This window comes from Salmo salar, chromosome 19 (assembly GCF_965601325.2).
Source record: "Salmo salar chromosome 19, fSalSal1, whole genome shotgun sequence".
Classification (NCBI taxonomy): Eukaryota; Metazoa; Chordata; class Actinopteri; order Salmoniformes; family Salmonidae; genus Salmo; species Salmo salar.
The window spans coordinates 27,794,472-28,082,829 of record NC_138309.1 but is presented as its reverse complement, the minus strand read 5'-3'; the positions used below and the strand labels follow the sequence as shown (position 1 = coordinate 28,082,829).

At 42.8% G+C, this 288,358-nt stretch overlaps 3 protein-coding genes across 4 annotated transcripts; 1 reads left to right on the top strand and 2 right to left on the bottom strand.

Moving 5' to 3' along the window:
- Positions 1-37,384: 37,384 nt before the first annotated feature.
- On the bottom strand, positions 37,385-39,711 carry LOC106578637 (uncharacterized). Its single transcript, XM_014157647.3, has one exon. It carries the CDS (start codon positions 39,225-39,227, stop codon positions 37,857-37,859), a length of 1,371 nt encoding a protein of 456 aa, XP_014013122.1. The 5' UTR covers positions 39,228-39,711; the 3' UTR covers positions 37,385-37,856.
- A 4,247-nt stretch (positions 39,712-43,958) lies between these two features.
- LOC106578636 (homeobox protein AKR) lies at positions 43,959-49,512 on the top strand. 2 transcript variants are annotated; one of them, XM_014157646.3, is made up of 3 exons: positions 43,959-44,051; positions 46,000-46,232; positions 47,704-49,512. In XM_014157646.3, exons 2-3 carry the CDS (start codon positions 46,002-46,004, stop codon positions 48,388-48,390), a joined length of 918 nt encoding a protein of 305 aa, XP_014013121.2. In that variant the 5' UTR covers positions 43,959-44,051; positions 46,000-46,001; the 3' UTR covers positions 48,391-49,512. The 2 variants fall into 2 exon arrangements, with proteins under 2 accessions (XP_014013121.2, XP_014013120.2); XM_014157645.3 differs by having other exon boundaries at positions 43,989-44,289.
- An 11,100-nt stretch (positions 49,513-60,612) lies between these two features.
- Positions 60,613-268,667, bottom strand: LOC106578647 (disks large-associated protein 1). The gene is made up of 12 exons (XM_014157684.3): positions 268,581-268,667; positions 198,829-199,913; positions 192,491-192,708; positions 159,503-159,683; positions 135,281-135,539; positions 81,052-81,260; positions 80,727-80,882; positions 80,302-80,384; positions 68,029-68,450; positions 65,029-65,120; positions 64,438-64,590; positions 60,613-63,348 (listed from the first exon to the last, which is right to left on the bottom strand). The coding sequence occupies exons 2-12, from the start codon at positions 199,858-199,860 to the stop codon at positions 63,130-63,132; spliced, it is 3,024 nt and encodes a 1,007-aa protein (XP_014013159.3). The 5' UTR covers positions 199,861-199,913; positions 268,581-268,667; the 3' UTR covers positions 60,613-63,129.
- Positions 268,668-288,358: the final 19,691 nt, after the last annotated feature.

Sequence of the window (288,358 nt, the reverse complement as noted above, 5' to 3'; positions counted from 1 at the left end):
GGGGGCAGTATTTTCACGGCCGGATGAAAAACGTACCCAATTTAAACAGGTTACTACTCTGGCCCAGAAACTACAATATGCATATTATTAGCAGATTTGGATAGAAAACACTCTGAAGTTTCTAAAACTGTTTGAATGGTATCTGTGAGTATAACAGAACTCATATGGCAGGCAAAAACCTGAGAAAAATCCAAGCAGGAAGTGAAAAGTCTGAGAATTGTAGTTCTTCTTTTGATTCTCTATCGAAGCTACAGTGTCTGTGGGGGACGTTGCACTTCCTAAGGCTTCCATTGGCTGTCTAAAGCCTTCAGAAAGTGGTATGAGCATTTTCCTGTCACTGGGCAGATAATAGGAGCTCAGTTACTGAGTGGTCTGCCTGGCAACAAAGGGATTGGATATGCTCGGTCCCGCGAGGGCGCCCCTCCTTATTTTTCTTCTTGAATGAATATGCTATTGTCCGGTTGGAATATTATCGCAATTTCACATTAAAAATACCATAAAGATTGATTTTAAACAGCGTTTGACATGCTTCTAAGTACGGTAATGGAACATTTTGACTTTTCGTCTCTCGTTCCGCACTCGCGCGTTATGCCTTCGGATAAGTGATCTGTACGCACGAACAAAACGGAGGTATTTGTACATAAATATGGATTATTTCGAACAAAAACAAAATTTATTGTGGAAGTAGCAGTCCTGGGAGTGCATTCTGACGAAGATCAGCAAAGGTAAGAGAATATTTCTAATACTAATTCTGAGTTTAGGTTGCCCCGAACTTGGAGGGTTTCTGAGTAGCTCACCGTGATGGCTGAGCTATGTACTCAGAATATTGAAAAATGTGCTTTCTCCATAAAGCTATTTTAAAATCTGACACAGCGGTTGCATCTAGGGGTAGTCTATCTATAATTCTTTAAATAATTGTTATATATTTTGTCAACGTTTATGATGAGTATTTTTGTAAATTGATGTGCACATTCACCGGACGTTTTGGTGGGAATACATTTTCTGAACATCATGCGCCAATGTAAAATGCTGTTTTTGGATATAAATATGAACTTTATCGAACAAAACATACATGTATTGTGTAACATGATGTCCTAGGAGTGTCATCTGATGAAGATCGTCAAAGATTAGTGCTTCAATTAGCTGTGTTTTGGGTTTTATTGACACATGTCCTTGCTTGGAAAATGGCTGTGTGATTATTTTTGTCTATGTACTCTCCTAACATAATCTAATGTTTTGCTTTCGCTGTAAAGCCTTTTTGAAATCAGACAATGTGGTTAGATTAACGAGAAGTTTATCTTTAAAATGGTGTAAAATAGTTGTATGTTTGAGAAAGTTGAATTATTACATTTTGTTGTTTTTGAATTTTCCCCCCTGATATTTCACTGGCTGTGTCCCGCAGGTCCCACGTAGCCCATAGAAGTTAAGCCGTACACTCCACAGAGCTGGGCTTACAGAAGAGTGTCTAGAAAAAAGCCATTGCTTAAAGAAAAAAATAGGCAAACACATTTGGTGTTCGCCAAAAGGCGTGTGGGAGACTCCCCAAACATATGGAAGAAGGTACTCTGGTCAGATGAGACTAAAATTGAGCTTTTTGGCCATCAAGGAGAATGCTATGTCTGGCGCAAACCCAACCCCTCTCACCACCTTGAGAACACCATCCTCACAGTGAAGCATGGTGATGGCAGCATCATGCTGTGGGGATGTTTTTCATCGGCAGGGACTGGGAAACTGGTCAGAATTGAAGGAATGATGGATGGCACTAAATACAGGGAAATTCTTGAGGGAAACCTGTTTCAGCCTTCCAGACATTTGAGACTGGGACGGAAGTTCACCTTCCAGCAGGACAATGGCCCTAAGCATATTGCTAAAGCAACACTCGAGTGGTTTAAGGGAAAACATTTAAATGTTTTGCAATGGCTCAGTCAAAGCCCAGACCTCAATCCAATTGAGAATCTGTGGTATGAATTAAAGATTGCTGTACACCAGCGGAACCCATCCAACTTGAAAGAGCTGGAGCAGTTTTGCCTTGAATAATGGGCAAAAATCCCAGTGGCTAGATGTGCCAAGCTTATAGAGACATACCCCAAGAGACTTGTAGCTGTAATTGCTGCAAAAGGTGGCTCTACAAAGTATTGACTTGGGGGGGTGAATAGTTATGCACACTCAAAAGTTCCGTTTTTTTGTCTTATTTCTTGTTTGTTTTACAATAAAAAATAATTAGCATCTTCAAAGTGGTAGGCATGTTGTGTAAATCAAATGATACAAACCTCCCAAAAATCTATTTTAATTCCAGGTTGTAAGAAAACAAAAAAGGAAAAATGCCAAGGGGGATGAATACTTTCGCAAGGCACCGTATTTGTGATAGAAAATAGATTTGTGTTTTTATGCAAAAACCAGCAGAAATGGAAATAACTTTTGAAATAAAGGATAGTGGGTAAGTGTGGGTGACAGGGTTTGTTTTTGTGGGATAAAGTTTGGAACTATACTTTCAAACGTGCTTCTCAGCAGATCCTGAAAATCCTTCCCTCCATCTCTCCCTCAAACTGCTGTCATAATGACCCCAACCAATCAGTGGTGTCCATTCCTGCAGTGCAAGCCCACTTGTATCCCAGCTCCAAACCTCAAATAAATTACAATGACATGAACAACTTGTGGTTACTGACTGGGAGTGGATTCCTCTTCATCTATGCTACAATATATATAACAGAACACACCCTAAACATTCCTCAGCTAGTGCTTCTACAGAGCATAACTTGCTTTGTCGTTTAGTTAGATGTTTGTTAATGTTTTGTAAAGTTAAGTAATTTCCCCTTGGGGATGAATCAAGTTTTACAAATGTAATTGAATTGTTTATCCAGTGATCGTAATAGTGTAAGTTCATTGTTTTTTGTTATAAACATTTATATTTGTTTTCCAACAACCACAATACACACATTGGAGGATCAAGTCACAGATATTAGCAGGGATTACACTACAGCACAAACAAAATTGCCTTTTATACAAACAAACAGAACTAATTACATGCTGTTGAGAATCATAATTATAAGAGTATTAACCTCATATATTACTCGGTGAGGCCACAGGGCTGAAAATGAATGAATGCAACAAACACAGTCATGGGTGGTATTGGTAACTCTAAAATTCACTCGATAGGCACCCTGGGAAATATGCAAATAAGGCTTAAAATCCTACAGCAGGACTATTAAATTCTGGAGGGCCAAAACATTTCTGAATTTTGGATTTTTGTATGGCCTCAAGAACCTTATTTGGCACCAACTTGTACATTTATTTTTAAGAGTGTAGGGTCAAGAGTTGTTAAAGGGAAAAAAAAATAAAAAATGTAAACTTCATATTCATCTCTGGTACCACCCCAACATCAACATATATGAAAATAGGGCCTTTATATGTTTTGTAGTAAAGAATATAGACAAACATAAGTGTTTCCAATGACATCATCAACAAATTAGTTGACATTAGTAGGCAGTGCACACCGATAATGCACAGCGATGATATCACTGGAAACACTTATCTTCAATGGCTGTGCGAAGTTTCTGGATATTGGCAGGAACTGGAACACCCTGTCTTAAACGTTGATCCAGAGCATCCCAAAACATGCTCAATGGGTGACTTGTCTGGTGAGTATGCAGGACATGGAAGAACTGGGACATTTTCAGCTTGCAGGAATTTTGTACAGATCCTTGCGACATGAGGACGTGCATTATCATGCTGAAACATGAGATGATGATGGCAGATGAACAGCACAACCAGGGGCGAAAATCTGATATCCACTTTGGAGGGGACAATTACATGAAATTTTCTCAAGAGCAATTCCTGAGGGGGACACCAAAAGTAGTGCTGTAACACATAGCCTACATTGTAATATGGTAAATGTATATTGAGGAACCAAAGAAATAAGGTGTTTGCCGTACTCCTAACTACCGGTACCCAAAACTACACAACTAATCACAACAGCAATACCATTGCCTTTAACAAATCTTAGTTCAGTCACCAGTTTAAGTTGAGAGTGGGGGTATCCATCGCATTTTCCAATTATGTTCCTATTTTATAAGTCAAAAAAATGGAGAACCTTTCATAATGTTGCCAAACAAAGACTCAACAAACTTACCTGAGACTCCCTGTCTCTGCCAGTCTGTCCCTGCATATCTGTCCCCAACTCTGCTGTCTGTGTGCCATCTGTTGCCTGCTCTGCCTAATGACATCATTGGAAACATTTCCATTAGAATTTCATTTCTTTCTTATGAACATTTTATCAACTAGTCTTTGAGATATTAGGCTACTAGGGTTCTTACTATGCGTTTTGGTGTATTGAAAAATACTCTGATGTCCGTCTTTTATTTTTCTGCCATTTTTCTACCTGGCTGGCTGGCTGGCTACACACACAGTGTGTAGGTTATTTACAGTAGGAGATGGGCTTCTATCATCTTCAATCATTCTATATGGGCTTCGATCTAAAAGGTAGCTAACAAATGTGAAACGGATTAAAATGACAAGAGTTGACAGCTGTATGAGTTCACCATTTACACAACATATGCTGCAACTTTTTGTAATTTTAATAGTTTGTTTCATATTGGCTGGCTTCCAACAATAGCTGAATTTGCAAAGCTAGCGAGCACCAATTCAGTTTCAGTGGTGTTTGCTATAATCTTTGCTACACGGGTTAAATAAAGGTGAAATAAACTAAATAAATAAAAGTTCCCTTGCGACAATTTAGCTTTTGCAACGAGACCATTAAATATATTTAAGACAATGGTAGAAGAGAGTGTAGTTCTGTTCAGTTTGGACTTCAGTTTATCGCTAACCTTATCACAGGGACTTTGAAGCACTAACTTACATCATCTGCATGCTGATTCCATCTTTGACGATGCCACATAAATGGAATAGGTACTAGCTAGCTTAATAGTTAATATTTGCGCGCTAGCTCTGCATATTCAGCTAGTGTGTGTGTGTGCGCGATTGACTGGATGAACCTCACGGCAGTTACGTAGCAAGCTAAGGAACTGGCAGTGGATCAAACCATTGTGAGGCAAATGGCGGGGGGGGGTCGCAATCTTTTGAAACTTAAAAACGCGCTATTAAGTGTCTATAATCAGCACAATTGCTTTCATTGCGTATTATTAATATTATTTAAATTACATAGTTATGTTTCAGTGATATATTGGGGGGGACAAATCATATTTTTCCCAGGATGGGGGGGTCGTGTCCCCCCCGGGATTTCCGCCCCTGAGCACAACAATGGGCCTCAGTATGCCATCACGGTATCTCTGTGCATTCAAATTGCCACCGATAAAATGCAATTGTGTTTCACAGACCAAGCGGTCATTTATTTCCAATGTAAATTCATGGCTGTTGCAGTTCACAAGTGACTATCGGCAGGAACTAATTGCAGTGCACACATATACAGTGGGGAGAACAAGTATTTGATAACCTGCAAAATCGACAGTGTTTCCTACTTACAAAGCATGTAGAGGTCTGTAATTTTTATCATAGGTACACTTCAACTGTGAGAGACAAAATCTAAAACAAAAATCCAGAAAATCACATTGTATGATTTTTAAGTAATTTGCATTTTATTGCATGACATAAGTATTTGATACATCAGAAAAGCAGAACTTAATATTTGGTACAGAAACCTTTGTTTGCAATTACAGAGATCATACGTTTCCTGTAGTTCTTGACCAGGTTTGCACACACTGCAGCAGGGATTTTGGCCCACTCCTCCATACAGACCTTCTCCAGATCCTTCAGGTTTCGGGGCAATATGGACTTTCAGCTCCCTCCAAATATTTTCTATTGGGTTCAGGTCTGGAGACTGGCTAGGCCACTCTAGGACCTTGAGATGCTTCTTACGGTGCCACACCTTAATTGCCCTGGCTGTGTGTTTTGGGTCGTTGTCATGCTGGAAGACCCAGCCACGACCCATCTTCAATGCTCTTACTGAGGGAAGGAGGTTGTTGGCCAAGATCTCGCGATACATGGCCCCATCCATCCTCCCCTCAATACGGTGCAGTCGTCCTGTCCCCTTTGCAGAAAAGCATCCCCAAAGAATGATGTTTCAACCTCCATGCTTCACGGTTGGGATGGTGTTCTTGGGGTTGTACTCATCCTTCTTCTTCCTCCAAACACGGCGAGTGGAGTGTCTCATCAGACCACATGACCTTCTCCCATTCCTCCTCTGGATCATCCAGATGGTCATTGGCAAAATTCAGATGGGCCTGGACATGCGCTGGCTTGAGCAGGGGGACTTTGCGTGCGCTGCAGGATTTTAATCCATGACGGCGTAGTGTGTTACTAATCGTTTTCCTTGAGACTGGGGTCCCAGCTCTCTTCAGGTCATTGACCAGGTCCTGCCGTGTAGTTCTGGGCTGATCCCTCACCTTCCTCATGATCATTGATGCCCCACGAGGTGAGATCTTGCATGGATCCCCAGACCAAGGGTGATTGACCATCATCATGAACTTCTTCCATTTTCTAATAATTGCGCCAACAGTTGTTGCCTTCTCACCAAGCTGCTTGCCTATTGTCCTGTAGCCCATCCCAGCCTTGTGCAGGTCTACAATTTTATCTCTGATGTCCTTACACAGCTCTCTGGTCTTGGCCATTGTGGAGAGGTTGGAGTCTGTTTGATTGAGTGTGTGGACAGGTGTCTTTTATACAGATAACGAGTTCAAACAGGTGCAGTTAATACAGGTGTGGAGTGGAGTGGAGAACAGGAGGGCTTCTTAAAGAAAAACTAACAGGTCTGTGAGAGACGGAATTCTTACTGGTTGGTAGGTGATCAAATACTTATGTCATGCAATAAAATGCAAATTAATTACTTAAAAATCATACAATGTGATTTCTGTCTCTCACAGTTGAAGTGTACCTGTGATAAAAATTACAGACCTCTACATGCTTCGTAAGTAGGAAAACCTGCAAAATCGGCAGTGTATCAAATACTTGTTCTCCCCACTGTATATCGTACATGTAAACTTAAAGGCCCACACCAGTAAAAATCCACTTTTTTTGAGCTGAAAGACAATAGCCAGAGCTTACCCATGATGTTGCACAACGATGTAAGTCAATAAGTCATCATTTTGGTCAAAGTATGATATATTTGGACTCTCGAGGGGCGCGGCAGTCTAAGGCACTGCATCACAGTGTCTACCATAGACACCAATGCAATTGCAGCTGGGTTTGGTCTACTTAGTTCACTGACTTTCATTGAACCAGAAAAGAAAAACTGCTTTTTGTTGTAGCCGACACCTGGCTGCCTGAGCCATGAAGCAAACTTTTTTTTTTACCAGCAAATGATCATAATCCATCATAATCCAAGTTTCAATTATTTTTGTGCTAGTCTGTCTAAAAAATAGGACCCTTTCCTTACATGTTTATGAGGAATCCAGCTCGAGGACCAGCTATAGGCTAGCTGGCTAATCTTTTGAAAAAGCAGTGGTGGAAAAAGTTCCCAATTGTCATACTTAAGTAAAAGTATATATACTTTAATAGAAAATGACTCAAGTAAATGTCACCCCATAAATATTACTTGAGTAAAAGTCTAAAAGTATTTGGTTTTTAATATACTTATGTATCAAAAGGATGGCTTGTTGCTCAAAAAGCATCAAATTTTCCCGGATGGCCACCAATTTTTCAGACCCTTGTATTGGTCAGCCTGTTGCGTGCTTTGGTGTGTGTGTTCCAAAACAACCAGTTGCGCTCTGAGGCGGTTGATGTTGGTGGGATTTGGAGGATGATGGAGGCAACAGGGGAAATAGCCTCAGATCCACAAAGTCCCTTCCACCAGGTGGCTGATGAGATATGTTGGCACGACTGATATTGCAACTCCATCCCAAAGCCCTTGCTTGGAAGTGTACTTCGCCAGACTGCCAAGAACCTTGCCCTCATCCAGGCCAAGGTGGCGAGACACGGTAGTGATGACACCATAGGCCTTGTTGATCTCTGCACCAGACAGCATGCTCTTGCCAGCATAATTGGGGTCCAACATGTACGCTGCGGCATGTATGGGCTTCAGGCAGAAGACTTCAAGCTTTTTGATGTATTTCAGAACTGCAGTTTACTCTGCTTGGAGCAACAGTGAAGTGGGCAGGGCAGTATGGATTTATTCTCTTACATCTGCAAGCAGAGTCTAAACATCAGACAGGATGGCATTGTCTCAATCTGTGCAATGGCTACTGCTATAGGTTTCAGGAGTTTCAGGCTGCTTACCACTCTCTCCCAAAATACATCATTCAGGAGGATCCTCTTGATGGGGCTGTCTATATCGGCAGACTGTGATATGGCCATTTCTTGGAGAGAGTCCTTATGTTCCAGGAGACTGCCCAACATGATGACAACACCACCCCAACGGGTGTTGCTGGGCAGCTTCAATGTGGTGCTCTTATTCTTCTCACATTGTTTGGTGAGGTAGATTGCTGCTATAACTTGATGACCCTTCACATACCTAATCATTTCCTTGGCTCTCTTGTAGAGTGTATCCATTGTTTTCAGTGCCATGATGTCCTTGAGCAGATTCAATGCATGAGCAGCACAGCCAATGGGTGTGATGTGAGGGTAGGACTCCTCCACTTTAGGCCAAGCAGCCTTCATGTTCGCAGTATTGTCTGTCACCAGTGCAAATACCTTCTGTGGTCCAAGGTCATTGATGACTGCCTTCAGCTCATCTGCAATGTAGAGACTTGTGTGTCTGTCGTCCCTTGTGTCTGTGCTCTTGTAGAACACTGGTTGAGGAGTGGAGATAATGTAGTTAATTATTCCTTGCCCACGGACATTCAACTACCCATCAGAGATGATTGCAATATAGTCTGCTTTCTCTATGATTTGCTTGACCTTCACTTGAACTCTGCATCCAGCAAATGAGTAGATAAAGCATGTCTGGCTGGAGGGGTGTATGCTGGTTGAAGAACATTCCGAAATCTCTTCCAATACACATTGCCTGTGAGCATCAGAGGTGAACCAGTTGCATACACAGCTCGAGCAAGACATTCATCAGCATTTCTCTGACTACGTTCCTCCATTGAGTCAAAAAGAATGTCTGATTCCAGGAAGACCATGAGCTGCTGCTATCGATAAGGTGTCTGATTCATCATTTTTACCTCGAATAGAAGTTGAGGGACTTTTGTCAGAGGTTGCTTGTTGTGAGCGCTGAGGGAACTTTATGCACTTGGCCAAATGATTCTGCATCTTTGTTGCATTCTTCACATATGATTTGGCACAGTATTTGCAAATGTACACAGCTTTTCCTTCTACATTAGCTGCAGTGAAATGTCTCCACACATCAGATAGTGCCCGTGGCATTTTCCTGTAAAGATTAGAAAAAAAATTGTAAAAAAAACCCAAATACAATTCTATGTACAGATAAATAGTTAAGCAGTTAGATTAAACAACTCCTTTGTAAGATACATGTTTTGAAATGAAACATGTATGGAAACAGGTGAATTAACTCCTCAGTTAGCAGGCTCAAGAAAGCTAAAACCCACATGGTAGCAAAAACGAACTATCATATAAAATATATTCACCCCACCTAGTATTGTAATAAAAACTTATCAGAAAGCATGTCGTCCTTGGCTCAGACAGTGTAGTAGTGTGGGCTCAATAGTATCTCATTAGTGTGCAAGATCTTGGGAATCAGCTGTACATGTGATGGAAGAGTGCACTGCACATTGATGGAAGAATGCACTGTGCATGCAAAGGATTGCAATTCCATTGAATTGGGGATAATTTAACCAAAAAATGCCACAAGACCTAGAATTGCATAATGTGTATCCCACAAAAAAGGTTCACAAAAAAGCTAACTTTTTTGATGAATTTAAGCAAAATTCCCGGGCTTAACTTTCCATGGACAATTTCTGGCAAAGGGGTGACCAGTCTGCTCCTGATCCCCGGGTTTGTCCCTTTGGTTGGCATCCTGTGGCTGGAGCCGAAATTTACCAGAAAGTTTCCGTCCTTTTGCAACCCTAATTATATCACTACACTGTAAAGGGTTTGCCATAAATTTGACAGTATCTTACAGGCAGCTCGGTGGCGAGTAAAATGTGTATTTCATATTACACTAAACCTACTGTAATATAAATACTGTACCAAAGCATGTACTTCATAAAGAAACACAGTACAATACCATAACATGGACTGTATTATACTGTAAAAAAGTCAACGCTGTCACGTGTGCTCCCTCTTCGGCCTCTAGGTCACCAGGCTGCTCGTTATGGCGCACACCTGTCACCATCGTTACGTGCACATGCGCGTCATCAGACTCACCTGGACTCCTCACTTCCCTGATTAGCTTCCCTATATATGTCACGCCCTTTGGTTCTTTCCCCAGGCGTCATTGTTTCTGTTTCTTGTCTGTGTGCTGTTAGCGTTTATTGTTTTGTATTATGTTCCGTTTATTTTATTAAAACACTCACCCCCTGAACTTGCTTCCCAACTCTCAGCGCACATTGTTACAGAATGACGCCTAACCAAAGGGAAGCATCAGGGATTTTTTTTTTCGTGTTGGAGGTGATGTCGGGTCTCGGTGTCAGTACCAGAGCTACCGGGGAGGCCTCAGCCGGCTTGTCGGATTCCCATGCCTCGGCAGGTTCGACGGGTTCCCCTGCCTTAGCTGGATCGACGGGTTTCCATACCTCAGCGAGATCGACAGGCTCCCTTGCCTCAGCGGGCTCGATAGGCTCCCATGCCTCAGCAGGCTCGATAGGCTCCCATGCCTCAGCTTGGTGAACAGGTTCCCGTGCCTTGACCGAGGTAACCGGGGAGGTCTCAGCCGGCTCATCAGGCTCTCACGCCTCAGCCGATTCGTCAGGTTCCTGCGCATCGGCAGGGGTGACCGGTCTGCTCCTGATCCCCGGGTTTGTCCCTTTGGTTGGCATCCTATGGCTGGAGCCGAACGCGCAGGGGACGGGGTACGTCACATATGCTCTCTCCGGCGCTCTAGGTCACCATGCTCCCGCGTCTCAGCCGGACTTACAGGTTTCCCACCAGGCTACTCGTTATGACGCGTACCTGTAACCATCGTTACGGGTACCTGTGCATCATTAGACTCACCTGGACTCCACCACTTCCCTGATTACCTTCCCTATATATGTCACTTCCTTAGGTTCCTTCCCCAGGCTTCATTGTTTCTGTTTCAGTTTCATGTCTGTGCGTTGTTCATGTTTCTTGTTTTGTATTATGTTTTCATTTATTTATTAAATTATGTAGTCCCTGAACTTGCTTCCTGACTACCAGCAAACACGTTACAGAATGACGCCTCACCTAAGGGAAGCACCAGGGAGTGTTTTTTGTTGTTGTTGTTTCGGTGGGAATGATGAATGATGAGCCACTGCAGGCTCTCATGCCTCAGACAGATTGCCAGGCTCCCCTGCCTCCCTTGGTTCGTCAGGCTCTCTTGCCTCAGCTGGATCGCCAGGCTCCCCTGCTACAGCTAGCTTGTCGGGCTTTCATGCCTTCACCAGATCGCCAGGCTCCCCTGCTTCCACCGGCTCGTCAGGCTCTCATGCCTCAGCCGGATCACCAGGCTCCCCTGCCTCAGCCGGACTGTCAGGTTTCCCTCGCCTCAACAGAGGTGACCGGTTCACTCCTGATCCCCGGGATTGTCATTTTGGTCGGCGTCCTGTGGCTGGAGCCGCGTGTCGGGAGGGGGTACTGTCACGTGTGCTCTCTCTCCGGCCTCTAGGTCACCAGGCTGCTCGTTATGGCGCACACCTGTCACCATCGTTACGCGCACCTGCGCGTCGTCAGACTCACCTGGACTCCATCACCTCCCTGATTACCTTCCCTATATATGTCACTCCCTTTGGTTCCTTCCCCAGGCGTCATTGTTTCTGTTTCATGTCTGTGTGCTGTTAGTATTTCTTGTTTTGTATTATGTTCTGTTTATTTTATTAAAACACTCACTCCCTGAACTTGCTTCCCGACTCTCAGGGCACTCGTTACAAACGCTACCATAATCAGAATTAATGAATGAATGGACGAATGAAATTCATTGCGGGGAGGGATTTGTATTTTACTGTAATTACAAGGGATTGGTGCAAGCAGGTTGGCTGCTCGGTAAAGTGTTTACACATTACAACATATTAATAAATATTTGGTGTTTTATATTACTTGCGCTTCTAGAGGCACTTCAAAATGTTCAAACATTTAAGACTTGCTCCCACTCAAATATGTCCACAGCACCTTTAACATTTCATGGAACACTATAACCACAGACAAGTTACATTAGTACAGCATTCTCACTCACAGGTACAACAAATATAGGCTCCCGCTACTCTCTCCTCTTCCATCCTATCATCTCTTCCCTCTGCTCAAACCTTCTCCAACCTATCTCCTGATTCTGCCTCCTCAACCCTCCTCTCCTCCCTTTCTGCATCCTTTGACTCTCTATGTCCCCTATCCTCCAGGCCGGCTCGGTCCTCCCCTCCTGCTCCGTGGCTCAACGACTCATTGCGAGCTCACAGAACAGGGCTCCGGGCAGCCGAGCGGAAATGGAGGAAAACTCGCCTCCCTGCAGACCTGGCATCATTTCACTCCCTCCTCTCTACATTTTCCTCTTCTGTTTCTGCTGCTAAAGCCACCTTCTACCACTCTAAATTCCAAGCATCTGCCTCTAACCCTAGGAAGCTCTTTGCCACCTTCTCCTCCCTCCTGAATCCTCCTCCCCCTCCCTCCCCCTCCTCCCTCTCTGCAGATGACTTCGTCAACCATTTTGAAAAGAAGGTCGACGACATCCGATCCTCGTTTGTTAAGTCAAACGACACCGCTGGTCCTGCTCACACTGCCCTACCCTGTGCTTTGACCTCTTTCTCCCCTCTCTCTCCAGATGAAATCTTGTGTCTTGTGACGGCCAGCCGCCCTACAACCTGCCCGCTTGACCCTATCCCCTCCTCTCTTCTCCAGACCATTTCCGGAGACCTTCTCCCTTACCTCACCTCGCTCATCAACTCATCCTTGACCGCTGGCTACGTCCCTTCCGTCTTCAAGAGAGCGAGAGTTGCACCCCTTCTGAAAAAACCTACACTCGATCCCTCCGATGTCAACAACTACAGACCAGTATCCCTTCTTTCTTGGCCAGCTCTCTTGCTATCTCTCTCAGAATGACCTTCTTGATCCATATCAGTCAGGTTTCAAGATTGGTCATTCAACTGAGACTGCTCTTCTCTCTGTCACGGAGGCTCTCTGCACTGCTAAAGCTAACTCTCTCATCCTTCTAGACCTATCTGCTGCCTTTGATACTGTGAACCACCAGATCCTCCTCTCCACCCTCTCCGAGTTGGGCATCTCCGGCGCAGCCCTCGCTTGGATTGCGTCCTACCAGACAGGTCGCTCCTACCAGGTGGCGTGGCGAGAATCTGTCTGCACCACGTGCTCTCACCACTGGAGTCCCCCAGGACTCTGTTCTAGGCCCTCTCCTATTCTCGCTATACACCAAGTCACTTGGCTCTGTCATATCCTCACATGGTCTCTCCTATCATTGCTATGCAGACGACACACAATTAATCTTCTCCTTTCCCCCTTCTGATAACCAGGTGGCGAATCGCATCTCTGCATGTCTGGCAGACATATCAGTGTGGATGACGGATCACCACCTCAAGCTGAACCTCGGCAAGACGGAGCTGCTTTTCCTCCCGGGGAAGGACTGCCCGTTCCATGATCTCGCCATCACGGTTGACAACTCCATTGTGTCCTCCTCACAGAGTGCTAAGAACCTTGGCGTGACCCTGGACAACACCCTGTCGTTCTCCACTAACATCAAGGCGGTGACCCGATCCTGTAGGTTCATGCTCTACAACATTCGCAGAGTACGACCCTGCCTCACACGGGAGGCGGCGCAGGTCCTAATCCAGGCACTTGTCATCTCCCGTCTGGATTACTACAACTCGCTGTTGGCTGGGCTCCCTGCCTGTGCCATTAAACCCCTACAACTCATCCAGAACGCCGCAGCCCGTCTGGTGTTCAACCTTCCCAAGTTCTCTTACGTCACCCCGCTCCTCCGCTCTCTCCACTGGCTTCCAGTTGAAGCTCGCATCCGCTACAAGACCATGGTGCTTGCCTACGGAGCCGTGAGGGGAACGGCACCTCCGTACCTTCAGGCTCTGATCAGTCCCTACACCCAAACGAGGGCACTGCGCTCATCCACCTCTGGCCTGCTGGCCCCCCTACCTCTGAGGAAGCACAGTTCCCGCTCAGCCCAGTCAAAACTGTTCGCTGCTCTGGCACCCCTATGGTGGAACAAGCTCCCTCACGACGCCAGGACAGCGGAGTCAATCACCACCTTCCGGAGACACCTGAAACCCCACCTCTTTAAGGAATACCTAGGATAGGATAAAGTAATCCTTCTAACCCCCCCCCCCCCCAAAAGATTTAGATGCACTATTGTAAAGTGGTTGTTCCACTGGATATTATAAGGTGAATGCACCAATTTGTAAGTCGCTCTGGATAAGAGCGTCTACTAAATGACTTAAATGTAAATGTAAATGTACAAGGCATGCCTCAAAATATGTTAATGAGACGGAAAAAACAATACTATGTGGTCCGATATTAGTGGTCTAAATAATTGTTGCACTCCAAAGATATGGTTCGAGGGAATTATCACTTTTATACAAGGGGTTACCAACATATTCAAATAATGATTGACATATTTTCATTAAAAACGTTATTTTGATAAATGTATTAATACTATTTCATCCTTCCACAAGATATGGTCCCGACACAAATCTAGGGTTGCTACCCAAGCCAGCTGGTCGTTCCTTCTATCGGTTCGGTTGCCAGAGACGAGAATCAGTCGTTCAGAATTTTTGTTCTGTATCTACTGGCTGGCAACATTCTCATCCCTTGCTTGCTAGCTAGCCAACTACGGCTAACTCACATTAAACAGTGCAGCCAGAATAACAACAGTAGCTGCATTTGTTTAAGCTGTTTCTAGTGACATTTATTTGGATGCATCCATAACAATGAGCTAATGAGGTGTGATTTCACCTGGCAAAGAAAATGTGCTCTCTGGTCAGGACACTGTTGTTCAGAGGAGCTAGCCAACAACACAGCTAACACAATCACTTCAAACTGAAGCTGGAAAGACTGCAATCTAGCTGCACTATGTTTCGTTTTTACCTTTTTTCAATTGACACTTCTTTGTATATATCCCCAAAACATTATGCCAGGTGATTCATGATTTCGACTGGCTGAGAAAAGCTGCCTGCCTGTCTGTCTCGTCCCAACACGCTCATTACTATGGGAGAGCTTGAAATCGAATTTGAATAATGAAACAATGTTGCAAATGTCGGAGAGACAGACAGCAAGGTTTATACACATCTCCGTCGCTGAAAACTAAATGTTAGTCTAAAAGAAATGTGAGATCATTTCTAGATGCTTTTTATAGTGGAGATCAAGTTTATAAATTCCCTGGCTGGGCTAATGAGACAGTGGATTGCGCAGTCAGATTGAACAGAGTAAATCGTCATTTTAACGTCATAGATTTAGTTGGTGGTAACTTGTGGAATAGACACCGGCTGGAATGAGGTTTTAACCAATCAGCATTCAGGATTAGACCCACCTGTTGTATAAATAGCCATTGCACAGTGACATAATTGTGTAATAAATCCGTAATAAATAATTTTTAATACACCATCACAAAAACAAATAATAGTGCGTAGGCAGGTCTTAAGGAAATTTATGGTGGAGGAAGTTTCTATTTATTTCAAATCAACAGAATAGCACATTGAGTTTACTGTTTCAAAGGCCGAAATGAGGCCCAGCAATATGGAGGCCAATCAGATCAGATGTATTTACATTAGATTAGACCTACACGCTCTTACACCAAACAAAGGTTATGTAAATAATAACAGTAGGCTATAATGTAGAGCACAGTAAAGCAGTACAAGCAGTAAGTCACCTTGCTTGCTAGGTGGTATATGGCCAATATACCACGGCTAAGGGCTGTTCTTGACAAACGAGGAGTGCCTGGACACAGCCCATAGCTGTGGTATACTGGCCATATACCACAAACCCCCGAGGTGACTTATTGCTATTATAAACTAGTTACCAATGTAATTAGAGCAGTAAAAATAAATGTTTTGTCATACCCGTGGTATACGGTCTGATATACCACGGCTGACAACCTATCAGCATTCAGGGCTCGAACACCTCAGTTTATAATAGAAGTTATACAGTGCAGATGGTGATAGGCAGAGTGATGATGGCTCGAAGAAGGCTGTTCATGTTCAGAAAAATGTATTTGGGACAGGTGTCAAGCACCTTGATGAGTGATGGGTAGGACCGACCCTCTTGTACCTTTCGTTTAAGCTGCTGTACAAAAACAGTTCTGTGTCCTCCACAGAAATGCCATATTGGGTACTGAGTGGCTATATAATTTGACCAAATGAGTCTAATCGGGACAGGCAGGCAGCTGCAGCCTTCATTGTCCCATATGAATCATTCAGAAAACGACTGTTGAGTTCACTAAATTGTCTGTCCAATATCTCATTCCACAATGCTTTTCCCCACTGTAGATGTAACAAGCGAGTCCCCAAACCTTGTTGGCAGTTTTGTGTTTTGGGAACTGGTAGCTAACATCCCAGTTGTGGATTTCATTTTTGGCCATCATTTGTAAGGTTAATGATTTTATCAAATTCACCTTTAGAATTGTCTCTGAATGTACTGAAATTGTCTTTAAGGCCCTCAATTAGATTCATGCAATCAGTGATTGATATATATTGGGACTGGAGGCCCTTCGTAGCGAAATCACTGATATAAAATAACTTAGCAAATGCTCCAACATCCTCTTCTATACGAGGTCTCTTGAAAAAAATTTACCAGTGAGCTTTGTTTGGCCATTTACTTGTTTTTACTAGATAACGGTGAGTAGCCGACACAGTGTAGCCTAGCTTACACAGCGATAGCCGTTTACTGCACATGGTATCAGTGCAGAGTGACACGTGCCAGAACCCGCCCATTGTTTTGAAATTGACAAGCTGATAGTTATTTTTCTCTCATTTGTTTTTATTGTTTTTCCTGGTAAATAATCAAGTCTACTTCAATTTCATTACATAGGCCTACATGAAATAGATTTTATGTACAGCACGACATTTTATGTGGGCCTACCTTTAATTAATGCAAGATTTCCTTGAGTGTCCTGAAAGGCATCTGCCAAATATAATGTATTGTTATTATTTTTGTCAATATACTGTATATCGCTTTTCCCTTCCCTACTGCATTCTATGAATTCTATCAGCTGGTGTATCTTTAGGCCAGTGCATGACTTGGACAGTTTAGGTGCAGGAACACCTCAATACTTTTGTGCTAATATTCTATAGGAGGTTCCGGTGAGCTCCTGCCCAAGTCAAGCACTGTCTTCAGGCAAAGATGTAAATAATGTCCCATTTGGAACACTGACAACTTATTGCTCAATCTGATTGGTTGGGTCTGGCTCACCAGTGGGTGGCCCACCCGTGCATACACGGCTGCTTCACAGTTATCTGTGTCAGAAAGCAATTTCCATTCCCAGAGCCCCCTTCAAAAACAGTGTCATCATCAGGACTGGCATATAATGGATATTAGAGCTTTGGGGCGACATACAGAGAATGTTATTACACATAGCACATCCTAGAGAATCCCCCAAATAAGGCAGATCAGCACTAATCACCAAAAGAGCAAAGTGGACATTTTCAAAACACAGCTCAGACCCTCTGAAGAACACAACAAATTGGGTGGTCAATTGAGACCTCCATGGGAGTTAGGGGTGCATACCAAATAGCACATGGGTCCTGGTCAAAGGAAGTGCACTATATAGGGAATAGGGTTCATATGGGACGTAGCCTAGCTCTTTATACTATTTTACAGAGGAGTGGTTTAGATCAAGTTCTCTAATCACTACAATGATGGGGAAGATGTTTGTTTGATCACCAGTTGTATCCACAGGCTAAACAGGGCTGTGAGACGGTTGTTGTGTCTGTAGGAGCACTGTGTGTTCTTGCCTAGCGAAACAGCCAGTAGGAGTCATTAAGTGCCCAGTGTTGAGTGTTGACTGATACACGTGTCATCTGTTTCCGAGCAGATGGCCAGCATTAATTCCAAGACCTCAATCTGCTTCTTCATTTGTGCATTTGACGCTGATTAAAGTCAAAGCATGTCTAGACCTCATAAACTCTATGTAAACAGACCAGGGATCACATGTATCAAGAGTCTTAGAGTAGGAGTGCTGATGTAGGATCAGTTTAGCCACTTAGAGCACAATGAAAAAGCTTACATGGGCAGGGAAGACCGGGGCCCGTATCCACAAAGCATCTCAGAAAAGGTCCTAGGAATCCTGTTAAAAGCTGTTTTAAGACCAAAAGAAAACGCAGCTCAGAGTAGGTTTTAGGATGATGTTAAGACATTGCCCATACAAACTACGACAGTTTGAGGTACCACAAAGGAAAGATAGCGATGAGGCTCATTGCCATTGTTGCAAATGATGGGAAATAACTTGGCCTCCCGAGTGGTGTAGCGGTCTAAGGCACTGCATCTCAGTGCTTGAGGTGTCACTACAGACAGCTTGGTTCCATTCCAGGCTGGATCACAACCGGCCATGTTGGGGAGTCCCATAGGGCGGCGCACAATTGGCCCAGTGTTGCCTGGGTTTGGCCGGTGTAGGCCGTCATTGTAAATAGAAATTTGTTCTTATCTGACTTGCCTGGTTAAAAAAAAATATATATAATAATTAACAATTGTGATGAGGCATTGCCAACTGTGAACTCTATAGCACGGTGAATGTGACTGTACATCAAATGTCACAATGGTAAAACCTTTCATATAATTTCCGCCTGACACGATCACTTAGCCTACTCCTAATTCTTGCCTAATATGTTGGCATGAATAACCATTTTTTAAGAAATTCTGATATTTTGGATAATGTCATGTGTGCATATTGCAATGTTCTATCATTAATCACAAACACATACGCCATAGATGCTGTCAATTGCCAAATTTATAGGCATGCACAATTTTCTGATTTTTTTTTAACAATGTGATATTGTGCACCAAACGGATGAACTTCAAATAACCAGTCGGGTTGGAAATAACATGATCTAGGTTAATGAAATAATCAAACAAAAAAGATGTGATTATTTTTTTGCCTAGTGGTTATAATTATTTAGGCATATCCTGTGAATTAGGCCTCATGTAAAATTGTCAAAAGCGCAAATAGGTCTAGATTATTTATGGGTTGATCATAGAAATTTCAAAAGATTCTTTCAACTCCAAAGCACTTGCCTGTCTATGGCGCAGGAACCACTGACTCGCTGCCTTTTTCTGTAATCAAGAAACCTGCTGGTAGCTCTTAACTGGTTAGGACAGCTTACAAGGTCTCCTAAATATCTGTTGAATAGGTGGGACTCTTATGACAAAAGAGGCTTCATGCATAGCTTTTATCTTTACCCATAAGAGTAGGAGTAAAATGACTCTATTCTCAACACTTTGTGGATACGGCCCCTGATCCCAGATCAGCAATCCTAATCTGAGACACTTTCAGAATATAGGCCCTGGTACAGACCTGAGAAACCACCCTTACAGAACAACCACATGAATTTCACGTGATAACATGTTTCACATTTGATCAAGTGATCTTATGTGAAGTTAATGTGATAAAGTGACAACATGTAAAAGCAACATGTGATAACATCAAAGAACACATAAATGTGACAATATCGGGATGCAAAATCTCAACATGAAAGCTTCAACATGAAACTACAAATTTGAGCTGTCTACCACAGCATATTGGAGTTGACATTAAATAATATATATGAGCTGAAAGTGCAGCACTTTTATATGTGGTCCCCCTCTTTTTAAGGGACCAAAAGTAATTGGATAATTGGCTGCTCAGCTGTTCCGTGGCCAGGTGTGTGCTATTCCCTCATTAGTTAATTTACAAGTAAGAAGATGAAAGGTCTAGAGTTGACTTCAAGTGTGGCATTTGGAATCTGTTGCTGCTAACCCTCAATATGAAGTCCAAAAAGCTGTCACTGCCAGGGAAGCAAGCCATCATTAGGCTGACATATCAAAACAAACCCATCAGAGAGATAGCAAAAACATTATGTGTGGCCAAATCAACTATTTGGTACATTCTTAAAAAGAAAGCATACACTGTTGAGCTCAGGAACACCAAAAGGCCCGGAAAGACCACGGAAAACAACTGTGGTGGATGACAGAATAATTATTTCCCTGGTGAAGAAAAACCCCTTCACAACAGTTGGCCAGATCAAGAACACCCTCCAGGAGGTAGGCGTATCTGTGTCAAAGACAATCAAGAGAAGACTTCACCAGAGTAAATACAGAGTTTTACCACAAGAGTTAAACCATCAGTAAGCCTCAAAAACAGGAAGATCAGATTTTGCCAAAAATCTAAAAAAGCCTTTACAGTTCTGGAAAAACATCCTATGGACAGTTGAGACAAAGATCAACTTGTACCAGAATGATGGGAAGAGAGGAGTATGGAGAAGGGAAGGAACTGCTCATGATCCGAAGCATACCACCTCATCTGAGAAGCATGGTGGAGGTAGTGTTATGGCGTGGGCATGTATGGCTGCCAATGGAACTGGTTCCCTTAGTGATGATGTTTCTGCTGACAAAAGAAGCAGGACGAATTCGGAAGTGTTTAGGGCTATATTATCTGCTCAGATTCAGCCAAATGCTACAAAACCCATTGGACGGCGCTTCACAGTGCAAATGGACAATGACCCGAAGCATACTGCGAAAGCAACCCAATACTTTTTTAAGGCAAAGAAGTGGAATGTTCTGCAATGGCCAAGTCAATCACCTGACCTGAATCCAATTGAGCATACATTTCACTTGCTGAAGGCAAAACTGAAGGCAAAAAGGCACCCCAAACTGAAGGCACCCCAAGAATAAGCAGGAACTGAACACAGCTGCAGTAGAGGCCTGACAGAGCATCACCAGGGAAGAAACCCAGCATCTGGTGATGTCTATGGGTTCCAGATTTCAGGCAGTCATTGACCGCAAAGGATTTGCAACCAAGTATTAAAACTCATAATTTAATTTATGATTATGTTAGTTTGTCCAATTACTTTGAGCCCCTAAAATTGGGGGGCCATGTATAAAAATGGTTGTAATTCCTACACGGTTCATACAATAATTTTGACAAAACCATTAAATTAAAGATGAAAGTCTACACTTAAAGCACATCTTGATTGATGCAAATTGTGTCACTGTCCAAATACTTATGGAACAACTGACCTCGGCTCAACATGTGAAAACATCTATTAAAATGCGATTTTCACATGTGAAACTGTGAATTTCAAAATTACTGGAGATTTCGGTAACTTTGTTAAATTCCCAGTAGTTTTGCAACCCAACCCATGGAGAATTCATCAGACAAGCAAAGCAGTCTGATCCAATAACATTCACCCAGACATGAGTGGCATGTCAAAGATTCAATCCGATTCCTCCAGACATGATTGGCTTTTCATAGAGGGAACACCAGTGGTGTAAAGTACTTAAGTAAAAATACTTTAAAGTACTACTTACGTGTTTTTGGGGGGTATCTGTACTTTACTTTACTATTTATCTTTTTGACAACTTTTACTTTTACTTCACTATATTCCTAAAGAAAATAATATACTTTTTATTCCATATATTTTCCCTGGCACCCAAAAGTACTCATTACATTTTGAATGCTTAGCAGGACAAGAAAATGGTCCAATTCACATACTTATCAAGAGAACATCCCTGGTCATCCCTACAGCCTCTGATCTGGCGGATTCGCTAAACACAAATGCGTCGTTTGTAAATGATTTTTGAGTGATGGAGTGTGCCCCAGGCTATCTGTAAATACTTTTTTTTTTAAACAAGAATGCTGCCGTCTGGTTTTCTTAAAATAAGGAATTTTACATTTTCTATTTTGATACTTAAGTATATTTTAGCAATTACATTTACTTTTGATACTTAAGTATATTTAAAACAAAATACTTTTAGACTTTTAACCAAGTAATATTTTACTGGGTGACTTTCACTTTTACTTTTACTCAAGTATGACAATTGGGTGCTTTTTCCACCTACTGGAGGACACCCCCAATCCACCAGACATTCCCTCCTGATATACCAGACACACCTATACCAGACACACCTCTGTGTGTGTGTGTGTGTATGGGTGCTTGTATACTGTCCGTGTGTGTATGTGCATGTGCATGTGTTTCAAGCACTCTCATTCAGGCTTGATTTTGTAAGAATGGCCTAAATGTTTAGTCTGTCCTTTTATGTGGCCTGAATGTTTAGTCACACTTTTAAAAGTTCTTATTCTGGTAACTCATACCCAAATAATGTTGTTGATTTGTCCTATACTCGTATTTGTTTCCAAAGCATAATATGGAGAAGAAAAAAAAACACTTCAAAACCACACCTGAAACATGATGTCATGTTGGGTCATTGGCTGAGCTGGCCAATCAGCGGTGTACTTGAATATTTTTAATGACCGGTATACGCCCACGCCATTCTATTGTTGGGGTACGCCCACACCATTCAAAGTTGCTTTTTAACATGCGTGTTTAAAAAGAAATGTAAGGAAAACTATTTCAGTCATATTGTCTTTAATTTCATAAAAATATGGAAACACTGAACAGTTAGTTTAATGCTTCAAATTGGGTTGAAATGTAATGAGGCAAGAAAAACACAATATAGTGCATTTGTCAGCGGTCAGTAAAAGGCAAAGCCTGGGAGAATAGATGTCCTTTGTTGAAGGGGTAACTGAAGAGGTTGATCTCAGTAAATCAGGACGCAGATATGGAGAGGTCAGCAGAAACATGAGAAATTCAATAGACCAGAAGAGAGTAAACATGGAACCATTGATTTTCTCAGAATCCCTTAAAGGGATAGTTCAAACGAATTACAAAATGACACATTAGTTTCCTTACTCCGTAAGCAGTCTATGAACAAGATATGACAGCAATTCATGTTTTGGTTTAGTTTCCCTGGCACTGTTTCCACATGTTAACGTTTTAGCATTTGTGGCACAAATCCCATTCAAGTCATGGGACCGATATTAGCATTTTTCGCTCATCATGTCCAAATCATCCAAAAGTATCTCAAATTAATCGTGAAGCTCAACAAAGTCACATATAGATTATTTGAACATGATGTGCGAAAAATGCTAATATCGGTTTAATAACTTTAATGGAATTTGTGCCACAAATGCTAAAACACTAGCATATGGAAACAGTGCCAGGTAAACTAAACCAAAGCATGGATTGCTATCATACCTTATCCATAGACTCTACAGGGTAAGGAAACCAATGTGTAATTTTGTAATTTGGGTGAACTATCTCTGCGTGCACAGAAGGTGGTTCAAAAAAAGTGGAAAAACGGTGCGTCTGTCTACAGCAGTTGGTTCGGAATATCTTTTTAAACTAATACATAAGACTAATTTTTTAAAACATAAAATGGAAGAAAAAAAAGGCAAACAGGTGCTTGCAGGTCCTTGTGCTTCGGCACTAAAAACACACTTGACATTAACTCAAGGGTACACTAGCTTTTATTTGAAACCCGTGGCCCTAGTTAAAGTTAACAAAACGTGACCCTATGTTAGTGTAGTGTTACTCTTTGGGTGAGGCTATGGGCTGCCCCTTAAATCTTACTGTTTCAGACACAGTAACTGAAGAGCCCTTGAAGGACTGCTTTAAATCCAACTTGAAAACAGCTGTTTAGCATCTCTGGAGAGGCTATTTCTAGCAGGGAGGGAAGTGTGGATCAGCCCAAGTGCCCGTCCGATGTAATCCGCCTCCTCCCCAGACAGGAAGACAGACGGACAGACAAACAGGCAGACGGATGGGTGGGCAGAAGGACGGTAAGCAGACATATAGACAAACGGACAGACAGATGGACAGACATACAGCTGGACAGATGGAAGGACAGATGGAGGGACAGACAAACAGACGGACGGACGGACCGCTGGCCGATGAAGTCAGGACATTTGACACCTCCCTTCGCACCACTAGGAGAGAGGTACCGCAGTGACTAGCGCCGATTGTATTTAATGGAATTAAATGTTTAGAGAAGGAACACCTGGGGATCTCTGTGAGGTCACTGCGTATTAAAGATGTCCTGCTGTACCTACCGTAACCTTTACGCCCATGAGTTGTATTTTCACAGGTGCATTCCTGTGTATGTGAAGAAGCACAGTGTGATTCTCATGCCAGCACTGCACTTATCAACTCCCTTGAGTAGAGGCATCATTAAGCTAGCATGCTACAATGTCTAATGTTAACACTGGACATTGTGACAAATGAAAAGTGATAACTTACTATGTTGAAGAGATTTGACCTGGAATGTGTGTGTGTGCGTGTGTGTTGTATTTGACCTCGCCACAAGGAGAATATTATGTGTAAACCAACACCCAAGCCCACGCAATCCCCTGGTGATAGAGCCCTGCTCTGGTCATGCCTCCCCTCGGCCCTAGCTTTCGTTCTATAACCGTTTAATACAAACTTGTGGGATTCTGACTAACCCCTATAATCCACAATAACATTCTCTCAATGGCATTGGGAACATAAGGTGATAACTGCACTGAGAAAAACAATGTGTTCATCACAGCGAATGTCTGGTAGCTAACTCAAAATTCCCAGGCTTTCCAGGAAACTGGGGGATTTCGTGGAAATTATCAGAATTTTGCAACCCTAATCACAGCATGAGGCTTTCATCCACCTCTGGCCTGCTCGCCTCCCTACCTCTGAGGAAGTACAGTTCCCTCTCAGCCCAGTCAAAACTGTTCGCTGCTCTGGCACCCCAATGGTGGAACAAACTCCCTCACGACGCCAGGACAGCGGAGTCAATCACCACCTTCCGGAGACACCTGAAACCCCACCTCTTTAAGGAATACCTAGGATAGGATAAAGTAATCCTTCTATCCCCCCCCCCCCCCCCCCTTAAAAGATTTAGATGCACTATTGTAAAGTGGTTGTTCCACTGGATATCATAAGGTGAATGCACCAATTTGTAAGTCGCTCTGGATAAGAGCGTCTGCTAAATGACTTAAATGTTAAATGTTAAATGTTCCCATTCCAATGCAGGACTTTCCTCTCCATTATTCTTTACAAAGTATTGAGACCAAAACATATTGTTTTGTCAGTTCAATTAATAATGACTTTCAGTCATTCCACCTACATAAACAACATGATCCTCCTGTATGTATCTGGTGAAATTATATGAGATACCACACACAGCCCTGTGGTATGCCAGAGAGACAGGCCTGCCTTGGATGCTAAACCCAGCAGCTGTCTTTTAATCCTGGGATATAGAGAGAGAGAGCGAGAGAGAGAGTATGGATGGATGTTTGGGAGGGAAACCTGACACTCCTGTCACCTGGCTCTGGACCACAGGATGGGGGATGGGGGTGGTGGAGGGGGACTGCTGCTGAAGAGGCCATTTTGTGTTTCCCTCCCAAGCCATTCTGCATACAATCTGAGTCCTGTCCTACACACAACCTCCTGATGACTTTTCAACCCTGGCGCTGCCCTGATGCACATCCCTCTCTCTCTCCGCACATGACTCACACATACACACACACACACACACCGTCGGAGACACTGGTCTTGGCACATGCACTGAAAACTGGTGCATGTGCCAAAAGTAGTAGGTATCGTCCTCTACAGCTGACGCACACACACACCGATTCGATGACCTGACAGGGCTGTGTGTAGCAGCCTACGCTCTGGAGGGGATTTGCAGAGACTGGCAGTATTCCATTGTGTCTGTGCTCACGTGGCCTGTCAATCACCCTATCACTGTGGAGATGATGTCCCAGAGTGGGTGCCTGCACTGCACCAGCGAAAGGAGAGATGAGAGGCACAGCTGCAACTATCATTTGCCTCACATGCAATAAGCATCATCACACATCATCATCCCATTATTGCATTCACCACATTAAAAACACATTGGCCCGTATTCATAAAAGCATTTTCATGAAGCGTCTCAGAGTAGGAGTGCTGACCTAGGATCAGGTCCCCCTGTCTATGTGTCCTTATTAATCCTAGATCAGCACTCCTACACTGAGACACTTTATGAATATTGTGCGTTATACTAGAGAAATAGTGTCTGCTTTTAACCATGTGTCTGTCCTCTGTGACTGTGTGGTGTTGTGGTGCACAGTGAGGCTGAGGTACGATAGGAGAAATAAGTGGTTCAAGGTGAGCATCACCTCGACAAGACAGAGAGCGCACAGTGATCACCAAACCCCTGTACGCACAGACTGCATCTATCTAGCGATGACATCAGGTCAGCACAGGCAAGATGGAGAGCATTGCATCAGCACACTGAGTGTACAAAACATTAAGAACACCAGCTCTTTCCATGACATAGACTGACCAGGTGAATCCAGGTGAAAACTGTGATCCCTTATTGATGTCACTTATTAAATCCACTTCAATCAGTGTGGATGAAGGAGAGGAGACAGGTTAAAGAAGGATTTTTAAGACATGAGACAATTGAGACATGGATTGTGTATGTGTGCCATTCAGAGGGTGAATGTGCAAGACAAAAAAACTAAGTGACTTTGAACAGGGTATGGTAGTAGGTGCCAGGTGCACCGGTTTGAGTCAAGAACTACAACGCTGCTGGGCTTTTCATGCTCAATAGATTCCTGTGTGTATCAAGAATGGTCCACCACCCAAAGGACATCCAGCCAACTTGACACAACTGTGGGAAGCATTGGAGTCAACATGGGCCATCATCCCTGTGGAACGCTTTCGACACCTTGTAGAATCCATGCCCCAACGAATTGTTCGTAATGTTTGGTATACTTAGTGTATATTGCAAGGGCAACTGCCATCTAAAGTAAGCTATATCCGAAGACATTCACTGTGTGAGTATAGAATAGAGTGACCCTTGACATTGACGTCTGTGTTTGGTTGGAGTCCCATTGATGTGCCCTACAGTGTAGATCACAGGTTAGGGGCAATACAAAACTTCCTACTAATCTAGCTTCAGACGTGTCATGCATATGGATGATGGTATACAGTACATGTGCTGTTCCGTTTCAGGCATAATAAGTCTCTCTTTTCTGAGTTGGGGCAGATCAGGCCTGGGTTCAAATATTATGTGAAATAATTTCAAATACTGTGTTTGATTGAGCGTGCCTGGCGAAATGTAACCAATAGAATAGTCCAAACAGCCTAAACCCAATCCATCTGGCACTCCAGGCAGGTTAAAGCAAATGCTGAAACGATTTCAAATAGTATTTGAACCCAGGTCTCGGGCATTCTGTTGCATATTCGGGACATATTTCTCAAAGAGAAGAGTAAAAAAAAAACGTTAACTTATAATTCACTGTATCACAAGTCCAGTGGGTCAGAAGTTTACATACACTAAGTTGACTGTACCTTTAAACAGCTTGGAAAATTCCAGAAAAATATGTAATGGCTTTAGAAGCTTCTGATAGGCTAATTGACATAATTTGAGTCAATGGGAGGTGTACCTGTGGATGTATTTCAAGGCCTACCTTCAAATTCACTGCCTCTTTGCTTGACATCATGGGAAAATCACAAGAAATCAGCCAAGACCTCAGAAAACAAATTGTAGAACTGAAAAGTCTAGTTCATCCTTGGGAGCAATTTCCAAAAGCCTGAAGGTACCACGTTCATCTGTACAAACAATAGTACACAAGTATAAACACCATGGGACCACGCAGCCATCATACCGCTCAGGAAGGAGATGAATGTACGTTGGTGCGAAACGTGCAAATCCATCCCAGAACAACAGCAATGGACCTTGTGAAGATGCTGGAGGAAACAAGTATAAAAGTATCTATGTCCACAGTAAAACGAGTCATTTCTCGACCTGAAAGGCAGCTCAGCAATGAAGAAGCCACTGCTCCAAAACAGCCATAAAAAAGCCAGAATATAGTTTGCAATTGTACATGGGGACAAAGATTGTACTTTTTGGAGAAATGTCCTCTGGTCTGATGAAACAAAAATAGAACTGTTTGGTCATTATGTTTGGAGGAAAAAGGATGAGGCTTGCAAGCCGAAGAACACCATCCCAACCGTGAAGCACGGGGGTGGCAGCATCATGTTGTGGTGGTGCTTTGCTGCAGGAGGGACTGGTGCACTTCACAAAATAGATGGCATCATGAGGTAGGAAAAGTATGTAGATATTTTGAAGCAACATCTCAATACATTAGTCAGGAACTTAAAGCTTGGTCACAAATGGGTCTTCCAAATGGACAATGACCCCAAGAATATTTCCAAAGTTGTGGAAAAATGGCTTAAGGACAACAAAGTCAAGGTATTGGAGTGACCATCACAAAGCCATGACCTCAATCCTATAGAAAACCTGTGGGCAGAACTGAAAAGGCATGTGCGAGCAAGGAGGCCTACAAACCTGACTCGCTTGTGGAATGCTATCCGAAATGTTTGACCAAAGTTAAACAATTTAAAGGCAATGCTACCAAATACTAATTGAGTGTATGTAAACTTCTGACCCACTGGGAATGTGATGAAAGAAATAAAAGCTGAATGAATCATTCTCTCTACTATTATTCTGACATTTCACATTCTTAAAATAAAATGGTGATCTAACTGACCTAAGAAAGGGAGTTTTTACTAGGATTAAATGTCAGGAATTGTGAAAAACTGAGTATAAATGTAGTTGGCTAAGGTGTATGTAAACTTCCAACCTTCAACTGTAAATAAGGTATTTCTGTTTTTATTTTGAATACATTTGCTAAAATTTCTAAAACCCTGTTTTCGCTTGCACATTATGGGGTATTGTGTGTAGATTGCTGAAGGGGGAAAAAAATGTAATCAATTTTAGAATAAGGCTGTACCGTAACAAAAAGTGGTCTGAATACTTTCCAAAGGCACTGTATGGCTTGGCAGTGAGCTTGATGTGGTCTACAAACTAAAAACAAATGGCTTTATATAGTACCAAATAAGGGTTATTTGGCTTGTAACCATAACGGAACCCTTTTTAGTGCTAAATGGAACCATTTTTTTAAGGTTCTATGAAGAACAATGCTCATAAGGTTATAGTTGGAACCTGTCTGGTGCTATAAAGAACCCTTTCCTAAGGTTCTATAAAAAACATTAAAAAAGGTTATCTACAGCACCAAAAAAAGGGTTCTGCTATGGTTACAACCCTTTCTGGGGCTCCATAGGATCCTCTTTACCCCTTTTTCTCCCCAATTGGTAGTTGCAGTCTTGTCCCATCGCTACAACTTCCGTACATACTCGGGAGAGGCAAAGGTTGAGAGCATGCATCCTCCGAAACACGACCTCGCCAAGCCGCACTGCTCGCTTAACCTGGAAGCCAGCCGCACCAATGTGTCAGAGTAAACACCGTACCGCTGGCAACCGAAGTTTCCCATACACCACAAGGAGTCACTAAAGCACGATGGGAAAAGGACATCCCAGCCGGCGAAACCCTCCCCTAACCCGGACGACGCTGGGCCAATTGTGTGCCGCCTCATGGGTCTCCGGGATCGAACCCGGATCTGTAGTGACGCCTCAAGCACTGCGATACAGTCCCTTAGGCCCTGTGCCACTCGGAAGGCTACATAGGACCCTTTTAATGGTTATTTAAAGAACCTTTATGGAGAATGGTTCTACAAAGAACCTTTCTCAACCTCAAATGTTCTTTGTAGAACCATACAGGGTTTTTTAATCTGGTTTAATCGCCATATTATATTTCTACAATTCCATTGGTTGTAATATTGATTTTTATTGACAAGTTGAATCAGGTGTGCTAGCTCTGAAACATCTGAGGATCATATATGCATCACAAAACAATTTCACTGCTCATATTAATGGATAATATGAAATAGCATAACAGAACAGGTTACATAAACTGGAATGACACTCTCATCCATGGTTGCAAAAAAGAGCTGTGCACAAACCACGCCCCAAAATATTCCCTACATTTCAATTATCACTAAAAGAGGAAAGAACATTTTTCTGAACTGCAAATAACCATTGAAGGGCTCAAACTTTGGGACAGTATGGTTCTACATAGAACCATCATCGCCCTTCCCACCCTCATGTTTTGGTGTGTAGCCAGCCTTGATACCAACCCAGAGACCAGGCACCCTGGTCAGGATAAGTGCCATAGGGCATCAGTGTGGCCCTTATCACTGTCAGAGGCCCCTGTCAGTGGCCCTATCATTGACTCCTGGTGACAAATGAGCATTATGACAGGTGATGCTACTTGCAGTGACACACAGTAACTAAACCACACTCTCATGGCAATCCTATAAAATCATAAGTAATTAATGGTCCTTGACATGATTTTATGGATTTAATGACTTTGAATCCATGACTGAATGCATGAATATCCTAACTGCTTGTAATGCCTTTATAACATACCGGTATGTAAAGGAAAATATTATATTACAATCCCAAAATAGAGGGTTAGATAGATCATTTTAGGTAAAAATGCTATTGAGGAGGTTTGGAGCTTGGCCAAATTAATAAGCACATGGGGGAAATATGGGTGCAGGGACTGTGACTACTAAAAAAAGATTGTAAATGTATAAATGTAGCTATAGCCTTATTGTAGTATCAAATACGTCTAAACAAGATAATTAGAAGCCAGTCATTTACCAAAAATATAGACTGCTATATCAGCATTATTTTCCCAAATATGAATTATCCAAGCCAAGGTCAGTGTGGACACAAGCTCGAAACTTGAAAGCAACAAACCAAGAAGCAATCAAGAGTAGTGCTTACTGTGTAATTTGGGGCTGGCTTTGCGGTCACTGGGAGGAAGCTGGTCCGCGAACTGCACCCGATGTCCCGACATGTTCGATAGGCTAACTCTCAAGTCAAGGGGCACGTTGCACCACCACCGTCGCAGTTTGTTTCAAAGTATCCAACAACTTCCACCGATATGGTTATTTCGCATGGGTGACCGTATCTTGCAACTCTTGCTCGTTGGACGTGCATACAGCTCAAATATAAAATATCGTTCAGATTGTCATTCAGTTTTGCCTTTCGTCACTCTATGCCATTTGCTGGCAAAAGATGCCAATACTGCAGCAGTAGCGGTCGAGGCAGCTTGTGATCCGGATCTGCTTTTACTACCGCGCTCACCTGACTTACTAACTGACAGCTGGTTGTGTGTGGAGCACTGGTTCATTATAGCAAATAGAGCGGGAGAGGGAGAGGGAGAGGCAAAGGCTAGTATATAGGCAGAGCAGAAAGGTACTGGCTGGTAAATAGGCAGTGAGGAAAAGGCACTGGCTAGTATATAGGCAAGGAGGAAAAGGCACCGGCTGGTATATAGGCAGTGAGGAAAAGATAACTGCTGATATATAGTGAGAGAGGAAAATGCACCGGCTGGTATATAGGAAGAGAGGAAAAGATGCCTGCTGGTATATAGAGAGAGAGGAAAAGCTCATGTTTTTTGTGCATTAAAAAACATTGGTATCCACATGACTGCAGAATTACATCATAACAGTTTAAAGCCGCTGTCCTTATTATTTTAGAGTCAGGGGAATACACAAAGTCAAACCAGACTGTACATGTTCAAAGAAAAACGTATATAATATATAAAGTATTACAATAGCAAAAGATGCCTACAAATGTAGGCAGACATGGGAAAAAGTAGACACAAGGTAACTTAACCAAGGCATGCATAATGGGGACGACTGTGACCATTATGTGTAGAGGTGTCCTGACTTTGGGGGTTAAGGCTACCTGAAGCAAACATTCCTTTGGACATAACAGTTAGGCCTACTGTTTGTGTATTGATGCTATGTGAAGGCAACTGTATCTAAAGATAATTCGATTTTATACTGTGCAATGTTTCAACCAACGCTGTGAAACAAGTCAATTGAGGGGTCTAATACGCCATCTAATGGTTATGCATGGGAATAAAGCAAACTATAAAACCAGCCACTTTTATTGTCACTTCTGGAGATAGAAAAAGCCGAGGTCACCCCTATTCCATGTCTAGTGTGTGTGTGTGTGTGTGAGTGTGCGTGCCCATGCACATGAACTTGCACGGGGATTAAAATAATGTCAGTAAAACAGAGTAAAATGTGTAAATAGAACAACAAATGTGTTATTTCAAAACAATTTTGCAGTTTGCGCTCCAACACCTTACAAAGGCCTAAAGCTGAACAACACAGTAACTTAACACATAACTTAACACCACATAAATCATCTCCAGAAGAGTAGGTCTACAGTGAGGGAAAAAAGTATTTGATCCCCTGCTGTTTTTGTACATTTGCCCACTGACAAAGAAATGATCAGTCTATAATTTTAATGGTAGGTTTATTTGAACAGTGAGAGACAGAATAACAACAAAAAAATCCAGAAAAACGCATGTCAAAAATGTTATAAAATGATTTGCACCCTTTTGCACCATTATAAAAAGTATTTGACCCCTCTGCAAAACATGACTTAGTCCTTGGTGACAAAACCTTTGTTGGCAATCACAGAGGTCAGACGTTTCTTGTAGTTGGCCACCAGGTTTGCACATATCTCAGGAGGGATTTTGTCCCACTCCTCTTTGCAGATCTTCTCCAAGTCATTAAGGTTTCGAGGCTGACGTTTGGCAACTCAAACCTTCAGCTCCCTCCACAGATTTTCTATGGGATTAAGGTCTGGAGACTGGCTAGGCCACTCCAGGACATTAATGTGCTTCTTCTTGAGCCACTCCTTTGTTGCCTTGGCCGTGTGTTTTGGGTCATTGTCATGCTGGAATACCCATCCACGACCCATTTTCAATGCCCTGGCAGAGGGAAGGAGGTTCTCACCCAAGATTTGACAAGACATGGCCCCGTTCATCGTCCCTTTGATGCGGTGAAGTTGTCCTGTCCCCTTAGCAGAAAAACACCCCCAAAGCATAATGTTTCCACCTCCATGTTTGACGGTGGGGATGGTGTTCTTGGGGTCATAGGCAGTATTCCTCCTCCTCCAAACACGGCGAGGTGAGTTGATGCCAAAGAGCTCCATTTTGGTCTCATCTGACCACAATACTTTCACCCAGTTGTCCTCTGAATCATTCAGATGTTCATTGGCAAACTTCAGATGGGCATGTATATGTGCTTTCTTGAGCAGGAGGACCTTGCGGGCGCTGCAGGATTTCAGTCCTTCACGGCGTAGTGTGTTACCAATTGTTTTCTTGGTGACTATGGTCCCAGCTGCCTTGAGATCATTGACAAGATCCTCCCGTGTAGTTCTGGGCTGATTCCTCAACCCTCTCATGATCATTGCAACTCCACGAGGTGAGATCTTGCATGGAGCCCCAGGCCGAGGGAGATTGACAGTTATTTTATGTTTCTTCCATTTGCAAATAATCGCACCAACTGTGGTCACCTTCTCACCAAGCTGCTTGGCAATGGTCTTGTAGCCCATTCCAGCCTTGTGTAGGTCTACAATCTTGTCCCTGACTTCCTTGGAGAGCTCTTTGGTCTTGGCCATGGTGGAGAGTTTGGAATCTGATTGATTGATTGCTTCTGTGGACAGGTGTCTTTTATACAGGTAACAAACTGAGATTAGGAGCACTCCCTTTAAGAGTCTGCTCCTAATCTCAGCTCGTTACCTGTATAAAAGACACCTGGGAGCCAGAAATCTTTCTGATTGAGAGGGGGTCAAATACTTATTTCCCTCATTAAAATGCAAATCAATTTATTTTCTGTTTTCTGGATTTTTTGTTGTTATTCTGTCTCTCACTGTTCTAATAAACCTACCATTAAAATTATAGACTGATCATTTCTTTGTTAGTGGGCAAACGTACAAAATCAGCAGGGGATCAAATACTTTTTTCCCTCACTGTAAGTGCACACTGTAAAATGTGGAACGACACTGTTGTTCACCTGAAGTGCTTTTCTGATTGTTATGATCCAAAATTAGGCTTTGCTTCGCTCAACCTATTCTATTCAATTTATCTGAAATCAAGTAACGAATTTGACAGATCAATGAGATTTTTGTTAATTGAATGAAAGCTTCTAAATTGCTATCCAGGCCTCATGTGAATTCGCCTTGCATGGCAGTAGGTGCAATGTAGTGGTCGCAGAAGAGCTGGAGTCGTGGCGTATTTGGGGTGTGGCTTTCAGTTGTTTTTTTTGGGGGGGGACACCTGTGAGAGTTAATGTCATTCCAGGTAATGTGGTGATTTATTTTATATCATTATTGTCACGTGTGCTCCCTCTCTGCCCTCTAAGTCACCAGACTGCTCGTTATGGTGCACACTTGTCACCATCGTTACGCGCACCTGCGCGTCATCAGACTCACCTGGACTCCATCACCTCCCTGATTACCTTCCCTATATATGTCACTCCCTTTGGTTCCTTCCCCAGGCGTCATTGTTTCTGTTTCAGTGTCATTTCTGTACGTTGTTCGTGTTTCTTATTTTGTGTTCATTTAGTGATACACTCACTCTCTGAACTTTCCTCCCGACTCTCAGCACACATCGTTACAATTATATGTTCACTGCCAGCACTGAAACTTAAATGATATTTGCGTAAGTACTATGATATTAAAGAGGCTGGAAAGGTTTCCATTAATGAGATGGTCACCACTTGGTTACAATATTGTAACCAGTTAATGTGAAAGTCTTCTGAAAATAGTGTTTGAGTCATTATTTTATGATATGGAACCAGCTTGATTAAGAGGACATTTATTTAATTGTTTGTACCCAATTGAAGAAATTTGCATAGCTAATTCCAATGTGAAAATTCAACTTGGTACAACATGAAAAATGGATTGTATATAAACTCAGCAAAAAAAAATTCCTTTCACTGTCAACTGCATTTATTTTCAGCAAACTTAACATGTGTAAATATTTGTATGAACATAAGATTCAACAACTGAGACATAAACTGAACAGTTCCACAGACATGTGACTAACAGAAATAGAATAATGTGTCCATGAACAAAGGGGGGTCAAAATCAAAAGTAACAGTCAGTATCTGGTGTGGCCACCAGCTGCATTAAGTACTGCAATGCATCTCCTCCTGATGGACTGCACCAGATTAGCCAGTTCTTGCTGTGAGATTTTACCGCACTCTTCCACCAAGGCACCTGCAAGTTCCCGGACATTTCTGGGGGGAATGGCCCTAGCCCTCACCCTCCAATCCAACAGGTCTCAGATGTGCTCAATGGGATTGAGATCTGGGCTCTTCGCTGGCCATGGCAGAACACTGACATTCCTGTCTTGCAGGAACTCCCGCACAGAACGAGCAGTATGGCTGGTGGCATTGTCATGCTGGAGAGTCATGTCAGGATGAGCCTGCAGGAAGGGTACCACATGAGGGAGGAGGATGTCTTCCCTGTAATGCACAGCGTTTAGATTGCCTGCAATGACAACAAGCTCAGTTCGATGATGCTGTGACATACCGCCCCAGACCATGACGGACCCTCCACCTCCAAATCGATCCCGCTCCAGAGTACATGCCTCGGTGTAACACTCATTCCTTCGACGATAAATGCGAATCCGACCATCTCCCCTGGTGAGACAAAACCGCGACTCGTCAGTGAAGAGCGCTTTTTGCCAGTCCTGTCTGGTCCAGAGACAGTGGGTTTGTGCCCATAGGCGACGTTGTTGCCGGAGATGTCTGGTCAGGATCTGCCTTACAACAGGCCTACAAGCCCTCAGTCCAGCCTCTCTCAGCCTATTGCAGACAGTCTGAGCACTGATGGAGGGATTGCACGTTCCTGGTGTAACTCAGGCAGTTGTTGTTGACATCCTGTACCTGTCCCGCAGGTGTGATGTTTGGATGTACCGATCCTGTACAGGTGTTGTTACATGTGGTCTGCCACTGTGAGGATGATCAGCTGTCCTTCCTGTCTCTCTGTAGTGCTGTCTTAGGAGTCTCACAGTACGAACATTGCAATTTATTGCCCTGGCCACATCTGCAGTCCTCATGCCTCCTTGCAGCATGCCTAAGGCACATTCACACAGATGAGCAGGGACCATGGGCATCTTTCTTTTGGTGTTTTTCAGAGTCAGTAGAAAGGCCTCTTTAGTGTCCTAAGTTTTCAAAACTTTGACCTTAATTGCCTACTGTCTGTAAGCTGTTAGTGTCTTAATGACCGTTCCACAGGTGCATGTTCATTAATTGTTTATGGTTCATTGAACAAGCATGGGAAACAGTGTTTTAACCCTTTACAATGAAGATCTGTGAAGTAATTTGGATTTTTACGAATTATCTTTGAAAGACAGGGTCCTGAAAAAGGGACGTTTCTTTTTTGCTGAGTTTAGTTTGAATTGATGGCATTTAATTAGGTTTAACTAAAGGGGAACATTTAGTTGAGTGTTGAATGAAATAAGTTACAACTTGAAATATTGGTTTGTTAATAATCAAATATAACTGTTGGCATTGAATCATATACTGAACAAAAATATTAACGCAACATGAAACAATTTCAAAGATTTTACTGAGTTACTGTTCATAGAAGGAAATCAGTCAATTTAAATAAATGAATTAGGCCCTAATCTATGGATCTCACATGACTGGGCAGGGGGGGCAGCCATGGGTGGGCCTGGAACGGCATAAGCCCACCCACTGGGGAGCCAGGTCCACCCACTGGAGAGCCAGGTCCACCCACTGGGGAGCCAGGTCCACCGACTGGGGAGCCAGGCACAGAAAATCAGAAAGAGTTTTTCCACACAAAAGGGTTTTATTACAGACAGAAATACTCCTCAGCACACCCCACCCCTCCTCAGACAATCCCACAGGTAAAGAATCCGGATATGGAGGTCCTGGGCTGGCTTGGTTACACGTGGTCTGCGGGTTGTGAGGCTGGTTGGATGTACTGCGGAATTCTCTAAAATTATGTTGGAGGTGGTTTATGGTCGAGAAATTAATTCTCTGGCAACAGCTCTGTTGGACATTCCTGCTGTCAGCATGCCAATTACATGCACCCTCAAAATGTGAGACATCTGTGGCATTGTATTCAGTGACAAAACTGAATATTTTATAGTGACCTCTTACGCATCGATCACACCGACAGCGTCATTGCATTTTGGTACACCAGAAGTACATTAATTTCCAATGGAACTCTGTGTTTGCCTTGCAGCATTGCATTGCAGAGGCAGTTTCAGTGTGTTCTGTTTGGGGGATACGTTGGATTCATCGAACGTTTGCATCAAACTGTATGCGTAGCCGGCTTGACAGAAACGGTAGCAGAAGGTGAATGTTGAACTTTTGCTGCACACCTATGCAGATGATGTTGAGTAACATTTTGCGGAATGACACTGTCGGTGTGATCAAGGCGTTATTGTCCCCAGCACAAAGTGCACCTGTGTAATGATCATGCTGTTTAATCAGCTTCTTGATATGCCATATGTATCAGGTGGATAGATAATTTTGGCAAAGGAGAAATGCTCACTAACAGGGATGTTAAACACATTTTTGTACAAAACTGGAGAGAAATAAGCTTTTTGTCCGTATGGAACATTTCTGGGATCTTTTATTTCAGCTCATGAAACATGGGACCAACACTTTACATGTAGCTTTTATAATTTTGTTCAGTATATATTTACTATCAACAAATGTCTATTTAACCTGTTGACACAATTTTTTTTAGGTTGATACAGAGTAATTCCAACCCATTCACTTCAAACAAAACACATCAATGTATGGGAAATAATACAAGCTCCTTCAAGCATCACTTGGAACTAACATTTTGTCGTTTAGTCTATTTACAACACAACATTTTTAAATATAACATGTGCACTGCACTTCAATTCGGGTACAATACAAAACTTAGAAAATGTCATTAAGGCAATGTTGAAGTCACAAACACACAGAATCAAAGTGCAATCGGTTTAAAGAGAAAGAGAGAGAGTGAGAGAGAGAGAAAGAGAAAGAGAGAGAGGCTGACTAACATTTTAATGCAGCAGTTGAATAACTATTGGTTTCAAATGTGACCGTTTTGTTCGATGTACATTTTAGACAGTGATGCTGCCATCGACTTGGCTAGCTCTTCGTCCCGTTTCCTTTGCATCTGAGAGTGATGAAACCACTCGTCATACTCTGGGTTGGCCACACACCTGTCCAGCAAGACATCATAGTGTCCGTTGCTGAGCCAACTCAACCAGACAGCGGGTTTGGACGAATCATCTTCCCCCAGGTAGTGCACCATGGTTGAAACCGTGGGACTCTCCAAGCTACCTCCTGTGGTTAGGTAAATGTTCACATTCAACATCTGACTCATCGCCAGAAGCTCCGGATAACCCGCCCAGGCGCCGTCCTGAGCTGCATTGATCAAGAACTCCCCGACATCTCCCTCAATGATGGGGTTAAACTCATCCAGGTGGTCGGCTATATGGTGCATTGTCTGCTCTCTCAGCTCGCTGTGCATAGACTGCTCTCCATAGGCGGCTTTACACACCGCCCTGTACAGACAGTTGCCGTCAGGGATGATGTGGAATCTGTACTTGTGTGCCCTCTCCTGAAGGTACTTGTTCTGTTTCTCCACCTCCGCTATGTAGCACGTCACCTTGTCGTTGATGTCACCCCTTTTTGCATCTCTCCGCAGTGACGGCTCCTGTAGGACACAGAGCTCAAAGAGCTGCGCCTCGCCTGATGGAGAGTCCAGGTCTGCGTATTCACTGTCATTTTTACTCTCACAGGAATCCACTATATTCTGGCCTAAATGGGTCGGCTGCGCCTCTAAGTTCTGATGGCGTTTTGGGTTCACAATGTCACTTGTAACGGGTTTTCCCTTTCCATTTGCCATGTTCATTCTCTCCTCACACTTTCTGTAACTTGGTCCATCGTTCTTGTCAACATTTATCAGGTTATTTTCACGTTTCACGTTTTGACTACCATTGAGTAGATCCCCTCTACCTCTCAAGTGATCAATGAAGTCCACAATCAAGTCTGTGTCCAAATGATCATCTCGGTCACGCGCCTGAATCACGACATCTTGTGAATATGAGTCCGACGGAGCCCGTTTTGCCTGGGTCTCCTTTATGATGTGCACTGGTACGTATCTCTCAACTCCGTCAGGCCGACGAATGATTATCTCTGCTGTAGAAGTGTAGTAGACTGGCTTCATGGAAGCAGCCTCGTAACATGAAAAAGCAGCGGGCATGTTTGTAGTAGATTGAGTCTCTCCTACCGGATTCCCGTTAGTCACTGTTGGAGTAAGCCCACTCGGTTTATTATTCGCAGAGCTCGTTGTTGTCCTGGACAAATGGTCAGTAATGGTACCACTTGCGATAGTTATCGAAACTTTGCGAGAGGATCCGGGATAGTGTGTCAACGCACTGCTGTACAACTGCATTTTGGAAGACTCGCCTTTATACAAAATGCTAGAGCCCCAAGTGTTACGGAAAGATGACAACAAAGGCCAAAAATACACCCTGTCATCAATAACAGCTAAGTTGTAGGATACGTTTCCATGGATCCAGTGTCTTGTACCCGTTGTCACTCATAGGACCGATTTTAGCCATCTTGCGTCAGCGTAGTCTCCCTAATTTTAGACCTGAAAAGTGTAACCGGACACTCTAAGCTTCGTCTCCCCTCATAGCCAACTGTTGAAGCAGTTGTACGTAGAGCAGTAATGACCACAGCGAGGGAATTAAAAGGTTTTGATGTGTCACAGTACACTCTCGGAAGTTCTCTCGTTCCAGTCGGCCGAGTCAGGGCGGCGTCGCCACTCTGGAATGCGCAAAGCGTGCCAAAAGCTACATCACTGTAAAGCACACGGATATGGGCAAAAATTACTCACAACCCTCATTACTTCTTGAGAGTAAAGCGAGGTCCTGTCCTTCAAAGGATTGTAATGCCATTTTTTTTCATCCCGATTGTATTCTATTCAATACAGCCTAATATATTTTCTATCCAATAGCTTTTTAGTGGTCATTTGCCAATGTAGACTACTGTGCTTAACAACTTCAGTCATTATTTATTTTTGTCCGTTTACAGTACGTAAAACACAGTATGTGAAAATATATGTTAGACAATCTGTTATTACACTATTATTGGGGGCGACATGCAATGACACATGTTAGCTGGTTGGTGCGTTGGGCTAGTAACTGAAAGGTTGTTAGATCGAATCCCTGAGCTTACATGGTACAAATCTGTCCTTCTGCCCCTGAACAAGGCCGTTAACCCACTATTCCTAGGCCGTCATTGTAAATAAGAATTTGTTCTTACCTGACTTGCCTAGTTAAATAAAAATGTTGTGCACAATCTTGCATCAATATGTGGATGACACACTATGTGGTTATTGATACTAGGCCTACCTGACCTGTATTGTCTTACCTGAATTAAACCACGTTACACATGGTCTTGAAATAGACATTACACATCTCACAGAGATCGTATCGGTAGAGCTCCATTTCAACCAGCTAACATGTGTCCTTGCATGTCAACTAAAGGGAAAGCTTGTGAACGAGCTATTTGATATGTATAAATAGGTTAATCAAACTGTTACCCCCAAACTTTCCTGTTAGGCTATTGCTGATTCAATGGCATGTGTAGTTTTGAGGTTACCCGTTCCCAGATATTTTTATGCTCTTTCCTGCGCCATTGTTGTCGTTGTCAAGTGAAAAAAAATGTGGGCATAACAACGAGTTACAAGGAGTTGACATGATAGAGCAAACATACTGGCAGTTTTGAGGCCTTGTAGGCTATTTTTTAATTACAATGTTAATGTATTGGTTTAAACAGCTAAAGCAGAGCTATGCAAACTATACAATATGAATGTATATTCTGTGGGCCTATATGTCTATGGGGCAGAAAAGCTAATTAGCATGCATCAAATTGCATCCAATTTAGTATTTGGTATGTTGTTAATTTAGAAAAACACTTCATATTGTAATGAAACAGCAGGGAGCCCGAAGTCCAGCGCGCTACCGACTATGCCGCAAAAGCATGCTCCTTCGGCAGAGGCGATATCCGCGTTTATAAACCCAGGGTCGTTACAATATTATTAATTCACAGAGATGTAATAATATTCAGAGTTACGTTTTTCTAAATTAACATTATACCAAATGAAATTGTCACTTTTAATATTATCAGATACTGTATATAATGACGATATGGTCTTGTCTCCACATTAACAATGTGAGTAGTTTTCCCAAAGGAGGGAAGGCAGTAAGCAGACCGATATTCCCGCGTGGACAGATTTTGAAGGGAGTGGACCCTCCCTTCGCCTCTTCATTTCTGATATTATTCTTATGAAAAGTGCAATGTATAGTTATCGCCAGCAGAGAGCAGCCCTGTACTTTATCTGTGCTTTTCACGATGACGTCATCATGTACACAATATTCTGGTAAGGTACCGATTTTAATACCATAGGGGGTGGCGGCACGGGCCCTTTAAAAATGGTGCAGTCCACACATGGCCAGTGGACACAACGTTGTACTATCTGACCCATAGTTACAGAAATAAAAGCAACAAAGTAACAGATTGTGTTGAATAGGAAGCTGGGTGATCCCTTTCCACTGTGTTGCTTTCCATGGCCCCTCCCAGAGAGCCTAATAGGCCTACAGAGTATATTGTTTCCTGGATAATCAATTATTATCAAATGTAGGCTAGCTATATGCTATAACATATCCACGCTTGAGGTAGAATTAGGTAATATTTGTCTGAGATGTTGATTCAATGACATTTCAACCTTTATTCACCCATTCAAAAAGAGAGCCAGAAGTTTGCTGAATTCTCAATGTGTTATCACTGACTTCAACCATCTAAAAGCACAAATTCCAATGGAAAACCATGTCTGATTTTTGGTTTAGTTGTCATCTAAATGTGTTATCACTGCACTTTCAATCATTTAAAGCACAACAAGTTCAAATGGGAATATAATGTCAGATATTTAGTATTTTTATAACAACTTAAAGCGACAATATGTAACCTTTTGGGCAACCCAACCAAATAAGACATAGAAATATGAGTTATAGATCTGTCATTTTAACTGAAAGTAAGTTTAAGGTGCGGTATATATGTTCTATGTGCGCTATTTCTGTGCTTCCCATTCATTTAATGTTGTTTTTGCTTCTTTTACTTTTGGTTTTGTACACAGCTTCAAACAGCTGAAAATACAATATTTTTGGAAACTGAAAAGATATTTCACAGCGATATAGATGGTACAATGATTCTCTACATATAGTTTTTTTTTGCTAAATAAACTGAAATTAGGCGAACTATTAGAATTTTTGCAACCAGGCAATGGAGGAGCGATATCTGCATATCGCACATTTATGTGTTATCACTGTGTTTTATCTATTAACACAACCAAATGACCGGGATTGCAGTTGAGATAACATTAAAAAGTACATAGTGAAAGTGATCAACTCTGTTCGAGATTCTGTGCAGATTATTATAGCATTTGTGAAGATCTCCACAGACCTGCGACCTTTGCATGCTATCTTGAACATGCACGCTTTCTATGATTACATAAGAAGACATTTATAGTTACAGTAACCTCAAAGTGGCCATGGATACATTGATACAGCTCCTTCAAATATGTATATTCAGTTGCGTTGACAACCAAACATAATTCAATATCCAGTTTGTCTACAAATTGTACTGTGTAGCTCAGTTGGTAGAGCATGGTGTTTGCAACGCCAGGATTGTGGGTTTGATTCCCACGGGGGACCAGTACGGAGAAAAAAAATGTATGCATTCACTACTGTAAGTCGCTCTGGATAAGAGCATCTACTAAATGACTAAAATGTAATGCAAATTAATAATTGATAGGTTGGATTCATGTCTGCATCTCAACCAAAAATCGTAGTGAAAGAATAGGACTAAATCAAATCTGACTTTTAAATAAAGTTAGATTTGATTTAGTCCTATTCTATAACTTAGATATTTGGTTGAGATGGAGACGTGAACCCAACATATTAATGATTAAGTTGTAGATTAAATTTGAAATCAACCAAAGCTTGAAACCCTAGGCTTATATGTACTGTCTAGTTTTAATTGAACCCTGGGTTGATTTGAAACAATAGCTGTTGATGACTTTGCAAATGCTATATAGGCCTAAATAGTATAATTAATAACATGCTGTATGACTTATAAAGAATGGTTACATTTCATTTGCTTTCTTAAACCGACCTTTTGGAATGACTTCAAAAGCAACAGTGAATTTATTTTGTTATTATGTGGAGATCTCTCAATAATCATTCTTGCGATAGTCGTCAGTGACAAATATCAAAGCTTGGTTAAAACCCTGGATAGGGGACCAAAGGGATAGCTGTAGATAGATCAACTCTCCAGTAGGAGGTGATGCCCAGCCTATAGTGGATATAATGTTGAAAAGCTGATGTTGTTTAAAAGGTACAAATTCAACATATTTTAGGTTTGTCTATGTTGAAAATTGGTTACCATGATGACATAATCCTGTGGTTGAACTTTCACCCTCAAAACAACAGTTGAAGTTGATGACTTAAAAAAAAATCCAGACTCTTTTCCACATAAATTCCATGTCACACAAAATATGGTGACAAATTACGCTGAAACAACGTTGATTCAACCAGTTTGGAACCCAGTTTGGAAATGCAGCATAACATGTATTGATTTATTTAGGCAATCACTCTCAAATGGTATTGAATAGATCAATCCTTATGGCTGACATTGGATATTAGCCTATCTCTGTTGACAAATTGACAACCATCACATTTGTTTCATAATGCATTAGCTAATGAAATAATGAATATGCTAATGAGGCTCGGCTATTTATGAAAACATGTCAACAGAAATGTTACAGGAATAGACTAGCCAATTAGAGAAGCCGTGTATGAAATACTGATGAGAAGTAGACCAGCCATGCTGCGGTTTGTGTTCAACATTGTGCACTAAAACTGCTGCAAAGATCTGCAATGCCCTTAGCTTCCATACCTACAGCTACGCATTTCAAGTATAGCCCTACTTTTGTAACATAAAAGTAGAATATATTCGAGCGGTTGTCTGGTAAAATTGTTTATAGGCCATTGCAAAAGCCACGCTGATGTCAGAGATTTTTGCTCTTCCCTCTAAAGTGGGAGGATCTTTGTGCGTTGAGTCACGCAGCTGTCAAAGATAGCTGTCACCCAGTTTCACGATCAAACACACATTGAATGAGAAAGGCTTCGCCAAGTCGAGCAGCGGACTTCAGGTAGCCTACCCCTGGCATAACTAGCCCATTGCGTCTCAAACAAAGCCGAGGAACGGTTCTATGACTGAAAATAAATCAATGAACGAAGCCGTTTAACCATTTGGAGTATAGGTGTGGAATATCCTGAGAAAAAGGATCTGCCAATAAACCAATACAATTCGAGAAGGGGAAAAAAAATACTGCGCTCTCGTGACCGACGTGAAAAGGTGATTTCTAACGGATATGAAGACAAAAAAGGGTAGGTCGCCTTTTTCATCGGCGTGCTGATTTCGATAACACGCGTGTATCAGAAAATATATTGAGGGAGATCGCGCATAATGCATTTCTCAATGCAAGCAACGCAGCCTATTGTTTGCTCCAGTCAAAACAGCACCCCCCCCCCCCCCCCCCTTGTGCAGGCGGGCTGTCAAAATTGTTTTGCGTATATGCCTTTTGATTTAAACCGTTTCAAATGCAAGGAATTGTTATCTTTAAAGGTTGACTAGTTTAAAGGCATCGAGTAAATAATCATAACCATTTTGTTATACAATAGTGTTTAGATACTTTAACTTACTGGCTTACTCTGAAATCATGAACAAGTTTCCAATTACTAGCTAATTCCTTTAGGGTACATCTAGATGGATTGACTTAAATTAGAGGGCATCTCTAAACCCTTACGTCACCACGCATTTAGTTAATTAAAATGTATCACATTTGTAGCCCCAACGATGCAGAGTAAGTTTCCTCTGCTAGTTTGGCTGCAACATGGTTTCATTATCACGGTATACGTTGTATTATGTGCCACATTGTTGAATGAAATAAGATTGTGAGAAATGTGCAGCAGACTTGTAGAGCCCTAATTTTCTACTGGCACAGCGTTCAAATCCTGACCTCCTTTGTGAAGTTGCTGTTGGCTTTCATTCTGCGACGCTGCTCTCGCATTCTTCGACCTCGTGTTAGACTACACGAACTTCCTACACATTGTTTAAACTTAGACATTCCTTTTGAGTAGAGCTTACAACACGCTCAGTTCCCTCGAATGAGGAATATACATAATTTAAGTAAGAAATGAGTAACTCTTTCAAAAACGTTCAAATTGTAGTGCATTAATGGTTCGACGAAACAAGATTCTTTTGTTTAGTCTTGAGACGTTGATTTGCAACAAGTCCCCCTTCCCCCCTTTCCTCATACAATCCTACATAATTACCTCATTCCAACTTCAATGTTTTTTTTAATCCATTTCCCACCTCTATGCCAAGGACAGATCTAGTGATATCCAGTACAGTATTTTGTTGACATGGAATGATGGCCTGCAGATGATGCCATGTTTAGTTTTTACAATTTCAAACTTTAATAAGACAGTCTAAATGATAAAGTTACAAAAAAAAAGTTAGATTTTTGAATGTGTTATTTCCAGATAATAGATTTATTTTCCTGACATTCAGGTTTTTGTAAAGGCCTGTGGTAAATAAACTGTTTGATTAGGCTATTTAAAAAGAAAGAAACAAATGGACTACAGATGTTCTTACAGCCTTGGGAATTCTCCCCCTGGAATAACTATTTCAGCTGTCTTGGGTCCTGCTGTAGCTTCCTGCACTGTGTCAGTGTCAACATGAAGAGGTGTTTGCTCAGTACAGTAGGCCTGCAGTATTTGTCGAGGCAGGTTTTATAACTGACACAGCATTGGAGCAGCCTGCCTTTGATGTCCCTCCTCTTCACCCTCTCCCTCCTCCCCCCACTTCACCTTCTCCCTCCCCCCTCTTCCTCCCTCTCTGTTCCATGAATCACATGGCTGAACTTGAGAGCTTGCTTCTGACACATCAGCTGCCTCCGCTAGACAGCTAGCGTTTGGCACTGGGCTGTTGGAAGGTGGGTGGCAGACAGACAGAGCATACAGACAAGGGTGTGTTTGGGGGGAATTCTGACTGACATTCTTTCACACATCCATTCTTCTCTTCTCCACACACAGGCATGATGACGTTGTCGGCCAGTGAGATGAACGAGGAGGACAGCATGGACGCCCCCCTGGACCTGTCATCCAGTACGGGAGGTAGCAGTGGGAAGAGGAAGAGGCGCGGGAACCTACCCAAGGAGTCAGTGCAGATCCTCAGGGACTGGCTATATGAGCATCGCTACAATGCCTACCCCTCTGAACAGGAGAAAGCCCTGCTCTCCAAGCAGACGCAGCTCTCCACACTACAGGTATGCTAACAAATGTATCTTACAAGTTTTTTAAATTTAACTAGGCAAGTCAGTTATGAACAAAGTCTTATTTACAATGACGGCCTACCGGGGAACAGTGGGTTAACTGCCTTGTTCAGGGGCAGAACGACAGATTTTTATCTTGTCAGCTCGGGGATTCAATCCAGAAACCTTTCAGTTACTAGGCCAACGCTCTAAACACTAGGCTACCTGCCGGCTACTCTGAACTCTAATGATCCTCATTGATTACATAAGGGGCCCTGTTCAAATACTTCAGCAATGCATTCTTCCTTCTTACCTTTCTTGAATTGATCACAGTTGAATTGCTTGCTTTCACTTATCTTATCACTTATAGATCTCAAGGAAATGAGGACGGCAGGATAGAATCAAACAGAGGGCCAGAGTGACAGGCCTCAGTTTTCATAGGTTTACTACCAGATGACTAGTAGGTCTGTGGCATGCAAAAAAACGAGTGGCCGGAAACGCAATGTACAAGCACCTTGTGTTGTAAAGTCCTATTGCGGTTTTATGACGCGTACGTAAACAAAGAGAGCATAATTGACACGTGGACAATGAACAGGTAGCAGTAGAGCCTTCCAAGGAAGCTTAATATTGCAACATTCTGTCAGACGAGACACATCTGAAGTAAAACAACATTGTCTGTGTCCCAAATGGCTCCCTATGTAGTGCACTACTTTTGACAAGGGACCACATGGTTTTTCCCTTAGGGCTCTGGTCAAAAGTAATGCACTGTGTAGGTAATAATAGGGTGCCATTTGGGACACACCCGGTGACTAGGAGGAACCGAGAACTCTTACTCGGCTCACTCACTCTGCTGGGTGGTTGGCGTGGGCTTGGCTGTAACTATCACACAGGAATTTCCCTCCCTCCAGCCCTCTTCCAGCCCAGCTGTCTGGGAACAATACAGAGTCCTTTACATACTAAGAGCTCTAGGCTTTGAGCCATCCATGGCTGATAATTGGCTGGGACAGAGAGGGAGAAGAGGGGGTGGGGGGAGAAGAGGGCAATAGAATTAGGGAGGGCAACAAGACCTTACAGCGTACTTGTGTTACATGCCATGATGGCTTTTCAAAGGCCTAGTTTGAGTTTCTTGATGAGCACAGAAGTAGAACCTTATATTTTCTTACTTGTTTGTCAAATTATGTATTATAAGACATTAACTTAAGTTAAAAAAAAATAACATTAGTTGATGTGCAATTAGGTTGTCATAACAAGAGCTTTTAAACATAGGTATGCCAGAATATATACGATCAAGCGCAAGTTGTGCAAATCACATATGCTCGTAAGATGTTTCAGATAAGAAGCATGTTTAGCATACAACAGAAAAACAGCCATCTCACAATGTCATGTAAACGGTATGTAACCTGTTTTTATGTCATCATGTGAGATATTAAAGTATAATGTTGTGCTCTCCTTTTTTAAATAAATGTTGTAATTTGCTCTCCTTCAGGTTTGCAACTGGTTCATCAACGCACGTCGGCGGCTCCTCCCGGAGATGCTGCGGAAAGACGGTAAAGACCCCAACCAGTTCACCTTCTCCCGGAAAGGCAGCAAGGGAGGCGACGGGGGCTTCTCTGATTCCAGCTCTCAGTCACCGAAGTACACCACGGACCCCGAGGACAGCTACGACCAGCGGGCGCTGCACCCCTCCAGCTTCGAGGCAGGTCTCCCCAGCCCCACCATCCTGCTGAAGGCTGTATCATCCCCTAAGATGTCCCCCTCCTCCTCCCCGGGGCCCGACACCACCGTGGCTCCCCGGCCCTCTGTCATCTGTCACACCACTGTTACCACAATGGCCATGCAGAAACAGGGCTCTAGCCCCCCCTCCTACCTCTCCTGCTTCCTCTCCAGCATTAACACAGATGGCAGTAGGGCCGCAGAGCTGCTGCATTCCACCACAGAGGCTCTGGGGCTCTTCAGATGCCGGGAGGAAGGGTTGGGCCTGGGCGCCCCGGCAGTGACCACCACCCACACCACCATGGAGTGTAACCTCAACCCCCAGAGTGGGCTCTTCAACACCCCTCCCCCCACCCCCCCAGACCTCACACAGGACTTCAGTGGCTTCCAGCTCCTAGTGGATGTGGCCCTCAAGCGGGCGGCAGAGATGGAGCTGCAGGCTAAACAACTGGTGTCTTAAAGAGAGAGATAAAGGGGAGGGAAAGAGAGATGACAACCCAATTGTTGTTGTTGTCGTCTCTAAAGGAACTCACGTGAGTTCAGTGACTGCGCAACAAAGAACAAACAACTCAACAAGCCTGATAACTTATATTTTTGGTATACATTGGTGTACAAAACGATATCAAGGTGCCTTGGCTGTTAGTTCTTTTTTTATTTTGTCATATGCGTGTATGTATGTATCTGTGTATCTTTTTTGCACACGGGACCAAAAAGATTTACAGACAAAAAAAGCGCTGCCTGTCTTAAAACATTTCCTATGTATTTTACTAGAGCAAGGCATGAGGGCATACAAGTGTTCTGCAGGTGAGGGAGGGTGGTTCTCCTCTCCTCCATTATGGGGTATGTAGTTTCACAAACCTATCCCCCATGGGATATGTAGTTTCCAGATGTGTTTCACGTTTTACATTTCAGAGATCAGTTTGCAATGGTTTCCACTCGGCCTTTCGCACAATAGAGCCGAGCTAGGGTCCCCATCTCTCATCTCAGTGTCTTAAAACATACTTTGCTCTTGGGATCTATGATGAACTTTATCACTACTGTAGAAAGGGTTCTGTGTTTTTTTCATAATAAGAGTATAGTTTTGTTTTGATTTTTTTTTTTATATACCTTTTGATATTTTATAAGAAAGTAAACCTCTCGTCTTGGTTTTGATTAAGCGTTTTCCTATACGAAGGGATCATTCAGAAGAACAATGTAGCAAGTTCCTAGTCTGAGCCTTCCTCCCCTCCTCACATAGTGGCTGCAGCCAAATTGGCACCCTATTCCCTATATAGTGCACAAAAGTAATGTACTATATAGGGAATAAGGTGCCAATTTGGGACACAAACCTGTGTAGCGATGGCCAGTTAACTGGAAGAACAACACTAAATAAGATGTTTTGCATTTGTGAAGTCACCAGCAGCAGAAAAAAATATAGCATTTTCTAAATCACCAAAAAGCATTTTATGTACAAAAAAGGACCATGTTTGTGTATAGCGATTGTGACATGACACCCAATGATGTGATTTCCTTTCATACTGTGCAATGTTTGTGGCAAATAGGGGTCACATATGGGATTTAAATAAATAGTTGTTTTCTACTACGCTTGCCGTTTCACTGTTGGAACACTCGATCATATTGACTACATCTAAGGATCAAGAATCTTTTCAGGCGATTGCCCACTAGAATCACGTAACGGCAGTAGCACAGAATGTAGAGTGATATGAGTTCCATCAATCATACATTAGCGCTACATGAAGATAAAAGGCAGAGAGAGGACAGAAATAGCACTTTGATGTGTGTGCATGTGCCTATGTTTCTACATGCTGTCTGTCTCGGTCTCATGAGTCATTCTATCCTGAGACATTCCTACGTGTGTGTGATAGGTTCACCAGAGCTCCAAGTCATTAGCATAATCCTGTATAAATTAGCACAGGCTAACAGCAGACGTCAACAGGTTCCCTGCCATGCAGGGTTTTACAGTTGAAGTCGAAAGTTTACATACACTTAGATTGGAGTCATTAAAACTCATTTTACAACCACTCCACAGATTTCTTGTTAACAAACTATAGTTTTGGCAAGTCGGTTAGGACATTTGTGCATGATACAAGTCATTTTTCCAACAATTGTTTACAGATTATTTCACTTTAAATTCACTGTATCACAATTCCAGTGGGTCAGAAGTTTACATACACTAAGTTGACATTGCCTTTAAACAGCTTGGAAAATTCCAGAAAATGATGTCATGGCTTTAGAAGCTTCTTATAGGCTAATTTACATCATTTGAGTCAATTGGAGGTGTACCTGTGGATGTATTTCAAGGCCTACCTTCAAACTCAGTGCCTCTTTGCTTGACATCATGGGAAATTCAAAAGAAATCAGCCGACCTCAAAAATTGTAGACCTCCACAAGTCTGGTTCATCCTTGGGAGCAATTTCCAAATGCCTGAAGGTACCACGTTCATCTGTACAAACAATAGTACGCAAGTATAAACACCATGGGACCACGCAGCCGTCATACCGCTCAGGTTGGAGACGCGTTCTGTCTCCTAGAGATGAATGTACTTTGGTGAAAAAAGTGCAAATCAATCCCAGAACAACAGCAAAGGACCTTGTGGAGATGTTGGGGGAAACCGGTACAAAAGTATCTATATCCACAGTAAAACGAGTCCTATATCGACATAACCTGAAAGGCCGCTCAGCAAGGAAGAAGCCACTGCTCCAAATCCGCCATAGAAAAGCCAGATTACGGTTTGTAACTGCACATGGGGACAAAGATCGTACTTTTTGGAGAAATGTCCTCTTGTCTGATGAAACAAAAATAGAACTGTTTGGCCATAATGACCATTGTTATGTTTGGAGGAAAAAGGGGGATGCTTGCAAGCCAAAGAACACCATCCCAATTGTGAAGCACGGGGGTGGCAGCATCATGTTGCGGTGCTTTGCTGCAGGAGGGATTGGTGCACCTCACAAAATAGATGGCATCATGAGGTAGGAAAATTATGTGGCTATATTGAAGCAACATCTCAAGACATCAGTCAGGAAGTTAAAGCTTGGTCGCAAATGGGTCTTCCAAATGGACAATGACCCCAAGCATACTTCCAAAGTCGTGGCAAAATGGCTTAAGGACAACAAAGTCAAGGTATTGGAGTGGGCATCACAAAGCCCTGACCTCAATCCTATAGAAAATGTGTGGGAAGAACTGAAAAAGCGTGTGCGAGCAAGGAGGCCTACAAACCTGACTCAGTTACACCAGCCTTGTCAGGAGGAATGGGCCAAAATTCACCCAACTTATTGTAGGAAGCTTGTGGAAGGCTACCTGAAACGTTTGACCCAAGTTAAACAATTTAAAGGCAATGCTACCAAATACTAATTGAGTGTATGTAAACTTCTGACCCACTGGGAATGTGATGAAAGAAATAAAAGCTGAAATAAATCATTCTCTCTACTATTATTCTGCCATTTCACATTCTTAAAATAAAGTGGTGATTCTAACAGACCTAAAATCCTTAATCCTTTTTACTAGGACTAAATGTCAGGAATTGTGAAAAACTGAGTTTATATGTATTTGGCTAAGGTGAATGTGAACTTCCGACTTCAACTGTGTGTGTGGATGCATCTCAATACATTCACGGAAAATTCATACAAAGGTTTTAGTAATTATTGACACCCAGTCATAACCATATCATATAGACATAACACTGTCATGACACATATATTTTCACCAGTTGTGACATATATTGCGTTATCTAATTGGCTGGTTATAACACCTACATAAGTGTCAAGCCCACATTTATTCAAGTTTCCTTTCCTTTGAAAGTTTGTTTCTTAAATCCTTTGTTGTAATGAATTCTTTACAGTCATGTTTTTTTTCATATTTTAAATAACTTGTAGAAAATATACTTTATGCCTCCCGAGTGGCGCAGCAGTCTAAGGCACTGAGTCGCAGTGCTAGAGGCATCACTACAGGTCCGGGTTTGATCCCGGGCTGTGTCGCAGCCGGCCGCGATCGGGAGACCCATGAGGCGGTGCACAATTGGCCCAGCGTCGTCCAGGTTAGCGGAGGGTTTGGCTGGCTGGATGGCCTTGTCCCATCGCACTCTAGCGACTCCTTGGGGTGGCCGGGCTCTTGCACGCTGACTTCGGTCGGCAGCTGTACTGTGGTCCTCCGACTTGGTACGGCTGGCTTACAGGTTTAAGCGAGCATTGTGTCAAGAAGCACTGCGGCTTGGCGGGATCATGTTTTGGAGGACGCATGGCTCTCGACCTTTGCCTCTCCCGAATCCGTACGTGTGTTGCAGCGATGGGACAAGTCTGTAACTACCAATTGGAAATCACGAAATTGGGGAGAAAAAGGGGTGAAAAGTACCCAAAACAAGAAAATACACTTTATGACACTGTCAAGAAGCATTATGACCATCAGACTCATATAAGCCAGATAGGCCTATCATGTACATGCCCTTATGTCAGTCATCAGTTAAAAAGAGGGTGTCTTGTCCTGCTCCTGAAATCTGCTCCTGCATTCATCCCAGTCATCAGCAACAGAGCATTGGGGTAGGTGCATGTCTGACATCAACGTGTGCGCAATTACAATTCTAATTTAACATGCTCAGTTAAAAAAATATATATAGTATATATAACATAAACATACTGTTGACACGTAAGCTATGGCGTAATGCTGGCCTGGGCAATTATTTTCCATGGAGTGCCACATTAGAATATATTTTTGCAATCGCGGGCCAGAATCATATTACATGATTATACATAATGTGCATGACTGTGTTGACAGATATATCTACTGTAAATCATGTCCAGATATGCTACTTATTTTACTTTTTTAACATGCACAGAAATAAACCACATCCATGTTCTCCTTTTGGTAGGTATTTTCATTATTAAACATGTAATGAACTACACGGAGGGAAAAGTACACTGTGCATTCAGCACCACGGACAGAACTCTTGTTAATAACGGGTATACACAAAAACACAAGAAAGAGAGCTCAACATTACATTTAAACTACTCAATCAGTGTGAGGAGTGAAGTCTCTGATGGGTATTGACTAGAGCAGTGAAGTCAGGTATAGTCTCTGATGGGCATTGACTAGAGCAGTGAAGTCAGGTATAGTCTCTGATGGGCATTGACTAGAGCAGTGAAGTCAGGTATAGTCTCTGATGGGCATTGACTAGAGCAGTGAAGTCAGGTATAGTCTCTGATGGGCATTGACTAGAGCTGTGAAGTCAGGTATAGTCTCTGATGGGCATTGACTAGAGCAGTGAAGTCAGGTATAGTCTCTGATGGGCATTGACTAGAGCAGTGAAGTCAGGTATAGTCTCGGATGGGCATTGACTAGAGCAGTGAAGTCAGGTATAGTCTCTGATGGGCATTGACTAGAGCAGTGAAGTCAGGTATAGTTTCTGATGGGCATTGACTAGAGCAGTGAAGTCAGGTATAGTCTCTGATGGGTATTGACTAGAGCAGTGAAGTCAGGTATAGTTTCTGATGGGCATTGACTAGAGCAGTGAAGTCAGGTATAGTTTCTGATGGGTATTGACTAGAGCAGTGAAGTCAGGTATAGTTTCTGATGGGCATTGACTAGAGCAGTGAAGTCAGGTATAGTCTCTGATGGGTATTGACTAGAGCAGTGAAGTCAGGTATAGTCTCTGATGGGTATTGACTAGAGCAGTGAAGTCAGGTATAGTTTCTGATGGGTATTGACTAGAGCAGTGAAGTCAGGTATAGTTTCTGATGGGCATTGACTAGAGCAGTGAAGTCAGGTATAGTTTCTGATGGGTATTGACTAGAGCAGTGAAGTCAGGTATAGTCTCTGATGGGCATTGACTAGAGCAGTGAAGTCAGGTATAGTTTCTGATGGGTATTGACTAGAGCAGTGAAGTCAGGTATAGTTTCTGATGGGCATTGACTAGAGCAGTGAAGTCAGGTATAGTTTCTGATGGGCATTGACTAGAGCAGTGAAGTCAGGTATAGTCTCTGATGGGCATTGACTAGAGCAGTGAAGTCAGGTATAGTTTCTGATGGGCATTGACTAGAGCAGTGAAGTCAGGTATAGTCTCTGATGGGCATTGACTAGAGCAGTGAAGTCAGGTATAGTTTCTGATGGGTATTGACTAGAGCAGTGAAGTCAGGTATAGTTTCTGATGGGCATTGACTAGAGCAGTGAAGTCAGGTATAGTTTCTGATGGGCATTGACTAGAGCAGTGAAGTCAGGTATAGTCTCTGATGGGCATTGACTAGAGCAGTGAAGTCAGGTATAGTTTCTGATGGGCATTGACTAGAGCAGTGAAGTCAGGTATAGTCTCTGATGGGCATTGACTAGAGCAGTGAAGTCAGGTATAGTTTCTGATGGGTATTGACTAGAGCAGTGAAGTCAGGTATAGTTTCTGATGGGTATTGACTAGAGCAGTGAAGTCAGGTATAGTCTCTGATGGGCATTGACTAGAGCAGTGAAGTCAGGTATAGTTTCTGATGGGTATTGACTAGAGCAGTGAAGTCAGGTATAGTTTCTGATGGGCATTGACTAGAGCAGTGAAGTCAGGTATAGTCTCTGATGGGTATTGACTAGAGCAGTGAAGTCATGTATAGTCTCTGATGGGTATTGACTAGAGCAGTGAAGTCAGGTATAGTTTCTGATGGGTATTGACTAGAGCAGTGAAGTCAGGTATAGTTTCTGATGGGTATTGACTAGAGCAGTGAAGTCAGGTATAGTTTCTGATGGGTATTGACTAGAGCAGTGAAGTCAGGTATAGTTTCTGATGGGTATTGACTAGAGCAGTGAAGTCAGGTATAGTTTCTGATGGGTATTGACTAGAGCAGTGAAGTCAGGTATAGTTTCTGATGGGTATTGACTAGAGCAGTGAAGTCAGGTATAGTTTCTGACGTTGCTATGCGCAGGATTGCTGAGAGGTGAGAGTCAGTAAGAGATGATCTGTGCCTTGATTTATATTTCATTACTGAAAATGTCTGTTCACATACATAGGTTGGTGCAAACATCTGAGCATGACTCAATCTTTAGAAAGTTTTGTTCTTCGAGAGATGCATAGAACCTCGTCAGTGACATTGTTTTGAATAGTTTTCCAATCACTGCATCAGACTGAAGATTGATAAACTCAAGTTGCAGGTCAGTGGGAGCGTTATCCACATTGCAGGTGAAAGGAGAAGAAACCAACAGCATGTCATTTTCCAACACTTCGAAATCCTCAAAACAACGAGAAAACTCACCGTTCAAAGCACGCAGCAGCGATGTATACTTCTCCCTCTGGTCATCTGATAGGAAACAGACTAGATGATCTCCACGGTGAAGGCAAAATCATCCAACCATTCTTTATCTTTTCCTTTCATTTGCAAAAACTCAGCAATTTCCAACTTCAGGTGCCACACCCTTTTCTACCTTTATTTAATTAGGCAAGTCAGTTAAGAACAAATTCTTATTTTCAATGACAGCCTAGAAACAGTGGGTTAACTGCCTTGTTCAGGGGCAGAAGAACAGATTTGTACCTCATTGACTGCACTGAAGCAAGCTCCTCTGTAATTTCAAAGTCTGGGGTTATGCCTCGTAAGAATATCGACAACTGCGCCGTGTCACGTGCTTCACTGCTCTCATCCAGGACCAAGGAGAAATAGGTGAAATCCTTTACCTTGTCTTTCAACTGTTGTTCCATATTCTCTGCGATGTCCTCAACACGCCGTGTCACTATTCGTCTTGACAGGGAAACATTTTCAAACAGCTCTTTCTTGTCGGGCCAAAGTATTGCTGCAGAGTCAATTAAACATTATTTTGTGAATTCACCCTCAGCGAATGGCTTACTATGTTTAGCAATTTTGTGGGACAGTACATAGCTAGCTCTTGCAATTCCGTAGTTTGCTGAATGCAGTTTTGTGAAAAGTCCTTGCTGCTTTTGCAACTGAGAAAGCAACTCTTTCGATGCACTTGCCCTCTGCTCAGAAGACATATTCTTATATTTCTTTGCATGCTTCGTCTGGAAGTGTCTGGAAGTGTCTGGACAAGTTGTAGTCTTTCAAGAGAGCGATGCTCTCTTTGCACACTAAGCACACAGCTTTCCCTGAAACCTCAATAAAGAAATATTTCGATGTCCACTCTTACTGGAACATCCTACATTCATTGTCTACTTTACAATTCTTTGAAATCTTTGAATAACCAAATTTTGCGCTATTTCTAGCTAGCTACTATTTGTAACTGTGACGTGTGTGTCAGCCTGTCAGTCACTGTCTGTCCTCGTGCAGTTGTTAGTTATACGTTCCTTCAAAATAAATGTCCCACAAGCGGTGGGAGTTAAATCATTACACAATGGCGAGTATTCGTTGGGCTTTTAATTTGAATAACAAATACGTCTTTCAAAACTTTACTATAGCAAATTCTTTATGTGATCTGAGCATGATTCCGTGGGCCGTATTGAATCAGGTTGAGGGCCGCATATGGCCCCCGGGCCGGCCTTTGCCCAGGCCTGGTGTATTGGAATGTTTTGCCTTTTTGACAATCTTATGTAGGTGTCATGACCAGCCATAAAATAACTCAATATATGTCACAACATGTCTAAATATGTGTCATGACACTGGGTGTCAAGTAAAGCTTTACCAAGGTTTCTTATTGGGGGGCCAGTACAAAGAAGAAGAAAAAAATGTATGAAACGTTTGCATTCACTACTGTAAGTCGCTCTGGATAAGAGCGTCTGCTAAATGACTAAAATGTAAATGTAAATAAATTCAGGTAGTCCATTCGCTTTTGTTTGGTGGCTAGTCAATATGACCCAGATTAAGACCATGTGGATCCTGGGTATTTGTGTTCTTTCGAGGATACTTGCATGTGTTGCCAGTACAATCCTAAAGGCATGGATTCAAATGACCCTTCCAAGATTGCCTTTGTCCAAGTAGCGAACTGATCACCATTGCATGCATACCTTTGTTCTGGTGGTTTGGAAATGCTGCACCAGCCTGTTATAGTATAGATGGGTTGGTTGTTTAGCAACAACGGACGTGTGCGCAACTATGGGGTAAAACAGACAGGGTTGGCTTAAACTGTTGACACTATGTAAACTATATTTAGTCTCCAAATGTTTATTGAAAACACATACACAATGAGCACTTGTCTCTCAAATACATCGTTACAGTTGTTGGTTTGCTAGCTACTGAATTTTAGCGATATTAGCATAGATATGACATCAAACAAAACAAGACATGGTATTTTACCAGGTAAGTTGACTGAGAACACATTCTCATTTACAGCAACAACCTGGGGAATAGTTACAGGGGCGAGGAGATGAATGAGCCAATTGTAAACTGGGGATGATTAGGTGGCATGAAGGCCAGATTGGGAATTTAGCCAGGACACAGGGCTAAACACCCCTAATCTTATAAAAAGTGCCATGGAATCTTTAGTGACCAGAGAGAGTCAGCTCACCCGTTTACCATCGCATCCGAAAGACGGCAACCTACACAGGGCAATGTCCCCAATCACTGCCCTGGGGCAATGGGATATTTTTTTTTTACCAGAGGAAAGGGTGACTCCTACTGGCCCTCCTGATTAAACAGCATGATCATTACACAGGTGCACCTTGTGCTTGGGACAATAAAAGGCTACTCTAAAATGTGCATTTTTGTCACACAACAATGACACAGATTTGAGGGAGCGTGTAATTGGCATGCTGACTGCAGGAATGTCCACCAGAGCTGTTGCCAGAGAAGGAATGTTATTTCTCTACCATAAGCCACCTCCAACGTCGTATTATAGATTTTTGCAGTACGTCCAACCGGCCTACCAACCACAGACCACGTGTAACCACGCCAGACCAGGACCTCCAAATCTGGCTTCTTCACATGCAGGGGGTGCTGAGAAGTATTTCTGATACTGATTGGCTGGGCCTGGCTGCCCAGTGGGTCGGCCTGGCTCCCAAGTGGGTGGGCCTATGCCCTGCCAGGCACACCCATGGCTGCGCCCCTGCCCAGTCATGTCAAATCCATAGATTAGGGCCTTTGACTGATTTCCTTATATGAACTGTAACTCAACAGAATCTTTGAAATTGTTGCATGTTACATTTATATTTTTGTTCGGTATTTGTAAATCTGCCTCATTATATTATAGCAAAAACATGTGCAGCCTGCATTTCAATAAACACATATAGGATAGCGTATGATGATGGCATTAAGGTTTTTAATGCTGATACATTTCTGTACACGTGACATAACATCAACAGTGTAATAATATTAATTACAAAATGTATATCTGCTTAATATGTTATTTGATTGTTTTTACATTTACATAGGGAAACATTCATTTATGTACAAATGTTCATTTTAATCGTTTTATATTTATATATGGACTATTGCTGCGATCACATGCTAGTCGGAACTCGGAAACTCTGAATTTTCTGACTTGTTAACTGATTGTAGCTATACACTTGTTGTGTTCAACCAGTTAGCATGTCGGAAATATTCTAGTTTTCCATTTCCGACTAGCACGTGAACACGGCATACATCACAAGCCTCTGCCTCTCAGAATTGCCAGGATTGGTTGAAAAGTCTTTAGTTTGGCAATTACCCACAATCCAACATTCTTTACCACTTCCCCTAATCACCCTGTAATGTCAGGATTTTGATATGTTAATATAATAATCATAAATATCTAAATAATTTGACCGATATTCGAATGAATTCTAATAAAAAGGTGAAATAAAAATATAAAGAGCAACACAACTTATATTAAATTACCTTAAAACATAATGGGCAAAAAAGGTATATACTTATTGTTAACTTTTGAATATTCTCTATAAAATTCCTTTTTACAAAGCAAAATAAATGAGAAATCATACCGAACAGTTAATTCATCACATGATTTCCATCACAAACAAATTAGACTTTTCAGTCATGAACATGTTTCTCTTATACATTCCCGGACAGTTTATTAGGTACACGAAAATGGATCGCTCCTACAGACAGTGAGACACGTGGCCGTGGCTTGTTATATAAACCAGGCAGACAGCCATTGAGGCATTCAGTTACTGTTTGATTGAACGTTAGAATGGGCAAAACGAGTGATCTCAGCTACCATGAGTGTGGTGTGATCGTCGGTGCCAGGCGCGCCGGATCCAGTATCTCAGAAATGGCCACTCTCCTGGGCTTTTCACGCACGACAGTGTATAGTGTTCACTGAGAATGGTGCAACACACCGAAAACATCCAGTCAGCGGCAGTCCTGTGGGCGAACAGGTGGTTGATGAGAGAAGTGGAAGGAGAATGCCAAGAATCGAGCAAGCTTACAGGCGTGCCACAAACAGACAAATAACGACACAATACAACAGTGGTGTGCAGAACGACATCTCAGAATGCACAACTCGTCGATCCTTGTCACGGATAGGCTATTGCAGCAGACGACCACAGCTGGTTCCACTCCTATCAGCTAAAAACAAGAAGAGGTGGCTCTAGTGAGCACGCGATCACCAACACTGGACAATTGAGGAGTGGAAAAACATTGCCTGGAACAATACAGCGAGTTCAGTTCACTATAGTGGCCTGCGCAGTCCCCAGACCTCAACCCAATAAAGCATCTTTGGGAAGAGATGGAATGGGCTGTTCGCGGCATGAATATATCGCCGTGATGCCATCGCATCAGCAGGGACCAACATCCCTGAGGAACGTTTCCGACACCTTGTAGAATGCCCTGAAGAATTCAGGCTGGTCTGGAGGCAAAGGGGGATTCTGACCCAGTAGTAGATGGGTGTTCCTAATAAACTGTTCCGGTGAGTGTATATGGCTAGCAGGGATTTTCCCTCGTGTCAAAGCAGTTTCAATAGAGTTTACTAACACCCACAAACAGTCTATGAAAGCAAATTTGTTCAAGATTGTATCACTCATACAAGTAACTGATCAAAAAAAATACTTCATATAAAGAAATTGCAAAGTGATTTGGTTTGCAGAGAATTTGTAATGGTGTATTTTGACAAAGGAATCAATCATGAGAAGTTGATCTTAACCATTAAACCACAGAACTCTTGTAATGTTCAAGGGTTTGTTTCCCAAAAGGCACCCTATTCCCTATTACGTGCACTACTTTTGACCAGGTCCCATAAGGCTTTGGTCAAAAGTAGTGCACTATATAGGGAATAGGGTGCCATTTGGGACGTACACCTGTAGACTGGGTTTATTTACAGTATGAGACAAAGCCTTTTCATGGGTTACACACACACACACACACACACACACACACACACACACACACACACACACACACACACACACACACACACACACACACACACACCGTGCTTTATTCTTCTTCCCCTGAGGCTGATTTGTGCTTGACTATCACATTATAAATTAAGGCTGATTACGGACACAGAATAAAAGGTGTCTTTCATCCCAAAGAGAAAACAATATAAGAAGGAGAATCAGAAACACAGCATAAGGGCCTTGTCAGTGCATAATAATAATGATAACAAACGGGAATATTTTTTTCTTCTGGGGATTAATAAATAAATAGTGGATGTAAAACACCATTAAACACTTTATATTAATTTTATATTACTTTCAAGTGGTTGCGTGTCAGTTTGGATGTGGAGAAAATAATTCCCACTGTCCTTTGATAGAATAACAAAATATCTTGTCATGTAGAACATTGGTAACACTTTACATTTAAAGATACCCTTAAAGGAAAGGAACACCAGAAGTAGGCGATTTCTTTTTAAACTTAAGGACAAATTGTATTATCAGTACAATATGACAAACAGAATTAAATAAGTTCAAAACGACAAGAATGACATGAAGACATTTCAATTAGCTCATGTCAGCATGCACATTACGTAGTCAGTCATATGTTCTTCAGATAACGTCTTTGTGCAGGCATATATCGTTCCGTTGAAAATAATAGGCAGGGCTTGTTTAGGTATGGACTAACAGTATGTCGATTCTGCTACGTTAATCAGAGGCTGCGTCCCAAATGGTACCCTATTCCCTACATAGTGCACTACTTTTGACCAGAGCTCTATGGGTCCAGGTCAAAAGAATTGCATTATATAGGGAATGAGGTACCATTTAGGACACATCCATAGTGAAAAGAAAGGCCCGTTTGGACCTTGAAAAATAGGAAGCACTTCAGAAACAATCAGGTAAACCCCATATACTCACATACACATTAGATACACACATACACCTGCCCTCAAAGACACGGGCACGCACACACTCACACACTAAACGGGGCAGCAGGTAGCCTAGCAGTTAAGAGCGCTCGGCCAGTAACCGAAAGGTTGCTGGTTTGAATCCCGAATCCTATAAGTTGCTCTGGATAAGAATGTCTGCTAAACTGTAAATCACAATTTTTATTCTGGCAGACCCTGATTTCACTGCACTGACCTCTCTCTGAGAGCTTGCCATGAGCTCACCTAACTCCAAACCTCACTACCAGGCAGGATTAGCGCTGTCAACCCTAGAATCCTACCACATCTGGGGGTAGACAGACTGACGTGACCCTGTGACCTATAACCCCTAAAGTTCAGACATAGGAGAGAACAGCAGAATCATGCCACTGCTCCTGTAACTGGAAAGACTGTATTTGGAGAAAAGGAAGAATAGTGTCATTGTCCGACACAGAGTTTATTTATTTATTTGATTTATTCAATTATTTTCCTTACAAAGACCTGTATTGATTATTGGTAAATACTATGAATCCCAAGCTACACCTCTCATCCAAATCCCATTTTATAAAAGGGTTGGATTTTACAAATGAAAGTAATTTTTGCACATTGATATTATTGTCTACGTTGAACACCTTTGGACTGTGTTGATTCAGCTACTGCGCAAAGTCTCTCAGCTTTGCGGTTTGATGTACAATAACAAAATAGTGTGTGATAAATGTATGTTGCTCTAATAGAACATCTAGGCGTAATGGTGGTAATAGGTGTTGGACTTAAATCATTGTATCAAACCATTAGTGTATACCCTTTTTCTTTGTATTTCATTGTTTTTAAAATATGGTGACTGACTAAAATGCTTTTGTGTGTGATTTCATTGCCAAGTTATATAGAGCTGCTGTTCCCTGGATTTCAATAATAAGCGGCGAATCCTAAGTTATACTTAAGTTTACTTAGTCTTCCATTGACATCAATGCATGACTAAGTGAAAATATGACTTAAATTGAAGTTAGGATTTAATCCTAATTGAAACATTTAAAACAGTTTCAATGGTCGCTGCTACATTCTGTCGATGTCTCGTATGTCTCCAGAAGGTTATAGACATGTCTCAGGTGTTCTCCCTAACAACTCAAACAGGTTTAGGTAAGTTACCTCAAATCTCTCTTGAGAACAGGTGTGTGTGCAGCTGCGCGTGTCTGTGAGCGCACACGCACGAGTGTACGTCCATGCGTATGTGTGTATGTGCATATGTGCTTGTGTGCATATGTGCTTGTGTGTGTGCGTGTGTGCATGTGTGCGTGCGTGTGTTGTGAACCCCGTGACAGTAGTATCCCACAGGGGGAGAGAGACTGGGTTTCCCTATTGTCTGCTGTTATTGTGCTGTGACTCACAGTAGCAGCCTCACCCAGGGTCACCAGCGTAGAGAGGCTGGCTGTGTCTCAAATAGCTCCCTATTTTCTATGCAGTGCAGTAGGTAGTGCACAAAAACAGTGCACTGTTTAAGAAGTAGGGTGTCATGTGGGACACAGTCGCTGTCTCAGGCTGTCTGACACCCAACAGGATTAGCTAGTGTGCCCTGACAGCACTCCGTCTAGACCCACTAGTACTCTACCCCTCCCTCCCTAACTTGCCTTCTGTTCCAATGAATCAGAAACATTATACATTATGCATCAATGCTGTGGTACTGGTATACCTGTTGTTTGGATGACAACAGGTCACTTGGTTGGTGGAATATCGGTAAGAAGAGTTGACATCACAAGAAGAAACATAGACTGGGTGTGAGGAGTGGGGGGAGCTACATCAAAGCTGAAAGTTCAATGGAGAGGATCAAATGGAGAGAAGGCCAAAAATTCATAAATATACAATATTCTCACTCAACTAGCTCAGCTGTGACCGTCCCCCCTCTTTTGTTGAAGTAAATAAAGATGTGATTATATTACAAGCACCCTACACTCGCCATTCAGTGCTGTGTGTGTGCCTGTGTGGGTGTTTGCGTGCACCTTTGTAGGTGTGTGTGTGTGTGGGGGGGGGGGGGGGGGGGTCTCTGTCTCTATCTGTGTGTGTCTCATAGTCTGGTCTGGGCCTCGGGGATGTAGATCTCAATACTGTCTGCTGCACTCTCGGTGACAGAGCTCTGTCGGACCGTGAGGGCCCGCTTGGCGGCCAGCAGGCGTTTGCGAGCCTCCAGCCGCTGTCTCTCGGCACTCTCCAGAGAATGGTCCCTGGCCAGGGGAGGGTGGCCCCTGTGGGGCTTCTTTGGCACTGGAGGGGCGAACCGTCTCTCCTGGATGGACGGGGGAGGACAAACAACTACAGTTAGAGGCCATCCTCTGTGCCTCTGGCAGTAGGGGCACAACGGCAGCCATTTTGCGTGGGGGTTAAAGAATGCATGACTGACATGACATCAGTAGTTTGTTGTAGCTTGCATGGTGTGAGAGCATGCAACAGGGTTCATGAGAGTGAGGTTATGGTTGGTGCCCACATGAAAAAATACTATAGCATACTTCTATAAATACCATAGTATTCGCTGTAGTGTTTTTGCTGACTTTACTGTAGTATACTGTAGTATTTACTACAGCAGTAAAATAAAACAGTAGTATATACTACAGTAATTCATGTAGTGTTTTTGCATATTGTAGTATACTGTAGTATTTACTGTAGTGTTTACTACAGTGTTTTTTGTGTGTGGATAATACTGTAGTATTTACTATAGTATTCTACAGTATACTACAACATTCTATAGTAAGTACTACACATGATCTAGGGATACTACAGTGTGTAGTATAGTATTCTACAGTATACTACAGTTTACTACAGATTTCTACAGTAAGTACTGTAGTATTCTATAGTAAACTGTTGTATTTTATCATGTGGGTGGTGATGACTGTGGCCATTTTGTGAGAGTACGTGGCAGAAGGTAGGCGTGGGGTGTGCGTGGGGTAAGAGTGGCCAGCAAGGTCAGCGAGGCCCGACGGTGCATGGCAGGCAGAGTGACTTCTCAACAATCCAGCTCACTGTCAACAACAAAACAAAAAAATACAAAAATAAAAAAACACAGCAGACAGGCAGTCACGTCAGGCAAGCTATCACACAACATTACAACAATCCTTTTACATGCATTACAACACCTCATGCTACATTGAACCAAAATCTACAGTAACTGTGCACGTTAACCATATTCAGCAACAATGAAAGTAGAAGCATCCAGGACAAAAACACCATTCCATTGTATTGGATTACTTCCGGACTTAAAGGGATAGTTCACCCAATTACAACATTGCTTACATTGTAAACAATATGGCATTTTGAAATTTGGGTGAACTATCCCTTTAACCTGGATCTGGCCTATAGGGTCTACTACATTGAGTGGTACCTTTATCACGGGGGGGTCCAGGGGTCTCCAGTTGTTGGCTTTGAGTTGGTGCAGCTCATCAAACTTTAGGCTGATGTTCTCGATGGACAGCTGTAGCATGTCCCAGAAACCAGCCAGATCCTGGGAGATGGGCCTGGGGTTGGCATTGGGGTTCTGACAGACACACACGCACGCACGCACACACACACACACACACACACACACACACACCCACACACACACACACACACGCACGCACGCACACAAAAACACACACGCACGCACACACGCACGCACGCACGCGCGCACCCACACAGACACATACACACACACATTCAGTCAGGACAGGGTTGTAACCACTCTCATTTCCCCATCAGTATGTCATCAGCATACTAGTCTGGGACTATTTCACCTTGTCTCTCCACACTTCAAAGTCAGTATGCTTAGGACTAGAATCCTATTCAGTTAGAATTTGCAACCATAGCGGTGTTTTGTTTGACACTGAGGGTCAATTCTAAGCTTGTATAGATCATCTCATTATGTAACAGTTGGCTATGAGGGGTCTGCTGACACAGTAGAGTGATGTAAGATTGGTGTGTGTGTATTACATACCAGGTTTTCCTCACACAGCTCCCGAAACTGCTGGAACTTCTGAGACATGAGCAGCTGGGCGCTGCCTACTGCACTGCGGATCTTCCCCAGGACTGCGGAAAGGCACACACACACACACACACACACACACAGACAGACAGACAGACAGACAGACAGACAGACAGACAGACAGACAGACAGACAGACAGACAGACAGACAGACAGACAGACAGACAGACAGACAGACAGACAGACAGACAGACAGACAGACAGACAGACAGACAGACAGACAGACAGACAGACAGACAGACAGACATCTTTAGTTAAATCACCTTGGAGTCACACAGACTTTGCCTTTGATGAGTGCAAGGCTATAAATATGTGGAGAGCGGGAACTGGGAACCTAAACTGTGAGTTTAGATGAAAGGGGGAGTGTTTATCCTGCACATCAAATAAACAACGCCCCCACCATGCTTTGAGAGTGGGGGATTTCTGAACCAGCCTTCCGTCTCAATACACAACCTCGACTTACATGTCAGAGGGAGAAAATTCACTGCAGAATCCCTACACAAGGGCTGATCAGCAGACGTGCCAAAGTTCACCACCCTCACATAACACTGTGCTCTCTCCATCAGAAATAATGCATTAGCCCTAGCCTTTTCCTGCTGTCAAATTACCAAAGCGCCCTCTAATGTCCTCATGGGTGGAATGTTATTATTATTTTTCATAATTTCGTAAATAATCAACTTTTTTCTTTTTTGTTGTTGTTATTTTCAGTATTTTATGTTATATTTCAGTCTTCTGTGATGTACACTGAACAAAAATATAAACGTAACATGGAACAATTTCAAAGATTTTGCTGAGTTACAGTTATAAGGAAATCAGTCAATTTAAATAAATTAATTAGGCCCTAATCTATGGACTTCACATGACGGGGAATACAGATATCCATCTGTTGGTCACAGATATCTTACAAAAAAAGGTAGGGGTGTGGATCAGAAAACCAGTCAGTGTCTGGTGTGACCCCTATTTGCTTCTATGGAGCACAACACTTCTCCTTCGCATAGAGTTGATCAGGCTGTTGATTGTGGCCTGTGGAATGTTGTCCCACTCCTCTTCAATGGTTGTGCGAAGTTGCTGGATATTGAAGAAGACATTGTCTTACACGTTGATCCAGAGCATCCCAAACATGCTCAATGGGTGACATGTCTAGTGAGTATGCAGGCCAGAACTGGGACATTTTCAGTTTCCAGGAATTGTATACAGATTCTTGCAAAATGGGGCTGTGCATTACCATGCTGAAACATGAGGTGATGGCGGAAGATGAATGGCACGACAATGGGTCTCAGGATCTCGTCACGGTATCTCTGTGCATTCAAATTGCCATTGATAAAATGCAATTGTGTTCATTATGCTTAGCTTATGCCTGCCCATACCCTAACCCCACCGCCACCATGGGACACTCTGTTCACAACGTTGACGAAATACACGCTATCTGCTATCTGCCCGGTAAAGTTGAAACCCGGGATTCATCTGTGAAGAACACAATTCTCCACAGTGCCATCAAAGGTGAGCATTTGCCCACTGAAGTCGGTTACGTCAAGGTCAAGACCCTGGTGAGGACGAAAAACACAGATGAGCTTTCCTTAGATGGTTTCTGGCAGTTTGTGTAGAAATTCTTCGGTTGTGCAAACCCACAGTTTCATCAGCTGTCCGGGTGGCTGGTCTCAGACGATCCCGCAGGTGAAGAAGCCGGATGAGGCTTGTAGAATTGCGTTGCAGAGGCAGTTGCAGTGCGTTCTGTGTAGTTTATTGCCCCAGCACAATGTGCGATTGTGTAATGATCATGCTGTTTAATCAGCTTCTTGATATGCCACACCTGTCAGGTGGATGGATTATATTTTCAAAGGAGAAATGCTCACTCGATACGGATGTAAACAAATTTGTGCACAAAATGTTTGAAAAATACGCTTTTCTTTCAACTCATGAAACATGCTATCAACACCTTACATGTTGCGTTTATATTTTGGTTTCAGTATATACAAAGTATACTATTGAGATGCAAACTCAAAATGTAATGCATTTCAACTCTATATCTGACATGGTTCAAGGTGTCTCGTTTTATTTAAGCCCATAACCACGTGTGTGAGGTGTATACTTGCTTTTGTTTCAAAGTAGATTTGAGACTACCAAGAAACATTGTGTGTGACCCTGATTTAGCCCAATGCAGTAAAAGTCTAAAGGAAAAAAACATTTATGTCACTAGGGAACAATCTAAGGAGTAGTATTCTAGCTGTACAAGGTCTACCACATTGGGCTATTTTGAGAATGCACCCCAAATGGCACCCTATTCCCTATAGTGTATTACTTTTGACCAGAACCCTACGGTACCCTATTCCCCCTGGTCAAAAGTAGGGCAACAGGGTGTTATTTGGGATGCAGACAGTGTCAGTGTAGGGCTGTCAATCTGGAGCTACGGTGCTGGCAGTAGGCTTGAATGATGTCATTAAGTGAGTTTGAGAATGAAAACCCCTATTGAGCGTTGCTGTGAAAGGCCATTTTACAGTACAGGACAGATGTGTGGCGGGACCCAGCTGGTTCCCTATTGATAACTATGCCTGGTAAGTTGGCAGAGGAGATAGCAGGCAACAAGCAGGTAGTGTGGCCAGCTGCCATGAATACCCAGTGTGTCCCAAATGGCACCCTATTCCCTATGTAGTGCACTACTTTTGAACTGAGCCCTATCGGGCCTCGGTCAAAAGTAGTGCATTATCTTGGGAATAGGGTGCCATTTGGAACTCAGACAATTTCACTCCGTCTACTAAGTCTGTTGGGTCATTTGGAGGACACAGACAGAGAGAGGGAAGGAGGGAATAAACGTAGGGATATAGAGAGAGGGAAAACAATGGATATAACCCAACCCCACTTCTGCACCAGTTTCCACATATTCAGCAGAATATTCTCTAGTTGAAGTTGTTTTGTATGTACATCTGTACGTGCAGGTGTGTAGCCACCACTCACTCTCGTCCGACAGCTCGTTCTCCATCTCTTCCTGCTCCATCTGTCTGCACCAGCCCTCCATGCGCTCCATCTCAGCCTGCAGCAGCTTGAGGAACCAGCGCCCGTCCCTGGGACACAACGACCCCCTCCCCCCCACCACCTCCATTGGGCCGTCCACCTGGTCCATCCAGGGGTCGGGTGGGGGCAGGATGGATGGGTCGACACCCACCTCGCCGTACTCCTCCACAGTCAGGGCGTGGTAGTGGTTGCCCGAGCCCTGGATGGAGACGGTGGATGTGGCGGAGTCCCGGGAGTACTGGCGGGGCATGGTGGCCGAGTGGCGCATCGCCATCTCTGGAGCGTCGACGGGATAGTAGTCAGGGTCGTCTAGGTCGGCCTGGACCGCCGTGGTCACACTGTTGGACCTGGTCATCCTGTGGTAACTGGAGAGAGAACCACAGATCTGAGGTCAGATGTTACCAAATGTGGGGCTAGTAGAAGACATGCAGGCGTAGTATATTAACACAGATCCCAGATCAGATCAGCCAGGTGTGGGGTGTTTGGGAGGAATGTCATGGGGGCGTTTGGTCACCTGGCTGATTCAGAGGCAATGGAGCGTGGTCTCATCTGTCCCCCTGTCCTGCTGCAGGGCTGAGTCTCAGAGATAACACACATACTCACCCTCAGGGCCACACTGTACAGCTTGGGGGTGAAGCTTTTCAATTGGTTCGGGAGGCTTTGTGCCCCTGTAACACTCCCATTGCCAAGTCTCTCTGAGCAACGTGCCAACACACTAGCACAAATTCACACACTTGCACGCAAATAACATATTTCCAAAACACGCACACACACACACACACACACACACACACACACACACACACACACACACACACACACACACACACACAGACACACACACACACACAGACACACACAGACACACACACACACACACACACACACACACACACACACACACACTTGGCTGGTTCTATACAGCAGCCCACCACCATCAGAGTGATGAATGAGAGGCCAGAGGCATGGTGAGTGATAGAGAGAGAGGTGCCAACTGAATGCACAATGAGTGGACAGTAAGCAAGCAGAGACACCAGCGGACTACAGCAGGACACACACACACACACACACACACACACACACACACACACACACACACACACACACACACACACACACACACACACACACACACACACACACACTACAGCACGGACACACCGAAATGACCTGCCCACAGGGTGACACTCATACAGACCCAGAAGTCGCTCCATCCATCTGCCTCACATCTCCGGTCAGTCTCTCCTCCTTCACCCATTCATCTATTCTCCCTATGCACCATTCATCACCGCTCTTCCATGAACAGAGAACAAGAGGGGGAGGGGAGCCGGAGAGATCAAAGACACTCACAGTGGAGTTGTACCAGCGCCTGGGTGTGTGTGTGTGTGTGTGTGTGTGTGTGTGTGTGTGTGTGTGTGTGTGTGTGTGTTTGCAGCAGTTAAAGAGTAGCTGTCCTCTGAGCAGGTGTGCAGTCATAATGATCTCAGCCTGCTTAATAGCAGCTCCCTCCTAACAACTTCCTGTCTGTGTCAGGGCAGTGAGGGTTAAGGCCAAACACAACCCATATTGACTGACTGAGGAGAGGGAGGGAGAGAGATATGTAGTGTTCACAGTCAGCCCACTGACACCCCTATCAGATCACAGCAAAAGCACAGTCTACTTGAACAGAGCAATACTCAATCATGAGGCATCAAAGCCAAAGGAACTGAGTAATATTTAGAAATGCTATAGATGGAAGGAATGTTGTGTGGAAACTTGCCAAAAAACTATTAGGCAACCACAAATTCACTCCCTATTACGTTCCACTGTAATAGTGAAGGTCTAAACTTAGCAGTAGAAAATCTAAAATGTATATTTGACCTCTCAGCTTCCCTATCAAATCTAAAAATTTCAAACAGAAAACCGAAGAAAATTAACAACAATGACAAATGGTTTGATGAAGAATGCTAAAACCTAAGAAAGAAATTGAGAAACCTGTCCAACCAAAAACACAGAGACCCAGAAAACCTCAGCCTACGCCTTCACTATGGTGAATCACTAAAACAATATATAAATACACCACGGAAAAAGAAGGAACAGCACGTAAGAAATCTGCTCAATGTAATTGAAGAATCAAAAGACTCTAACCACTTCTGGGAAAATTGGAAAACACTAAACAAACAACAACACAAAGAATTATCTACCCAAAATGGAGATGTATGGGTAAACCACTTCTCCAATCTTTTTGACTCTATATTTTTTTAATTTAACCTTTATTTAACTAGGTAAGTCAGTTAAGAACAAATTCTTATTTTCAATGACGGCCTACCCCGACGCTGGGCCAATTGTGCGCCACTCTATGGGACTCCCAATCACGGCCGGATGTGATGCAGCCTGGATTCGAGCCAGGTACTGCAGTGACGCCTCTTGCACTGAGATGCAGTGTCTTAGACCACAAAGAACAAACTGCAAAACATATACATGATCAAATACACATCTTATAATCAACTATTAAAGACTACCAGAAACCACTGCATTCTCCAATTACCTTGAATGAACTACAGGACAAAATAAAAACCCTCCAACCCAAAAAGGCATGTGGTGTTGATGGTATCCTCAATGAAATGATAAAATATACAGACAACAAATTCCAATTGGCTATACTTAAACTCGTTAACATCATCCTTAGCTCTGGCACCTTCCCCAATATTTGGAACCAAGAACTGACTACCCCAATCCACAAAAGTGGAGACAAATTTGACCCCAATACCTAGCCTGGGATATGCGTCAACAGAAACCTTGGGAAAATCCTCTGCATTATCATTAAACAGCAGACTTGTACATTTCCTCAATGAAAACAATGTACTGAGCAAACGTCAAATTGACTTTTTACCAAATTATCGTACGACAGACCACATATTCACCCGGCACAACCTAATTGACAAAAAAAACAAAAAAACATAGGCAAAGTCTTCTCATGCATTGTTGATTTAAAAAAAATAAATTTGGCTTGAGGGTCTGTAATGCAAATTGATGGAAAGTGGTATTGGGGGAAAAACATAAGACATTATAAAATCCATGTACACAACAACAAGTCTGCGGTTAAAATTGCCAAAAAACACACATTTCTTTCCACAGGGCCGTGGGGTGAGACATGGATGCAGCCCACCCTCTTCAACATATATATCAACGAATTGTCGAGGCCACTAGAACAGTCTGCAGCACCCGACCTCACCCTACTTAGAATCTGAAGTCCAATGTCTACTGTTTGCTGATGATCTGGTGCTTCTGTCACCAACCAAGGATGGTCTACAGCAGCACCTAGATCTTTTGCACATATTCTGCCAGACCTGCGCCCTGACAGTAAATCCCAGTAAGACCAAAATAATGGTGTTCCAAAAAAGGTCCAGTCGCCAGGACCACAGATACAAATTCCATCTAGACACCGTTGCCCTAGAGCACACAAAAAACGACACATACCTTGGCCTAAACATCAGCGCCACAGGTAACTTCCACAAAGCAGTGAACGATCTGAGAGACAAGGCAAGAAGGGCCTTCTATACCATAAAAAGGAACATAGAATTTGACATACCAATTAGGATCTGGCTAAAAATATTTGAATCAGTTATAGAACCCATTGCCCTTTATGGTTGTGAGGTCTGGGGTCCGCTCACCAACCAAGAATTCACAAAATGGGACAAACACCAAATTGAGAGTTCAGCTAAAATATCCTCTGTGTACAACGTAAAACACCAAATAATGTATGCAGAGCAGAATCAGGCCGATACCTGTAATTATCAAAATCCAGAAAAGAGCTGTTAAATTCTACAACCACCTAAAAGGAAGCGATTCCCAAACCTTCCATAACAAAGCCATCACATACAGAGAGATGAACCTGGAGAAGAGTCCCCTAAGCAAGCTGGTCCTGGGGCTCTGTTCACAAACACAAACAGACCCCACAGACCCCCAGGACAGCAACGCAATTAGACCCAACCAAATCATGAGAAAACAAAAAGATAATTACTTGACACATTGGAAAGAATTCACACAAAAAAAAACGGAGCAAACTAGAATGATATTTGGCCCTAAACAGAGAGTACACAGTGGCAGAATACCTGACCACTGTGACTGACACAAACTTAATGAAAGCTTTGACTATGTACAGTCTCAGTGAGCATAGCCTTGCTATTGAGAAAGGCCACTGTAGGCAGACCTGGTTCTCAAGAGAAGAGAGGCAATGTGCATACTGCCCACAAAATGAGGTGGAAACTGAGCTGCACTTCCTAAACTCCTGCCAAATGTATGACCGTATTAGAGATACATATTTCCCTCAGATTACACAGATCCACAAAGAATTCAAAAACAAACACAATTTTGATGAACTCCCATATCTACTGGGTGAAATACCACAGTGTGCCATCACAGCAGCAAGATTTGTGACCAGTTGCCACAAGAAAAGGGCAACCAGTGAAGAACAAACACCATTGTAAATACAACCCATATTTATGTTTATTTATTTTCCCTTTTGTACTTTAACCATTTGCACATTGTTACAACACTGTATATATACATACTATGATATTTGCAATCTATTTATTATTTTGTAACTGTGAGTGTAATGTTTACTGTTCATTTTGATTGTTTATTTCACTTTTGTTTATTATCTACTTCACTTGCTTTGGCAATGTTAACATATGTTTCCCATGACAATAAAGCCCCTTGAATTTAATTTAATTGAGAGAGAGAGAGAGAGAGAGAGAGAGAGAGAGAGAGAGAGAGAGAGAGAGGAGAGAGAGAGAGAGAGAGAGAGAGAGAGAGAGAGAGAGAGAGAGAGAGAGAGAGAGAGAGAGAGAGAGAGAGAGAGAGAGAGAGAGAGAGAGAGAAATGGGGCGGGGTGTGGAGTAGGGAAAAAGAGGGAAGAACAGGGACAGAGAGAGCAATAGAGAGAGAGAGAGGGGGGGAGAGAAAATAAAAGACCAAAGCAAAAGAGGGTTTTGTTAGAGAGCAGTCTGGTGGAGTCCTTCACAGAGCCTTGTTACAGAGCAGTCAGGTGGAGTCCTTCACAGAGCCTTGTTACAGAGCAGTCTGGTGGAGTCCTTCACAGGGCCTTGTTACAGTGCAGTCAGGTGGAGTCCTTCACAGGGCCTTGTTACAGTGCAGTCAGGTGGAGTCCTTCCCAGAGCCTTGTTACAGAGCAGTCAGGTGGAGTCCTTCACAGAGCCTTGTTACAGAGCAGTCAGGTGGAGTCCTTCCCAGAGCCTTGTTACAGAGCAGTCTGGTGGAGTCCTTCACAGAGCCTTGTTACAGAGCAGTCTGGTGGAGTCCTTCACAGAGCCTTGTTACAGAGCAGTCTGGTGGAGTCCTTCACAGAGCCTTGTTACAGAGCAGTCTGGTGGAGTCCTTCACAGAGCCTTGTTACAGAGCAGTCTGGTGGAGTCCTTCACAGAGCCTTGTTACAGTGCAGTCAGGTGGAGTCCTTCACAGAGCCTTATTACAGTGCAGTCAGGTGGAGTCCTTCACAGAGCCTTGTTACAGAGCAGTCAGGTGGAGTCCTTCACAGGGCCTTGTTACAGTGCAGTCAGGTGGAGTCCTTCACAGAGCCTTGTTACAGAGCAGTCAGGTGGAGTCCTTCACAGAGCCTTGTTACAGAGCAGTCAGGTGGAGTCCTTCACAGGGCCTTGTTACAGAGCAGTCAGGTGGAGTCCTTCACAGAGCCTTGTTACAGAGCAGTCAGGTGGAGTCCTTCACAGGGCCTTGTTACAGAGCAGTCAGGTGGAGTCCTTCACAGGGCCTTGTTACAGTGCAGTCAGGTGGAGTCCTTCACAGGGCCTTGTTACAGTGCAGTCAGGTGGAGTCCTTCACAGAGCCTTATTACAGAGCAGTCTGGTGGAGTCCTTCACAGAGCCTTGTTACAGAGCAGTCAGGTGGAGTCCTTCACAGGGCCTTGTTACAGTGCAGTCAGGTGGAGTCCTTCACAGAGCCTTGTTACAGAGCAGTCAGGTGGAGTCCTTCACAGGGCCTTGTTACAGTGCAGTCAGGTGGAGGCCTTCACAGAGCCTTGTTACAGAGCAGTCAGGTGGAATCCTTCACAGGGCCTTGTTACAGTGCAGTCAGGTGGAGACCTTCACAGAGCCTTGTTACAGAGCAGTCAGGTGTAGTCCTTCACAGAGCCTTGTTACAGAGCAGTCAGGTGGAGTCCTTCACAGGGCCTTGTTACAGAGCAGTCAGGTGGAGTCCTTCACAGGGCCGTGTTACAGAGCAGTCAGGTGGAGTCCTTCACAGAGCCTTGTTACAGTGCAGTCAGGTGGAGTCCTTCACAGAGCCTTGTTACAGAGCAGTCTGGTGGAGTCCTTCACAGAGCCTTGTTACAGAGCAGTCAGGTGGAGTCCTTCACTTTGCCTTGTTACAGAGCAGTCAGGTGGAGTCCTTCACAGAGCCTTGTTACAGAGCAGTCAGGTGGAGTCCTTCACAGAGCCTTGTTACAGAGCAGTCAGGTGGAGTCCTTCCCAGGTCTTTGTAAATCACTTCAGTGAATAAGGGAGCCCTGCTCTGCTCTCCAACTGGGGGAAAAGCTGCTCCAAGACCGGATGACTTTGTCAGTCTGGATTGTGGCTACAGTAGAACTCCTTAATTACACGATATCGTTTTCTTATCTTAGTATGTTCAAGTCTAGATAAGCTGAATCCCAGTTTGGGTCACAAAGTTGTCCCAGTTTTATTAAACACTTTGGGAGCAGTGTGGTGATTTACATTTTGTTCTACGTTATCCACTCAGATCCAGCACCTGGGGAAAGTTTTTATGGATGTGCGCATACCACCCCTCTAAACATGGAAAAGCTGAATTAACACAATTTGGGAAAGCTACCTCAAAGCCTCAGTCTAGAATGACGCTAATAGCTTAAACCCATTAGTAAGAGTTATCACTACACTCTTAGAAAAAAGTGGGTACCAAACCGGTTCTTTAGGGCTCTCAAGTGGCAAAGTGGCCTAAGGCACTACATCTCAGTGCTAGAGGCGTCACTACAGACACCCTGGTTCGAATCCAGGCTGTATCACAACCAGCTGTGATTGGGAGTACCATAGGGCAGAGCACAATTGGCCCAGGTTTGGCCGGTGTAGGCCGTAATTGTAAATATTAATTTCTTCTTAACTGAATTGCATAGCTAAATAAAGGTTCAATTTAAATAATAATAATAATTTGCTGAGGGATAGGGTCCTACCCAGAACCATTTTGATCAGAAGAACCCTTTCGGAAGACAAGGGTTCTTTGTAAGGCAAAGGGTTCTACCAAGAACCTTTAACATCCTAAGAACTGGCTGTTTTATGATTCTTTGGAAGGCAAAAAGGGTTCTTTGGAAGGCAATAAGGGTTCTACATAGAACCATATACAGTACACACACACACACACACGCACATATATACACTGCTCAAAAAAATAAAGGGAACACTAAAATAACACATCCTAAATCTGAATGAATGAAATAATCTTATTAAATACTTTTTTCTTTACATAGTTGAATGTGCTGACAACAAAATCACACAAAAATAATCAATGGAAATCCAATTTATCAACCCATGGAGGTCTGGATTTGGGGTCACACTCAAAATTAAAGTGGAAAACCACACTACAGGCTGATCCAACTTTGATGTAATGTCCTTAAATGAAGTCAAAATGAGGCTCAGTAGTGCGTGTGGCTTCCACGTGCCTGTATGACCTCCCTACAACGCCTGGGCATGCTCCTGATGAGGTGGCGGATGGTCTCCTGTAGGATCTCCTCCCAGACCTGGACTAAAGCATCCGCCAACTCCTGGACACTCTGTGGTGCAACGTGGCGTTGGTGGATGGAGTGAGACATGATGTCCCAGATGTGCTCAATTGGATTCAGGTCTGGGGAACAGGCGGGCCAGTCCATAGCATCAATGCCTTCCTCTTGCAGGAACTGCTGACACACTCCAGCCACATGAGGTCTAGCATTGTCTTGCATTAGAAGGAACCCAGGGCCAACCGCACCAGCATATGGTCTCACAAGGGGTCTGAGGATCTCATCTCGGTACCTAATGGCAGTCAGGCTACCTCTGGCGAGCACATGGAGGGCTGTGCGGCCCCCCAAAGAAATGCCACCCCACACCATGACTGACCCACCGCCAAACCGGTCATGCTGGAGGATGTTGCAGGCAGCAAAACGTTCTCCACGGCATCTCCAGACTCTGTCACGTCTGTCACATGTGCTCAGTGTGAACCTGCTTTCATCTGTGAAGAGCACAGGGCGCCAGTGGTGAATTTGCCAATCTTGGTGTTCTCTGGCAAATGCCAAACGTCCTGCACGGTGTTGGGCTGTAAGCACAACCCCCACCTGTGGACGTCGGGCCCTCATACCACCCTCATGGAGTCTGTTTCTGACCGTTTGAGCAGACACATGCACATTTGTGGCCTGCTGGAGGTCATTTTGCAGGGCTCTGGCAGTGCTCCTCCTGCTCCTCCTTGCACAAAGGCGGAGGTAGCGGTCCTGCTGCTGGGTTGTTGCCCTCCTACGGCCTTCTCCACGTCTCCTGATGTACTGGCCTGTCTCCTGGTAGCGCCTCCATGCTCTGGACACTACACTGACAGACACAGCAAACCTTCTTGCCACAGCTCGCATTGATGTGCCATCCTGGATGAGCTGCACTACCTGAGCCACTTGTGTGGGTTGTAGACTCCGTCTCATGCTACCACTAGAGTGAAAGCACCGCCAGCATTCAAAAGTGACCAAAACATCAGCCAGGAAGCATAGGAACAGAGAAGTGGTCTGTGGTCTCGACCTGCAGAACCACTCCTTTATTGGGGGTGTCTTGCTTATTGCCTATAATTTCCACCTGTTGTCTATTCCATTTGCACAACAGCATGTGAAATTTATTGTCAATCAGTGTTGCTTCCTAAGTGGACAGTTTGATTTCACAGAAGTGTGATTGACTTGGAGTTACATTGTGTTGTTTAAGTGTTCCCTTTATTTTTTTGAGCAGTATATATATATATATATATATATATATATATATATATATATATATATATATATATATATATACCATCATATTTCCTATTGCAGGATGAGAAATGTTTGTTTAAATATCTGTGTTTTTGCATGTACATTAATTGTTTTTGACATTTGTTAGTAGTTGGACGTATTGCACCTGTTACTGAAATGGTTGTTCTAGTTTAGATGGTTTAGGTAGTCTCCGCACAATGTTCCTAACCATGGAAGTCATTCTGAATGCAGGTTGCTGGTGATAAAAAATTCCACTTGTTGAATGTCCGAACTCTGGCTGGATTCCATTTGGAATTACACACCGCTTTGCAAACCATCATAATGTGACTTGCAGGACTGATGTGGCCTGTAAACCAAGATTTTCCTAACGCCACTGTGTTGGGGTATACCTAGGCCCTCAAACAAAGTCCTTATGATATATGTCATGTACTGTCATAAAGATATACATTTGAAAGGTTAGTAAGGCTGATTGAACTGCTCATAATAGAGGGTTCTAGGAAGAACCATCCAAAGATAAAAGGACTATATGGTTTAAGACCACCATAGACCATACACACACCCACATTCCATGTTACCAGTTACTGCAAAGCCAGCTGTGGAAACAAACTCCAACCTTCACCTAACCCATATGCCGCCATCTTGGAATGAGTTCACCATAAGGAATGTATAGGCCCATGACATAAGTTGGAACACCTTTGTAGAGTATCTGTCGTTTAAATGAGGATTATGAATTAGATTGAAATCGCTAGATTTAATCCAGGCGGTATGTAAAACAAATCATTCACATTATCATAAAAGCATGAAACTTGGTACACTTGTACAGTTAAGGAACCTGAACATTGTCTATTCTCATAATATTATGTTATTACAGAATTATTTTTAAGGACAATTTTCAGTTCGTACAGTATATGTTAATGATATAATCATAAAGTGAGATTATTGATAATAACTTACATTAGACAACGTAAACTTGTCTTAGCAGGCGGTTGACAGATGTCTTTAAAAGGCAGCCAGGTTGTTTGTAGTGTTCTTATCTTTTACTGCTCCCCTCCACTCCCTCTCAGTTTGGCAGGCTTAAGCCCAGTTCAAACACTGAGGTAAGGTTATGACCCCACACACACACACTCGCGCACACACACATTTATTGTGAGTGGGGCAGGGCCACAGGAGAAATGCACTCTCCCCGTCTGGGAATCTAGTGTATAGGGGCAATCAGCCCAGACCTCCCAGGACCAACCCTGCCTTGCTGGGACACGCACACACACACACACACACACACACACACACACACACACACACACACACACACACACACACACACACACACACACACACACACACACACACACACACACACACACACACACACACATAAACATGCACAAAATCAAACATGCACAAACAAAAACACACACTCAAACATACACCAAGGGAAGGCACATGTGTGACATTAAACCCCAGTGCCACTGGACTAGTGGAAGTGTCTACAGGAGTTAATGTTTGCGTTGGCTGCTTGGAGGTGTGCCTCCTTTTCTTTACTTGGCTAGGCAGCAGAGGAAAGCTCTTTGAGGAAAAACCAGTCCAGATTCCTGCATCCTAAATGGCACCCTATTCCCTATGTAGTGCACTAGATTTGACACAGGGCCCATAGGCCTAGCCATAGGGCTCTGGTCAAAAGTAGCAGTATAGGGAATCGGATGCTATTTGGGATGCAACACAGATTCCTGCCTCTGACTCTGAAACTGCAGTCCTGGAAATGACCTTGGTAGGTTGAGACTGGGCTCTTTGATTCCTGACCATGTTCTGTTTACATTATGAAATCAGATTACTGCATCCAGTGCAGTCTCTAAATTGGTCATCTCCCCTCAGCTCTGACTAACAGAGGGGTTACTGTGTAGAGTGAATGGGAGTTACGTTACGCAGGCAGACACACTGACACATAACTGCCTGCTGCGTGACATATTTTTACACAACTCCAGGAACCAGGAATGTTCCCATAACTTCCAGCCCATGCAAATGCTCCGTGTAAATCAGTCAGGGCAGTTGTCCAATGAAGTGGCCAATTGGTATGCTATAGGCCGGCCCTATAGGACTTCAGAGGTTCCTAAGGTGTCCACATGCTTCCTCATCCGAAACAGTTCGGAAACAGTTTGTGCATATATTATGACAATCTTTTTACTTGTTTGGGTCTTCGGAAAGGGTTTTTCCGGCTGTTCGTGCACGCAACATTTTTTCTCTAGGCAGGCTGAAGTCTACACCTCTTCGTCTGTGATTGGTCAACAGTAGGGATCCTTCAATTGAGTGTTTTGTTTGTTCATTCAACAAGAGACTAATCGTTTTCATCTTAGTTAGATGTAAAATTGTGCTACTAAGACCTCCTCGACAAAAACGACAAAATGAATGACAGATTTCTTGAGATATCTTAGATGAATTCTGAATATTTTGAGGAAGTCTATACTGTCTACGGCATCTCAAGATGGACAAGCAGTACTATTGCCTCTTTTTTCTCCTTTTACAAGCGATGAGCATCCGAGCACACTCGTTCGGTTCGCTTAGCCGTGATTGGCTAGTCACCAGCCGAACCGAACCATGCGGAAGGCTTTAGGGGGAGCTATAGGGATGGTTGGGACACTATAGGAACTGTTACGTGTCGGGCAGGCAAAGGAGAGAGTTGGGGAGGGGGAGGGGGGGGGGGGGTTGACCACGTACTGAAAAGAACAGAACAATGACAGAAATCTCCCCGCCCCCCAAAGTGGCCTGGCTACATCACAATGACTGGTGCAACAGATGGCTGTCAACTAACTGCCCCCTCTCCCTCTCCCTCTCCCTCTCCCTCTCCCTCTCCCTCTCCCTCTCCCCCTTCTTGCTCCCCTGCAACACATCCTCTATTCCCCCAGCTGTCACTGCATCCATGGGCCCCCTGGTTGAGCGGCTCTGATGTCAAAACTCCTCAGAGCTGGGGACAGCTGTTGTGTCGTGATGTGGGGGGTGGGATGAGGGATCCGGTAGCCTATGGTCAATGGGCCCAACTCCAAGGCACACATTTGTATACATACTGATCTCAGGCCAGAGAGGGGAGTGTTAGAAAAAGAGGTGCCAACTGAATGCACAATGAGTCAGCAAGCAGAGACACCAGCGGACTACAATATGACACAAGAAAAACACTGTCATGAATGACAGAAAATCGTTCACATCCTCTCTCTCTCTCTGCTCACCATCTCTCCTCTTCCACCTGGATACCCACTGACTGGAACTTGGAGTGCTCCTCTGTCCCCCTAATGTCCTCTGGTCCATCCACCTGCAACAGAAAACATATTTCATTTTTATTTAAACGTTATTTACACAGGTACGTCAACTAATAATCTCTCGTGGACTGACTACGTGAACATAAATGGTTGCATCTGACCAAATGACACAAGATTCTGGGTTAACCGAGATTAGTCAATTAAGAACAGACCACAGGATAGGTCGACAGGGAATGCCAAAGAGTCATGATTTTTCTCTGATAAGACTTACAGTTTATGGTTGATATTTTTTCTCCATCACTCTATGATTTATCTATGTATGATCACATTCCAATATGGCCATATGTGGTCAGCATGTGGTCAATGTGTTGTCAACACTGTCGGCGTATCTGCACCTGTATCCCTACGGAGAGGCACTTCCGGAGAGCGTCTCTCTTGCTGTTGCTGGACGCAGTGGTGGTGGCGGTGATGGTGATGGTGCTGTTGGTGACGTGCTGGCTGGCCGGGCCGTGGACCTGGGCGTTAGCTGCCTCGATAGCTGCAGTCAGGGCCTTCATAATAATAACATTAAAATATAATATTATTATTATATATATTTTTGGGGTTAATATCAAAAACACTGATAACATCGTAAGCACAAAATGACACTGACAAATTCAAAACAGATTGTACCTATATAATATTTTTATAATATACGATAAATGTTACTATATGATATACCTTCATACTGTCGATGCTCTCAGTGGAGTTGAACAGGTTGGGCTGGGATGTGCTGATCTGGGTCCGGAGGCCTGACCCCTCGTCCATGTATGCATCCTGGGCCGACTCGGTGCTGCTTTGGGCTGTGATGGAGATGACAGGTTTGGATGGGGTGGTGCGCGGCGGCACCAGCGGAGGCGTCTTCTTGTACGTGGTAATGCATGACGACACTGCAGAGTGGGACAGGAAGTGGAAAAACTGGTTAGAAAAACGACAATAAATTAAGGAGAAAACGACAAAAATGTAGTTCACAGGAGGATTAGCTAGGTTTGCTGTGAGAGTTTCAATTGCAGTTTTTTACAATCACTTTGGCACTAATTTCAGAACCTCGTCGTCATTATTCAAAACTCTAGACACAAAACTCAAAACGGTCATCACTTGTAACACAGGCTGTCCAATGTTCAAAACATTGCATTGTGCATTCATATCTTTAAAGAAACCTTGCACTTGCAGAATCATTGGTTCAAATAACTCATTTATCATGAAATACCATAGGAACAATCATTTAGATCACCCACACACAAGATACCAATAGTTTCACTGTGTAGTTGTTCGTACAATCATTAAATATTGTAGTACAAAATATGTGATACATGTTTCATTATGCTACTACACGTAAATACATCACTGTAAAAGGACTAGTAGAGAGAATACTACAGACACAGTGGAATCATTGAACAAAATCTGAAATTTATTGATGAAATACAATAAAATCACAACATAGGTTTCTTTGAATCAAAGCAAAAATAATTTGCTACAAAAAAAGAAAAAAACTACAGTAAAACTTCAACTGCAGTGTTCCTCACCTGGCTTACTGTAAAAAGCTAAACAAAGGATTGATTACTGTACTTCTATATTTCCCTCAACCCTGTCTTGTGGATTTGGCCATGGGTTCTCATCCACATCACAATGGATGTTTTCATTAGCCAAACATCTTGGGAAGAATCTTCGGGCATGGCCAATCCAGGCCTGACACTGGTCTGCCATGATGTCATTGCATGTGTCATCCATGGCTTGGAGAAGGGTGGCTTGTTCGTGAGGGCTATCATATTAAGGAAAGGAGAGTATGGGGGTAAGTACAGGGTGGTAAATTGTGGTTGGGCCTGAAACCATGCTTGCACCATTTGAGCATGGTGGAACCTGACATTATCCCACACAATGACATAGGTCATGCCATCAGCTCTACAGACCTGATTTAGCTCATCAAGGAAGGTTACATTCGAACAGCGAATCATGTGGCTGCTTGCAACTCAATATATAGAGTATATAGAGTAGAGAGCTTTAGATGTTGTTCGATCAAACATTAGAACGGGCATGATGCGTAATCTAAGGAACTTTGACCGTGATATGATTGTTGATGCCACACATGGTGATTCCAGCATCTCAGAAACAGCTGCCCTCCTGGGATTTTTACACACTACAGTCTCTAGAGTTTACAGAGAATGGTGCGATAAACAAAACACATTCAGTGAGCGGCATTTCTGTGGGCAAAAACACCTTGTTAATGAGAGAGGTCAGAGGAGAATGCCCAGACTCATTCAAGCTAACAGAAAGGCCACAAATGCTCAAATAACAGCTGTTTAAAACAGTGGTGTGCAGAATGGCATCTCATAGCATACAACACCATGAATAATTCAGGCTGTTGTGGAGGCAAAAGGGGGTCCTACCGAGTACTAGATAGGTGCCAAATCTGAAAACATGGTCTGGAAAAGTGGTACATGAGACCATAGAAACAGTGTCTGATAAAGAATGATGAAATATTACATCCATAGATAATGTAGTCCAATTGGTTCATGTTGTCACGTCCTGACCAGTAGAGGGTGTAGTTGGGTCAGGACGTGGCAGAAGGGAGTGAGTGTTTTATTGTTTCATTTAATTTTGGCCGTGTGACTTCCAATCAAGCACAGCTGTAGAGGGTTGTGGTTGATTGGGAGTCACACATAAGTTGCCTACGTTTCCGTTGTGTGGTGTGGGTAATTGTTCTTGTCACTGTTGTTGCACCTGACAGGACTGTGTTGGCTGTCAGTTTTGTTGTTTTGTGAATTGCATAGTGTTCGTAACATTAAAAATGACGAACCCTAACTCCGCCGCATTTTGGTCCACTTCTTCCATAGACAGCCGTTACAGAATTACCCACCAAACCAGGACCAAGCGGCGGAAGAGGAAGGAGCAGCAGGACTACTGCGTTATGGACAAATGGACGTGGGAACAGATCCTGGACGGAGAGGGACCATGGACTCAGGCTGGGGATTATCGCCTCCCGCAGTGGGAGATTGAAGCGGCGAGAGCGGAGAGGCGATACTACGAGGAGAGAGAGCGCAACGAGCGCGAGAGGCAGCCCCAATAAATTTTTTTGGGGGGGTACACGGGACAGTCGGTGGAGCTGAGGTCGGAACCAGAGCCAGTCGGGATGACATTGGAGGTGAGCGAGGGATATGAGACAGAGACTGTGACGGGGTTAATGGGAAAATTAGGAGAGAGAGAGATGAGAGAGCTGCTAGTGTGGTGCATAAAGTACGGCATTCGCCCTAATGAGCGTGTCGTGGGTATGATGTCACCTGAGGCAGCTCTCCATACTCGTCCTGAGGTGCGTGCTGGTTGTCTGGTAAAGACTGTGCCTGCGCCCAGAAACAGGCCTCCTGCATGTCTTCCCAGCCCTGCACATCCTGTACCTACGCCCAGAACCAAGCCTCCTGCATGTCTTCCCATCCTGGTCAAGCCCGTGCCTCCTCCACGGACCAGTACTCCAGTGGGTCTCCCTATCCTGGTCAAGCCCGTGTCTCCTCCACGGACCAGTCCTCCAGTGGGTCTCCCTATCCTGGTCAAACCCGTGTCTCCTCCACAGACCAGTCCTCCAGTGGGTCCCCCTATCCTGGTCAAGCCCGTGTCTCCTCCACGGACCGGTCCTCCATTGGGTCTCTCCACCCTGGTCTCTCCTGTGCCACCTCCTCAAACCAGGCCTCCAGCGGGCCTTCCCAGACTGGTGAGTCCAGGGCCTGCGCCCAGAGCCAGGCCTCCGTTATGTCTCCCCAGCCTGGTGAATCCAGAGTGGCCGGACTGCCCTGTTCTGCCAGAGTGGCCGGACTGCCCTGTTCTGCCAGAGTGGCCGGACTGCCCTGTTCTGCCAGAGTGGCCGGACTGCCCTGTTCTGCCAGAGTGGCCGGCCTGCCCTGTTCTGCCAGAGTGGCCCGCCTGCCCTGTTCTGCCAGAGGTGCCCGCCTGCCCTGATCTGCCAGGGTGCCCGGCCTGTCAGGATCAGCCCGAGTGGTCCTCCTGCCCTCCGGCCCAGCCCGAGTGGTCCTCCTGCCCTCCGGCCCAGCCCGAGTGGCCCTCCTGCCCTCCGGCCCAGCCCGAGTGGCCCTCCTGCCCTCCGGCCCAGCCCGGGTGGCCCTCCTGCCCTCCGGCCCAGCCCGAGTGGCCCTCCTGCCTTCCGGCCCAGCCCGAGTGGCCCTCCTGCCTTCCGGCCCAGCCCGAGTGGCCCTCCTGCCTTCCGGCCCAGCCCGAGTGGTCCGCATGCCTTCCGGCCCAGCCCGAGTGGCCCGCATGTCTTCCGACCCAGCCAGAGTGGTCCGTCTGCCCGGCGCAGCGATCAGCGCCAACAGAGTGGGCGACGCCGAAGGTGGAGCGAGGTCCACGTCCTGCACCTGAGCCACCTCCAGGATAGGTGGGTTGGGGAGGGAGGGTGTAGCACAGTGCCGTCGGTGACGGCAGCCACCCTCCCTTCCCTCCCTTATTGTTTAGGTGTTCCTTTTTGTTGGGGATTTTTTTTGTTTTCCTTTTTTTAGGTGCATCCCGGGGTCTGCACCTTGAGGGGGGGGTACTGTCACGTCCTGACCAGTAGAGGGTGTAGTTGGGTCAGGACGTGGCAGAAGGGAGTGAGTGTTTTATTGTTTCATTTAATTTTGGCCGTGTGACTTCCAATCAAGCACAGCTGTAGAGGGTTGTGGTTGATTGGGAGTCACACATAAGTTGCCTACGTTTCCGTTGTGTGGTGTGGGTAATTGTTCTTGTCACTGTTGTTGCACCTGACAGGACTGTGTTGGCTGTCAGTTTTGTTGTTTTGTGAATTGCATAGTGTTCGTAACATTAAAAATGACGAACCCTAACTCCGCCGCATTTTGGTCCACTTCTTCCGTAGACAGCCGTTACACATGTTCCACGGTAATTGGTGTCAATGGATCTCATTATCCTGAAACTTTCATGATCTTAACATGGAATATTATTTGTCAGTTTCCATAAAACTATGCATTAAGGGTAATGCAACAGTCACTTATAATTTTGAGCAGTTGAATCGATAGTTCGATCATTGTAATGAAATGAATAGACAGTCATCTCAGATGTAATGTGTGAATTGCATTTTGAAATGGTAATACTTTGATGTGAAGTTGTGTCATTTTGAACAGGTGATTTTAGTTCAATGAACAAATGATCTTAGCTTTATGTGTATTGTATCCAAGTAATTGGAAAAAGTGTTAAAGTTTTGAAAAATGTGCATTTTGATCATCGGTTGTGAGTTTTGTGTCTAGAGTTTTGAAAAATGACATCAAGGTTCCCGAAATTAGTGCCAAAGTGATTGTAAAAAACTGTAATCTAGGTTAGGAGCATCTTTAACAAACCTCAGCTAACCCACTACAAGGATTTGTCCATTGGTCACTTCACTTGACCTACTAATCTAGTCTAGCGTGGCTGAAAGCTGCTGTCCAGATCTCCTCTGTTGCTTGGCCTCCTTTACGTAATCATAACAGATCAACTGTATGGGAGTGTGGATTAGCAGTGTGTGTGTGGGTGGTTAAGAGAGAGAGAGTATATGAACAAGGGTAGTGTACTGTGTAATCAGATAGGATGTCACAGCAAACAAGCCCTAACGCAAAGATCAATGCTCAAACAAACAAGATCCAACAATTCAATCACGCTAACACACACATCAATTTTCTCTCTCTCTCTCTCTCTCTCTCTCTCTCTCTCTCTCTCTCTCTCTCAGCGAATGCCATTTCCGATTACAGCGACAGGTTGGCAGGTAAGAAAACCAGGCCCTGGTTCAAAATCGTGCACCTGGTCAAAAGTATCCCATAGGGGATAGGGTGCCACGCCATCAGACCCAAAGCAACCATTCCGAAGCACCAAACACAGAACATAACATAACACAACAAAACAGTACGTAATGGCATTATGCCTTTGATTTCCCTCTTCCCTCCGTGTCATCCCCATCAGAATTAGGTCACGGGCTGACTCCTGTTGACTCCCGTCCCAGAAACTAGGACAGTGAGTTCATTTCCTGAATCCCTTTTAATCCCTGAAAAAGACAAACATCCTAAAGGGGACGGTGGCAGCGGCATACCACGGCCCGTTGTCTTCCACACCCTCAGTGCGGAGCACAGAGTGTGTGCGTGTGCGTGTGCGTGCGTTCGTGCGTGTGTGCGTTTGTGTGTGTGTGTGTGCCGTGTCGAAAAGCATTAGATCAGAAGCTTATATGGGCCCTCCCATCTCTCTTGACAGCTACAAAGCCTTACCACAGTGGAGGTGAAAGAGCTGCCTGCCTAGCTGGCTGCCTTAAAGCCTCTTGTCAAGACCACGATTGAATGACTGAATCCTCCAAGGCAACCAAGAGTAGGTATGGTCAAGTTTTGACAAGTTCGGAGAGGGAGGCTTACATAGAAAAGATTGTATTGAGATTAGATCATTGTAGCTAAAAGGAAGAGTTGCCTAGGATTATATTACCAGGTGTTAGCTAATGGTGTGCTACTTGTTCAAGAAAAATAACATTTCAAGAAAAAGACAGATACATATGTTTTTTGGTAACAATTTCTATGAAGCATGTATAATGCTTTATAATGTTCTTTATTATGCCTTATAGCACACATATAATGTGATATGCCGCTGACTATAAGCACCCATACTTTAAAAATGATAATCACTTCTTTAATATCATCATGATACAAGAAAATAGATTGTGAAGTGACTTCAGGCCACCCTGTGAGAAAGCATCCTAAACATGACCTAAACATGGGCCCCATGTTCTGATGCTTTGCAGATGTCTGCATGGGGAACTATGATTGACACACACTGCTGATCTCTCCAAAGGTCACTGAGTACAGACCATTAGGCAATCTACAGAGTATGAAACCACAAACACACCCTCTCAAACACCCACCCACACACTGGCAGCATCACAAATGGCATCCAATTCCCTTTAGAGTGCACCACATTGACTAGGGCCCATAGGACCAGCTATTGGGGCTCTGGTCAAATGTAGTGCACTACATAGGGAATAGGGTGCTATTTGGGACACAGGCACTGACTGACACGGATAGAGAGGGAGGCTAAGGTCTTGGCCCTACCAGCCGAACAGGGAGCAGAAGTTCAGGGGATTCACGCACGCACGCACGGGCGCACGCACACACACACACACACACACACACACACACACACACACACACACACACACACACAGTGGAGAAAGCTTTAGAGAAAAGAGCGTTTTCGTGTTTCTCCACAAATAGGGATATGAAACTGGAGATGACTCCATCCCCCACATATCAGTCACTGCTCTGCTCTGCTGTGGTCAGACAGAAAAGAGGAGAGGACTGGGCTGTGTATGTTGAGACAGGTTAGGTAAACACACTAAATTAGCTGGAACATGCCCACACACACCCACATGCACGCACACGCACACACACACGCACACACAGGACTGTTGACACAGTGCAGCCAAAAAGTTAAACCTCTCATGACCACATCAAAGCACACTGCAGACTTCCTGGCCTGGGACTGATATGCTTGTCATCCATCTGAATCTGTTGTCAGCGGTATCCTGTGCAGCAGTGTGTGTGTGTGTTTCTGTGCGTGTGTGCATGTGTGAATTGATATGTGCCTAGCAACTTCATGAACACAGTTAACTTCTTCCAGATCTGAGCATCCCGCCACTTGATCCCTCGCATAACACAACAAAACCTCAGAAATATTCCACATCAAAGAGTCCCAGTCCAATTTGGCTGTCCATATGACACAATGCCATTACAGTGGGGGGGGGGGAAATTACAGAACAAACGCAATGATAAGACTATTGCCAAGTTTCCAGAGAGATGGAGGAGTTTGAGTAGTTTGATGTTTAAGCCAGCCGTGACAGTAAGATAGCTCCTGGACTTCCCACACGCTCTCACACACACACACACACACACACACACCACACACACACACACACACACACACACACACACCAGATAGACCGTCTCAAGGATGCAGTGTTTGTCTGAAGGAACAGCGAGGGAAGAATGTGACATTGGTTTTCTAAGCTCCATTGGAAGGGAATGGATGTGGAAAACTTTTTCCTTCTCTTTTTTCTTTCTTTCTTTCTTTCTTTCTTTCTTTCTTTCTTTCTTTCTTTCTTTCTTTCTTTCTTTCTTTCTTTCTTTTCTCTCTGATTAAATGTCTTACTCTTTTAAACTCGGATTTTAGTTCAATTTGCTCTTAGATTTGCATGTAATTCAGAATCAAATGAAGGTCTTCTGCTGTGTAAGATAGACCTGCAATAACACGCTTTCTTAATTAAAGTGGTGCTTTGGTTGCCGTTTTATTCCCACTTCTTTCTTGAGGTGAAACCTGCTGTGTGTGTTGTCATTCCAAATAAGAGTGTAGAGGAGCTTGTGAATGACAAAACTCTTCTTGGCACTTGCCCAAATCCCTCTTTGACAAATGATTCAAAACCCCATGCCGACAGGCTTGTGTGAATAGCTGCTCTCCAGGGGTGAATCCCCCCCCCCCCCGAGCTAGATACTACCAAAGACACCCCACCCCCACACACACAACCATCACACACCCCTTCACAAAAAAGCCTCCATTCACTTCTTCATGCCCTGAGAAAAAGAATGAAAAAAACACAAGAGTATTTCTGGTTCCATTGATCACACGTTCCGATTAGAGGAATATAACTGCTTTCTGAGTGTGTGTATTGTGTGCAATGTGTCCTTAGGAACTTGTGATTTTTCAAACGCCTGCAAACGCCTGCAGTGGATTGCTATGAGGGGTAACAGAAGCAGAGAACTAACTACCTCTCCTACAAGTGTCTGAGGCTGCATTGAAGAGGGACTATGCTAACGCTGGGCTATTAAGCTAACAGTGTTGAGCTCCCCCACGTGGGGGACAAGGGCATAGCACCAGCACCACCGCCATGCAAACACAAAGACAGGAGGTAGGGTGGGCAGGGGAACACTGACAGCTGAGTACAGCCGCATGGCGCTTGGGGGAGGAACTACAGAAGAGGTCCAGACAGCCAAAAAAGAGAGGGGTGAGGACAGAGGGGAAGAGACTAGAAGAGTGAGGGGTGGGCCTCCATAGCTCCCTCCCACCCTCCCTCCTCGCATCGCAGTCAGAGCGCCGTTTGCTCGCGCTTACACACCATGCCACCAGCTGGAGTCCTTTGTGATAGTGTCTCCATGGAGACAAGCAGACTGCTGGTGGCTGTTTACCTTCTACTATGTACACTCTGGCTGCAGCACAGGCACACAGCTAAATGCTAGTTAGCTAGCAGGTTAACAAATTCAAAGCTGAAACAAACATGCACAGTTACCAAAAAATAAGCACAACAGTCTCATGTTAGACATGCTAGGCAAACTCACTAAGAGAAAAACAGTGAACTGCTACTGTGTTACTATAACAGGAAGCATGTTAGCTAGCATTCAGCATTGAGCCTGCAGGCTAAGTCATGGCGTAGCTACTGTTTCTGCCTCAATGCTAACTTATACAGCTTTTCTTCAGTTTCTGCTCTATACTATCTGGGTCGCTGTAATGTGATGACAAAGAGGCAGAAAATGAAAAGGTCAGACATATGAAATTACACTAGTCTCATAAACAGCACTTCAAAGCACTGTAATATGTCAATTACAGGCTCTACCCGAAGTCTAACTGGAACATGTGATTAAGTAGGGCATATCTGGTGTGAACCTAGACATCAGGGTCCTCATTTATAACTGTTGCTTAAATTTCACACAAAATGTCTGCATGTGCCATTTCTGAAAAGTCTGCACACATACACAAATATTGAGATTCATCAACTTTGCGCATGCCATACATATGCATGTTTACTGGTATTAATCAGTCCTGTAAAAATGTAAACTCCACCTGGAAACACCTCCATTCGCCTTTTATGTATTATTTGGAACTATTGGCATTTAGCCACGGCATGCAAAAGACAAATTGCTGTTCAATATTGTGTTTATCAATAGATTGTTGTGTTTATATGTCCAACCTTGGCATAGGCTCTGAGATTAAATAGGCAACAATGCCGTGTTCTTACCCATGCTGTCAAATATTTTAAATAAACTACTGACAAGTGTCAAGTGTCTGTGTTGGCAGAATGTTTTCATCTTTAGCAGTAATTTATTCTGTATCTGGAAAAGAGCGGTCAGTTTTTGAACGAGAAAACAATTAGCAAATTGTCATGGACCTGTCAGCAGAACATTTGAAATCAAACAAAGTTTTAATTGGACATTTTCCCCCAACCTAAATATTTTTTTTCAACCTTTATTTAACTAGGCAAGTCAGTTAAGAACAAATTCTTATTTTCAATGACAGCAGGTTAATTGCCTTGTTCAGGGGCAGAACACCAGATTTGCACCGTGTCAGCTCAGGGATTCAAACTTGCAACCTTTCGGTTACTAGCCCAATGCACTAACCACTAGGCTATGCTGCCGACACGATAAGATGAACTCCACGCAAGTTCTAAAACATTGTAATGCAGGCTACTAAAAAAAAGCAATTACAGTACTTACAGTAGTTACAGTTTTATTTCACATGTGTTTTTGTTCTACTTGACTTTTTTATTTATTTTTTGATGGTACTACTGATATTCAATACTGCATTGTTGAGAAAGAGCAAGCAAGAAAGGCATTTCACTGTACTTGTGCGCATGACAATAATAACGTGAAACTTTAAACCTGATACATAGGCCTGCTTCCATGTAAAAGAGCCGCTGTTAAATTTGACTGTATACCAGTATTATAAACCACACTGCCTATGATATTGCAAAACATGAAATACATTTAGCCTATCTATTTACAGGCTACTAGGTCCAATTAAATGAGAGATGCGCATGGTAATTTGTAGAATGGCTCCTACGGGACTATGAACCCATCACAGCCAGAAAAGGTGAGGAATGTATTCTGCAATGGTTATGAAAATAAAATAGGAAAAAGATTGCTGTCTAATTATTTTAGATTCTAAAAATAAAACCCATATATTTTTGCTCTTCTCACTAATGGCAAATGGTTTCAGTCTTGTTAATATGTTTTCCTGTTTTTAGTTTTTTAAGAACAAGCTTTTCATCATATCCCCCATTTGTACAAAATACTTCCTTGCCAGCTTGCAGACCAATATTTCAACCACTAGCAGATGTGCGTATGCGTGGTCTCTAGAGTTTGTGGGGAGGTGAGCACATTCTCACGTCAAGTTAGATTTTTTTTTACAAATGCCAACTTTTGCGGTATATTTTGTTTGTACGGATAGTTTAGAAATGAGGCCCCAGAACTGTAAATCGTAAACGCAACAGTGTTTCAGGTTACTGTGTGTGACTGTGTGTGAACAGTGAAGGCTTTCAAAGTGGAGCATGTTACCTTTCTCTTCAAACCTCACTCCACTCCACACACTCCTCTGCACAGAACCATTGTGTCTGTGAGGGGGCTGAGAGGTCAGGCATCTGGGGAGCAGAAATCTCCTCGTGACCCTTGACCTTTGATGGTGAGTGGTGCAGACTGTCATGAAGGCTTCTGGGATTCCTTCAGGTGACTCACAACAGCACTTTGAGAGCAGTTCTTTGTGTGTCAACCATTATATGTTTGTGAGTATGTTATGTGTGAAGCAGTCTACAAATATCTACACAATGAGTGTAAGTCAGAGATATTGTATTTAGTTTAGTAGCGCCATGTAGCCAAAACAGCAATATCCACATAACAGCATATTCCCTACTGTGAAAAATTACAACAACAAAACTTAGCTATGCTTCAGGCTTGTCTTGTGTTCCCTATGCTACCTGATAAAGACTGTGTTTACAACTGATAACTGTACATTCATCAGACAGCAGAGAGATTTCAACCTACTTAACCCACATTCCCCCCATGCAGAATGTACCAAGTTCAAATAGAAACCCTAGTTACCTGCATTCCGGCATTATGAGCCAGAGCTGTCATCTGCTCTATCAATCAGTGACCGACTGAGACAGAGACATACTGCATGCTGTAATACAAATTAGACTAGAGCGCAAATTGTGTACAGTACAAAAGATACAGGGACAGTACATAGTGACATACTTTTCATTTACCAATGTCTGAAAGCTACTATTTCAGTTAAGTGGTCCTGTAATCATCAACAGAATATGATCATCTGTCAGGTCAGATGTCGTACACAACAAAGTATACAACACAGGCAATACTGTATGTACTATATTATACTATATTAGTGTTACATGTACACTATTATAAACTGGGTGTTTCGAGCCCTGAATGCTGATTGGCTGACAGCCGTGGTATATCAAACCGTATACCATGGGTATGACAAAACATTTATTTTTACTGCTGTAATTACATTGGTAACCAGTTTATAATAGCAATAAGGCACCTCGGGAGTGTGTGGTATATGGCCAATATACCACGGCTATGGGCTGTATCCAGGCACTCCGCGTTGCTTCGTGCATTAGAACAGCTCTTAGCCGTGGTATATTGGCCATATACCACACCCCCTCAAGCCTTATTGCTTAAATATAACATATATTACACATACAATAACATGGTCGACAACTGAAGAGAACTGAGCAGAGTGCGATGACAGAGTTTAGGTGTGGGTTTTAAAAGTTAACGGTTTCTCGTTAGGCCTGCCTAGAGGGCTAGACGGCCCTTATTGTTCCCCAGTGCTCCGCAATGAGGGCCTAAGCCTCACAAGTACTTCACCACATGAAGCAACACATCCCTCCATTGTCCCAGCCCTCAAAGAAAGACATGCCCTGAAGTAGGAGAAAGAGAGAAGAGGATATCTTTAGGGAGTGACTCAATTGTAACCTCATGGGTAGGAAAGGAGGAAGAGAGAAAGAGAGGATGAGAGAGAGGTTCAGAGGTCAGTCCGTTTTGTTTGGTTCCTGTATTAACATTCCTGCTGCCACGCGGGGCAGTAACTCCAGCGCTAGCCTCCTAATGCTAAAGCTAACACGCCCACACATCTCATGCATGACTCCACTCCCCATTTCACACTCCCAGGCCCATATCTCACGGACCGTGTCCTAAATATCACCCTATTCCCTATTTATGGCTCTGGTCAAAAGCAGTGCACTGTATAAGAAATAGGATGCCATTTGGGATGCAAACCATGTCTTGCTGAGTGAGTAGGCTATGTGCTTGACACACTGCATGTGTCTGGGATGTCAGTGGGAGCGAGTTATAGCACTCTGGCGAGAGTCATAGGCCTATGTAGCGTATTCATGTCGTCAGTGGGTGACTACAGAATATTCAACATCAACTACAGTAGATTGTTGAAATCTAGGGAAGCATCCATTCTACATTGATACTGGGCTATAGATACTATAACCATGCTCATTTCCTCAGATTAGATACACACCCTCGTATCTCTACAGGTGCAAAGTTATGAGTCATTTATCAGAACACGGTCACACACACACACACACACACACACACACACACACACACACACACTTTGGCGGGTAAGCTAGTAAATGATTATGAGATCTGGGACAGCTACTGTATGTGTCTTTCAGTGTGTTTCTCTTTGGCATGGTGCTGCGGCGGCCACTGCTGCTAGAAGACAGTGTACTAAGTGGATCATTCAGGCCACTTAGACCTCTGTGTATGTGCTGACTATAAATACACACAGCAGCATGGCTTTAGACACACCACCACCACACACATACAAACACACACATGTTTGTTTTACTATCCTTGTGGGGACCAAACAATTGATTCCCATTCAAAATCCTAAACCTAAACCTAACCCATAACCCATAACCCATAACCTAACCCTAAACCCTAATTCTGACCCTAAACCAAAACCTAAACCTAAACCCTAAGTTTAAAATGGCTTTTTTTCCTTGTGAAATGTCCACCGCAAACACGTGCACACGCGCGCACACACACACACACACACACACACACACACACACACACACACACACACACACACACACACACACACACACACACACACACACACACACACACACACACACACACACACACACACACACACACACACACACACACACACACACACGTACACAGATTCAGCCTGTACTAGACCACAGAGACATACAATACCAATGTCATGTCATTACATGAAGGATCACTGCTCAGTGCAGCTTAACCTATTAGCATACAAATGCACTGGGATGTGGTCAAACGTTCACACTTCTGGTGCAACCTTTTTCTCTCCACAAAATGAACTAACTGAACATAGCTTCACTCCAAAACGTAAACTTTTTTTTAATGGAAGTTGGGCTCTGAAGACAATAAAAGATTAACAAAAATGTCTAATGTACTTACAGTGCAACAAAAAAAATCGAACGTATTTAATAAAACATTTTAAAAAAATGGCGTCTCTTTCCAAATTCTTCAACTGTTGTTTGTTCTTGTAGGAAACGAGGAATGTCATGAAATGTCAGTGTGTGTAGAGAGTATTATTTCATGGTTTTAGAGGCTTACATTCTTTTCTCCCTACTTGAAGTTCTTTGTCCTGACTACTCACACATGGAGGAAAATGAGTCTGCTGATCTAATCCTTAGTCAGAGGCTACATCCCAAATGGCACCCTATTCCCTATATTGGTAAAGTATTACATGCAATAGGAAATAGGGTGCCATTTGAGAAGCAAAGAGGGGTATGCTACAGCCATCTGGGCCTCAAACCAAACGTCAGGCCAGGCTTGGCGGGCACGGAGAGGGGGAGGGAGGAACAGAGGGAGGAGGGAGGGCTAGAACAAGAATCCAGGCAGCCACACTGATGCAGAACCCTCTTTGTGGTCTCCAGTTCTGACCCCTAACCCTGCACATCCTGTTGGAAGGAAAGACGAGAGGGCATGCAGCCCCTTGTGTGTGTGTGTGTGTGTGTGTGTGTGTGTGTGTGTGTGTGTGTGTGTGTGTGTGTGTGTGTGTGTGTGTGTGTGTGTGTGTGTGTGTGTGTGTCTGTGTGTGTGTGTGAGAGAATATAATTACATCGAAGAGCACGTGTGTGGGAAGGCAAGAGTGCCTCACCGAGTGTGACAGAGCTGTTTGTCAGTCCGCCAGCACACATGTGTTCCCTTGCAGTGTGTGTGTGTGTGTGTGTGTGTGTGTGTGTGTGTGTGTGTGTGTGTGTGTGTGTGTGTGTGTGTGTGTGTGTGTGTGTGTGTGTGTGTGTGTGTGTGTGTGTGTGTGTGTGTGTTCCCCTGTTCCCTATTAATGTGTGTTTACATCCCAGGCAGCAGACTCTGAAAGACACAATGGCTCACTCATATTCCCGCTCTCCTGCTGAGAGTGCTCATTTGTCTCCTGCATTCCTTCCCCATTCAGGTCTCCTTCTCGCCCCTCCTGGCCAGAGTAAACAGCCCGCCAGTCTTTACAGGAGGTGGGGGAAGGAGTGGGCTGAGGGGGTAGCAGTGGGGTCTTAAAAACCCAGGAGGGAGATTTAGTTCCCTCAAGCAACAAATCCACCATCCCCCTGTGCTGTATGAGGCTTGGCTAGTGACACAAACCAAAGAAGAGAAGGAGGGTGAAGACAGTGGAACATTATCTACACAAGGGAAAGGAATCGTGGCTTATTAATAAAGATCCAATGCAGCCATTTTTATCTCGATATCAAATATTTTCTGGGTAACAATGAAGAACCTTACTGTGATTGTTTTCAATAAAACATTTCTAGAACAAACAAAAATTGCTTCTTAGCAAAGAGCAGCTTCTCAATCAAGAATTTTGCTAGGACTGTCTGGGAATGGTCTGAGTGGGGAAAACTGAAAACTAGCTGTTCTTTCTTATTGGGCTATTAACTCATTTCCTGTCTGGTGTTGCCAACAGGCAGGCTAAAACTCCACCCCACCACAACAGGCTGACATTTCAGGCGGTCTTTTCAAACAGCTGTTACACTAAAAGGGCATTATCATAATTTTCTAAATTCCATAGCATTATTCCAACCTCATAGTGTGGAAATATTTATAAAACACATTTTTGATTGCACTGGGCCTTTGATGACTGGGTTTTGATGGCTTCTCCCCTCAGCAGCTACACACACACACACACACACCCCACACACACACACACACACACACACACACACACACACACACACACACACACACACACACACACACACACACACACACACACACACACACACACACACACACACACACACACACACACACACACACACCACACACACACACACACACAAAGTTATCCCTGCCCTTTAACGGAGGCTCAGACTTTCACAGAGGACTTTAATTAAGACTAGAGCCTGCCCTCCCATGGAACAGCCAAACCACCCACTTCCATCTACCACTGAGAAGACAGAACACACAACACACACATTCATTTCTAGGCCTAACCCCATGTCTCTACTTTTCATTCCCATCTGCTGGTGACAGGAGAAGGAGATGGAGGAAGAAGGGCCCAGGCCTGTAGTCTCTCTGCTGGAGGAGCCAGAAGGAAGCCAGAGGGATGAACCCTAGCCCCCACTCAACACACAGGAAATCCTGCAGGGGCTTTGCTCTCTGATGACAAAACACTGAGAGGAGACGAGTGGGAAGACAAAGAGCAGAGCAATAGCACTAGCTAGCCGACATCCAGGACTACCTGACAGAACTACTGATGCACTGCACGGTCAGAGAGGACTGCTACACAAGTGCAGGGTAGACAGGCGAGTTATGACACAGCATATCTGTAGATTCACTGAGGACCACTTTGGAAATAAGTGTATCAAATAAAGTTTTTAAGTGTTATCCTCTGGTATCAAAGCACATCTTGTTTAATGTATGTATTATTTTTTACTGTAAAATGTAATTCAATAAAATTCAAACAGTCTACATGACTGGGGCTAATATGGTAACTTCTTGACATGTCTATGGAAAAGCAGTACTCAGGATCAGTAGTTTCGTCTAAAATGTGAAGAGGATGCTGGAAGGGAACATGTGGTTTGGCTCAGAGTGTGTGTGTGTGTGTATGTGTGTGTGCGTGCGTGTGTGTGTGTGGCAGAGAGCAGGGGTGGTCTGCACTGCAGTATGCATGCTCTGTGTCAGCACTGACTTTCAACATGTTCCTGTCATCCCCTCCCTATGTCCCAATGCCCCCCCCCTCCCCACTCTGTCCTTCTCTACCTCCCTCCATCTCTGTCTGTTGTTGACTGAGAAAGAGAGGAGAGGGGTGAATGACGTTCTCTAATCCTCACTTCCTGTGCCAGGAGATCTCCAAAAGCCTTGAGTGGGCCAAATCAAAGCATTCCAAACACACACACACACACACACACACACACACACACACACACACACACACACACACACACACACACACACACACACACACACACACACACACACACACACACACACACACACACACACACACACAAAGATCGTTAAGTCATAAGTAAACAGAAACACCTAACAGCCACTATTTTGGGAAGCACTTGGTACACTGTAATTTTTAAAAAATTACATAATAGAACACATGGCATTTAGCAGATGCTTTTATCCGAAGCAACTTATAGAGATGCGTGCATACATGTTATATATGAGTAGCCCCAGGAATCGAAGACTACAATCCTTGTGTTGCAAGCTCCATTCTCTGCCAAGTGAGCCATGCGTGACCACTTTATCTGACGTTTCAGAACGGAATCAGGAACTACCATAGGTCAGATGTTTTTTGTATCTGACGCCCCCTACTGACAGAAGTGAGTAACACATGATGCTGTGGTTTCTTGTATGTACAGTACGAGCTGCTGGCTTGGTGACTGCCCTCCTTCTATGCGGTGGTGGTCTAGCGTCTAGTGCCGCCGCCTACAGTAAAAATATATGCCAGTGTCGGCATGGGATAGAATCCGGCCCACTGCCTTTGTGACAACCTCTGTCTATTTGTCCCACTGTCTCTCCACTATCCAATAAAACGTAGAAAATGCAATACATTTTTATTGAAAAAAGTATTTCCCTCCATCATATGAGATGACTGATGTACTGGATGCTGAAATAAGGTCTTAGCCAAAACATACGTACGTGCAGATTGCCCTTAAACTGGAATAGTTATACATAAATGTATGTCTTACGTGTACCCACTATACCAAGTACCAATAGTTAATCCAAGTAAAATTAACACAAGAAACAGTGTCATACCAGAGCTGTCATGTAGATGACAAATGAGAAGAACACGGAAAAACAGGACTATGAATTCTAAAATCTAAATAAGTCCATAAAAAGTCCAAGAACATTGATGTTTTCTACAGTTCACAGAGAGCGAATATCAAACAACTAGACTATGAATTAGAACATCTAAAATAGTGGTTCGAAAAGCCAACTCATGATAAGTTGACAGTGATGTTTTTTTACAGTTCACTGAGGGTGAATATCCAAGAGACACAGAGCGAAGGTTTCCCATCATGCCATCTGAGAGGGGCAGTGCAAGTTCCCACTGGCTCACATTCTCAGACAGTCGTGACAGGGTAGAAGTAATTACTGAGTTTGACACACAAGCATGAGCAAGATTTATCTCTCCCAGTACAGGAATAGAGATAGATAAATCACAGTTTACCCAAAACGAGTGTGGAGTTACAGCATGATCCCACAGCTGCAATAAGAAAAGCCACACACCACACACACAGAGACTCAGAGTGGTTTTGTGTATACGCATGTGTGAACACACAGATGAGACAGAGACACACACACGTGCTCATAAACAAACATTATATATAAAAAAGATGAGTAACCAGGTTTTGGCCTAAAATGTCCTGGTACTTCACTATAAACCCTAAGGCATTTTTAACTCAAATACTTCTAGTAAGTTGAACTAGAAGTCAATGAAAAGTCTATATTACTTAAAATGTTTATGTGGTACTGACTCAAAACTAAATGGGAAGTAAAATCAACTAAATTTTTTGAAGTTAGGATAACAAATTAACTGTTTTCCCAGCATATTTTATTGCAGGTAGATATTTTTGGAATGGTTTTTAATATCTGTTTTTGCATGTACAGTACATTGAGTGATTCATTGATTAATCTTATGATACACAACAATAAATAAGATACATTTTTTAAAACGAATCCAATAATTTAGTTCAATATCTTTTCACCTGTTACTGAAATGGCTGTTCCAGTTTAAATGGCTTAGGTAGTCTCCTCACACTATTCCATTATGAATGCAGGTTGCGGGTCAATGAAAATGTCAACTGTTGGATATCCTGAATCTGGCTGGATTCTAATAGTAATTACACATTAATTTGCAAGCCAGCATAATGTTACTTTCAGGCAGGCTTCCACATTCTGGTAAATTTCTGAAGTTTTCCAGAAATCCCAGTTGGAAGATTCCTGGAAATCCTTCAACCAGAATGTTTAGAAAGTCTGGGAATTTGGGGAAAGTTACTGGACTTTTGCAACCCTACTTGCAGACCTGAATTGGCCTGTAAACCCTGAGTTTCAGGCCACTGTATTAGGGTAAAGCTAGGCCTCAAACTAAGGCCTGATGAGATATTTAATTTTGAGTCAGTTCCACATAAACATTTGAAGTAATATAGACTTTTCATTCACTTTGAGTTAAAAAATGCCTTGGAGTTAAACAAAATCTCTTACTCTGAGTAATTGTATTAGTATAAAATAATACATTACCCAAAAAATGTGAGCATAAAATATAGCTCAGTATTTGAATTCTTTATTTTATAGTATTTTTTGCATGTCGTTATCAAGGGATCTAATATTCCAGACCCCACTGCTAGGTCTCTCTACTCCCCGACAGTAACCACATCAGAGGAGTGTGTGCGTGTACTGCATGTACGTGTGTGTGTGTGTGTGTGTGTGTGTGTGTGTGTGTGTGTGTGTGTGTGTGTGTGTGTGTGTGTGTGTGTGTGTGTGTGTGTGTGTGTGTGTGTGTGTGTGTGGAGTTAAGCAGTGTGTTTTCACATGCCTGGGACCTGCCCAGTCCTAATTTCCTGTCAGACACGCCCTCCCCCACCATCAAAGCTAAAGGTTCACAGGTGTGTGCACAAAAAGAGAGTGAACTTTTTTGAGCAAGTGTTCTTGTCTATGTACGTAGGTGTGCGTGTGTGTGTGTGTTTAACTATTCTTGTGGGGACCATTTCTAGGGGGTTTGGGTTTAAGGTTCGAATTAGTGTTAGGGTTATAATTACGTTAAGCGTTAGGGTTAGGAGCAAGGGTTAGGTTTAGGGTTAGTGGTTAGGGAAAATAGGATTTTGAATGGGACTGATTTGTGTGTCCCCACAAGGTTAGCTGTACAAGACTGTGTGTGTGTGTGTGTGTGTGTGTGTGTGTGTGTGTGTGTGTGTGTGTGTGTGTGTGTGTGTGTGTGTGTGTGTGTGTGTGTGTGTGTGTGTGTGTGTGTGTGTGTGTGTGTGTGTGTGAGAGAGAGAAGCGAAAGAGAGACAGCACAGCCTTGAGCAGCAGTGCTGTAAGTTTAATTTATGTCTGTCTTTGAATGACGCTGTGTAGACAGATTCCACTTAGCTTTGATCCAATGGCACAGGTATATTTCACATGCAGGGAGGGCATACCTACCTACCGCCACCGGTAAAACTCTGCTTTATCGGCCCCTGTAATTAGCCTAGAATCACAGGAAACACTGAGGCGGTAGGTAGGTAGGTGGGTGGATGGAGGCTGTGTGTGGGTTGCTAGCGGTAGAGGTTAGCGCCAAGCCGAGCCACAAGGGATGCGGTTTCAAAAGTAGTGCACTATATAGGGAATAAGGTGCCATTTGGGATGCTGATAAGGTGTGAGGCATTAACGGGGGTGCGAGAGGCATTCCAGAAACAGCTCGTTATTGACTTGACACTCACTCACTCACTCACTCACTCACTCACTCACTCACTCACTCACTCACTCACTCACTCACTCACTCACTCACTCACTCACTCACTCACTCACTCACTCACTCACTCACTCACTCACTCACTCACTCACTCACACACACACACACAAGTAAGCACGGACACACACACTTTTCAAATGATTCGAATCCCTGAGCTGACAAGGTAAAAATATGTTGTTCTGCCCCTGAGCAAGGCAGTTAACCCACTGTTCCCCAGGCGCTGAAGACGTGGATGTCGATTAAGGCAGCCCCCTGCACCTCTCTGATTCAGAGGGGTTGGGTTAAATGCGGAAGACACATTTCAGTTGAATGCATTAAGTTGAAACTGACTAGGCTTCCACCTAGTAAGATAACTCTTGCTCCCACCAGAAACAGTTCCATGCTTCAGAATGAGAAGAGTGAGTCCCATCTAGTGGTGAAACATGCTAACGATAGTTCAATTTCGTCATCTGCCTCCATATCTGCATCTCACTCGCATCTGAATTGAATGATCTGTATTCATTTATTTGTGTATTTGTTTAGGTATGGACTGCACACCACAATTCAGCTCTTAGCTGCCAATGTTGTAAACGCCATGACAATAAGCAAAATGTTGCTCTGAAATCCCATGAGTCATCATCCTAATTCCTTCACGTTTCCCGGACGTAAATGCATTCATGAAGTCTCTTTAGACATGCAATCTCAGTCAGGACTTTGCCTTAAAGCAGAGGCGATATACGATATTTATGTATATGACACAAGTCCTCGAGCAATGCGGTCATAACTTATGACGGATTCCATTTAAAAAGTAGCGCATAACTAAACGCCTCATAAGAGTTGCACTGTCTGTCTGTGACAAAAAAAGCTGCAGTCATATAAATATTTCCAAAGGGGGGGGGGGGGGGGGGGGATATTACATAAAATACTCAGTATTCAAGATGTATTATTTTAACATTTATTTCTCCTAATCATGAATACTGTGCCATTGCATAATTGTACACCTGTTTGACTATGGTTCTGTCCCAAATGGCACCCTATTCCCTATATAGTGCACTACTTTTCACCAGAGCCCTGTGGCCGGATGGGCCCTGGTCAAAAGTAGTGCACTATGTAGGGAATAGGGTGCCATTTGGGACGCAGTCTATTACTCAGTCTCAGGATGAAGTCACCAATGAGTAATTTGTAGGCTGCAAATAACAGGTGAGAATACCAATGTTAGGTTAAATACAGGAGGATTCCCCATGGTTTAGATAGAGTCCTATCCCTACTCAGCAACCTGCCGTCAATGTTTGGTGATAGCTCACCCATTACGGGTTTAGGAGTTCATTAAGCACTTAATGTAACTTCAAATCCATTACAGTTGTTAAAGGCTCCCACTAGAGGGCAATGCTGCGCCTATTTTGAATGTTTCTATGTGATATGTAACAAGACCCTGAGCGCATCGGACACAAAACAATACAAATATAGCAACAGCACACACGGCAACAGCACAATATAGATACACAAGTTTGTGAAATCTTCTTTTGTGAGTGCCTTTTCATTATAGAATAGACACTTGGTGATTTCTAGCTGCACCAATCAAAGCAGTGGAGAATGGTCAAAATCATTAATCTTTTGGAGAAGGGGAGAGTGGGGTTACAAAATGCAATCATATCACACACAATTTTACAATTTATAAAATGGTAATATATTTGTTTTTATACAGACCTGCTAAAAAAATAAGTGAAACTTGTCAAATTATACAATGGATTATGTAAATTTGCCTGTAACATTGTTTGGGCTGCAAAACCATTTTTTTTGCACACCCCAGTTTTAATTTGCTCTATGGCTCAGACGGCCAATGGCATGCTGTTGAGCGTTAACATTTAAAACGTAGTCGGAAAAGTATTCTTATATTTCACCTTTATTTAACTAGGCAAGTCAGTTAAGAACAAATTCTTATTTTCAATGATGGCCTAGGAACAGTGGGTTAATTGCCTTGTTCAGGGGCAGAACGACAGATCTTTTTACCTTGTTAGCTCTGGGATTCAATCTTGCAACCTTCCGGTTACTAGTCCAATAGATCTAACCGCTAGGCTACCTGCCGCGCCGTCGGGAAAAGTATTAGCAGGTCATATCATAGGGGAAACAGATTGCATTGGTACGTAAAATATCCGAAGTTTACCACTTTGGATTTCCCACTTCAGCCCCAAATATATCATAGTTTGACTAAAATGATGACTTATTGACTTAAATAATTGTGCAACATCATGGGTAAGCTATGGGCATAGTCTGAATTTCCGCGTTGAAATTATACATGTGATATTCTTAGAGAGGATCTGATGTGTCAGGTTATGGTTCATGGCTCCTATGCATAAAGTGTCTCAGAGTAGTAGTGCTGATCTAGGATCAGGCCCATTATGACCTAAAAGGCTAAACTGATCCGCAGTCATACTCTGAGAAGCTTTATGAAAAGGGACTCAGCACCTTATATCCCAACCTCTCTCAACCTCTCTCATCTCCTTTCTGCTCAGTGACCAAGGCTGTATGGCAATAGTTTTGGAAAGGCTTCAAAATCGATGGTGGGAATCAGTCTATCAACATGACTCGACCTTGGAATGTGCCCAGAGTTTTTTTTCCTTGCAGGTCACATGGTCACAAAGAAATGTTGAGAATAATTGGAATGTCTGTTTACTTCCTATATCGACTGAAATGAAAAGGAACTGACCCCAACCCTGCTATGAACCTCCAGTCTTTCAAGCTTGCAATGTTATTGGTGGTGGCTAGACAGATCTCAGTACACACACTCAGACTTTAGTCCATTAGACCCCAGGGACCACTGGAACTGTGTATACAGAGATACCTTCTGTACACAAGGAAACATCGGAAAGAGGAAATCAATAAGACATGAAACTGATTGATGCGCCGTATAATACTACAGCAAACACAGATGATCGCTATCATTAAATATGACAATGCGTAACATGTATGCTAATTATAATATATATTTTCTTTAATGTTTGTAGGCATGGTCAAAGCTACGGTGTAGAGTTGTTATCACATGTCTGAGGACTGTTTGGAGGGAGGGGGAGAGAGAGAGGAGTTATAGAGAAAGAGAGAGAGACAGAGACAGACATGTACAGTACAAGGAGAGACTGACAGAGAGTGCACAAGAGAGAGAATGAGAGCGAGAGAGAGAGAGAGAGGGAGGGAGAGAGCGAGAGAGAGAGAGCGAGAAAGAGAGACAAAAAGACATGTACAAGGAGAGAGCGCGAGAGCGAGAGAGAGAGAAAGAAAGAAAGAAAATGAGAGAGACAGAGAGAGAGATAGAGAGATGTGTATTATAGGGAGGTCAAGCCCACTACACCCAGAGGAAGTCATTCCAGGCTAAACACATTAATCTCCATGGAGACTGATGGACCAGACCAGACAGTGGCTTGGGCTGAATTTTCTGGATATACTCCACTACAAGACCCTTTATTCACACGGACAGACATATGACGGCTTCCTGCTGACATACTGTAAGGTCTCAGTACCTAAACTAATCTTCTCCTTTCCCCCTTCTGATAACCAGGCGGCGAATCGCATCTCTACATGTCTGTCAGACATATCAGTGTGGATGACGGATCACCAGCTCAAGCTGAACCTCGGCAAGACGGAGCTGCTCTTCCTCCCGGGGAAGGACTGCCCGTTCCATGATCTCGCCATCACGGTTGACAACTCCCTTGTGTCCTCCTCCCAGAGTGCTAAGAACCTTGGCGTGATCCTGGACAACACCCTGTCGTTCTCCACTAACATCAAGGCGGTGACCCGATCCTGTAGGTTCATGCTCTACAACATTCGCAGAGTACGACCCTGCCTCACACAGGAAGCGGCGCAGGTCCTAATCCAGGCACTTGTCATCTCCCGTCTGGATTACTGCAACTCGCTGTTGGCTGGGCTCCCTGCCTGTGCCATTAAACCCCTACAACTCATCCAGAACGCCGCAGCCCGTCTGGTGTTCAACCTTCCCAAGTCCTCTCACGTCACCCCGCTCCTCCGCTCTCTCCACTGGCTTCCAGTTGAAGCTCGCATCCGCTACAAGACCATGGTGATTGCCTACGGAGCTGTGAAGGGAACGGCACCTCCATACCTTCAGGCTCTGATCAGGCCCTACACCCAAACAAGGGCACTGCGTTCATCCACCACTGGCCTGCTGGCCCCCCTACCTCTGAGGAAGCACAGTTCCCGCTCAGCCCAGTCAAAACTGTTCGCTGCTCTGGCACCCCAATGGTGGAACAAGCTCCCTCACGACGCCAGGACAGCGGAGTCAATCACCACCTTCCGGAGACACCTGAAACCCCACCTCTTTAAGGAATACCTAGGATAGGATAAAGTAATCCTTCTAACCCCCCCCCCCCTTAAAAGATTTAGATGCACTATTGTAAAGTGGTTGTTCCACTGGATATCATAAGGTGAATGCCCCATTTTGTAAGTCGCTCTGGATAAGAGCGTCTGCTAAATGACTTAAATGTAAATGTAAATGTAAACAACACAATGAGAGCAGCATAACATCCTCAGAATATCAACAGACTGCAATCGTCCATAGGCCAATCTAATGGCTTTTTAATACCAGACTACACAATCCTAAAAATATATGTCTACCCACACTGCACTAAACTGACTGTAGACAATACTCAATCTACCTGTCATATAAAATGCATCCAGACTTACAGTGGCAAGAAAAAGTATGTGAACCCTTTGGAATTACCTGGATTTGTGCATAAATGGGTCATCAAATTTGATCTGATCTTCATCTAAGTCACAACAATAGACAAACATAGTGTGCTTAAACTAATAACACACAAATTATTGTATTTCTCTTGTCTATATTGAATACATAGTTTAAACATTCACAGTATAGGTTGGAAAAAGTATGTGAACCCCTAGGCTAATGACTTCTCCAAAAGCTAATTGGAGTCAGGAGACAGCTAACCTGGAATCCAATCAATGAGACGAGATTAGAGATGTTGGTTAGAGCTGCCTTGCCCTATAAAAAACACTCACAAAATTTGAGTTTGCTATTCACAAGAAGCATTGCCTGATGTGAACTATGCCTCGAACAAAAGAGATCTCAGAAGACCTAAGATTAAGAATGGCTGACTTGCATAAAGCTGGAAAGGGTTACAAAAGCATCTCTGAAAGCCTTGATGTTCATCAGTCCATGGTAAGACAAACTGTCTATAAATGGAGAAAGTTCAGCACTTTGCTACTCTCACTTTGCTATTTTGCCAGTAGCACTGAACATCCAGGTGCACTTTTGCAAACTTCAGACGTGCAGCAATGTTTTTTTTTGGACAGCAGTGGCTTCTTCCGTGGTGTCCTCCCATGAACACCATTCTTGTTTAGTGTTTTACATATCGTAAACTCGTCAAAAGAGATGTTAATATGTTCCAGAGATTTCTGTAAGTCTTTAGCTGACACTCTAGGATTCTTCTTAACCTCATTGAGCATTCCGCGCTGTGCTCTTGCAGTCATCTTTTCAGGACGGCCAGGTAGTGGCCACTCCTGGCACCATTGAAGAAGTCACTGCTGTCAAAAAAAAACATTGCTGCATGTCTGAAGTTTGCAAAAGTGCACCTGGATGTTCAGTGCTACTGGCAAAATATTCTGTGGACAGATGAAACTACAGTTGAGTTGCTTGGAAGGAACACACAACACTATGTCAGGAGAAAAAAGGCACAGCACACCAACATCAAAACCTCATCCCAACTGTAAAGTATGGTGGAGGGAGCATCATGGTTTGGGGCTGCTTTACTGCCTCAAGGCCTGGACAGCTTGCTATCATCGCCGGAAAAATGAATTCCCAAGTTTCTCAAGACATTTTGCAGGAGAATGTCAGGCTATTTGTCCGTCAATTGAAGCTCAATGGGTGATGCAACAGGACAACGACCCAAAACACAGAAGTAAATCAACAACAGAATACTTCAACAGAAGAAAATACACCTTCTGGAGTGGCCCAGTCAGAGCCCTGACTTCAACCCGATTGAGATGCTGTGGCATGACCTCAAGAGAGCAGTTCACACCAGACATCCCAAGAATATTGCTGAACTGAAACAGTTTTGTGAATAGGAATGGTCCAAAATTCCTTCTGACCGTTGTGCAGGTTTGATCCAGAACTACAGAAAATGTTTGGTTGAGGTTATTGCTGCCAAAGGAGGGTCAACCAGTTATTAAATCCAGGGGTTCACATACTTTCCCCACCCTGCACTGTGTATGTTTACATGGTGTGTTCAATAAAGACATGAAAACGTATAATTGTTTGTGTGTTATTAGCTTAAGCAGACTATGTTTGTCTATTGTTGTGACCTAGATGAAGATCAGATCAAATTTTATGACCAATTTATGCAGAAATCCAGGTATTTCCACATAATTTTTCTTGCCACTGTAGGTAACACTTTCTATGAAGTACATATTTGTATCATGCTTTATAACATCCTTTATAATGCCTTATAGTAAACTTATATAACGTGTTATGACACCACCCTAAGCGTCGTTGGCAGAAAGCAGATGTTGCCGGGTTTTCAAGGGTACAGTATTTTCAACCTACCTTCCGTTTCCCCTGAAAAACGGAAGTGGGGACTCCGCTCAGGCGTCTTTTCTACGTCTGCTGCATTAGGTTGTTATGACACAGATGTACTGTACGTACGTCACGTATGCTCTTCATAGAAAATGTTACACAGTCTTATTTATAGTGGACTTATGTGACTGGAACATGCTCCATCGCCTCCTATAGAAGCAGGTTCGATCAGCCTGCACGAAGTATGTGTGTCTATGAGAGGATGACCCAGGCATGTGGAGCTGGGTGTGGAGCGAGGGTAGTGGGTCTGTCCCGAAATAGAGGTAGAGGGAGCGGGTTAGTGGGCTGGCCCTGGCAGCATAGCTGGCATCGCTGCCGTGACTAGGCTGAATGACGTGCATGGTTGCGACCCTAATGTCACCCTATCCTCTAAATAGTGCATTACTTTTGACCAGATCCCTATTGCCCCAGGTCAAGCGTAGGGCGTTAAATAGGAAATAGAGTGCCATTTAGGACACAACCTATGACTCATTCACAGATGGCCCAGGAAGGGGACAGGGGAGGGGCTGCCGGGTGTGGGGTGCAGACGACATGTCTGTTACATGGATGGGACCCTTAACCCATCATCTATCTGACGCCGGGCTGGCTGACCTGGTTTCCCATAAGGTCTTGCTTTGTAAGCGCAACGCCGGAAAGTCCCCTCCCCTTGCTGTCCATGTCACTTTCCATGCATGTCGAAGCCAAAAGGGTTCCTATAGGCTATGTGTCCTATGTGTTCATATGCTATTTCAGGGCTTGTCTCTGTGTACATGGTTCTATAGTAAAATGGAGGAAATATGTGTGAAATGGTGCCAGGCCGTGTGTTGTACACCTGCTATCCCACGTCAAAGATATAAGTTACTCAAATAAAAAGTCACAATAATAGACTTAGAGCTGGAAACAGTTCAAAATATCTGGGCTGACCAGAATCACTATGGAAGGTTCTTACACTGAGCCCATAACAGATTTTCATATTTGGGGACAAATAATTTGTTGACCAACACACAGCACACCTACAGGCAAACTTAGAACTGTGACAATAACTGTATAATAACAGTCCATTGACACAGCAAATCAAGGATAACTTTCAAATATTATCAAGGATAATATCTGAACATGATTATTATAATTATTATAATTATAACTATATTATAATTGTATAGTCATGTTGTTGTCATGTAAAAGGTCCACATGGTATACAAATATCAACATTACTCATATCAATGTCATATCACAGGTTTGTTAATGCTCTTCCCATCAAGCATGAGTAAGCCACTGTAGGATGGGCGCGAGGCCATCTCCAGCTGCCGAAATTACATGAGCGCAGCAGAAGAAACACAACTCATTCATAGGTAGAAAGGAAGAAGAAGAGACATTAGTCTACTCACAAACTCGTATCCAGTGGTCACACATACGGAACAAGTTACAGAAATACGGTAAAGGGAAGGGGAAAGGCATCAGGTATAGGGCGTTTCGCTCTCTCGCAAACTACAGCTTCTTTGATATGGTGGCGGTGCTTGCTGTCTCTCTTCCTCGTGTAGCCTGTGATTCGATTTCAGGATGGGCGTGCAGCAGTGAGCAGTGCCAACGCTGCACCCTTCTGCCCTCCTCGCACTGACTGACCAGCCTTGACCTCAAATACCTAGTGATGTTTTGTTTGATACCGGAGCTCTATTTTTTGCACTGTTGTTCCACTATTTTTTTTATTTTATATAGTCTAAGCTTCTGTCTTAAGCATCCTAAATATTGCCATAGATTCCATTTTGACAAATAGTAAACATGAAGTAAAAAAAGGGAAGTATTATGTAAACCTGGTATTCCAACTGATTATGGGCTACTAAAGCCAACGACTTACAGATGTTCCAGAGTTTTGATGAAAACAGTGGAAAAGAATACATGTAGAGTTGAAGTCGGAAGTTTACATACACTTAGGTTGGAGTCATTAAAACTCATTTTTCAACCACTCCACAAATGTCTTGTTAACAAACTACAGTTTTGGCAAGTCGGTTAGGACATCTACTTTGTGCATGACACAAGTAATTTTTCCAACAATTGTTTACAGACAGATTATTTCACTTATAATTCACTGCATCACAATTCCAGTGGGTCAGAAGTTTACATACACTCAGTTGACTGTGCCTTTAAACAGCTAGGAAAATTCCAGAAAATGTTGTCATGGCTTTAGAAGCTTTTGATAGGCTAATTGACATAATTTGAGTCAATTGGAGGTGTACCTGTGGATGTATTTCAAGGCCTACCTTCAAACTCAGTGCCTCTTTGCTTGACATCAAGGGAAAATCAAAAGAAATCAGCCAATTGTAGACCTCCACAAGTCTGGTTCATCCTTGGGAGCAATTTCCAAACGCCTGAAGGTATCACGTTCATCTGTACAAACAATAGTACGCAAGTATAAACACCATGGGACCACGCAGCCATCATACCGCTCAGGAAGGAGACGCGTTCTGTCTCCTAAAGATGAACGTACTTTGGTGCGAAAAGTGCAAATCAATCCCAGAACAACAGTAAAGGACCTTGTGAAGATGCTGGAGGAAACAGGTACAAAAGTATCTATATCCACAGTAAAACGAGTCCTATATCGACATAACCTGAAAGGCTGCTCAACAAGGAAGAAGCCACTGCTCCAAAACCGCCATTAAAAAGCCAGACTACGGTTTGCAACTGCTCATGGGGACAAAGATCGTACTTTTTGGATAAATGTCCTCTGGTCTGATGAAACAAAAATAGAACTGTTTGGCCATAATGACCATCATTACGTTTGGAGGAAAAAGGGGGAGGCTTGCAAGCCAAAGAACACCATCCCAACCGTGAAGCATGGGGGTGGCAGCATCATGTTGTGGGGGTGCTTTGCTGCAGGAGGGACTGGTGCACTTCACAAAATAGATGGCATCATGAGGTAGGAAAATTATGTGGATATATTGAAGCAACATCTCAAGACATCAGTCAGGAAGTTAAAGCTTGTTGCAAATGGGTCTTCCAAATGGACAATGACCCCAAGCATACTTCCAAAGTTGTGGCAAAATGGCTTAAGGACATCAAAGTCAAGGTATTCAAGTGGCCATCACAAAGCCCTGACCTCAATCCTATAGAAAATTTGTGGGCAGAACTGAAAAAGTGTGGAGGCCTACAAACCTGATTCAGTTACACCAGCTCTGTCAGGAGGAATGGGCCAAAATTCTCCCAACTTATTGTGGGAAGCTTGTGGAAGGCTACCCGAAATGTTTGACCCAAGTTAAACAATTTAAAGGAAATGTTACCAATTCTAATTGAGTGTATGTAAACGTCTGACCCACTGGGAATGTGATGGAAGAAATAAAAGCTGAAATAAATCATTCTCTACTACTACTATTCTGAAATGTCACATTCTTAAAATAAAGTGGTGATCCTAATTGACCTAAGACAGGGAATTTTTACTAGGATTAAATGTCAGGAATTGTGAAAAGCTGAGTTTAAATGTATTTGACTAAGGTGTATGTAAACTTCCGACTTCAACTGTGTATGTGATAATCACACGGTGCTATTTATTGCTGAACAGCAGATGTCAGTAATGTGCATTGTGAACCGATAATGAAGCATTTTTTGGTACAATTTGGTGAAAGCTCGGAAGCCTTCAGAAAGCCTTGGTTTCCCATCACTACAAGTACCCGCTCTTTAATCAATTGATCTTACTCATGACTCATCATAACATTGACTCTAAAATTATATTTTGAAGCTTTAACGGCGTGGCTCCATGTTCATACAGTAGAGCAGATTAAAAGCATTTCATTCTAAACTCTATTGGCAACAAAATCTCATAGTTATTGTAAAATATGGATCGAACGATAGTACACAACGCCCTTGTGTTTAACAGCCAATCAGTATTACTCTTGAGTTTGAAGATCAAGTGGATACTATGTAAATGAGTGTTTTTTCAGTTTGAGGTGTGCCTGCATGCACAGTGTTAATTCTTACCATGCTTCAGATATAAAGCTCAAAGTAGTAGTACTTCAGTCGCCATTGTCAAGTTAATTCTATCGTGCCATCCAGAGCACGACATGTTGTCAAAAGTGGCAGAAGATGAAACAAAAGAATTGTGGAAAAAATTCCAGTGCTAGCTGCATGAGTGAGAACGTGGACTTCACCAGCAGGCTACTGAAATGAGTGGCTGGTTAGCAGGCGAATGCTAAGGTGAGTGAAACATACTTTGATATTGTTGGCTATCAAGCTTTGGATTAGCAGCAATGTAGTCGTTTACACCACCATCTCCGTTGTTATTGACTGGAAACCTCGCAGAAAATTGGCAGAAATGGGAACAAAAACTAAACTTGTACTGCTTAGCCAGTGGGCTAACTGACAAGCCAGAGGCTAGGAAAATAGCAGTTTTGCTACACTGCATCGGCGAAGACATGCTGGAGATATGCAACACGATGGAGATCACATATGCTAACCCAGAAGAAAAAAAATGGCCAAGGTTATGAAAGCGTTTGAAAACTACTGTGCACAACGCTGGAATTCTGTGTTCGAGAGACATCAGTGTTGGTCACACAAGTTCAATGAACAGGGAGGTATTGACAAGTTCATAACCAAACTGAGACTGAGAGCACACAGTTATAAACCCTCCTCCCCCACCATAATGACACAGTTATAAACCCTCCTCCCCCACCATAATGACACAGTTATAAACCCTCCTCCCTCCCCACCATAATGACACAGTTATAAACCCTCCTCCCCCACCATAATGACACAGTTATAAACCCTCCTCCCCCACCATAATGACACAGTTATAAACCCTCCTCCCCCACCATAATGACACAGTTATAAACCCTCCTCCCTCCCCACCATAATGACACAGTTATAAACCCTCCTCCTCCACCATAATGACACAGTTATAAACCCTCCTCCCTCCCCACCATAATGACACAGTTAGAAACCCTCCTCCTCCACCATAATGACACAGTTATAAACCCTCCTCCCTCCCCACCATAATGACACAGTTATAAACCCTCCTCCCTCCCCACCATAATGACACAGTTATAAACCCTCCTCCCTCCCCACCATAATGACACAGTTATAAACCCTCCTCCCTCCTCCACCATAATGACACAGTTATAAACCCTCCTCCCTCCCCACCATAATGACACAGTTATAAACCCTCCTCCCTCCTCCACCATAATGACACAGTTATAAACCCTCCTCCTCCACCATAATGACACAGTTATAATGACACAGTTATAAACCCTCCTCCCCACCATAATGACACAGTTATAATGACACAGTTATAAACCCTCCTCCTCCACCATAATGACACAGTTATAAACCCTCCTCCCTCCCCACCATAATGACACAGTTATAAACCCTCCTCCCTCCCCCACCATAATGACACAGTTATAAACCCTCCTCCCCACCATAATGACACAGTTAGAACTGTGAGTTCAAAGACACTGATGATCTAATGCTAAAGGACAAAATTGTGTTCTGCGTAACAGATAGTGGACTAAGAGTGAAACTACTCTCCATTTCAGATTTAACCCTAGCTAAGGCCATAGATATTTGCCGTGCAAAATAAGTTACATCAGCTCAAGCTAAAGCTTGGGCTCCTGAGTGGCGCAGCGGTCTAAGGCACTGCATCTCAGTGCTAAAGGCGTCACTACAGACCCTGGTTCGATTCCAGGCTGTATCACAACCTGCTGGGATTGGGAGTCCCATAGGGCGGCGCCCAATTGGCCCAGCATCGACCGGTTTGGCCAGGGTAGGCCCTTATTGTAAATAAGAAGTCTGACTTGCCTAGTTAAATAAATAAATACAAATAAATAAAGCTACGTCAACTAGCAATAGCACAGAACAGTTTGTGCATGCTATGGAAAAAAAGGGCCTCCATGTTAAGCAATCACAAGCACAGTCAGAACAAAGGCAGGCTGCACGCTCAACCAGCGAGCAGCAGACAAATGTGGAAAAACACATTCAATGTTGAGTGTAAAATTGTGGCAAGAGAAATCACTTTGCAGCTGTGTGTAGGTCAGGGACAGATGTTGCTCCTGTTGAAACAGAGGTCAAGGAAGTGGACATGTTGTTCATAGGTGCAGTGACACAAGCATCCAAAAACATATGCTGGCTGGCACACCAACTTGGGTATAGGGGGACAGACGGTGAACTTTAAGTTAGACACCGGAGCTGAAGCCAATGTGCTCCCACAAGCAATAGCAGACAAACTGCCAAGTAATTCAAAGTGAAAGAGACTGAGACTGTACTCATAGCTTATGGAGGCACCCGCATTAAACCAAAGGGCATCATGTGCCGTGTGTGCAAGTGCACACACGGCACAAACAAGCCCATCTACAGTTCTATGTTACAGATGCATCTGACACACCACTGCTAGGCAGAGAGGCCGGTGTGCAGCTTGACCTCATCAGGGAAGTAGCAACAGGTGCATGCCATGCTCTGCCATGCTCCAAGGCAGAGCTACTCAAGCGCTATGCATCTGTGTTTAAAGGACTCGGTGAGTTTGCAGGCCAGCACCACAATCAACATTGATCCAAAAGTCCCTCCTGTTGTTGATGGATGTAGGACAATCCCAAATGCTGTGCTTGACAGGCTGAAAGCAGTGGTGTAAAGTACTACTTAAGTAGTTTTTGGGGTATCTGTACTTGACTATTTATATTTATGGCAACTTTTACTTTCAATTCACTACATTCCTAAAGAAAATAATGTACTTTTGTACACCATACTCCCTGATACCCAAAAGTACTCATTTTGACAGGAAAATGGTCCAATTCACACACTTATCAAGAGGACATCCCTGGTCATCCCTTCTGCCTCTGATCTGGTGGACTCACTAAACACAAATGCTTAATTTGTAAATTATGTATGTTGGAGTGTGCCCCTGGCTATTGGTAAAAAAAAGTATAATATATATATATATATATATATATATATATATATAAGGAATATATATATATATATATATATATATATATATATATATATATATATATATATATATATATATATATATATATATATATAAGGAAGTTCAAACTATTTATACTTTTACTTTTGATACTTAAGTACATTTTAGCAATTCCATTTACTTTTGATACTTAAATATACATAAAACCAAATACTTTTAGACTTTTATTCAAGTAGTATTTTACTGGGTGACTTTCACTTTTACTTGAGTAATTTTCTATTAAGGTATTATTACTTTTACTCAAGTATGACAATTGAGTACTTTTTCCACCACTGGCTGAAAGAGACATTGGACAATTAAGAGCAGAGGGGTGTGGTCAGCAAAGTAACAAAACCAACAGCATTAGGGTTAAGATCTTAAGAACCTGAACAAGGCCATACAGTGCCAACACTTCTCCATTCCCACCTCACAGGATGTACAACGCAAACTAGCAGGTAAGAAGATCTTCACAGTCCTAGATGAGAAAGAGGGGTATTGGCAAATCAAGCTGGATGAGGAATCAGCTGATCTCTGCACAATACCCCATGAGTGAGGTACCGGTTCAATCGCTTACCTTTTGGCATAAAAAGTGCCAGCGAGGTATTTCAGCAGATTAACTCAGTGTCACGTCCTGACCAGTAAAGGGGTTATTTGTTATTGTAGTTTGGTCAGGACGTGGCAGGGGGGTGTTTGTTTTATGTGGTTCGGGGTGTGTTGTTATATGTGTTTATGTAGAGGGGTGTTTGTTTAGAGTATTCCGGGGTTTTGGTTATGTTCTGTGTTTTGTATTTCTATGCTCTATCTATGTTGTGTATTTCTTTGTGTTGGCCTGCTATGGCTCTGAATCAGAAACAGCTGTACATCGTTGTTGCTGATTGAGAGTCATACTTAGGTAGCCCTGTTTTCACCTGTCCCTTGTGGGAAGTTATTGTTGCACTGCTGTGTTAGCCTGCAATACTGTTCGTTCGTACGTTTTCTTGTTTTGTTTCGTCAAGTGTTTAATAAAAGATAAAATGAGCACTCAACCCGCTGCGCCTTGGTCCAGTATATACGACGATCGTTACAGAACTTCCCACCACCAAAGGACCAAGCAGCGGAGGAAGGAGCAGCAGGTGGACTACAAGGAGTCATGGACTTGGGAGGACATCTTGGAAGGAAAAGGATCCTACACATGGGAGGAGATCCAGGCTGGAAGGGATCGCCTCCCATGGGAACAGGTGGAGGCAGCCAGGAAGGCTGGAGTGGACCGGGACTGTTATATTGGTAGACGGTTGGCATTTAACCCTGGCCCAGCCAAACTACCCGTGTGCCCCCCCAATTTTTTTTTATTGGGGCTGCCTCTCAGGCTTAAGCCCCAAGCCAACTCCCCATGCTTACCGGAGGCAGCATGTTACTGGTCAGGCCCCGTGCTATGGGATGATGCGCACGGCGTCGAGGCCGAGCATTCACAGGCCGGTGTGAGCGGTGCCAGCGCCCCGCATTTGCCAGGGGGAAGCGGGCATCCAGCCAGTAAGGGTGGTGCCAGTACTGCGCTCGAGACCGCCAGTGTGCCTTCACGGCCCACTGTATCCTGTTCCCGCTCCTCGCACCAGCCCTGAGGTGCGTGTATCCAGTCTGGCATATCCAAAGCCAGCCCCACGCACCAGGCCTGCAGTGCGTCAGCCGAGTCCAACTCGTCCTGTTCCTGCTCCTCGCACTAGCCTTGGGGTGCGTGTCTCCAGTCTGGTACCTCCACTACCAGCACCACGCACCAGGCCTCCAGTGCGTCAGCCCAGTCCAACTCGTCCTGTTCCTGCTCCTCGCACTAGCCTTGGGGTGCGTGTCTCCAGTCTGGTACCTCCACTACCAGCACCACGCACCAGGCCTCCAGTGCGTCAGCCCAGTCCAACTCGTCCTGTTCCTGCTCCTCGCACTAGCCTTGGGGTACGTGTCTCCAGTCTGGTACCTCCACTACCAGCCCCACGCACCAGGCTTCCAGTGCGTCAGCCCAGTCCAACTCATCCTGTTCCTGCACCTCGCACTAGCCTTGGGGTGCGTGTCTCCAGTCTGGTACCTCCACTACCAGCCCCACGCATCAGGCTTTCAGTTCACAGTCCCCGTCCAAAGCTTCCGACGACAGTACCCCGTCCAGAGCTTCCGGCAATAGTGCCTCGTCCAGATTTTCCGGCAATAGTGCCTCGTCCAGAGCTTCCGGCAACAGTGCCCCGTCCAGAGCTTCCGGCAACAGTGCCCCGTCCAGAGCTTCCGGCAACAGTGCCCCGTCCAGAGTGTCCGGCAACAGTACCCCGTCCAGAGATTCCGGCGACAGTGCCCCATCTAGAGATGGCCCACAGTCCGGAACTGAGTGAGACGGCCTACTGTCCGGAACCGAGTGAGACGGCCTACTGTCCGGAACCGAGTGTGACGGCCTACTGTCCGGAACCGAGTGAGACGGCCTACAGTCCGGATCCGAGTGAGATGGCCTACAGTCCGGAACCGGCGCAGCCAGTGTCGCCCTACAGTCCGGAACCGGCGCAGCCAGTGTCGTCCTACAGTCCGGAACCGGCGCAGCCAGAGTCGCCCTACAGTCCGGAACCGGCGCAGCCAGAGTCGCCCTACAGTCCGGAACCGGCGCAGCCAGAGTCGCCCTACAGTCCGGACCCGGCGCAGCCAGAGTCGCCCTACAGTCCGGACCCGGCGCAGCCAGAGTCGCCCTACAGTCCGGACCCGGCGCAGCCAGAGTCGCCCTACAGTCCGGACCCGGCGCAGCCAGAGTCACCCTACAGTCCGAAGCCGGCGCAGCCAGAGTCGCCCTACAGTCCGGAGCTCCCAGAGTCGCCCTACAGTCCGGAGCTCCCAGAGTCGCCCTACAGTCCGGAGCTCCCAGAGTCGTCCTACAGTCCGGAGCTCCCAGAGTCGCCCTTCTGCCCGAGGTCTACAGCGACGCGCTTCAGCCTGAGGTATTCAGCGAGGGTGGACAGGTTAGGTGAGGGACTAAGGCTAGAGCCTGAACCACCTCCACAGTAGGAGGTTTGGGGAGGGGGGGTGTAGCACGGGAACCGTCGGTGACGGCAGCCTCCCTCCCTTCCCTCCCTTTAGTTTGGGGGGTTTACTTTTATGTTAATTTTTGTGTGAGGTGCATCCGGGGTCTGCACCTTTGGGGGGGGGGAGGTACTGTCACGTCCTGACCAGTAAAGGGGTTATTTGTTATTGTAGTTTGGTCAGGACGTGGCAGGGGGGTGTTTGTTTTATGTGGTTCGGGGTGTGTTGTTACAGTGCCTTGCGAAAGTATTCGGCCCCCTTGAACTTTTCGACCTTTTGCCACACTTTTGTGAAGAATCAACAACAAGTGGGACACAATTATGAAGTGGAACGAAATGTATTGGATATATCAAACTTTTTTAACAAATAAAAAACTGAAAAATTGGGCGTGCAAAATTATTCAGCCCCCTTAACTTAATACTTTGTAGCGCCACCTTTTGCTGCGATTACAGCTGTAAGTCGCTTGGGGTATGTCTCTATCAGTGATGCACATCGAGAGACTGAAATTTTTGCCCATTCCTCCTTGCAAAACAGCTCGAGCTCAGTGAGGTTGGATGGAGAGCGTTTGTAAACAGCAGTTTTCAGTTCTTTCCACAGATTCTCGATTGGATTCAGGTCTGGACTTTGACTTGGCCATTTTAACACCTGGATATGTTTATTTGTGAACCATTCCATTGTAGATTTTGCTTTATGTTTTGGATCATTGTCTTGTTGGAAGACAAATCTCCGTCCCAGTCTCAGGTCTTTTGCAGACTCCATCAGGTTTTCTTCCAGAATGGTCCTGTATTTGGCTCCATCCATCTTCCCATCAATTTGAACCATCAATTTGAACCAAGCAGGCCCAAACCACGATGCTGCCACCACCATGTTTGACAGTGGGGATGGTATGTTCAGGGTGACGAGCTGTGTTGCTTTTATGCCAAACATAACGTTTTGCATTGTTGCCAAAAAGTTTGATTTTGGTTTCATCTGACCAGAGCACCTTCTTCCACATGTTTGGTGTGTCTCCCAGGTGGCTAGTGGCAAACTTTAAACAACACTTTTTATGGATATCTTTAAGAAATGGCTTTCTTCTTGCCACTCTTCCATAAAGGCCAGATTTGTGCAGTATACGACTGATTGTTGTCCTATGGACAGAGTCTCCCACCTCAGCTGTAGATCTCTGCAGTTCATCCAGAGTGATCATGGGCCTCTTGGCTGCATCTCTGATCAGTCTTCTCCTTGTATGAGCTGAAAGTTTAGAGGGATGGCCGGGTTTTCGTAGATTTGCAGTGGTCTGATACTCCTTCCATTTCAATATTATCGCTTGCACAGTGCTCCTTGGGATGTTTAAAGCTTGGGAAATCTTTTTGTATCCAAATCCGGCTTTAAACTTCTCCACAACAGTATCTCGGACCTGCCTGGTGTGTTCCTTGTTCTTCATGATGCTCTCTGCGCTTTAAACGGACCTCTGAGACTATCACAGAGCAGGTGCATTTATACGGAGACTTGATTACACACAGGTGGATTCTATTTATCATCATTAGTCATTTAGGTCAACATTGGATCATTCAGAGATCCTCACTGAACTTCTGGAGAGAGTTTGCTGCACTGAAAGTAAAGGGGCTGAATAATTTTGCACGGCCAATTTTTCAGTTTTTTATTTGTTAAAAAAGTTTGAAATATCCAATAAATTTCGTTCCACTTCATAATTGTGTCCCACTTGTTGTTGATTCTTCACAAAAAATTACAGTTTTATATCTTTATGTTTGAAGCCTGAAATGTGGCAAAAGGTCGAAAAGTTCAAGGGGGCCGAATACTTTCGCAAGGCACTGTATATGTGTTTATGTAGAGGGGTGTTTGTTTAGAGTATTCCGGGGTTTTGGTTATGTTCTATGTTTTGTATTTCTATGCTCTATCTATGTTGTGTATTTCTTTGTGTTGGCCTGCTATGGCTCTCAATCAGGAACAGCTGTTCATCGTTGTTGCTGATTGAGAGTCATACTTAGGTAGCCCTGTTTTCACCTGTCCCTTGTGGGAAGTTGTTGTTGCACTGCTGTGTTAGCCTGCAATACTGTTCGTTCGTACGTTTTCTTGTTTTGTTTCGTCAAGTGTTTAATAAAAGATAAAATGAGCACTCAACCCGCTGCGCCTTGGTCCAGTATATACGACGATCGTTACACTCAGAGAGTTTCAGTGACATTGAGGGTGTCTATGTAATAGCGGATTACATGATAATTGCAGCAAACACCAAAGAAGAGCATGACCACATTCTACAGCAGGTGATGGACAGAGCTCTGTCCATCACCTGAATGTGAAGTTCAATGCTGACAGGATGCAGTACATGGCGAGGGAAGTGAAGTACATGGGGCACATCATCAGCGCAGACGGGGTCAACGCAGACAACTCCAAGGTGACAGCAATCACACAGATTCCCCCACCAGAAGGTTACTGGGTATGACACGTTTTCTAAGCCAGTATATCCAAAATGAAGCCACGCTCACTGCACCACTCAGAATGCTCGTCAGGAAGGACATGGCATGGCAGTGGCACCCAGAACAACAAGCATCACTGGAGAGACTGAGGAAAGCCGTCTCCACTGCGCCGCTGCTGAAATTCTTCAATCCACAGGAAGAGACTGAATTACAAGCTGATGCATCCAAAGATGGACTTGGAGCTATTCTGATGCAAGGTAAACAGAGCTCTGTCTGGGGCAGAACAAAATTATGCTTAGATAGAAAAAGAACTCCTGGCAATCGTGTTCGCACTGAAGAAGTTTCACCAGTATGACGATTGTGTCCCGGTCAGAGTTCAATCTGACCACAAACCACTTGAGGCTATAATCACCAAGCCTATTGGAAAGGCACCTGCCTGTCTTCAAAGGATGCTGCTTCAAATACAGAAATATGACATTCACATTGTCTACACCCCAGGTTAATAGCAGACACGCTATCAAGTGCTGTACCCCAGACTGTGATGAGAAAGTCATTTATGCAGTCTCCACACATCAGCCACTGGAGGGTGCTGTTATGCAGCAGCTGAGAACAGTCACAGATGCAGACAGTGAGACAGGCCCTGCTGAGGAACCTGCACAGAGATGGAAAGGGAAAGGGGGATACCTAGTCAGTTGTCCAACTGAATGTATTCAACTGAAATGTGTCTTCCTCATTTAACCCAACCCCTCTAAATCAGAGAGCTGGATTGCTGGATCGAATCCTCGAGCTGACAAGGTAAAAAAAGGAAACGGTTGTTCTGCCCCTAAACAAGGCAATTAACCCACTGTTCCCTGGTAGGCTGTCATTGTAAATAAGAATTTGTTCTTAACTGACTTGCCTAGTTAAATAACGGTTAAATAAAACATTTAAATAAAAAAAGGTGTGGGGGTCTGCCTTAATCGACATCCACGTCTTCGGCGCCAGGGGAACTGTGGGTTAACAGCCTTGCTCAGGGGCAGAACGACAGATGTTTTACCTTGTCAGATGGATGTTCAGACAAAAAGAAAAGTGCACCACAGAAAGAGCAACCTTACTGGCACATCAGAGACTCTCTTTACATTGAAGATGGACTACTCATGGTAAACAAAGGTATTATCATTCCCAAAGACTTTAGAGCTGAGGTACTTAAGAGGCTCCACATTGCACATCAGGGCATTCAACGCTTCTTAGTGCATGCCAGAGCTCTCATGTATTGGCCTCACTGACGATGCATGGATTATGGTTGAATCGTGCACTTCCTGTCAAGAAAAACTGCCCAGCAACCAAAAAGAACCACTCCTACCACACACACTCCATGGCAAAAAAAATCAGTGCTGATACCTATGAGTTCCAAGGACACTCATTACTTCTGATAGTGGACTACTACTGCAAATATCCAGAGGTGCTTGGGCTGTCGGATAGGACATCAGGTACTGTCATAGCAAAGTTTAAAGCTGTGTTTGCTAGACATGGTATTGCAGCTGAACTGATGGCAGATCACGTACCCTTTACGAGTGCTGAGACGGCTCAGTTTGCAAAAGAGTGGGGTTTCTAAATCATTCATTCTAGTCCAGGGTTTCCCCAGTCAAACGGAATGGCTGAGAGGACCATTCTGTCAGTGATAAACATGCTCAAGTCGACAGAACAGACAGGTGTTGACCCTCACGCAGCTCCCCTGAACCTGAAAAGCACACCTGTCACGGGACGTGTCCTACACTCCAACCTACCTACAAGTAAAGCAGGTGACTCCCAAAAATGTCCAGCATGGCTTGAAACGCAGACAGCTGCAGCAGAAGACAAGCAATGACAAAACGTTGTCACCTTTTCCTTCGTTTCGGGAGGGAAAGAGAAATGGAGAGGATGGCAGCCAGCAACAGTGGTGAGAATCAGAGATGAACCGAGATTGTACGATATCATCACACCCGCAGGAGCTCGCTACGGCAGAAACAGAAAGCATCTCAGACCTGACAGAACAGCCAGGTACAGGGACAATGAAGAAGTCATAATCACCGCCTCTGATTCAGACCAGGAGGTCAAAGAGGCGACACAAAGAGACACAAATGAACACAGACAGAACATGACAAATGACAGAGGACCAGAACCCTCTGTCATAGAGACTCACACCAGTCAGTGCACCAGAGTAGGTAGGTGTACTAAACTACCAGCGAGGCTATGTGCTTGAGTGTGTCAGAGGTGAAGCCTGGTATTGTAAGTGAAACTAGAGCACCAGCTACCTTTGACTCTACAGCAGTATTAAAAATACAATGTTCTTGTTAAAAAATAAATGTATTGTTAAAAGTTATGTCTACTTGTAAGCTCTAGCTAAGAGGGGGTATGTAATAAATGGAGCTAATGATAGTCCATAACTCCCCTGTGTTTAACTACCAATTACTATCACTCTTGAGGTTGAAGGTCAAGGGGATATGTAAATGAGCGGTCTTGCAGTTTGAAGTGTGCCTGCATGCACAGTGTTAATTCTTACCATGCTTCAGATATAAAGCTCAAAGTAATAGTACTTCAGTCTCCATTGTCAAGTTAATTCTATCATGCCATCTGGAGCACGACAGTTCTATCAATCCAAACAAACAGAAGGGAGAATGTCCCCAGCAAACATGACCACATTAGCCCAATGTGGGGCTAGCCCGCAGCTGCCCAACACGGGCTAGCCCGCACCAATCCCACATGAGCTCAATACAGGGTAGCCCACACCAATCCCACATCAGCTCAATACAGGGTAGCCCACACCAATCCCACATCAGCTCAATACAGGGTAGCCCACACCAATCCCACATCAGCTCAACACAGGGTAGCCCACACCAATCCCACATCAGCTCAACACAGGCTAACTCACACCAATCCCACATCAGCTTAACACAGGCTATCTCACACCAATCCCACATCAGCTCAACACAGGCTAACTCACACCAATCCCACATCAGCTCAACACAGGCTATCTCACACCAATCCCACATCAGCTCAACACATGCTAACTCACACCAATCCCACATCAGCTCAACACAGGCTAATTCACACCAATCCCACATCAGCTTAACACAGGCTATCTCACACCAATCCCACATCAGCTCAACACAGGCTAACTCACACCAATCCCACATCAGCTCAACACAGGCTAACTCACACCAATCCCACATCAGCTCAACACAGGCTAATTCACACCAATCCCACATCAGCTTAACACAGGCTATCTCACACCAATCCCACATCAGCTCAACACAGGCTAACTCACACCAATCCCACATCAGCTTAACACAGGCTATCTCACACCAATCCCACATCAGCTCAACACAGGCTAACTCACACCAATCCCACATCAGCTTAACATGGGCTAGCCTACACCAGACCAACACAGCCTGGCCCACACCAGACCAACACAGGCCAGCCCACACTTAGCCCACACCAGCCAAACACGGGCCAGCCCATACCAAGCCCAACATGGCTAGCCCACACCAAGCCCAACACAGGCTAACCTACACAAAGCCCAGAATGGGCTAGCCCACACCAATCACAGCTACATCATAATGTAGAAGCGAGGGCTTATTCAACATTTTGGGGGCGTGGTTTGCAATTTTGCAATTAATGTTGTTAAGTAAAAAAAAAAAAAAAGACAACAATTGCTTTAACCATTCAGACCAATGAAGGTTCGCAACTATAAAGCCAATTATTTCGGACTAATATTTTTTCAGATAGAACATTCACTCTTAAAGGATATTTTGAAGCTTTAAAAACCTAGCTCCATGTTCATACAGTATATCAGATTAAAAGCATTTTTTCGAACCCTATTGACAAAAAAATCTTACATATGACTCATCATAATGTTGACTCTAAAAGGATATTAAGTTTATCTGGTAAAAAAAAATACATACACTACCAGTCAAAAGTTATAGAACACCCACATATTCAAAAGACATCAAAACAATGAAATAACACATATGGAATCATGTAGTAACCAAAAAATATTTTTCAAATAGCTACCCTTTGCCTTGATGATAGCTTTGCACATTCTTAGAATTCTCTCAACCAGCTTCATGAGGTAGTCACCTGGAATGCATTTCAATTAACAGGTGTGCCTTGTTAAAAGTTAATTTGTGGAATTTATTTCCTTCTAAATGCATTTGAGCATATCAGTTGTGTTGTGATAAGGTAGGGAGTGTGTAGAGAAGATAGCCCTATTTGGTAAAAGACCAAGTCCATATTTTGGCAAGAACAGCTCAAATAAGCAAAGAGAAATGACAGTCCATCATTACTTTAAGACATGAAGGTCAGTCGATACGGAACATTTCAAGAACTTTGAAAGTTTCTTCAAGTGCAGTCTCAAAAACAATCAAGCGCTATGATGAAACTGGCTCTCATGAGGACCGCCACAGCAATGCAAGACCCAGAGTTACCTCTGCTGCAGAGGATACGTTCATTAAAGTTAAAAGCCTCAGAAATTGCAGCCCAAATAAATGCTTCACAGAGTTCAAGTAACAGACACATCTCAACATTAACTGTTCAGAGGAGACTTTGTGAATCAGGTCTTCATGGTCGAATTGCTGCAAAGAAACCACTACTAAAGGACACCAATAATAAGAAGAGACTTGCTTGGGCCAAGAAACACGAGTAATGGACTGGTGGAAATCTGTCCTTTGGTCTGGAGTCCAAATTGGAGATTTTTAGTTCCAAACGCTGTGTTCTTGTGAGACGCGGTGTGGGTGAACGGATGATCTCCGCATGTGTAGTTCCCACCGTAAAGCATGGAGGAGGAGGTGTTATGGTGTGGGGGTGCTTTGCTGGTGACACTGTCAGTGATTTATTTAGAATTCAAGACACACTTAACCAGCATGGCTACCACAGCATTCTGCAGCGATACGCCATCCCATCTGGTTTGGACTTAGTGGGACTATCATTTGTTTTTCAACATGACAATGACCCAACACACCTCCAGGCTGTGTAAGGGCTATTATTCTACAATGTAGAAAATAGTTTTTAAAAAATTCCAAACTTTTGACTGGTATTATATATATAATACCAGTCAGCTGTTCCTTGTTGCCTCTAATTGAGGGTCCTATTTAGTAGGGGTGTTTTTTCCTGTGTTTTGTGGATGATTGTTTCCTGTTTTGTGTATGTTGCACCTGACGGGACTGTTTTCAGTCGGTTGTTGTTGTTGTTTGTTTGGTTGTTTGTTTGTTTGATTTTGAGTTAAATAAAAGTAATTATGAGCACGTCACACGCCGCGTCTTGGTCCCCATTAGACAACCCACGTTACATGTTCCTGTTTCATCTGAAGAGAAGATGTGTGTTTTTCCTTGGGAGATTCTCATTGATTGTGTTGGAGTGTTTGTATTGACAGAAATCCCTCAATAGAGAACAGTGTTCAATCAAGAAAACCTACTCCTGACTCGTTTATCCCACCTTTCCACTTTGGAGTGACACCAAATTACTTAGTCCACTCACAGTATATTAAGTAACAACTTCATTGTCTTTCTGATACAATGTCACAGTCAGCTGATCCAGAATGGTGGGCTTATTTCAGTTGATGTGAGGCCTACCTTGGGGCCAATGTGGGCAGCCTACATGTCTTAACCTGCATTGGGCCCACATCGTGCCAATATCGACATGTTAGAACATAAGCAGTGCCAACATGCACGGCACACACAGGACACATGCACACTGGTACATGCACCGCCTACTTGCTTTTAGAACTACTGGCTGAAATTATATAAAATCTACGTATCATTTATTTAAAGGTTATGAACATAGTCCGGCTATGAAATGTCACAAAGTAGGTCTATTTCTGATGTAAAATCAGTTGTTCACCATTTTAATACAGCATAGAGCCCCTGACTAATTCAAGGCCACAGGAATCCCATGGTAGTTCAATAAAAAATCAGCAAGACGATTCTCTTATTGAACCAGTGGAGGAAAATAGTGTGAATGAGTCATAGATTGTGTCCCAAATAACACCCTATTCCATATTTATAGTGCACTGCTTTTGAGCAGGACCCCGTTGAAAAGTAGTGCACTTAATAGGGAATAGGGTGCCATTTGAGATGAAACCCAGGCCTACAGCTCGTTCCACACAATCTCACAGTATCAGCCTGAAAAACAGAGGTTGCTGAGAAAATGAGAGGCGATAATTAACGGTGGAAAGCAGAGGATTAGAGAAGAGGATTAAACAACAGTGAGAGAGAAGGAGGAGAGGGGGGGTAGAGGTAAACAGAGAGAGAGAAGGGGGACAGTGAGAGAGAGAAAGAGAGAGAGACGGATTGATACACCGTGGCACATTTCCTTAACTTTAGACCTGTATGAAGAAGTAGCTTTCATTGAAGGTCACCTCTCAGTAAAAGAATGGGCAATTTTACGCTTCAAATTACTGTTGTGGCTCCGTAGCAAAGTAGAAAAACAAAGTAGGAAAACCACCAGATTACACAGAAGAACAGGACTATGTCCCAAATGACACCCAATACCCTATATAGTGCACTACTTTTGAAGGTTAATAGGGCTCTGGTCAAAAGTAGTGCACTATGTAGGGAATAGGGTGCCATTTGGGACTCAGACAGGATCAGTGAAGATGGATGTATGATGTACATGGTGTAAGATTTGACTGGAGGCGACCCAGTGTAGAAGGAGACGGGGGTTTAAGGCGGTTGAAATCATTCTCACATTAGCAGATTGGTATGGATTTTCCACAGCTTTAAGAGAAGATTCGCCACAGCTTTATTAAACCAATCCCAAGGAGCTCATGTCAGGGCCAACATCTTTATCCCGGGCCAGGTTTGCATCCCGAATCACACCCTATTCACATTTTTGACCAGAGCTCTATGGGCCCTGGTCAAAAGCAGTGCACGACATAGGAAATATGCTGGTATTTGTCAGGCAGGGAACTATACCTGCTATTACTGACCGGCCCTGGTCAAAAGTAGTGCACTATAAAAGGAATAGGACGCAATTTGGTATGCATCCTCGGTATGCCTCCCAGCAGCTTATGAAATGTCAAAGCTTTGTGTTCCATATTTCTGTGAGTCTGTGTGTTTCGTGTATGTCATTGTGTCTGTGTGTGAGAGGTTTCCATTACGTCTGCTTCTCTTGCTTCTCCTGATGGTTTTCCTCTGGAACACTCTCAGAGGAGGAAGAGGATACTAAAAAGAATGAATGTTCCATAATGTCTGAATGATGACAGAGATTTTGTGTGAGCCAATGGTTTTTCAAATGGGTGGTCATCCGTTGACGGATGAATGGATTTTCCGTGTACGAATTGTCCGTCTTTGTATGCAGTTAGTTCGAAAATAGTTGACTTGAGTTTAGTTGACTTGACATTCGACGGACAAAAAGCAAAAATGTATGACTGCATATACAATTTGAGCCTCTGTGTGGCTGAGCCTTAGTGTGTGCGAACGTATGCATACTCTATGTGCATGTGTGTGTTGGTCATCATGTCACGGTCAAAACTTGACTGACTGCTCAGTGGTGTTGTATTAACTGATATTTACTGCAAATAACATGTGTGGGTGCTCTTTCCCTTCTATAACCTTCCAAAAAGAACATTACTCCCACATAAGCATTGGACGTATTTTTTCTGGTGTGGTCCGGACCCGTCTAGATTTCAATGTCCACAGACGCTGGTTTTTGGTCCAATCCAAATCTGAACCAATTATATCCATCTATGTTACACAACTTTGGACAGTACAGTACACTGGATCACAGCAGAGTACAGTACATTACAGTACACAGTACAGTAAAGAAAAGTAAAGTATAGTGTACTGTATTGTACCTAACATTCATGTAATGTTCTCTACTCTACTGAACAGTACTGCACTTTATTTTACTGAATTAAACTCTACTGTAATCTACTGCACTGTACTCTACTGCAGTGGTTCTCAACTGGTTTTGACCCAAATTGAACCAGGTTGTCTCTGCATCACGAAAAATAATTGGCAAATAAAATCTGGAAAACTATTTTTAATGTTATACTGATAGTAAATGTAGAAATTATATGACAAGGGAACAACATTCCCCTCTTTCATTGTCAATAATACATTTTTTGCCCCTATTATTTATAAATGTAAGTTCATTATAATTACTACACACTTTCTACCTCTTTAAGTCGTTTAAGTTCAGACTGGAGTATTTCTTCATAATTATATATTTTTTTATTCAGACACCCGAGACCCATTCAAAACCTCCCGCCACCCAAATTTGGGTTGCAACCCACCAGTTGAGAATTGCTGCTCTACTGTACTCTACTCTACTGAAATAAACTCTACTTCATTGTAGTGTGCTGAATTAAACTATACTGTACTGTACCGTACTCTACTGAATAAAACTATGTCCCGTACCACACTGTATTGTACTGTAGTCTTCTGTGTTCTACTGTACTAAATTGTGCCGTAATGCACTGTGATGTTCAAACTTGTGAAACATAGCCTGGATGTCTATGATTCATTCAGATGTGGATCTGAACCTTTCGCCGACCACATTTGTACTTGTTTTGGGGGTGGAGCTCATTAGAATAATACCCAAATGTTTGTTTTTAACATTTACATTTTGGTCATTCAGCATGCACTCTTATCCAGAGTGACTTACAGTCAGTTAATTCAACTATGGTAGATAAACAACAACATATCACAGTCATAGCAAGAAAACAAAAATCTGTAACTGTTACTCGGAATGTTATCGTAGTTGAAGTGGTTTGTTGGTTTATTCAGCGGGTTAGACAAGTTTGTACATAATTGCTGCCAGATTTAAAGGTTCTGACATAGTTAAATAAGTGCATGTGATAGATAGGAAAATGTATACATATTTTGTTGGCCCCTCTTTCCTATTAAGAGGTGTCAAAAATGACTTAATTGAAAATGTATAGCAGTTGAAATTGTGCCATAAAATCAATGACCAAAAAATATGTATTTTCAATGTCTGTAAATTGCATTTTCAACGTCCGGAAAATACATATTTTTACCTTTCATTCAGCACCTAAAATGCATCTGATTTCAAATTCCAGAAGAAACGTTTGTTAAAAATCCAGCAAATACATATTTTCAACGTCCGTATAAAATGGATTTTCGATGTCCGGAAAATACATCTTCCAACCTTTCATTCAGCACCTGAAAGGCATGTGATGTCAACATGATGTTTGCTTACTGTCTGTTCACAGCACTCAGGATGAGAGGAAGAGAGCGAGAGAGCGTGAGAGAGAGAGGGAGCATGTGATAAATAAATTGTATTTTGCCTCTACGTGAGTGTCTGTGTGCTTCTGTCTAAAAGACTGAATGAGGGAGAAAGACTGTCCTGCTACCTAATCCTGTAATTCAACAGAATGACATTGAGAGCAAAGCCAACCTGAGCCCAGTGAGTGATACAAAGCTAGACACCCCTGCATCCCAAATGACACCCAAATCCCTTTATAGTGCACTTTTTTTGACCAGGGCCCATAGGGCTCTGAAACAGTGCACTCTATATAGGGAATAGGGTGCAATTTGCAACACAACAAGTGATATAACCTAGGCTGCTGCCCTTCTAACTGACAGAACAGACTCCTTGCATTGGAATCCAGTTTTAATTTTATTTCAAATTTGGCCTCATTCATTAGTTTTACACAACATACTGTAGGGACGTATTCTAAAATGGATTAAATAAATAAAAATCCTCATCAATCTTGACACAATACCCAATGATGACAAAGCGATTATTTTATTTTATTTTGGCCAATGTATTAAAAATAAAAAATAGAAATACATTGAGGTGCATCCTGTTTCCATTGATCATCCTTAAGATGTTTCTACAACTTGATTGGAGTCCACCTGTGATAAATTCAGTTGATTGGACATGATTTGGAAAGGCACACACCTGTCTATATAAGGTCCCACAGTTGATAGTGCATGTCAGAGAAAAAACCAAGCCATGAGGTTGAAGGAATTGTCCGTAGAGATCTGAGACAGGATTGTGTCAAGGCGCAGATCTGGGGAAGGGTACACAGTGGCCTTCATCATTCTTAAATGGAAGAAGTATGGAACCACCAAGACTCTTCCTAGAGCTGGCCACCCAGCTAAACTGAGCAATCAGGAGAGAATTGCTTTGGTCAGGGAGGTGACCAAGAGCCCGATGGTCACTCTGACAGAGCTCCAGAGTTCCTCTGTGGAGATGGGAGAACCTTCCAGGACAAATATCTCTGCAGCACTCGGAAGCCACAGGAGGAAACCTGGCACTGTCCCTACGGTGAAGCATGGTGGAGGCAGCACCATGCTGTGGGGATGTTTTTCAGCGTCAGGGACTGGGAGACTAGTCAGGATCGAGGGATTTGTTTAACACTTTTTTGGTTACAACATGATTCCATATATGTTATTTCATAGTTTTGATGTCTTCACTATTATTCTACAATGTAGAAAATAGTCAAAATCTGGCCAAACTTTTGACTGATACTATATGTATCATATCTGAACCTGCATGGGGCTGCTTCACACCATGACACCCTCTGCAACCTGTGTGTGTATGTGCACGTGTGTGTGTGTGCGTGCCATCGAATTCATTAGCATTAGCGAGGACTCAGGAGGGGAGATGTGAGGATGTGATGAATTACAAAGTGCCAGCACCATGACAGTAATCTGGGCCAATCCCCTACTCTGCCTGGCTTTTTAGTGCTTAATAATGTTATGACTGACACCTCTCTCTCTCTCTCTCTCTCTCTCTCTCTCTCTCTCTCTCTCTCTCTCTCTCTCTCTCTCGTGCACATACACACACAGGTTGCAGAGGGTGTCATGGTGTGAAGCAGCCCCATGCAGGTTCAGATATGATACATATAGTACACATACATTTATTTTGACTATTTTCTACATTGTAGAATAATAGTGAAGACATCAAAACTATGAAATAACATATATGGAATCATGTAGTAACCAAAAAAGTGTTAAACAAATCAAAATATATTTCATATTTTAGATTCTTCAAAGAAGCCACCCTTTGCCTTGATGACAGCTTTGCACACTCTTGGCATTCTCTCAACCAGCTTCACCTGGAATGCTTCTCCAACAGTCTTGAAGGAGTTCCCACATACGCTGAGCACTTGTTGGCTGCTTTTCCTTCACTCTGCAGTCCAACTCATCCCAAACCATCTCATTTGCGATGAGGTTGTGTGATTGGGGAGGCCAGGTCATCTGATGCAGCACTCCATCACTCTCCTTGGTCAAATAGCCCTCACACAGTCTGGAGGTGTGTTGGGTCATTGTCCTAATGAAAAAGAAATGATAGTCCCACTAAGTACAAACCAGATGGGATGGCGTATCGCTGAAGAGTGCTGTGGTAGCCATGTTGGTTAAGTATGTCTTGAATTAAAAATAAATCACCTCCGCCTCCATGCTGCACGGTGGGAACCACACATGCAGAGATCATCCGCTCACCTACACTGTGTCTCACAAAGACACTGCTGTTGGAACCACAAATCTTTCCACCGGTCTGATGTCCATTGCTCGTGTTTCTTAGCCCAAGCAAGTCTCTTCTTTTATTGATGTCCTTTAGTATTGGTTTCTTTGCAGCAATTCGACCACAAAGGCCTGATTCATGCAGTCTTCTCTGAACAGTTGAAGTTGAGATGTGTCTGTTACTTGAACTCTGTGAAGCATTTATTTGGGCTGCAATTTCTGAGCTCTAATGAACTTATCCTCTGCAGCAGAAGTAACTCTGGGTCTTCCTTTCCTGTGACACTCATTGTGAGAGCCAGTTTCATCATAGCACTTGATGGTTTTTGCGACTGCTTTTGAATAAACTTTCAAAGTTCTTGAAATGTTCCTCATTGACTGACCTTCATATCTTAAAGTAATGATGGACTGTCATTTCACTTTGCTTATTTGAGCTGCTCTTGCCATATCATGGACTTGGTCTTTTACCAAATAGGGCTCTCTTCTGTATACCAACCTTATCACAACACAACTGATTGTATCAAACGCATTTAGTCGGAAATAAATTCCACAAATGAACTTTTAACAAGGCACACCTGTTAATTGAAATGCATTCCAGGTGACTACTTCATGAAGCTGGTTGAGAGAATGCCAAGAGTGTACAAAGCCGTTATCATCAAGGCAAAGGGTGGCTACTTTGAAGAATATCCAATATAAAATATATTTAGATTTGTTTAACACTTTTTTGGTTACTACATGATTCCATATGTGTTATTTCATAGTTTTGATGTCTTCACTATTATTCTACGATGTAGAAATTAGTCAAAATAAAGAAAAACCCTTGAATGAGTAGGTGTGTCGAGAGAGAGAGACACAGACACAGAGAGAGAGCGTGAGCGAGAGCGAGAGAGAGCTGTTTTTTTCTCTGGTTAGTTAGGTCAGGGTGTGATATGGGTGGGCAGTCTATGTTTTTTGTTTCTATGTTCTGTTCTTGTTTTTCTATTTCTCGGTTGAGTTTTGGATGATCTCCAATTAGAGGCAGTTGGTTCGTGTTGTCTCTAATTGGAGATCATATTTAAGTTGGGGTTTGTCTATGGGGTTTTGTGGGTAGTTGTTTTCCGTTTTGTCAAAGTGTACGTTACGGAACTGTTGTTGGTCGTTTTGTTGTTTTGTTTAAGTATCTTCATTAAAAGTCAAATATGAGCACTATACACGCTGTGCCTTGGTCTCCTTTAGACGACCCCTGTTACAGAGAGAGAGAGAGAGAGAGAGAGAGGTGTTCATCACCTGAGATCGACCTAGTATTCCCTGCAGTGAATTAAGGTCAGGGGTCACCCAGACTGAGACACGCAGCCAATCAAAGTTGACGATCACAGAACCAATCAAACACCCTTCAAAGCACCGAGCACAGCTAAAACCAAAGGCTCTTGTCGATAACAAACTACACCTCTTTTTCACCGTGCTTCAGATTTCCAGTTATCACATGATCACATGTCTCAATCTGACTCCCCTAAATTGATGTGAATTAAATGGCTAACAGCTGTTGCTGCTGCCAATAGCCATCCCTCCGCCCCCAGCTACCAACCATATGTGGTCCGTCTGTCTAGGGCAGGACCTATTACCTTTAGATCCCCAGCAAATTAATATTGATCGACTCCCAGGCAGCTCCTAAGATATGGGTCAGAGGCGTGTGTGTGTGGGTGTGGGTACGTTGTGGAGTAGGGTGCGTGTGTGTGTACGCTCACTTTGTCTGTGTGTGCGCACACATGTGTTTGAGTGTGTGTGCATGTGTGTGTGTGCATGTAAGCGTGCGCCTTAAGAGGACATCTCCGCTTGATCATGTTTTATCTGTCTCCTGCTCCCAGAGCAGCCCAGACGTCTGGCCCACCAGCAGTAGGGTTCTTGCCAATAGCACTTGATGTGATGAATTCTCTTTTCCCCCTCGCTTCCTCTTCTTCTTCCTCTGTGACTAGAGTTGTATGTCCCAAATGGCACATCTAATATATAGTGCACCACTTTTGACCAGGGCCCATAGGGCTCTGGTCAAAAGTAGTGCACTATGTGGGGAATAGGGTGCAATTTGGAATATAACCTAGAGGCTAGGATGTGCTGACAGAGATCAATATTACCCAAACAAGAAACACACGCATGAAATGCCTCCTCCTCCTCATCGCTTTATTATTGTCTGTTTGTTTTATAAAAACTTGATGGTGGCGAATCTCTGGATGCCCTTACATCATACTCTTCCCACTGTCTTCAATAGAACGGAGGGTCAAATAAATCCTTATCCTCCGCAGCCTTGGTAGGGTAACTCAGGGAATCAATGGAGCAGAATTGTTAATGGCACTAAATGAATGTTTGTTCTGAATCACGAGGAGCACCTTAAACTTGACTGAACACACTTTGCCATACAATTTGCACTAAATATTTTAATTAGCTGACTGTAACCTCGTTGGCTGTGTGGAAGAAAGAAAGAACTGCCTTTTAATCGGGATAATTAAACAGAGGGAGAGGGAGTGAGAGGGGGGGAGAGGGAGAGAGTACTGAGGAACATGGAAAAATGAATGCCCTCGAGCTCTGACTCACTGCATGGCTACAATGTAAGTCAGAGAAGATGGTGAATTTATAGAGAGGAAAAAATAGAAACAGTTAACTCGGAATGCCAACACCACTCAACATCAATACTGCATGCAGCCCATGCACTAATGTTCTAGTTCAATGCTTTACTGGACGAGAGGCAGAGAGCTCAAATAAGGGCCGGCCAGGAGTCCACATACAGACCCTGATCAGCAGGAACAAGCTCTTAAAGGTAGGCCCAGCAGAGATACAGACAGACACCGTTCTGCACAGAGGGGATCTAATATTTATCATATTGTAACGCCAAAGAAAAATAGGGTCATACGTATTATAATACTTATAAAGAGATGATCTGAGGCTCTGGGTGTGTGTGTCCTTTGCAATCACAACTCCTCTGCCTTCCGCTGATGAGTCTACAGTATTCAATATGTACTGTACCCTACACTCTTAGAAAAAAGGGTTCCAAAAGGGTTCTTTGGCTGTCCCCATAGTAGAACCCAAAAGAGTTCTACCTGGATCCAAAAGGGTTCTTCCTGGAACCAAAAATGGTTCTTCAAAGGGTTCTCCTATAGGGAAAGCCAAATATCCATTTTAGGTTCTGGATAACACTCTAGGAGTGTGTGGACTAAGCTGTCAGTGTATTAACACATGCAATGCTTATCCAATTACTGTCCCTTTACATTAGTAGTCAGAAGCAGTGCATACTGTACATAATGCATTACATACATGGATAATACATTGTAGACATTACATATGCGCATATGGACAATGTAGGTATGCATGGCTTCTAAACTAGGCCCTAAAAAGAAGGAGTGATGAAATATGTATTGTATTAAATAATACAATTTTAATGACAACATACTTAGGAACTCACTTGGTGAAGGCCATTGGACTGAAAATGAATAAATGCAACAACCATATCACTGTTGCTAGCAAACACAGTCATGGGTGGAAAGAACCATCCCATGTGTGGTTCTTCAGAGACCCTAAAATGCTTCCCCTATGGCATCGCACTCAAGAACCTTATTTGGTTCCAACTTGCATCTTTATTTTAAGAGTTTAGAGTCAGGGTAAAATCAGTGTAGCTAAAGTTTTAGTTTTATTGCAATGGCCATAGTGTGTGTGTGTGTGTGTGTGTGTGTGTGTGTGTGTGTGTGTGTGTGTGTGTGTGTGTGTGTGTGTGGTATGTATGCATGTGTGTGTGACTGACCTGTGCTGCTCTGGATGGTCCTGACGGTGGTGGTGGTCCGGGGGGCTGAGATAGCCCTCATGTTTCCCCCCACCATGGTGACCCTGTCCTCCTCGTCTTGGGAGCAGCCCTTCTCGATGGCACGGACATAGCTGTGACTGCGCATACGGAAGCAGCCTGACATGGGGAGGTCCAGGGCATCCACCGCTTGAGACTCCATCTCACTGAAAACGGACTCACACACTGCCTCGATCTGTCCGTTCACCTCCACCTCGCTCACCTGCAGGGGGCGACACCGCACGCATAGGGGGGGGGGCAAAGGTCAAACAGGTTAGAAAAACCTAGGTCAACATCACCGGACTGGAGCCATGTACAGGGTTTAAAGTATATTCAGTGATTTTGAGGAATCAAAAAGGCACAAAGACACTTGAAATCAATCCAAAAGTAAAGTATGCAGTGCAGAGGGGAGGAAAATTGTGGGCTAAAAGTTCACTGGCCGTCCGAGTGCAGTGCTACAGGGGTGTGTTGGCAATACACATGTCTACAGGAGGGAAGACTCACAACTTCTTGAAATGAGTGCCACAACATTGTGGAACTAAGCTAATGGAAAGGGTGTGTAGTGATTGTATTGGAATCGAGCACGTGTCTTCATAGTCTCCAACAGAAACCCAAAGTCTCTAAGGTGGACTGCTATTCTAGCCTAATATACTTGCATGGAAAGAGGAGGCAGGAGGAGCAAAGAGGAGGAAAGAGGGTTATGTGTAGTCAAGCCAAATCCATTTTCATGGTTGCTGATATGGGCGGCAGGTAGCCTAGTGTTTAGAGTGTTGGGCCAGTAACTGAAAGGTTGCTAGATTGAATACCTGAGCTGACAAAGTAAAAATCTGTCTTTCTGCCCCTGAACAAGGCAGTTAACCCACTGTTTCTAGGCCGTCATTGTAAATAAGAATTTGTTATTAACTGACTTTCGTCGTTAAATGAAAAAAATTAAATGTTATCAATCACATCATGTTTTTGGCCGGATTCAGCAGTTTTTACCTGTTAAAGTACAATACTATTGGAAATTAATGTTGAAAGTTCCATTTATATTTCTAAAATATTATGCTGTCCCTGCTTCCTGTTGACAATAACGTTTAGTAGCCCAATGTCAAAATACGGTTTGGAGTGTCCAATTCAATAGTCAATATGTAGAAACAGTTTGCGATATACAGTATTAAAAATATAAAATGCGCCACCTAAACATACAGTGCCTTCAGAAAGTATTCAAACCCCTTGATTGATTCCACATTTTGTTGTGTTACAGCCTAAATTCTAAATGAATAAAATCTATATATTTTCTCACCAATCTACACACAATACCCCATAATGACAAAGTGAAAACATATTTTTAGATTCTTTGGCAAATGTATTGAAAATGAAATACAGAAATATCTAATTTACTTAAGTATTCACAATGCTTCGTCAATACTTGCTAGAAGCACCTTTGGCAGCGATTACAGCTGTATTCATGGGTAAGTCTCTAACAGCTTTCCACACCTGGATTGTGCAACAATTTTCCATTATACTTTTCAAAATTCTTCAAGCTCTGTCATTGGTTGTTGATCATTGCTAGACAACCATTTTCAGGTCTTGGCATAGATTTAAGTCAAAGTAGATTTAAGTCAAAACTGTAACTTGACCACTGAGGAACATTCACTGTCTTCTTGGTAAGCAACTCCAGGGTAGATTTGGCCTTGTGTTTTAGGTTATTGTCCTGCTGAAAGGTCATTTCGTCTTCAGGTGTCTGTTGGAAAGCAGACAGAATGTAACGGTCGTCGTAATGAGTGGAGCAAAATGCAGCGGGTAAAGTGCTCATCTTCTTATTTATTGAAGGAAAAAACACTTAGACAAAACAAACGACAAAAACAGTCCAATAAGGTGCACAGACTATACTGGAAACAACCACCCACCAACACAAGTGAAAACAAACCCAACTAAATATGGCCTCCAATTAGAGACAACAACAACCAGCCTCTTCTAATTGGAGGTCATTGACAAAATTAACATAGAAATAGAAAAGCTAGATAAACTCATAGAAATAGATAACATAGAACATAAACCAAAACCCCCGAAACACACAAAACAAACACCCCCTGCCACGCCCTGACCAAACTACAATAACAAATAACCCCTTTTACTGGTCAGGACGTGACAGTACCCCCCCCCCCCCCCCCCCCCCCAAACGTGCAGACCCCGAATGCACCTCAAAACAAAAACCCCACAAAAAATATCCCCAAACATAAAGGGAGGGAAGGGAGGGTGGCCACCATCAACGACGGCTCCCGTGCTACACCCCCCCCCCAATCCTCCAACTACGGAGGTGGCTCTGGATCCGGCCTTAGTCCCCATTCTAACCTGCCCACCCCCACTGAAGGCAGAGGGCTGTAGACCACTGCTGAAGGCTCAGGGCTGAGGTGCGTCGCTGGAGACCTCGGGCCGGGAGCATCTCTGCAGGCTCCGGACTGCGGGCCGTCTCTGCAGGCTCCGGACTGCGGGCCGCCTCTGCAGGCTCCGGACTGCGGGCCGTCTCTGCAGGCTCCGGACTGCGGGCCGTCTCTGCAGGCTCCGGACTGCGGGCCGTCTCTGCAGGCTCCGGACTGCGGGCCGTCTCTGCAGGCTCCGGACTGCGGGCCGTCTCTGCAGGCTCCGGACTGCGGGCCGTCTCTGCAGGCTCCGGACTGCGGGCCGTCTCTGCAGGCTCCGGACTGCGGCCGTCTCTGCAGGCTCCGGACTGCGGCCGTCTCTGCAGGCTCCGGACTGCGGGCCGTCTCTGCAGGCTCCGGACTGCGGGCCGCCTCTGCAGGCTCCGGACTGCGGGCCGTCTCTGCAGGCTCCGGACTGCGGGCCGTCTCTGCAGGCTCCGGACTGCGGGCCTTCCCTGCAGGCTCCGGACTGCGGCCGTCTCTGCAGGCTCCGGACTGCGGGCCGTCTCCGCAGGCTCTGGATGGGTAACTGTCGCCGGAAGCTCTGGACGGGGAACTGTCGCCGGAAGCTCTGGACGGGGAACTGTCGCCGGAAGCTCTGGACGGGGAACTGTCGCCGGAAGCTCTGGACTGGGACTGCGCACTGAAGGCTTGATGCGTGGAGCTGGCTTTGGAGACACCAGACTATTGACACGCACCTCAGGGCTAGTGCGAGGAGCAGGAACAGGACGTACTGGACTGGGCAGGCGCACTAGAGGCCTGATGCGTGGGGCTGGCTTTGGAGGCGCCAGAACAGTAACACGCACCACAGGGCTAGTGCGAGGAGCAGGAACAGGATACACTGGGTCTTGAAGACGCACTGGAGGTCTGGAGCGCACAGCCTGCACAACCCGTCCTGGCTGAGTTGTTACTGTAGCCCGGCACAGGCGGAGTGCTGGCACAGGGCGAACTGGGCTGTGCTGAGGAATGATGGCTGCTGTGCGTAGAGCAGGCGCAGGGTAGCCTGGGCCTAGGAGATGCACGGGTGGCCAGATGTGCTGAGCAGGCATACTCCTTCCTGGCTGGATGCCTACTCTAGCACGGCACTTGCGGGGGGCTGGTATCAACCGCACCGGACTGTGCTTGCGGATGGGAGAGACTGTGCGCACTTCCGCATAGCACGGTGCTCTCCACGCCAAACGCTCCCCATAATAAGCACGGGGAGTTGGCTTAGGGCTCACCCCTGGCCCAGCCAAACTACCCGTGTGCCCCCCCACCAATGTTTTGGGGGTCTGCCTCCTCTCCTCCTGAAATGGAGGATATAATGCCTCATACCTCCGTCGCTCTGCCTTTGCTGCCTCCAGTTCCTCTTTCGGTCGCCGGTACTCCCCAGCCTGCCTCCAGGGTCCCTTTCCATCTAATATTTCCTCCCATGTCCACGACTCCAAGTAGCTCTCTTGCTGCTCCTTCCTCCGCTGCTTGGTCCTTCTTTGGTGGGTGGTTCTGTAACGGTCGTCGTAAGGAGTGGACCAAAATGCAGCGGGTAAAGTGCTCATCTTCTTATTTATTGAAGGAAAAAACACTCCAATAAACACTCCAATAATATTTATTGAAGGACGAAAACAGTCCAATAAGGTGCACAGACTATACTGGAAACAACCACCCACCAACACAAGTGAAAACAAACCCAACTAAATATGGCCTCCAATTAGAGACAACAACAACCAGCTGCCTCTAATTGGAGGTCATTGACAAAACTAACATAGAAATAGAAAAGCTAGATAAACTCATAGAAATAGATAACATAGAACATAAACCAAAAACCCCGAAACACACAAAACAAACACCCCCTGCCACGCCCTGACCAAACTACAATAACAAATAACCTCTTTACTGGTCAGGACGTGACACAGAACCAGGTTTTTCTCTAGGACTCTGCCTGTGCTTAGCTATATTTCAATTATTTTTATTTACAAGAACTCCCTAGTCCTTGTCTGTGACAAACATACCCATAACATGATGCAGGCACCACTATGCTTGAAAATATGGAGAGTGGTACTCAGTAATGTGATGTACTGGATTTGCTCAAACATAACATTCATTATTCAGCATAACATGTGAATTGCTTTGCCACATTTTTTGCAGTATGACTTTAGTGCCTTGATGCGAACAGGTTGATGTTTTGGAATATTTTTATTCTGTACAAGCTTCCTTCTATTCACTCTGTCAATTAAGTTAGTATTGTGCAGTAACTACGATGTTCTTGATCCAACCTCAGTTTCTCCTATCACAGCCATTAAAATCTGTAAGGGACGGATCGAAATTGACGTAGGGGGAGGGGCGGTCAATCAATCAATCAATCAATCAATCAATCAATCAATCCATAAATCAATCAATCAATCAAATGTATTTATAAAGCCCTTTTTACATCAGCTGATGTCACAAAGTACTATACAGAAACCCAGACTAAAACCCCAAACAGCAAGCAATGCAGATGTAGAATCACTGTCCAAAATAGGGAGCATTGTGTGTTTTCTGGGGAGGCACAGTGGAGGTCAGTGTGTTTTTTCCCTGGTTTACATTAGCTCTTCTGCTCATATTTTCCCTATAAACAATGGCTTGACTTACGTTTGATATTACCCTAATAAAGTGTATAAACGTTTGTGAAGGTTTGCTATGGTGTGGCTATTACTAATCTTTTGCTACTCCAGGCCTACGATATGAAGGCAGTGTGTCTCGGGGCGCTCCAACTGACTCCGACAGTTGAACTTCAGGTGAGGAAGAGTGTTTCAGGCCAACCAGAGTTACTCCTATAATCTAACAATATAATGATTATCTTTAAACAAAATATTTGGATCAAAGATTAACATATTACCCTCCTTTTGTACGTCTATAGCTACAGTGAGGGAAAAAGTATTTGATCCCCTGCTGATTTTGTACGTTTGCCCACTGACAAAGAAATGATCAGTCTATAATTTTAATGGTAAGTTTATTTGAGACAAAATAACAACAAAAGAATCCAGAAAAACGCATGTCAAAAATGTTATAAATTGATTTGCATTTTAATGAGGGAAATAAGTATTTGACCCCCTCTCAATCAGAAAGATTTCTGGCTCCCAGGTGTCTTTTATACAGGTAACGAGCTGAGATTAGGAGCACACTCTTAAAGGGAGTGCTCCTAATCTCAGTTTGTTACCTGTATAAAAGACACCTGTCCACAGAAGCAATCAATCAATCAGATTCCAAACTCTCCACTATGGCCAAGACCAAAGAGCTCTCCAAGGATGTCAGGGACAAGATTGTAGACCTACACAAGGCTGGAATGGGCTACAAGACCATCGCCAAGCAGCTTGGTGAGAAGGTGACAACAGTTGGTGCGATTAATCGCAAATGGAAGAAACGCAATAGAACTGTCAATCTCCCTCGGCCTGGGGCTCCATGCAAGATCTCACCTCGTGGAGTTGCAATGATCATGAGAACAGTGAGGAATCAGCCCAGAACTACACGGGAGGATCTTGTCAATGATCTCAAGGCAGCTGGGACCATAGTCACCAAGAAAACAATTGGTAACACACTACGCCGTGAAGGACTGAAATCCTGCAGCGCCCGCAAGGTCCCCCTGCTCAAGAAAGCACATATACATGCCCATCTGAAGTTTGCCAAAGAACATCTGAATGATTCAGAGGACAACTGGGTGAAAGTGTTGTGGTCAGATGAGACCAAAATGGAGCTCTTTGGCATCAACTCAACTCACCGTGTTTAGAGGAGGAGGAATGCTGCCTATGACCCCAAGAACACCATCCCCACCGTCAAACATGGAGGTGGAAACATTATGCTTTGGGGGTGTTTTTCTGCTAAGGGGACAGGACAACTTCACCACATCAAAGGGACGATGGACAGGGCCATATACCGTCAAATCTTGGGTGAGAATCTCCTTCCCTCAGCCAGGGCATTGAAAATGGGTCGTGGATGGGTATTCCAGCATGACAATGACCCAAAACACACGGCCAAGGCAACAAAGGAGTGGCTCAAGAAGAAGCACATTAAGGTCCTGGAGTGGCCTAGCCAGCCTCCAGACTTTAATCCCATAGAAAATCTGTGGAGGGAGCTGAAGGTTCGAGTTGCCAAACGTCAGCCTTGAAACCTTAATGACTTGGAAAAGATCTGCAAAGAGGAGTGGGACAAAATTCCTCCTGAGATGTCTGCAAAGCTGGTGGCCGACTACAAGAAACGTCTGACCTCTGTGATTGCCAACAAGGGTTTTGTCACCAAGTGCTAAGTCATGTTTTGCAGAGGGGTCAAATACTTATTTCCCTCATTAAAATGCAAATCAATTTATAACATTTTTGACATGAGTTTTTCCGTATTGTTTTGTTGTTATTCTGTCTCTCACTGTTCAAATAAACCTACCATTAAATTATAGACTGATCATTTCTTTGTCAGTGGGCAAACATACAAAATCAGCAGGGGATCAAATACTTTTTTCCCTCACTGTATATGGCAGATGCAGTACCATGTGGCATAAAGAAATTCATTCCTGAACAAATGGATTTTACACAGCCTGGAGGTGTTTTGGGTCATTATCCTGTTGAAAAACAAATGATAGTCCCAGTTAGCACAAACCAGATGGGATGGCGTATCGCTGCAGAATGCTGTGGTAGCCATGCTGGTTAAGTGTGCCTTGAATTCTAAATATATAAATCACAGACAGTGTCACCAGCAAAGCACCCCACACCATCACACCTCCTTCTCCATGCTTCACTACGGTAGCCATACATGCCGGGATCCTCCGTTCACCTTCTCTGTGTCTCACAAAGACACGGCGGTTGGAACCAAAAATCTCAAATTCGGACTCATCAGACCAAAGGACAGATTTACACCGGTCTGATGTCCTTTGCTTGTGTTTCTTGGCCCAAGTAAGTCTCTTCTTCTTAGTGCTTGATGGTTTTGTGACTGCACATGAAGAAACTTTTAAAGTTCTTGACATTTTCCATATTGACTGACCTTCATGTCTTAAAGTAATGCTGGAATGTTGTTTATGTTTTCTTATTTGAGTGGTTCTTGCCATAATATAGACTTGGTCTTTTCCAAAACATGGCTATCTTCTGTATACCAAATTCCACAAATAAACTTTTAACAAGGCAACCTGTTAATTGAAATGCATTCCAGGTGACTACCTCATGAAGCTGGTTGAAATAATGCCAAGAGTGTGCAAAGCTGTCATCAAGGTAAAGGGAGGCTACTTTGAAGAATCTAAAATCTAAAATATATTTTGATGTGTTTAACACTTTTTCGGTTGCTACATGACTCCATGTGATTGCATTTCATAGTTTTGATGTCTTCACTTTTATTCTACAATGTAGAAAATACTCAAAATAAAGAAAAACCAGTGAATGAGTAGATGTGTCAAACTTTTGACTGGTACTGTATATAGTTATCAAAATATTAATATCATACAGTGGACACTTCAGGCTTTGCATGGAGTGACCTGATACATTTAGATCTCAAATCTTTGACAGCTGAACCATAGTTTGTATTTCTTTTTAAATGTGAAAATATCTCTAAATCAATCCAAACTGTGCAGTGGCCAATTCATGAATGGAAACAGACATCTGTCACAAAACACCAAAGAGTTTAATGACATTTGGAGATTGTCAAGCCAAGCCTTCAATACTGGGTAAGCCTACAAGGTCATTTTCTGATACTGACATAGTCTATTTATTCTGGTGTTGAAAACGCAAATCTTGATATTGAAGCGCCCAAAGTCGGTATGCTTTGTTTGTTGGTTGTGCAGCGCCATTGGCACAGAAACTTATTGCTGGAAAATGTGTTGCATATATTTTATATACAGTTGAAGTCGGAAGTTTACATACACTTAGGTTGGAGTCATTAAATCTCGTTTTCAACCACTCCACAAATTTCTTGTTACCAAACTATGGTTTTGGCAAGTCGGTTAGGACACCTACTTTGTGCATGACACAAGTAATTTTTCCAACAATTGTTTACAGACAGATTATTTTACTTATGTATCACAATTCCAGTGGGTCAGAAGTTTACATACAATAAGTTGACTGTGCCTTTAGACAGCTTGGAAAATTCTAGAAAATGATATCATGGCTTTAGAAGCTTCTGATGGGCTAATTGACATAATGTGAGTCAATTGGAGGTGTACCTGTGGCTGTATTTCAAGGCCTACCTTCAAACTCAGTGACTCTTTGCTTGACATCATGGGTAAATCAAAAGAAATCAGTAAAGACCTCAGAAAAAAATTGTAGACCTCGACAAGTCTGGTTCATCCTTGGGAGCAATTTCCAAATGCCTGACGGTACCATGTTCATCTGTACAAACAATAGTACGCAAGTATAAACACCATGGGACCATGCAGCCATCATACCGCTCAGGAAGGAGACGCATTCTGTCTCCTAGAGATGAACATACTTTGGTGAAAAAAAGTGCAAATCAATTCCAGAACAACAGCAAAGGACCTTGTGAAGATGCTGGAGGAAACAGGTACAATAGTATCTATATCCATAGTAAAACGAGTCCTATATCGACATAACCTGAAAGGCCGCTCAGCAAGGAAGAAGCCACTGCTCCAAAACTGCCACAAAAAAGCCAGACTACGATTAGCAACTGCACATGGGGACAAAGATTGTACTTTTTGGAGAAATGTCCTCTGGTGTGATGAAACAAAAATAGAGCTGTTTGGCCATAATGACCATCGTTATGTTTGGAGGAAAAGGGGGGAGCCTTGCAAGCCGAAGAACACCATCCCAACCATGAAGGGCAGCAGCAGCATCATGTTGTGGGGGTGCTTTGCTGCAGGAGGGACTGGTGCACTTCACAAAATAGATGGCAACATGAGGAGGGAAAATTATGTGGATATATTGAAGCAACATCTCAAGACATCAGTTAGGAAGTTAAAGCTAGGCAGCAAATGGGTCTTCCAAATGGGCAATGACCCCAAGCATACTTCCAAAGTTGTGGCAAAATGGCTTAAGGACAACAAAGTCAAGGTATTGGAGTGGCCATCACAAAGCCCTGACCTCAATCCTATAGACAATTTGTGGGCAGAACGGAAAAAGCATGTGCAAGCAAGGAGGCCTACAAACCTGACTCAGTTACACCAGCTCTGTCAGGAAGAATGGGCCAAAATTCACCCAAATTATTGTGCGAAGCTTGTGGAAGGCTACCCAAAACTTTTGACCCAAAGGCAATGCTACCAAATACTAATTGAGTGTATGTAAACTTCTGACCCACTGGGAATGTGATGAAATAAATAAAAGCTGAAATAAATCACTCTCTCTACTATTATTCTGACATTTCACATTCTTAAAATAAAGTGGTGATCCTAACTGACTTAAGGCAGGGAATTTTTACTCTGATTAAATGTCAGGAATTGTGAAAAACTAAGTTTAAATGTATTTGGCTAAAGTGTTTGTAAACTTCCGACTTCAACTGTACATGTGGTGTCAGGTTGGGTGGTGAAGAGGTTAGGGAGTGTTGGGTAGGTGAAAGTGTTTGTTTGCGTTTCTGCCATCCAGAGGGAGTGTGCGCTGAACACCACGTGACTAGGTACAAGAACTGTAACTTGCTTTCCTCTCTGGAGCAGGACGCTGTTGAAAGGAGTGATAACTGGAATGGCGTTATGTATGAGGCGGGTCAACTGAAGTTGAGGAGTCCCGGTGTCTGTGACTCCTGCCGTTTGGTGCGACGCAGATCCGGTGAAGAGCATGGTGTAACAGAGAAGACTGTACTACTGAGTTTTGATGCATATTCTATACCAGATAAAGTCAAGTTAGGATGGGTCAGTTATCCCGTGAGAGCTTTTGTCTGTGTTTTAGGTGTCAAGCTTATGGTCATGTGGCAGCAGTGTGTAGGAGGGAGATACCTAGATGTGAGAAGTGTGCAGGAGGACATAAGACAAAGGAATGTGCATTAAAGGTGGAAAAAGTTGTCTGTGTAAACTGTAGGGGTACCCATGGTGCTGGAGATCAGAAGTGTCCGGTGAGAGAAAGGCAGGTTGAGGTTGCCAGGATAAGAGTAGTGCAGAAGGTGCCGTATGTTGAGACAGTGAAGAGAGTAGTAGAGGAAGATGAATCCAGGACAGAGAATGTGAGCGGAGTTGAGCGGTCGTTAATCCAGCTCATCGCTCATGGAGTGTTGCGCAACTCCACCTCATTTCCAACTGCTCTGCTAAAAACGGATCTGTTCTCATAGGAGAAAAAAAACTGCTGCTCCAAATTCGCTCCATTCGTTAAAATCACAATTTAACAAACACCCATCTATTTTTGTGACTTCCTGGACCTACCATTTGGTTTTGAAGTATTGAAACCAAACCATATGATTTGAATGAAAAGTATTTTAATAAACATGACAAGGTGGATGTGAGAAGCGCTCATCATTTCAAAGAGGCTACAGTACATGTCATATTAAACAGCATATAAAGAGTCTAAATAGGTCAGGAGCCAGACGGAGCCTAAGAAGGAACGAAAATGAATTATAAAGGTTATATTATTTCAATTATTTCAAGGCCATAGCCTACAAAGGAATACATTGTGAAGCATTTGTGAGTGTGACACAATAGGCTGGTAGGGACATAAAGCGCTCAGCATTTAAACAACATTTAGTTATATTAAATCATTATATTCTATAAATTGTGCGTATAGGCTGTGACTTACTTAGAATTCAATAAATATTAAACAAAAAATGCCTTATTAAGCTCAGTGGTGAATTCATTTTTAGAAACGCGAGTTTGGCCAGTCTGTGGATTCAGGCTCATGTGATTGTGCCTGGAGAGCAGGCCAGCAGCAGAGAATATCCTCTCTACACTTGCAGAGCCACTGGGGATGCTAAACACCCTTTCGGTCACTATTGTCAGGTTGGGCAGAGATGCAGAGTTGTTTTTTTGAATTTTTCTACAGGTAGGCCTAAATGTTTTTAGGCAAAATAACCAATAACCAATCAAATCAGAAAGATCCTTGAAAGTGGAAACATGCCAGGCCTATTGGGCCAAAATGATTGGACTATTGTATAGATTAACGAAACTTAGATGTTTTGTTTATAAATACTTTTCTACAATGACACACTTATCTACCCACATTGTTCCTTTCTTTTACCATATGCACGTAATAAATACACTATAATGCTTTTGTGATATGTGTCTTTTCAGATTCCACAATGATTCTTTATTTTTGTGGACACTACATCACCACACTCCCTCTCTTGCTCTTGGTCCTCATCTTTGTAAGTCACGTTGATTTTGCACCTTTTGCACCACAGCATTCTGCAGCGAAACTCCATCCCAACTGGTTTGCGCTTAGTGGGAGTGTCATTTGTTTTTCAACAGGACAATGAACCAAAACACATCTCCAGGCTGTAGAAGGGCTATTTGACCAAGAAAGAGAGTGATGGAGTGCTGCATCAGCTGACCTGGCCTCCACAACCCAATAAGATGGTTTGGGAAGAGTTGGACCTCAGAGTGAAGGAAAAGCAGCCAACAAGTGCTCAGCATATGTGGGAACTCCTTCAAGACGGTTGGAAAAGCATTCCTCATGAAGCTGGTTGAGAGAATGCCAAATTCCACAAATGATCTTTTAACATGGCACACCTGTTAATTGAAATGCATTCCAGGTGATTACCTCATGAAGCTGGTTGAGAGAATGCCAAGCGTGTGCAAAGCTGTCATCAAGGCAAAGGGTGTCTACTTTTAAGAATCTAAAATATAACATATTTTTTTATTTGTTTTAAACTTTTTTGCTTACTGTATTATTCCAAATGTGTTATTTCATCATTTTGATGTCTTCACTATTATTCTACAATGTAGAAAATAGTCAAAATAAAGAAAAACCTGTGAATGAGAAGGTGTGTCCTGTCACACACTGACCTGAGAGAGCCTTTTTTATGTCTCTTTTTAGGTTTGGTCAGGGTATGATTTGGGTGGGCATTCTATGTCTTTTTTCTATGCTTTGTATTTCTTTGTTTTGGCCTGGTATGGCTCTCAATCAGGGACAGCTGTACATCATTGTCGCTGATTGTGAGTCATACTTAGGCAGCCTGTTTTCCTTTGGGGTTTGTGGGTAGTTAATTTCTGTTTAGTGTTTTGCACCTGACAGAACTGTTTGGCTGTCGGTTTCTTGTTTTTTTTGTTTAAAGTGTGCTATCTTTAATAAATTCATGATGAGCACTAACCACGATGCGCCTTGGTCCTCTTCTTCCAAAGACGGCCGTTACAGAACTACCCACCAACAGAAGACCAAGCAGCGTGGTTTGGAGCATAGGGGGGAAGGATGGACATGGGAGTTGGAACATCAACTCTGGGAGGACAAGCGAAGGGAGTTATGGGAACCTGAGAGGCAGCCCCAAAAACATTTTTTTGGGGGGGCACACGGGTAGTTTGGCAGGGCCAGGGTTGAGCCCTAAGCCAACTCCCCGTGCTTACCAGAGGCAGCGTGGTACTGGTCAGGCCCCGTGCTATGGGGTGATGCGCACGGCGTCGAGGCCGCGTATCCACAGGCCGGTGTGCTCGGTGCCAGTGTCCTGCATTTGCCGGGGGGAAGTGGGCACCCAGCCAGTATGGGCGGTGCCAGTCCTGCACTCGAGACCGCCAGTGCGCCTCTACGGTCCAGTGTATCCTGCTCCCCGCACTAGCCCTGAGGTGCGTGTCTTCAGTCTGGCGCCTCCAAAGCCAGCACCACGCACTAGGCTTCCAGTGCGTCAGCCCAGTCCAGTACGTCCTGTTCCCGCTCCTCGCGTTAGCCTTGGGGTGCATGTCTCCAGTCTGGTACCGCCACTGCCAGCCCCACGCACCAAATTCATGATGAGCACTAACCACGCTGTGTCTTGGTCCTCTTCTTGCAAAGACGGCCGTTACCTGTCCAAACTTTTGACAGATACTGTATATATAATTTATTAGTCCAAAGATGGATGTAGCAACTACAGATTGTCCCTTTTAAGTCTATCAAAAGTGTGCGAGTTTGAGCATGTGTCCATTAGGTCTATGGAATTTTTTTATCAGCATGTATTAGATTGAGCAATAAAAATACCACTTTTATTCCATAGGCTGGGATCCTCACTATTCAGCTGCTGCAAGAAAACATTTTTCACTGGCTGTCCACTGGTTTCGAAAACAATGATTGATAGGCAGCTGAAAAACTTATTGAATTCAACCATTATTGGGTTCAAATACACATTTAGATTTGTGAACAGCCATCCACAACAACCACAATACTTAAAGCGCAAATAGCTAAATGAGAGAGCAGTAGTGTGATTCACATCAATGCGCTATGTAGATCTCAATAATAAGTGATATCCGTGTCGCCGTAGACTACACCACTGCTGTCATCCTTACCGCTAAGCGTTTATTTAAGTTGGATAATCTTTGGATGCCGACAGCAGTCACACCATTGGAAGACATAGCTTGGACAGTAGCGTACAAAAGCCTATTCCTGCTCTTTTCCCGGGATCCATCAAACCCATTTGGTGTGTCATCATAGTTGTCTCTGACTCGTGGTCAGACTCGTTCAGGCTGAACAAACTTGCACCTTTTTTCAATGCTGATTTGAATGTTATTGAGAAAACGGAGAAGTGTCCAAGATTTTTTTTGCAAACATCCTTTCTGTTTTTAAAAGACATCCTCAAAGTAATCATATAGTTTTTCAAAAGTATCTGTAATCTGATTACAATATTTTAGCTGGGAACGTAACTGTCACGTCCGCAATCTTCAAACTCCCTGTCGTAAATCAACCAAGGCGCAGCGTGCTTGTAATTCCACATCTTTTATTGAGGTGAAACCGAACAAAACAATAAACAGGTAAACAGAAAAGAACGTGATGCAATTGAGGCGCACAGTAAACACACACAGAAATAATAATTACCCACAAACACAGGTGGGGAAAAGGCTGCCTAAGTATGATTCCCAATCAGAAACAACAATAGACAGCTGCCTCTGATTAGGAACCATACTCGGCCAACACAAAGAAATACACAACATAGAATGTCTACCCCACATAGACTAGAAACATGATTTAAGTAGTTAAAGGCTGATTTGTAATTCATATATATAGAAACAGAATTAAAAACAGTACACTTCACTTCCTACAGTACGCATCATGTAAATACTCTAAAACTGGTTCATCTCAATATCTAACTCCATTCATCTGCATTAATCTGAGGGCACAGGATAGGTGTAGTATTTCATCAAATGAGAGACTTAATTTCAACCAGTGAATAATGTGAAATGCTTTATTGAAAGACGTTCATAATCCAAGTGTTATAAATACATAACACATGCATTATAAATATGATAATTGTAATATTATAAATTCAAGTTCAATCTGTACTTCAATGCACATATGGTGTGCATTATAAAAACAGAGGAAGTGGGTAGAGAGGCGTGAGAGAGTTTAAAAGACAGAAAGGGAAAGAGGTAAGAACAAAGGAGCAGGGAAGACAGCATATAAATAATGAATTACAGTGCTACCCTAATAATAGTGTCTCTAGCGGTGTCTCCTAACCTTGGGGCCAACTGGGGGCCCAAGGCTGTTATCTTAAGAGCAGGTGGCAATGAAGGGACTGGCTTCCTCTCTCACATCAAAACATAACTGCAGACGAGAGACAGACGGATTGAGAAAGAGCATGATTAAGCATTTTTTATTTTATTTTATTCTAACACTGTCAGTCATCAATCATCAGGAGGTGAAATGCAAAACTGACATTGGATCATTAACTCTGGGACTACTACATATCTGTCTGTAATTCAACGTGAAGCATCTCCTTAATAATACTTCCTGTTGACCTGACCAAGTGACCTCTCACCTCTGATCACGCTGTGCCCTCTATGTTCAGATGCGGGAGGGGTTCACCGACACAGATGATATAACCGAGAGGATTTAGGTAGAAGGGGGGAGAGGGATGAAGTGAAGGAGAGAGACTGTTATTGAGAAAACAAGGTAGTTAAAGAGACTATGTTCAACAGGAATCTATGTGTATGGTCTCACCTGGTGTCCACACTAAGTAGCTGCAAAGTACTTTATACTGAAAAACATGCACAGACACTTGAGGACAAACAATATACAGTTGAAGTCAGAAGTTTACATACACTTAGTCATTAAAACTGGTTTTTCAACCACTCCACAAATTTCTTGTTAACACATTATAGCTTTGGCAAGTCGGTTAGGACATCTACTTTGTGCATGACACAAGTAATTTTTCCAACAATTGTTTACAGACAGACTAACACACTTATAATTCACTGTATCACAATTCCAGTGGGTCAGAATTTTACATACACTAAGTTGACTGGGCCTTTAAACAGCTTGGAAAATTCCCGAAAATGATGTCAAGGCTTTAGAAGCTTCTGATAGGCTAATTGACATAATTTGAGTCAATTGGAGGTGTACCTGTGGATGTATTTCAATGCTTACCTTCAAACTCAGTTCCTCTTTGCTTGACATCTGTCACGACTCCTACCATAGGTAGCTCCCCCTCCTGTTCGGGTGGCGCTTGGCGGTCGTTGTCGCCGGCCTACTAGCTGCCACTGATTCCCTTTTCCCCCTTTCCGGTTATTGTGTGAACCTGTTTTTGGTTTGGCCTGATTAGCTGGGCTATTTTAGCCAGGAGGCCCGCCTGCTCTGTGTGCGGGATTATTTGATCTGTGTGTAGCTTGTGATTTGCACGCTCATTGTATTTTGAGGTGCGAGTGAGTATTCTGCGCCGACCTGTTCTGTCCCATGTGTTTGGGCACTTTTGATTTTGTGTGCGCCCTAGTTCGCTGTTGGGGCGGCTTGTGTTTTGCCGTTGTGTGTTATTAAAAACACTACCCTGCATTCTCTGCTTCCTGCTCCTGACTCTGCACCCACTACGCCCAAGCATTACAACATCATGGGAAAATCAAAACAAATCAGCCAAGACCTCAGAAACAAAATTGTAGACCTCCACAAGTCTGGTTCATCCTTGGGAGCAATTTCCAAACTCCGGAAGGTACGACATTTATCTGTACAAACAATAGTACGCAAGTATAAACACCATGGGACCACACAGCCGTCAAACCGCTCAGGAAGGAGACGCGTTCTGTCTCCTAGAGATGAATGTACTTGGGTGCAAAAAGTACAAATCAATCCCAGAACGACAGCAAAGGACCTTGTGAAGATACTGGAGGAAACAGGTACAAATGTATCTATATCCACAGTAAAACGAGTCCTATATCGACATAACCTGAAAGGCAGCTCAGCAAGGAAGAAGCCACTGCTCCAAAATCGCCATAAAAATGCCAGACTACGGTTTGCAACTGCACATGGGGACAAAGATTGTACTGGTCTGATGAAACAAAAAATAGAACTGTTTGGCCATGATGACCATCGTTATGTTTGGAGGAAAAGGGGGAGGCTTGCAAGCTGAAGAACACCATCCCAACCATGAAGCTCGGGGGTGGCAGCATCATGTTGTGGGGGTGCTTTGCTGCAGGAGGGACTGGTGCACTTCACAAAATAGATGGCATCATAAGGAGGGAAAATTATGTGGATATATTGAACATCTCAAGACATCAGTCAGGAAGTTAAATCTTGGTCGCAAATCGGTCTTCCAAATGGACAATGACCCCAAGCATACTTCCAAAGTTGTGGCAAAATGGCTTAAGGACAGCAAAGTCACGGTATTGGAGTGGCCATCACAAAACCCTGACCTCAATCCCATAGAACATTTGTGGGCAGAACTGAAAAAGAGTGTGCAAGCAAGGAGGCCTACAAACCTGACTCAGTTACACCAGCTTTGTCAGGAGGAATGGGACAAAATTCACCCAACTTATTGTGGGAAGCTTGTGGAAGGCTACCCGAAACGTTTGACATAAGTTAAACAATTTGAAGGCAATGCTACCAAATACTAATTGATTGTATGTAAACTTCTGACTCACTGGGAATGTGATGAAATAAATAAAAGCTCAAATAAATCATTCTCTCTGCTATTATTCTGACATTTCACATTCTTAAAATAAAATGGTGATCCTAACTGACTTAAGACAGGGAATTTTTACTCTGAGTAAATGTCAGGAATTGTGAATAACTGAGTTGAAATGTATTTGGCTAAGGTGTATGTAATCTTCCGACTTCAACTGTAGCATAGTTATATAAATATTAATACTTAAGTGTCTTACTATTCTCCATGGTTGGTCCTCTTGCCTATTCTTTGAAGGTGGAAGGAGCCACAGTTATACACCTGAACATGCTTATACTGCACAACACAATCCAGGGGGTCTAATTGTTCTAAATTTGTTCAATATGAGTGACTTATTTTTGTACAGACAAAACCTTTACTTGAACAGCATCCTCACCTGAGAAGAAAAAAGCAAAAGGAGAGAAACTGGGAATGTTATAACTGCAGTAGACATAGCTTAGTAAATAGAAGAATACTCTTATTACAATGTGGATGGCTTTTAAAAGAGCATTTTGTTGTGCATTATGTAGTCTATGGTGTTGCCAGGGAACAGCACCCTCTTCGAAGAAGTAGGAGGTGAAGATCTCCCGCACATGGATTGCCTCCCGTGCTACGTTGTTGGACCCCATCCTTGAAACATCCTGCAGAGCAGTAGACTTCTCCTCTGGCACATGGTGGCGAGCTGCAGATTCCTTCCTGGACTGCGTGTCCATCCTCATGAAGTTATGAAGGACACCGGTAGCATTCACACTCCAGAATTCCCCCAGAAGGCAGTCCCAGATGGCCCTGGTCACCCAACCTTGCAGTACCCTACACGGTAACTGTAGGCAATCGTTTTGAAGGAATCTCCAGTTACAAGGTATCTGTAGAAATGTGGAAGTTAATGTCATTATTATACTTTAACATCACCAGGTCATTATGAATTACTAAAGTATAATATCACTTATAACAAATCATGCTAACTTTGGATAGATAGATGCATGTGCGCACACATGTGCATGTGTAGCATGTGACAAGAGCAGGATCATATTAAGGATAGCGTCACAAATGAATACAAAAATACCGATTGAAGCTTGTAGATGAATTTGTCATTTGAATCAGCTGTGTAGTGCTAAGGCAAAAGCAAAAATGTGCACCCCTTTGAGTCCCCAGGACCAGGACTGAGGTAAAATGTAATACACTTAGCTAGCTATCTATACAGTATGTAAAGTTGGCTAGACAGCTAGCTAGCTATGTTAGCAACTCATTTGAGATAGCCTGCACTGTAGCTAGCTAGTAAATAATACATATTTTTTTTTACATTTTTTAAATGCATTTACTTACTTGAGTAGGTTCTCCCAACCATGTGGACATTTGGAAACATGGCAGCAAAGTTTGTTTGTCACCTGAGTGGTTTAGAGCATGTTACTATTTACCTGTGAATAAATTCATGAAATGGAGACTGGATTAAGCTATTTACCCATTTAATAACCAGACTTTCATACAAACTTGCTATGCTGAATTCTTGACGGACAATCGAATGTGCTGCTATATGCTGCCATATGCTGCCAGCACGCCCACAAGCGAGCCTCTCTGGGCGGCCGAAGCGGCACACGGCAATTTACCGCGTGCTAGTGTAGACGAACCGTGACGCTCCATCTTTTGGGAATCTCGCTCCATGCTCCAGTCAAATTGGGCACGCTCCGCTCCAAGCTCCGCTCACATACTGGTACAGGGTGAGTAGAGAGTGATATGTGCTTCGTTAAAGTTCGTTTTTTTTTACGTTCATGGCCATGGTTGTCAACTGAACCACAGGAATGGTACGTAAAGGATAGATGTTGTGGCGGTAGCTGCAGAGAAGTACTTGGGTGTACGAGATTTTACTGCAGAAGAGTTACAAGGTGTTTTGAACGATAGTGTCCCGTCCTCCCAGGCTGCTGGCCTGGTGTAGAATCAGATAGGGCCAAAGTAGTGGAAAAGTGGTGAGGTTTTTAATGGGTGTAGGGTTAGTTGGTAGGGCAATTTTGTTTTCACAGTGTATAGAATTCATACTACAGAATAGTAGGCTGATACACAGCCAATACAGTAGGTGGCGGCATGCACCTATAACATTTGTTTGCGGACCGCAATAATATCAAAGAAAAATAAGAAGTACTATATCACAAAAATTGTATGATTGATGCAAGTTCAATGTTGCTTTGTGCATCACCAAATTCACTTGAGATGATTTTACTGCAACACTGTTCACTGCCTCCAAGTTGCTTGGCATAGGCCTTTCAAAGAGCTGTCAGTCAAGGTGAGCTCATGAATATAAGTTCCCTGCCCACTCTGCCTGTCTTTTTAAACTTCCTGGTAGTTGGCCATGAGAGAAAAAGTACTTTTTCTCAAGTTGTAGCATTTCTATCCAAATCAAATGTTATGGGTGTTATTTTAGTCACACAAAAGTCTTTTATACATGTAAATCAGAATGTCTTTTCAGAACCTTTAATAGTTGAGTATTTACCCATGTCCATTTTTATCTGTTTTGCCCTGCAATCACGGTCAGTTTGGAAGCCTTTGTTTAGGCCTCTAGAAGTGCAAGTGATATAAAACACCAAGTATTCATTAATATGCTGTAATATGCAATTGAATATGGCAAACCTGCTTGATCTGATCCATTAAATTTACAGTAAAATATTGTAGAAATAATTGACTTACAGTTTAATAACCCCTTTACTGTATCGTACTGTGTTTCATTGCTCTGGCATCAAGTTACCGTGAATATCTCAGTATTGTATTGGCACTATCCAGATATAGTCAGAGATATAACATAAGATATCTTGTAATTGCAATTATTTTGAAGATCAATGTATCCTTAACTACAACAACATGTTCAGTAATAGTTACAGAAACTTTTAACTTGCTGTGACATGTTATTTATACATTATTACCTTGGTTTAATGCACTGACTGTAAGTTGCAAAGAACAAGAGCGCCCGCTAAATGGACCTCGCTTTGTGCAAGGGGGCATTGTCATGCTGAAACAGGAAAGGGTTTTCCCCAAACTGTTGCCACAAAGTTGGAAGCACAGAATCGTCTAGAATGTCATTGTATGCGGTAGCATTAATATTTCCCTTCACTGGAATGAAAAATAGCCCCAGACCATTATTCCTTCTCCACCAAACATTACAGTTGGCACTATGCATTTGGGCAGGTAGCATTCTCCTGACATCTGCCAAATCCAGATTTGTCCATCAGACTGCCAGATGGTGAAGCGTGATTCATCACTCCAGAGAACGGGTTTCCACTGCTCCAGAGTCCAACTGCTCCAACAACACTCCAGCTGACGCTTGGCATTGCACCTGGTGATCTTAGCCACCCTTTGTGCGGGGCTAACGAAGGTTATGGTGTAACGTTGCTTCAGAGGCAGTTTGGAACTCGGTATTGAGTGTTGCAGCCAAGGACAGACGATTTTTATGCGTAACGCACTTCAGTACTCAGTGATCCCGTTCTGTGAGCTTGTGTAGCCTATCACTAAGTGGCTGAGCTGTTGTCACTCCTAGAGTTTCCACTTCACAATAACAGCATTTACAGCTGATCGGGGCAGCTCTAGCATGGCAGGAATTTGACGGTGCCACGTTGAAAGTCACAGAGCTCTTCAGAAAGACCATTCTACTGCCAATGTTTGTCTATGGCGATTGCATGGCTGTGTGCTCGATTTTTTTACACCTGTAGGCAACGGGCGTGGCTGAAATAGCCAAATCCACTTATATGAAGTGGTGTCGACATACTTTTATATATATATATTCCAGGGATTTTCTTTAATTTGACTATTTTCTACATTGTAAAATAATAGTGAAGACCACAAATATGAAATAACACATATGGAATCATGTAGTAACCAAAAAAGTGTTAAACAAATAAAAATATTTTTATATATGAGATTCTTCAAAGTAGCCACCCTTTGCCTTCATGACAGCTTTGCACACTCTTGGCATTCTCTCAACCAGCTTCATGAGGTAGTCACATGGAATGCATTTCAATTAACAGGTGTGCCTTGTTAAAAGTTAATTTGTGGAATTTATTTTCTTAATGCATTTGATCCAATCAGTTGTGTTGTGACAAGGTAGGGGTTGGTATACAGAGATAGCCCTATTTAGTAAAAGACCAAGTCCATATTATGAAGAAGAAAGCTCAAATAAGCAAAGAGAAATGACAGTCCATCATTACTTAAAGACATGAAGGTCAGTCAATCCGCAAAAACCATCAAGTGCTATGATGAAACTGTCTCTCATGAGGACCGCCACGGCAAAATAAGACCCAGAGTTACCTCTGCTGCAGAGGATAAGTTAATCAGAGTTTATTGCACCTCAGATTGCAGCCCAAATAAATGCTTCACAGAGTTCAAGTAACAGACACATCTCAACATCAACTGTTCAGAGGAGACTACGTCAATCAGGCCTTCATGGTCAATTTGCTGCAAAGAAACCACTACTAAAGGACACCAATAAGAAGAAGAGACTTGCTTGGGCCAAGAAACATGAGCAATGGACATTAGACTGGTGGAAATCTGTCCTTTGGTGTTGATGAGTCCAAATTTGAGGTTTTTGGTTCCAACCGCTGTGTCTTTGTGAAACGCAGAGTAGGTGAGTGGTTCCCACAGTGAAGCATGGAGGAGGAGGAGGTGTGATGGTGTGGGGGTGCTTTGCTGGTGACACTGTCAGGGATTTATTTAGAATTCAAGGCACACTTAACCAGCGTGGCTACCCCAGCATTCTGCAGTGAAATGCCATTCCATCTGGTTTGCGCTTAGTGAGACTATCATTTGTTTTTCAACAGGACAATGACCCAAAACACACCTCCAGACTGTGTGAGGACTATTTGACCAAGAATTAGAGTGATTGAGTGCTGCATCAATTGACCTGGCCTCCACAATCACCCGACCTCAACCCAGTTGAGATGTTTTGGAATGAGTTGGAATGCAGAGTGAAGGAAAAGCAGCCAACAAGTGCTCAGCATATATATTTTTTTTAATTTGTATTTTTATTTAACTAGGCAAGTCAGTTAAGAACAAATTCTTATATGCAATGACGGCTTACACCAGCCAAACCCGAACGAAGCTAGGCCAATTCGCTCCACCCCATGGGACTCCCAATCATGCAGCCTGGATATGCATATGTGGGAACTTCAAGACTGTTGGAAAAGCATTCCAGGTGAAGCTGGTTGAGAGAATGTAAAGAGTGTGCAAAGCTGTCATCAAGGCAAACAGTGGATACTTTGAAGAATCTCAAATATAAAATATATTTTGATTTGTTTAACATTTTTGTTGCTTACTACATGATTCCATATGTGTTATTTCATAGTTGATATTTCACTATTATTCTACAATGTAGAAAATAGTCAAAATAAAGAAAAACCCTTCAATGAGTAGGTGTGTCCAAACTTTTGACTGGTACTGTATATATATTAAGAGATTACATAAATAGTCTTATGCATAATTTAACCAGGCGCTCTAGAAGGAGGTCCCATAGTGACTGTACAGCATCCCGTTCATTCGACTCCCCTAGTATGGCAGATGTTGGTTAGCTAGGAGAACTGTGACTGTGGGTTTGGCAGGATTTGAAGGAGAGGAGGGAGTAAGACATTGAGACTGTCTGCTTGAAACAACATGTTGGATTGGGGGCAGGTGATTGGAGAGATAGGGCTGCAGAACATGTGTGGTAGATACAGTATGTAATGTGATAAGAAGACAGATTGTGTGGTAGATATATAAATGTATAGATTGGACGGGGCCACAGATCCTCAGTCCCCCCCCCTCACGCCTCAGACCCCCCGTTTCTATAGATCCCCGACCCCCCCTGCCTCAGTCTCCAGTATCCATGGTGCAGTAGGGGGGCCGGGGGCTAGGGTCGGTCTGTCATATCTGGTGTAATTTACCCGTTTTATGTGATGTCCTGTGTGATATTAGGTGTGCTCCTAATTCTCCCATCTCTCTCTCTCTCTCTCTCTCTCTCTCTCTCTCTCTCACCCGCTTGTATCGACATCTGAAGTGTGCTAGTGTACATGGCAGTAAATGCTTTTAAACAATGGCTGTGAAGCATTACTGTGGCGAAGACATAAATCACGCTCGTTTTCTAAGGTTTTCTGTGAGAATGAAGCATCTGTTGTGCTGTTGTATTGTAAAGTATGCTAGCAGAAGGCTATGTGTGCTCTATTACATGATGCAGAGCATTGGGAATCAGCTGATCTGTTAAGGACCAGTGGTAGCTGCTGTGGGAGTGGAGCCTAAGTGAATGGAACTGTATTAAACACATCAAACACATGGTTTCAATATGTTTGGCACCATTCCATTGATTCCATTCCAGACATTACAATGAGTTGTCCTCCCTTTACCTGACTTCAGTACTAAATACACCTACATTCCTGCAGTGTAGTCCATGTGTGTTTCCTGGCTGTTGAAAATGAAAACATTGTTTCAGCTCTAATGAGAAAGACCTAATTTGAGTATTTCTCTATACGTCATTGGAGTCTACAGAGGAGGAATTAACAGACAGATAGGATGATGGGGGGGATCAAGGAAAAGAAGAGCTGTATTTCTTGTAGTCTAATTAGCACTGTGAATTTGACTCTGATCATCAGACCTGAAGGAAACAACACCTGAATGTGTGGAGATGGTTTGGTTTAAATAGCCGCTCAGATGGCGTGGTTGCTGGACGGATGTCTGATAGTTGATTAGGGGTTGGATAGGGTTTGATTTGGTGTTGGTATGAGGTTGGTTTGGAGTTGATGTTAGCTTTTTCGATGGATGATTTGGGGTTGGTTTTTCCTCCCCCTTGCATGGCTGTTGGGTGTAAGAAAGGACAGGAGCCGGTTAGGGGACGGAGCAGGGGGACGTATGTGCCCCCAGGGCCACCAACCTGGCTAATGGTGCTCATGGCTCTCATGTAGCTCTCGTTTCGCGAGCGGAATTTGGGCGAGGCCAGCAGCCCTGCCGGGTCCAAGCTGTCCAGGCTTCTATTGATGGAAACCTCACTCACCGCACGCAGGTAGCTGTGGCTCCGGATCTGCAGCTTGGGAGAGTGCGACTCAGTGGAGATCCTGCAGAGAAAGAGGAAGAGAAGTTGGGGGAGAAAATACGCTCATGAGAGAGAGCCAAAGGAAGAACAAATGAAGGCAGACAGAGAGAGAGAGAGAGAGAGAGAGAGAGAGGAGAGAGAGAGAGAGAGAGAGAGAGAGAGAGAGAGAGAGAGAGAGAGAGAGAGAAAGTGGGAGAAAGAAATAGGCCTTCACAACTCCTCCCCCAGACACAAGGAAAGAGTGTATGTTTATGTATGCATGAGAGAAAGAACGAAGAGAGAGACAACAGGAGAGGGTGTGTGTGTGTGTGTGTGTGTGTGTGTGTGTGTGTGTGTGTGTGTGTGTGTGTGTGTGTGTGTGTGTGAGTGTGTGTGTGTGTGTGTCAGAGGAGGCCGGTGGGATGAGATGTAGGAGGATGGGCTTAGTGTAATGGCTGGAATGGAATAAATGGAAGGGAGTCAGACGTATTGTTTCCATGTGTTTGATTCCATTCCAGTCATTATGATGAGCACATCCTCCTATACCCCTTCCACCAGCCTCCTCTGGTGTGTGTGTGAAAGCGCATGTGTGTGTGTGTGTGTGTGTGTGTGTGTGTGTGTGTGTGTGTGTGTGTGTGTGTGTGTGTGTGTGTGTGTGTGTGTGTGTGTGTGTGTGTGTGTGTGTGTGTGTGTGTGTGTGTGTGTGTGTATAGAAAGAGTATAGAGAAGTAGAGCACTCTTTCTGAATATTCAATCGCTTCAGGACCATCCCATATCTAATCAACGAGCACATTGTTTAATACTCACATAAGCTTTGAGTGTCCTTGGAATATCTCTTTTGATTCGCTTGACAGAGTGGAGTGAAAAGGACTTGGGCTAGCTCTGACGCATTTAAGTAGTGGGGAGATGAAAAGCAGTGTGTGCGAAGTAGGTGGAATAGAGGTTCAAACACACACACACACACACACAACACACACACACACACACACACACACACACACACACACACACACACACACACACACACACACACAGCTCTCCCTCAGAGGAATCTGAAGGGTGAGCTCATTAGCCCTAACCTGAAGTCACCAAGCAGGTGGGAAATCACTCAGCACTTTCACACCTGTGTGTGTGTGTGTGTGTGTGTGTGTGTGTGTGTGTGTGTGTGTGTGTGTGTGCAGCAAATTCCATATACACACTGGAACCAGTGTTAAATTAACACATCGCTTAGTGTAATCTCCACCCAGCACAGCCAGAAGAGGACTGGCCACCCCTCATAGCCTGGTTCCTCTCTAGGTTTCTTCCTAGGTTTTTCCTTTCTAGGGAGTTTTTCCTAGCCACCGTGCTTCTACACCTGCATTGCTTGCTGTTTGGGGTTTTAGGCTGGGTTTCTGTACAGCACTTTGAGATATCAGCTGATGTAAGAAGGGCTATATAAATCAATTTGATTTCATATGATTTGTAAAACCTTACTTGAATATTTTCCAGAGCACCTTACCTTTCAAGTAAATTGTGTAGTTAGCACCCATGACTGTATTTGTTAGTGACAGAGACATGGTTGTTGCACTCATCCACTTCCTTTATATTGCCTCAACCAAGTGAGCACTTAAGTGAATATGTTGCAAATAAAAACAAGTTCTTTAAATGTCATTAACAGTTGAAACCATGTTTTTCATGAAATTGGATGATATTTGAAGGAACTCAGATTAAAGTATGAAATTTGACTGTTGCTTGTACATTGCATTTTTTTAAATCATAAATGTACTTCTCTCCCCATGTCAAACACTTGAATTCATTATTAAGGGGACAAGGTGACATCACCTTAACTCTAATTTTAATACACCAATGGTAACATATTTACCTCATTTAAAGAAGTACCGCCTTGTAAACAACATCGGAGAAGGTGTGGTTACAGAGGAGCGTGGTTTATACAGCTAGATAGCTACTCTACTGGTGCCAAAATTTGACCGTAAGGTATCAGCAAATAAAATTAAAAGTTAACGCTATTCATCAATGGCAAAGATCAGGGGCGCAACTTTCACTGGGGACACTGTTAACTACATCACAAGAGACATGCCATATGGGAGATGTACAGTATATACAGTGCATTTGGAAAGTATTCAGAATCTTTGAGTTTTTCAACACTTTGTTACATTACAGGCTTATTCTAAAATGTATTAAATAATGTTTTTCCTCATCCATCTACACACAATACCCCATAATGACGAAGTGAAAACATTTTTTTTTTTTAATCTTTGCAAATGTATATAAAAAAGAAGAAATACCTTATTTACATACGTTTTCAGACCCTTTGATATGAGACTCGAAATTGAGCTTGGGTGCATCCTATTTCCATTTATCATCCTTGAGATGTTTCTACAACTTGATTGGAGTCCACCTGTGGTAAATTCAATTGATTGGACATGATTTGGAAAGGCACACCTGTCAATATAAGGACCCACAGTTGACAAAGCATGTCATAGCAAAAATCAAGCAATGAGGTCGAAGGAATTGTTCGTAGAGCTCCGAGACAGGATTGTGTCGAGGCACAGATCTGGGGAAGGGTACCAAAACATTTCTGCAGCATTGAAGGTCCCCAAAAACACAGTGGCCTCCATCATTCTTAAATGGAAGAAGTTTGGAATTACCAGGACTCTTCCTAGAGCTGGCTGGCCGCCCGGCCAAACTGAGCAATCGTGGGAGAACAGCCTTGGTCAGGAAGGTGACCAAGAACCCGATGGCCACTCTGACAGAGCTCCAGAGTTCCTCTGTGGAGATGGGAGAACCTTACAGAAGGACAACCATCTCTGCACCAATCTGGCCTTTATGGTACAGTGGCCAGATGGAAGCTACGCCTCAGTAGAAGACACATGACAGCCCGCTTGGAGTTTGCCAAAAGGCACCCAAAGACTCTCAGACCATGAGAAACAAGATTCTCTGGTCTAATGAAACCAAGATTGAACTCTTTGGCCTGAATGCCAAGTTTCACGTCTGCAGGAAACCTGGCACCATCCCTACGGTGAAGCATGGTGGTGGCAGCATCATGCTGTGGGGATGTTTTTCAGCAGCACGGACTGGGAGACTAGTCAGGATCAAGGGAAAGATAAATGAAGCAAAGTACAGAGAGATCCTTGATGAAACGCAGGAGTGGCTTTGGGACAAGTCTCTGAATGTCCTTGAGTGGCCCAGCGAGAGCCAGGAATTTAACCCTATCGAACATCTCTGGAGAGAACTGAAAATAGCTGTGCAGCGACGCTCCCCATCCAAACTGACAGAGCTTGAGAGGATCTGCAGAGAAGAATGGGAGAAACTCCCCAAATACAGGTGTGCCAACCTTGTAGCATCATACCCAAGAAGAATTTAGGCTGTAATTGCTGCCAAAGGTGCTTAAACAAAGTACTGAGTAAAGGGTCTGAATACTTAAATAAATGTGATATTTCATTTAAAAAAATGTTTAATATAAATTAGCGTAAGTTTCTAAAAAACAGTTTTTACTTTATCATTATGGGGTATTGTGTGTAAATTGATTTGGGGAAAAAACTATTCAATCAATTTTAGAATGAGGTTATAACAAAGGGGTTTGGGGTTTTTACACTGTATGTGACCCACCATCTGGATTCAGTCCTATGTAGAACATCTTGAAACAGTATTTTCGCCCCAATTGGTAGTTACAGTCTTGTCTCATCGATGCAACTCTCGTATGGACTCGGAAGAGGCGAAGGTCGAGAACCACACATCCTCCAAAATACAATCCCAACCAAACTGCACTGCTTCTTGACACAATGCATGCTCAACCTGGAAGCCAGCCACACTAATGTGTCCAGAGGAAACACCGTACACTAGTGTCAGCGTACACTGTGCCTGGCCCACCACAGGGACAGGGACATCCCTGCCGACATCCCCAGGGACATCCCTGCTGGCCAAACCCTCCCCCAACCCGGAAGAACACTGGGCCAATTGTGTGCTGCCCCATGGGTCTCCCGGTTGTGGCCACCTGCGACAGAGCCTAGACTCGAACCAGGATCTCTAGTGGCACAGTTAGCAACTGTGATGCAGTGCCTTAGACCACTGCACCACCTGGAAGGCCCCTAAATTGACTTTTTTTTTACATTGGATAAAAGTAAAGACACAGAGCCAGACAAAGCATCTCATTGCAGTTGAGGAACAATGGGAAGGTAATTCGGCTTTGATAGTTGATTAACCCCACTTTTTTGAAAATGGTTCATGAATTTTTGGTACATCTACTGGAGAGCTCTTCTGTCTACACCCATTCAGCATCGTTCACAACCTCTTAAGCCTTAGCCCCACCCATCTCTTTAAGGATTCACATGTGAGGCCATGTGCTAAACAGAGTGAATAAGGTAATGCTGTAAACAACCAAAGATTCAAGACTAAAAGTGGGTAAAGTTGTAGCTAAAATACACTTTATGTAGTCCTTGGCCTATATCCTAATCTGATTTTGGTGCAGGTCGTGGTGTTCTTCACATTACCGTCTCTGGTAAACACACACTATATAACAAAAAAGTGTATTTGTCAGATGCACAGGATACAAAAGGTGTAAACGGTACAGTGAAATGGGTTCTTGCATAGGGGAGTCTTTTTTTGTTGTTGATGTTTTGCTAGCTAAACAATTAACCATAATCCCAACTCATACTACCATGCACCATGCATGAATCTGCAGGAACTAAAGTTAACCAACTAGTTTCAATGTTAGCTAGCTAACATTAGGGTACAACTAGCAATGCAAATGTCTTTCTAAGATACGGAAAATATTACTACACAGATCAAACGCAATGTTAGCTAGTGAGCCAGCCAGCTAATGTTAGCTAGCTAATAGTATGCTTTACCTTGCAATGAAATCAACTTTGACCCGTATACATGGATGAACGCTTCTCCCTCTCTGTCATGGATGCCATGGCTGCCCTTAGTTTGAAGAAGTAATCCTGAGACCGTTGTTTTATACAACAGCCTTCTGTGTTCTCTTTTAGACTCTCTCTGCATTTGGCAAACGTCTCTCTGCTTACACCGGGCATTCCACTGATTTAAAAACTCCGTCAACTTCTTCCCGTCATCACACTGTTGATCGGCGTTTCTTCCCCATCACTGTCATCCGAAGACTCTACAATGTCTGGTTCAATGAAAACGTTTCTACCAAAATCAGGGATTTCATCATCGTCTGATTTACTTCCAGTCAGAGAGAGTCAGCATGCCACGGTCGTCCTCCAGAAACTAGTCCATCACAACTTTTTCCCACTGATCTTTGTCGATAGCGCTATTAACTTCAGGGCAGCAATGTTGAGAGCAGTAGCAACCCTTTTTAACCTGTTATGGCTAGGGGGCAGTATTTTCACGGCTGGATAAAAAACGTACCCGATTTAATCTGGTTACTACTCCTGCCCAGTAACTAGAATATGCATATAATTATTGGCTTTGGATAGAAAACACTCCAAAGTTTCTAAAACTGTTTGAATGGTGTCTGTGAGTATAACAGAACTCATATGGCAGGCAGAAACCTGAGAAGATTTCATGCAGGAAGTGGCCTGTCTGACAAGGTGTCGTTCTTCTTGTCTCTGTTTATTGAAGAGTGAGGATCTTAGCTGTCCCGTGACACTTCCTACGGCTGCCATAGGCTCTCAGAAGGCGGCAAAATACTGAATCGTGGCTTTGCAGGCTCTGGCTGAAACAAAGTAGCGCGTTTGGGTAGTGGCTGGTTACAGTACTGTGAGACTCAGGCTCGTGCCCGCGTCGACCGAAAGCTTTGTTTACTTTCCTCTGTTTAGCTAAATGGACATTCCCGGTCGGAATATTATCGCTTTTTTACGAGAAAAATGGCATAAAAATGGATTTTAAACAGTGGTTGACATGCTTCGAAGTACGGTAATGGAATATTTAGATTTCTTTTGTCACAAATTGCGCCATGCGCACGACCCTGATTTACCATTTCGGATAGTGTCTGGGACGCACGAACAAAACACCGCTATTCGGATATAACGATGGATTATTTTGGACCAAACCAACATTTGTTATTGAAGTAGCAGTCCTGGGAGTGCATTCTGACGAAGACAACAAAAGGTAATCAAACTTTTATAATAGTAAATCTGATATTGGTGAGTGCTAAACTTGCCGGGTGTCTAAATAGCTAGCCCGTGATGGCTGGGCTATGTACTTAGAATATTGAAAAATGTGCTTTCACCAAAAAGCTATTTTAAAATCGGACATATCGAGTGCATAGAGGAGTTCTGTATCTATAATTCTTAAAATAATTGTTATGCTTTTTGTGAACATTTATCGTGAGTAATTTTGTAAATTGTTAGCAAATTCCTCCGGAAGTTTGCGGGGGGTATGCTAGTTCTGAACGTCACATGCTAATGTAAAAAGCTGTTTTTTGATATAAATATGAACTTGATTGAACAAAACATGCATGTATTGTATAACATAATGTCCTAGGTGTGTCATCTGATGAAGATCATCAAAGGTTAGTGCTGCATTTAGCTGTCTTCTGGGTTTTTGTGACATTATATGCTAGCTTGAAAAATGGGTGTCTGATTATTTCTGGCTTGGTACTCTGCTGACATAATCTAATGTTTTGCTTTCGCTGTAAAGCCTTTTTGAAATCGGACAGTGTGGTTAGATAAAGGAGAGTCTTGTCTTTAAAATGCTGTGAAATAGTCATATGTTTGAAAAATTGAAGTTTTTGTATTTTTTAGGAATTTGTAATTCGCGCCACGCCTATCATTGGATATTGGAGAAGGTGTTCCGCTAGCGGAACGTCTAGATGTAAGAGGTTAATCCCATAGAAAATCTGTGGAGGGAGCTGAAGGTTTGAGTTGCCAAACGTCAGCCTCGAAACCTTAATCTTACATCTAGACGTTCCGTTAACGGAACACCTGCTCCAATATCCAATGACGGGCGTGGCGCGAAATACAAAGTCCTCGAAAATCCGAAAACTTCAATTTTTCAAACATATGACTATTTTATGTTATACAATACATGCATGTTTTGTTCAATCAAGTTCATATTTATATAAAAAAACAGCTTTTTACATTAGCATGTGACGTTCAGAACTAGCATTCCCACCGAACACTTCCGGTGAATTTACTAAATTACTCACGATAAACGTTCACAAAAAACATAATTATTTTAAGAATTATAGATACAGAACTCCTTTATGCAATCGCGGTGTCCAATTTTAAAATAGCTTTTCGGTGAAAGCACATTTTGCAATATTCTGAGTAGATAGCCCGGCCATCAATGCTAGCTATTTTGACACCCACCAAGTTTGGTACTCACCAAACTCAGATTTACTATAAGAAAAATTGGATTACCTTTGCTGTTCTTCGTCAGAATGCACTCCCAGGACTTCTACTTCATCACCCAATGTTGTTTTGGTTCCAAATAATCCATAGTTATATCCAAATAGCGGCGTTTTGTTGTGCGTTCAAGACACTATCCGAAGGGTGACGCACCCGGCGCGTTTCGTGACAAAAAAATTCAAAATATTCCATTACCGTACTTCGAAGCATGTCAAACGCTGTTTAAAATACATTTTTATGCGATTTTTCTCGTAAAAAAGCGATAATATTTTGACCGGGAGTCGTTGTTTTCGTTCAAAGACAGAGAAAGTAAAATGGACTCTTCTCGTGCACGCGCGCACCAGTCTCATTGTTCTCAGATCGACCACTATCCAAATACGCTACTGTTTTTCAGCCATGGCCTGCAAAGTCATCATTCAACGTTCTGGCGCCTTCTGAGAGCCTATGGGAGCGTTAGAAAATGTCACGTTACAGCAGAGATCCCCTGTTTTGGATAGAGATGATCAAGAAGGCCAAGAAATGGTCAGAGAGGGCGCTTCCTGTTTGGAATCTTCTCAGGTTTTGGCCTGCCAAATGAGTTCTGTTATACTCACAGACACCATTCAAACAGTTTTAGAAACGTTGGCGTGTTTTCTATCCTAAGCTAATAATTATATGCATATTCTAGTTTCTGGGCAGGAGTAATAATCAGATTAAATCGGGTAAATTTTTTTATCCGGACGTGAAAATACTGCCCCCTTTCCATAACAAGTTAATGACTTGGAGAAGATCTGCAAAGAGGAGTGGGACAAAATCCCTCCTGAGGTGTGTGCAAACCTGGTGGCCAACTACAAGAAACGTCTGACCTCTGTGATTGCCAACAAGGGTTTTGCCACCAAGTACTAAGTCATGTTTTGCAGAGAGGTCAAATACTTATTTCCCTCATTAAAATGCAAATCAATTTATTACATTTTTGACATGCGTTTTTCTGTATTGTTTTGTTATTATTCTGTCTCTCACTGTTACATTTACATTTACATTTAAGTCATTTAGCAGACGCTCTTATCCAGAGCGACTTACAAATTGGTGCATTCACCTTATAATATCCAGTGGAACAACCACTTACAATAGTGCATCTAAATCTTTTAAGGGGGAGGGGGGGGGGGGGGTAGAAGGATAACTTTATCCTATCCCAGGTATTCCTTTAAGAGGTGGGGTTTCAGGTGTCTCCGGAAGGTGGTGATTGACTCCGCTGTCCTGGCGTCGTGAGGGAGCTTGTTCCACCATTGGGGTGCCAGAGCAGCGAACAGTTTTGACTGGGCTGAGCGGGAACTGTGCTTCCTCAGAGGTAGGGAGGCGAGCAGGCCAGAGGTGGATCAACGCAGTGCCCTTGTTTGGGTGTAGGGCCTGATCAAATAAACCTACCATTAATATATAGACTGATCATTTCTTTGTCAGTGGGTGTCACGTCCTGGCCAGTATAAGGTTAATTGGTATTGTAGTTTGGTCAGGACGTGGCAGAGGGTATTCGTTTTATGTGGTTCGGGGTGGTGTGTTTTGTTGAAGGGGCATTTGGTTTAAGTATTCCGGGGTTTTTGGGCACTGTTTGGTTTTCAGGTATTCTATGTTTAGTCTAGTATGTCTGTTTCTATGTTTGGTTAATTGGGGTTGGGACTCTCAGTTGAAGGCAGGTGTTGTCTATCTGCCTTTGATTGAGAGTCCCATATATTAGGGTGTGTTTGTGTTTGTTATTTGTGGGTGATTGTTCTGTGTTAGCCTTGTGCCTTGCAGACTGTCAGTCGATCATTATTTCTGTTTGTTATTTTGGTGTTCATTTTGTATTCATTAAAACGTTGAGATGAGCATTCACATACCTGCTGCGTTTTGGTCCTCTTTAACCGACGACAAGCGTGACAGTGGGCAAACGTACAAAATCAGCAGGGGATCAAATACTTTTTTCCCTCACTGTAACTGGGTGTGTCACTGTGATGGTACACTATGCATTATGGAACAATAACTAAAGGCACAAAGCAACTGTTTGAACCTATTTATAAACAAGTATAATCCTTATTTTTGTAATTGTGTACTAGTCTTACAATAATGGCCTGAAACCTAGTTTTACACTAATATGGTAACCCGAATCTCATAATTAACAGCCCACAAGTCACATTGTGCTGGCTTGTAAAGTGATGTGTAACTCTTATTGGAATCCAGCCACAGTTGGGATATCTGACATATGGACGGTATGTTTGTGCTTTCAAATTGCCATCGATAAAATGCAATTGTGTTCATTGTCATAGCCCATACCATAACGTTACTGCCACCATGGGGCACTCTGTTCACAACGTTGACATCAGCAAACTGATCACCCACACAACGGCATACATGTGGTCTGGAGGTTGTGAGGCCGGTTGGACGTACTGCCCAATTCTCTAATACGACGTTGGAGGCGGCTTATGGTAGAGAAATTAACATTTAATTCTCTGGCAACAGTCCTGGTGGACATTCCTGCAGTCAGCATGCCAATTGCATGCTCCCTCAAAAGTTGAGTCATCTGTGGCATTGTGTTGCGTGACAAAACTGTACATTTTAGAGTGGCCTTTTATTGTCCCCAGTACAAGGTGCACCTGTGTAATGATCATGCTGTTTAATCCGTTTCATGATATGCCACACCTGTCGCGTGGATGGATTATCTTGGCAGAGGAAAATGCTCACTAACAGAGATGTAAACAAATTTGTGCAAAAAATTTGAGAGAAATGTTTTTTTTGCACATTGGAAAATGTCATCTTTTATTTCAGCTCATGAATCATGGGACCAACACTTTACACTGGTTCCAGTGTGTATATGGTCCCACTCTTTCAGTGTTGATTTAACACTGTAGAATTTGCTGTGGTGTGTGTAGGTCCAGAAATACAACTCCACCATTCATACGTATTGGTGTTATGCAACATATGAAAAGTAAATAGCTTACCTTCTTTCTATGATACATTATATAAGTTCAACAGCATACAATCATTGGACAAGCAACATGATATGACACATAAGTTAATGTGTAGCAAGTTCAATCGTTTTCAAACAGGACACACATGCACATGTACACACACATCCTCCTTCTCTCCTGTGACTCTCTCCCTCCAGGTCCAGTCTTCCTTAATTATGTATGCCCTCCTTAAAACAGAGTGTGGTTACCACAGTGAATCCAACGTGATTACTGATTCTTGGATGGATGGAACATGGGGCAAAAGAGCGGCACACAGGGACGGGTGCACTGAGGGGTGGAAACAGAGGAAGGGGGGGAATAGGAGAGGAGAGAAGATAAAGGGGTGAGACAAGGGATGAGAGAGTGGGGCAAGAGGAATAAGCATTGACATAAAGGTAGAGGGAAAGAAGGAAGTAGAGAGGGGACAAAAAACTTGATCTAAATGTATGTATGAAGGACCTCTATCCCTCCACAGTCTCCATCCCTTCACCGACTGATCACCCCCTGTGAGACTGATTACGATCAGGAACATATTTATTGTGTCCAATCAAATGCCAGAGCCTGCCTGCCTGCAATCAACATGACTTCAAAGGGGATTGCGTTATCCTGGAGAGGCCCATTGGAACAGGTATTTTTTAATGAACACATGCTACTCAGTAGGCCTGTGTGTGTGTGTGTGTGTGTGTGTGTGTGTGTGTGTGTGGGGCCGTCTCATCCTCCATAGCAGAGTTGCAAGCTGTGTTATGTACGTCACTCTCTCCTCTGTCTGCCTCACTTACTCGCTCGCTCTCTTTTTCTCTTTCTGTCCTTTTTCGAATTGAATTCATTTTGGGTAACATACGACAACAAAATGTACAATGTGGAGCCGAGGATATTACTTAAAAGTATTAATTGAAACGCTTGTTTGCAAAGTGGTCCTCGATGGTAATAACAAGAACTCATATAATGATTAAAAGGCAAGACAAACTTACAAACAACCATAAATACATTCATTTATATTGACATCCTAAAAAGTGTCACTATTTGCTGCACTTTTCCCTAACCTTAAAAATCAACCATATCCATTTCACATTTTCGACATTAAAAAACAATCCCTTCATTTAAATTTCCGCATAAAATGACATACCCAAATCTAACTGCCTGTAGCTCAGAACCTGAAGCAAGGATATTCATATTCTTGATATTATTTGAAAGGAAACACTTTGAAGTTTGTGGAGATGTGAAATGAATGTAGGAGAATATAACACAAAAGATCTGGCAAAAGGTAAATAAAAAAAATAAAAAAACGTTTCTATTTTTATTTTGCATCATCTTTGAAATGTAGATATTGTCCACAACAGGGCAACAGTGTGTGTGCAAAGTTTCAGATTGATACACTCAAGAATGAGAGAGCTACATACTATTTAGTATGAAGTCTCCCAGGTGTCCCTCACGAGTTTGCCCAAATGTACCCAAGTAGCCTCCAAGTGTCCGAATTGGTCAATTGATACATATTCAAGTACATAACTACAGAGAGAACATACCAAAATGTTACGGTAATAAAAAAAAAAATGTTTACAAACTCCCAGGAATGTCATACATGATGGATCAAAAGCTTCCTTACATAAAAGGTACTAACAGGAGACGTGGCGAGAACGCTGATCCAATGCCGCCCAACACAGAAATGAAATATTTAAGATAAGGGCCAAGTTAGAGGACTTGGAGGACTTGAATGTGGTCTCATTGGAGTTGGCTCCCAGAGGTCATCTGAGTCAGTCTCTACCACTATTGAGAATTTTTTTAATCAATTAGAACTCAAGTATACTGTTACTTATTTTATTTAACCTTTATTTTAACAGGGGATGAGCCCTGCATCAATACTTTAACAGGTGAGCCCTGCATCAATGAATCAAATACACAACACATATCTAGAAACATATGGATTATATAGAGTATGGGGAACACAATCACTATAATGAAATATGTGGACCAATAGGCGATAAGACACTCAAAAACATTGTAGAATAATGGTGAAGACATCACAACTATGAAATAACACATAAGGAATCATGTAGTATCCAAAAATGTGTTAAACAAATCAAAATATATTTTATATTGGAGATTCTTCAAAGTAGCCACCCTTTGCCTTGATGACAGCTTTGCACAATCTTGGCATTCTCACAACCAGCTTCATGAGGTAGTCACCTGGAATGCATTTCAATTAACAGGTGTGCCTTGTTAAAAGTTCCTTTGTGGAATTTCTTTCCTTCTTAATGCATTTGAGCCAATCAGTTGTGTTGTGACAAGGTAGGGGTGGTATAAAGAATATAGCCCTATTTGGTAAAAGACAAAGTCCATATTATGGCAAGAACAGCTCAAATAAGCAAAGAGAAATGACAGTCCATCACTGCTTTAAGACATGAAGGTCAGTCAATACAGAACATATCAAGAACTTTGAAGGTTTCTTCAAGTGAAGTCGCAAAAACCATCAAGTGCTATGATGAAACTGGCTCTCATGAGGACCGCCACAGGAAAGGAAGACCCAGAGTTACCTCTGCTGCAGAGGATAAGTTCATTAGACTTAACTGCACCTCAGAAATTGCAGCCCAAATAAATGCTTCACAGAGTTCAAGTAACAGACATCTCAACATCAACTGTTCAGAGGAGACTGCATGAATCCGGCCTTCATGGTTGAATTGCTGCAAAGAAACCACTACTAAAGGACACCAATAATAAGAAGAGACTTGCTTGGGCTAAGAAAGATGAGCAATGGACACGAGCAATGGACATTAACGTTAGCTGGCTGGCTCTCTAGCCAACGTTACGTGTATGATCTTATAATTTGTCTCTCAGAGCCATTTGCTTGGCTAGCTATTGCCTAATGTTAGCTAGCTAACACTGAACCTGGTTGGTCATGAATTGGGATTACCACAATGTCATGAGTTGGGATTATGGTTCATTGTTTACATAGCTAGCTAGCTAGCTAGCTAAATGTCTTAACAAAAGACTTCACTATGCAAGTAACCATTTCGGATGTGTTCGTAAATTCAGTCTGGCCATCTGCTCCGATTTCAGAGCACTCTCGTCTGAGACTGCCAGAGCGCAGAATAACTGAGGAATTTACTAACGCTCAACACCCGTTGAATATGGCCAGTGTCAGTAAACGTCGGCAAAAAAGTGTAATTAAATTGTTGCCAGAAGCACAGTTACCAATTCTCTGGATAACATGAAAACAGCCTAACCAGCTCTGCTAGGGCGAGAAAATGGTCAGTGGGTTGTTCTCTCATTTGTGTGTGGAAGTAGCTAGCAAGTAAGCCAATGTTTGCCAGTTAGTTTGGGTGCTTGACTGCCGTTGTGAGGTCAGAACGTTCGGATCAACCCTACTCATCGACCAGAGTGTCCTGTGTGCGCTCTGAACGCTCTGAATTTACGAATGGACAATCTGACAGCACTGTTCCAGTCAACAACGCTCTGGATAACATAACAGCCTAACCAGCTCTGCTAGGGCAAGTAATGTTCAGTGAGCTGTTCTCTCATTTGTGTCTGGAAGTGCCTAGCAAGTTAGCTTGGGTGCTTGACTGCTGTTACTATAGAGAGCTCGGATCAACCCTTAAAGAGATGGGTTCGGCTAAAGCTTAAGAGGGTGTGAACGATGCTGAATGGGTGTAGACAAAGAAGGGCTCTCCAGTAGTAGTACCAAAACAGGCCAGTTTCTCAAAAGTGAGTTTACAAGTTTATTAACTTTCAAAGCAGAATTACTTTCCCATTGTTCCTCAACTGTAGTGTATGATATACCATTTTGTAGCTCTGAGTCTTAAAATGTTTCTACATAAGGCCGATCTGAGCAGGTTGATCACATATATACTTATGTAAAGAAATCAAAGAAAAATATCTCAAATGAATATGCAACAATTTAACCTCTATGGGCTAGGTGGGACGCTAGCGTGCCACCCGTGGTGCACTCCATCAACAGCAGGTGCATTTCAAGAGCGGCAAATTTGAATCCAAATAAATGTCAAAATTCAAATTTTTCAAACATACAACTATTTTACACCCTTTGAAAGATAAACATCTCCTTAATCTAACCACGTTTTACGATTTCAAAAAGGTTTTACGGCGAAAGCATAAATTTAGAGTATGTTAGGACAGTACATTTACAAGAGTTGTGTGTAATGTTTTGTCAATTCAAAGACAGGGTCACCAAAACCATAAAACCAGCTAAAATGATGCACTAACCTTTTACAATCTCCATCAGATGACACTCCTAGGACATTATGTTAGACAATGCATGCATTTTTAGTTCTATCAAGTTCATATTTATATCCAAAAACAGCGTTTTACTATGGCATTGATGTTGAGGAAATCGTTTCCCTCCAATAACCGGCAGTCAAGTCAGCACCACTAATTAAATAATTAAAATTAGAAAACATTGGTAAAATATTATATTGTCATTTAAAGAATTATAGATTTACATCTCTTGAACGCAATCAACTTGCCAGATTTAAAAATAACCTTACTGGGAAATCACACTTTGCAATAATCTGAGCACTGCGCCCAGAAAAATACGCGTTGCGATACAGACTAGACGTCATGTTGGGGAGATCTAAAATCGAAAATACTATGTAAATAATCCATTACCTTTGATTCTCTTCATCAGATGTCACTTCCAGGTATCACAGGTCCATAACGAATGTAGTTTTGTTCAAAAAAGCTCATCATTTATGTCCAAAAATCTCCGTCTCGTTAGCACATGATGTAAGCCAGCCGGACTTCTCGTCATGAACGAGGGGAAAAAATATATTTCCGTTCGTTCAAACATGTCAAACGTTGTATAGCATAAATCATTAGGGCCTTTTTTAACCAGAACATGAATAATATTCAAGGTGGACGAATGCATACTCTTTTATAACGTATTGGAACGAGGGTACCCAACATGAACTCGCGCGCCAGGTGTCTAATGGGCCATCATCGTTCCATGGCTCTTGTTCGGTCAGATCTCCCTCCAGAAGACTCAAAACACTTTGTAAAGGCTGGTGACATCTAGTGGAAGCAATAGGAAGTGCCAAAATATTCCTCAGCCCCTGTGTTTTTCAATGGGATAGGTTTAAAGGTAATACAACACATCAGGTATCCACTTCCTGTCAGAAAATGTCTCAGGGTTTTGCCTGCCAAATGAGTTCTGTTATACTCACAGACACCATTCAAACAGTTTTAGAAAATTTAGGGTGTTTTCTATCCATATGTAATAAGTATATGCATATTCTAGTTACTGGGTAGGAGTGGTAACCAGATTAAATCGGGTATGTTTTTTTATCCAGCCGTGTCAATACTGCCCCCTAGCCCTAACAGGCAACTGCATTAACCTGTTATGGCTAGGGGGCAGTATTTTCACGGACGGATAAAAAACGTACCGATTTAATCTGATTAGTACTCCTGCCCAGAAACTAGAATATGCATATAATCATTAGCTTTGGATAGAAAACACTCCAAAGTTTCTAAAACTGTTTGAATGGTGTCTGTGAGTATAACAGAACTCATTTGGCAGGCCAAAACCTGAGAAGATTCTGTACAGGAAGTACCCTGTCTGACCATTTCTTGGCCTTGTTGATTATCTCTATCAATTACAGGGGATCTCTGCTCTTACGTGACACTTTCTACGGCTCACATGGACTCTCAGAAGGCGGCAAAATGCTGAATCGTGGCTTTGCAGGCTCTGGTTGAAACAAAGTAGCGCGTTTGGGTAGTGGCTGGTTACAGTACTGTGAGACTCAGGCTCGTGCCCGCGTCGACCGAAAGCTTTGTTTTCTTTCCTCTGTTTAGCTAAATGGAGATTCCCGGTCGGAATATTATCGCTTTTTTACGAGAAAAATTGCATAAAAATGGATTTTAAACAGCGGTTGACATGCTTCGAAGTACGGTAATGGAATATTTAGAAATCTTTTGTCACGAATTGCGCCAATCTTCTGATTTACCATTTCGGATAGTGTCTTGGAACGCACGAACAAAACGCCGCAATTTGGATATAACGATGGATTATTTTGGACCAAACCAACATTTGTTATTGAAGTAGCAGTTCTGGGAGTGCATTCTGACGAAGACAACAAAGGTAATGAAACTTTTGTAATAGTAAATCGGAGTTTGATCAGGGCTAAACTTGGTCGGTGTCTAAATGGCTAGCCGTGATGGCTGGGCTATCTACTTAGATTATTGCAAAATGTGCTTTCACCGAAAAGCTATTTTAAAATCGGACATATCGAGTGCATAGAGGAGTTCTGTATCTATAATTCTTAAAATAATTGTTATGTTTTTTGTGAACGTTTATCGTGAGTAATTTAGTAAATTCACCGGATGTTTGCGGGGGGTATGCTAGTTCTGAACGTCACATGCTAATGTAAAAAAGCTGGTTTTTGATATAAATATGAACTTGATTGAACAAAACATGCATGCATTGTATAACATAATGTCCTAGGGTTGTCATCTGATGAAGATCATCAAAGGTTAGTGCTGCATTTAGCTGTGGTTTTGTTTTTTGTGACATTATATGCTAGTTTGAAAAATGGGTGTCTGATTATTTCTGGCTGGGTACTCTGCTGACATAATCTAATGTTTTGCTTTCGCTGTAAAGCCTTTTTGAAATCGGACAGTGTGGTTAGATTAACGAGAGTCTTGTCTTTAAAATGCTGTATAATAGTCATATGTTTGAAAAATGGAAGTTTTCGGATTTTAGAGGAATTTGTATTTCGCGCCACGCCCATCATTGGATATTGGAGCAGGTGTTCCGCTAGCGGAACGTCTAGATGTAAGAGGTTATTAAGATGAGAAGCAATAACGTATTTTACTTACTGATCTAAAAGTGATTTTTTTTCCTTCCAAAAACATTTATTCTGCGTTAGAATCAAAACTGTGCTCACTCAGAGTTTTCTGCAATTGTCACGACTTCCGCCGAAGTCGGGCCCTCTCCTTGTTCGGGCGGCGTTCAGCGGTCGACGTCTCCGGTCTTCTAGCCATCGTCGCTCCACCTTTTATTTTCCATTTGTTTTGTCTTGTTTTCCTGCACACCTGGTTTACATCTCCTCATAATTACCCTTTTCTCATCTGGACTGACCACCGCAATCTGGAGTACATCTGGGCAGCGAGGAGACTGAATCCTCACCAAGCAAGGTGGGCCATGTTTTTCACCTGTTTTGTTTTCACCCTTTCTTACAGACCAGGCTCCCAGAATGTGAAAGGCAGATGCACTGTCCCGGCTGTATGACATAGAGGAGCGGCCCATGGATCCCACTCCCATACTCCCGGCCTCCTGCCTGGTGGCGCTGGTAGTGTGGGAGCTGGATGCAGACATTGAGCAGGCATTATGTGCAGAGCCCGCTCTCCTCCAGTGTACCGCAGGGTGTCTGTACATTCCGTCTGCTGTCCGTGACCGGCTGATCTATTGGGCCCACACATCACCTTCCTCTGGTCATCCAGGCATCGGTCGGACGGTGCGCTGTCTGAGTGGGTAGAACTGGTGGCCCACTTTGGCTAAAGACGTGAGGGTTTATGTTTCCTCCTGCTTGGTGTGCGCCCAGTATACTAGGCACCTGCCCAGAGGTAAGCTACACCCCTTACCCGTTCCACAATGGCCATGGTCGCACCTGTCGATCAATTTCCTTACCGATCTCCCCCATCACAGGGAAACACCACGATCCTGGTTGTTGTGCATCATTTCTCTAAGTCCTGCCGTCTCCTTCCTCTGCCCGGTCTCCCTATGGCCCTACAGACTGCGGAGGCCTTGTTTACGCACGTCTTCCGGCACTACGGGGTGCCTGAGGATATAGTGTCTGATCAGGGTTCCCAGTTCACGTCGAGGGTCTGGAGGGCGTTCATGGAACGTCTGGGGGTCTCGATCAGCCTTACCTTGGATTTTCGCCCCGAGAGTAATGGGCAGGTGGAGAAAGTGAACCAGGATGTGGGTAGGTTTCTGCGGTCTTATTGCCATTACTCTTGGGGTGCCCTGGGCCGAGATGGCTCAGAACTCGCTCCGCCACTCCTCCACTAACCTCTCCCCCTTCCAGTGCGTACTGGGGTATCAGCCGGCTCTGGCACCTTAGCATCAGAGTCAGACTGAGGCTCCTGTGGTGGACGACTGGTTCAAGTGCGCAGAGGAGACATGGGATGCCACCCATGTTCACCTCCAGCGGGCCGTGCTGTGCCAGAAAGCCAATGCAGACCATCGCCGCAGTGAGGACCCGGTGTTCGGGGGGACCGGGTCTGGCACTCGACCCGAAACCTGCCCCTCCGCCTGCCCTGCCGGAAACTGGGATCGCAGTTTGTGGGGCCATTTAAAGTCCTGAAAAGAGAGTGAACGAGGTGAGTTACAGGTTACAGCTTCCCCCCAATTACCGTATTAACCCCTCGTTCCATGTGTCTCTCCTCAGGCCGGTGGTGGTTGGCCCGCTCCAGGAGTCTGAGGTGCGGGAGGTTCCTCCGCCCCCTCTGGACATCGAGGGGGTCCCGGCGTACTCCGTTCGCTCCATACTGGATTCGAGGCGAGGGGCCTTCAGTACCTCGTGGACTGGGAGGGGTACAGTCCGGAGGAGAGATGCTGGATCCTGGTGGAGGACGTATTGGACCCTTCAATGCTGCGGGAGTTACACCGTCTCCATCCGGATCGCCCTGCACATCGCCCTCCGGGTCGTCCCCGAGGCCGGTGTCGGCACGCTGCTGGAGCCGCGCGTCAAGGGGGGGTACTGTCACGACTTCCGCCGAAGTCGGTCCCTCTACTTGTTCGGGCGGCATTTGGTGGTCGACGTCAGCGGTCTTCTAGCCATCGCCGCTCCACCTTTCATTTTCCATTTGTTTTGTCTTGTTTTCCTGCACACCTGGATTACATCTCCACATAAGTACTGTGTGTATTTAGCCCTCTGTTCCCTCCATGTCTGTGTGGGGTATTGTTTATTGTCAAGGTTGGCACGCTTTGTGGTACCCGTGCTTTGTGGCAGCCGGTACTTTGTAGTTGGTTGTTGTACTTTGTGCTGCCTCACTTGTTCTTTGGGCATTTGTTTTTTGTGACGCGATTGCGTTCTATTCACGTAATTGCCTCAGTAAAGTGCTTTGTCCACTCATCTCTGCTCTCCTGCGCCTGACATCCATACACCAGCTACACCCACCACTGAGAGCGATAATACATCCACATTTGTATACTTTGACTTAGATTTAGCTTTTCCATTTTTCAGTTTTGAGAAAAGTTTGTAGAAGAAAACGAATCACTCCGTAACGTAAACTACTGTGCGTCCTGTTTACTTTCCCCTTGAGAATGAACAATGTTGCGCACAGCTCTAGCATGATGGCTGTCAATCAAGTGAACACTGCTTGTCTCAATGATGCGTAATGACGGCTGACCATCATGGGCTAATTGACGTGTCGCCAATACGTAATGTTGAATGATGGAACAAGTTTGGTTGCCTTCTACAGTGTCTGAGGATTGCACAGAAACCAAACTTGACCTGGTTAATTCGTGTTTTGCCGATTTATATTTCATAAAGTGTTTGGTTGCAAGTTTAAAGAGTCAGAATTAATGAAAAACGGCGTATACAACATGGATCGTGTTCGGATATAACAATTTATTTTATCAAACAAAACTATGCTACATTTTATCTCTGGGACCCACAGGATGACAAATCAGAGCAAGATTACTGAATGTAAGTTCATTATTTACCGTCAGAGGTGAATGTATCAAACCAGTTGCCTTGATAAAAATGTTTTGTTGTTGTGCACTATCCTCAAACAACAGCATGGTATTTTTTCACTGTAATAGCTATTGTAAATTGGACACTGCAGCTAGATTAACAATCATTTATGCTTTCTGACGATATAAGACATGTCTATGTCCTGGATAGTTGGCTGTTGTTTACAATGCCATTCTAGTGACATATCACATATTGAGCAGCTACTGTCCCAATTTCAGGACACTGATCCTGTACAGGTAAAAAAACAATCTATTAATTGCACATCATACCTATCATTCTAATAAATACACCTGACCAGCAGTAGGGGGCACAAGGGGCAGTGGAGTGGTTTCTCTTATTTAGACAACCTTGTCCAAATGAAAACCTTAGCCTGCTTTTTAAAGCTATTTTCCCTTTACTTTGCTTGATCTCCAAGTGGAGGCTATTCCATAGACAAATGCATGTATAGAAAAACGTGCTCCTTGCAGTACATAACACTCGCTCTGGTATTGTAACTGTGTTGGTTATAGACCATATAAATGTGGCTTTTCATACAACCTGGGACACAATCATTTAAGATGTCTAACATATGATTAAGTTTAAGTTGGTCCACTCTGGACTGCAAAGGCAATAAGCCCACCTCCTGGAACTCCTGTACCCCTATATAAGGGGACTAAGGGGGACATTCAGCATATACCTGATGACATTATTTAGCATGACCTGCATTCTCTTTTTTATATTTTTTGATAGCCCACTATACCAAGCAGAGCAGGCATAGTCAAAATGACACTGAATCAAGATTGAGACAAGCAGTTTCTTAACTTTGATGTTAAAATACCTAGTGTTACGATATAAACATGTCTATTTGTTTGCCATTTTAGAAAGTAGCAGTAATCAGGTCTCCAGAAAGGGAGTGATCTAGGGACACACCAAGATACAGTGCAAGAAAGTATTCAGACCCCTTGACTTTTTCCACATTTTGTTACGTTACAGCCTTATTCTAAAATTGATTAAGTTCAAATTTTTCCTCATTAATCTACACACAATACCCTATAATGACAAAATTAAAACAGGTTTTTAGAAATGATTGCAAATGTATTATAAATAAAAAAACAGAAATACCTTATTTACATAAGTATTCAGACTCGAAATTGAGCTCCAATAATCATACTTGAGATGTTTCCACCTGTGGTAAATTCAATTCATTGGACATGATTTGGAAAGGCACATGCCTGTCTATATATGGTCCTTCAGTTGACACTACATGTCAGAGCTAAAACCAAGCCAAAAGGTTGAAGGAATTGTCCATATAGCTCCAAGTCAGGATTGTGTTGGGGCACAGATCTGGGGAAGAGTACCAAAAAAACTTGCCAGAATTGAAGGTCCCCAAGTACACAGTGGCCTCCATCATTCTTAAATGGAAGAAGTTTGGAACCACTAAGACTTCCTAGAGCTGGCCCCCCGGCAAAACTGAGCAATCGGGGGAGAAGGGCCTAGGTCAGGGAGGTGACCAAGAACCCGGTGGTCACTCTGACAGAGCTCCAGAGTGCCTCTGTGGAGATGGGAGAAGCTTCCAGAAGGACAACCATCTCTGCAGCACTCCACCAATCAGGCCTTTATGGTAGAGTGGCCAGACGGAAGCCACTCCTCAGTAAAAGGCACATGACATCCTGCTTGGAGTTTGTCAAAAGGCACCTAAAGTCTCTCAGACCATGAGAAACAAGATTTTCTGGTCTCATGAAACCAAGATTGAAATCTTCGGCCTGAATTCCTCCATTTGGAGGAAACCTGGCACCATCCCTACGGTGAAGCATGGTGGTGGTAGTATCTTGTTGAGGGGATGTTTTTCAATGGCAGGGACTGGGAGACTAGTCAGGATCGAGGGAAAGATGAACCGAGAAAAGTACAGAGAGATCATTGATGAAAACCTGCTCCAGAGCGCTCAGGACCTCAGACGGGGGTCAAGGCACAGCCAATCACACAGCCAAGACAACGCAGGAGTGGCTTCGGGACAAGTCTCTGAATGTCCTTGAGTGGCCCAGCCAGAGCCCGGACTCGAACCCGATCAAACATCTCTGGAGAAACCTGAAAAAGCTGTGCAGCGACACTCCCCATCCAACCTGACAGAGCTTGATAGGATCTGCAGAGAAGAATGAGAAAAACTCCCCAAATACAGGTGTGGCAAGCTTGTAGCATCATACCCAAAAGACTCTAGGCTGTAATAGCTGCCAAAGGTGCTTCAGGAAAGTACTGAGTAAAGGGTCTGAATACTTATGTAAATGTGATATATTTTTTACAAAAAATTCTACATTAGCAAAAAATTCTACAAACCAGTTTTTGCTTTGTCATTATGGGGTATTGTGTGTAGAGTGAATTAATTTTAGAATAAGGCTGTGACATAACAAAATGTGGAACAAGTGAAAGGGTCTGAATACTTTCCGAATGCACTGTAAGTTACACTTGTTTTAGATTCAGTCTCATTGCCTGCACAGTTTACCTTTATCTTGTCAGCCCTAAGCAATCTACATTTTGTTTCAAACAAAATCGATTCAGTTTTTCCCAAATGCAGCGACAATTTGTTGTCAGTCTCCTCCTCTATGTAAACTGTATCCTTTTCTGATATCAGTATGGCAGAGTCATCAGCATAAAGCAGGAGTTTGCACTTTACTGTATCTGGCATATCAGTAACATAAATAAGAAATAAGAGAGGCCCTAAAATGTATCCCTGTGGTACTCCACAGGATATTTCTTTGGCCACTGACAGAACATCACCAACATTACATACTTGTGTTCTGTTGGTCAGATAAGACCTAAGCCAATTCACTGCTCCATCATTTAGACCCATGCATTTTAGTTTCATCAGGAGAATATCATGGTCCATAGTGTCAAAAGCTTTCTGCAAGTTTAACATGACCATATCTGTATAGTTCCCCTTCTCACTTTTTTGCTTGACGGGATCAAAAAGGTGGATAAGGCAAGTATCAGTGGAATGAGCTGTTCTAAAGCCAGATTGGAGTTCATAAAGAAGTTTGTGCTCGAGAAGGTATCCCTCAAGTTGATTAAAAACTAATCTTTCAACAACTTTGGATAAGGTGCTGAGGATTAACACAGGCCTAGTTTCCTACATTTGTTTTACTTCTTGTGGAGTGGAACCACCTTGGCTGTTTTGAGATAATTTGGAAATGTACCACTACTAATAAAAAGGTTTACAATATGCGTTATCATTTCAGCATTGACACAAGTACTATCCTTCATGAATCTTGCAGGAAGGTTATCCAGCCCAGTTGCTTTGTTTGTGCTCATTAAGCATAGTAGATTGGAAACTCTGTCGTCTGTTACCATACACAGCTCAAACAAATCATTTGTGATACCTTTGCTATGGTAAAAGTTGTTAATGAAAGACTGACCATAGTATCCAGAGCAAGTCGGTAACTTCTTAACCAGAAATGAGGTTATAGTGGTAAAACAAATTGTTAAAATAATGTGCAACCTTTGGCTGGTCATAGCATAAAACATCAATAGCCAGGCCAATACTATATGATTTTACCTTATGGGGAGTTTTTGAGCAAATGTCCTTTAATATTTTCCACAGTTTATGAGGCTGATGTAAATTGTCATGAACAGCGTCTAAGTAATGTTTGGATTTGGCCTTATCCATTTTGTATCTTGCCTGGTTTCTACAGTTAATATAACCATCATAATCTTGTTGGAGATTTGTCCTTTTGAATTTGGCCAGGCAGCGATCCCTTTTCCTTATGAGGTCTAAGATCTCGGAAGTGCTCCATTTCCCGAACCGGTGTTTGATTCGAAATTGTTTCTTCGGCGCCAGAGAGTTGAGTGCAGACAGAAACATATTTTTAAAAAGATAAAAAGCTTGATCAACATCATCACAGTTTAGAGACCAATCCAAATGTCAAAGTACTTCTACAAAACGTTCCTTTGAGTGTTGTTTCATAGACCGTACCTCCATGTAGTTATTACCTGGCTCAAGTAGAATTTTGGATTTCTTACAGGTACAATAGGTTACCATATGATCACTAAAACCAATATTTATGACCCCTGACTGAAAGACGTTCTCTTGGTCTGATACAATAATCAAATCCAAAGTTGATTTACTGTCAATACACACCCGGGTTGGGTCAACAATTAGTTGTTTCAGTCCAAATAACACATTAAAGTTATACAGGGCATTTACTAGTGTACTTTTCTTGGGTGATACCTGCACATTTGTATTAAAATCGTCAAGCTGAATATATTCCTTATCAGCAAATACATTATGATAACAGCAATCGATTCAAGTAAATCGTATAAATTATTTTGCTTAGGAGGCCGATAGCACACACCAACAATTATAGTACGACATTTAGGAATCAGTATATCTACCCATGCAACCTCAAGACCATCCGTTTTCAGATTTGAATGAGGGTTAAAATGCACATCATTCCTAGTAAAAACACACACACCGCCAATGTTTCGGGTTCGGTCAACTCTATGAATGCTATAATCCGGTAGCTCAACCTCATTGTCCTCAATTGACCCATCGAGCCAAGTTTCACTCCCAGCAACTACTGCAGCCCGGGTGTTAGAAGCGTGGACTTTTAATCCGTCTAATTTCGGCAGCAGTGCGTTCATATGGATAAAGTGAAGTCCTCTCCGATTGAATCAGTCAAACGTGTAATTTTCTGTGCCCACTGCTGATACATCGACAATCTCATCTAGATTGCACTCATCATCCCTGCTTGTGTCCAGCATCCCAATGTTTTGCACCGCTTTTAAACAGAATACATTGCAAACAAGCAAAATGTTCCTTTGAGACTTGACAGCATCATATGGTTGGATATCTCCACATTTTATGTGAAAAAATAAATCCTTCTCTCTGTGATTAGTTTATGTTGTTATTATAACACATTAATTTAGTCTGTTTCTGTCAAAATAGAATGATGAAGAAAGTTGAAATCTAGGCCAGGAACAAATTAGTTTGACTCAAATAATACAGTGGGAGTTTTTTTGTCAAAATGGATGTCATTATTTTTCACCAAACACCTGTTTTCTCTCTTTGGTTATAAAATAATAATCTTCACAATTTAGACTGTGGTTATATTTATGGGTTTGAATAAACGGAGACACTGACATTGTATTCTGGTTGGAAGTAAACATATCAACTGAATAAAGAGTCTGTGTCCCAAATGGCACCATATTCCCTATTTAGTGCACTCCTTTTGACCAGGATCCGTAGGGCTCTGATCAAAAGTAGTGCACTAGATTATGATTGCATTCCGTGCTGACTACATTGCAGACATATACCAGATATCAGATGCCTGGATAGATGTTTTAAATATCAGCGAACTACATTCTGTGATATATCAATCTGATGACGTGGCACACAACCTTTGAGTGATGCAATGCAATGTCTGCAATGCTGTCTGCTTGCAACGCAAACATTATATTAGATATTCTGAAATGCGCTTTTACAATCACCCAATAGGATGGAGTGTTACTGAGACAACAGCCAATCCCGGTGTCCCTCTTCACAGCTAATCCCTGTGTCCCTCTTTTCTCCACCGAACAGCAATAGCTAGCTACCTTTCTGTTTGTATTGTGATGTCCTATCAGGAGTTGATGGAAGTCCCCAAGACTACTAATGCTAGAATCCATAGTTCCTACATCCATTTTTGGACTTATATATAAATGCCTTGTGAGCTTAGTTTAACTGTCATACCTCATCAGAACCCAGAAAATAAGATTGTTTTACTCCAATGTTTGTAAACAAAGTAAATGTAAACATATACTGTATATCCTCAAAACATGATTAAAACTATATTTTGTATATAATGGATGGTCAGTCTTTGCATCCATAGCTCTGTCTATGAATTTAAGTGGTTACATTTCTCAAGCATTTCTACAGGCCTATCCCCCAGCTTTTTACCGAAACAAAGGCTGGGTGTCATTTTGTTATTGTTTCAATTAAGGATTCTAGCTTTAAAGTAATTTGGTGTGTGTGTGCACATGTGTGTGTTACGTGCATATGGGCCTATTAAAGTCATTAACCTGCTCCTGTGCTGCACCACCGTTACATAATTGGCATCGCACAGTGCTCAGCTCTCTCCGTAATGATGACTGAGCATCCAGAGAGAGATTCATTGATATTCACCTCATAGAAACTTGTTTATTACAGACTTCATTATTCACTGACTTCAGTGGGAGAGATAACAAACACTGTTTTTCTTCTATAGGCTATAAGTGTGTGTCACTGTGGTGTTTCATAGCAAGTAAACACACACGCAAGCACGTATACGTCCGTAGTAGTAGTAGTAATGAGCTCATCAGACTGTTAAATGGGAGATAATGGACAGACACCATTACCTCCCATAGTAATGATTGAAATGGACTGGTACCAAACACATGGAAAGCATGTGTTTGATGTGTTTGATACTGTTCCATTCAATATGAGCCCGTCCTCCGATTTAGTGCCACCAGCCACCACTGACAGACGTGTTGCTTCTGTGCCGAGACTACAAACTAGGGGACCTTATGATGTCAGAATATGTGCCCTTGTCACGACTCCCACCGAAGTCGGTCCATCTCCTTGTTCGGGCGGCTTTCGGCGGTCGACGTCACCGGTCTTCTAGCCATCGCCGCTCCACTTTTCATTTTCCATTTGTTTTGTCTTGTTTTCCCGCACACCTGGTTTACATCCCCTCATTACTCTACGTGTATATTATCCTCTGTTCCCTCCATGTCTGTGTGTGGTATTGTTCATTCGTTACGTGTGTGACGCTTCAGGCTGGTTTTGCGCCGGGTATTGTTGTAACACGTGGTTTTGTTATTTGTACCTATTTGTGTAATTTGGGCACTATCGCTTTTTTCCTTGGGCCGGAGTGTTGTGACGCAGTTGCGTCCGGCTGTTTTCCTCTGCCTGAATAAAGTGTGCCTGTTCACTCATCTCTGCTCTCCTGCACCTGACCTCCTTCGACCAGTTGCGCACACTCTGACAGCCCTCAACAGATGTAGGCGGTGTTGGGAAAGATACGAGACATGAAATGCATGAAAAAGAAGTACATAATCAAGATTACATCATTGTGATATGCAGTAAAATGCTTTCATTGACAATTTCTTGTCTACTTAATAGGATGGGTGGTCCTGTATCTGTGTGAGCAACATTTCTGTATTTATCTTGTAAATGCAGCAGCTACATGATTCCTTTCAGATGTTTCTCCATACTGTTTAATTTTTCATGAACACGTACAGAGAAACAGTGGTGTAAAGTACTTAAGTAAAAATACTTCAACGTACTACTTAAGTAGTGTTTTTGGGTATCTGTAATTTACTTTAATATTTATATTTTTGACTTATTTTACTTCACTACATTCGTTAAGAAAATAATGTACTTTTTACTCCATACATTTTTCTGTGACACCTAAAAGTACTTGTTACATTTTCAATGCTTAACAGGACAGGAAAATAGTAAAATTCACGCACTTAACAACCGAACATCCCTGGTCATCCGTACTACCTCTAATCTGCCGGAATCACTAAACTCACATACCTCGTTTGTAAATTATGTCTGAGTGTTGGAGTGTGCCCCTGGCTTTCCGTAAATTTAAATAACAAGAAAATGGTGCCATCTGCTATCAATTTTCGCCTAAAATGATATACCCAAATCTAACTGCCTGTAGCTCAGTACCTGAAGCAAGGATATGCATATTCTTGATACCATTTGAAAGGAAACACTTTGAAGTTTGTGGAAATGTGAAATGAACGTAGGAGAATATAACACATTAGATCTGGTAAAAGATAATACAAACAAAAAAAACATGCGTTTTCTATTTTTATCATCATCTTTGAAATGCAGAGAAAGGCCATACATTGAGATATGATTCTAGGTGTAATTTAGATGTTGTGTGTGCAACATTTCAGACTGATCCAGTGAAGAATTACTTTACTTTGCTTTAATAGCTACTGTAAATTGAAGTTGCAGTTCGATTAACAAGAATTTAAGCTTTCTGCCCATATAAGACATGTCTATTTCCTGGAATTGGCTGTTGTTTACAATGTCATTCTAGTGACATTATCGCATATTGAGCAACAACTGTCCCGGTTTAAGAACACTGATCCCGTAGAGGTTTATTATAAGGAATTTGAAAAGATTTATACTTTTACTTTTATTTTGATACTTAAGTATATTTTAGTAATTACATTTACTTTTTATACTAAGTATATTTTAAATCAAATACTAATACTCAAGTAGACTGCGTGACTTTAACTTTTATTTTGTCATTTTCTATTAAGGTATCTTTCATTTTACTCAATTATGATAGTTGGGTACTTTTTTCACCACTGAAGCAATTTGCTGTTGCGCCAGGAATGAAAGTCTCAACAGACTCAACACAGGACAACTTTGTGAAAATTATGAAAGTCAACTTTTAAACCTCGGAAGTTAACACATCTCTTGTAGGGAAGGTTAATTCATTTACTTGTAATACACATCACCTGACAGCAGAAACAAACTGGCCATGGGTTCGTCCATCTTTAGCCCAGTGGGCCTGTCTAAATAAGGGGGGGGGGGGGGTTGCACATAATTATCATTATTTGGCAAATAATGGGGGGCTTCACAGAAAAAAATGGGCCAGTGTGGGGGTCTTGATGGGAAAAAAGGCTGATTTCTGGTCCCAGTCGGTCCCTGCCTGGCAGACTATCAGACATAGGAGGATCTGAATCTGTAAATCTGTCATTTCAATCATGTTGCTTTCCACGAAGAAGGAGAATCCATCCATACACGTTAATATGCATACTGAACCATGGATTCAGAGCTCAGGTCAGCTCAGGTCATGGATACTAACAAACATATTCCATTTACTGGTTGTGTCCCAAATGTCACCCTATTCCATATTTAGTGCCTATAGGGCTCAGGTCAAAAGTACTGCACTAGGGAATGTGCCACTTAGGACGTAGACACTATGCTGTATGAGGCAACCGCTTTGAATCACCTGCTCCAACCCCAAAGTATCCACCCATCATCTCCCCTACCACACACACACCCACACACACACACACACACACACACACACACACACACACACACACACACAACAAAAATATGCTGTGTCATTGGAAATAATGTTAACTTACAGATACACAGCCATGAATGCATTTGCATGGACTGTAAACACGCATACGCATGTTCACACGCAAACAAATGTGCACGTCCACACGCGTACACACACAACGTTATTTCCAATAGTACACTATAAAATGTTTGCTGTCAAATTTACAGTAATTTACTGGCAGTATTTGGCCAGTAAGTTACTTTAATTAATTCTATAGTAGCAAATATTTTACTGTAATCGAATTTACAGTATAAATTACAATTACAGCATATTATTGTAATTACCCAGTAACATATTACCCAGTGTTCTTTGCAAGTTTTCATTTCCATATTTACATTGGTTATCTAGTGGGCCCTCTTGTAGTTGGCAACTTACAGTTTATAAACCAAGGTTTATAAAAAAACACAAATCACTGTCATAGCTAGTAAAAAGTTTCACTAACCATTACTGAAAATGTTTTTGTAGTTAAGGACAAACTGGTCTTCAATAATTATTGTACTTACAGCAAGATATCTTATGATATGTCTGACCATCTCTGGATAGTGCCAATGCATTACTGAGAAACTCATAGTAACTTGATGAAAGCGTCCTGTAAATTTCTATAATGTCGAAGCAATAAAACACAGTACAATATTGTAAAAGTGACTATAAGAAAGTTATTTTAACAATATGTTACTGTAATTACACGGGATTGGAGCAAGCAGGTTGGCTGCTAGGCATTTGAACTGTATATTACAGCATATCAATGAATACTTGGTGTTTTATATGACTGCACTTCTAGAGGCCTAAATAAAAGCTTCCAAACTGACCATAATTACACAACAAAACAGATCAAATGGATATAGATGTCTGAAGTTTTGTTTCGTCGAACAACCACCTGATTGATTTAATATTGGTTTTGATAGAACACAAAAAGGCTACTCTGTACACGCGCTACAGCGTGTGGAACGTCATCTATAATAATGTGTCTGCTCTAAATTCCAGCAGGTGCCACTAGTGTGCAATGTGTTGATCAAAACCTTGAGTAATTAAATCATTTATTTTGATACAATTGTCTGGAAAGCCTCAATGCTTCAGGAAGCTTAGTTTCCCCATCACTACAATACACCATCATTTACAGTGTGCTGCATTAAATACACAAAACAGCAATGCAATTGTATTGAAATATTCATCAATTGCTAATAATGAATATGTAATTATGTATTACAGCATACCAACTGAAATGTGGTGTTTTATATCAGTTGCGCTTTAGGTCTTAACAAAGGCTTCTAAACTAACAGTGACTACAGCTTTTCTAATTTTGCAACAAAGCCTCTTTCACTCATACTGCCAAACATACCCTCATAAAACTGACTATCCTACCGATCCTTGCCTCCAACACTCTACTCAGCAAATTGGATGTAGTCTATCACAGTGCCATCCGTTTTGTCACCAAAGCCCCATATACTACCCACCACTGCGACCTGTATGCTCTCGTTGGCTGGTCATCGCTACATATTCATCGCCAAATCCACTGGCTCCAGGTCATTTAAAGTCTTTGGTAGGTAAAGCTCCACCTTATCTCTGCTCACTGGTCACCATAGCAACACCCACCAATGGCACGCTCTCCAGCAGGTTTAATTCACTGGTCATCCCCAAAGCCAACACCTCCTTTGGCCGCCTTTCCTTCCAGTTCTCTGCTGCCAATGACTGAAACAAATTGCAAAAATCACTGAAGTTGGAGACTTATATCTCCCTCACTAACTTTAAGCGTCAGCTGTCAGAGCAGCTTACCGATCGCTGCAGCTGTACACAGCCCATCTGTAAATAGCCAATCCAACCAACTACCTACCTCATCACCGTATTTGTTTTTGTTTTTCTGCTCTTTTGCACACCAGTATTTCCACTTGCACATCCTCATCTGCACATATATCACTCCAGTGTACATTTCTAAATTGTAATTACTTCGCCACTATTGGCCTATTTATTGCCTTACCTCCTTACTTCATTTGCACACACTATAGTATACAGATTTTTCTATTGTGTTATTGACTGTATTTTTGTTTATCCCATGTGTTGTTGTTTTTGTCACAGTGCTTTGCTTTATCTTGGCCAGGTCGCAGTTGTAAATGAAAACTTGTTCTCAGCTGGCCTACCTGGTTAAATAAAGGTGAAATAAATAAAATAAAAAGGATATGGCTAGCCACTCAACCATTAAAGGTTTGAGACTTGCTGCCACTCTGATCTGTCACCTATGTGAGAGTGCCTTCGGAAAGTATTCAGACCCTTTGACTTTTTCCACATTTTGTTAGGTTACAGCCTTATTCTAAAATTGATTAAATTGTTGTTTATCCGCACATCAATCTACACACAGTACCCCACAGTACCCCCAGTCCCTGCCCCTGAAAAACATCCCCACAGCATGATGCTGCATCCACCATGCTTCACCGTAGCGATGGTGCCAGGGTCCTCTAGAAGTGACTCTTGGCATTCAGGTCAAAGAGTTCAATCTTGGTTTCATCAGACCAGAGAATCTTGTTTCTCATGGTCTGAGAATTTTTAGGTGCCTTTTGGGAAATTACAAGCGAGCTGTCATGTGCCTTTTACTGAGGAGTGGCTTCCGTCTGGCCACAGAGGAATTCTAGAGCTCTGTCAGACTGACCATTGGGTTCTTGGTCACCTCCCTGACCAAGGCCCTTTTCCCCCGATTGCTCAGTTTGGCCAGGCGGCCAGCTCTAGAAAAAATCTTGGTGGTTCCAAACTTCTTCCATTTAAGAATGAAGGAGGCCACTGTGTTCTTGATGACCTTCAATGCTGTAGACATTTTTTGTTACCCTTCCCCACCTCTGTGCCTTTTTACAATCCTGTCTCGGAGATCTATGGACGATTCCTTTGACCTCATAGCTTGGTTTTTGCTCTGACATAGACTGTCAACTGTGGGATCTTATGTAGACAAGTGTGTCTTTCAAAATCATGTCCAATCACTTCAATATACCACATGTGGACTCCAATCAAGTTGTAGAAACGTCTCAAGGATGATCAATGGAAACAGGATGCACCTCAGCTCAATTTCGAGTTTCATAGCAAAGGGTCTGAATACTTATGTAAATAAGGTATTTATATATTTTTTTTAATTTACATTTGCAAAAATTCTAAAAACAGTTTTTGCTTTGTCATTATAGGGTATTGTTTGTCGATTGCTGAGGATTTTTTTAGTTGTTAATTTTCGAATAAGGCTGTAACGTAACAAAATGTGGAAAAGGTCAAGGGGTCTGAATACTCTCCGAAGGCACTGTAAATGTAATTCTCAGGGAGCCATTACCACATATCAGTGAAAGTTGTACAGCATTCTCACTAACAGGTGCAACAAATGTAGCCTCTTATAAGTAACACCTAACAATATGTTAATGATTCCAATGCCCAAATATACACCCAGTAATGTTCGTTTAGTGTGCCAAAAATGTATTATGACACTGTATTCTGAATTACAGTAGATGACTGAAATCAAATAGCCAGTAAATTACTATAGATTTTCAGGTCAAGGTTTATAGAATTCGCAAAATTGAGTTTAGTGTATTCTGTGGGGTTGCAGTATTCTCACTCATGGGTGCGACAAACGGAGCATTTTACAAGGCAAACCTTAAAAGATGTTAATGAGCCAGAGGCTCTTTCCCCGTCCACAACATTTCCCCACAATGCACCATAATTAATTCTGTAAAACACATTTAAGGTATTTTACTGTGCATTCTACAGTGTTTTATTGTTGAAATTACAGAAACGTCTTTCAGTGTACGTATCTACTCACTTGAGGGTGGTCATCTCGGTGAGTGATGGCTGTGTGGCCTTCAGATAGCTTGCCCGGCGCGCCTGCACCTTGGGCGAGGGCTTGGGGCTGCAGTCTGAGTCGCCGCTGTCTTCCTCCGCCATGGCCTTGATGTAGCTGCCACTGCGCATACGCCGGCATGGGATCTCCTCGTCTTTCCCCACGGGCAAGAACCCCCTACTCCACTCGTCCTGGGGTACCTGTGGGGTGGAGACCGTGAGGACAGGGCGGTAACTTATGTCAGAGCGATGAAACACACGACTAGACACTATGACCGCTCCCTAACCCCTGGCTGACCGCTTGCCCAGCCTCAGGTCACCATCCAAACAAGGCTCTATATACACCAAGCTGCTAAAGTCACACCACTAAGTGCTAATGTTCACCTGAATATGGTGTATTAGAACCATACCATCAGGGTGTAGAGACTAGAGGCCATCCGTTGTGCTGCTCCCTCCCAGTGACGCATATCAAACTGAGGAGTGAATTGTTCGGTCTAAAACTTTTGAATTCTCCCAACCCTGTCTGTCTGTGCAGTGGTTGTGTTGCGCTTTCACACACTAATGAACGTGTAAAAAAAAGAGGCAAGCAAAGAAGCCCATCTCCCTCTCTCCGCTGCCACAAGAAAGAGAGAGAGAAAAACAAAGGAGGTTTTGTTCCGCCCCAGCACTGCGCTGGTCTCCAATATGAGTGGCTTTTAGGGGCTCTAACACGGAGGTGAAAGGGAGAGAGGAGACATACAGAGAGAAAAATGCATCCCAAATTGTACCATATTTGCTCTATAGTGCACTACTTTTGACCAAGGCCTATAATGCGCTCATCAAAAGTAGTCACTATGGAATAGGGTGTCATTTGCGATGGCGACAAAGAGTCTGAATAATCAATGGTAGGAGAATCATTCAACAGGCCGGTAGCTAGGGAGACAACTTGTCCTTGACGTCAGGGGCACACAAGCAAAAACTGCGAAGACAGAGAACATCTAGGGTCTGTTGAGGACTTGAATGACGCTAGTGTTACACCAATGTCTCTCATCATCTGTAACAGAAAATAAAACAGAAACTAAAATAACACCCTGACAAATAAAGCCGAGACACATTGGGAGGTGTTTGGCTGGCTGAGAGTCAGTGTGTGTGTGTGTGCGTTTGTGTGTGTGTGTGTGTGTGTGTGTGTGTGTGCGCAGCCTGGTCTCATAGACTAGATGTAACATAGTAAACGTAAATCCGGCACACTCAAATTAGTATGATATGTAAATGCTTCCTATTGTTACATACGACAGAAGATTACTGAAGGCAAAAAATGAAAGTAAAGTGGTTGGTAGGGGTGGATGGGCCACCGTATAATGCAAATGTCTAGCAACCCAAAGGTTGCGTATTCAAATCTCTTCACGGATAACTTCAACTAATCAGCTACTTTGCAATTACTTAGCATGTTAGCTAACCCTTCCCCTAATCCCTAACATTAACCTAACTCCTAACCTTAACCTAAACCCCTATACCTAGCCTAGCTAATGTTAGCATTAGCCACCTACCTAACATTAGCCACAACAAATTGGAATTCTTAACATATCACACTTGGGCTCCCAAGTGGCGCAGGGGTCTTAGGCACTGCATCACAGGGCAGGAGGCATCTCTGCAGTCCCTGGTTTGAATCCAGGCTGCATCACATCCGGCCATGATTGGTAGTCCCATAGGGCAGCGCACAATTGGCCCAGCGACGGCCAGTGTTGGCTGTGATTGTAAATAAGAATTTGTTCTTCACTGACTTCCCTAGTTAAATAAAAAAATACATTTTGCCAATTTGTAACATATCATATGAATTGTAATTCGTAACGTATCATACAAGAATGATGATGGACATCCACAAATTAATATATACCATACGAAACTTAACAAATCCTAATAATTGAGTGCCCCGGATTTACATTCACTATGTTACTATGAGTCCAGGTTGGTGCGTGCATGCTTGTGTGTGTTTGTGTGAACGAGAACAACAGGAAGTGTGTGTGAATGGCAAGGGGCAGAAAACAAGATTACATCCCAGCACGGGAATAAAACAACATGTCACTCCTCCAAATTGAAAGAAGTTTTGGCTTCTTTTTCGCCGGCTAAAAGTGTCATGTCCTCCTCTTTGACAGTGCCCCATTTTTTGTTCTCTGAAGAAGAAAGAGGAACGCAGTTCTTTTCAGGTTGGAACAGGAGGAATGTTTCTACATGGCTGCAAACATTTTCTCTTAGTCCCTCTTACTTTCTCTCTCCCCCAGTCTCTCACTCACTTTCACTCTCTTTCCCTCTCAGTCCGTCTCTCTCTCTCCCTTTCATTACATTTTCAATTTAATGGCCTTTATTGGCATGGGAAACATACAGTATGTTTACATTACCATATGTTTACATTTACATTCTTTCTAACTTGCTCTCTCTCTCAGTCCCCATTCTCCCGCTATCTCTCAGTCCCTCTCTTTCTTTCTCTCCCCCCGGGCTTCTGTTTGCAGCTCACCAAGTCAGATGAGGGGATGTAACCGTGTTGAATCACTTCCTCTTTCATCTTCTCCCAAACAAACAGAGAGAGCACAGTGGAGCCACCAGGTTCAGGGATATGTGGCTTTTCTCCTCTTTTCAATAGTTCTGTTTTTCCGTCTCTCATCTCACGTCAGCAGCCCTTCTAACGCTCCAGCTCTTTCACACTATGCTCGTGTTCCAAATGGCACCTGATTCCCATAGGTATCAGGTCAAGAATAGTGCACTATATAGAGACACACCATTATGTGAATATGGCAGCTACTGTGTAAGAGAGGCTACAGGTACTGTGTATGCATGGGCTAATGCTGATTTCCAAGTAAATATACTGCATGCAGTAACTGTAAAAGATCAGCTTAAATGCTAATCTAGTAGGTATACATAAGTAATGATTCCACAAGTAATCATTATACATGGGAATATACAAGCACAAACACACTAATTACATTTTTTGTTTAGCCTTTATTTAACTAGGCAAGTCAGTTAAGAATAAATCATTATTTTACAATGACGGCCAATCCCGGCCAAACCCTCCCCTAACCCGGACGACGCTGGGCCAATTGTGCGCCGCCTTATGGGATTCCCGATCACGGCCGGTTGTGATACAGCCCAAGATTGAATCAGGGTCTGTAGTGACGCCTCTGGTACTGCGATGAAGTGCCTTAGACCGCTGCGCTGCTTGGGAGCCAGAACCAAATCAGCTGTCGCAAGACATTACAAACACACAGACATGTAACAATGTAAAGGACCTGAGACAAATGGAATGGGGTCCACAACCAGGGACGATATGGAATAGGATGAATGATGTTAACAGGTGAGGAAGATGACGTCTCACGTTTGACACAAATGAGGACGTCTCAATTCAACACAAATGTAATAAAATGAACAATGTTTATTGTTCTGAAATAGTTTTTGTTGTTAGGAACAGATAAGATTATCATTCCTGCAACATTATTCTGATGAAATGTAATTTGATCTCTGAAAAATGTATCTAATTGATTTACTCACTTTATATGTGCATACTGTATTCTTGTCACAGATCATCCTATACAACTACTGCTGTACATACCTTTTTCCTATTTATATAATGTCCATACTGTCTATACACACCAAATATTTAGTGCATTCGGAAAGTATTCAGAGCCCTTGACTTTTTCCACATTTACGTTACTGCCTTATTCTAAAATGTATGAAATACTTTGTTTCCCTCATCAATCTACACACAATACCCCATAATGACAAAGCAAACACAGGATTTTAGAAATGTTTGCAAATGTATATAAAAAAACAGAAATATCACATTTACATAAGTATTCAGACCCTTTAATCAGTATTTTGTTGAAGGACCTTTGTCAGTGACTACAGCCTCGAGTCTTCATGGGTAGGACGCTACAAGCTTGGCACACCTGTATTTGGGGAGTTTCTCCCATTCTTCTCTGTAGATCCTCTCAAATTCTGTCAGGTTGGATGGGGAGCATCGCTGCACAGCTATTTTCACGTCTCTCCAGAGATGTTCGATAGGGTTCATGTCCGGGCTCTGGCTGGGCCACTCAAGGACATTCAGAGACTTGTCCCGAAGCCACTCCTGCATTGTCTTGGCTGTGCGCTTAGGGTTGCTGTCCTGTTGGAAGGTGAACCTTCACCCTAGTCTGAGGTCCTGAGCTCTCTGGAGCAGGTTTTCATCAAGGATCTCTCTGTACTTTGCTCTGTTCATCTTTCCCTCGATCCTGACTAGTCTCCCAGTCCCTGCCGCTGAAAAACATCCCCACTGCATGATGCTGTCACCACCATGCTTTACCGTAGGGGTGGTGCCAGGTTTCCTCCAGGCGTGACACTTGGCATTCAGGCCAAAGAGTTCAATCTTGGTTCCATCATATAAGAGAATCTTGTTTCTCATGGTCTGAGAATCTTTAGGTGCCTTTTGGCAAACTCCAAGTGGGCTGTCATGTGCCTTTTACTGAGCAGTGGCTTCTGTCTGGTCAGTCTACCATAATGGCCTGATTGGAGGAGTGCTGTAGAGATGGTTGTCCTTTGGGAAGGTTCACCAAACTCCACAGAGGAACTCCTGAGCTCTGACAGAGTGACCATTGAGTTCTTGGTCACATTCCTGACCAAGGCCCTTCTCCCACGATTTCTCAGTTTTGCCAGCTGGCTAGCCATGGAAGAGTCTTGATGGTTCCAAACTTCTTCCATTTAAGATTGATGGAGGCCACTGTTCTTGGGCACCTTCAATGCTGCAGAAATGTTTTGGTACCCTTCCTCAGATCTGTGCCTCAACACAATCCTGTCTCGGAGCTCTATGGACAATTCCTTCGACCTCATGGCTTCGTTTTTTCTCTGACATACACTGTCAACTGTGGGACCTTATATTGACAGGTGTGTGCCTTTCCATATCATGTCCAATCAATTGAATTTACCACAGGTGGAGTCCAATCAAGTTGTAGAAACATCTCAAGGATGATCAATGGAACCTGAGCTCAATTTCGAGTCTCATAGCAAAGAGTATGAATACTTGTGTAAATAAAGTATTACTGTTTTGATTTTGAATAATTTTCTCTTTGTCATTATGGGGTATTGTGTGTAGATTGAGAAGGATTTTTTTCTTTAATCCAATTTAGAATAAGGCTGCAACGTAACAAAATGTGGAAAAAGTAATGGGGTCTGAGTACTTTCCGAATGCACTGTATATCCTGGACTCTGACATTGCTCGTTTTGATATGCCTTACCGTTTTTGACAATTGCTTACACACGATTTCTGAAACTATGGCTCCTTTTCTCTAGACTCTACACACAAAACCCCAAAACACACACACAACATGCAAAACGTCACACATCTTTTGAAAAACCAAACACTTCATTCAAAACTATTTTAACTCTTCTCAAAATGGTGTTTTTGCATCAAAACTCTACACACAAACCATCAAATGATTAGCTCTTATACACGCCCAACTACACACGGATGTGACAAATGTAAAACACTACTATCTTGTGTCTTTTGCATGTTCAGTGTGCACTGGGTGTAAGCACTGGGTGTAAGTACTTGGTAAATGCGTGTGGCATTTGGAATGGCAGTGCTTTCCAAATGAAACACAAGACCTGTTAGTTTTGAGTGATGTGTCTAATTTAGAGAACTGTGTTTAGTGTTTTGCAAAAAGTGTGTTTTACAATTGCAAACTGAGAGTAAAGCAGATAATGTGCTTGCAGTTTTGCAGACTTGGTCTGAAGATTAGGTAAATGAGTTAATGGTTTCACTGAGTGTGCCACTTTTAGTACCACTTTTAGTGTGTAAAAGATTGTAAAAAACAAATCTCTTTTTATTAAAAAAAATTATTGGGATTATTTGTGTATTAGTATTGTACTGTTAGACATTTACTGTACTACTGGAGCTAGGAACAAAAGCATTTTGCTGCACCTGCTTTATTAAGATCTGCTAATCAGTGTATGCAATAAATAAACTTTGATTTGATTTGTCTCACATTCAACACTTATGAGGACATCTCGCATTCAACACTTATGTCCCCTAAGAGTGGCCGATAGAGAAAGAAAGTAAGTCTGCTCATTGTCTCCTCCACTCTCTCTGCCTTAAGGGACAGTGGATATTGAGGGGCCTCCACATATCAGTCTGCGTGGACATGGATAGAGATAGAGAGAGAGTACGTCTGCCCCTCCTCTACCCTTCTCTCTCTGTCTCAAGGGACGGTGGACATGCAGTGGGACAGGTGTCTCCACACAGGCATATGAATCTCTGGTAGGACATGGATGGAGGTGTGAAGATGGAGGTTTGGAGGTGAAGAAGGGTTGTTGTCATACCTGGAGGAATTGACAGATCTGGCGCCCACCCTGTTGGCATGTATCGGCCTTGACCGGGGCTTTGTCCAGGTTGACCGATGCTTTCTGGTAGACTTCCCTGGCCCTACTGACCGTCAGTGTTGACGACCACAAGCTCTTCTTCAGCAGTTGGCCAGTCCCGTCCATCCCCGTGCCCAGTCCCGGCAACCCGGCGCATGTAGAACACTTGACGTTGTTGTTGCTTCGTGACGTCTTCAGCGAGTGGGCGCTGATGGTGTTGTACTGCTCCATGAAGTACTGCGACTGAGACTTGCCTGGGTGGCGGCCCATGGTCATCACCCCCGAGGGCATGCCTCCCGGGATGGGGCTGTGGTGGTGGTACAGGCACACCTCGCGGTCCAGGGTGTCGTCCGAGCTCCAGTAGCCTGAGGTGGCCGAGCGCATCTTGGGCTCCGACCTGCTGCGGTCTTTGCTCTTGTTGCGCTTGCTGCTATGCTTCAGGGTGCCGGAGTGGGAGGGCGGGTTGTCAGAGCTGGCCTTGCCCCCGTTCATCCTATCCCCGGATGGGCCTTCCAGGGAGTGAGACTTGGTGAAGAGCTTCTGGACCGAGTGGACAAGATGCCGGATCCTCCCAGGACTGTCGCTGCGCTGGTGCGCCACCTCTGTGCACTTGTACTGTAGTGTGTGGTAGCCGTCGTGGCGCACCGGCGCCTGCCGTTCAAACTGCTCCAGAAGGTTGGGGGGGATGCGGTTGTTGTTAAAGCTTCCCCCCTGGCCTCCGGTGTAAGGCACCACAGCACACTCATCCTTCAATTCATGGTGGGAGCTGTAGTGTCTTCGGGGGAAGGTGCTGCTAGCAGGGTCAGGGTAGGGCCCGCACTCAGACTGGAAGGAGCTTCGCTGGGCATAGTAAGGGTGGTCCGCCGGGTGGGCATTGCCCGGGTTCAGCGGGTAGGGCCGGGCTTGGCGCCCCAGGGTCATGGAGTCATAGGAGGGGTCACAAGTCACCGTGTGATGGTGTCTTCGGCTACTCGACAAGCCTTTCATCGTCATCGTCACGGACGAGGGGACAGACGCATCTAACTGCTACTGACGCTAAATAAGCTCTGTGGACACACAAACCCAGAAGAGACAAACAGAGAGACAAAACAAAGATAGACAAACAGAGAGACATAGAGAGAGAGGGAGAGAAGAGAGAGGGAGATAATTACTTATGCACGCATAGGCATTGTCTAAAGCTGATTAGAATGACTTTTGGCACCCCTAAGCAGACGAGAACAGACAGTGATGTTGACACAGGTAGACCTATTCATCTTTTTCTTCTGTCCTTCAAGGTTATCTAAATATAGCAGTCAGTTTATTTGGCATGCATTTCAAGACTTTCAAATCGCTCCACAAGCTTGTCTTCCAACATTTATGGTTGCTCTAGTGAATTTGATTACATGGGAGAAAAAGAGATGGGGGAAACCGGGGGTTGAGTTTGAAAGAATTGAATACTGTTTAAGCTCCAATAAATAGTCAGGAATAGTCACCTAATCACAGATAGATATATCCCTCACAAAATTTCTCAGAGTAGAAGTGCTGATCTAGGATCAGGTCCTCCCTATCCATATAATCTAATTCATTATCACCTAAAAGGGAAAACTTGTCTCAGAGCAGCACTGCTATTCTGAGACACTTTATGAATAAGAGCCCTGATCCTAGTACTGCCAGTCATTTGAGCTGATCTAAGGTGTGAGGTGGCTGTAGACAAGAGTCTGGTGGCTCTACCACTCCACTCCCTCTAAAACAAGCTGACAGCTCCTGGGCCACTGCAGCCAACAACCAATAAAAGCCTTGCCTCACATGGTGACATGAAAACAATGGCATCTAACAGGGCCAATGGCCCTTTACACTCAAACCCGTATACGGGTTGGAAAATGGCAGATTTGAGCACTGATAAACTCCTAAATTGGAATGCAGTGGTTGTACAGTAACATGCTGTATATGACGTCGGAGCTCTGCCTCTGCTCTTCACAGCACTTTATGGCTTTTGATTGACAGGTGTTGTGCTAATTGGGCAACATTTGATAATTTTTTGCCTGAGTGAGGGAAATGTAAATTAAAAGGACCGCTTTTAAACACTTGCACTTCACATTTCCATATCGTAAAACTTTAATGTCATATACAGTGTCAACATTTATGATAACTATGTTTGATGTACAGTTACAATATGACATGCCTGGGTTGATCTGAACAGAATGAGCATATGTTTGTCTACTGTGAAGAAAATTAGCAGGTGCACAGGCACCCGAATGCACTCATGACTGCTTTCTTTCATGACGCAAAATTATTATCTGTTTCCCTGAATTGCATTGTGAAAGCCTAACACTGCAATATTGTATTTTATAACGTAGTTAGTCATGTTGGCAATAGAACAAGCTTTCAAATGATGCCCACCTGACCCAGATTGTGATGTATAATGGACCGTCTATTGCGTAAACAACATCAGTAATTGTACGATGGCGAGGATGCAGGGCTGTGTTCCAAACGAAACAACTACAAGTGGGCCTGCTATAGTTACTCAATGGCACAGCTAGGTGAGCTCAAAAAAAGCCCCTTATAGTTGAAGACTAAAATGACTTAGGAACTGTGCAGACATTGGAGAGGTGTGTGACCGCTTGGAGATACCAGTTAGTCCTCTCACTCAAACCTTTGTCATGTTTTTGTCTTGTGTTGCACATTTTCCAGGAATGATGGGTTCAGACTTCTAAACTTGAAGTCAGAACTTCTAAACGTATTCATGTCACTGAGGGAGAGAGGGGAATGCAGAACGTTTTTGTTGTTCAGAACATGTTATTGTTGTTCAGAACATGTTATTGTTAGATATCAGGTATCCTATGGAAAGGAGAAGGGCCACAGTCTGGTTCATGTCAACAGGACAGCCATGAGTTGGGGAGGACTAAGGTCAGGTCAGATGAAGTGAGAAAGAACAGGAATCACTAAAATCCTGTCTAGCAACAGAGATGTATTGGCTGTCCAGCTGTGTAAGGAGGAGACTAGGCATAGGAGGAAGGTTTAAATACCAGTGTTTGTGTAAACATGTCTTTGTTCTTTCAGCTGTTTGACCCTTTGGGTGAATCAACTTGGTTTGAGCTTTTCTTAGTTGTCCGTTTGTTTTTAATTTGTTTGTCAAAACCTAACAATTATTAACAAATGCAGTGAAAAGTACAGTACATGTAAAATGCACATAGAATCAACAGTTTAATGTTTGGATTAAGTCTTGTGTCAGGTGAACCGTTGTGTACTTTAGACTAAGACACACAAACACATTCACAGCTCCAAATATTCAGCAAAACCTGTCACCTAGTCCAATAGACTGGGAGGTGAGGATAACGAGACAACAAGGGTTCAAGCACCCAAAGCAGAGCTCTAACAGAGCTACACAGAACACTGAGGCTTAGCCAGCAGAGGGAATTCATTACAGCAACTTATAACACACAACCAAAGGCCACTGTAGTAAATAAAAGCAAGTAAAAGGAGGAAGGAAAAGGAGGATGGAAAAGGAGGAAGGAAAAGAGTACTGGACGAAACAAATGAAAGGACTCCAGATAAACCTGAAACACAGAGAACTGAGGAATGGAATTATATCAAATAGGTTTAATAGTGTCTGTGTACAGTACGTACGTACATTATGCACAGGTTACGTCCCAAATGGTACCCTAAGCCCTACATAGTGCACTACTTTTGACGAGGGCCCAAATAGGGCCCTTTGCACTATGTAGGGAATAGAATGCCATTTGGGACGAAAACAGGGTGTATATTGTTTTGCATGAGGAATGTGTGGAGGCTACAGTAATTGAAGATGGACTGAACTGTTTGTGAAAATTCGGATTACATTTCCATTTCTGCATAAGGAAGAGGGATCAAATATAGCTGGGAGTCACAAAGGCCTACATCACCATATTCTACATTGTATTGAAAACACAATATGAATATCTCAACCCAATCCCAAACACCACCCCTGTATTTGCAAGGGATTGAACACACAAACGTAAATGAGAACACACACGTGTGCACGCACACAGGAGCCGCCACAGCTCAGGGAGCACTTTATACACTGGACCGTGGCCAACTGAAGGTGTTCATTGCAGTCGATTGACAGAGACTCCTTTTTTTCGCCTTTGGTGCACAGAATGTGACCTAAATAAGCGCGAGAGAGGGTCTCGCGGCTGTAGCCAGCCAGTTTCTGATACAGTGTCTAACAGTTACACGCTTGCTCAGGATACTGTGGATCTGAAGTTGAGTCATGTTGCCTTCCCTTCCCGCCTGTCATCTGACTGGAGTGGTGGAGCTCCATCCTGATCCATATTCTGCTGCCACTAGCTTGTCTCCAATGGCAAGACCACTATAGCAGGACAAGTTTCTGGTGTGTGTGTGTGTGTGTGTGTCAAATCAAATCATATTCTATTTGGCACATGCTTTGTAAACAACAGGTGTAGACTAACAGTGAAATGTTTACCTTCCCAACAATGCAGTGAGAAAAATAGAAAAATATAGAACAATAATAACAAGGAATAAGTACACCATGAATAACGATAACTTAGCTATATAGACGGGGTACCAGTACCGAGTCGATGTGCAAGTGTACGAAGTAATTGAGGTAGATATGTACATACAGGTAGAGGTAAAGTGACTAGGCAACAGGATACGCTCTTGGAAAAAATAATACATTCAGAATGAGAAGTTCAATTTATGGATTCAATGACTGAATTTGTTTCTTACAAAATCATTAATATTAAAAACAAATTCAATATCCTAATACAAACCAAAAATGTAAATACAATGTCTGTCGGCGCTGAAATCACTCCATAAAGGATAGTCTGGTTAGCCATTTGGTTAACTATTTAGCAGTCTTATGGTTTGGGGGTCCTGTTGGTTCCAGACTGGATGCATCTGTACCGCTTGCCGTGCGATAGCAGAGAGAACAGTCTATGATTTGGGTGGTTGTCTTTGACAATTTTTAGGGCCTTCCTCTAACATCGCCTGGTATAGAGGTTCTGGATGGCAGGGAGCTTGGCCCCAGTGATGGATGTGTATGTGAACCTTTCAGTGTTGGAAAGTTGTGTAGTTACCTGCTGAATGTACTGTTGTTAATACTGAGTATTATACTCAAATCAAATCAAATTTTATTTGTCACATGCACCGAATACAACAGGTGTAGACCTTACAGTGAAATGCTTACTTACAAGCAATTAACCAACAATGCAGTTTTAAGAAAATCCTTAAAAAAAGTAAGAGGTAAGAATAACAAATAATTAAAGAGCAGCAGTAAATATCAATAGTGGGGCTATATACAGGGGGTACCGGTACAGAATCAATGTACCAATGTGCGGAGGCACCGGTGTCGAGGTAATTGAGGTAATTATGTACATGTAGGTAGAGTTATTAAAGTGGCTATGCACAGATAATAACAGAGAGTAGCAGCAGTGTGTGTGTGTGTGTGTGGGGGGGGGTTAATGCAGATAGTCTGGGTAGCCATTTGATTAGCTGTTCAGGAGCCTTATGGCTTGGGGGTTAGAAGCTGTTTAGAATCCTCTTGGACCTAGACTTGGCACTCCGGCACCGCTTGCCGTGTAGTAACAGAGAGAACAGTCTATGACTAGGGTTGCAAGAGTCTTGACTAGGGTGGCTGGAGTCTATACCAGAAATCGCCTGGTTTAGAGGTTCTGGATGGGAGGAGGCTTGGCCCCGGTGATGTACTGGGCCATACACACTACCCTCTGTAGTGCCTTGCGGTCGGAGGCCGAGCAGTTGCCATACCAGGCAGTGATGCAACCCATCAGAATGCTCTCGATGGTGCAGCTGTAAAACCGTTTGAGGATCTGAGGACCCATACCAAATCTTTTCAGTCTCCGGAGGGGGTATAGGTTTTGTCGTGCCCTCTTCACAACTGTTGGTGATGTGGACGCCAAGGAACTTGAAGCTCTCAACCTGCTCCACTACAGCCCCGTCGATGAGAATGGGGGCGTGCTCAGTCATCCTTTTCCTGTAGTCCACAATCATCTCCTTTGTCTTGATCATGTTGAGGGAGAGGTTGTTGTCCTTGCACCACATGGTCAGGTCTCTGACCTCCTCACTATAGGCTGTCTCATCGTTGTCGGTGATCAGGCCTACCACTGTTGTGTCATCAGCAAACTTAATGATGGTGTTGGAGTCATACCTGGCCGTGCAGTCATGAGTGAACAGGGAGTACAGGACAGGACTGAGCACGCACCCCTGAGGGGCCCCCATGTTGAGCATCAGCGTGGCGGATGTGTTGTTATCTACCCTTACCACCTGGGGGCGGCCTGTCAGGAAGTCCAGGATCCAGTTGCAGAGGGAGGTGTTTAGTCCCAGGGTCCTTAGCTTAGTGTGAGTTTTGAGGGCACTATGGTATTTAACGCTACGCTGCAGTGAATAAATCAAATTCTCACATAGGTGTTCCTTTTGTGCAGGTGGGAAAGGGCAGTGTGGAGTGCAATAGAGATTGCATCATCTGTGGATCTGTTGGTGCGGTATGCAAATTGGAGTGGGTCTAGGGTTTCTGGGATAATGGTGTTGATGTGAGCCATGACCAGACTTTCAAAGCATTTCATGGCTACCGACGTGAGTGCTACGGGTGGGTAGTCATTAGGCAGTTTACCTTGAAACATGTTGGTATGGTGCACTGAGTAGTACTGATGGACAGTTACGCCCAATAAGACATTTGCTTTTTCCAAACGAGGATATGACGAGACAAGTTCCTACACTCTTGGAAATATATATGAAAAAATTTACAAAAATATTAAAATACACATAATATAGGTACAGATAATGATCTCACATGGTACTGTTTAATAACTTTTAGGGTATTTGTGTGGTTAAAGAGTATGATGGTAAATGTTTGTACCCGATATTTGGAATATAAAAAGGTACAATCACTACACTCTCACTCTCAAAAAAGGGGTACAATGTGAAGGCACATTTCTCTTTCCCACTTTACACATCTATTTTGTGTACCCTCAATACCCACCACTGGGGTGGTAGCCTAAAATGGCAAATTTGCACCATAATTATTATCATCATTATATTTCCCAGCGTGCTCTACAGCAGGTAAAACATTTTAGAATAGTTTTTCATGTGTTTTTGTATGTACATTGATAGATTGATTAACCTTTTGGGCTCACCCTAGGATAGGGGGCGCCACAGCGCATTTTGAAAAGAATTCGTGCCCATTTTCAACGGCCTACTAATCAAACTCAGAAGCTAGGATATGCATATAATTAATACCTGTGGATAGAAAACACCCTAAAGTTTCTAAAACGGTTTGAATGGTGTCTGTGAGTATAACAGAACTCATATGGCAGTCAAAACCCTGAGACCGATTGAAACAGGAAGTGGAATTCTGAATTGTGGACTCAACTTCACATCTTTCCCTATTTTTAAGCACACCGTGACCTATCATTCATTGAGCACTTTCTATTGCTTCCACTAGATGTCCCCAGTCTTTACACAGTGGTTTCAGCCTTCTACTGTCGAAACTGAATGAATGAGACGCTGTGGAAATTGGTCACAGGGGGAGGGCCATCACCATTATGACGCCGGCGGCCCTGTCTACCCCCTCCTTTCGAAACGTTTTGAAACACAATACAATCGTCCCCCTCAAATCTTATTGGCTCTCTTGTTGAAACAGGCCCTGAAGATTTATGTTATACAACGTTTGACATGTTTGAACGAACCTAAATGGGGGAAAAATTTTACTTTTCGAAACCGCTGTCCCGCGCCCGACGGAGCATTTGGATACAGCCTTCAGACGCGCTAACAACAGCAAGCTAATGGAACATAAAGGACGGACTTTTTCGACCGAAAATACATTTGTTGTGGACCTGGAATTCCTGGAAGTGCTTTCTGATGAAGACAACTAAAGGTAAGGGATTTTTGACAATAGTATACAAGATTAGATGTGATATGTGATTGTTCCAAGATGGCGCCGAGCTGGAATTACTAGCTAATTTTCTGAGTATTGCATCCCCTTTTATCGCAAAGTGTGATTACCCAGTAAAGTTATTTTTAAATCTGGTATGACAGGTGCTTTCAAGAGATATTCATCTATAAATCTTAGAATGACAATATTACATTTTAAAAATGTTTTCGAATAGTAATTCAGTAAATTGTAGCACTGTTTCCCGGGATGCATTTGAGGGAAAATAGTTAGTCAACGTCAGACGCCGATGTAAAATGCTGTTTTTATATATAAATATGAACTTCATTGAACAAAAGAATGCATGCATTGTGTAACATGATGTCCTAGGTGTGTCATCTGATGAAGTTTGTAAAAGGTTAGTGCTGCATTTAGCTGTTTTTTGGTTATTTGTGATGCATGTGGTTGGTCGGAAAATGGCTATGTTGCGACTTTTACCATGTACTCCTCTAACATAATCTAATGTTTTGCTTTTCCTGTAAAACCTTTTTGAAATCGGACGACGTGGGTCGATTCAGGAGAGGTGTATCTATAAAACGATATGAGACAGTCCTATATTTGAAAAAATATATATATTAAATTTCGTTATGCTAATGTCGCTAGGAGTTTTTCGCTGGATGTTGATCCCGCTTACGGGACGAGACGCTCAAGAGGTTTTAATCTTATGCTACATAAAAATAAATAACATGCAACTAATCTAATCAGTTAGTTAGATTTATTTGCACACGTTACTGAAATGGCTTAGGTAGTCTACTTACAAAGTTCCTAACCCTGCCGGTCACTATGGATGCAGGTTGGGTGAATATCTTAATGCTGGCTGGATTGCAAAAGGAATTACAAATCACTTTGCAAAACAGCATAATATGAATTCTGATAACTTTCCCGGGGTTTTCCAGAAATCCTGGTTCGAAGATTCCTGGAAGCGGGAGGAAATAAACAAGGACACCTTATTTAAGATGTGGTTTTTTTTATCTGGAAATTTGGGGAAAGTTACTGGACTTTTGCAAGCCTACTTGAAGGCCTGGTGTGACCTGTAAACCTTGCGTTACAGGCCACTGTATTAGGGTAAATCTTGTCCTCAAAATAAGGCTCATGATAGACACTGAGTGTATAAAACATTAGGAACACCTTCCTACTATTGAGTTGCAACCCGTTTTGCCCTCAGAACAGCCTCAATTGTCAGGGCAAGGACTTTACAAGGTGTCAAATGTATTCCACAGGGATGCTGGCCCATGTTGACTCCAATGCTTCCCACAGTTGTGTCAATTTGGGTGGTGGATCATTCTTGATAGACACGGGAAATTGTTGAGCGTGAAAAACCCAGTAGCATTGCAGCAATCAAATCGGTGCGCCTGCTACTGCCATACCCCATTCAAAGGCACTTAAATATTTTGTCTTGCCCATTGACTCTCTGAATGGCAAACATACACAATCCATGTCTCAATTGTCTCAAGGCAGAATTTTTTTTTTTTTTTTTACCTTTATCTAACTAGGCAAGTCAGTTAAGAACAAATTGTTATTTACAATGGTGGCCCACACCGGCCAAACCCGGACGCCCTATGGGACTCCCAATCATGGCCGGTTATGATACAGCCTGGATTCGAACCAGGGTGTCTGTAGTGATGCCTCAAGCACTGAGATGCAGTACCTTAGACTGATGCACTGATTGAAGTGGATTTAACAAGTGACATCAATAACAGATCATGGCATTCACCTGATCAGTAGGTAATGGAAAAATCAGGTGGTTTCCTACATTCTGTGTATAATTTATTATCATATAGTGTAACGGCCGTCGTTGAAATGAGACCAAGGTGCAGCGGAGGATGTGTTCATCTTGTAAGGTTTTTAATTACCGAAAGAACACTATACAAAAAGAAACACCAGCAACAGTTCTGTCAGGATACAAACTCTAAACAGAAAACATTCACCCATAAACCCCAAAGGAAAAACAGGCTGCCTATGTATGACTCTCAATCAGCAACAACGATCTACACCTGTTCCTGATTGAGAGCCATACACGGCCGAAACAAAGAAAACCACCAACATAGAAAAAGAAACCTAGAACGCCCACCAATGTCACACCCTGGCCTAACCAAAAATAGAGAACAAAAAACCCTCTCTATGGCCAGGGCATTACATATAGACTATAATTAAATTGATAATACATGCCTAGGAACTCACTTAATAAGGCCACAAAACTGGAAAGGAATGAATTCAACAACCATGTCTCTAACACTAATAAATACAGTCATGGGTGTACACTCTACAATTCCCTAGAAAAGGCAAGGCACACTGGGAAATTATACTGGTGGCGAGTTACTTAGTTAAACGGTTGTACCAGTTTAACTGGTGTATGGTGAAGGTACATGTATGCTACTTACTGTACAAGGAACAAATGGATTTGACACTGTGATGTTAATATATGCAAAGGTACAAAGGATAATTTTGTGTATGTAGAGAAAGGTATTATCTGAGGTATGAACTAGGCTACAGTTATGAACCTATAACTAAAAGCACAAAAGGGGACCTTACAGGGTATCACCCTAGTGACAAGCAGTTATACCCCTTTAGGGACAAATCTAAACATTTATTTTTGAGAGGTTACTTTGTCTGCTTACATCAAAATTGGCTTTGCATCTCCAATACTGCACAAAACAAACATGATATGTGTTATAGTACTTTGACCATGTTTTATTTGAGTCAGAAATGTATATGAGGGCAAGGCAGGCACTTAGGCACAGACATTATCTAGGATTACATGCAAGCCAAAAAATCTAACGTGAGCAAAAAGGCAGGAATTACTGTAAGTGGGTCTAGGCGTTTTGAACTTTGCTGAGCAGTGAACAGGCAAAAATTATCTAGTAGTTTTGTTTGTTTAAAACACTAGAAATAAAAAATTAAATTATTCTACTATTATCTATCTGGGCAAAAACCTGGCATAACCTCAAATGCACATTTCATTTTGATGTATATTTAATTGAGTTGTCAACCAAAAGTGAATTCATTATGAATGAACAATGCCTAGAAATCGCATTGTTAATTTGCGGTGGAAATCAGGTTAAAATTAGACTGAAACTGTGTACTTTTTGCAAATATAAGTATAAAATCCATTGATGTTCAACGTCAGTCTGTTGAAATATGACATTGATGGAACATTGATTCAATGTATTTTTGCCTGCTGGGATAGGGCTGTATTCTAGAGGGCTTATCACATCCTCTCGCTCTGGTCATACAGTTGTGGGCAGGATGAACCCCTGACCATAACTATTGACACAATGAGAATTTTTTTTGCACCCGTTAGTGAGAGTGCTGTACTTAAGTGATATGTGGTAGTAGTTCCCTGTCAACTAAATGTGTATAGGGGACAGAGCAGAGTGGTAGTGGGTCTTAACTAAGCAGGGCTTTACTTTGAAGTCTAAAGAGTAGGAATACAGGTGAAATCTGTTATTTGCTTATATTTGCTAGCACAGACTGGAATATGTTCCGGGATTTATCCAATAGCATTGAGGAATATACCACCTCAGTCATTGGCTTTATCAATAAGTGCATCGACGACGTCGTCCCCACAGTGACTGTACGTACATATCCCAACCAGAAGCCATGGATGACAGGCAACATCCGCATCCAGCTAAAGGCTAGAGCTGCCGCTTTCAAGGAGCGGGACACTAATCCGGACACCTATAAGAAATCCTGCTATGCCCTCAGACGAACCATCAAACAAGCAAAGCATCAATACAGGATTAAGATTGAATCCTACTACACCGGCTCTCATACTCGTTGGATGTGGCAGGGCTTGAAAACTATTATGGACTACAAAGAGAAACTCAGACGCGAGCTGCCCAGTGATGCAAGATGGATTACCAGGATGTGTACTCAAAGCATGCGCGGACTAACTGGCTAGTGTCTTCACTGACATTTTCAACCTCTCCCTGACTGAGTCTGTAATACCGACATGCTTCAAGCAGACCAGCATAGACCAGCATGTGCCCAAGGAAGCGAAGGTAACCTATCTAAATGATTACTGCCCCATAGCACTCACAGCGGTAGACATGAAGTGCTTTGTAAGGCTGGTCATGGCACACATCAACAGCATCTTCCCGGATACCATGGACCAACTTCAATTCACATACTGCCCCAACAGATCCACAGATGACACAATCTCAATCGCACTCCACACTGCCCTTTCCCACCTGGACAAAAGGAACACCTATGTGAGAATGCTGTTCATTGACTACAGCTCAGCGTTCAACAACATAGTGCCCACGAAGCTCATCACTAAGCTAAAGACCCCGGGACTAAACACTTCCCTCTGCAACTGGGTCCTTGACTTCCTGATGGGCCAACCCCAGGTGGTAAGGGTAGGCAACAACACGTCTGCCATGCTGATCCTCAACACTGGGGGCCTCTCAGGGGTGTGTACTTAGACCCCTCCTGTACTCCCTGTTCACACACAACTGTGTGGCCAAACACAACTTCAACACCATCATTAAGTTTGCTGACGACGCAACAGTGGTAGGCCGGATCACCGACAACGATGGGACAACCTATAGGGAGGAGGTCAGAGAACTGGTAGTGTGTTGCCAAGACAACAACCTCTCCCTCAATGTGAGCAAGACAAAGGAGCTGATCGTGGACTACAGGAAAAGGCAGACATCAACGGGACTGTAGTGTTAATAATTTGTTAAGAATTAGTTTTTAACAGACTTGCCTAGTTAAATAAAGGTTAAATAAAATATAATAAATAAATAGTTGAGTGGATAAGAGAGTTTCAAGTTCCTTGGTGTCCACATCACCAACGATCTATCGTGGTCCAAACACACCACCAAGACAGTTGTGAAGAGGGCACGACAAAAGTTTTCCCCCCTCAGGAGACTGAAAAATTTGGCATGGGTCCCCAGATCCTCAAAAAATTCTACATCTGCACCATCAAGAGCATCCTGACTGGTTACATCACCGCCTGGTATGGCAACTGCTCGGCATCTGACCATAAGGCGCTACAGAGGTTAGTGTGTATGGCCCAGTACATCACTGGGGCCAAGCTTCCTGCAATCCAGGACCTATATAATAGGCGGTGTCAGAGGAAAGCCCATAAAATTGTCAGAGACTCCAGTGACCCAAGTCATAGACTGTTTTGTCTGCTACCGCACAGCAAGCTGTACCGGAGAGCCAAGTTTAGGAGCAAAAGACTCCTTAACAGCTTCTACCCCCAATCCATAAGACTGCTGAACAATTAATCAAATGGCCACCAGACTATAACATTGACACCCCCTCCATTTGTTTTGTACACTGCTGCTACTCGCTGTTTATTATCTATGGATAGTCACTTCACCCCTACCTCCATGTACAAAGTACATCTAACCTGTACCCCCACACACTGATTCGGTACCAGTACCCCCTGTATATAGCCTCGTTATTGTGTTACTTTTAATAATTTTTAACTTTAGTATATTTGGTAAATAATTTCTTAACTATTCTTGAACTGCACTTTTGGTTAAAGGGCTTGTAAGTAAGCGTTTCACGGTAAGGTCTAAACTTGTTGTATTCGGTGCATGTGACAAATAAAGTTTGATTTGACACAGACATGGTGGTGTTGCAGGAAGATCTGAATTCTGTGAATCAAGAGATTGGGAGATTAAATCCCAGGGGCCTCATAACCATTGTGTGAATTTCACACTATATTTGTGTAAGCACCATTTATGAAAAGTGTGCTCGTACATAAATATAGAGATTTATAAACTTGGCGCACGCCATAACATACAGTTGAAGTCGGAAGTTTACATACACTTAGGTTGGAGTCATTAAAACTTGTTTTTCAACCACTCCACACATTTCTTGTTAAAACTTATTAAGGCTAGGGGGCACTAATTTCACATCCTGATGAAAGGTGTGCCCAAAGTAAACTGCCTGCTACTCAGGCCCAGAAGCTAGGATATGCATATAATTGGTAGATTTGGATATAAAACACTCTAAAGATTCAAAAAATATTCCAATTATGTCTGTGCGTATAACAGAACTTATTTGGCAGGTGAAACCCCGAGGACAAACCATCCAGGATTTGTTTGGTTGAGGTGACAGTGTTTTCAATGGGTTTCTATGTGGATCTAGATTTCTAAGGCACTTACTTGCAGTTGCTATCGCTTCCACTGGATGTCAACAGTCTTTAGAAATTGGTTGATGTTTTTCCTTTGAGAAATGAAGAAGTAGGGCTGTTCAGAACATGGGTCGAGTCTAGTGTACTGTTGTGGTTGGGGCGCACGACCTGAAAGCTCGCCCCACTTTGTTTTTATCCGCTATTGAACGCAGTTTATCCCGTCTTAAATTTGATTGATTATTTACGTAAAAAAAATACCTAAAGTTGTATTAGGAAAGTTTTTTGAAATGTTTGGATCAAGATTACAGGTAACTTATTAGATATTTTGTAGTCATATTGCGCGAGATGGAACCAGTGTTTTTTTTTAATGAAACGCGCCAAATAAATGGATATTTTGGAGATATAACGATGGAATTTATCCAACAAAAGGACCATTTATGATGTTTATGGGACATATTGGAGTGCCAACAGAAGAAGATCTTCAAAAGTAAGGCATGAATTATATCGTTGTCTCTGAGTTTTGTGTCGCGCCTGGCGGGTTGAATTATTATTGTCATGTGTTTGTTTGATGGGGTGCTGTCTTCAGATAATAGCATGGTTTGCTTTTGCCGTAAAGCATTTTGGAAATCTGACACGGTGGCTAGATTAACAAGACGTTAAGCTTTCATTTGTGGTATTGCACTTGTGAATGTATGAAAGTTAAATATTTCTAATAATTGTTTTTTAATTTCGCGCTCTGCCATTTCACCGGATGTTGTCAAATCGATCACCATTAACGGGATTTGATCCATAAGCCGTTTTAACAAACTCTAGTTTTGGCAAGTCGGTTAGGAAATCTACTTTATGCATGACACAAGTAATTTTTCCAGCAATTGGTTGCAGACAGAATATTTCACTTATAATTCACTGTATCACAATTCCAGTGGGCCAGAAGTTTACATACACTGAGTTGACTCTGCCTTTAAACAGCTTGGAAAATTCCAGAAAATGATGTCATGGCTTTAGAAGCTTCTGATAGGCTAATTGACATAATTTGAGTCAATTGGAGGTGTACCCGTGGATGAATTTCAATGCCTACCTTCAAACTCAGTGCCTCTTTTCTTGACATAATGTGAAAATCAAAAGAAATCAGCCAAGACCTCAGAAAAACAATTGTAGACCTCCACAAGCCTGGTTCATCCTTGGGAGCAATTTCCAAATGCCTGAAGGTACCACGTTCATTTGTTCAAACAATAGTACGCAAGTATAAACACCATGGGACCACGCAGCCATCATACTGCTCAGGAAGGAGACACGTTCTGTCTCCTAGAGATGAACGTACTTTGGTGCAAAAAGTGCAAATCAATCCCAGAATAACAGCAAAGGACCTTGTGAAGATGCTGGAGGAAACAGGTACAAAAGTATCTATATCCACATTAAAATGAGTCCTATATCAACATAACCTGAGAGGCCGCTCAGCAAGGAAGAAGCCACTGCTCCAAAACTGCCAGAAAAAATCCAGACTACGGTTTGCAACTGCATATGGGGACAAAGAGAGTACTTTTTGGAGAAATTTCCTTTAACTGTTTGGCCATAATGACCATCGTTATGTTTGGAGGAAAAAGGGGGACGCTTGCAAGCCGAAGAACACCATCCCAACCGTGAAGCACAGGGGTGGCAGCATCATGTTGTGGGGGTGCTTTGCTGCAGGAGGGACTGGTGCATGTCACAAAATAGATGGTATCATGAGGTAGGAAAATTATGTGGATATATTGAAGCAATATCTCAAGTCATCAGTCAGGAACTTAAAGCTTGGTTGTAAATGGGTCTTCCAAATGGACAATGACTCCAAGCATACTTCCAAAGTTGTGGCAAAATGGCTTAAGGACAACAAAGTCAAGGTATTGGAGTGGCCATCACAAAGACCTGACCTCAATCCTATAGAAAATTTGTGGGCAGAACTGAAAATGTGTGTGCAAGCAAGGAGGCCTACATACCTGACCCAGTTACAGCAGCTCTGTCAGGAGGAATGGGCCAAAATTCACCCAACTTATTGTGGGAAGCTTGCGGAAGGCTACCTGAAACGTTTGACCCAAGTTAAACAATTTAAAGGCAATGCTCCCAAATTCGAATTGATTGTATGTAAACTTCTGACCCACTGGTAATGTGATGAAAGTAATAAAAGCTGAAATAAATCAAATCAAATGTATTTATATAGCCCTTCTTACATCAGCTGATATCTCAAAGTGCTGTACAGAAACCCAGCCTAAAACCCCAAACAGCAAGGATGCAGGTGTAGTAGCACGGTGGCTAGCAAAAACTCCCTAGAAAGGCCAAAACCTAGGAAGAAACCTAGAGAGGAAGCAGGCTATGAGGGGTGGCCAGTCCTCTTCTGGCTGTGCCGGGTGGAGATTATAACAGCACATGGCCAAGATGTTCAAATGTTCATAAATGACCAGCATGGTCAAATAATAATAATCATAGCAGTTGTCGAGGGTGCAACAAGTCAGCAACACAAGAGTAAGTGTCAGTTGGCTTTTTCATAGCCGATCTTTGAGAGTATCTCTACCGCTCCTGCTGTCTCTAGAAATAATTCTCTGTAATATTATTCTGACATTTCATATTCTTAAAATAAAGTGATGATCCTAACTGACCTGAGACAGGGACTTTTTATTTTGAATAAATGTCAGGAATTGTGAAAAACTGAGCTTATATGTATTTGGCTAAGGTGTATGTAAACTTCCGACTTCAACTGTACGTACGCATGTTTTACAATTTAAATCAGACCTTTTGTAAAACGCCTCCATTCACCTTTTATGGTGACAATAACGCCTTTGCTGTATAATTTGGAACTTTTGCATTAGGCCACAGCGTGCAAAAGACAAATTGTTGTTCAATATTTAGTTTAACTATAGATTACTGGGTTTCTATGTCCTGCCTTGGTATAGGCTCTGAGACTTAAAAGGCAACAATGCACAGCAATACTGTAGCCTACCCATACTGTCAAATATTTTACATAAACTACCGGTCTACTTATTGTGTTGGCAGATTGTTTTAATCTTTAACAGTAATTTATGCTGTATCTGGAAAAGGACTGTCAGTTTCTTAACGAGAAAACAATGGCAAATTGTCGTGGACCTGTTAGCAGAACGCTTGCAATCAATAATGTTTTAAATACATTTTTATCCCCAAACCTAAGTAAAATGGACTGCCTGCGAATTCAATTTTTTTTTTTTTTAGGGCAGGCTACTCAAAAAAATGCTATTACAGGACTTACCAGTGGTTACAGTTTGCTAACTTTTGTGTGAAAACTGGCGCATGCTCATTTTGGGGTATATTTTGTACGTACTCACGGTTTATAAATGAGGCCCCAGTGTAGGACATGTTGAATAATAATTACTGTATAAGTAAACATGTCAAACATATAAATAAACATGTCAAAGTGTGTAAAATATGTACGTTGAAAACACTGCGACAGCGTAAAGTTCCAGGGACATCCTAACGACTCGTTTTTGTTTGCAGGGTGTGACACTTCATGTGAAAAATATCCACGCCATAGTTCATCTGAAATATCATGACGTAAAGTGTTCCAAAACCACAAAGTTTCACACGATTTCACTTATGAATGTTTGTGTCCTGTGTGGTTCAGTTAGTAAAGCATGGCGCTTGCAATGTCAGGGTTGTGTGTTCAATTCCCACAGGGGAATGAAAATGCATGCTCTCTGGATAAAAGCATCTGCTAAATGACTCAAATTAATAATGAAATTAATGTGAAGTGTTCCAAAATCACATGTGGTTTTTCTGTAAGGGGTGCCATTTGGGACAATATAAGTCACAAACAACAATGTCATGTTATACATTGACCAAGTCTCAATGACTTCCTATGACAGTTCTCTGATTGGCACATGGATGACAAGGACAAATGGTGGTGTCCAGATTCTTAGCTTCTTTACAAACATGCCTGCCCCTAATGTTACCTTATTAATAATTTATCAGCAGAATCCTGAAACGTTGATGTTCCAAATAAAGCAAGACGAGAAACACGCCCACGACAGCAAGAAAAAGTGTGTGAGAATACAGCCCAAATAGAACCCTATTCACTACGTTGTGCACTACTTTTGACCAGAGATCAATTGGCCCTGGTCAAAAGTAGTTCATTATGTAGGGAATATGGTACCATTTGGAATGTAACCAGAGTAGAGGTGGCTTTAAAAGAGGCTCACTGAGAATTAGATTACATGACATTTTCAGCCTGACATGGTCAGAGAGTCTGTAGGGCTGGTGGGTTTTGTTTGAGTGAGCTGAAGTTGTTGTGGCTGTTGGGGCCCTCCAAAGACAGGCTTTATCTTTACGGGCTGAACGCCATCAAATGTTGATGTCTGCCTGTTAAAACACTCGTAAAAGACAGATTACTACAATATATGTCTGACTCCCAAATAGAACCCTATTCTCTACATTGCGTACCACCTTTGACCAAAGTTCACTTCTTTCGACAGCTCCTGACTGGTGCAGCTTTCTAAGGCACTGCATCTCAGTGCAAGATGTGTCACTACAGTTCCTGGTTCAAATCCAGGCTGAATCACTTCTGGCGGTGATTGGGTGTTCTATAGGGCAGCACACAATTGGCACTGCGTTGTCTGGGTTTGGCCGGGGTAGGCCGTCATTCTAAATAAGAATTTGTTCTTAACTGACTTGCCTTGTTACTGTTGTTTCTGAATGCTTAAACACTAACAGTGATTCTTGAAGCACTATCTCTGAAACCATTAACTCTTGCAGCCAATGCATTTGCCAAGTGTGTGAAACTAAATGTGTGTTCTCTGCTTTACACTCAGTTTGTAATTTAATAACACACTTCTAGCAAAACTTATACTATTTCGCCAATTTCCTTTCCACATTGACTCATGTGAAAACACTTTTAGATAATGAGTTCACTTACAAATCAGGGCTTGAGCACTATAAATAGAGCACAACCAAACATTTGGTTTGGACAATGGAGGCCAATATTGGACAGAGAGTAAGAGGGGTGAGAATAGAGGAGGACGAGGAGGAGGAAGAGGAGGACAAGGAAATGAAGAAGTAAGAGGAGGAGGAGGAGGAGGAAGAGGTGAAGTTGGATGAGGAGAAGGAGAGGACGGGGAAGAGGAAGAGGAAGGGGAGTCAGGAACACAACAACTGATGAAATCAGAGCAACTGTGGTTGACCATGTTGTCAACCATGGGATGAGCATGATGGAGGCTGGGCAACGGGTTCAACCAAATCTGAGCCGCTATAATGTTGCAGGTATCATCTGGATATTTCAAAATGAGAACCGGTAAGTAACTGTAAGTGCTGTAGTCTTACTGGTACAGTAATATGTACTGTACTTTCATAATGAGAAGGATCACTAAAACCATTCAAATGTTTTTACAGAACTACAAGAAAACCAGTATCTGGTGGAAGATGTCGACTGTTCACCACAGAGCAACTGAGATATGAATATGTGCAGGTAAGCTATACTATCCTATCATTGGTACTGGATCTGGAAGTGTATGGTGCTACATAATATTGACTGATCCCTGTCTTTTCGTACTGTTCTACATTGTTTTGTCTTGTCTCTTTCAGAGAGTCATGGAGCTAAAAGCAGATGCAGTGCATCATGAGCTAATATATGTGGACGAGGCAGGTTTCAACCTTGCAAAAACAAGGGGCCGCGGCAGAAATATCATCGGACACTGTGCCATCATCAACGTCCCGGGACAACATGGTGGCAACATAACAATGTGTGCTGCTATTAGTCAAAACAGTGCCCTTCCCCATCATGCAATCCTAAGCCCATACAACACTGCACACATTATCACATTTCTGGACACCCTCCACAACAGACTAATCCCTAATGACCAGGGGCCAGAGCAGCCCAGGTACGTTATCATTTGGGACAATGTTAGTTTCCACCGGACTGCTGTGGTCCGCAATTGGTTCATAGGTGACCCACTTCTCATCGCACTCAATCTCCCCCATACTCTCCGTTCTTGAATCGTATTGAAGAATTCTTCTCTGCATGGCGTTGGAAGGTGTATGATCGCCAGCCCCACCAACACATACCCCTTCTACAGGCAATGGAGGAGGCTTGTGGAGACATCGATCAGGGGTCAGGCCTGGATACGGCCCTCCAGGCGATACTTCCCACGCTGCCTAGCTCAAGACAACATCGCATGTGATGTGGATGAAGTCTTATGGCCAGACCCACAAAGGCAAGAATTATTTTGTATTTTTTTCTAGCACAAATGTTTTTTGTTTTCTTCTACTGCACTTTTGTTGTTTGACGAGAGATAGAACATTTTGAGAAAAAAAAACGTATTCCCCTTATTTGTATTGATAGTGTGTTATGTTCGGGAATACAAATCCATACTTTACACATTTGGATACGTGTGTGTCAGTGTGTTTACTACATGGATGACATAACTTTATTGCAAACTGCTATGCCCTGCACACAGAAAAACCAAAGTGTTCTTCATTTATACTATCAGTGCGTAGTTGGTGCTTCGTGTGCTTATTCAAATGATGGTTTCTGTGTACTGTATTGATGCAAAAACACCATTTTTTTAAAAGAGTTTGAAGAGGTTTGCAGGAATTGTTTACTTTTGCAAGAGATGTATAATGTTTTGTTGGTTTGGTGTGAGGTTTTGTGGTTAGTGTGTAGAGTTTTGCAAAAATAGCCTATAGTTTCAAAGACAGTGCCTAAGCAATCAGATTTTTTTTTAAATAAAGTAAAAAAAAAAAAAGGTTTACTAAAATGATAGAGAATAGGATGCCATTTGACATGAAACTTGTCTCTAATCCCTTCACTGAGTACTCTGGAAACACGTTTTTTTTTCAAGACCACGTAGATTACTGCTGTTATAAATAACAGTGTTGATATTCATCAAATATAGATCCCTCAAAGTGATATATGGCATAAAAATTACACATAAAAGGGAACAATTGAACAAATCTTCCACCAGTTCCATCTATCTTTATAGAGGGCTCACTTAATCTCTAATAGATCTGTGGGTTTACAAGGGGCTCATTTATGAATCTGAACACAAACAGATAAGAGACTAAGCAATACATTATTTTTTCCATATTACAAAATGACAGGGTGTCCGGGGCAATGCATTGTGTACAAATCTGTATGAAGTTATTCCTGACAAAGTATGTGTATGATATGTAAGCTGGTTTTTATTTGATCAATACCAAGTCAAAAATCCTACATGAACAGGCACACATGACAATCTGGCGTTTGAAGCTGTGAATCAAGCAGTCACCCCACCAAAACTGCATGTACCTATCCCAGATCGAACCTTTAATGCATTCATCCTCCCTGTTTAAATACACAGTCAGTTTGTACCTTAACACAATTTTGCACAATGCCTTTAAAGGTCCCGAAAACTGAAAATAATGTTTTTCATAAAATTGGATGATATTTATATGAACCCAGTTCAAAGTAGGGTGACCCAAGTATGAAAAAGATAAAAGATAAAAGTCAAAAATAAAGTAAAAATAAAACATAATAAAAAGTATGTTTGAATGACACCGAGGGGCAGTGATTTTATGGAATTATTGTATTTATTTATTTATTTATTTATTTTTCTTCTTGGGGGGGACTGTGGGAGGGGTCTCGAACGGTTGAGGGACAGCTATTGGGGAACTGTGTGGGGATCTTGGAGGTTCATGTTTTTTGGCCTGGTGGGAGATCTGTCAACGTGCCCTTGAGCAGGGCATTGATCCTGGATGCTTCTGTGTGTCACTCTGAATGGGAGTCTGTTGGATGACTGGCATGGTTTAGTTGTTGAGCGGCTTCACTGCAAGTATATTGTATGTTTAGCATAGATTCAGGAGACAGGCATTATCAAGGGTTTACTTCAGGCTTTATGCAACGTCACATAAAGCAGGAAAATTAATACATCAATGGTAGCATCTTACCATCTTAGCTAATTTAAATATATACTGCCATAAAACTGACAAATCAAATGCGCTTATGCCTTGTGGTCAGCATGTAAGCTTTTAAGGTGACTCAGTCTTTACTAATTATTGTGCAAAAGTGTATCAGTGAACTGTATTCTGTAATTAGCTACAAACAATAGAAATGCAAATGTATATTGCTGCTGTCTGATATCCAACAGTCCATGATCAGCTCTGTTGACTATGAGAACATATTGCTGAGAAAATGGGTTGAGGCATACGATTTAGGCTCGGAATGACATGTGGCCCATTGTTTACCTTGTCAAACGACCACAAGGGCCTTTCAAAAAGCTGTCAGTCAACGCGAGCTCATGAATATCAGCTCCCCACCCACTCATTTTGTTATTTCAAGCTTCCTGATAGTTAGAAATGAGAGAAAATGTCAAATTTATTCAATTCTGAGCATTTCAATAGTGTAAAAATATCATGGGTGACATTTTGGTCATTCAAATGCTATTTTTACTTGGGAAATAGGATGACTGTGCTTGACCTTTAATAGGCATGTTTCCAATCTGCCTCTAGTTTATTGTCTTATATAAAAACATTGATCTCCCCATTTACCAGGTAACAGCTCTGTTGTCACCCACCAACCTAATTAGTGCGACTGTCATCGCTTCCCCAGACAAATGGAGTGACTGGGAGTGAGTTATGGTGGGTTGAGACAAATTCCTTCTGTGACGGAACTATTTGATCAAGGTAAACAAATTAGCGAGTGCATTAAGTCTGGAGAAAGAGGCAGTCGTCTGTCTTGAGCAGGAGAGCTGTAGAGCTGTCACTGCTCATGCTGTGAAATGTTAAGACTGTCGAACCATGCAGCTGTGAGCTCCAAGCCTGGGTGGATATGCAAACACTGGATTACTGGATTACTAGCACTGTTGGGTGATTTGAAAAGTCATAGTCAATCGATCAATAATATACTAATACTGTTAGCAACATTGTTTATCTTTAACTTACAATCTGTAGAAACTATGAGAATAGAAAGGTTTAGAACTTTTGTGAAACATCACACCACAGTTAAAAGATATATGGCAAATATAAATAAAAAATGTATGGTTTTCAGAGATAGATGGGAGGGGTTGAGGGAAGCGGAAGGGTGGGACAAAAAAATAAAAATAAAAGATAACTCATGTAAAATATACTGCGTCCGTAAAATGTATATAGCATTTGTAAACTGGAAGTAGAAGCCTATGTATGGTTGTCCATGAGTTTACTCCAATTAGGGGAGGGATGGTAGGGTTAGGGAAAAACAATAAACAAGAAAAATACCTTAACAAAAATATATTTACCAAAAAATTGGGGATTTTTTTATTGATTGGGAGCTATACAGTATACTGTACACTGAGTGTACAAAACATTAGGAACACCTGCCATCTCCATGACATGGTTGACCAGCTGAATCCAGGTGAATGCTTTGATCCTGTATTAATGTCACTTGTTAAATCCACTTCAGGAGACAGGTTAAAGAATGATTGTTAAGCCTTGAGACAATTAAAGACATGGACTGTGTACACGTGTGCCATTCACAGGGTAAATGGGCAAAACAAAATATTTAAGTGTTTTTGAACAAGGTATGGTAGTAGGTACCAGTGTGTCAAGAAGTGTAAGGCTGCTGGGTTTTTCACGCTCAACAGTTTCCTGTGTGTATCAAAAATGGTCCACCACCCAAAAGACATCCAGCCAACTTGACACAACTGTGGGATTTTTTTAAATTCAAATTTAACCAGGCATGTCCGTTAAGAACAAATTCTTATTTACAATGACGGCTTACACCGGCCAAACCCAGACAATGCTGGGCCAATTATGTGCCACCCTATGGGACTCCCAGTTACAGCCAGTTGTGATACAGCCTGGAATCAAACCAGGGGGTCTGTAGTGACACCCCCAGCACTGAGATCAGTGCCTTGGACCGCTGCGCCACTCGAGAGGCATTGGAGTCATCACGGGCCAGCCTGTGGAATGCTTTCGACACCTTGTAGAGTTCATGCCCCGTCGAACTGAGGCTGTTCTGAGAGCAAAAAGGGGTGCAACACAATATTAGGAAGGATTTCCTAATGTTTTGTACAATCAGTGTATATAGTTGGGATAGCATCACCATGGAAACATGGATTTTCTGAACAGGAACCATGCATTTTCAACTCCACTAATGTGCAGCTGTGAAAAGGGATTTGCAGTTTGGACCACCACCAACAGGATAATACGTGTGGTTTAACATTCAAGTTGCCACTCCTGACATTCTCTTCAAGTGGGGCACACACGAGAACCATGTTAAATGACAGGATTCTCCCCTAGCATTCAAATGTTTATCCTTGTTCAGTTATTGAAAGGCATCACAGTCAGTTTCCATCCCAAATGGCACCTATTCCCTATATAGTGCACGACTTTTGATCACAGCCCATTGACACCCTACTCCCTACATAGTGCACTACTTTTGATCAGTGCCATATGGGCCCTGGTCAAAAGTAGTGCACAATATAGAGAATAGGGTGCCATTTGGGACGCAGAATTTTGTGGCAGATCCCTACACAAGAAGTGCCAAAGATCAGGAAATACGTAAGGGTTAATCAACTAGGGGCTATGCAGTCTATGGAAAATTGTGCACGACATGGAAGGTGTGTGCTACGATGCATAACAGAGCCATTGAATATTGCTGTGCATTATAAGGAAATAATGCACCATCTAGAGTGTCCTTCCCACCAATCACAAACGAGCATTTAACAACGCAGTGGTATAAGTTATTATATTGTAGCCATTACAGTTATTACTATTACATCACAATGTGTTGTGTAACACCACAACAAAAACAAATCAAAATCAATCAAGTTCAAAATATTAACCCACATGGATTTGAGATGAAAAACTATGTGGAATTCTAAGAGTTCTTCCAAAAGTGAGATACACTGAAATTCAAAAAATCGATTTGAGCCTTTTAAGTTTAGGATACTGACCTACAAAAAGTAAGGCACTGGATTATTTAAGTATTTAATCATTTTCAACTTAACACACATATCTAACAATTCCTTTTGAGGCTATATCTGGGACATCTTTTTCTGCACGTAGAGAAGTGCTGAGATAAGGAAACAGTCTGCCCTTGGGAGTTAGCTAGCGTCGTTAGCTACCAATGGGTGCTTTACCCTTACATTAGCGTGTTTTATATAGCACATGGTGGTATCATTCATCATCCTAGGCCATGACCTAGATGTGTGAAAAATCTGCCAATAATCCAGATACATCACAATACCACTATCAGTATAGTACGATAGTGGTAATAGAGTAGGCAGTACTAGCTGATATCAATGGTAGTGAATTAATGGCAACTAATATGTGGCTTAGTCAATTTATGTTTATTTACATCATAAACATTGTTTGGATGAATACATTAAATGTTTTATAGAATCACAGGTGTTTTCCGAAAAACACACAAAATCCAGAAAGCAGGTTTGTTTTTACAGGCACATAAAGGCTATTGTTACTATTTTTACTAAGGAGTGCTTGTAATTTAATATGTGTAGTTAGACTAAGCTTATATGCACAGTACTGTAACTTGCCCCTGTCTGCTGGTGTTAGCGTCAAACTGACAAGTGGGGCAAATGCAGACTCTGCAACTACAATGTAAAGGAAAACTGAAACTTATACAGTAATTTTGGTTATTATCAACAGTAAAATAGTCTGAAATGTTTTACTGCTAATTTTAACATGAAATGAATTTGGGAATAACCAAATAAATTGACTTTAAAAACATCAGACCATCACACGGAGTGAGCAGACCACAGGGGAGTGTCACCACGGACTCCTGGGTCTAGGGCTCCCTTGTGTGTCTGTTTGTATGCTCCACGGGTTGCTCTTCCTGCCCTCTACAAAACCCAGATCCCAACCCAGTTCCTGCGGCAGCCCTGGTTCCTGGTTCCTGTTTTTCCCCAGTCCCATCACCAACCCCTGGTCTCCAGTCCTGGTCCCAACACTAAAGCAGTTTTCTCCAGGTCCCAAACCCAACACCAGCAACAATCCTGGACACAGCACAGACCAACCGCAACTGCCAACCCATCCCAGACCCCACCACTTCCCCTCCCCAACACAAAGACAGACACATTGTGAACTAACTGATGGACGGATTGGCTGATGGACACATTCTTCTGAATCCTTTTTTTGATTAATTGATAACTTTTGTTTTTCCTTTTGTTTTATTGGATGACCATTTGGTTTGCCAAATTTGAATTGATTGGTTGTTGTTTAAATTGTTTATTATTTTGATTTTTAATTAATGTTAGATTGAATTTTAACTCATTGTAAATTTTACCTGTAATAAAAAAATATAAAAAAATAAAAAATACCTTAAATAGTTAAGCTTTTTGCCATGTGCTTTTGGTCTGTTTTGCCCTGTAGTCACTGCCAGTTTGGAAGCCAATAGGACTAGGTCAAAAGTAGTGCACTATATAGGGAATAGGGTGCCATTTGAGACACATCCAATGTGTAGCAGCTAAATGTGATCTCCTGAAATATGGTACTAATTCCCCCCATAATTCTTTAAAAAGAATTGCTCCATACAAGGAATTAAGCTTTGACCTATATGCTGTCACCACAGCCTTATGGTGAATTTCTGTTTGGGTCAATCTCTTATATCGTAGCCTTCTTAGATTTATATTATTTAAAGCCAAAAACTGTGGTTTAGTCACGCTAATGCTGGGAAACAATCATAAAGGGGAGGAAATAGAATAAAAACACATGACAAATAAAGCAATAACAAAAGCAATCCCCATTGCAAGAAATAGGCATTAAACATTCTGGGAATCAGCACAAATCTACCAGGCCACCAATTGAATCCTACAGACGAAGAACCATGTACTTGCGTTTTGAAAAACAATAAGATAGACTTGATGACTAAAAAGAAGTATAAAATAAAAAACGATAAAATATAATTGAAAGAGAGAAGCGTGATGACATGATCTTTCAATAATGACACTCTTGATGAGGTATTGTCACGGCTGTCGTATAGATTAGATTAGACCAAGGCGCAGCGGGTTGCGTGCTCATCATCATATTTTATTAAACACGTGAACACGGAAAAACAAGAAAATAGCAAAACCACGACAGGAAATAGTTTTGCAGGCTATAACTACAAGCAGTGCAAAAACAACTACCCACAAACAAACAAGTGAAAACAAGCTCTTTAAATATGACTCTCAATCAGGAACAACGATGAACAGCTGTTCCTGATCGAGAGCCACACAGACCACAAAGAAATATAACCACTAGAAAAACCCTAGAATACAAAAACCAGAACATACACCAAAACCCCGGAACACATAAATAAAACACCCCTCTACAATACACATAACCCCCGAACCACATAAAACAAATACCCTCTGCCACGTCCTGACCAAACTACAATAACTAATACTCCCTCTACTGGTCAGGACGTGACAGGTATACACATTCCCCAAAAATATAAACATCTGACAGTATCAGAATTCTTCAAACAGCACATAATGCTTCTTCGTTGCAAGGGTTCAATTGACTGAGGCTTTGATGGGATTGCCTCTATTCTCCACGGCTGAGACTATCGCTGGGTTATCTGCTTAACCTCTGAGTCTCTTAGGGCAGGGTGGGTTCACACGCCGGCCTGAAAGTGTGTGTGTGTAGTTAGGTGTGTGTGTGTGTGGAACCAGAGGTTGAACTAGTCGGACTATGGCTGCGTCCCCAAAGGGCACCCTATTCCCTACATTCCATAATATCCTGGACAAAAGTAGTGCACTATATAGGGTGCCATTTGGGACGCAAATATTGCTTCGTCCTCTTCTCTATCTTGTCCATTCTCCGCGGCCCTGTCGTATTAGAGACAGACATTTGATGGCTGGGGGAGAATGGATTGAGCAACAGGAGAGAAGAGTCCGCTTAGACGGGTCTGGCGGACGCAGTTAAGACGCGACGCACACCGGACACACACACACACACACACACACACACACACACACACACACACACACACACACACTGAGAGGCATGACTCCCACTCGCCGTGTGGAGATTTTGATACCAACCCAACATGCTGCTAATGAGCAGGTGTCAGGTCAAACCAGACCAGGTTAGCAGCTCACTCCCAGCTGATTAGAACAGAGTCTGCATCCCAAATATAAACCCTTTCCCTATATAGTGCACTACTTTTGACCAGGGCCATGTCTAAAGTAGTGCCCTATGGCAGAGTTTCCCAAACTCTGTCTTGGGCCCCCACTGGGTGCACATTTTGGATTTTGCCCTAGCACTACATAGCTGATTCAAATAATCAACTCATCATTAAGCTTAGATTTTTTTGAATCAGCTGTGTAATGTTAGGCAAAAACCAAAACTTGCACCCAGGAACGAGATTGGGAAACCCGGCCCTATGGAATAGTTACAGAAAGTCCAAAAGTACCAAACAACTGGCATCAGCAGGGCTTACGTTATGTAATCAAAAATAGACTCAATTATGCCTCCTGTCAAGTTAGGATTCCTCTACCGTCTGCCACGTCTATGTCTGGGGCATAAAGGCATGCTAACTTGACAGAAATTACAAGCCGCTTTTCCTTAGTGAAAACTGTGGTGTCAGGCTGCATTCTGTCTATTCAGATGTGATCCGTGGTAAAATTGGTATGTCAAGATGGGGTGTCAGGGAGGCTTCATCCATAATGTAGAACGCCACATTACCAAAAAGAATGCTGGGTTAAAAACAACCCAGCGTTGGGTAAAAAAAACAACCCAGCGCTGGGTAAATAGTGGACAGAACACACGTTGAGTTATTTTTTACCCAGGAAGTTGGGTCATTTAGTTGGGTTATTGAGCTATGTTCCACCTGGTCAGAACAGAAGACTGGAGGCATAGCTATTTTTCAGATAGATATTTATGGCCACCCATGAGAGTAAATGTCATTCAGATTGATTTGTTCTGCTGTATTGTCAAAACATGTTAAAAGGTCCCGAACAATCATGCTGATTCCCATGTAAAATAGCCTTTTGAGTGACTAAAATATCACCCATAATATTTGTTAGGAATGCAATTTTTTGCGGGGGGAAGAATTTTTTTCTGTCATGGCTAACTACAGGGAAGTTTGAAAAGACAGGCTGAGTGGGAAGGGAGCTTACATTCATGAGCTCACCTTGACTATCAGCTCTTTGAAATGCCTATGTCAAGAAATCAGACGCAGTGAGAAGTGTTGCAGTAAAATCATCTCAAGCTAATTTTGCGACACACAAAGAAACTCAAACAACATAGAAAATGTGCTTCTTTCATACACCTCCAATTTGGTAGGTCTCTTGGGATGCAATTTAAAGCACCACACACAGATGTGCTGAAAACCCATTAAAACTTCTTAGGGATAGGGGCAGTATTTTCACGTCCGGATGAAAAGCGTGCCCAAAGTAAACTGCCTGTTACTCAGGCCCAGAAGCTAGGATATGCATATAATTGGTAGATTTGGATAGAAAACACTCGGAAGTTTATAAAACTGTTAAAAGAATGTCTATGAGTATAACAGAACTGGCAGGCGAAACCTTCCAGGACAAACCAGGACAAACCATCCAGGGAAAATAAAATTGAGGTCATAGTATTTCCCAATTGTTTTCTATGGGAAGACATATTTAATAGGAACCTGGTTGCAGTTCCTATGGCTTCCATTAGATGTCAACAGTCTTTAGAAATTGGTTGATGTTTTTCTTTTGAGAAATTAAGAAGTGGGGCTGTTCTTTGTAGGTGTCATTCTGAAAGGCTTTAGTCTTTTGTAGCGCGTGAACTGGAGAGGGCTTCACGTTGTTTTTATCCGGTATTGGAAACAGTTTATCCCGTCTTAAATTTTATTGATTATTTATGTTTTAGGATACCTGAGGTTGGATTAGGAACGTTGTTTGAAATGTTTGGACCAAGTTTACAGGTAACTTATTTGATACTTTGTAGTCATGTTGGGCGAGTTGGAACCGGTGTACTTCTGAATCAAACGCGCCAAATAAATTGACATTTTTGGGACATAAAGAAGGACATTATCGAAAAAAAGGACCATTTATGATGTTTCTGGGACATTTTGGAGTGCCAACAGAAGAAGATCTTCAAAGGTAAGGCATTAATTATAACGTTATTTCTGACATTTGTGTTGCCACCTGCCCAGTTGAAAATTATTTTCATGTGTTTGTATGTGTGGCGTAGTCCTCAGATAATCACATGGTCTGCTTTCACCATAAAGCCTTTTTGAAATCTGACACTGTGGCTGGATTAATAACAAGTTAACTTCTTTGGGATAGGGGGCAGTATTTTCACAGCCAGATAAAAAACGTACCCGATTTAATCTGGTTACTACTCCTGCCCAGAAACGAGAATATGCATATAATTAGTAGATTTGGATACGAAACACTCCAAAGTTTCTAAAACTGTTTGAATGGTGTCTGTGAGTATAACAGAACTCATATGGCAGGCCAAAACCTGAGAAGATTCCATCCAGGAAGTGCCCTGTCTGACAATTTGTTGTCCTTCTGTTGCATCTCTATCGACATTACAGCATCTGTGCTGTAACGTGACACTTTCTAAGGCTTCCATTGGCTCTCTAAAGCCGCCAGAAAGTGGAATGGGGTATCTGCTGTCTCTGGGCAAAGTACAGCAGTTCTGTTTGTGAGTGGTCAGCCTGGGGACAGTGAGACTGGAGATGCGCGGTCACAAGCCTTCTCCATTTTTTTCTTTCAGCCTTTGAATGAATACAACGTTGCCCGGTTGGAATATTATCGCTATTTTACGAGAAAAATAGCATAAAAATTGATTTTAAAAATTGACATGCTTCTAAGTACGGTAATGGAATATTTTGACATTTTGTCACGAAATGCGCTCGCGCGTCACCCTTCGGATAGTGACCTGAACGTACGAACAAAACGGAGGTATTTGGATATAACTATGGATTATTTGGAACCAAAACAACATTTGTTGTTGAAGTAGAAGTCCTGGGAGTGCATTCTGATGAAGAACAGCAAAGGTAATCCAATTTTTCTAATAGTTATTCTGAGTTTAGGTGGTCCCGAACTTGGTGGGTGTCAAATTAGCTAGCCGTGATGGCCGAGCTATGTACTCAGAATATTGCAAAATGTGCTTTCGCCGAAAAGCTATTTTAAAATCAGACATAGCGATTGCATAAAGATATTCTGTATCTATAATTCTTAAAAAAATTGTTATGTATTTTGTCAACGTTTATCATGAGTAATTTAGTAAATTCACCGGAAGTTTTTGGTGGGTATGCTAGTTCTCAACATCACATGCTAATGTAAAAAGCTGATTTTTGATATAAATATGAACTTGATTGTACAAAACATGCATGTATTGTATAACATAATGTCCTAGGAGTGTCATCTGATGAAGATAATCAAAGGTTAGTGCTTTGGTTTGGGTTTATGTGACATATATGCTTGCTTGGAAAATGGCTGTGTGATTATTTGTGTCTATGTACTCTCCTAACATAATGTAAAGTTTTGCTTTCGCTGTAAAGCCTTTTTGAAATCGGACAATGTGGTTAGATTAACGAGAGTCTTATCTTTAAAATGGTGTAAAATAGTTGATTGTTTGAGAAAATTGAATTGTGGTATTTTAGTTGGTTTTGTATTTCGACGCCGTGCGATGCCATTGGCTGTTGGCTAGGGGTTCCGCAGGCGGAACGGGGTTCCGCTAGCGGAACGTCTGTCCTCAACAGGTTAACTTCTCTAGGGCCGGCGGGACGAAATCATCCCACCTACGTAACAGCCAGTGGAATCCTGTGGCGCGTTATTCAAATACCTTAGAAATGCTATTACTTCAATTTCTCAAACATATGACTATTTTACACCATTTTAAAGACAAGACTCTCGTTAATCTAACCACACTGTCCGATTTCAAAAAGGCTTTACAACGAAAGCAAAACATTAGATTATGTCAGCAGAGTCCCCAGCCAGAAATAATCAGACACCCATTTTTCAAGCTAGCATATAATGTCACAAAAACCCAGAAGACAGCTAAATGCAGCACTAACCTTTGATGATCTTCATCAGATGACACACTTAGGACATTATGTTATACAATACATGCATGTTTTGTTCAATCAAGTTCATATTTATATCAAGAACCAGCTTTTTACATTAGCATGTGACGTTCAGAACTAGCATACCCCCCGCAAACTTCCGGTGAATTTACTAAATTACTCACGATAAACGTTCACAAAAAGCATAACAATTATTTTAAGAATTATAGATACAGAACTCCTCTATGCACTCGATATGTCCGATTTTAAAATAGCTTTTCGGTGAAAGCACATTTTGCAATATTCTAAGTAGATAGCCCGCCATCACAGGGCTAGCTATTTAGACACCCAGCAAGTTTAGCACTCACCAAAGTCAGATTTAATATAAGAAAAATGTTATTACCTTTGGTGTTCTTCATCAGAATGCACTCCCAGGACTGCTACTTCCATAACAAATGTTGGTTTGGTCCCAAATAATCCATTGTTATATCCAAATAGTGGCGTTTTGTTCGTGCGTTCAAGACACTATCCGAAAGGGTAAAGAAGGGTGACGAGCATGGCGCATTTCGTGACAAAATATTTCTAAATATTCCATTACCGTACTTCGAAGCATGTCAACCGCTGTTTAAAATCCATTTTTATGCCATTTTTCTCGTAAAAAAGCGATAATATTCCGACCGGGAATCTGCATTTAGGTAAACAGACGAAAGAAAATAAAGCATGGGGTCGACTCGGGCACGCGCCTAAGCCCATTGTCCTCTGTTCGGCCACTTGCCAAAAGCGATAATGTGTTTCAGCCTGGGGCTGCCTCGATATCATTCAGCTTTTTCCCGGGCTCTGAGAGCCTATGGGAGCCGTAGGAAGTGTCACGTTACAGCAAAGATCCTCAGTCTTCAATAAAAAGAGCCAAGATGAACAACAACTTGTCAGACAGGCCACTTCCTGTTCAGAATCCTCTCAGGTTTTTGCCTGCCATAACGACACCGCTGGTCCTGCTCACACTGCCCTACCCTGTGCTTTGACCTCTTTCTCCCCTCTCTCTCCAGATGAAATCTCGCGTCTTGTGACGGCCGGCCGCCCAACAACCTGCCCACTTGACCCTATCCCCTCCTCTCTTCTCCAGACCATTTCCGGAGACCTTCTCCCCTTCCTCACCTCGCTCATCAACTCATCCTTGACCGCTGGCTACGTCCCTTCCGTCTTCAAGAGAGCGAGAGTTGCACCCCTTCTGAAAAAACCTACACTCGATCCCTCCGATGTCAACAACTACAGACCAGTATCCCTTCTTTCTTTTCTCTCCAAAACTCTTGAACGTGCCGTCCTTGGCCAGCTCTCCTGCTATCTCTCTCAGAATGACCTTCTTGATCCTAATCAGTCAGGTTTCAAGACTGGGCATTCAACTGAGACTGCTCTTCTCTGTGTCACGGAGGCTCTCCGCACTGCTAAAGCTAACTCTCTCTCCTCTGCTCTCATCCTTCTAGACCTATCTGCTGCCTTTGATACTGTGAACCATCAGATTACATTTATATTTACATTTATTAACCTGTTAGTGATCCCTTCGCGCACAACATCCAGTGAAATTGCAGAGCACCAAATTCAAACTACAGAAATTTCAATATTCACGAAAATATAAATGTAATACATCAAAATAAAGCTTAACCTGTTAGGGCTAGGGGGCAGTATTGACACGGCTGGATAAAAAACGTACCCGATTTAATCTGGTTACTACTCCTGCCCAGTAACTAGAATATGCATATAATTATTGGCTTTGGATAGAGAACACTCCAAAGTTTCTAAAACTGTTTGAATGGTGTCTGTGAGTATAACAGAACTCAAATGGCAGGTCAAAACCTGAGAGATTCCTTTACAGGAAGTGGCCTGTCTGACCATTTATTGTCTTTCTTTGACATCTCATTCCAAAACAAAGGATCTCTGCGGTAACGTGACACTTCCCACGGCTCCAATAGGCTCTCAGAGCCCAGGAAAAACCTGAATGTCGTCATTCCAGCCCCAGGCTGAAACACATTATCGCCTTTCTCAAGTGGCCGATCAAGGGACTGTGGGCTTAGGCGCGTGCACTGGCCGCCCCCGTCTTTGTGTTTTTTCCTCTGTTTACCGAAAAGGAGATTCCCGGTCGGAATATTATCGCTTTTTTACGAGATAAATTGCATAAAAATTTATTTTAAACAGCGGTTGACATGCTTCGAAGTACGGTAATGGAATATTTAGAATTTTTTTGTCACGAATTGCGCCATGCTCGCGACCCTGATTTACCCTTTTGGATAGTGTCTGGAACGCACGAACAAAACGCCGCTATTTGGATATAACGATGGATTATTTGGGACCAACCCAACATTTGTTATTGAAGTAGAAGTCCTGGGAGTGCATTCTGACGAAGACAACAAAGGTAATAACATTTTTGTTATAGTAAATCTGATTTTGGTGAAGGCTAAACTTGCCGGGTGTCTAAATAGCTAGCCCGTGATGGCTGGGCTATGTACTTAGAATATTGCAAAATGTGCTTTCACCAAAAAGCTATTTTAAAATCGGACATATCGAGTGCATAGAGTTCTGTATCTATAATTCTTAAAATAATTGTTATGCTTTTTGTGAACGTTTATCGTGAGTAATTTAGTAAATTGTTAGTAAATTCCCCAGAAGTTTGCGGGGGGTATGCTAGTTCTGAACGTCACATGCTAATGTAAAAAGCTGTTTTTTGATATAAATATGAACTTGATTGAACAAAACATGCATGTATTGTATAACATAATGTCCTAGGGTTGTCATCTGATGAAGATCATCAAAGGTTAGTGCTGCATTTAGCTGTCTTCTGGGTTTTTGTGACATTATATGCTAGCTTGAAAAATGGGTGTCTGATTATTTCTGGCTGGGTACTCTGCTGACATAATCTAATGTTTTGCTTTCGTTGTAAAGCCTTTTTGAAATCGGACAGTGTGGTTAGATTAACGAGAGTCTTGTCTTTAAATAGCTGTAAAATAGTCATATGTTTGAGAAATTGAAGTAATAGGATTTTTAAGGTATTTGAAAATCGCGCCACTGGATTACACTGGCTGTTACGTAGGTGGGACGATTACGTCCCGCCTAGCCCATAGAGGTTAATATTTAGGACTAACTTATTCCTTGCCACCCGTTCTGAAACTAACTGCAGTGTTGAGTCATCCACATACATAGACACACTCACTTTACTCAAAGCCACTGGCATGTGGTTAATAAAGATTGAAAAAAGTGAAGGGCCTAGACAGCTGCCCTGTGGAATTTCTGATTCTACCTGGAATGATGGAGAGGCTTCCATTAAATAACACCCCCTGATTTCTCTTTTGAAGAATATATCAAGTCTGTTTCAAGGACAGCTTTTTTCCATCTCCGTAACATTGCAAAAATCAAAATCTTTCTGTCCAAAAATTATGCAGAAAAATTAATCCATGCTTTTGTTACTTCTAGGTTGGACTACTGCAATGCTCTACTTTCCGGCTACCCGGATAAAGCACTAAACAAACTTCAGTTAGTGCTAAATACGGCTGCTAGAATCCTGACTAGAACCAAAAAATTTGATCATATTACTCCAGTGCTAGCCTCCCTACACTGGCCTCCTGTTAAGGCAAGGGCTGATTTCAAGGTTTTACTGCTAACCTACAAAGCATTACATGGGCTTGCTCCTACCTGTCTTTCCGATTTGGTCCTGCCGTACATACCTACACGTACGCTACGGTCACAAGACGCAGGCCTCCTAATTGTCCCTAGAATTTCTAAGCAAACAGCTGGAGGCAGGGCTTTCTCCTATAGAGCTCCATTTTTATGGAATGGTCTGCCTACCCATGTGAGAGACGCAGACTCGCTCTCAACCTTTGTCTTTACTGAAGACTCATCTCTTCAGTAGGTCCTATGATTGAGTGTAGTCTGGCCCAGGAGTGTGAAGGTGAACGGAAAGGCACTGGAGGAACGAACCGCCCTTGCTGTTTCTGCCTAGCCGGTTCCCCTCTCTCCACTGTGATTCTCTGACTCTAACCCTATTACAGGGGCTGAGTCACTGGCTTATTGGTGTTCTTCCATGCCGTCCCTAGGAGGGGTGCGTCACTTGAGTGGGTTGAGTCACTGACGTGGTCTTCCTGTCTGGGTTGGCGCCCCCCCTTGGGTTGTGCCGTGGCGGAGATCTTTGTGGGCTATACTCGACCTTGTCTCAGGATGGTAAGTTGGTGTTTGAAGATATCCCTCTAGTGGTGTGGGGGCTGTGCTTTGGCAAAGTGGGTGGGGTTATATCTTGCCTGTTTGGCCCTGTCCGGAGGTATCATCAGATGGGGCCATAGTGTCTCCTGACCCCTCCTGTCTCAGCCTCCAGTATTTATGCTGCAGTAGTTTATGTGTCGGGGGGCTAGGGTCAGTCTGTTATATCTGGAGTATTTCTCCTGTCTTATTCGGTGTCCTGTGTGAATTTAAGTACGCTCTCTCTAATTCTCTCTTTCTTTCTTTTTTTCTCTCTCTCGGAGGACCTGAGCCCTAGCACCATGCCTCAGGATTACCTGGCCGTGATGACTTCTTGCTGTCCCCAGTCCACCTGGCCGTGTTGCTGCTCCAGTTTCAACTGTTCTGCCTGTGGCTATGGAACCCTGACCTGTTCACCGGACGTGCTACCTGTCCCAGACCTGCTGTTTTCAACTCTCTAGAGACAGCAGGAGCGGTAGAGATACTCTCAATGATCGGCTATGAAAAGCCAACTGACATTCACTCTTGAGGTGCTGACTTGTTGCACCCTCGACAACTACTGTGATTATTATTATTTGACCATGCTGGTCATTTGTGAACATTTGAACATCTTGGCCATGTTCTGTCATAATCTCCACCCGGCACAGTCAGAAGAGGACTGGCCACCCCTCATAGCCTGGTTCCTCTCTAGGTTTCTTCCTAGGTTTTGGCCTTTTTTTCCTAGCCACCGTGCTTCTACACCTGCATTGCTTGCTGTTTGGGTTTTTAGCTGGGTTTCTGTACAGCACTTTGAGATATCAGCTGATGTAAGAAGGGCTATATAAATACATTTGATTTGATTTGTGATCTGTTAGACAGGTAACTCTTTATCCACAATATAACAGGGGATGTAAAGCCATAACACATACATGTTTACAGCAGCAGACTATGATCGATAAAGTCAAAAGCCGCACTGAAAGTCTGTTGTCATTTTGTTTTCTGTAAAATAGCACTGTATCTGGTCAAACACCATTTTTCCCAAAACTTTACAAAAGGTTGGTAACAGGCTGATTGGTTGGCTATTTGAGCCAGTAAAGGGGGCTTTATGATTCTTAGATAGCGGAATGACTTTTGCTTTCCTCCAGGCATGAGGCACAGACTTTCTAGTAGGCTTAAATTTAAGATATGGCAAATAGGAGTGGCAATATCGTCCGCTATTATCCTCAGTTATTTTCCATCCAAGTTATTAGTTGGCTTGTCATTGTTGATAGACAATAACATTTTTTCACCTCATCCACACTCACTTTACAGAATTCAAAATTACAATGCTTGTCTTTCATAATTTGGTGAGATATACTTGGATGTGTAGAGTCAGCGTTTTTTTGCTGGGATGGCATGCCTAAGTTTGCTAATCTTGCCAATGAAAAAATAATTAAAGTAGTTAGCCATATTAGGGCCTCCCGAGTGGCGCAGCAGTCTAAGGCACTGCATCGCAGCGCCAGAGGCATCACTACCGACCCTGGTTCGATCCCAGGCTGTGCTGCAGCTGGCCACGACTAGGAGACCCATCAATTGGCCCAGCATCATCCGGGTTATGTCAGGGTTTGGCTGGTTGGGATGTCCTTGTCGCATTGTGCTCTAGTGGCTCCTTGTGGTGGGTAGGATGCATGCACACTGTACATGTTCCCGGGTTAAGTGAGCAGTGTGTCAAGAAGCAGTGTGACTTGGCAGGGTTGTGCTTTGGAGGATGAATGGCTCTTGACCTTCCCCTCTCCCGAGTCTGGACGGGAGTTGCAGAAATGGGACTAATAAAAAGATGTAACAACAAAATGAAAAGTCAATTGACAATATCAGTTGGTTTTGTGATGAATGAGCCATCTGATTCAATGAATGAATGATGGAGTTGAGTTTGCCTTTTTTCCCAAAATTTCATTGAAGGTGTTTCATAGTGTAGTTTCTTCTTTTTATTCAGTTTAGTCACATGATTTCTCAATTTGCAGTACGTTTGCCAATCGGTTGTGCAGACAGATTTTTTTGCCATTCCCTTAGCCTCATCCCTCTCAACCATAAAATGTTTCAATTCCTCATCAATCCACGGGGATTTAACAGTTTTTACAGTCATTTTCTTAATAGGTGCTTGCTTATTAGTAAGTGGTATAAGCAATTTCATAAATGTGTCAAGTGGAGCGGTCAAGTTCCCTCTGACAGATGGTCACGGTAATCTCAATCCAAAACTGTGCAAGTGAATGGTGCTGATGCGTATACTACCAAACTTGCTAAAGGCCCTCACTTACGGTACTCAACGCTCTATTGTCCCTCTAATTACTTTCTAAATACTTCATTATTGAATTTGAATAATCTGAATGGGTGATGGGAGTTAGTATTCTTGTTCCGAAATGGAGAACTGGGTGAAAAGGGTCAATATCAGGGGATATATTTATATACAGTGGCGAGAAAACTTTTGTGAACACTTTGGAATTACCTGGATTTCTGCATAAATTGGTCATCAAATTTGATCTGATCTTCATCTAAGTCACAATAATAGACAAACATAGTGTGCTTAAACTAATAACACACAAACTATTGCATTTTTCTTGTCTATATTGAATACATCATTTAAACATTCACAGTGTATGTTGGAAAAAGTATGTGAACCCCTAGGCTAATGACTTCTCCAAAAGCTAATTGGAGTCAGGAGACAGCTAACCTGGAGTCCAATCAATGAGACGAGATTAGAGATGTTGGTAAGAGCTGCCTTGCCCTATAAAACACACTCACAAAATTTGAGTTTGCTATTCACAAGAAGCATTGCCTGATGTGGACCATGCCTCAAACAAAAGAGATCTCAGTAGACTAAGATTAAGAATTGTTGACTTGCTTGATGCTGGAAAGGGTTACAAAAGTATCTCTAAAAGCCTTGATGTGCATCAGTCCACGGAAAGACAAATTGTCTATAAATGGAGAAAGTTCAGCTCAGTTATTACTCTCCCTAGGAGTGGCCGTCCTGCAAAGATGACTGCAAGAGCACAGCGCAGAATGCTCAATGAGGTTAAGAAGAATCCTAGAGTCAGATGAAAACTTACAGAAATCTCTGGAACATGCTAACATCTCTGTTGACGTGTCTTCGATACATAAACAAGAATGGTATTCATGGGAGGACACAACGGAAGAAGCCACTGCTGTCCAAAAAAAACATTGCTGCACGTCTGAAATTTGCAAAAGTGCACCTGGATGTTCCTATGCTATGACATCAAGAGAGCAGTTCACACCAGACATCCCAAGAATATTGCTGAACTGAAACAGTTTTGTAAAGAGGAATGGTCCAAAATTCCTTCTGACCGTTGTGCAGGTCTGACCCGCAACTACAGAAAACATTTGGTTTAGGTTATTGCTGCCAAAGAAGGATCAACCATTTATTAAATCCAAGGGTTCACATACTTTTTCCACCCTGCACTGTGAATGTTTACACGGTGTATTCAATAAAGACATCAAAACGTATAATTGTTTGTGTGTTATCAGTTTAAGCAGACTGTCTATTATTGTGACCTAGATGAAGATCAGATGACATTTTATGACCAATTTATGCAAATATTCAGGTATTTCCAAAGGGTTCACATACTTTTTTTGAAACTGTATATATTTCTGAATATCTGACATTTTATTATATATAAGGAGTAGATATAGCTGAAGAAGCTAGGATATTCTCTGAAATGGGACATTTTCTATTCGCATCCAATCCGGACCTCAGAAATCTCCCTGCTACCATATGAGTCCAGGAAGATATCTGGGATGAGATACGTTCATGATGCACCAGCTTACATATTTGTAGAATACTGCTGGTTCGATCCCAGGATATGTGTCAACATGCTGACCTACTGTATCTAAGCCTTTATACTTAGGCATGAACAAATCCACATATTCTCAGAAATGTATCCGTATTTCAAAAAATAAATAATAATTTCAATAGACATCCTTACATGATATGTAATATTGATCCTCGTATGTCTGATCGAAAATGGGCTAAATCCAACTCATGATCAATGTCCAGCGCCCAAATAATTTTACCTGTTCAGGCGCTGAAAATCATTGTGCTTCTTCACATGATGACATTTCTGAGAACACATTTGCACCATATTCAGTAGAAGGTTACAAGGCACGGAAAGACAAATGTCATCATATTTAATCCAAGTTGCTATTTCCAAAGCACATCTCTTCTATTTCTGTTTAAAAATTGCAACATGGCAAATCCACAGCCCCAATCACAACACGTTTCTTTGTAAAGATGCAAAGGTAGACCAATCTTTGCTAAAAATGTATATTTATTTAACAGAAAATAAAAGATACACACCCTCAGTACATCTGCCTTCCCTGGTTGTTATGGACGACGGATGTGATGGGTGCAGATTGGGTCGTCAGTGGCGGTCCCTTGCAGTCCAGACCCAATGTGGTGGTAGTGCTGGTCTGTGACCCACTCCAAACAGTCAATGCATAAATGATGAATCAAAATTGTGTCAATATTGCAAGAAAGTATTGTCATTTCACATAACCATACCACAAGGTAGCTACTCTACCTGCGTCATTCATGATGCGAAAACTAACTGGAACAAGCTAGCTAGCTAGCCAATGTGCTAGTTAGCTAGCTATCTTATATTAGCTTGCTATCTTATATTAACCAGCAGTACAAAATATGCCTAAACGTTTCAATAGTTAGCCGTCACCTTGAGGCTTGATAAAATGTTTTTCCCTGAAGGGAAGGCAATTACATTATTTGTTAGCTAGCTAGGCTACCAGTTAGTTTTTACCACCCTATCATGCCTAGCTAGTTAGCCCTACTGGCTGCTGGTCAAATTAGCTAACATTCTTGTTTCTAGTTAATAAGATAATTAAAACATCTGAAATTAGCTAGTCTGGAATCAATATAGCTTCATATCTGGATTGTGCTGAGAAAACACAGATATGCAATGTATACAGTCAGTATTTGTCAACATGAAAAGAGAAAATAGGATGTCATATCTCAGGATATTGAATGAGTCCATTTCCAGCCATAGAAAATGACCATGTGTGATTTTCGGCGTAATCCCAATATCATCTGGATTCAGAATTTGTCAGGATATGGTAAATATCCACAAAACTCAAAATATCAAAAACGTGTCATGTAAAGTTTTCCCCTGATGTAGATCCTTTTCGCCCAGTTGGGGGGAGTGAGAGAGTGAGAGCGGCAAAGAGTAGCATAGAGCGAGCAGCTGAAGGCTATTAGGGAACGAAGTGCAAGTGTGAATGTGTGAGACACTGGAGGCTCAGAGCACTACAAGCCTCAGAGCAGGCCCGCGGGAGAGACAGCAACCACTGTTATCTCGCGCTAGCTAGTTATTTATCATCCCATCCCATAGTACCTGTCTTGACTGCATCAAACCAAGAGAAGCTAGCTAACTAGGCTAATTGAGGCAAGCCATAATGTTACTGTGCTTCTCACCATTCTACAATTACTCTATCCAGATTATAACGTAAATAGCAGCCTACCTACTTGTTGGCTTTTGGTCATTGAAGTCTTTCTTTCTCATTTCAATTTTAATTCTGTCATTTTAATTCCATCTTCCATTGATTAGATATCCCCTAACTTTCTTGCTACACAAGCATAGCAGCAATGCATTTGCCTCACTCTCTCTCGCTCTCTCTGCTGGCAGTGCAAGTGATGGTGATGGTGAAGCCTACATTAAATTGATTTATTCAACTTTTCAAATGTAGATGTAACAATGGCGGTTAAACATGTTTATGTTAATTAACGGTTAATTACAGTGAGAACGGCTGACAAAATATTATGACTGCCACAGCCCTGGTCTTATCACACTATAGTGTGATACCAATGCAGGGTTAAAGGGAGCCACAAAATTGTAAACGCTATAAGAAAAACAGTATAGAAATATATTTTGAACATATAAATACAGCTCTCAAAAGTATCTTATTATTAAATACATTGGATTGTAGTTCAGCCCAGTGTAATACAAATTACAGAACAAAATACTCAGAAGTAACAGAAATACTGCCCATCTCTGTACCTAAGTCAATGTGTTCTTTAGGGATGAGAGCATACATGTGACCTTAGCCCTGATCAAAAGTTATGCACTACAAAAAAAAAAATCCTGTAATATTTACAGTAAATTACTGGCAGGACAGTAGCCAGTAGGTTACTGTAAATATCCAGTAAAACACTGACAGCACAGAAACCAGTAAATTCCTTTAGATTTACAGGACCTTTACGGAAACACAAATTTACAGCATATTACTGTAACACCTGAGTACAGCAACATGCTGTATTTCTAGAATGTACAGTGCATTACCGGAAGCACAGTGGTTACTAAATTGTTGTAGATTTGCAGTGCAGGCAGCTAGTGCCAACGTTGGGCAGTATTTCATTTACATGTATTTTATATATTTCAATAGTTTCCATACCTATTCTGTCATTTGTATTTCACTGGACATGAACTACAATGTATATATTGTGTAACAGTTTAATTAGAATTCATGTATTTTGTATTTCCTAATACAAAAATAAACTTGAAAGTAGCCCGCATAACTACAACAACCTTCTCGGTAACAGTAACATAACAGTAACTACCTTAGTTTAATGTACTGCCTGTAAGTCACTCTGAATAAGAGTGTCTGCTCAATTACCAAAATGTAAAAGTAAAAATGAACACTTGCAAAGCACAGTGCTGGGTATTATTCTAATGAGTGCTTACCCAAACTAGGCCAAATCTGATCAAAATACAAATAGTTTGAGAGCAGAGCTCATTAGAATAGCAATTTACAGTCAGTGCAATAAACTAAGGTTGATTAAAACATATCACAGTCATAGCAACTAAAACATTTCCATAACTGTAATATAAAGCCTGGGATCTGAAGAGAAAGTTCAGCACTTGTACTTTTTCCTATAAACTCTATGGAACACAATATGGTTATATTGGCATGTAGGTTTCTCACTTATGGGTGACCCAAATTGTGATATGGGGGAGGGGAATGAGAAGGATATAAGCAAATTCAATACTGTAGTATTGACTATGGTAAAAAATGTGTAGTGTTTATGCAGACTGCAGTGTTTTTGCAGACATTATTGTAGCATTTCGTGCAGGGTTTTCTAACTGATACTGTTTGTATATAGGTAAATAATGCTATTCCTTTGTATTTCTAAATGTTGATAGATTTTTGTACAGAGAAAGGTCGCACTTTGAACAACTACTGTGTTTTTTTACAAACTGTAATAAAATGTGTTGGCATCTATTCATTGTCCGATTCACAGAACTAACAGTCTAATTCCTTAATTCCGTAGGTTGCATACTTCTAGTTCTGCCTTGTTTGGCATACTTCTAGTAGAAAACCATAACAGGAGAACTACGCTGAAACAGGCAGAACTAGATGTACGTAACTCTTAGCTGAAAGTATTGTATTGGTTCCTGGGATTTTGACATGGAAATAAATAAGCAAAACCAGGAATTTGTTTCGCCTGACTCAGGCTTTTGGTGTAGAACCACAATAAAATATGGATATTTTCTATCAATCTTCAAAAATGTTCTACCTGTATGGATTCACAGGATATATTTGTATAAGCTGTACAGGGCTCTTTAGCATCAAACAGATGTTAGACATTCAGATATATCCAAACAATTAATTGGTCAATGGGAGTGTACACTAATGCTAACTTCAAAAGGGAACTGGGTATTCAACTAGAATGTTATATGGTAACAGTATGAACAGTGTAGTACAGTTCAGTGTGTCTGAGTGTGACTTATGTGGAGTAGAGCGCAGGGAACTGGTGATCGGCAGATGATGGGAGAAGTGAATTGCCATTCACAAAGACACATATGGTAAGAAAATATAGTATGATCAGTGTAGTACAGTTCATGGAATACTTGTGCAGCTGTTCGACTTAGCAGCAGCTGATGTGTTGTGTGTGAGTGTGTTTTTGGTATAAGGTATAGTCATCTATTGGTGAGCAAATGATAAGAGGGGTGTTGTCATGATGAAACTGCCATTCAGCTCCTCTTGAGTCATCTACTGCTTGAAATCAAGCATGATGTCCAATCCATCGTGAGATGGATACAGTTCAAGGGATACAGTTCTGCTCCAATGACACATGCAGGCAAAGGAATTCTGTTCTCCTCATCTATAATCCAATTCTCCTCCAGGAAGAAGCCCAGGCACCACACGACATTGTCTGTAAGACAAAAAATGTAATAAAAATTATACTCTATTGTACAGTTTGAACTACAGTGATACTGTGCCAGCATAAGATCATAATGAGGGTAGGATAGTTGAACATGGTACACATGTGCACAGGAAGAGATTACATTTAATCCTGATAGAAATAAATGTGGCAAAATAATCAACTCTTGCACAGTGACCAGACAGTACAAATGTACCTAGGTAGACAGACAGTACCTAGCCACAGCCACGTCTATCAGGCACGCTTAGGCCAACATTTTTTCTAGTATAACCAGATCATCAGTTTCAGAGATTTACAACAGTAAATGGTTGTATTATTGTTCTCCTCACTGTTAGTAAACTTAGTTAGCTAGCTTGCTGGATAGCCAATAATTGTTATTTACATCTGTTTGGAATAGTAACTTTCTGTCATGCCTCTAATTTTGCGAGATTGAAGAGAATCCACTGTCATATTCATAACCAATATGTCAACCCTCATCAATTATGTTGATAAATAACTAGTACAATTATTTAGGTTTACAGTGGTTGATGTGAGACATGTTTGCGAACAAGTTACAAACGTAAGGCTTGGCACCAAGCAAGCTAGCAGGTGCCAGGCTAACTAGCCATTTCCAGTCATGTGGTAATATTTGCTGGTAAACCTAGCTTTAGGTGGCTGGTTGTAACATTAGTAGCTTGCTGTTTTGTAGCCATAATGATGACAAAAAATAGAAGACATTTTACAATCAAGATACAATAGCTAGATCTCCTATTGTAAAACCTCTTATACTTTGAGTCATACATATGGCTAACTGTTTAGCTAACTTAGCTAGCACAGAAGAAAAAATGTATGAAATGTATGAAATTGTATGAAATGTATGCATTCACTACTGTAAGTCGCTCTGGATAAGAACGTCTGCTAAATGACTAAAATGTAAAAATGTAAATGTCTAGCTACCTAGCTAGCTGAGTTACCTACTTTAGCTAACAATTCGATTTCTCCCCAATGTAATACAGTAGTATGTTAGCCAGCAATACACAATATGAGTTTCAGTAGATACACTAAAGTTAGCTAGCTAGATGGCTTGTATGAAAAATAACTTACTTAGCTAGCTATTTATCATCTGCCTTCTTGGTGCTGGCATCGGGTGTAGTTTAGCTGGTAGCTAAATCCAAATCTTTGTTTCAAATCCTCTTCGCTATATTCCGGTTGAAGCATATGGTTGAATATCTCCATGTAGCTAGCTAAGAGAACATAGAAAAATGCTCCATCGTTGAATTCGTGTTCTTCTTTCTTCATCTTAAAGGTTTTATGGCAGACTACACCTATTGGTGTATTGCTGCCACATCCTCTACGGGGTATTAAAACAAAGGAAGAGGAGAACACAACAGCACACCAAAATAAAAAAGTTCAGTCACAGTTCAGATCACATCCCTAAACAGGCTCAAGTGCCAGAGTTAACACCCTTGATACAGTAGCTGCCCTGCTAAGAAGATCCACACACAACATACTGTACATGGCCACACTATGGTACTGTAGCTGTTCTAAAACAATGCTGTCCCCAGAGTGCCTAGAGTACTCATCTCAGCTGATACACTTTGAGCTGCAATATGATCAAGAAGACACTGCTGGACTATCTAGAACCTTAAATGTTCTTTGGCTGTCCCGATAGGAGAACCCTTTGAAGAACATTTTCTGGTTGCAGGTAGAACCCTTTGTGTTCCATGTAGAAACCTCTGTAGAAAGAACCTAAGTGTATGTAAACCTCCGACTTCAACTGTATTCCAATCCAATATCTTCTTCAGGTGCAGAGCACGCTCCTTCTGTTCCAGAGTCACTTTACCCCTACATTCATGTACATATTACCTCGATTACCTCTACTAACCTGTACCCCCGCACACTGACTCAGTACCCCCTGTATATAGCCTCGATATTGTTATTTTATTGTTAATTTATCTTATTTTTTTAACTTCAGTTTATTTAGTAAATATTTTCTTAACTCTTATTTTTCTTAAAACTGCATTGTTGGTTAAGGGGTACCACCTGTTGTGGTACATGTGACAAATATAATTTGATACACAAAAAAACGAAATAAGCCCACTTCTCGTTACTCTCATCGACACCATCTCATCCAACACATCCACAATTTTGTAGAAAATTCAATCGGATCTTCCAGGTAACAACATCAATCTCAAAGCCTTACTCTGTCCCAAAAATAATCAGAACTAGGCTTGGATGTACTTCCACTACCACTTTACTTCTCTTATTTCCTTTCATATTCTCCACTGTAATCAAATTCTTTTCACTCTCAAATTCTTTTCACTCTCAAACAGAACATCCGCTTCCACCCTTTTCTCCCTATCTCCTCGCCCTGCCCTCTCGAATTTGTGTTGATAAGAGGAATCATTTTAACTCATTGCGGTCTGGTCAGTTCTTTAGGTTTTGTGTTGTGTCCGAATCCCTTTCAAAATAGCCCACCTTGGGGGAGGGACATGGAATCCGCCGACAGGAACGTCGCTGAAAGAAGTCTAAATGGCTCAATCGAAGAAGGAAAACCAAATGTACATGCACACATACGTATAGTACGATCAGTATAACATAACGGCTTCCCGAAGTGCCACAAAGCAGGACTACATTCATTTTCAGATCTCATGGATTGATCTCAAATCCAAAATGCTGGAGTATAGAGCCAAATTAAAAGTCCCCTATTCTCAGAGCTGAAGAGGGCTCTGGTGTTCATCTTCATTCCAACTGGAGGATTGTTTCTCATCCAAGCCCTCCTAACCTCTCCTTGTAAAGTGCATAAGAAAATAAAATGAAAAGTGGGAGAAATTGAAGTAGAAAACGTTTAGTGGGGGTGACCTTTGAGGTGCCGGGATAAAACACAGAGAACACAGAGACAGACATGGTAAAGCACAGAGACAGACAGGGTAAAACAGAGACGGACAGGGTAAAACAGAGACGAACAGGGTAAAATAGAGAGACAGACAGGGTGAAACAGAGAGAGAGACAGGGCCCAAAAGTAGGGCTCTCCTCAAAAAGTAGTGTACTATTTTGGGAATAGGGTGCCATTTTGGACTGTATCCATTCGAAAACCAACTAGCCAATACCATGCCACAGACTGGCGAAAATGAGAATGGGAGAAAGCGTAGGTACAAATAACGCGGCTACTGCAGAGGTGAATTATCATACAGCGTGGCTGACTGATGCAGAATTAACATAATATTATCTTTGAGTATATTCCAGGTAAATTAGAACTATAAACTAAGTACCATGTTTAGGATGGGAGACTGAGACGTTAACCTCAAACCTAAACTTTATTACAGCAAGCACCTTTGCACATAACATGATAGTTTGAAGCCCGAAAAAATATTGGAGGAAGGGGGAAAAATGCAGTTAATCAAAGTTAGCAAATTAGGTAATTATTTCAGTTTAATGAACAGAGACGCTTTAATCCAAAAGGCCTTTTTACTAGGTGTCTCCTGGTGTTTTAGTAATAAAAAAACCTTACTATGACCTCATTAATACTTTAATCATAAAAAACGATTAATTCAAACCCGTTGCATTATGCATAGAGTTTCTAATGGTTTGAGTATTATAATAAATGTTCATTATCATACATTCCCTTAAATTGCCAAATACAGATGGTGTACTCGCATATTTCAGTTTAACAGTGAGTGCTCAAACAGTGGCTTTTATACTATACTGAACGTTTTGGTGCCAAATGTTTACATTACATACAGATTTCACAATGTTCTATTGTTTTATAATGACCTGTACATTAAATTACGTCTGCATTTAGGATAACCATTTGAAGTGTACTTATATGTTGCATTAAACTATCCACTGTATTCAAATATATCTCATTAGCAAACAATTTCTCACTATTCATCCAACATACAAATGAATACCATAAGCTATAATACGAAATGTCCAATGAGATTTCATCAAAAACAGACAAATTCAGTTTATACATTTTTTATTTAACTAGGCAATTGAGTTATGAACAAATTCTTAGTTACAATGACGGCCTACCCAGGGCAAACCCAGACGACGCTGGGCCAAATGTGCGCTGCCCTATGGTACCCCCAATCACTGCCAGATGTGATGCATCTGGATATGAACCAGGTACTACAGTGACCCCTCTTACACTGAGATGCAGTGTCTTAGACCACTGCGCCACACAGGAATCAGAAATGCAGTATACATTATATGGTATACATATGGAAGCAAGATATCTGCATGTATACCCCAAGACAATTCCTAGCTGCGTACCAAATGGCACACTATTCCCTACATATGTAGTGCACCCTAAGGGCTCTGGTCAAAAGTAGAGCATTTGGAAAGTATTCAGACCCCTTCACCCCTTCACTACACACAATACTCCATAATGACAAAGCGAAAACAGGTTTAGAAATTTTTGCTCATTTATTAAAAATAAAAAACAGAAATACTTGCTACGAGACTCGAAATTTAGCTCAGGTGCATCCTGTTTCCATTAATCATCCTTGAGATGTTTCTACAACTTGATTGGAGTCCACCTGTGGTAAATTCAATTATTTGGACATGATTTGGAAAGGCACACACCTGTAAATATAAGGTCCCACAGTTGACAGTGCATGTTAGAGCAAAAACCAAGCCATGAGGTTGAAAATTGTCCGTAGAGCTCCGAGACAGGGTTGTGTCGAGGCACAGATCTGGGGAAGGCTACCAAAACAATTCTGCAGCTTTGAAGGTCCCCCAAGAACACAGTGGCCTCCATCATTCTTAAATGGAAGAAGTTTGGAACCACCAAGATTCTTCCTAGAGATGGCCGCCCGGCCAAACTGAGCAATGAGGGAGAAGGCCCTTGGTCAGGGAGGTGACCAAGAAGCCGATGGTCACTCTGACAGAGCTCCTGAGTTGCTCTGTGGAGATGGGAGAACATTCCAGAAGGACATCCATCTCTGCAGCACTACATCAATCAGGCCTTTATGGTAGAGTGGCCAAACGGATGCCACTCTGCTTGGAGTTTTCCAAAAGGCACCTAAAGGACTCTCAGACCATGAGAAACAAGAGTCTCTGGTCTGATGAAACCAAGACTGAACTCTTTGTCCTGAATGCCAAGCTATATCTTTTAAGGAAACCTGGCACCGCTCATCATCTGGCCAATATCATCCCTACGGTGAAGCATGGCGGTGGCAGCATCATGCTGTGCGGATGTTTTTCAGCAGCAGGGACTGGGAGACTAGTCAGGATCGAGGGAAAGATGAATGGAGCAAAGTACAGAGAGTTCCTTGATGAAAACCTGCTTAAGAGAGCTCATGACCTCAGATTGGGGCGAAGGTTCACCATCCAACTGGACAACAACCCTAAACACACAGCCAAAACAATGCAGGAGTGGCTTTGGGACAAGTCTCTGAATGTCCTTGAGTGGCCCAGCCAGAGCCCATACTTGAACCTGATCAAACATCTCTGGAGAGACCTGAAAATAGCTGTGCAGCGCACTCCCCATCCAACCTGACAGAGCTTGAAAGGATATGCAGAGAAGGGAGAAACTCCTCAAATACAGGTGTGCCAAGCTTGTAGCGTAATACCCAAGAAGACTCGAGGCTGTAATTGCTGCCAAAGGTGCCTCAATAAAGTACTGAGTAAAGGGTCTGAATATTTATGTAAATGTGATATTTCCGTTTTTTTTTATACATTTGCTAAAATTGAAAAAAATTGGTTTTTGCTTTGTCATTATGGGGTATTGTGTGTAGATTGATGAGGGGGGAAAAAACTGATTAAATAATCAGTTTTTGAATAAGGCTGTAACAAAATATCAAGGGGTCTGAATACCTTCAGAATGCACTGTATATGCAGTAGGGTGCCTTTGGGACACAGCTAAAGTCTAGGCATAACAGGCCAGATGGACACCCTCACTACACTCTTTACAACTAGTCACTGTTTCAGTATCAATCAGTCCCTCCAGGACTTTGTTGGGATTTTTGTGTGATATTTGCTGGTTAAAATGCTTGGATTTGCTGCAGCAATTCAAACATTTTGCATGGCAATATGTTTGTTGACCTGTTGCTTGATTGAACCATATTATGCAGTAAATGTGCGGTGATTGGTTGAAATTGCGAGCCCTCCTTTGTACTGCGGTGATGGGTCTATTTTATGGGATAAAGTTGTGATTTTTATGCGGGAATATAATATGCAGGGAATTTGTCACGTCCTGACCAGTATAAGGGTTATTTGTTATTGTAGTTTGGTCAGGACGTGGCAGAGGATATTTTGTTTATGTGTTTCGGGGTGGTGATGTATGTACTAGGGTGTTTGATTTATTATTTCCAGGTTTTGGTCTATGTTCTATGTTTTGTATTTCTATGTTATTTCTGGTTTGTGGTATTTCTATGTGTAGGTTAATGGGGGGTTGGACTCTCAATTGGAGGCAGGTGCTTTCTCGTTGCCTCTGATTGAGAGTCCTATATATGGGTAATTGTTTGGTGTAGTGTTGTGGGAGATTGTTTCTTGTTTTGCGTGTGTGAGCATGACAAGAGTGTTTTGTTGTTTGTGAGTGCTTTGTTTTTTTTTTTTTTGGTGTTCACTTTATTTAAAATAAATATCATGATGAGCATCCACATTCCTGCTGCGTTTTGGTCCTCCATTCCCGACGACAACCGTTACAGAATTGTTGATTTATAAAAATAAAAAAAAGTGATCACAAAATCACAGAATCCTGAAGCGACTGATCAATGACAAACAGCATGTAAGAAAAGTTCTGAGATAAGCATGAGGGATGATCCATCATATCTCCTGCACGTGGCTACTGGTGTGTGTAATGTCCAGCTAGCTGTCCAGTCACTGACCTCACATCAGCCTGTCTCTCCTCTCCTCTCTTCCCTTCCTGAACCCCGGTCATCTGCTCTTTTCTGTTCTTGTCTACATCCCAAATGGCAACCTATTCCCTGTATAGTGCACTACTTTTGACTAGAGCCCTTTGTGATGCACACAGCTGTGTTCCGATTGCCAGTACCAGTTCTGAGCGTGCTCCAGCTGACCAGGCATAATTACGCTCCCATTCACGCTCTAATATGCACCAACACACATGGCAGCTGCCGTTTGATGTCGCAGCCGCAGTGTCACAGATCGAAGTAAGAGCCAGATGTCTCTCAGGATGTTAAAATCTGAAGAATCCATAAGAACTTCCATTCCCCACCAAATATGGTGATGATAGGAAGTCCAGTAGCGGGAAGTGGAAGATGGAGCTTGATGAAACTTGGCATGACATTCTGCAACTTTTATCATCAATGATACATTCAATCTCAATACAGTTTTATGTTCCCAAAACTACAATCTGTTACGAACAGAGTGCACTGAGTTTTGTAGACTTGACCCTTTGCCAAAGTTTTCTAATTGCATTGTTAGGAGTGCAAGGGCAAATAGAGTTATTGCACATGCGCACATAACAGATAAGGAATGTCTCTAGTGATGCAATTCACAGCAGAACTGATGGTTGTGTTAACTTGACAACTGCATCTGAGTTTTGAAACCCCCCCCCCCCTTTTATTCCATGCTGGCGGAAGACCTAGCTAGCCTGTAACTAGCTAACACCAGACACAGATGAAAGGGGAAACATATAAGTATCTTTGCCATAGATTAATAAGGTAAACTTTTAATTATATTTGCTGATGCCCCAGAGGCAGATTTTGGCACCAGTAGAGTAGATATATTTAATATTTATTTAACTAGGCAAGTCAGTCAAGAACAAACTCTTAATTACAATGACGGCATACCAAAAGGCAAAAGGCTCCTGCAGAGATGGGGGCTGGGATTAATAATAAAACATAAATATAGGAAAAAACACAAATCACAACAAGAGAGACAACACAACCCTACATAAAGAGAGACCTAAGACAACAACATCCTACCATTGCTAGATTACAGAGACATAATTTATAGATTGTCAAGTAAGGATGCTCTCGAGCGGCTAGATGTTTTTTACCATTTGGCCATCAGATTTGCCACCAAGGCAGCAACACATAACAACACAGCATGGTAGCAACACAGCATAACGACAACATGGTAGCAACACAACATGGTAGCAGCGCAAAACATGGTACAAACATTATTGGGCACAGACAACAGCACAAAGGGCAAGAAGGTAGAGAGTTATTGCACATGCGCACTTAACAGATAAGGCATTCCCTAACGAAAATGTTCTGCTTACTATGCTTAATTTGCTTCTATTGGAAAGGACACCGATATTTTGGCAGTGTTTTGCACAGGACCACATCAAGATCTCATCAGAAGCACGTTAAAGGTCCTGAACAGTTGTTCTGAAAAGGATTGTGTCTCTCATGAATAACTACCAGGAAGTTTGAAAATACATGCTGCGTGGGCGGGGAGCTTATATTTAGTGATGTTACATTTGATACCGGACCTCCGAGGCATGCATCGAAATCGCTAAGCAGTTTGCTTCGAAGCAGGGTGCCGATGCTTCTATCACTCTATCAGAAGCATGTGATTGATGATGTCCGATGCTTCGTTTTGACGAACAACCACTTGATTGGTTTGGTATTGGTTTGATAGAAGACAAAAAGGCTACCCTGCACATGCGTTACGGCGTGTGCAACGTCATCTACAATAATTTGACTCTTCTAAATAATTTTGACCAGCAGGTACCACTTGTGTGCAACGTGTTGTTCAAAGCTTTTCAGGAAGCTTTGTTTCCCCATCCCGTCTTATATTCATAAGCTCACCTTGACTGAGCTCTTTAAAACGCCTATGTCAAGCAACTTGCAGTTAGCAATGTTTCATCTCAAGCAAATTTGGAGATACCCAAAGTAACTCAACAACATTGAAATTACCTTAATGCTATTACAAAAAAATGTATATGTCTCCCATTTGGCATGTCTCTTGTGATGCGGTTCACAGCAGTGACGGTTGTGTTGACTTGACAACTGCGTCTGAGTTTTGAAAAACCCTTCCCCCCTCTTATTCCATGCTGGTAGAAGACCTAGCTAGCCAGTAACTAGCTAACACCAGACACAGATGAAAGGGGAAACATATAAGTATCTTTGCCATAGATTAATAAGGGAAACTTTTAATTATATTTGCTGATGCCCTACAGGCACATTTTGGCACCAGTAGAGTAGCTATATTTAATTTAATTTAACCTTTATTTAACTAGGCAAGTCAGTCAAGAACAAACTCTTATTTACAATGATGACATACCAAAAGGCAAAAGGCCTCCTGCGGGGACGGGGGCTGGGATTAATAATAAAATATAAATATAGGACAAAACACAAATCACGACAAGAGAGACAACACAACACTAAATAAAGAGAGACCTAAGACAACAACATCCTACCATTGCTAGATTACAGAGACATAATTTATAGATTGTCAAGTAAGGATGCCCTCGAGCGGCTAGATGTTTTTTACCATTTGGCCATCAGATTTGCCACCAAGGCAGCAACACATAACACAGCATGGTAGCAACACAGCATGACAACAACATGGTAGCAACACAACATGGTAGCAGCACATAACATGGTACAAACATTATTGGGCACAGACAACAGCACAGAGGGCAAGGAGGTAGAGACAACAATACATCACACAAAGCAGCCACAGCTGTCAGTAAGAGTTCCATGATTGAGTCTTTGAATGAAGAGATTGAGATAAAACTGTCCAGTTTGAGTGTTTGTTACAGCTTGTTCCAGTCGCTAGCTGGAGCGAACTGAAAAGACGAACGGCCCAGGGATGTGTGTGCTTTGGGGACCTTTAGCAGAATGTGACTGGCAGAATGGGTGTTGTATGTGGAGGATGAGGTCTGCAGTAGATATCTGCTGCCTTCCAAGCAATGGGAACCTCCCCAGAATGGAGAAAAAGGTCAGAGATAGGCTTGGCGATTATAGGGGCAGAAACCTTAAAGTAGAAAGGGTCTAAACCATCTGACCCAGATGGTTTTTTGAGGTCAAGTTTCAGGAGCTCCTTTAGCACCTCGGACTCAGTGACCGCCTGCAGGGAGAAACTTTGTACTGGAGCAGGGGGGAAAAAGAGGGAGAAGCATCGGGGATAGTCACATTAGAAGGGATGGGAGATGAGGAAATGTTGGACGGGCAAGGAGGCATGGCTGAGTCAAATAGGAATTCTGACTTAATGAAGTGGTGATTAAAGAGCTCAGCCATGTGCTTCCTGTCATTAACAACCACATCATCAACATTAACGGAACCATATATAAACCATGCCCCTCTACAAGGCGGTGCTTATTTAAATTAGGTAAGTGAATATCATATTACCATTGACGTATTAAAATGAGGGTTCAGGTGATATCACCATGTCCCCTTAATAATGAATCCAAGTGTTTGACATGGGGGAGGGGACCAGTAAATTCATAATCAAAACGTCAGTGTAGAAGCAACAGTCATTTTTTATACTTTGGCATCATACTTTGATCGAGTTTCCTTCAAATATCATCCAATTTCATGAAAACCATGATTTTGACTGTTCGTGAACTTTAAATCAGACTGTGTGCAATGACAATGATGTGAGGACTAATGATGCACGGGTTGATTCATAACCCACAGTCCCCGTGGTTATATCTGAGGGGCAGTCAGGTTTAGGGTCATGAAATATTGTGTGGAAGAAGGACAGGTGTGTGGGGGGCGGGTTGAATAAAGAGAAAACAATGTATTAAAAATCCATAAATGTATAATTTGTTAGCAATTCATATCTATAGGCTACATTGATGTTTTTCTTTCATTATTTTTATCTGCTGTTAGTACGTAAGCCTACGCTTTAGGGCCTAACTGTGCATGCACCAAATACATGACAATTGCCGAATGCTTTTGGGAACTTGGGCAGAAATGTTATATGTTAATCCACTGATGCAAACAGGACAATGTCGGAGTTTAATGCAATTGGAGAAAAGCTGCAAAATGGTGATCTGAAAATAAAGAGAAGGGAGGGCCAGAATAGTAGCCTAATGTTAGGGAAAGATGTTGTGTGTGATGATTGTGAGGCGCTGTACAAATTTGACAATCACAATACGTGGCCCTCTAATTTGGCGCATCAAGAGAACTGTACTAACCTCTCACTTAGCCTAATATAATATTAACTCCTGCAGAATTCAGTAGTTCTTGCAGTAAAATGATCCACCAAATATACATTTTGACATTTTGACATATTAACTCGAAATATGATTTATTTCTTTCAGTATCTTGAGAAAATGAATGTGTGGTTAGGGAACGTCTTTAGAGGTTATATCTTTATCAACATCATAAAAGCTGAGAGTATTTCAACCACATAAAATATGCATCCAAACCAAACTGAAATCTCAAAACTGAGCTGGGAGAAGGGCCTTGGTCAGGGAGTTGACCAAGAAGCCGATAGTCACTCTGACAGAGCTCCAGACTTCCTCTGTGGAGATGGGAGAACCTTCCAGAAGCGCAACCATCTCTGCAGCACTCCACCAATCAGGCCTTTACGGTAGAGTTGCCAAACAGATGCCACTCCTCAGTAAAAGGCACATGACAGCCCGCTTGGAGTTTGCCAAAAAAGCACCTAAAGAACTCGCAGACCAGGAGAAACAAGATTCTCTGGTCTGATGAAACCAAGATTGAACTCTTTGGCCTGAACGCCAAGTGTCATGTCTGGAGGAAACCTGGCACCATCCCTACAGTGAACCATCTCTACGGCAGCATCATGCTGTGGGGATGTTTTTCAGCGGCAGGGACTGGGAGACTAGTCAGGATCGAGAGATAGATAAACGGAGCAAAGTACAGAGAAATCTTTGATGAAAACCTACTCCAGAACGCTCAGGACCTCAGCCTGGGGCGGAGGTTCACCTTCCAACATGACAATGACCCTAAGCACACAGCCAAGACAACGCTGGAGTGGATTTTTTCATATAAATGGGTTAGGGTCAGGTGCCGTCCTCAGATTTTCACTTTATCACATATAGTCGGGCGATTGCAGATGGGTTATTAGCAATTGCAGGTTGGAGCGTGTGAACAAACAGCTGAGCCACGCACCACTAGTGTTCACATTCTTAATGCAGTGGAACATATCTACAATATTTTAATAGTATTGACGCCATGTTTGTAAAATTCATTTGAATTCATATTGTTATTTCCGATTTGTCACACATATTCCAACTTTTAATAAATCCACTTGTGCTGACAGCCATTTGTACATTCATCAATCTAGCAAGAGGGCAATATTTTGAATAATGTAGGAACTTCTACCCAAAACATTACTTTACCCAAAATATCATGACATTTGTGAACATTTAATCAACATTATGGCCATTTATACAGCATTGTTCACCTTACCGACAAGGGGAGGTGTGCTGTGAAAAGGGCAGTTTTTCTTGGTTCTATTGATGTGCTAAGCATCTGTCTCCGACATAAAAACAAACGTTTTTTACTTCCACACAAAATGACTTCTTTAATTGTTTTAGGTTTAAGGAAGTGTGTAGGTTGCATTCTTAAACGTACAGCTATGAAAGTTCTATATTTAGAACCGCCTGCTCGATAAGAATCTAGTGATCTTTGTCATGAGTGAGTCAACCAGGAGATCAGCTTTTCTAAGGCCCGCCCCTTTGACGTGACGTGGTAAAGAGTTTATAAAATGGATTGCAACGACGCAGCCGGCCACTGGATGAAGCCTGATTTAAACATATTATCAGTAATTACCAGTAAATCTAGTGCGCTGTAGTCTTAATTAAGGTTTTAACATCACTCAAAATAACAGGCTCGGATTGAAAAAAAAAATCTGACAGTTGAAATATTGGCCAATACTTTGTTACACAAAGTGCATCCAAACAGAATTGTACCTATATCTGACATAGGAACACTAACAACCAACTACACAACAGTAACTCTCCCCTCCTCCAGAGTCCTGTTGCTAGCCTAAAATGTTATCTGGGTGTCCCAAATGGCATCATATTCCCTTTATAGTGCACATATTCGTCTGCACTACCCTGGTCAAAAGTAATGCACTATAAATGGAATAGGGTGCCATTTAAAATGTTGCCAAAGGCTGTTTTAGGTCTGTTCTGGTGGCAGCTATGTTCTCTACTCTAACTCTTTGAACCCACTGAACTCTCCAGCTAGCTACCAAAAAGCTGTTTTAAGCCTCACAGCAAACCCCATTGGATTACAGCATTATCATGCACATCAACTCACACACTCACAGAGTGCTTGAAGTGGACTGAAATAAATGCTCATTTCGGGTGCCAGTACTCATCATATTTTTAAGGCAGATTCTAAAGAAGGTGCCAGGACTCAAGAGTTAGAACATTTGAAGTGACGGTACTATGTCTGTTAAAAAAAAGGTGCTGAGTAGAACCATAGAGGGTTCTTTGGTTTGTCCCTATAGTGGAATCCTTTTTGGTGCTGGGTGGAACCCTTTGCAGAGGATCTATCTAGAACCCTATATGTAGGGTTCTTCAAATAACCTTTTTATAATCAAAAGGTTCTTCATAGAACCGTCTAGCGAGAACCCTTTTATCTTTGGAGGGTTCTTCCTAGAACCCTCTATGAGCAGTTCCACCAGCCTCATTAGCCTTTATATTTACATTTCTATGACAACGCATTACATATGCATTACACATGACATTACATTCCAAGATGGCATAGCAGTCAGACGTCCTTTGTCCTCCTCTTGTTGTGTCCCGTGTGTGTGTATATATATATATATCTTTTCTTCGCATATCTTTTTATATATTTTTTTCTAAAAACTCAACCTCAAAACACTCTCCTGCAATCTGCGCCTCACCAATTAAAAAAAAAAAGTATTATTTACCTCAAATCTGAAATCCACAACAGAAGCTAGCCAGAGGTTAGCCAAACTGCTATCGCCAGTTTTGTAAAGCGCGACTCAGAACAGAGCATACCAGACCTATTTCCTCTCCATATCCCCGGATTTCTACCGCAGGCTCTGGACATTTACACCTGGATCTTGCAGCTAGCTAGCTGCTACCCGAGTGACTATTGGCTAATGTCGGTCCCGGAGCTAACATCAATTATTCCGGAGCTAGCCAGCTGAAGAGTTCAATCAGCCACTCCTGGGCTACAATCACCTATCCGGACCGGTTTTACTGCCGATGCGGAGACCCATCGGGCCTTCACGACTGGACTACTGACGTTATCTGCCCGAGGGAGTTATCCAACTGGCCCCTCCGTCGCGACGTAACCTGAACGCCCATCTGCGACCCGCTAATCGTTAGCTTTCTTATCGGCTGCTATCTGAATAGGTCTATCGGACAATTTTCTTGGGCCACTATAACTGTTTTGCCAATTGGACTGGTCCCCCGGAAATGCACGAGGTGGCTAAAAACAGACCTCCCTCCATCTTCTGCCAGCTTGCTACCTATGGCCCGGCTAGCTGTCTGAATCTCACTGGACCCTTATGATCACTCGGCTAAGCATGCCTCTCCTTAATGTCAATATGCCTTGTCCACTGCTGTTCTGATTAGTGTTTATTGGCTTATTTCACTGTAGAGCCTCTAGCCCTGCTCATTTTACCTTATCCAACCTTTCAGTTCCACCACCCACACATGCTATGACATCTTCTGGTTTCAATGATGTTTCTAGAGACAATATCTCTCTCTTCATCACTCAATGCCTAGGTTTACCTCCACTGTATTCACATCCTACCATACCTTTGTCTGTACATTATACCTTGAAGCTATTTTATCGCCCCCAGAAACCTGCTCCTTTTACTCTCTATTCCGGACGTCATAGACGACCAATTCTCATAGCTTTTAGCCGCACCCTTATCCTACTCCTCCTCTGTTCCTCTGGTGATGTAGAGGTGAATCCAGGCCCTGCAGTGCCTATCTCAACTCCTATTCCCCAGGCGCTCTCTTTTGATGACTTCTGTAACCGTAATAGTTTTGGTTTCATGCATGTTAACATTAGAAGCCTCCTCCCTAAGTTTGTGCTAAAGCAGTGAATAAAACACTCTGCCAACCCAGATGTCCTAGCCGTGTCTGAATCCTGGCTTAGGAAGTCCACCAAGAACTCTGAAATCTTCATCCCTAACTACAACATTTTCAGACAAGATAGAATGGCCAAAGGGGGCAGTGTTGCAATCTACCGCAGAGATAGCCTGCAGAGTTCTCACCGTTGCCGCCTGCTATAGACCACCGTCTGCCCCCAGCTGTGCTCTGGACACCATATGTGAACTGATTGCCCCCCCCATCTATCTTCAGAGCTCATGCTGCTAGGTGAACTAAACTGGGACATGCTTAACACCCCAGCCATCCAACAATCTAAGCTTGATGCCCTCAATCTCACACATGTTATCAGTGAACCTACCAGGTACCACCCCAAAGCCGTCAACACGGGCACCCTCATACATTTACATTACATTTAAGTCATTTAGCAGACACTCTTATCCAGAGCGACTTACAAATTGGTGCATTCACCTTATGATATCCAGTGGAACAACCACTTTACAATAGTGCATCTAAATCTTTTAAGGGGGGGTTAGAAGGATTACTTTATCCTATCCTAGGTATTCCTTAAAGAGGTGGGGTTTCAGGTGTCTCCGGAAGGTGGTGATTGACTCCGCTGTCCTGGCGTCGTGAGGGAGCTTGTTCCACCATTGGGGTGCCAGAGCAGCGAACAGTCTTGACTGGGCTGAGCGGGAACTGTGCTTCCTCAGAGGTAGGGGGGCCAGCAGGCCAGAGGTGGATGAACGCAGTGCCCTTGTTTGGGTGTAGGGCCTGATCAGAGCCTGAAGGTATGGAGGTGCCGTTCCCTTCACAGCTCCGTAGGCAATCACCATGGTCTTGTAGCGGATGCGAGCTTCAACTGGAAGCCAGTGGAGAGAGCGGAGGAGCGGGGTGACGTGAGAGAACTTGGGAAGGTTGAACACCAGACGGGCTGCAGCGTTCTGGATGAGTTGTAGGGGTTTAATGGCACAGGCAGGGAGCCCAGCCAACAGCGAGTTGCAGTAATCTAGACGGGAGATGACAAGTGCCTGGATTAGGACCTGCGCCGCTTTCTGTGTGAGGCAGGGTCGTACTCTGCGAATGTTGTAGAGCATGAACCTACAGGATCGGGTCACCGCCTTGATGTTGATCATAGATATCATCCTAACCAACTTGCCCTCTAATTACACCTCTGCTGTTTTCAACCAAGATCTCAGCGATCACTGCCTCATTGCCTGCATCCATAATGGGTCAGCGGTCAAATGACCTCCACTCATCACTGTCAAACGCTCCCTGAAACATTTCAGCGAGCAAGCCTTTCTAAGCGACCTGGCCCGGGTATCCTGGAAGGATATTGACCTCATCCCGTCAGTAGAGGATGTCTGGTTATTTTTTTTAAATGCCTTCCTCACCATCTTAAATAAGCATGCCCCATTCAAGAAATGTAGAACCAGGAACAGATATAGCCCTTGGTTCTCTCCAGACCTGACTGCCCTTAACCAACACAAAAACATCCTGTGGCGTTCTGCAATAGCATTGAACAGCCCCTGTGATATGCAACTTTTCAAGGAAGTTAGAAACCAATATACACAGTGTCACGTCCTGACCCTAGTAAGATGTCATTTTCTATAGTAGAGTAGGTCAGGGCGTGACAGGGGGTGTTTTTGGTGGTTTTTCGATGTTTTCTATTTCTATGTTTAGTTCTAGTTTTCTATTTCTATGTTGGCGTTTTTTGGGAAGATCTCCAATTAGAGGCAGCTGGTTCGCGTTCTCTCTATTTGGAGATCATATTTAAGTTGGGTTTTTTTCTATTGTGTTTGTGGGCAGTTGATTTCTGTTTAGTTGTGTTCTATGTAGACTAATACCTGACAGAACTGTTAGCTGATCGTTTTTCTCTTTGTTATTTTCTTTAGTGTTCTGAGTTTAATAAACGTCATTATGAGCACTCAACACGCTGCGCCTTGGTCCCCTCTATGGGACAGCCGTTACAGAACTATCCACCACGATTGGATCAAGCGGCGTTCCCGGGTAGAGATGGATACCTGGTCGATGAAGGAGTGGACCGAAAGGACAAACTGGACTTGGGGCCAGGTAATAGACAGGTATCGTAGCCTACCGGGGAAGAACAAGAGGCAGACCCCAAAAAATGTTTTTGGGGGGGCACACGGATAGTTTGGCTGGGCCAGGGGTGAGACCTGAGTGAACTCCCCGTGCTTATTGTGGTGAGCATGTGCCTGCCTCTTGCACTCTCCCTCCAGTGCGCCTCCATAGCCCAGTACGTCCTGTGCCTGCTCCTCACACTCTCCCTCCAGTGCGCCTCCATAGCCCAGTTCGTCCTCTGCCTGAGGACGTACTGGGTGGTGCCTGCTCTGAGCACCCGGTCCTCAGTGCGTCTCTCCAGTCCGGTGAGACCAGTTCCAGCTCCACCAGAAAAGCCTCCAGTGATAATCTATGGTCCGAAGCCTGTAGAGATGATCCATGGCACGAAGCCTCCAGTGATGATCCATGGCCTGGAGCCTGTAGGGATGTTCCATGGCACGAAGCCTCCTAATGTAATCCATTGCCCGGAGCCTGTAGGGATAATCCATGGCAAGAAGCCTGTAGGGATTATCCATGGTCCGGCGCCTGTAGGGATAATCCATGGCAAGAAGCCTGTAGGGATGATCCATGGCACGAAGCCTCCAGTGATGATCCATGGCACAGAAACGGTATTGATGATCAATGGCATGGAGGCTGCAGTAACGGTCCCTAGTCCGGAACCTACAATGATGCTCTCCAGTCCGGAGCCTCCAGCGACGCTCCCCAGTCCGGAGCTCCCCAGCCCGGAGCCTCCGGCGACGCTCCCCAGCCCAGGGTCTTTAGTGACGGCCTGCAGTCCAGAGCCTCCGGCGATGATCTACAGTCCGGTTCCTCCGATGACAATCCACGGTCCGGTGTTACAGAAGCAGAGGGATCTGCGGGCAGAGCAGGGGTTACGCCCCGAACCAGAGCCACCTCCGCTGCTGGAGGATCTGCTGGATAGTAAGGTTCTGGGTACTGCACTAGAGCCGCCATAGACAATTATCACCCTCCCTACCCTCCCTTTTGTTTTGTGGGTTCATTTGTTGTTTTATGTTGCATTCGGAGTCTGCACCTTTGGGGGGGGGTGGGGTACTGTCACGTCCTGACCCTAGTAAGATGTCATTTTCTATAGTAGAGTAGGTCAGGGCGTGACAGGGGGTGTTTTTACTATGTTTTCTATATCTATGTTTAGTTTTAGTTTTCTATTTCTATGTTGCCGTTTTTTGGGATGATCTCGAATTAGAGGCAGCTGGTTCGCGTTGTCTCTAATTGGAGATTATATTTAAATTGGGTTTTTTTCTATTGTGTTTGTGGGCAGTTGATTTCTGTTTAGTTGTGTTCTGTGTAGATGTTAATACCTGACAGAACTGTTAGCTGATCGTTTTTCTCTTTGTTATTTTCTTTAGTGTTCAGAGTTTAACCTGTTTGGGATAGGGGGCAGTATTTGCACGGCCGGATAAAAAACATACCCGATTTAATCTGGTTATTACTACTGTCCAGAAACTAGAATATGCATATAATTGTTTGATTTGGATAGAAAACACCCTAAAGTTTCTAAAACTGTTTGAATGGTGTCTGTGAGTATAACAGAACTCATATGGCAGGCAAAAACCTGAGAAGATTCTGACCATTTCTTTGCCTTCTACACTCTCTTTATTGAAAACAAAGGATCTCTGCTGTAACGTGACACGTCCTAAGGCTCCCATAGGCTCTCAGAAGGCGCCAGAACGTTGAATGATGACTTTGCAGCCCATGGCTGAAAAACAGTAGCGCATTTGGATAGTGGTCGATCTGAGAACAATGAGACGGGTGCGCGCATGCACGTGAAGAGTCCATTTTAGATTTTGAGTCTTTGAACGGAAAGGACGTCTCCCGGGTGGAATATTGTCACTTTTTTACGAGAAAAATCGCATAAAAATTGATTTTAAACAGCGTTTGACTAGCTTTGAAGTACGGTAATGGAATATTTAGAAATGTTTTGTCACGAAACCCTTCGCTACCCTTCGTTACCCACCCTTCATTACCCTTCGGATAGTGTCTTGAACGCACAACAAAACGCCGCTATTTGGATATAACTATGGATTATTTGGAACCAAACCAACATTTGTTATTGAAGTAGAAGTCCTGGGAGTGCATTCTGACGAAGAACAGCAAAGATAATCCTATTTTTCTTATAGTAAATCTGAGTTTGAGTGCCAAACTTGGTGGGTGTCAAAATAGCTAGCCCGTGATGGCGAGCTATCTACTCAGAATATTGCAAAATGTGCTTTTGCCGAAAAGCTATTTTAAAATCGGACACCGCGATTGCATAAAGGAGTTCTGTATCTATAATTCTTTAAATAATTGTTATGTTTTTTGTGAACGTTTATCGTGAGTAATTTAGTAAATTCACCGGAAATTTGCGGTGGGTATGCTAGTTCTGAACGTCACATGCTAATGTAAAAAGCTGGTTTTTGATATAAATATGAACTTGATTGAACAAAACATGCATGTATTGTATAACCTCTCTGGGCTAGGCGGGACGAATTCGTCCCGCCTACGTAACAGCCACTGGCAGCCTGTGGCGCGATTTTCAAAACCTTAAAAATCCTATTACTTCAATTTCTCAAACATATGACTATTTTACAGCTATTTAAAGACAAGACTCTCGTTAATCTAACCACACTGTCCGATTTCAAAAAGGCTTTACAACGAAAGCAAAACATTAGATTATGTCAGCAGAGTACCAAGCCAGAAATAATCAGACACCCATTTTTCAAGCCAGCATATAATGTCACCAAAACCCAGAAGACAGCTAAATGCAGCACTCACCTTTGATGATCTTCATCAGATGACAACCCTAGGACATTATGTTATACAATACATGCATGTTTTGTTCAATCAAGTTCATATTTATATCAAAAACCAGCTTTTTACATTAGCATGTGACGTTCAGAACTAGCATACCCCCCGCAAACTTCCGGGGAATTCGCTAACATTTTACTAAATTACTCACGATAAACGTTCACAAAAAGCATAACAATTATTTTAAGAATTATAGATACAGACCACCTCTATGCACTCGATATGTTCGATTTTAAAATAGCTTTTTGGTGAAAGCACATTTTGCAATATTCTAAATACATAGCCCAGGCATCACGGGCTCGCTATTTAGACACCCGGCAAGTTTAGCACTCACCATAATCATATTTACTATTATAAAAGTTTGATTACCTTTTGTTGTCTTCGTCAGAATGCACACCCAGGACTGCTACTTCAATAACAAATGTTGTTTTGGTCCAAAATAATCCATCGTTATATCCGAATAGCGGCGTTTTGTTCGTGCGTTCAAGACACTATCCGAAATAGTAAAGAAGTGTCGTGCGCATGGCGCAATTCGTGACAATAAAATTCTAAATATTCCATTACCGTACTTCGAAGCATGTCAACCGCTGTTTAAAATCTATTTTTACGCCATTTTTCTCGTAGAAAAGCGATAATATTCCGACAGGGAATCTCCTTTTCGGCAAACAGAGGAAAAAATCCCAAAGGCGGGGGCGGTCGGGTCACGCGCATAAGCCCAGAGTCCCTTGATCGGCCACTTGAGAAAGGCGATAATGTGTTTCAGCCTGGGGCTGGAATGACGACATTCTGTTTTTTCCCGGGCTCTGAGCGCCTATGGACGACGTGGGAAGTGTCACGTTAGAGCAGAGATCCTTAGTAAATGATAGAGATGGAAAAGAAGTTCAAGAAATGGTCAGACAGGCCACTTCCTGTAAAGGAATCTCTCAGGTTTTGACCTGCCATTTGAGTTCTGTTATACTCACAGACACCATTCAAACAGTTTTAGAAAATTTAGGGTGTTTTCTATCCATATGTAATAAGTATATGCATATTCTAGTTACTGGGTAGGAGTGGTAACCAGATTAAATCGGGTATGTTTTTTATCCAGCCGTGTCAATACTGCCCCCTAGCCCTAACAGGATAACATAATGTCCTAGGAGTGTCATCTGATGAAGATCATCAAAGGTTAGTGCTGCATTTAGCTGTGGTTTTGGTTTTTGTGACATTATATGCAACCTTGAAAAATGGGTGTCTGATTATTTCTGGCTGGGTTCTCTGCTGACATAATCTAATGTTTTGCTTTCGTTGTAAAGCCTTTTTGAAATCGGACAGTGTGGTTAGATTAACGAGAGTCTTGTCTTTAAAATGCTGTAAAATAGTCATATGTTTGAGAAATTGAAGTAATAGCATTTCTAAGGTATTTGAATAATGCGCCACGGGATTCCACTGGCTGTTGAGTAGGTGGGACGATTTCGTCCCACATACCCTAGAGAGGTTAATATACGTCATTATGAGCACTCAACACGCTGCGGCTTGGTCCCCTCTATACGACAGCCGTTACACACAGGCAGTTAGAAAAGCCAAGGCTAGCTTTTTCAAGCAGAAATTTGCTTCCTGCAACACAAACTCAAAAAAGTTCTGGGACACTAAAGTCCATGGAGAATAAGAACACATCCTCCCAGCTGCCCACTGCACTGAGGATAGGAAACTCTGTCACCTCCGATAAATCCACTATAATTGAGAATTTCAATAGGCATTTTTCTACGGCTGGCCATGCTTTCCACTTGGCTACCCCTACCGAGGTCAACAGCACTGCACTCCCCACAGCTACTCACCCAAGCCTTCCCCATTTATCCTTCTCCCAAATCCAGTCAGCTGATGTTCTGAAAGAGGTGCAAAATCTGGACCCCTACAAATCAGCCGGGCTAGACAATCTGGACCCTTTCTAAAATTATCTGCCGAAATTGTTGCAACCCCTATTACTAGCCTGTTCAACCTCTCTTTTGTGTCGTCTGAGATTCCCAAAGATTGGAAAGCAGCTGCTGTCATCCCCCTCTTCAAAGGAGGGGACACTCTTAACCCAAACTGCTACAGACCAATATCTATCCTACCCTGCCTTTCTAAGGTCTTCAAAAGCCAAGTCAACAAACAGATTACCGACCATTTGGAATCCCACCGCACCTTCTCCGCTATGCAATCTGGTTTCAGAGCTGGTCATTGGTGCACCTCAGCCACGCTCAAGGTCCTAAACGATATCGTAACCGCCGTCGATAAGAAACAATACTGTGCTGCCGTATTCATTGACCTGGCTAAGGCTTTCGACTCTGTCAATCACCACATCCTCATCGGCAGACTCAATAGCCTTGGTTTCTCAAATGATTGCCTCACCTGGTTCACCAACTACTTCACTGATAGAGTTCAATGTGTCAAATCGGATGGCCTGTTGTCCGGGCCTCTGGTCGTCTCTATGGGGGTGCCACAGGGTTCAATTCTTGGACCGACTCTTTTCTCGGTATACATCAATGATGTCGCTCTTGCTGCTGGTGAGTCTCTGATCCACCTCTACGCAGACGACACCATTCTGTATACTTCTGGCCCTTCTTTGGAGACTGTGTTAACAACCCTCCAGACGAGCTTCAATGCCATACAACTCTCCTTCCGTGGCCTCCAACTGCTCTTAAATACATGTAAAACTAAATGCATGCTCTTCAACCGATCGCTGCCTGCACCTGCCCACCCGTCCAGCATCACTACTCTGGACGGTTCTGACTTAGAATATGTGGACAACTACAAATACCTAGGTGTCTGGTTAGACTGTAAGCTCTCCTTCCAGACTCACATCAAACATCTCCAATCCAAAGTTAAATCTAGAATTGGCTTCCTATTTCGCAACAAAGCATCCTTCACTCATGCTGTCAAACATACCCTCGTAAAACTGACCATCCTACCGATCCTAGACTTCGGCGATGTCATTTACAAAATAGCCTCCAATACCCTACTCAATAAACTGGATGCAGTCTATCACAGTGCCATCCGTTTTGTCACCAAAGCCCCATATACTACCCACCACTGCGATCTGTACACTCTCGTTGGCTGGCCCTCGCTTCATACTCATCACCAAACCCACTGGCTCCAGGTCATCTACAAGACCCTGCTAGGTAAAGTCCCGCTTTATCTCTGCTCACTGGTCACCATAGCAGCACCCACCTGTAGCACGCGCTCCAGCAGGTATATCTCTCTGGTCACCCCCAAAGCCAATTCCTCCTTTGGCCGTCTCTCCTTCCAGTTCTCTGCTGCCAATGACTGGAACGAACTACAAAAATCTCTGAAACTGGAAACACTTCTCTCCCCCACTAGCTTTAAGCACCAGCTGTCAGAGCAGCTCACAGATCACTGCACCTGTACATAGCCCATCTATAATTTAGCCCAAACAACAACCTCTTCCCCTACTGTATTTATTTATTTATTTTGCTCCTTTGCACCCCATTATTTCTATTTCTACTTTGCACTTTCTTCCACTACAAATCTACCATTCCAGTGTTTTACTTGCTATATTGTATTTACTTTGCCACCATGGCCTTTTTTGCCTTTACCTCCCTTATCTCACCTCATTTGCTCACATTGAATATAGACTTATTTTTCTACTGTATTATTGACTGTATGTTTGTTTTACTCCATGTGTAACTCTGTGTTGTTGTATGTGTCGAACTGCTTTGCTTTATCTTGGCCAGGTCGCAATTGTAAATGAGAACTTGTTCTCAACTTGCCTACCTGGTTAAATAAATGTGAAATAAATAAAATAAATAAACATATATCATAAGGCCTTTCTTTGAGGGCATAGTTATACTCTAACATAATGGTGTTAAGAATCTCCTGGTTTACAGGCCAAGTCAGTCCTGCAAGTCACATTATGCTGGCTTGTAAAGGGATTTCTTTTGGAATCCAGACAGAGTAAGACTAGCCTACAAGTGGAATTCTTAATCACCCACAACCTGCATTCAGCCAGGGTAGGGAAGATGGAATACCGAGACAACCTCAATCCTCTAGACTGGAACAACCAGTTGGTACAATACACCCAATTACTAATAGATTGGATTAGTTTAGAAAACTGAATGTTATTTATCTTTGTGTAGCAAAAAATTAATCACTCAATCAATGTACATGCAAAAACACATATTACACTAAAACAAACATTTCTGAACATCTCCCTGCAACAGAGCATGCTGGGAAGTATTGTATATGGTTCTTTGTAGAACCCTTCTTGCCTACAAAGAATCCTTCTTGCCTTCCAGAGTCATCAAATAACCCTTTCTTCCAAAAATGGTTCTTAGGATGTTATAGGTTCAAGGTAGAAACCATTGCCTTAAAAATAACCATTGTATTCCTAAAAGGGTTCTTCTGATCAAAATGTTTCTTGGTTGAACACTATCCCTCCCCAAATAACCATTTTGGAACCCTTTCTTTCTAAGAGTGTACCGGTCCAATTCAAGCACTGCATACAGTACACATAGGCCTTGGAAGTTCCACACGTAAATATGTATTTCTCTAGTTTAGTTTATTTGATCATTTAAAACTAGGTACACATCCAAAGTTATGTACTTGATTAAGAATCATTGAGGATAAACCCAAAAAGCATACAACTTATTTCCATTGCGGTCCTCTTTCATGATAGCAGGTGGCAAGTTTGGCATATGTGACAGTCTACAACACATAGAATTGAGCACTTAAATGTGACTTTTTGTTGTATCTCTTCTCAATCTCTCGGAGCATAGCGAGAGTTGGTTTGAATATGGCTGGCAGAGAGTAAACAAGTTCAGCACTTTTTATCTCCAAACAAACACTTTTCCATCTTTCTTTGGAGTTTAAACTCTTATAATCTCGGGTCCAACATCTGTTGTGCCACCAAATATCATTAAATGTTCTGAACCGTGTAGAAAAAGGTCATGGCTACTGGAGAGCTGCTGAGACGACAGACACAAAGAGCGCATGGATGATTCAGCCCCAATCTCACTCTTTCCCCCAGTCTCTCTCCCTCTCTTTTATCCCTCTATCCATCTCTGCCTCCCACTCCCTGTCTGACTCCTATCCTTTATTCTTCCCCCCCTCTCATTCTCTCTCCCTCCATCCCTCCCTCCATCTCTGCCTGACAGACTCCCACACTCCAGTGAGATTCTGTCCATGCGTGTCATGACTAATTGACTCTCACTGGGGGTTATGGCAAGGTTGTGGCCATCACATGCAATGTTCAGTCAGAAAGGTCAAAGTTGAATAAAAAAAAAACACGTGTGTTGGTGTGAATAATGATGACAGTCAGACGCAGCCTGGACAGACCAGATCATGGCTAATATACCAACGGTGTTAATAGAATCGGTGTGACCCAGTCAAAACATGTGTGTACAGAATATGTAAGTTGTTCATAGGAAGACAGTATGCTATAAGGTATCAGTACTGCAGCCCAGCCTTCAGATGAGAACGTGTATCTTTTTTCTTGCCTGCAAAAATGTAGCCCTGGGGATTGCAATACAGTTATAAAGCAAGTATAAATTAACTCACCCACTTTATTGTCTCCTCTTCAACATCATGACTCACCGGTCCTTAAATCCACACCTGTTGTCCTCCATGCAACTACAGGTCTTTACTAAAAACAGAACAGGATAGAGAAAAACGATGTTGATATTTAACCAAAAACAAAACAATTAAATAAGCTTGTTGTAAGGCAAAGTGCTCAATTAGGCGGCAGGGTGGTTAGAGCATTAGTGGTTAGAGCATTGGGCTAGTAACAAAGGTTGCAAGTTCGAATCCCCGAGCTGACAAGGTACAAATCTGTCGTTATGCCCCTGAACAAGGCAGTTAACCCACTGTTCCTAGGCTGTCATTGAAAATAAAAATGTGTTCTTAACTGACTTGCCTAGTTAAATAAAGGTAAAATAAAAAAATTAATAAGAGACTCTCAAACCAGAAATTATTGGTTGAAGAGACATTCAATACTGTTACGTGTTCGGCTAAGAAAAGTTTGTTTTGGCGAAAATTCAAAGCTGCACTGTCTTAGTTCTCATCCCAAACGTAGTCCTTTGGGAAGCTGTGAGAAATAGCATGAAAGAGGAAACATGCACCGAATCCATCCTCCCCCCAAAAACGGAGAAGATAAGAGCAAGCATTTCAATTTAAGCCTATTTCTGCTCCTTGAAATATAGTCACATGTGGGGTCCTGGGGTCTCTTTGAGGAACTGCTCTTAGTCTCAGTCTCTATTCCCTACACTAAAAAAATAGTTCCTAAATGGTTCTTCCTCAGCTGTTAAGGTTCATTGGAGAACTCTTGCCCAATATAGAACCTTTGAGTTAAGTGTAGTGTTCTTGACATGGCATCTACAGTTCTTCAGAATTCTAAAAGGTTTTTGAAATGTATGGAAACCTGTAGATCTGTCCCTTTCATAGCATACAGCAAATTGACCAGTGTTAACTGGTATGGTTTTTCAGAGTAACATTTCTAGTGTTGATTCAAAAGTTAAATTAACACTCAGGGCGTGAAATAACTCTAGTGTTAATTTTAATAACCAGAGTTGAACCAAAACCACAACCATCATTATCATATTTCCCAGCATGCTCTAGTTGAGATTGATTTCAATATATGTTTTTGCATTGATTAATCAATCTTATACTACTCAAATATAAATAACATACATTTGTATAAACTATTCCAATCTGTTTAAAGGTCCTGAATAGTCACTTTGTAATGTACTTTTTCTCGCATAGCTAACTACCAGGAAGTTTGAAAAAACAGGCTGAGTGGGCGGGGGGCTTACACTGAGTGTGCAAAACATTGGGAACACATTCCTAATATTAAGTTGCACCCCCTTTTGCCCTCAGAACAGCCTCAATTTGTCAGCGCATGGACTCTACAATGTGTTGAAAGCATTCCAAAGGGATGCTTGCCCATGTTGACTCCAATGCTTCCTAAAGTTGTGTCAAGTTGGCTGGATGTCCTTTGGTTGGTGGACCATTCCTGATACACACAGGAAACTTTTGAGTGTGAAAAGCCCAGCAGAGTTGTAGTTCTTGACACAAACCGGTAAGCCTGGCACCCACTACCATACTTTGTTCAAAGGCACTTCAATCTTTTGTTGGTGGGGATCCAAACAATAATCATGTTAAATCAGTTGTTGTTTTGTGATATCATTAAGGATGGTATACCTAAAATAACAGTAACTCTACAAATTTATACGTCCCAGTTTTTCAGATTTTCATCTAAATGTTGTGGAACTTATATGGTTAAATATGAAACTATTTGTGAGAAGATGAAACATTATTTTAGCCTTCTAAATGAGATCATTGTTTTTCATATACACTTTTGGCAAGTCAGTAACCACGCCTACGTGAGCACAGACATTGTGGCAACGTGATGGAACCGCCCTCCAAGGCGAGGGCATAAAAGGACTGCTAACGAAATTTACATTAGACCAAAACATGCCGGGTTGCCGCCGGTGTGTAAAGGGGTCCTAGCTGTGCTCTGAATAATCAACCATTGAGACCAGAGAACGTGAGAATTTTGTTCACACTTTACGAAATGGTTTAAAAACTACAAGACCAGTACATTGCTGGGTTGCTACTGGCGTGTAAAATGGTTTAAAACTACTAGACCAGTATACGTGCAGCGTGACCGAGCTGAATGTTATGAAATGGTAAGACCCTCTGAAACTCAACAGAGAAGAAGACTAGGCATAGACAGGCACTGGCTGCAGCTTTGCATGTAACGTGACGAGAAAAGAAGAACATTTCCCAATCAAACGACCATTGGAACGCCTGATGTATCCAGTCTAACGAACACTTCCAGAACAAAGAAAGCTTACTACTACAACTACTAAGGACATTGATTCAGAGGGGCTGGGTTAAATGTGGAAGACACATTTCAGTTGAAGGCATTCTGTTGTACAACTGACTAGGTATCCCCCTTTCCCTAATATTACCTCTGGTGGACAATCAGAAACTTAGACTTTCTGTCAAACTATTCGTCACAGACGGATCGAGGGGTTTCAACAGAGAGACGACAGACAAAGACATCTAAGCGTAAATATTTGTTGCATTTCTAAATCCTAATGAGCGATTTGTTAGGGTGCAATTATTCAACTGTATGTACAATAGTTGAATTCCTTTGTCTCTCCTTCTCCCGCTCTTTCTTTCCCCACCCCTTTCATTGTGTATCCAGCCGTCATATCGGGTTAGTCCACTAGGGACTTTTCATTGCATTATGTTAGTAATCAATTCAACCTATACTGTGTGTGTTTACGTAATTCTGTGTGATTATTTAGTTAGTTAGTAAATAAGTAATTAAGCCAGTTTGTGTATCGCTGAATAATCATTTAGACTAGGGTTTGTGCAGATTTAAAGTCAACAACGTTCAGAATGAGACTGATATGAGGTAATAATAATTAAAAAGACCCTGGGCCAATTGTGCACTGCCCTATGGGACTCCCAATCATGGCCGGTTGTGACACAGCCTGGATTCGAACCAGGGTGTCTTTAGTGACGCCTCAAGCACTGAGATGCAGTGGCTTAGACCACTGCGCAACTCATGAGTTAATTGTTACGTGATTAATTGAATCACGTAATAACTAAACATAGTTAATTGATTTGATAAAATAACAGTCATCCCATTAATGGTAGTCATGTCATGACACAATTCATTCTCTGAATGGCACACATACACAATCCATGTCTCACTTGTCTCAAGGCTTAAAAATCTTTCTTTAACCTGCCTTCTCCCCATCTACACTGATTGAAGTGGATTTAACAGGTGACATCAATAAAGGATCATAGCTTTCACCTGGATTCACCCGGTCAGTCTATGTCATGGAAAGAGTTCCTAATGTCTTGTACACTCAGTGTATAGTGCACTACTTTTGACCAGAGGTGCACTTTATAAGGTGCTATTTGAGATGCAGCTACTTCTATGCAAACTGGTGTTAGAAGGAGAAGGGGGTGGTCAGGGGCTAACTTTATGAGACAAAGGCTTAGAATCTGCATCCCTCCACCCCCCATACACACACATTCACACACCTCCTGGGGCCAAATGAATACCTGTCAGTGAGTATGTGGGTTTCACATTACAGCGTGTGATTTCATTAAGTGTGCCCTTCAGGGGTCTGCTACGCCAGGTGGTGGTCCGACAGTGCCAGAACTAAACTTAAAGCCCCCTATCTACATTGCAAATATACTCTTCTGTTAATGTACATGATGGCTCAGTCCTGCACTCAATAGTAAGACCCAACTGCTGTTGAGCTGTCATAGTTTCCATAATTCAAAGGTTTGAGTAAATTTCATTTGAATTCACACTGTGACAGATGCACTGTCAAACTTTTGTATAATTTCAGCCAGTAGTTTTGAATGTAGCGCTCACGAATGAAAGTGGTCCCCAGAAATTGCGTACTGTCACGTGTGGATATGTGCACCAAGTCCTTGCTCTATAGTGCTGAGCAATTAACCAAAATGTCAGTTGTTCAGATATTAAACAAGTAATTGACCGAGGTCGGTTCAATTACTTGAATTCCATTTAGTTCTGTTGTTTTTGTGAGCCCAACGTGCCGTTTCTCTAGAGAGAAATAAAATAATTCACAAGGGAAATGAAGTGAAGACCTATATGGGACACTGGGATGAAGGGAGTTGTACTTTTCATTATGGAAATATAAAACCTAGTTCAGTACAGAAACGTAGCAATTAACAACAATGACCATAATACATTGCACCTGTTCTTTTCGGTCTCGGACAGAGATGGATACACTTTAACGCCTGCTATGTTAGGTTAGATACACACAGACCACATACAGCACTGCATGAGAGAGGAATGTACACAACCCAATGATGAGAGATAGAGACAGTTCATGAAAGTATGCCTCATCTACTATAAAGTCAAATTATTGTCAGACAGCTCTGCAGAATAGGCCTACTTAGGCAGTCTAGCCAAGCTAAATAGGATGACTAAAGACAGTACAGTATGGGGAGAACAGAGATAATGTTAGGTGGTTATCTGGATGGCTGACTGCTACTGCCCAAGCAAAGATGAGATGTTGACTTAAAGGAATTAAAAATTATAAAGTCATCAAATAAAACAAAGTAATATACACAACTGAAATATTTTATTGTTTCATAGTAATTTCCTATTTTTCTATGTGGACTATTGGACTATTTTGTGTGTTTTGGAGCTTTGGAATTGCAATGCAAAATCTCTAATAATGGTTTAAAAAATTACAGATTTTTTTCATAATCTAACCGAAGTCAAACCGACCTCAAAATGCACAAATGTGGGGGAAATGGCTCTGCACAGGTTCCAAAAAACAGTAACTTCCAATTTAGGAGTTTTGTGGATAATTTAGGTAAAACAGTATTTCTGCGCGTAGATTATGCATGTATGAACTACACATTGACACATCCAGCCCAATGCACGAGGTTTAAAAAATACGTACTAGATGCCAAAGTACCGTTCAATCTCTTTAATACTGAAGAATTTGTATAAACCTCAATATCTTAAAGTTCTATTAATAAATTATAATGCGCACATAGAATAGTACAGTGCAATTCTTTATATGATTAAACCATGGATTTGACCTTGCTGACTTCTCATCTGCAGTTGAAATAGAGTTAAAGGACTGCTGCCTTGGATTTTGAATGTAATTCTATTTTAATCACAAAAGATTTATACAAATCTGGAATTATTTTAATCACCAGAGTTTTGGATATACTGTATATAAAATCAGATTTTTATTTTGACATTTTCTCCTTGTAGAGGTATGCAGTATTAGTCTCATTTTATCCCATGTACTGATAGGATAAGGCTTTATCGAAAATGCTCCCCTTGGTGACTCACAGACAGGTAGTTTCCGATAGGCAATGTAATGTCATTATAAACTATATCCCAAATGATACCCTATTCCCAATTTAGTACACTACTTTTCACCCGGGCCCTAAAATCATAGAAAAGGGCTGTCCGAGGCTAAATCTAAATCCCCCCCCTTTCCTGTCAACAATTCTCTGCTTTTCACAGCCTTGCCAATCCTCTTTCTGACTCGCCTCTTTTCATCACCAAAACAGCTGCCTCCAACAATCAGGCAAATGTGTGCATGCCGTGTGTGTGTGTGTGTGTGTGTGTGTGTGTGTGTGTGTGTGTGTGTGTGTGTGTGTGTGTGTGTGTGTGTGTGTATGTGTGTGTGTGTATGTGTGTCTCCGATAACTTTCATATTGTGATTTTGATCTATACGTGGGTCAGTATGCAGCAGACAACCAGAGACAGAGACAGTGAAACGCAGAGGAACCAAGGAGATAACGTGCTCAGCACCCCCTAAATTCTTAGTAAATGGACTTTGAGTACTCCAGCATAGACCTTAACATGAACACCCTCCAACGTCAATTTATCCCACAGTATAGGAACATAATAAAATTCAGTGCTAACAAATCCTGAAGTTTGAATAATGTGTGTGTGAATAATGGAGCTGAGCCCATGGCTGTACAGTGGGGAGATTAAGCATGGAGCTAGCCAGCTATCAAGGCAGGCAGGGATGCAGGCTCAGGCCTAGTTGTCCTGACTCAGTGTTGGCGTAGCCTAGCTGGGGCTCAGGGGGTTAATGCAGCTGGGGGCAAGGTCTGATCCAGGTCCCATCGGTAGCCGACAAGACTTCAAAGAGTCTAAATGGCCATCTCCTCTCGGCTCAGACACACTGGGCAGCCCAGAAGTCCCAGCTCACAGGTCAAACTTAGTTTAATCTTTTATGGATCATGCTTGCATTGATAGTGAATAGTTTCATGAATACAGCAAAGGGCCTTAATTCCATATCACATCGAAACATATGGTCATTTCAAAGGCTGAGATTTTCCGACTTTTTGTAAAGCCTTTTCTCTCTCTCAATTCTCTTTCTCTCCTTCTCTCCCCTATCCTTCTCTACTTGTTCACTTCCCTCACTCTCTCGTTTTGCATAGAAGGTCACAGTAATTTCCCCCTTAGACAGATAAAAAATAAAAACATTTGCATAGTGATGAATTATTCAAAGTCCTGCCCTTGAAATGGAGAGCTGCAGTCGTCAACTAACACACACTTAAAAATGCTGGGTTAAAAACAAGCCAATTTGCATAAATATTGGACAGAATACACGTTGCGTTATTTATACCCAGCCAGCAGGGTCACAAACAACCCCTTGTTTTCTTTAAATTGCGTTGTTGATCCTGGGTTACTGAGCTATGATCCACCAAGTAAGATTAGAAAACAAGAGGCACATCTTAGTAGGGGCGTGGCTGACAGATAGTTATTGTTGGCCCCCCGTAAAAGTAAATGTCATTCCAGTTAATCTGTTAAGTTGTATTGTCAACACATTTTAAAGTTGAACACTGACACATTGTATCTTTAATAAGGCTTACACAAGAGTATGAGTTCCAATGCATATGCTAATGTTGATAGTTTATAATATTTGTGGCTGCTAGTAAGTTCATGATAAAACATAATATTGTACATTGTACATACAGTAAGCTATAGCACCACTGTGTTTCTCAAATCATATTCTACAATATTTGGTCGATTAAAGAGCATCCCCCCACTGAGTCTCTGTGACCTGGCCTTGACCTGTGTCAGCGTCCCGCGGCCTGCCACCCTACCTGGTGAACAGGTGTCAGATGGATGGACCAGCATCTGCTAGGCTACACTGCAGCCCCTCAACACCAAGGATGCGGTGTGCTTAGTCTTAGTGTGGAGACCAGGGAAGGGTCGAAAAGAAAACAGTCACAAAGAAGTGTCTCTCTCTCCCATACAGCTGCAGTAGAACTGATTTACAGATCCCATATTGAATGATAAAGAATGATTCCCTCGTTTAGGTGTCAGGCTGTGTGAGGCTGCAGTGGGATCAGTCACCAACACCAACAGTCAGCAGATGAGGCAAATATTCTCCATGCAAATTCAGCCTGCCATGCAGCATGTAGCTAAATGACTAGCAGCTGGTATTTTAAAAGGCATGCAAACACTGTTGTTAGAAGAAGGAGAAGGCAGGCTCACTGATTGAGTGGAAACAGTGTGAGTTCCAAATGGCACCCTGTTCCCTATATAGTGCACTACTTTGGACGAGTGCTCAGAAAGCTCTGGTCAAAAGAAGTGCACTATGTCGGGATGAGGGTGCCAATTGCAAATCAGGACCAATCAATGCTAACAAACACCATGCCTGCCAATTACGAGGCTTAATTCACTTTTTCTCTCAGTCTCCAATCCATTTCCTTCTCATTGAGAATAGAGAGAAGCAACTAACTCAAAGAAAAAATGTAAATTTGAGGATTTTTTTTCACTCACAGAGGCTGCATACCAAACGGCATCCTAATCCCTATATAATTAACTACTTTTGACCAAAGCCCTATGGTACACTATACAATACAGGCAATAGGATGCCATTGGGAATGCGCACATAAACTTGATCTCTTTTATCCTGAATCAATTGGTCAGTCTTTAAGAGTTGCCATAGATGGGACCAATCACAGCGATCAAACAGGAGAGCTGGAAACAGGAATCTGATGAGAAAATCTAATTATATTTGTCGAATGTACCGAATACAACGGGTGTAAACCTTACCGTGAAATGCATATTGACAAGCTCTTAACCAACAATGCAGAGTTTTAAAAAAAAAATATATTTTTTATTTTTTATAAAAGGTTTAAAAAAGGGTTCGAGGCTATATACCAGTACAGATTAGGCAAGGTAATTGAGGTAATATGTACAGTAGGGGTAAAGTGACTATGCATAGATAGTAAATAGCGAGAAGCAATAGCGTAATAAATGGGGTCAATGAAAATAGTTTTGGTAGCCATTTGATTAACTGTTTAGCAGTTTTACAGGATGGCTTGAGGGTAGAAGCTATGGGCAAGCGTCCCATCCTAGTCAACAGCCAGTGGAATCGCGTGGCGCGAAATACAAATACCTCAAAAATGCTATAACTTCAATTTCTCAAACATATGACTATTTTACACCATTTTAAAGAGAAGACTCTCGTTAATCTAACCACATTGTCCGATTTCAAAAAGGCTTTACAGCGAAAGCAAAACATTAGATTATGTCAGGAGAGTACCCTGCCAAAAATAATCACACAGCCATTTTCAAAGCAAGCACATATGTCACAAAACCAAAACCACAGCTAAATGCAGCACTAACCTTTGATGATCTTCATCAGATGACACTCCTAGGACATTATGTTATACAATACATGCATGTTTTGTTCAATCAAGTTCATATTTATATCAAAAATCTGCTTTTTACATTAGTATGTGATGTTGAGAACTAGCATACCCACCGAAAACTTCCGGTGAATTTACTAAATTACTCATGATAAACGTTCACAAAATACATAACAATTATTTTAAGAATTATAGATACAGAACTCCTTTATGCAATCGCGGTGTCAGATTTTAAAATAGCTTTTCGGCGAAAGCACATTTTGAAATATTCTGAGTACATAGCTCGGCCATCACGGCTAGCTATTTTGACACCCACCAAGTTTGGGACTCACTAAACTCAGAATTACTATTAGAAAAATTTGATTACCTTTGCTGTTGTTCATCAGAATGCACTCCCAGGACTTCTACTTCAACAACAAATGTTGTTTTGGTTCCAAATAATCCATAGTTATATCCAAATAGCTCCGTTTTGTTCGTGCGTTCAGGTCACTATCCGATGGGTGACGCGCGAGCGCATTTCGTGACAAAAAAATTCTAAATATTCCATTACCGTACTTAGAAGCATGTCAAACGCTGTTTAAAATCATTTTCTCGTAAAATAGCGATAATATTCCAACCGGGCAACGTTGTATTCATTCAAAGGCTGAAAGAAAGAAATTGCGAATTCTCGTGAACGCGCATCTCAGTCTCACTGTCCCCAGGCTGACCACTCACAAACTCTGCAGCTGTTCTTTGCCCAGAGACAGCAGACACCCCATTCCACTTCATGGCGGCTTTAGAGAGCCAATGGGAGCCTTAGAAAGTGTCACATTACAGCACAGATGCTGTATTTTCGATAGAGATGCAACGGAAGGACAACAAATTGTCAGACAGGGCACTTCCTGTATGGAATCTTCTCAGCTTTTGGCCTGCCATATGGGTTCTGTTATACTAACAGACACCATTCAAACAGTTTTAGAAACTTTAGAGTGGTTTCTATCCAAATCTACTAATTATATGCATATTCTTGTTTCTGGGCAAGAGTAGTAACCAGTTTAAATCGGGTATGTTTTTTATCCGGCCGTGCAAATACTGCCCCCTAGCCCCAACAGGTTTTAAGGAGCATTCTGGACCTAGACTTGGCCTTCCGGTACCGCTTGCCATGCTGTAGTAAAGAGAACAGTTTATGACTTGGGTGACTGGAGTCTGACATTTTTTAGAGCCTTCCTCTGACACCGCCTGGTACAGAGATCCTGGATGGCAGGAAGCTTGGCCTCAGTGATGTACTGGGCCGTACGCACTACCCTCTGTAGCGCCTTGCGGTCAAATGCTGAGCAGTTGTCATGCCAAACGGTGATGTAACCAGTCAGGATCCTCTCGATGGTGCAACTGTAAAACGTTTTGAGGATCTGAGTAACCATGCCAAATCTTTTCATTCTCCTGAAGGGGAATAGGCATTGTCGTGCCTTTTTCACGACAGTCTTGGTGTGTTTGGACCATTATAGTTTGTTAGTTATGTGGACACTCTCGATCCTCTCCACTATAGCCCCGTCAAACGGAATGGGGGCGTGCTCTGCCTGTAGTCCACGATCAGCTCCTTTGTCTTGCACACGTTGAGGGAGAGGTTGTTGCCCTGGCACCACACTGCCAGGTTTTTGACCTCCTTCCCATAGGCTCTCATTGTTAATGATGGTGTTGGAGTCATGCGTGGCCATGCTGTCATGGGTGAACTGGGAGTACAGGAGTGGACTAAGCATGCACCCCTGAGGGGCCGCGTGTTGAGGATAAGCATGGCAGATGTGTTGTTGCCTATCCTTACCACCTGGGGTCGGTCCGTCAGGAAGTCCAGGCTCGAGTTTCAGAGGGAAGTGTTTAGTCCCAGCTTAGTGATGAGCTTTGAGGGCACTATGGTGTTGAATGCTGAGTTGTAGTCAACGAACAGCATTCTCATGTAGGTGTTCCTTTTGTCCAAGTGGGAAAGAGCAGTGTGGAGTGCAATAGAGATTGCGTGATCTGTGGATCTATTATGGCGGTATGCGAATTGTAGTAGGTCTATGGTTTCTGGGATGATGATTTTGATGTGAGCCATGACCAGCCTTTCAAAGCACCTCATGGCTACATACATGAGTGCTACGGGGCGGTAGTAATTTAAGCAGATAACCTTGGCGTTCTTGGGCACACTGACTATGCTGGTCTGCTTGAAACATGCAGGTATTACTCAGTCAGGGAGAGGTTGAAAATGTTGGTAAATACACTGTTGGTCATCGCATGCTCTGAGTATGCGTCTTGGTAATCTATCTGGCCCTGCGGCCTTGTGAATGCTGACCTGTTTAAAGGTCTTACTCACATCGCCCAACGAGAGTGTGATCATACAGTTGTCTGGAACAGCTGGTGCTCTCATGCGTGCATAAAAGGCATTTAGCTCATCTGGTAGGCTCACGTTGCTGGGCAACTCGCGGCTGAGTTTCCCTTTATAATCCTTAATAGTTTGCAAGCCCTGCCACATCTGACAAGCTTCAGAGCCCATGTAGTAGGATTCAATCTAGCCTTTAGGTCAGTGTGGATGTTGCCTGTAATCCATGGCTTCTGGTTGGAATATGTATATACGGTCACTGTAGGCACGATGTCGTCTATGCACTTATTGATGAAGCCGGTGACTGATGTAGCATACTCCTCAATGTCATCAAATGAATCCCGGAACATATTCCAGTCTGTTCTAGCAAAACAGTCCTGTATCTTAGCAACCACGTCATCTGACCACTTCTGGTACTTCCTGCTTGAGTTTTTGCTTGCAAGCAGGAATCAGGAGGATAGAATTATGGTCAGATTAGCCAAATGGAGAGTTGGTCTCAAGTTTTTTTTCCTCTGGTTGCACGTGACATGCTGGTAGAATTGAGGTAAAACAGATTTAAGTAGACACAGACCACCACCCCTTGTCTTAGCGGAGGTTGCTGTTCTGTCTTGCCGATACATGTAAAACACAGCCAACTGTATATTATCAACTGGTAAAAGACCAAGTCCATATTATGGCAAGAACAGCTCTAATAAGCAAAAAGAAACGACAGTCCATCCTTACTTTAAGACATGAAGGTCAGTCAATGCGGAACATTTCTAGAACTTTGAAAGTGTCTTCTTCAAGTGCAGTCGCAAAAATCATCAAGTGCTTTGATGAAACTGAGGACCGCCACAGGAAAGGAAGACCCATAGTTTAGTACAGTTAAAAGCCTCAGATATTGCAGCCCAAATTAATCCTTCAGAGTTCAGCAGACACATCTCAACATTAACTGTTTAGAGGAGACTGCGTGAATCAGGCCTTCATAGTTGAATTGCTGCAAAGAAACCACTACTAAAAGGACACATAATAAGAAGAGACTTGCTTGGGCCATGAAAATCTGAGATTTTTGGTTCCAACTACCATGTCTTTGTGAGACGTTGAGTAGGTGAATAGAGGATCTCTGCATGTGTGGTTCCCACCATGAAGCATGGAGGAGGAGCTGTGATGGTGAGGGGGTGCTTTGCTGGTGACAATTTTTGTGATTTATTTAGAATTTACATTTACTTTTAAGTCATTTAGCAGACGCTCTTATCTAGAGCGACTTACAAATTGGTGCATTCACCTTATGATATCCAGTGGAACAACCACTTTACAATAGTGCATCTAAATCTTTTAAGGGGGGGGGGGGGGGGGGGGGGGGGTTAGAAGGATTACTTTATCCTATCCTAGGTATTCCTTAAAGAGGTGGGGTTTCAGGTGTCTCTGGAAGGTGGTGATTGACTCCGCTGTCCTGGCGTCGTGAGGGAGCTTGTTCCACCATTGGGGTGCCAGAGCAGCGAACAGTTTTGACTGGGCTGAGCGGGAACTGTGCTTCCTCAGAGGTAGGGGGGCCAGCAGGACAGAGGTGGATGAACGCAGTGCCCTTGTTTGGGTGTAGGGCCTGATCAGAGCCTGAAGGTATGGAGGTGCCGTTCCCTTCACAGCTCCGTAGGCAATCACCATGGTCTTGTAGCGGATGCGAGCTTCAACTGGAAGCCAGTGGAGAGAGCGGAGGAGCGGGGTGACGTGAGAGAACTTGGGAAGGTTGAACACCAGACGGGCTGCGGCGTTCTGGATGAGTTGTAGGGGTTTAATGGCACAGGCAGGGAGCCCAGCCAACAGCGAGTTGCAGTAATCCAGACGGGAGATGACAAGTGCCTGGATTAAGACCTGCGCCGCTTCCTGTGTGAGGCAGGGTCGTACTCTGCGAATGTTGTAGAGCATGAACCTACAGGATCGGGTCACCGCCTTGATGTTAGTGGAGAACGACAGGGTGTTGTCCAGGATCACGCCAAGGTTCTTAGCACTCTGGGAGGAGGACACAAGGGAGTTGTCAACCGTGATGGCGAGATCATGGAACGGGCAGTCCTTCCCCGGGAGGAAGAGCAGCTCCGTCTTGCCGAGGTTCAGCTTGAGGTGGTGATCCGTCATCCACACTGATATGTCTGACAGACATGCAGAGATGCGATTCGCCGCCTGGTTATCAGAAGGGGGAAAGGAGAAGATTAATTGTGTGTCGTCTGCATAGCAATGATAGGAGAGACCATGTGAGGATATGACAGAGCCAAGTGACTTGGTGTATAGCGAGAATAGGAGAGGGCCTAGAACAGAGCCCTGGGGGACACCAGTGGTGAGAGCGCATGGTGCGGAGACAGATTCTCGCCACGCCACCTGGTAGGAGCGACCTGTCAGGTAGGACGTAATCCAAGCGTGGGCCGCGCCGGAGATGCCCAACTCGGAGAGAATTCAATGCACACTTAACCAGCATGGCAACCACAGCATTCTACAGTGATACGCCATCCCATCTGAATTGCGCTTAGTGGGAATATAATTTGTTTTTCTACAGGACAATGACCTAACACAACTCTAGGCTGTGTAAGGGCTATTTGACCAAGAAGGAGAGTGCTGCAACAGATGACCTGGCCTCCACAATCACCCAACCTCAAACTAATTGAGATGGTTTGGGATGAGTTGGACCACAGAATGAAGGAAAAACAGCCAACAAATGCACAGCAACATATTCATGACTGTTGGAAAAACATTCCAGGTGAAGCTGGTTGAGAGAATGCCAAGAGTGTTTAAAGCTGTCCAAGGCAAAGGGTGGCTACTTTGAAGAATGTAAAATCTAAAATATTATTTGTTTAACACTTTTTTTTGGTTACTACATGATTCCAAATGTGTTATTTCATAGTGTTGATGTCTTCACTATTATTCTACAATGTAAAAAATAGTAAAAATAAAGAAAAACCCTTGAATGAGTAGGTGTGTCCAAACTTTTGACTGGTACTGTATGTTATGCCTATCACTCTCTATTGGCCTCGGCCTACTCACAAGGAAGCCTCCTAGGATCCCTTGCCCTGGACCCATCTTCCTCTACTACTCTCTTCAACACCTTCTGTACTGCTCTGATCATGGGAACCTCAACCTGCCTTTATCTCACTGGATACTTCTGATCTCCAGCACCATGGTTGCTTCCCTGCCTACCCAAACTCCTTGCTCCGGCCAAACGATACGTCACGCACACAGATGTTAGTGTCTTCTCCGCAATGAGTCTGGATCTGAGTACCTCCCTGATGATTTCTAGAACCCAAACACATTCTAACCATTCTGATTGGTCCCAGAAACAGATGGGTTGGACCAGAGCTAGAACACACATGGGTAAAGAGGCGTTTTGAACATTCGTCATTGGCTTTGATACCCTGAATGGTTATAGATGATCCAATCGTTGAATACTTTATTTTGTACAACACCCCTCATTTTTACGCCACCACAAACAACTTCAATGACGGCGGTCTCAGACCAAAGTATGTAGCGAACATAGAGCCCCAGAAGAATTCTGTTTGAGTCGTCAGCCAACATGGGCATCCCTAAAATTAACACACAACTCTGGTTTCTCTTCATTACCCACAACCGTGCGTGATGTAGATTTCTAGGGTTGTGTCCCTCTATTTACTCCCTCTACCCTATCTCTCACTAGAGGAGGCTGCCGAAGATGGAGCCGTCAATTGTTGGCGAGCAGCAACAACAACCGCCAGAGCAGAAACCATGACCCGCCTGGAATTCAGCAGGGCAGTTCTCCAGAGAAGTATGGGCTTTGTGCCATCTGACCTGGACTGCCTGGTGCAAGCCCCAGGGCCACAGGAATGATTTGAAGCGAGTTTCAAGGCCACCCAGTTACTAGAACGGTTTTGATTAAAATACAGAAATTGTAAAGATAAGGTCCCATTTTACAAGTTCACAGTCATTTCACTCTCAGACACAGAATCAAAAGTTGTTACAGTCCAATTCCACAACAAAAGCATCCAAGAGTATGGCATAGAAGTTTGGTTACACCGTTTCACCACCCCCTAGGAGGGTCCTGGACAAAGCAACGTCTGGACTGGGGCACGAAAATTGCGGGTTCAGTTAAGACCAGACCCAACAGGAGTGGGCAGACTCAAACATCTCCTCAGTACCATCTCGCTGGGGAACAACATGGGCTCAGTCCACTACTACCACATACCCAAACTGTGCAGGAACTGCGGCCAACTGGCCATCTGACCGCAACCTGCACAGCCATCATTTGCAGAATCTGTAAAGGGGACCATCCCACTGCGGACTGTACTTCCACACTACCCTGCAACCTGTGCGGGAAAGGTGGATACTGCTTTAAAACTTGCCCCAATTCCTGTGCCGGAAGGGAAAGGGCCAACGACACTAACCCCACTAACCCAAATCCCAATCCACCACCAGACAACAACAACGAAGACCTAGAACCAGGCCCCGACCTTAACACAGGCAATGCCCAACCCAATACCCAAAATGGCCCAGAAATGGCCCCCACCCCTGTAACCACCCAAGATGTCGCAGAAACAGCCCCCACCCCTGTCGGCCCCTCCACACCTCTGCCTCCTCCACAAACCCTTTCCTAGCCTCCTCCACCCCTCCAAACCCCTGGTCAAAGGGGAGCCGGTTTCGAGAGAGACCATACAACCGGAAGAACCCCTCGCCTCACAACTCCAGTTCTTAGATGATGACCCAAACTGGACAAACATTTCTGGAAAAAGACCAGAAAAAGAAAAGACCAACAAGAGACCAGACCAGAAGACCACCCCAGCACCAAAACTCTAACGTCAACAAACAAAACCCGCAAAACCCCCAATCCCCTCAGAGAAACCATCACCCCCTTCTAGACCCCTCACTATACCCCCCCTCTCCCAGTCCATTACTTCCTCTGATTGCTCCTCCCTGGCCCTGAACTCCCACTCCCACAACAAACTGCCCTTGACACATTTTTTACACCCTCGCTAGCACAGGTAGGAGAATAATCATCTCTGGCCCCCTCCCGTGATACCGAAGGGGTTCGGAACATTTCAGCCGATATTTTGCCCTGAACGAGTACCTGAAGAAACTTTGCAACGAAAGGAATGTCTCTTTTTGTGACAACTTTGATTTGTTGTGGGAGCAACCAGCACTTCTGAAAAGAGACAGGTTTCACCCTAACCGCAGGGGTTCCAGGATTATTTCCAGCAACATCGCAGTTTAAAGACTGACGGACAGGGTCTGGTAGTGCTCCAGTTTTCCCTGACAGAATAAGCAATAGAGAACTTGGAAAGCATATTAACTCATATCAACTGGCACTATGGTTATTGTGAGTAACCTAATTTATGTTCCTTTAACTCCGCCTTCTAGTGAGTAAAACCTTTCTTGTGAATGACCTCATTACTGAGCGCAAAGTTGACTGCATGTTTCTCACTGAAACATGGCTGTCTTCAGACTGTAGTGACACTCTTGTTGAAGCCTCACCCCAAACTACAGCTTTTCATATTCTGCCTTCCTCTTGTGATAATTTGATAACTTTAATAGCAAATTAAGGGAAACCATTGATGCCATAGCACCAGTAAAGTTGAAAAAGGCCACATCCAAACAGAGAGCCCCTTGGATGAGGGAGGAAACAAATCAATTTAAGAGAAATTGCTGGAAGGCAGAGCGGCAGTGGAGAAAGAAAGTTGCAGGTCCATTATGATATTCTGAGAGAGCAACTTGGAATATATAACAAGGCAATTAGAAATGGCAGACAGAATCATTTTTCTAACTTGATCACTAATAATCAGAGTAATTCCAGAGTGCTCTTCTCGACCATTGATGTCCTGATAAATCCTAACCCCGCAAACCTATGTGAACTTTCCTCCACATCTAAATGTGATGAGTTTGCGGCATGTTTCAGAGATCAGAAAACAAACGAGGTTGGGTATCGGTCAAGAAAGACTTGATGAAAAGTGTGATGATATGAGCCCTAGCCTACCATGCAAAGGCACAATGGATTTATTTTCCATGGTTGATACAGACATGCTCAGGAAAGTGATATCACAATTGAGGCCTTCTACCTGCCTTCTCGATTCTATCCCCACCACCTTCTTCAAAACAGTTTTAAATTGCATATCTGAAGAAGTGCACGCTATTGTTAATCACTCCCTGTTCACAGGCACTTTCCCCACTGCAGTAAAAACTGCTATGGATAAACCCCTTCTGAAGAAAAGTAATCTAGATTCTTCAGCTCTTATCAATTTTCGGCCCATCTCCAACCTTCCATTCTTAAGTTAAATTCTGGAGAAATTGGTTTTCAAACAGCTAAGTAATTTTTTAAGTGCCAACTGTATTTTTGAAAAATACCAATCTGTTTTTTTCTGCCGACAAAAGCACAGAGACAGCTTTAAGCCCTATTCACACAGGACTAGTATTACTAGAGAAACTAGGTTATGTAATTATTACTCCAGCATGTCATTTTTCCACTGGACGATTCGGACGGGATTAGCTTTACCAAACTGCCCAACTGTAATATTTTTTTTCTCATTCAAAATGGACCATTATGATTGAAGCCTGGAGGCTCTTCTGGGCGTGAAGATTTTTCAAACTTTAACTAAAGCCGTATTCGGACGGGATACGTTATACTGGGGGAGCTCTGGTAATGTAATCATGTGAACGAGCACAAATCACCACAGCCGTAATTTTAGACACTGCTGACACACTCCAGACCTCATGTGGCTGGAGTGTGTCAGCAGTTCCTGCAAGAGGAAGGTATTGATACTATGGACTGGCCCGCCCGTTCCCCAGACCTGAATCCAATTGAGCACATCTGGGACATCATGTCTCGCTCCATCCACCAACGCCACGTTGCACCACAGACTGTCCAGGAGTTGGCGAATGCTTTAGTCCAGGTCTGGGAGGAGATCCCTCAGGAGACCGTCCGCCACCTCATCAGGAGCATGCCCAGGCGTTGTAGGGAGGTCATACAGGCACGTGGAGGCCACACACACTACTGAGCCTCATTTTGACTTGTTTTAAGGACATTACATCAAAGTTGGAGCAGCCTGTAGTGTGGTTTTCCACTTTAATTTTGAGTGTGACTCCAAATCCAGACCTCCATGGGTTGATAAATTGGATTTCCATTGATTTTTTTTATGTGATTTTGTTGTCAGCACATTCAACTATGTAAAGACAAAAATATTGAATAAGATTATTTCATTCATTCAGATCTAGGATGTGTTATTTTAGTGTTCCCTTTATTCTTTTGAGCAGTGTATATATGTTACCCCTTGGCAGCGTTATCAGAAAGCACAGCATTGATTTTTACTGCTAGGCAGATGATACACAACTTGACATTTCTTTGTCACCAGAGGATTTTAGCTCAATGGATGAATTATTAGATTGTATTAGTGATTTAAAGTTAGTGTGGGAGAGGTGGGAAAAGTATTGTTATCGATAATGACAAACCAAATAATGACAAACCTCCTGGCATTGACAACTTAGATCGAAAGCTCTGAGGATGGTAGCTGACTCTATAGCCACTCCTATCTGTCATATCTTTAATCTGAGGAAAGTCTTAGTCCTCATTCCTGGAGGGAAACCAAAGTCATTCTGCTACCCAAGAGTGGTAAAGCAGCCTTTATTGGTTCTAACAGCAGACCTATCAACTTGCTGCCAGCTCTTAGCAAACTGTTGGATTTTTTTGGTTTGTTGACGAAATACAATGATATTTTTCTGTAAACAAATGAACAACAGACTTTAAGCATGCTTCTAGAGAAGTGCACTCCACATGTACTGCACTGACACAAATGACTGATGATTGGTTGAAAGAAATTGATAAAATTGTGGGAGCTGTACTGTTAGATTTCAGTGCAGCCTTTGATATTATTGACCATAACCTGTTGTTGAAAAAACGTATGTGTTATGGCTTTTCAACCTCTTCCATATCGTGGATTCAGAACTATTTATCTAATAGAACTTAATGGGTTTTCTTTAACCTGTTGGAGCTACAGGTTAGCAATGAACCCCGAGTCGGGATTGCTAACAAGGCTGGAAATTCAAAACATCAAAAATCTAATAATTTCAATTTCTCAAACAATCAACTATTTTACACAATTTAAAAGATAAACATCTCCTTAATCTAACCACATTGTTCGATTTTCAAAGAGGCTTTACGGCAAAAGCATAAAGTTAGATTATGTTAGGACAGTACATAGCCACAAAAGTACAAACATCCATTTTCAATTCAAGGTCAGGCGTCACCAAAAGCAGAAACCAGCTAGAATTATGCACTAACCTTTGTCAATCTCCATCAGATGACACTCCTAGGACATTATGTTATACAATACATGCATTTTTTGTTCCATCAAGTTCATATTTATATCCAAAAACAGCATTTTACAGTAGCGTGAAATTCAGATTTTTTTCTTCTCTGAAATGCTTCCGGTGAACATAACAAAATTACTATTCGAAAACATTGGTAAATTATAATATTGTCATTCAAAGAATAATATATTATCATCTTGTAATTGCTAAAGAATGGCCAGATCTCAAAATAACTTTACTGGGAAATCACATTTTGCAATAAACGGGGTGCTATGCTAAGAACAATAAGCTATGCTATACAGTTAGCATCATCTAATATCGATAATAACATTGTAAATATCCCCTTACCTTTGATTATCTCCATCAGAAGGCAGGCATCCCAGGTCCGGAAGGCATCCCAGGTCCGGAACAAATGTGGTTTCTTTTGACAAAGTTCATAATTTATGTCCAAATAACACCAAGTACTTAGCGTTCATTATGCTCCCACAAAACGTGGTGGGGGGGGGGTGTAAAATCA

Excerpts from the sequence above, each read along its gene's own strand:
- LOC106578637 (XM_014157647.3), bottom strand. The coding sequence starts at position 39,227 with ATGCAGTTGTACAGCAGTGCGTTGACACACTATCCCGGATCCTCTCGC.
- LOC106578647 (XM_014157684.3), bottom strand. The coding sequence starts at position 199,860 with ATGACGATGAAAGGCTTGTCGAGTAGCCGAAGACACCATCACACGGTG. Across the intron at positions 81,261-135,280 it reads GACCATCCAGAGCAGCACAG|TGTCGTCATGCATTACCACG; the intron begins GTCAGTCACACA and ends CCCACTCTGCAG. Across the intron at positions 68,451-80,301 it reads CAGGTGGAAGAGGAGAGATG|TTACCACAGGATGACCAGGT; the intron begins GTGAGCAGAGAG and ends TTCTCTCTCCAG.
- LOC106578636 (XM_014157645.3), top strand. Across the intron at positions 46,233-47,703 it reads CGCAGCTCTCCACACTACAG|GTTTGCAACTGGTTCATCAA; the intron begins GTATGCTAACAA and ends GCTCTCCTTCAG.